This window comes from Theropithecus gelada, chromosome 6 (assembly GCF_003255815.1).
Source record: "Theropithecus gelada isolate Dixy chromosome 6, Tgel_1.0, whole genome shotgun sequence".
NCBI lineage: Eukaryota > Metazoa > Chordata > Mammalia > Primates > Cercopithecidae > Theropithecus > Theropithecus gelada.
The window spans coordinates 70,515,201-70,803,558 of record NC_037673.1 but is presented as its reverse complement, the minus strand read 5'-3'; the positions used below and the strand labels follow the sequence as shown (position 1 = coordinate 70,803,558).

Sequence of the window (288,358 nt, the reverse complement as noted above, 5' to 3'; positions counted from 1 at the left end):
CAAAGTGCTGGGATTACAGGCTTGAGCCACCGCGCCCGGCCGGGTAGCTGTTTCTCTGAACAATTGCTCATTGTTCTTCCCCAATGGGGGACCTCTTCAATGTGGGGCCCCTTCCTTGCTGCTTACTCATCTATCAGCACTCCATATTCTCCCCCTGACAGACCAACAATAACAAATCTTTAGTATTGGGGCAGAGGTCTCATCTTCCAACTATGTCCCACTGGCCTGGGGCATAGAGTTAATCCTACCTATGGTTGTTGGTCTGTCAGGAGACCCTGTGGATCATTGTCCCAGATTGTGGGACTTACAATATTGGATCTTACCAGAGGAAGGGACTCATCGGAGAAGGGGAGCATGTCATGGCAAAACTGGTGTCCAGTTGAATCCAGAGGAAATTCGTAAAGGAAGCAGGCATCATTGGGGAGAGACTGATATCCTCCTGTTCACAGCATCATTTCAAGGTAAAACTATTGAGTTCTGGAAGATAATTTTTTTTTTTTTTTTTTTGAGACAGAGTTTCGTTTTTGGCACCCAGGCTGGAGTGCAATGGCATGATCTTGGCTCACTGCAACCTCCACCTCCCAGGTTCAAGTGATTCTCCTGCCTCAGCCTCCTGAGTAGCTGGGATTACAGGCAACCATCACTCCACCCAGCTAATTTTTGTATTTTTAGTAGAGATGGGGTTTTGCCATGTTGGCCAGGCTAGTCTCAAACTCCTGACCTCAGGTGATCCACCCACATCAGCCTCCCAAAGTGCTGGGATTACAGGCGTAAGCCACTGCACCTGGACCAAAAAAAAATTTTTTTTAAGCCAGTTGCTAAAAAGGCAAAGAAAACCCTTTTTCAGTGTGCCTGTTTTGCCATTGGAAGCTCATTTAGATAACTTGGAAGTTAAACTCAACAAAAAGTGTTTGAATTTCATTAGACACAGGAAGAGTGTGTTCAGGATTATGAGTAGAGCAGGGGAATACATGACTCTTAGAAACAGCATGAGAATTTTTTTTATTACATTGAGGATTTAGACATATCAAGAAAAGCCAAGGGTACAGAATTAAGTTATGCCTGAGGTAAGCATTGCTTAAATTTTTGACCTTCAAGATGAAATATTTTAGCATTAGGCCATAATAACAGTTAGAACTGGAGGAAAAAGTTGCAGAACCTGACAAAAGGTGAAAGAGAGAGTTATTATCATAGGCCTTCTTCAGGGGAGAAAAAGCTGAAAGCAGCAGAACACAGAAAAAGTTGAACTTCTGAGATATGATTCTGAGAAGTTTTTTTTAAAAGAAACATTTAGAAAATTGAAAGTAAAACTTCTTGCAATTTTATTAAGAGCAGATTAATACCTTAAGAAAATCTTGTTTTAACATAGGAGACCAATGTTAGAAAAGATTATATCTTAATTACATACAACATTCCTTTTATAAATTTCCTTCCATGAATTTTCTTATGACCTACACAGACCATCTATGACATTCTCGGACTTTCTGACTTGTCCTAAACATCTCTCTTTCTTTCCTTTTTTAATTTTTTTTGCAGTTGCAAGATTTAATAGAGTGAAAACAGAGCTCCCATACAAAGGGAGGGGACCCAAAGCGGGTACCCATTGCCGGCTCGAATGCCTGGGTTTATATCCCGGTCATTGTCCCTCCCCCTGTGCTTTCAGGCGATAGATGATTGGCTATTTCTTTACCTCCTGTTTTAACCTAATTAGCATTTTAGTGAGCTCTCTGTACTACCTGATTGGTCAGGTGTGAGCTAAGTTGCAAGTCCCATGTTTAAAGGTGGATGCGGTCACCTTCCCAGCTAGGCTTAGGGATTCTTAGTCTGCCTAGGAAATCCAGATAGTCCTGTCTCTCAGTTCCCCTTCTCAATAGGAAAATCCAAGTGCTGTTGGGGAGTTTGGCTGATGACTGCTCTAACTGCTTCCTGCTGAATTGGGGCATAGTAGGGGTTGTGCAGTTGAGATATCCTCAGGAGGGGTGCCTTTGATGTCATCAACATTGGAGCATGGGCTAGCAGGCTGGTCCAGGGGTCCGTGGTAGAGCTTCATCGTGGCCTGCATATGGGGCTCCATTTGAAGAATGATTTGTAGTTTTACAGCTTCGATTCTGGAAGAGACAAACTTAACAAGGAGGTTAAAGATACAGGGGTTGAAATGTATGGCCTGCAGTGCAGGGGCTTATTTCTTTGGCACACTTCACAGGCCTTGACTATCTGTTTGATAGTTTTGAAAAGGCCTGGTCCAGTAAATAATAATTTGGCCATCTAATGGGTGCTATCAATGCCTAAGTGAAAGGTTTGGTGAAGGGTTTTAAGTAATTTCCTTTGGTTAGCTGCAGGCAAAAGTATTTTTCCTTCTTCGGTGGCTAGCCATCCTGAGGGGAGGAAACTATGTCCTCATGAGGTTCCCCATTCTATTTCTCCTGCTGAGTACTGGGGCTTGGTTTCCTGGAGGGGGTTACCCCATACTAGGGGTCCTTCTGGAAGCATTTCTAATGGAAGGTCTTGCCTTGCGGCTCTTTTGGCTTCAATATCCGCTTGGCAGTTCCCTTCTATTTCCCTTTCCTTTCCTTTCTGATGACCCCGGCAGTGTAAGACTGCCACCTCTTCAGGTTTCTGTACAGACAATAATAATCTCCTAATGGCTTCCTGATGTTTGACAGGTATTCCCTCGGAAGTTAGGAATTCCCTTTCTCTCCATATTGCTGCTTGGGCATGGAGGACTTGGTAAGCATACTTAGAATCTGTATATATATTTACCATTTTTCCTTCTCCTAATTCTAGTGCCCAAGTGAGGGCTATTAGTTCTGCCAGCTGAACACTAGTTCCTGGAGTGAGGGGATTACTTTCAAGTATTCCATTATCACTGACCACTGCATACCCCGCTTTTCAAAGTCCTTTTTCTACAAAGGAACTTCCATCAGTATACAAGTTGAGGTCAAGATCAGTCTAGGGAACCTCTAGAAGGTCCCTTTGAGTGGCGTAGGTTTGAGCAATTACTTGTTGACAGTTATGTTCTAGTTTTTCTTCATTGTCTGGAAGAAATGTGACTGGATTAAGAGTTGTACAAGTGCTCAGTCACAGCACTGGTCCTTCAAGTAATAGAGCCTGATATTTAAGCAAACGATTGTCTGACAGCCACAAGTCTCCTTTAGCAGTGAGTATGCCGTTCACATTATGAGATGCCCACACAGTAAGTAAGATTTCTTCCCTGTATCGTTTTAACTGCTTCAGATACTAAGACTGCTACTGTTGCCACTACCTGTAAACAACGAGGCCAACCCTTTGCCACTACATCAATTTCTTTACTCAGGTATGCCACAGGTTACAAGCTGGTCCCTCGGATGTGTGTAAGGACTCCTAGAGCTATTCCTGTTTTTTCTGTGACATTTAAAGAAAGTCTTGCCTCGTTGGCAAGCTTAACACTGGGGCTTGGGTTAGGGCCTTCTTTAGGGCCTGGAAAGCCACTTTGGCTTCAGATGTCCATCTTACTAAATGAGTATTGACTTTCTGAGTTTTCTTAATTGTATATAATGGCCTGGCTGTTTCACCGTACCTGGGAATCCAGTTTCGGCAGAAGCCTGTTATGCCAAGGAAGCTTCTTAGTTGCTTTAGGGTTTGGGGATGAGGATAAGCCAGTATAGGCTGGATACGTTCCTCACTGAGGGCCCTGGTGCCTTTGGATAATTTTAGCCCTAAGTATTTAACCTGCTGTGAGCAGAGCTGAGCCTTTGGTTTGGAAACCTTGTAGCCACAGGTGGTGAGGAAATTTAAGAGCGTTTGGGTGGCTTGATGGCACAAGGTTTCTGAACAGGTGGCTAAAAGTAAATCATCCATGTACTGAAGGACAAGAGTGTCCCGGTATGAGAACTGGCTCAAGTCTTGGGTTAAAGCCTGGCCAAATGGATGGGGGCCATCCCTGAACCCTTGGGGTAAAACAGTCCAGGTGAGTTGAGACGGTGGGTTCGAAGGATCTTCAAAGGCAAACAATAATTGAGAGTCAGGATGTATAGGGATGCAGAAAAAGGCATCCTTAAGGTCCAGGACTGTAAACCACTCTGCTTGCTCTGGTATTTGGGAAAGCAGAGTGTAACGGTTAGGTACAGCTGGGTATAGGCGGACAACGGCCTCACTGATAATCCTGAGATCTTGCACTAACCTCCACTGTCCATTGGGTTTCTGTACTCCTAAAATTGGAGTATTGCAGGGGTATTGCATGGTTTTACCAGGCCTTCAGCTTTTAGGCCCTTAACAATCTTTTGGAGTCCTTGTTGGTCCTGGGGTCTAAGGCGGTACTGCCTTTGATAGGGAAAGGAGGCGAAATCCTTTAGGATAACTTGAACAGGATAGGGTAACTTGCTCATCCATATTGTGCTTCTGTTGCCCAGACTTCAGGATTGATTCGTTCCTCAAGGAGGGGACAACAAACGGGTGTTCCTTCTCCTATGTTCAGGTGTATAATAGCCCCTGCTTTTGCTAGAATGTCTCTCCCTAACAAGGGAGTCGGGCTTTCAGGCATAATTAGAAAAGCATGTAAAAAGAGTAAAGTTCCCCAGTCACTCCTTAGTGGCTGGGAGAAGTATCTAGTGACTGGCTGTCCTAGGACCCCTTGGATAGTGACAGATCTGGGGGACAGTTGTCTGGGACAGGAGAGTAAGACTGAGGAGGCTGCGCCAGTGTCCAGGAGACAGTTAACTTCCTGACCCTCAATGGTCAAGCACACCCAGGGCTCGGTGAAGGTGATGGCATGGGCTGGCGCTTGCCCCAGGCACCCTCAGTCCTGCTGCTGGATCATCTGGTTACTGGTTTCTGACTCAGAGGACCTTCGTCCCCTGGGGCAGTGGGCCTTCCAATGATTCCCTTGACATAAGGGACATAGACGAGGGGGTGGCTTATTTCTATTTAGGCAATCATTTTGAAAGTGTCCTTGTAGACTGCACTGGAAACAAGCCCTATTATGCATTCGATTTGCCCAGGCTTTCCCTGTTCCAGAGCCTCCAAAGTCCGCTTGCCTGAGGGCCATGACTAAAGCAGTGGCCTTTTTCTTATCTCGTTTGTCCCCATTCCGCCTGCTCCTCCTGATCTCTATTATTAAATACTGAGGTTGCCAAGTTCAATAGGATTCTTAAGTTTTGCTCCAGGCCTAAGGCGTACTTTTGAAGGTTTTTCTAATGTCTGCAGCTGACTGAGTGATAAACTTATCCTTTAAGATTAGTTGACCTTCAATAGAGTGAGGTGACAGAGAGGTATGCTTCCTCAATGCCTCCCTTAGTCTCCCCAGAAGGCAGTAGGATTTTCTTCCTTTCCCTGTGTTATAGTGGACATCATTGAATAATTTATAGCTGCTTCCTAGCACGCAAGTTAACAAATATCTGTGGCACCAATCTCCATGTCCTGATTCTGTGTCCCAGTGAGGGTCTACACTGGGAACTGCCTGCTGGCCTGTGGGGAATTGTTCTCTTTACTCTGTTGTCATCCTATCACTGACCTGACTGAGATACCACAGATCTCCAGACTCTCGGGATGCAGTTATGGTGGCACTTCTGTCATCTCAGGTTAGTGTCTGGTTTAGCAGTAACATTATATCTCTTCATGTCAGATCAAAGGATTGTCCTAACCTTTGTAAAACATCAATATAGCCATCAGGGTTATCTGAGAATTTACCTAGGTCTATTTTAATTTGCTTCAAGTCTGAGGGGGAAAAAGGTACATACACTCTGGCTGGGCCGAATTCTCCAGAATACATCTTAGGGGCATTTTTGCCTTGGGGGGAAGATTTCCCATCTGAAAAAAGAACATAGGGATGCCAGCACCTCTAGTCATTTTCTAACGAACATTAGTATTAGAGAGTCCTCTATGGTCCTAATACTTATTCCTTTCCGGGGTGCATAACCATCCATGGACCTCTGCTTATTGGATTAGTTACATTCACTGATGTAGCAGTCCTGCACCTGTTTTCCCACCTTTCTTACCCACAAAGAAAGGGGTCTAGGCTGCTGGATTCTAGTGGTCCTTTACTAGCGTGCTCGACATTGCCTTTGCACTCAGGGGTGAGTTCTAGAGCTGGGCTGGGTTTCTGAGTATTTCACAGTAACCCAGTTGCCCCATCAAGATGCGTTCCTACAAACAACGGTTCTTATGCAAATTCATTTCAGAGAGGGTGTGGGTAACCTTTTGAGTCAGGATTGAGATAGGGTTTTTTGATTCTGTAAGTACTTTAAGGCTTGGCTGAGTGCAAACAGCTCGAACTTTGAGCAGACCAATTATTAGGCAATTTTCTTAACTCTGCTTCTACAAGAGTTTCCCTCAATTATTGAATACCCATTGTGTTTTTTTCTCAATCACCTGGGAGGAAGGTCTATTGTCCTGTCCTGAAGGGAGTTCCTCCTAGGTCTGGTTGGACCTTTGTATGGTAATTAAGATTTAAATTCCCTGTTAGGAAGTCTGCTGGGTTAAGGGAATTTTCAGTGGTTAATGTTAAATTATCTTTGTCAAACAGAACAGCCCCATACTTTAAGATTTTTAAGTTAGTAAGCTACCTTTTTGCTTTTTTGACTTAGGATAGTTCTGATGTGCTCACAATGAGGTTTCCTCTAAAGGCTAATTTTCTAGTTTCTTCTGTTAGCAAAGTAGTTGCCACTACAGATTGAATGCATTTGGGCCACCCACGGGTTCCTGAGTTAAGGATTTTTGATAGGAAGGCTACTGGTTGTCAGTGGCCTCAGTGCTTTCGGATTACGCCCTTATTTACACTGACAACAAAGTGGTATTGGAGTGTTATAAGGTCACGGAGAAAACCTTCAGTTATCAATTACAGGTTTTGAATTTACTCCGGCTTTTAAAGAAATAGGGTACACTGTTTTTTCTTTACTACTTCTATCTTTCTCTTTCTCTCTTTCTTCTTTCTGTCTTTGTAGATGGATTTTTGGAAACACAGTGGAAGGATGTTCACTCGTTGCCCCCATTTGCCACTATAGGAATATGTGCCTCCCTTTTATTTATTCAATTTGCTTTCATCCTGATCTATTACGTTGTTGTAGACCCAGTTCCAGTTGTTACAGTACTGGGTTATCAGTTCTAAGGCCCTGACAAGGGTGGTGGGGAACGGGTCCCACATAACTGCCCATGTCAAAAGCTGTATGCCTAAATTGGGTGGGACACCAGGGACAAGACTCCCTGGGTTCATAGCCTAGGGGCCTAAGGTTGCAGCCTAGAGCTTCCTTAGATCCCTTTGGAGATACAACCTGTTCTAATACTTGGGAGAGGAAGTGAAAGTCTGAAGCATTAGTATCTAGGAGGCAGGAATCAGAGGAAGTAGATTCAGAGGTAAGGAGAATTTTGGGGCCACACTTTCAAGAAATTAGTGGTCAGGACCCAGGAGGTATGGGTCAGAAGGAAAGGCAGGGGCACACTCATGGGCGATTGTTGAGTAGAGACTTCTGGCTGTGCCATAATCTCAACTGGCTAATGCCAGGAATTCAGGGTGACAGTTTTCTGCCTCTAGTCGACCCTCAGCTTCCCCAGGAAAACTGAAAGTGAAGCTGGTTCCAGGCAGACCACGCTCCCAATCCAGAAGGGTTGGGATTGTTAGAAAGCCCTTTCCCAGACAGCCTCACACCTGAGTCTTAAGTCCGGTGGCCACACTAATAGTTTCTAACCGGCTGACAGGTGCCCAGTATTGTCCTCCAATTCTAAGGAAGGATAGGACAGGATAGCAAGTGAAAGTGGTTCAATATTACTCACCACTTTGGAGGTCCCTTCGTGGTTGCCAAAACGTTACCGGTGGCAGCAGGCGGCGGGGTGGGGGGTCCTTTTTCTTAGAGCTCCCAAGATGGTGGCAGCTGCTCTCAAAATGGCAGCAAGCCTCTTGTTCTCTGACCTGGGATTCTTGGCCTCACGGATTCCAAGGAATGGAATCTTGGGCCATGCGGTGAGTGTTATAGCTCTCTTAGAAGCCATGGGTCACAGAAGAGAACCGTGGAACCCATTGACTAGTGTTCAGCCTGATTAGGAAGAACCGGGGCACTTAGCCATGCAGGAACAATGGCAAGCCTTTAGCCCAATCAGGGGCGGCAATGGGCACCTTGCTGGATCAGGAGTGCAGCAGACACCCTGCCAGATCTGGAGGGGTGGAAGTCAGCGGCGGGTCTGTGACGGCAGCAAACAGTGGTGGTGGATGGCAAGCGAAAGCTCAGCTCAAGCCATAACAAACACCGACCAGAAGAGTGCGCGGTTGCAAGATTTAATAGAGAGAAAACAGAACTCCCATAAAATGGGAGGGAACCCAAAGGGGATTGCCCACCTCTTTCTTTAAAAAAAAGTTATTTTATTTTTCGACAAGAATTTGCCATACAATATATTTTCTCATATAAAATTTCTTTACTTTATAACCTTCCTTACCGAAAATACCTCTTTGCCTTTATAACCTTACTTATGTCTTTTTTATTTCCTGGTTCCTTTTACCTTGTTTTATATATAACCTTTAAATAACCTTTGAATTAGACAAAAATTATTTTCCTTTTGTTAGGAAGTTAAGATTTGTACTGCATGTTGCTGAGCAAGTTCTGTGAAGGGGGAGCAAATGAGGAGGTTTTCTACATACTGTAGAAGTTATCTTCCCACAAGAGGTTATTCAGTTATGTTTTTATTAGGGTTTGTCTGAATAAGTGTGGGCTATTTTAAACCCTTGAAGTAGGGCTGTTTACGTTGAAATTATTGGTTAAAAATTTAGGCAGTTTTCCCAGGAGAAACAGGGCTATTAGAGGGAGAGATGAATTCAGAGGTTGGGTAAATATTAAGCAGGCACCTATCTTGGAAAGCATATTTTTGCCCTAAAAGGGTGTGAGGTATTTAGTTATCAGAAACTGGTGGGAGAATGGCCATTGGTCCCTTAAGTAATATAAAGGGATGTGAATTTTTTCTTTTTGGAGGGAGGGGATGCCATTTGCCTTCATTACGCAACAGGATTTTGAGGACAGTTGCTCAGGGAAGATTAGTGCAGAGTAGGCAGTGTTTGAACTCAAAAGGGAAATTTATAATTTCATTTGTCCTCTCCAGAGTGCCTTTGGCTTTGTCCTGTTGATGAGAGTGTCTGATTTGAAAGCCAGCTGGAGCAGAGAGCCCCTTTAGCTCAAGACCATCAGGGATTGGGATACTGTCCCAGAGTCCCTTTAGCCCTCAGGGCAGTCCTGTCTCCAGTGGCCAAGCTTGTGGCAGAGTGAGGGGAAACTGTGTGGGGCTTTTCCCCATTTATTTCATTAAGGCAGTTTACTTTTCAATGGCCTGGCCTTCTGCATCAGTAGCAGTTACCTGAAGGAGTGTCCTTAGAGCAAGCTGGAGGGGGCTGAGGGCTTGTAAAGCAGCCAACGCTAGAGCCTGCCTCTTGTCCTTGTGTTTTTCTTTCCCCTTAGCCCTGTCCTCTTTATTCTGCTTAGTTATAAAAGGCTGAGGAGGCTAATTTGAGGATTTTCTGCATATGGGTCATGCTGTATTTTACAAGAAAATTACATGTTTCCTTTTGAGAGCCTGAGAATTTATCCCAGTGCTTTAAAATGCAACCCAGAGGTGAATCTGAAGGAATAGACAGGGTTGTCTCATGGTAGGACTGGAAAATGATGAGCTGCTGGGGACTAATGTCCACTGGGGACACAAACCACATTTTCTCTTGGGGCATAGTGCTAAGGAAAAGGGTTCCACTCATGTTCACTGAGGCACTTGAGTGCACTTTCTAAAGGGGCGTCCCATGTTTCTCACTAGAAAAAACCTCTTGATTCCAGGGCCATATGCTGAATGGCCAATCCATGTAAGCAGTTACACAGTGATCAGCCCAGGTATGAGGAAAAGGGGTAAAGGAATAATTTAGCCTGGTGCCAGCCTAGGAGAGCAGGAGGGTAAGGGAAGACTCACTGTTGTGAGGTCACTTGAAATCACCTGTTTTGGGAACATGTGGAGAAAGAGATCTGACTGTCTTTACAGGAGAATTTAGAGTGAGAAAGAGAAGGTCCGAGTTCCCCAAAATTTGTATGCCAGTTGCAACATACAGAGGGACTGGGGGCTTTTTTACCAGAAAGGGTAGGAGAGGGCCTTCCTCCCTTCCAAGCAAAGAAGTCAAACCTGCTCACCCTCTGGCCTTCATGGGTCCATATTGAGATCATGGATGCAACTATGAGCATCCATCAAATTGAACATTGCTCACTACCTGGCTGATGGGTTCAATCATACCACAAACCTCAGCATCACACTGTACACCATGTATCAAACCTGCACATGTATCCCCTGAATTGAAAATAAAAGATGAAATTTAATAAATAAATAAGAAATAAAACAAAAAACAGAAGACAAAATTATAAAAATAAAAGAACAACCTGGGATTTCAGTTATGGAGTGACATAGCAGAGAAAAATGTCTTAAAAGAAAACACATATTTAGCTTGTATTTATCAATACATATATTGAGATCCTAAAAAATTCAAGGAACTTCCGCTATAAAAATAAGATCTAGTCCTTACTCTCAAGGTGCTTACAGAGAGTAATACATGTATTTATACTTGTTTTTTGTTTTGTTTTCTTTTGTTTTTTTGAGACAGTCTTTCTCTTTTGCCCAGGATGGAGTGCAGTGGCGCAGTCTTGGCTCACTGCAACCTCTGCCTCCCAGGTTCAAGCGATTCTCCTGCCTCAGCCTCCTGAGTAGCTGAGATTACAGGCACGTGACACTATGCCTGGCTAATTTTTTGTATTTTTAGTAGAGACGGGGTTTCACCATGTTGGCTAGGCTAGTCTCGAACTCTTTGCCTCAAGTGACCTGCCCACTGCAGCCTCTCAAAGTGCTGGATTACAGGCATGAGCCACTGTGCCGGGCCTATATTTGAAATACCTATTTGAAAATGTGTTTCAAATATGTGTGTTCTCATGTATTGAGATCATTACTATGGCTATCAGGAAGGATTTTTTTAGTTTCATATTTTGCTTGAGAAATACTAAGATAAAGCCTAAAATATTTACTTTGTATATGTCATAAATATAACATCAATTGCGGAATGCACCACAATGTCAGCATTGTCCTCTGACTTGGCATGAACTTAAACTTGTAATGTGACTTTTGAAATAATGGAGGTCAATTTGTAAATATTCCTACAAATCATTAAGGAAAAGACTAATGACTCAGCAAAAATGGGCAAAAGATATAAATAAAGAGTTCACAAGAAAGAAAATGCAAATGGTTCTTAATGTCTTAAAACAATCTCAATATCACTCAGAGTACAAATATAAATTAAAACTACTATAAGATACAATTTTCATATATCAGGCTGGCAAAGACAATTTTTTTCCCAGTCTATTCAAAGTAACACCATTTTCTTTATTAGTTCCAGTGGGCAAGCAAGAGCAGGGAGTCCACATAGCGTTGGCCAACGAAGCTGATGAAAGGAAGGCACATTTTAAAAAATTCATAGATTCAAATCCATGAAAAAAAATTCTCAGTGCATTAGGCCATAGAATTTATTTTAAAAAAACTTACCCTCACTTATTATTTACATGCATGGAATACTGTTATGTGCTTTACATATATTGTCTCATTTAATCGTCATTAAAAATCTATAATTGTGCATTTTTCAAAGAAGGAATTTGAGATTCTGAAAGTTTATTAGATAGTTTAAATAATTTTTTTAATATTATAATAAAGTGTTGTCTGATTCCAAAAACCCTGCTCTTAACTATTACTCTATACCACACCCGGAAAATGAATATTGATACTATTATTCTAACACAGGTCAATAAAAAAAACTTTCAGAGAGACTTTGTTCAGCTGCTAAAGTTTTTCTATTAGACATTTCTGAAGCATGATATACTTACTATTTTAATTTTCTTTTTTGTCTGTAATAATAGGTACAACCTTACCTAGCTAAAAAGTATACTTAAATAGACTCTGGTGGAACTTAAACATAAAATTTTAATGTGTTTTGTCTATATCTGACTCTTTTCTCCTTCTAGCCACCTTATCTCATAGATATTGAGTTTTCTTTTTCAAAGCATTGAAAATGATAGGGCTTTTGGATACTATGAAGAGTGAAATCTGTTTCTTGTAGGCAACACATTGTTAGGTCTTGGTTTCTGTTTTTTTGTTTTTAATCCATTCAGCCATTTTGTCTTTTGATTGGAGAATTTAGTCCATATATATTCAACATTATTATAGACAAGTAAGAATTTACTCCTGCCATTTTGTTATTTGTTTTCTAGTTGTTTTGTGGCCTTCTCTGCCTTCTTTCCTTCCTGTCTTCCTTTATGTGAAGATGATTTTCTCTGGCAGTGTTTTACTTTCTTGCTTTTTTTTTCTGTGTCTGTTGTAGGCTTTTTGAGGTTATGAGGCTTGAAAATGACATCTTATAACCCATTATTTTAAACTGATGATGACTTAACATTGATTTCAAAAACAAACATACTAAGAAACAGCAAAGAGAAAACTAATAACTCTACACTTTAATTTCATCCCACTGCTTTTTGGCTGTTTCTATTTACATAATAGTTTTCTATCTTTGTCCTGTAAAGTTGTTGTAGTTATCACTTTTGATAGTTTTTCCTTTTAGCCTTTCCATTCAAGATATGAGTTTACACTTTACAATGACAGTGCTATAATATTCTCTGTGTGAGTTTTATAACTTTGGATGGTTTTATAACTTTGTTTTAAACTTTGGATGGTTTCTTATTCCTAGTTGACATCCTTTTCTTTCGGGTTGAAGAACTCCCTTTAGCATTTCTTGCAGGTCTAGCATGGATAAAAACCCTCAGCTTTTGTCTTGGAAAGTCTTTATTTCTCTGTGAACCCTGAAAATCGGAGACAGGCCCCAGTTAATTTAGAAAGTTTATTTTGGCAAGGTTGAGGACATGCACCCATGACACAGTCTGAGGAGGTCCCAATGACATGCGCCCAAGGTGGTCAGAGCATACTTTGGTTTTATACATTTTAGGGACACATGAGACATCAATCAACATATGTAAGATGAACATTGGTTCATTCTGGAAAGGTGAGACAACTTGAAGTGGGAGGGGGCTTCCAGATCATATGTAGTTAAGATACAAATGGTTGCATTCTTTTGAGTTTCTGATTCGCCTCTTCAAAGGAGGCAATCAGATATGCATTTATCTCAGTGAGCAGAGGGATGACTTTGAATAGAATGGGAGGCAGGTTTTCCCTAAGCAGTTCCCCAGCTTGACTTTTCAGTTTAGCTTAGAGATTTTGGGGCCCAATATATTTTCCTTTCTCATTTCTCCCCCTTTTCTTTTTCTTTCTTTCTTTTTTTTATTATTATACTTTAAGTTCTAGGGTACATATGCACAATGTGGAGGTTTGTTACATATGTATACATGTGCCATGTTGGTGGGCTGCACCCATTAACTCATCATTTACATTAGGTATATCTCCTAATGCTATCTCTCCCCCCACCCCCCGCAATAAGACCCGGTGTGTGATGTTCCCCTTCCTGTGTCCAAGTGATCTCATTGTTAAATTCCCACCTATGAGTGAGAACATGCAGTATTTAGTTTTCTGTTCTTGCGATAGTTTGCTGAGAATGATGGTTTCCAGCTGCATCCATGTACCTACAAAGGACACGAACTCTTCCTTTTTTATGGCTGCATAGTATTCCATGGTGTATATATGCCACATTTTCTTAATCCAGTCTGTCACTGATGGACATCTGGGTTGATTCCAAGTCTTTGTTATTGTGAATAGTGCCACAATAAACATACGTCTGCATGTGTCTTTATAGTAGCATGACTTGTAATAATTTGGGTATATCCCCAGTAATGGGATGGCTGGGTCAAATGGTATTTCTAGTTCTAGATCCTTGAGGAATCGCCACACTGTTTTCCACAATGGTTGAACTAGTTTACAGTCCCACCAGCAGTGTAAAAGTGTTCCTATTTCTCCACATCCTCTCCAGCACCTGTCGTTTCCTGATTTTTTAATGATTGCCATTCTAACTGGTGTGAGATGGTATCTCATTGTGATTTTGATTTGCATTTCTCTGATAGCGAGTGATGATGAGCATTTTTTCATGTGTCTGTTGGCTGTATGAATGTCTTCTTTTGAGAAGTGTCTGTTCATATCCTTTGCCCACTTTTTGATGGGGTTGTTTGTTTTTTTCTTGTAAATTTGATTGAGTTCTTTGTAGGTTCTGGATATTAGCCTTCTGTCAGATGAGTAGATTGCAAAAATTTTCTCCCATTCTGTAGGGTGCCTGTTCACTCTGATGGTAGTTTCTTTTGCTGTGCAGAAGCTCTTTAGTTTAATGAGATCCCATTTGTCAATTTTGGGTTTTGTTGCCGTTGCTTTTGCTGTTTTAGACATGAAGTCCTTGCCCATGCCTAGGTCCTGAATGGTATTACCTAGGTTTTCTTCTAGGGTTTTTATGGTTTTAGGTCTAACATTTAAGTCTCGAATCCATCTTGAATTAATTTTCGTATAAGGAGTAAGGAAAGGATCCAGTTTCAGCTTTCTACTTATGGCTAGCCAATTTTCCTAGCACCATTTATTAAATAGGGAATCCTTTCCCCATTTCTTGTTTTTGTCAGGTTTGTCAAAGATCAGATGGCTGTAGATGTGTGGCATTATTTCTGAGGGCTCTGTTCTGTTCCATTGGTTGATATCTCTGTTTTGGTACCAGTACCATGCTGTTTTGGTTACTGTAGCCTTGTCGTATAGTTTGAAGTCAGGTAGTGTGATGCCTCCAGCTTTGTTCTTTTTGCTTAGGATTGTCTTGGCAATGTGGGGTCTTTTTTGGTTCCATATGAACTTTAAAGCAGTTTTTTACAATTCTGTGAAGAAAGTTATTTGTAGCTTAATGGGGATGGCACTGAATCTATAAATTACCTTGGGCATATAGCCATTTTCACAATATTGATTCCTCCTATCCATGAGCATGGTATGTTCTTCCATTTGTGTCCTCTTTTATTTCACTGAGCAGTTGTTTGTAGTTCTCCTTGAAGAGGTCTTTTACATCCCTTGTAAGTTGGATTCCTAGGTATTTTATTCTCTTTGAAGCTATTGTGAATGGGATTTCATTCATGATTTGGCTCTCTGTCTGTTACTGCTGTATAAGAATGCTTGTGATTTTTGCATATTGATTTTGTATCCTGAGACTTTGCTGAAGTTGCTTATCAACTTAAGGAGATTTTGGGCTGAGATGATGAGGTTTTCTAAATATACAATCATGTCATCTGCAAACAGGGACAATTTGACTTCTTCTTTTCCTAATCGAATACCCTTTATTTCTTTCTTTTGCCTGATTGCCCTGGCCAGAACTTCCAACACTATGTTGAATAGGAGTGGTGAGAGAGGGCATCCCTATCTTGTGCCAGTTTTCAAAGGGAATGCTTCCAGTTCTTGCCCATTCAGTATGATGTTGGCTGTGGGTTTGTCATAAATAGCTCTTATTATATTGAGTACGTTCCATCAATACCGAATTTATTGATAGTTTTTGGCATGAAGGGCTGTTGAATTTTGTCAAAGGCCTTTTCTGCATCTATTGAGATAATCATGTGGTTTTTGTCTTTGGTTCTGTTTATACGCTGGATTACGTTTACTGATTTGCATATGTTGAACCAGCCTTGCATCCCAGGGATGAAGCCAACTTGATCATGATGGATAAGCTTTTTGATGTGCTGCTGGATTTGGTTTACCAGTATTTTACTGAGGATTTTGCATCGATATTCATCAGGGATATTGGCCTAAAATTCTCTTTCTTTGTTGTGTCTCTGCCAGACTTTGGTATCAGGATGATGTTGGCCTTGTAAAATGAATTAGGGAGGATTCCCTCTTTTTCTGTTGATTGGAATAGTTTCAGAAGTAATGGTATCAACTCCTCCTTGTACCTCTGGTAGAATTTGGCTGTGAATCCGTCTGGTCCTGGACTTTTTTTAGTTGGTAGGCTATTAATTATTGCCTCAATTTCAGAGCCTACTATTGGTCTATTCAGGGATTCAACTTCTTCCTGGTTTAGTCTTGGGAGACTGTAAGTGTCCAGGAAATTATCCATTTCTTCTAGGTTTTCTAGTTTATTTGCGTAAAGGTGTTTATAGTATTCTCTGATGGTAGTTTGTATTTCTGTGGGGTAGATGGTGATATCCCCTTTATCATTTTGTATTGTGTCTATTTGATTCTTCTCTCTTTTCTTCTTTATTAAATAGTCTTGCTAGCGGTCTATCAATTTTGTTGATCGTTTCAAAAAACCAGCTCCTGGATTCATTGATTTTTTGGAGGGTTTTTTGTGTCTCTATCTCCTTTAGTTCTGCTCTGATCTTAGTTATTTCTTGCCTTCTGCTAGCTTTTGAATGTGGTTGCTCTTGCTTCTCTAGTTCTTTTGATTGTAATGTTAGGGTGTCAATTTTAGATCTTTCCTGCTTTCTCTTGTGGGCATTTAGTGCTATAAATTTCCCTCTACATACTGCTTTAAATGTGTCCCAGAGATTCTGGTATGTTGTGTCTTTGTTCTCATTGGTTTCAAAGAACATCTTTATTTCTGCCTTCAATTCGTTATGTACCCAGTAGTCATTCAGGAGCAGGTTGTTCAGTTTCCATGTAGTTGAGTGGTTTTGATTGAGTTTCTTAGTCCTGAGTTCTAGTTTGATTACACTGTGGTCTGAAAAACAGTTTGTTATAATTTCTGTTCTTTTACACTTGCTGAGGAGTGCTTTACTTCCAACTATGTGGTCACTTTTGGAATAAGTGCAATGTGGTGCTGAGAAGAATGTATATTTTGTTGATTTGGGGTGGAGAGGTCTGTAGATGTCTATTAGGTCCACTTGGTGCAGAGTTGAATTCCATTCCTGGATATCCTTGTTAACTTTTTGTCTCATTGATCTGTCTAATGTTGACAATGGGGTGTTATGCTCTCCCACTATTTTTGTATGGGAGTCTAAGTCTCTTCATAAGTTTCTAAGGACTTGCTTTATGAATCTGGGTGCTCCTGTATTGGGTGCATATATATTTAGGATAGTTAGCTTTTCCTGATGAATTGATCCCTTACCATTATATAATGGCCTTCTTTGTCTCTTTTGATCTTGGATGGTTTAAAGTCTGTTTTATCAGCGACTAGGATTGCAACCCCTGCTTTTTTTGTTTTCCATTTGCTTGGTAGATCTTTCCCCATCCCTTTGTTTTGAGCCTATGTGTGTCTCTGCATCTGAGATGGGTCTCCTGAATACAGCAAACTGATGGGAGTTGCTCTTTATCCAATTTGACTCTTTATCCAATTTGCCAGTCTATGTCTTTTAATTGGATCATTTACATTTAAGGTTAATATTGTTAGTGTGAACTTGATCCTGTCATTATGATATTAGCTGGTTATTTTGCTCACTAGTTGATGCAGTTTCTTCCTGGCATCGACAGACTTTACATTTTGACATGTTTTCGCAATGGCTAGTACCTGTTTTTCCTTTCCATGTTTAGTGCTTCCTTCAGGATCTCTTGTAGGGCAGGCCTGGTAGTGACAAAAATCTCTCAGCATTTGCTTGTCTGTGAAGGATTTTATTTCTCCTTCACTTATGAAACTTAGTTTGGCTGGATATGAAATTCTGGGTTGAAAATTCATGTCTTTAAGAATGTTGAATATTCGCCCCCACTCTCTTCTGACTTGTAGAGTTTCTGCTGAAAGATCTGCTGTTAGTCTGATGGGCTTCCCTTTGTGTGTAACCCTACCTTTCTCTCTGGCTGCCCTTAACATTTTTTCCTTCCTTTCAACTTTGATGAATCTGACAATTATGTGTCTTGGAGTTGCTCTTCTTGAGGAGTATCTTTGTGGCATTCTCTCTATTTCCTGAATGTGAATGTTGGCCTGCCTTACTAGGTTGAGGAAGTTCTCCTGGATGATATCCTGCAGAGTGTTTTCCAACTTGGTTCCATTTTCCCCATCACTTTCAGGCACCCCAATCATACGTAGATTTGGTCTTTTCACATAATCTCATATTTCTTGGAGGCTGTGTTCATTTCTTTTTCTCTACACTTCTCTTCTTGCTTCATTTCATTCATTTGATCCTCAATTGCTGATACTCTTTCTTCCAGTTGACCAAGTCGGTTACTAAAGCTTGTGCATTTGTCACGTAGTTCTCATGTTATGGTTTTCATCTCTATCAGTTCTTTTAAGGTCTTCTCTGCATTGATTATTCTAGTTATCCATTCATCCACTCTTTTTTCAAGGTTTTTAGTTTCTTTGCGCTGGTTCCGTAGTTCCTCCTTTAGCTCTGAGAAGTTTGATCAACTGAAGCCTTCTTCTCTCAACTCATCAAAGTCATCCTCCATCCAGCTTTGTTCCATTGCTGGCGATGAGCTGTGTTCCTTTGGAGGGGGAGATGTGCTCTTATTTACTGAATTTCCAGCTTTTCTGCCCTGCTTTTTCCCCATCTTTGTGGTTTTTATCTGCCTTTGGTCTTTGATGATGGTGACAAACTGATGGGTTTTGGTGTGGGTGTCCTTTCTGTTTGTTAGTTTTCCTTCTAACAGTCAGGACCCTCAGCTGTAGGTCTGTTGGAGTTTGCTGAGGTCCACTCCAGACCCTGTTTGCCTGGGTATCAGCAGCGGAGGCTGCAGAAGATAGAATATTGCTGAACAGCGAGTATTGCTGTCTGATTCTTGCTCTGGAAGCTTCATCTCAGGTGTGTACCCCACCATGTGAGGTGTGGGGTGTCGGTCTGCACCTAGTGGGGGATGTCTCCCAGTTAGGCTAGTCAGGGGTCAGGGACCCACTTGAGCAGGCAGTCTGTCCGTTCTCAGATCTCCACCTCCATGTTGGGAGATCCACTGCTCTCTTCAAAGCTGTCAGACAGGGGCATTTACCTCTGCCGAGGTTTCTGCTGCTTTTTGTTTAGTTATGCCAGAGGCAGGCCAGCCTCCTTGAGTTGTGGTAGGCTCCACCCAATCCGAGCTTTCGGGCGGCTTTGTTTACCTACTTAAGCGACAGCAATGGCGGATGCCCCTCCCCCAGCCTCGCTGCTGCCTTGCAGTTAGATCTCAGACTGCTGTGCTAGCAATGAGGGAGGCTCCGTGGGCGTGGGATCCCCTGGGCCAGGTGTGGGATATAATCTCCTGGTGTGCCATTTGCTAAGACCCTTGGTAAAGCACAGTATTAGGGTGGGAGTTACCCGATTTTCCAGGGGTTGTGTGTCTCAATTTCCTTTGGCTAGGAAAAGGAATTCCCTTCCCCCTTGCATTTCCCAGGTGAGGTGATGCCTTGCCCTGCTTCAGCTCTTGCTGTTCAGGCTGCACCCATGGACCAGTGCCAACTGTCCAACATGCCCCAGTGAGATGAACCCGGTACCTCAGTTGAAAATGCAGAAATCACCCGTCTTCTGTGTCACTCATGTGGGGAGCTGGAGGCTGGAGCTCTTCCTATTCAGCCATTTTGGATGCCCCCCACCCCTGTTTCTTTTTTGAACTCTTTTGGAGAAAGCATTTGAGAAGAAATTGAGTCACTGCCCTCAAGTTTTCTCTGACCTCTCATAGCTAGGACAGCTTATTCCTAGACTAGTCAGTTCCAAGTTATTAGGAAAGCTCATTTTTAGAAGGTTGTGAAGTTGCATGTCCTATGAAGAGAAAATATGGTGAGGAAGGGAGAAAAACAACAACAAACAAAGAACAATCCTAGAAAATCTATTAGGCCACATTATTCTGAAGTCCATACACCATTAGGTAGGTATGAAAGTGGCTTATATATGTAAATTGGTTGCTGTTATTTTCTTCTGAGGTTTAAGTTGTCTAGCTTCAGTTTGTAGGGCTTTATGAAAGCATGGTTTAGTTTTCAGTGACTCCAAATTAGGAAAAATGAGGAAAAAAGGAAGAAAAAAATGGAAAACATTATTTTGAAGACTTGTAGCTAAGAAAAATTAGAATTTGGTCCAAACTGTAGAAAATAATAAAAATTGAAAAACATTAGGGAAGACTAGAATTTAACAATAGTAGTACTATAATTTTTGAAAGATAGTTTTTCGGGGTGCAGAGCAAGATGGCCGAATAGGAACAGCTCCAGTCTCCAGCTCCCAGTGCGAGCGACACAGAAGACAGGTGATTTCTGCATTTTCAAATGAGGTACCGGGTTCATCTCACTAGGCAGTGCCAGACAATCGGTGCTGGTCAGCTGCTGCAGCCCGACCAGCAAGAGCTGAATCAGGGTGAGCCACCGCCTCACCTGGGAAGCGCAACAGGGAAGGGAATTCCTTTTCCTAGCCAGGGAAACTGAGACACCTAGAAAATTAGGTAACTCCCACCCCAATACTGCGCTTTACCAAGGGTCTTAGCAAATGGCACACCAGAAGATTATATTCCACACCTGGCAGGCTGGGTCCCATGCCCACGGAGCCTCCCTCATTGCTAGCACAGCAGCCTGTGATCTAACTGCAAGGCAGTAGCGAGGCTGGGGGAGGGGCACCCACCATTACTGAGGCTTAAGTAGGTAAACAAAGCCGCTGGGAAGCTCGAACTGGGTGGAGCCCACAGCAGCTCAAGGAGGCCTGCCTGTCTCTGTATACTCCACCTCTGGGGACAGGGCACAGCTAAACAAACAAACAAAGAAAGCAGCAGAAACCTCTGCAGATGCAAACGACCCTGTTTGACAGCTTTGAAGAGAGCAGTGGATCTCCCAACATAGAGGTTAAGATCTGAGAACGGACAGACTGCCTGCTCAAGTGGGTCCCTGACCCCTGAGTAGCCTAACTGGGAGACATCCCCCACTAGGTGCAGACCGACACCCCACACCTCACACGGTGGGGTACACCCCTGAGATGAACCTTCCAAAGCAAGAATCAAACAGGTACACTTGCTGTTCAGCAATATTCTATCTTCTGCAGCCTCTGCTGCTGATACCCAGGCAAACAGGGTCTGGAGTGGACCTCAAGCAATCTCCAACAGACCTACAGCTGAAGGTCCTGACTGTTAGAAGGAAAACTAACAAACAGGAAAGACACCCACACCAAAACCCCATCAGTACATCACCATCATCAAAGACCAAAGGCAGATAAAACCACAAAGATGGGGAAAAAGCAGGGCAGAAAAGCTGGAAATTCAAAAAATAAGAGCACATCTCCCCCTGCAAAGGAACGCAGCTCATCGCCAGCAATGGATCAAAGCTGGACGGAGAATGACTTTGACGAGTTGAGAGAAGAAGGCTTCAGTTCATCAAACTTCTCAGAGCTGAAGGAGGAATTACGTACCCAGTGCAAAGAAACTAAAAATCTTGAAAAAAGAATGGAAGAATGGATAACTAGAATAATCAATGGAGAGAAGGCCATAAACGAACTGACAAAGATAAAAACCACGACATGAGAATTACGTGACAAATGCACAAGCTTCAGTAACCGACTCGATTAATTGGAAGAAAGAGTATCAGTGATTGAGGATCAGATGAATGAAATGAAGCAACAAGAGAAGTCTAAAGAAAAAATAAGAAAAAGAAATGAACAAAGCCTTCAAGAAGTATGAGATTATGTGAAAAGACCAAATCTACGTATGATTGGGGTGCCTGAAAGTGACGGGGAAAATGGAATCAAGTTGGAAAACACTCTGCAGGATATCATCCAGGAGAACTTCCTCAACCTAGTAAGGCAGGCCAACATTCAAATTCAGGAAATACAGAGAACACCACAAAGATACTCCTCGAGAAGAGCAACTCCAAGACACATAATTGTCAGATTCACCAAAGTTGAAAGGAAGGAAAAACTGTTAAGGGCAGCCAGAGAGAAAGGTAGGGCTACCCACAAAGGGAAGCCCATCAGACTAACAGCAGATCTTTCAGCAGAAACCCTACAAGCCAGAAGAGAGTCGGGCCAATAATCAACATTCTTAAAGACATGAATTTTCAACCCAGAATTTCATATCCAGCCAAACTAAGTTTCATAAGTGAAGGAGAAAGAAAATCCTTTACAGATGAGCATATGCTTAGAGATTTTTTCACCACCAGGCCTGCCTTACAAGCGACCCTGAAGGAAGCACTAAACATGGAAAGGAACAACCGGTACCAGCCATTGCAAAAACATGTCAAAATGTAAAGACCATCGATGCTAGGAAGAAATTGCATCAACTAACGAGCAAATGGACCAATAACAAGTTTTGAAATTGAGGAAGTAATTAATATCCTACCAACCAAAAAGGCCCAGGGCCAGATGGATTCACAGCCGAATTCTACCAGAGGTACAAAGAGGAGCTAGTCCCATTCCTTCTGAAACTATTCCAAACAATGGAAAAAGAGGGGACTCCTCCACAACTCATTTTATGAGGCCAGAATCATTCTGATACAAAAACCTGGCAGAGACACAGCAAAAAAAGAAAATTTCAGGCCAATATCCCTGAGGAACATCATTGCCAATATCCTCAATAAAATATGGGCAAATTGAATCCAGCAGCACTTGAAAAAGTTTATTTACCATGACCAAGTTGGCTTTATCCCTGGGATGCAAGGCTGGTTTAACATATGCAAATCAATAAACATAATCCATCACATAGACAGAACCAATGACAAAAACCATATGATTATTTCAATAGATGCAGAAAAGGCCTTTGATAAAATTCAACTCCCCTTTATGATAAAAACTCTCAATAAACTAGGTATTGGTGGAACGTATATCAAAATAATAAGAGCTATTTATGACAAACCCACTGCCAATATCATACTGAATCGGCAAAAGTGGGAAGCATTTCCTTTGAAAACCAGCACAAGACAAAGATGCCCTCTCTCACCACTCATATGCAACATAATATTGGAAGTTCTGGCCAGGGCAATCAGGCAAGAGAAAGAAATAAAGGGTTTTCAAACAGGAAGAGAGGAAGTCAAATTGTCTCTGCTTGCAGATTACATAATTTATATTTATGTATATTTAGAAAACTCCATCATCTCAGCTCAAAAACTCATTAAGTTGATAAGCAAGTTTGGCAAAGTCTCAGGATACAAAATCGATGTGCAAAAATTACAAGCATTCCTACACACCAATAATAGACAGAGAGCCAATTCATGAGTGAATTTCCATTCACAATTGCTACAAAGAGAATAAAATACCTTGGAATACAACTTACAATGGATGTAAAAGACCTCTTAAAGGAGAACTACAAATCATTGCTCAAGGAAATAAGAGGGGACATAAACAAATGGAAAAACATTCCATGCTCATGGATAGGAAGAATCAATATCATGAAAGTGGCAATACTGCCCAAAGTAATTTATAGATTCAGTGCTATCCCCATCAAGCTACCATTGATTTTCTTCACATAATTACAAAAAATGGCTGGGTGTGGTGGCTCATGTCTGTAATCCGAGCACCTTGGGAGGCCAAGGCGGGCAGATCGTGAGGTCAGGAGTTTGAGACCAGTCTGGCCAACATAGTGAAACCACGTCTCTACTAAAAATACAGAAAAATTAGCTGGGTGTGATGGAGTGCACCTGTAATCCCAGCTACTTGGGAGGCTGAGGCAGGAGAATCTCACAAACCCAGAAGGTGGAGGTTGCACTGAGCCAAGATTGTACCATTGCACTCCAGCCCAGGTGACAGTGTGAGACTGTCTGGGGAAAAAAAAAAAAAGAATTAGAAAAAACTACTTTAAATTTCATATGGAACCAAAAAAGAGAACACATAGCCAAGACAATCCTAAGCAAAAAGAACAAAGCTGGAGGCATCACGCTGCCTGACTTCAAGCTATACTACAAGGCTATAGTAACCAAAACAGCATGGCACTGGTACCAAAACAGATATATAGACCAATGGAACAGAACAGAGGCCTCAGAAATAGTGCCACACATGTACAACCATCTGATCTTTGACAAACCTGACAAATACAAGCAATGGGGAAAGGAGTCCCTATTTAATAAATAGTGTTGGGAAAACTGGCTAGCCATATGCAGAAAACTGAAACTGGACACCTTCCTTACACCTTAGACAAAAATTAACTCAAGATGGATTAAATACAAGACCTAAAACCATAAAAACCCTAGAAGAAAACCTAGTCAATACCATTCAGGACATAGGTATGGGCAAAGACTTCATGACTACAACACCAAAAGCAATTGCAACAAAAGCCAAAATTGACAAATGGAATCGGATTAAACTAAAGAGCTTCCGCATAGCAAAAGCGGATCATGAGGTCAGGAATTGCAGGTCAGGTGGGCGGATCACCAGGTCAGGGTGGATCTCCAGGTCAGGAGGGTGGATCACCAGGTCAGGAGCTCAAGACCATCCTACCTAACAAGATGAAAACCTGTCTCTACTAAAAACACCAAAAATTAGTGGGTTGTGGCAGCATGTGCCTGTAGTCCCAGCCACTCGGGAGGCTGACGCAGGAGAATCGCTTGAAGGACGTGGAGGTTGTAGTGAGCTGAGATCACGCCATTGCACTACAGTGTAGGTAACAAAAGAGAGACCCTGTCTAAAAAAAAAAAGGAGAATCCAGTCAACTGAGAAGGAAAAACTTTTGCTACAAAAAAAAAAAAAAAAAAAAAAAATGATGAGGTCGTAGGAGAAGAACAAAAACAAAAGCATGAAGGCCTTTTAAATACAAACGCACACATATGCACGCGTGCGCGCGCACACACACACACACACACACACACACACACCCCTTGGATGTTCGCTTTCAATTAAGCTGACTTTTAACTACTGAGCTCTTTCAAAAAGATTTTTTTAAATCTCATTACCATATTTCAGCTAGAAAAAATTGCTGCTATTTCAGAAGTACAGCCACTGCTCTTCAGTTTGGCCTGGCTAGCAAAAAGGTGGCCTTGTTATCTAAATAAAGCCCCTTAGCAGTCAAAATAAAAATTTTTTTCCTCTCTTTTTATCCTTTTGCTGGCCATTTTTCTCCCCCTACCACACTACCCTTTTTTTGTGTGTTTGGAAATTTAGCCACCTCAGAGGCCTCTTTCCCCATAATTTAGAACTTCCTTTGGATTTGATCGAGTTGGATAGAGTTGATCAAACCCAATGGGAAAAAGATTGAAACAACAACAGAAACAGAAACAAACAACAGTAAGAAAAAATGTTAAGCAAAACAAGTGATTGCACAACTTACATGATTACTGAGTGTTCTAATGGTAAGGAGAAATTAAGACCAGTTGTCTGTTAATCTTAGCTTTATCCAAGACAACCCTCAATTCAGTTACTTACCTAAGGATGGATTTCAGGCTGAAGACTGCTCTCTACCATCCTAGAAGCAGGAAAAACAAACAAACAAACAAACAAGCAAACAAAAACCAAATTTTCATCTCCCCTTTGGAAGTGAGCTCATAATTCATAAAGGAGTTACCTGCCTTCCATCACCATGGAAGAAAAAAAAAAAAAAGAGTTGTACGGCAAAATAAACTTTAGATTTCAACCAAATTTTGGGAGATCAGGAATTCTCTGGAGCAGGTGCTCTCAGGCCTCAGCAAATTATCCTATTGGTTTGAGCCATAAAGTTAGCTCATGTTGGTACCAAGCACCAATAGGGGATTTGTCAACAGTCAGGGGCACCTCCACTCAGAATCCCTTCATGGTTACCAAAATGCAAACCCCGAAAATCTGAGACAAGTCTCAGTTAATTTAGTAAGTTCATTTTGCTGAGGTTGATGACGTGCCCATGACACAGCCTCAGGAGGTCCTGACAATATGTGCACAAGGAGGTCAGAGCATAGTTTGGTTGTATACATTTTAGGGATCCATGAGACATCAATCGACATATGTAAGATGAACATTGGTTCAGTCTGGAAAGGCAGGACAACTCAAAGCTGGAAGGGGGCTACCAGGTCATAGGTACATAAGAGACAAATGTTTGCATTCTTTTGAGTTTCTAATTAGCCTCTCCAAAGGAGGCAATCAGATACGCATTTATGCTTTTTTTTTTTTTTTTTTTTGAGACAGAGTCTCGCTTTGTCGCCCAGGCTGGAGTGCAGTGGCGTGATCTTCGCTTACTGCAAGCTCCGCCTCCCAGGTTCACACCCTTCGCCTGCCTCAGCCTCCCAAGTAGCTAGGACCACAGGCGCCTGCCACCACGCCCGGCTAATTTTTTGTATTTTTAGTAGAGATGGGGTTTCACTGTGTTAGCCAGGATGGTCTCGATCTTCTGACCTCGTGATCCACCCACCTCAGCCTCCCAAAGTGCTGGAATTACAGACGTGAGCCACCTCAACCGGCCCATATATGCATTTGTCTCGGTAAGCAGAGGGGTGACTTTGAATAGAATGGGAGTTAGATTTGCCCTAAGCGGTTCCCAGTTTGACTTTTCACTTTAGCTAAGTGATTTTGGGGGCACAAGATATTTTTCTTTCACATTTCCTTCATGTTTGAAGGATATTTTCACCAGACATACTTTTCTACGATAAAAGCTTTTTTTTCCTTCAACACTTTAAATATGTCATGCCACTCTCTCCTGGTCTGTAAGGTTTCAACTAAGAAGTTTGCAGCCACAAGTATTGGAGCTCCTTTGTATGTTATTTGTTTCTTTTTCCTTCCTGCTTTTAGGGATCCTTTCTTCACCCTTGGACTTTGATAATTTGATTATTACATGTCTTGAGTTAGTCTTATTTGGTTTAAATCTGCTTTGTGTTCTATGACCTTCTTAAACTTGAATACTGATATATTTTTGTAGGTTTGGGAAGCTCTCTGTTATTATCCCTTTGAATAAACTTTTTACCCTGATCTCTCTATCTCCTCTTTAAGGCCAGTAACTCGTAGATTTGCCCTTTGGAGGCTATTTTCCAGATCTTGTAGGTGTGCTTCATTTTTTTATAATTTTTTTTTTTGTCTTCTCTGACTGTGTATTTTCAAACAGTCTGTCTCTAAGCTTGCTGATTCTTTCTTCTGCTTGGTCAGTTTTGCTGTTGAGAGACTTCAGCATTTCAATTGACCTTTTCAGTTCCAGAATTTCTGCTTGAATTTTTAAATTATTTCAATCTCTTTGTTAAATTTATATGATGCGATTCTGAATTCCTTCTCTATGTTATCTTGAATTTCACTGAGCTTCCTCAAAACAACTATATTAAATTCTGCCTGAAAAGTCACATGTCTCTGTCTCTCCAGGATTGGTCACGGGTGCCTAATTTGGTTTGTTTGGTGAGACCGTGTTTTCCTGGATGGTCTTGATTCTGTGGATGTTTTTCAATATCTGGGCATTGAAGAGTTTGGTATTTATTGCAGTCTTTGCAGTCTGGGTTTGTTTGTACTTGTCTTTCTTGGGAAGGCTTTCCAAGTATTCAAAGGAAATTAAGTATTGTGATCTAATTGTCTGGTCACTGCAGCAATATCTGCATTAGGGAGCACCCCAAACCTAGTAACACTGTGGTTCTTGCAGACTCATAGAAGTACTGCCTTGCTGGTCTTAGGTAAGATTCAAGAGAATTCCCTGGATTCGTAGTCAGAGACTCTTATTCTTATCCTTTACTTTCCCCCAAACAAATGGAGTCCCTCGCTCCATGCTGAGTTGCCTGTCATCAGGTGGCAAATCCAGCCAGGCTTACGTCCTTCCCTTCAGGGTGGTGAGCACTCCCTTGGCCGGGGGTGGGTCCAGAAATGCTGTCCAGGGGCCAGGGCCTGGAGTCAGGATCCTTAGGAATCTACTTGGTGCTCTATCCATTCTACTGCAGCTGAGCTGGCACCGAAGCCACAGGAGAAAGTCCTTCCCACTCTTCCCTCTCCTTTCCTCAAGCAGATGAGTCTCTCTCCATGGCCACCACCATGCCAAGCTGTGGCAAGCACTGCCTGGCTGCCCAAAAGGCTCAAGGGCTCTTCAGTCAGCTTGTGGTAAATGCTACCAGGCCTGGTTCTCGCCCTTCAGGGCTATGGACTCCCCTCTGGCATAGGGTGGGTCTGGAAATACCATCCAGAAATCGAGAAGCCCAGGAGCCTGCTTGGTGCTCTACCTCACTGTGACTAAGCTGGTATCCAGGCAGCAAAACAAAGCCCCGTTTACTCTTCCCTCCCCTTTCCTCAAGCAGAAGGAGTTTCTCCTGGTGGCCACCACAGCTGGGAAGGTGATGGGTCACACCTGAAGTCGGCATGGCACGGTCTTACCCAAGGCCTGAGGCAAGTACTGCCTGGTTATCGCTGATGTTTATTCAAGGCCCCAGGGCTCTTTAATCAGCAGGCGATGAATCCTGCAGAACTGGGTCCTTCCCTTCAAGGCGGAGGGTTCCCTTCTGGCCCAGGGTATGAACAAGTTTTGATGACATTTTGCCTTGTGCCTGGCATGTGAAGACTTTAGCACTTTTATACATTGCTAATTGAAGTGAAAATTGGTATAGCCTGTGTGCAAAGTAATCTGGGGAGTACTTATTAAATAATAAAAAAAAATGCACACGTAGAGGTTTCTGCTTCAGGTCAAGAAGAAATATCTGGTACTCTAATTACCTTCACTTCTTAGCTGTAAATCTGGATCAAATACATAAAACAGTAATTTTCAAGGCACTGACCATCAGGCAGCAAAGAACGGTGATCCGGAAGACACATGGAACAAGAAAGGTAAATCCTTTGAGTGTCCCAGCTCACTGCATGAGAACAGAGTCGGTGCTTGACACAGGAAGGAGAAACCCAGACAGAGCCCAGTGGTCTTGAGTTGAAGAATGTGGGAATTTGGGGAGGCAAAAGTAGGTAGAATTTGCAGGCAGAGTACCAGAGAGAAGGAAGTAGAGAGAGAGAGAGAGCGCCTCGAGATCTGCAGTGGAGTTCCCAAGTTTAACTGAGTCCTGATCAGTGCAAACATGTGAGGAAGTCCTGAGTAGAGGAAAGAATCATACCTGTGACACATTTTAGAAATGTGTCCTCTGACGCATGTGCACCCAGGGGCACTCAGTATGGTTGTGCTCATTGCTTGAATGCTTTTGGCCAAGGAGCTGAAATCCAGTCTGTGCTCTTTTCTAGCTGCATATCCTGTCCCTGGGGCAGGGATGTAAAGAGCTTAGAGAAAGTAACCTTTCTAAAATTCACAGAGAGATGCTATCTACCACCAAACTCTGAGAATGCAACATTACTTCTGCTCAGATGGGGCACCTTTCTCTAATTTTCACAAAGACCGGTCACCCTATCAGATACTTCAGCCCACCGTGGATCTCAGACATATTGCAGTGGACAGTTTCACGGTTGCTCAGGCTCACATCAGCTGACAGTAGTCTTCCTTGAGCTTTCCCTAGGGTGAAATTCAGGGTGGAAGTCTGGGAGAACTAATGCATCTAGGAGCAACCTGGAAAAATGCTTCAGTCTTTTGTCCTTCATTGAACAATTCTGGGGTGTTCTATATAGTTCTTGGGGTGGTCCAGACAACTTCTAAAACCCACCTTCTTCTTGGCTTCTCCTTCCTTGCTGTCTCACTCTCCCTACTCCTTCACTCCTGTTTCCTGAAACCACCTCTCAATAAACTAACTGTACCCAAGTCCTCATCTCAGTGTCTGCAGGGCAGAAAGTGGAGTGAAGGATTACTCAACACAGCACTGATGGACTAGCAGTGGCCTTGCTTTCATGTGGGCAAAATGATATATCACAGTGTCATTCACAATAGCAAAAGTGGTCATCAATAGGTGACTAGTTAAATAGATGTGGTCCATCCATGCAGTGGAATACTGTGCAACTTTAAAAGGTGGGCAAGTCCTCTATGGGCTGGTATAAAAAAAGTTCCAAGATATATTATTTGAAAAAACCCAGAAAATTTATATAGTATATATTGTGTAAAATAGGGAGAAATATAATATATATTATCTTGTATATTCATAAAGAAACTTTGGAAAGATACATAAATCATTAGCTGTTACTATTTATTTTTGTGGGGAACTGGGCATACTGGGGCAGTGGTGACAGGAAGACAATTTCTTATATAGATATACATACACAAACATATAGAACATATATATAGCATGATACCATTCTAAAATTTATATAGATATAATATGTTTCCTTACCCTACATTTCTTTCCTACACTACCCTCCTTCCTCCTTTTCATAGACAAAGTTCATGAAAGGGCTTCATTTTCTTGTCTACTGTGGTATACTCTTTTTTTTCTTTTTTGAGTCAGGGTCTTGCTCTGTTGCCCAGGCTGGAGTGCAGTGGCACAATCTCGGCTCATTGCAACCTCCATCTCCCCAGTTCAAGCAATTCTTGTGCCTCAGCCTCTTGAGTAGCTGTGACTACAGGTGTCCACCACCACACCTGGCTAATTTTTGTATTTTTAATAGAGACAGGGTTTCACCATGTTGACCAGGCTGGTCTCAAATTCCTGATCTCAGGTGATCTGCCTGCCTTGGCCTCCCAAAGTGCTGGGATTACAGGTGTGAGCCACCACTGCACCTGGCCAACTTTTTTTTTTTTTTTTTTTTTTTTTGAGACAAGGTCTCACTCTGTTGCCTAGGCTGGAGTACAGTGCACAATCATAGCTCACTGTAACTTTTAACTCCTGGGCTCAAGAAATCCCACCATCTTAGCCTCCTGAGTAGCTGGGATTACAGGTGTATGCCACTACACCTGGCTATTTTGTAAAAACTATTTTTAGTAGAGATGGGCCGTGCCATGTTGCCCAGGCTGGTCTTGAACTCCCAGGTTCAAGTGATCCTCCCGCCCCTACCTCCCAAGTAGGTAGGACTATAGGCATGTGCTACCATGCCTGGCTAAGTTTCAGAACAGTATAATATAGTATGCTCCCATTTCTAAATTTAAAAATTGTATATATCTAATTTATATATACACAATTGTCAGCTTTTATCTGTGATTGAATTATGAGAGACTCTTTCTAAGTGATATTTTCTATAATAATTGAATGTTTTAAAATTAGAAATCTATATTACATTTATGGTTAGAAGAATAAAATATTTCTAGCCATTAGACCACCAGGAGCAAACTCACAAACAGCAGGATTGAGACCCAAGGCTGAGCTGCCACTAAGCTTTGAAGCCCATTTATTATCTCACAGTCTATAGGTCAGAAGTCTGCATTAGGCTCAACTGCATTCTCCCTTTGGGGTCTCATAAGTCTAAAATCAAAGAATTAACCATGGTTGTGCTCTTATCTATAGTGTATAGTACCATTTCAAGCTCATTCAAAGTGGAAGAATTCAATCCCTTGGGGTTGTAGGAATGGGGTTCCGGCTTTCCTTCTGGCTGTCAACTGAGGCCATTCTCAGCTTCTAACGCCTGCCTGCCATTCGCTGCCATGTGGCTCTTTATATAACATGGACTTTGCTTCTTTAAGACGAGCAAGGGTATTTGCTGCAGCTTAAGATCTCTCTGCTTTCTTCCAGCTCTGTTGGACCTTCTTTCAATTTGTCTGATCTACTCAGATTCATGCAAGGTGATCTCCATCTTGATGAACTCAAAGTCAACTGCTTAGGAATCTTAATTACATTGGACAAATTAATTTTGCCGTATTATGATAACATTGTCATGGAGTGGTATCCCATAATAGTCACAGATTCTTGCGCTTAAAGGTTCATACAAAACATGTATGCTAGAGGGAAGAAACATTGGGATCATCTCAGAATTCTGCCTTTCATAGTTTATCCTCTGTCTGCTCCTAGTACTTTACTTCCCTCTCAGATCAGGTCTCCGGTCACCAGATCTGAAGTTTTTCATGTTACATGGAACAAGGACTATGTTCATAGGCTATTTTATTCCTACCTACTGGGATCAACTAACCATCATCAAAGGTTCTTGTAGGTCAGAACATTTTAATACCACTTCCTCCCTGATGCACAGATAGCGAACACCTTGTGTTTGGCTATTAAGTGCTGCCACTTGACCTGTGCTGCTCTGGGATCCATTATCCTCATTGAATCAAGAAACCAATCTCAACAGTACCATCTTCTATCATTCTAACTGACCTACAAAGGATAACACTTCCTTTTCCATGATGCTTGTGCTCCCCTCGCTAATCTACTTCTCAGTGCCTTATTAAATTGTGCATCCTCTGGGTCCTCTCAGTGGATGAAGAGGGAAAAGGGAGGGATTAATTTTGCATGTGATAATTTACTTCAACAAATTTCTCCAATCCTTTGAATGCTTTCACTTACATTATCTCAGGGCAGTTCCAGCGTCTCAACCTCATTATACATAGGCCAGACTTGAGTTGAAATTTTAGTCAACAAATCCAGTGAACTGTTAAAGTAACTTTTAGTAGTATGAGTTAATTTATTAAATCCAGAATCAATGGTCAGTACACTAATATCAATATAGTTAGCCTTACCCAGTGTTACATTTTGTTCTTGTCAAATGCCCTTATAACCCATTCACATACATATTCACTGGGTTTCTTCCAATATAAAACAGCAAAATTTTGCAATGACTTTGGAAAGTAAGCTGTTTCCTCTTGTGTCAAGCTTTCAATTTGTCTTCCTGATACAATCTGAAACCTAACGCCAGAGTGGGTCTTGTGGTAACAAGTAGTGGGAACAGATCTTGAGGAGAATGGACATCCCTTGCCAGGCAACTGCTTCAGATAGAATTATTACAGGTTATTCAAACAAGGAAATGAACGTCTACTCAAAGGACAGCAAGCTGAGAGGCAATAGATTAATAATAGTTGTATAATTTCATACATCAGAATTGAAAATGCCAAGAATAAATAAAGTTATTTTTATTTTACTTAACTTTTTAAGGGATCTTGCTTTGTTCCCCAGACTAGAGTGCAGTGGTTTATTATAGCTCACTACAGCCTTGACCTTCTGGGCTCAAGTGATCCTCCCACCACAGCCTCCTGAGTAGCTAGGACTACAAGCATGCACAACCATGCTGGACTAATTTTTAAATTTTTTTGTAGAGATGGGATCTTGCTATGTTGTTCAGGTTGGTCTCGAACTCCTAGACTCAAGTGATCCTCTCGTGTGAGCCATGGTGCCCAGGCCAATAAGGTTTTAGTAGTGAGTCAGTAACTTACCAGAATGGCTCAAGGTTTCAAGAACCAGACAGGGTATTCCTATTTTTTTGTTGTTGTTGTCTGATTTGGTTTGTCCTAGGGTGCAAACTCTTCCCCTGAATGTAAAACATGCCTTCCACCGTTTTCCATGATGGAAGCAGGACAAAGTATCAGTGTTGCTTCCAAAAGACAAAATTTTTTGACATTTTATTGTTAACCTACAGCTCAGGAGAACCCACTATACTTCAGTTTTCTTCCTCTTATTTACCTTCTTTCTCAACAAAACCAAAAAGGATTATTGTTTGTTGGTTAAAAAGCTAATGTTATCTAAATACTAAAGGAAAGAAAACAGTGGCGCCATGAAAAGAGGGAAAATAAAATTTATTCAGAGCTAAGCCTGAAGAAAGTGGAAATTAAGTGTGTGGGAAGTTCTGAACTTTCTCAGGATGCAAGAAATTCCACAGAGGAGAGAGTTAACAGTCAATATATATTATGCATTGTGTCCTATAGTTTTCTTCAAGCATCTGGAGCAAATAATGGAATCTCTTATTAATTATGTTTGGCTACTTAAATGGCTTTTTAAAAGTGTGACTCTGGGTTTATACTAGATGAGATGGGCCCCCTAGATTTTTTTAGAGTTGCACAATTTTCTTTTGTTCACAGGTGCGTTAACTCTAAGCTGGGTTTTCACTTACTTAGACTGTTTGTATTCCTGCCTGTAATTTTCCAAGACAGATTATTGCACATTCACATGTTATAACTACAGACTGTCACTTCTCATAAGAATTACAGCTCTTTGGAAATTAACAAAATGGCTTTGCAAACAATATCTTAGCTGAGGCAGGCAGGGCAGCTGGTAGCTACTCCGATGATGCCACTACAATTATATTGTGACCTCTGCTTCAGGTTCTTTCCCAATGCTTCAGTCAAGGTGTCAGCTGGGTTTAGTCATTCCGAGGCTTGGCTGGGAGGAGCTACTTCCAAGCACACTTGTGGTTGTTGGCAAGATTTGAGTTATCTCCAACTGTTGGTTTGAGGCCTCAGTTCCCCAGAACTGTTGGCAGGAGGCTTCCCTCAATTCCTTATCATATGGGCATCTCCATAGAGCATTTCCCAATGTGACATCGATGTTATCAAAGTGAGCCAACCAAGAGAGCAAGAGATAGTGCTGTCATGAAAATGACATACCTTTGCTTTTGCCATATCTTATCCATTAGAAACAAGTCACACTCAAGGAGATTCAGCCCATACTCAAAGGGAGGACATTTATGAGTACCAGGAATTGGGGATTATTGAGGGTCATCTTTTTTTTTGAGACAGGGTCTTGCTCTGCTGCTCAGGCTGGAGTGTAGTGGCATGATCACAGCTCACTGCAGCCTGAAACCCCCAGGCTCAAGTGATCCTCCCACCTCAGCCTCCCAAATAGCTAGGGCTACAGGCACGTGCCACCATGCCCAGCTAATATGTATGTATAGACTGAGTCTCGCTCTGTCGCCCAGGCTGGAGTGCAGTGGCATGATCTCAGCTAACTGCAGGCTTCGCCTGCCGGGTTCACGCCGTTCTCCTGCCTCAACCTCCGGAGTAGCTGGGACTACAGGCGCCCGCCACCACACTCAGCTAAATTTTGTATTTTTAGTAGAGACGGGGGTTCACCGTGGTCTCGATCTCCTGACCTCGTGATCTGCCCGCCTTGGCCTCCCAAAGTGCTGGATTTACAGGTGTGAGCCACCACGCCTGGCCTCCCAGCTAATATTTTTCTTTTTTGTGGAGAGACGGTCTCACTATGTTGCCGGGACTGTTCTCAAACTCCTGGGCTCAAGCAATCCTCCTGCCTCGGCCTCCCAAAGAGCTGGGATTACAGGCATGAGTCACCCTGTCTGGCTGTTGAGGACCATCTTAAAAGTCTGCCTACCACAGTGGGTATGGAGAAAGAGCACAAAGAAGAGGCCACTAAGGAGTGGGGAGGAGCCCAGGGAATTCCAATTGTTAATGATGCTTTTTGTCATGTGTCAGTGGTAATTGATAGCAATTGTTACTGATTATAGATAATAACGAACTGATAGAGTAAGAAGAGGAAATCTAAATATCAGGTTGGATCTCACAAAAATAATATTGATCCCTAGAACTTATGTGAATTACTCTCATTGATGCCTAATTATGAAGATGCCTAAAAATGAGTGTAATTGTAATTTAGATGTGACAAATACTTCATTAGAGGTGTTATTTTATTGACACCATATCTGTGGATGTCGATAATGAGACCGTTTCTAGAATTGTAAGGCTCTGCTTATCTAATTTGGTGTATAATATAAAGCCACATTTCTTTTAACATTCAAAAAGTTCTCTCTCACTGTAGTTCTTCAATGTCCAATAGCCTATCCAAATAAATAAATAAATAATTGGATAATTATTATCTCACAGGGTATACTCAGTTAAAATTCTGATTTCCATTTCCTTATAAGGAGAAAAGCAGAAATTTGGATTAGTCTTTTATGGTTTCTGTTTTTATTTATGCTCCAGGAAACCTCTCCCATAATTAATTTATAAAAATATTTTTCTATATTTTCTTCTAACGTATTTACAGTATTATTTTAAAAGCTTTTGCATATGAATGTAACTTGTGTGCATATATATTAGATGAATAGATTTGTTGGGGAGGTGAGATAAGTACTTTTCTTTATTCCTGATATGTCCTTCCCTGTGTAGATGGCTTTGCGAGTATAACACTCCCAACTCTTTCTGTCCCTCCTTTGCTCTTTTCCAGAAAAGAAGGGATGACCTAGTAGATTGGCAGGATTGGGAAGCAAAAACTGGCCATGATCAGCTTAGCAACACCCTCTGCCTCTTGAAAGGAAGCTGTCCATTAGACACATAAATTCTGCCCTTCCCTTTTCCTTCACTCATATGTTTGTTGGAGGGTGGGGTAAATGTGGAGGGGTTGAGGGGAAAGGGCACTACAGTATTGCAGTACTGACTGGAAAGTCCTTTTAATTCTTGAGTTCTGTATGTGGAATTCTGTTTCTATGACTTGGGGCAAGCTGCTTAACTTCTCTGAACCTCTTTCCTCATCTGTAAAATCAGATGATTTACCTAGCCTGATTATTGTAAGGTTGAATATATGTAAAGCCACTGGCATATTCGTGTTTAATACATAGTGTTGTTTGTAGCAGTATCTTAGAATATTCCTGATAAATATCTTCAGAATTTTCTATAATCTGGCTGTTTGACAGCTTTCAACAAATGACACCTCTCCTCTGCTTCAACTTCTTCAAGACTTTCCATACAGTGGGAGCCCCAGAGTGTGAGTATAAGCTGTGTTTATCGTGCAGGTTCAAGCAAATCCTAGTGTGGTGGGGCACAGGACCTTAAGAAATTGAAGTTCTTGGAAAATAACTCATCTTCAACCTAAGGGATTAGGGCACCTGAGCTTGGTCTTAAAAGATTGAGCCTGTTGGATTGATCAGCAACTTCCATATCAGCAGGAAATGTGCTGACCTCACTTTTTCTAAGGATTTGCAGAAAACTGGTGAAGAAAAAAAAAGTGTGCTACTTTACCTTCAATACCACTCTCAAATCTATGAAATATAATGAGGGTGAAGTGACATTTGGGGGCTGTCAAAGGCAGAGGATATGCCAATCTGTGGTTGGGGGAGATCTATGCAGTCAACACCGGGAGCCTGAGAAGGCCTCAGAAATCTAGGGTAGAACCCACACAGTGACAGGCAACATCAAACAGTGGCCTAGGATCCTTCAGCCAACAGCAGAGACAGATAAAGAAAATAGTGAGGTTTGCAAGGATTGCTGGCCGCTCGCAGAAGTGTGAAGATGCCAGGAAGATCCTGCCCAGAGTCCCAGAGCCTGCGTTGTCCTCACAACCCTTGATCCTGGACTTCTGGCGCCTCCAGAACTGGGGGAGAGTAAATGCCTGTTGTTAAGCCACCGTCTGTCGCACTGTGTCAAAGAACACCAGTGACTTCCTTTATTATTTCAAAGGGATTTTAACTGATGGTGGGGGGGTATCGTTCACACAATTTGCCAGAAGGAGCTAAGTGGAAGACTCCTGCTTGGCCGTGCTCCTAGCTGGTATGACTTGGAGAAGATGAGTTTCACCATTAGCTGGCACCAGATAAAGATACAAATACACATAAGCACATCACTGCCACTTCCTTTATCATGCAATAAATCTGACCTGTGAACTTCACACAAACTGTACAAATCTATGGTACAATGGCAACTTGGACACCTGCCTTCACTTTGATCTGGATAAATGTTGAAAGTAAAAAATATACATTGGTTATTCTCTTAATCAGCTTTTCCATTTTTAGGCCAGAGTCTCCTAAATTGATGATAAAAATTAATAAAATGATGATTTTTCCATGATGATAAAATCATTATGGAATGCTTGCTAAAAATTCAAATTGTTGAGCATCTTTCCTGAGTGATTAGTTCTTGTTAGTTGACATATCAGAACTAATTATACATTTTTAAGTGCTTTACCAAAACACAAAAGTGGATGCCATAACTGGGGTTGGTCATGCAAGCTGCACTGATAGAAGGCACCAGGAACCCACTGAAAGGACTCAAGAAAAATACCATTTCTCCCTACCATTCACCCTTTCTCAAAGACTCAAAATTATCTTCACTTGTGTGATATCTTAACATGGAAAGAGGGGGAGAGGGAATGTCTCTCACCCCTCTTGGTCTCAGGACAAGATTGTTCACTATTTTCTACAACATTTCTCGGCTAATGTATTAAAAAGCTACTTGGCATTTCTGCATTGGTTCCTTAAATTCCCATTTCTTTCAAACTTGGGACACTTGATTATCACAGCACCTCTCCCTAAATAGAGGGATATATATTATGGTGTCTACGAGTAGATCTAAGCCAGAACAAATAGAAACTGAATCTGCATTGTTGTCAGGATCTATTGCTTAAACCAAAAAGTTCTCTGATGTATTTAATTTGACCTAGATCCATTTTAAAGAAGTGGTACCCAAAATTTAGTTGAGAAGACCAACAAATAACCCCTAATTCTTCCTATCTTCCCCCTGCCATCTCCTACAGAAACATCTTTGTCCTGTATCTAATGGTGTCTGCATCCCTGGTGAGTAGAGGTAGGGGCCTATTTGGGTCATGCTTAAGTTAACAGGACTTAAATGTTCTCCAACTTTAGTTGTGCCCAAGAATATGTGGGGAGAATTGTTTAATATGTAGATTCCTGCATCACACCCCCAGATGTTGATTTAGTAGGTCTAGGAAGAGGCCTGAGTTTTTTGAATTTGTAACAGAGCATCCCCAGTGATTTTTGTGCACAGGATCTCACTTAGAGAAATAGTGGCCTGAAAATATGTAGGTAGATGGCTTAGTTCATTTTCTGTCTTTATAACAGAATGCCTGAGACTGGGTAATTTATAAAGAAGAGAAGTTAATTTGGTTTGCAATTCTAGAGGCTGAGAAGTCCAAGGGCATGGCAGCAGTTTCTGGCAAGGGCTTTCATACTGCATCATAACATGGTAGAAACGCAGAAGAGCAGGCAAGCATATGGGAAAGAGGGGAGTCAAAGCAGGCAATGTGACCTGTTTTATGAAAACCCACTCTCAAGGCCTAACACAGTCCTGTGAGAACTTCATGAATCCCTTTATGATAGTGGAATCCTTAGACACCTCCCATGAGGCTACACCTTCCAACACTGCCACATTGAGGAATTAAGTTTCTAATGCATGAACACTTTCAGGACACACTCAGACCGTGGCAGGAGATAAGCAAAAGACAAGATGAGAGTTTTAGGAACATAATTCTGAAGGCAGAGTAAGAAAGATTGGAGTTAAGAAGACTTTGGGGCTGGCGTGGTAGCTCACGCCTGTAATCCCAGCACTTCATGAGTCTGAGGTGGGTGGATCATTTGCAGTCAGGAGTTCGCGACCAGCCTGGCCAACATGGTGAAACCCTACCTCTACTAAAAATATGAAAATTAGTCAGGCATAGTAGCAGGTGCCTGTAGTCCCAGCTACTCGGGAGGCTGAGGCAAGAGAATCACTTAAACCTGGGAAGCAGAGGGTGCAGGTGAGCTGAGATCATGCCACCATACTCCAGCCTGGGGGACAGAGCAAGACTCTGTCTCAAAAAAAAAAAAAAAAAAAAAAGAAGACTTTGGGGCCTGGCACCATGGCTCATGCCTTTAAGCTCAATGCTTTGGGAGGCTGAGGCAGGAGGATTGCTTGAGTCCAGGAGTTTGAGACGAGCCAAGGCAACAAAGAGACATCAAGGCAACAAAGTTAGATCCCATCTCTACAAAAAATGAAAAAGTCAGCCAGTGTGGTGGTGAGTGCCTATGGTCCCAACTACATGGGAGGCTGGGGCAGGAGGATCACTTGAGCCCAGGAGGTTGAGGCTGCAGTGAGCCATGTTCACACCATTGCACTCCAGCCTGGGCAACAGAGCAAGATCCTGTCTTAAAAAAACAAGAAGAAGATGATGACGACTTGGGAAAGCCATTGCAGTATGGTTTCAAACTTTTGCTCATGACCAACTGTAAGAAAGTAAACTTTATATTTTAGCAATACACACATATAAAAACTGAAACAATAAGCTTTCTCAAACAGCATTTTTACATTATTAGATGCATTCTGAATTTCTATTCTTTTCTATTTTCAGCAGTTGCTCCACCATATGGAACTTTGTCTTGAAAGGCAGTTTTGCTTGATGTCTTTACAAGTTCATGTGACCCAGACTACTTGAGCTTTTTAAAGACTTTACCAAAGACCTTTATATTTAACCTTTATTGAATTGGACAATACTCATCTTAGTTTAGCAGCTGTTCTGGAATTGGCCCACCATTCTGTCCAGTGAATATTCTTGACTATTTTAGAGTTTTCCTGTTCTCAGGGCTACTAGCCACTCCACTGTTTTCCTCATCTTCCTCCTACATACACCCTGAGACCAAACAGGTCTGTGGCTGTGCCTATCTTCACCAACTTGTGTTTTGAGGTTTGTAGAGAGACCTTGTCACCTGGCTGTGTTGCAAATGTTGCCAACGAGTTTTTGGTTTTAACATCTAGTTTATCTGTTTTATGTAGGCGTTTGTAGAGACTGAAAAATTGTGCTACTATCACTGCTATCACCTTGCTTTTCTCTATAATATTACCAAGATCTATGTATTTTTAGCCTATATATATGTATAAATTTTTTTGAGATGGAGTCTTGCTCTGTCGCCTGGGCTGGGGTGCAGCAGTGCAATCTTGGCTCACTACAACCTCTGCCTCCCGGGTTCAAGTGATTCTCCTGCCCCAGCCTCCCAAGTAGCTGGGATTACAGGTGTGCACCAATGTGCCTGTCTAATTTTTGTATTTTTAGTAGAGACAGTATTTCACAATGTTGGCCAGGCTGGTCTTGAACTCCTGACCTCAGGTGATCTACCTACCTTGGCCTCCCAAAGTGCTGGGATTATAGGCTTGAGCCACCGGTGGCTCCCGACCTAGGCAATATATTTTGAGAAGCTTTGTCTTATTTTTTTCTGAAGGTTATATAAATGGGTACGTTCTTCCATACCTTCCTTTTGGCTGAACTTTATGTTTTCAAGTCACTTATATTGATACAACTGCAGTTCATTTATTTTAGCTGTTGTATTATATTAACATATCACAATTTATTATTTATTCTTCTGTTAATAAACTTTTTTCCAGTTTTTGTTAACAAAAAAAGGCTCTGGTGAATATTCTGAACTTGTCTCTTAATGTGCCTGTGTAAAAGCTTCCAAGGGAATATATCTAGGTATATGTAAATATGGAATGATGTTACTTATAATTTCAGTTTACATTTTGCTCATTGAAAATAAAGTTGAACATCTTCTCTTGTATTTTACCCACTATTCATACTTTCTCTTGTGAGAAATGCCTGTTCATAATCTTTGCCCTTTTTTTTATTGGTTTGTTTGATTTCTTACTGATTTAGTAGAGTTCTTTATATAACCTAAATTAATTTCCTGGTTATATGTTCTGCAATATTTTCTGCCAGTTTATGCATTGCCCTTTTTACTCTCTCGTTGTCTTTTCAAAAAACACAATTCTTGCTGGCATGTTGCTTACTCCTGTAATCCCAGAAATTTGGGAGACGGAGGGCGGCAGATCACTTGAGGTCAGGAGTTTGAAACTAGCATGATCAACATGGCAAAACCCCGTCTCTACTAAAAAAACAAAAATTAGCTGGGTGTGGTGGCACATGCCTGTAATCCCAACTACTTGGGAGGCTGAGGCACGAGAATTGCTTAAACCCAGTGGACAGAGGCTGCAGTGAGCTCATGCCACTGCACTCCAGCCTGGGCGACAGAGAGAGACTCCATCTCAAACAACATCAACAACAACAAAGAACACAATTCTTAATTTCTATGGAGCAAAGCTTATCAATCATTTCTTCATGAATTTTGTTTTTTGTGTCTGGTTTATGAAATCCTTCTCTATCTTGAGATTATATAAAGATATTTTGTATTTTCTTCCAAATTTAAAAAAATTTGGCTTTTTCATTGATCCATCTGGAATTGAGTTTGTGTGCAGTTTGAGGTATGGATCCAGAATCAATTTTTCATACACAAATAACTAATGGTTCCAACATTGTGTCTTAAATATTTCCTCCTTTCCCTATTGATCTACATTGCCAAGCATTTTCATACATGTATAGATCTGTTTATGGGGTCCCCATTACCTTTCAGTGAGCTATCTATCCCTGATCCAGTATATCATGATATTTTAACAACAGAGCTTTAAAATGTATTTTAATATCTGAAACTCACATTTGCTGACTCCCCAACATACTGCCTCAAAAATTCCTCCACAATGTTCTATGTTCTCCTGTCATAAGCCAAATTGGAACAACATAGTCCTAGATTGCAAAACTGGGTTTACCTAACTTGTGTGGAGCTCAGCCCAGCACCATATGTTGATAGCCATAAACAGGTATTTGTTTCATAGGTGTTCATGGGAATGCTGATACTATTACCTAGGCTTCATGGATTTTTTTCTATGGGGAAAGCATTTTCATAAATGTTAATTGATCATGGAGAACTGTCTATGAAAACTGCAAGGATATGATTAATCATATCTAATTTGTAGATAGAGAAATTGAGACACAGAGAGATTAGATAAAGTGTCTATGATAATAGGGTTAAAAAGTAATGAGGCTAAAGAGCCCAGGGTGTCTGACTCTCAGGCCATCCCCTTCTTATAACTGGATAATGTTGACAGAGTCTCCACCTATGTTGTCAAGGTCAGAATGCAAACTAATTTTAGGAATGTGTTACCAGCTTTCTAGGAAAAGAGCTGCTTTTGTTAGGACTCAAGTATTGGTGGGAATAGGAGAGGTTGCAGTCATAGTTTATTTACTTCTATAGACAGAAGTTAGGAGCTTCTTTTCTCTCAGTCATCAGCTATCAGCCGTCATCTACCTAGGACCAGAACCTCCAGTGAAAGTGAGATGAGATAGGTAATGCAGCAAGTCAAAGGGAAAGATGGCAAAGTTCTTTGGGGGAGCAGGCTTGAAGGATGAAGAGAAACCTATTTTTGGTTAAGCAAGCGATGACTGGGCTGCAGTTATCTTAGGATAAGAACTCTGGATTCTATAAATCTATCTGTCCCAGTGATTTTGCTTTATTCTTTTCTTCTTGTGCTCCCTCCCTAACCCACCCCTCCTGCTCTCTCTCCTCTGTTACTCTCTGCTTCTATGCCTAGAGACTTCTGTTCCTGAAAGATGCCATTCTACGCAAGTTCTTCCTTTTGGCTTTTGGAGGTTTACACACTGTGCTGGTACTCTTGCTTCAGACCTTTCATGAGGTTCTACATGATGTAATGTAGTAACAACTAATGTAGTAACAACTCTTATCTATGTTTACAGCAGGCTAAATGAGGAAATGTCAGCTGGACTTATCTTAAGTGTTTACATACACACCCATGCATGTAGCAAATTACTTAATCACAGGAGAGATTTTGTTTGAAGACTTAAGGCTTTTTTTTTTTTTGCTAAGTCAAATTTGCCATCTATACGGTTGATCCTTATGTAGGAAAAAGTTTGTCTTGTCCTGTCTCTAAATACCCACTAGATGTTGCTAAAGGGCTAGGGGAAAAAAAGAATCTTAGTTTTCATCCAAGGCTTCTGAGTCACTGAATTTCAGAGTTCAAGGGAACCTTAGAGATGTTGGAAATATGAAGGATAAAAGCCTCAACATAAAAATGGGAAGTATATCTTCAAAAGATAGGAAGGAAGTAATACTGACTAAGGAATACTGAATGTTTAAAGGCAACGTTAGTGGCTGGGCACGGCAGCTCATGCCTGTAATCCCAGCACTTTGGGAGGCTGAGGCAGGTGGACCACCTGAGGTCAGGAGTTCGGGACTAGCCAGGCCAACATGGTGAAACCCTCTCTACTAAAAATACAAGAATTAGCCGGGCATGGTGGCATATGCCTGTAATCCCAGCTATTTGGGAGGCTGAGGTAGGGTGAATCGCTTGAACCCAGGAGGCGGAGGTTGCAGTGAGCTGAGATTATGCCACTGCACTCCAGCCTGGGTGACACAGTGAGATTCTGACTAAAGAAATTAAATAAATAAAGGCAATGTTGGCATAGCTGAAATTTGTGCATTAGCATTTTGACACCTATTTGTCAACTAGATAGCAATGTCAAATCTTTAGAGATTATCCCTCCCACAGCATGAAACTAGACTGAAGGTTCAGATCAAATTTCGAAAAACGTGCAAGCATTCTAGACATTATTAAAAAACACGATCTTTTGATCATGAAAGTATTGCATTAATATTAAAGCAATTAGGGAAATGTAGAACATTATTATTATTATTATTTTGAGACAGAGTTGTGCTCTGTCCCCGCAGGCTGGAGTGCAGTGGCTCGAGCTCAGCTCACTGCAACCTTTGCCTCCCAGGTTCAAGCGATTCTGCTGCTTCACCCTCCTGAGTAGTTGGGATTACAGGTGTGTGCCACCATGCCCAGCTAATTTTTTGTATTTTTAGTAGAGATGGGGTTTCACCCTGTTGGCCAGGCTGGTCTCAAACTCCTGACTTCAAGTGGTCTGGCCACTTCGGCCTCCCAAAGTGCTGGGATTACAAGTGTGAGCCACCATGCCCGGCCCATGGGAAATGTAGAAAATTACAATGTAGAACCCCACCACTCAGGATGACTTATATAATATACTATATAATTAATACTAATATACAATATGTTAATTTATATAGTATATATTCATTATATATAGTATATTAGTATTAATTATGTAGTATATATTATATACGGTTATATACTTTACAATTAACATACATAACAACATATTAATTATATATCTTCATTCTGTGGAAGCAATGAATAATAATAACAAAAAAAACCCATCTGTGATGCACAATACAACTCAAGATGGAGGGCATTACTAATGTTTTGGAGTCCTCTGAAACTTCTTCCCCATACCATTTATCTGTCTCTCCCAAGAAGTAATTGCTACTCTAAATTTTGTTTATAATTTATTCCTTTTATTTCAAGTTTTACCACAAATAAATGGGTCCTAAATAACATATTCTTTAGTTTTTTTTTGTTTTTAAACTTTGTAAGAATGGTTTCTAAAATTCATCCACGTTGATATCTTCACTCATTTTCTCAGTCATAAGATACCCTGTCATATAAAGTACTGCAATTTATGTGTCCATTCTCCTCTTGATGAATATTTAGATCTGTTCCTTCCATGTAAGGACAATTGGGTTGTTTCTACTTTTTAGCTATTTCAAAATGTTGTGCATGTGTCCTGGTGTCCTGTAGGGATTTTTCTAGGAGTGGAATTACTAGGTTGTAGGATGCATGTTCAATTTAGGAAATGTTGCCTAACTGCTCCCACAGTGCTCGCATCACTTTATATTCCTGCTAGTGGTGTGTAAGAGTTCCTGCTGTTCTGTGACCCGACCAGCACTTGGTGTTCTTGGACTTTTAAATTGTTGTCAATCTGCTAATTATGAAATTGCCTCTTATTATGGTGTTAATTTGCATTTCTATGATTTCATCTTTTATTTTCTTATTTTTGAGATGGAGTCTCACTCTGTTGCCCAGGCTGGAGTGCAGTGGCATAATCTCACCTCACTGCATCCTCCACCTCCCGAGTTCAAGCAATTCCTATGCCTCAGCCTCCCGAGTAGGTGGGATTACAGGCATGCTCCACGATGCCCGGCTAATTTTTGTATTTTTAGTAGAGATGGAGTTTTGCCATGTTGACCAGGCTGGTCCCAAACTCCCGACCTCAGATGATCCCTCTGCCTCAGCCTCCCAAAGTGCTGGGATTACAGGTGTGAGCCACTGCGCCCGGCTGATTTAACCTTTAAATATGATATTAGTCATATGTGTCTTTTCTTCTTTGAAATGCCTATTTAAGGCTTTTGCCCAATTTTTACTGGGTTGTTCATCTTTTTCTTATTGATGTTGATGTACAGATATTCTTTTTTTTTTTTTTTTAGGCAGGGTCTCACTCTCACTCTAGCTGGAGTGTAGTGGCACAGTCATGGTTCACTGCAGCCTCAACCTTTCTGGCTCATGCAATCCTCCCACCTTAGCCACCCAAATAGCTAGGACTACAGATATGCACCGCTATCCCCGGATAATTTTTTGTAATCTTTGTAGAGATGGGATCTTACTGTGTTGCCCAGGCTGGTCTGGAACTCCTGGGCTCAAGCAGTCCACCTGCCTTGGCCTCACAAAGTGCTGGGATTACAGGGATGAGCTATCCCGCCTGGCTATGTATTCTTTATATATTCCGGACTTTAATCTTTTCCTAGTTATATGTGTTTTAAGTATCTTCTAATTGGAAAAGAGAATGATGTCTTTCGATAAACAGAAGTTCTTAATTTTCATGTTGTACAATTTATCATTTTATTTTTTAAAAATAAATATTAATTAAAAAAAAAAAACGAATTGTCTGTCATGGCTTAGACCTGGCCCAGGAGGGCATAATATTACCACATGATTTGTGTGCAATTAATCAGTCTTGACTCTTGTGTGTGTATGATGGATTTTGTATCTTGCTTAAGAAGTCTCTCCTTGGCTGGGCACAGTGGCTCATACCTGTAATCCCAGCACTTTGGGAGGCCAAGGCAGGTGGATCATGAGGTCAGGAGATCGAGACCATCTTGGCTAACACGGGGAAACCCAGTCTCCACTAAAAAAAAAAAAATACAAAAAATTAGCCAGGTGTGGTGGCACATGCCTGTAATCCCAGCTAGTTGGGAGACTGAGGCAGGAGAATCACTTGCACCCAGGAGGCAGAGGTTGCAGTGAGCTGAGAGTGCGCCACTGCACTCCAGCCTCGGTGACGAGCAAGACTCTGTCTCAAAAACAACAACAACAACAACAACAACAAAAAAAGAAGTCTCTCCTTGTCTGAATTTGTAAAGATATTCTATTATGTTAAATGGAAAGTTTTGAATAAGACACCAAGAAACAATAGGTATCATAAGTCAGGCCCAGTGGCTCATGCCTATAATCCCAGCACTTTGGGAGGCCAAGCGGGGGGGTGGATCACCTGAGGTCAGGAGTTCAAGACCAGCCCGGCCAAGATGGTAAAACCCCGTCTCTACTAAAAATATAAAAATTAGCCAGGTGTGGTGGCAGGTGCCTATAATCCCAGCTACTCGGGAGGCTGAGGCAGAGAATTGCTTGAACCCAGGAGGTGGAGATTGCAGTGAGCCGAGGTTGTACCATTGCACTCCAGCTTGGGTGACAGAGCAAGACTCCATCTCAAAAAAAAAAAAAAAAAAAAAAAAGAAAAAAAGAAACAATAGGTATGTACTGTAATTAATTGTGAGATCAACCACACTACAGGAATTTCAACACAGGATGACCATCAACCATCATCTACACTGAGGATATTAAACGTTTGAGAAAGGAGAGATGTGCAGGAGATTTTTGTGATGATTTATTTAGAGAAATCTGCAGGTGGGCTGCAGGTAGGATGTGACTTGTCTGTCTCCCCCAGTCAAGTCTAGTGAAAGGGGTTTCGGTAGAATCTCTTGAAGGCTTGACATGTGTCTTCTGCATTTAGGGACACAGAAGACTGGTATCTGATTCACACCTGAGTAACCTAATGGATAAGAAACTATGGCTCTGATCATAAATGGCATGATGGTAGAGCAAAGAGAATGATCACTGTGTACTGCCAGAATTTATTCAGGCAACAAGTATTCCTTACAATCTACATAGGAGATGTGCTCAAGTGAGAACCAGCGTGGTTAAATCCTGTTCATAGGGCAGTTTAAAGGGTGAATAGATCTCAGCAGAGAAGATGGAGATGGACTTTATGTTCTGTATTCCAAGGATGAAATAAAGAATCTTTGAGGCTGGGCAAGGTGGCTCATGCCTGTAATCCCAGCACTTTGGGAGGCCGAGGTGGGTGGATTACCTGAGGTCAGGAGTTCGAGACCAGCCCGACCAACATAGCGAAACCCTGTCTCTATTTAAAAAATACAAAAAATTGGCTGGGCAAGGTTGCACATGCCTGTAATCCCAGCTACTTGGGAGGCTAAGTGAAGAGAATTGCTTGAATCCAGGAGGCAGAGGTTGCAGTGAGCCGAGATCATGTCACTGCACTCCAGCCTGGGCAACAAGAGCAAAACTCTGGCCGGGTGTGGTGGCTCATGCCTGTAATCCCAGCCCTTCGGGAGGCTGAGGCAGGTGGACCACCTGAGGTCGCGAGTTCGAGACCAGCCTGAACAACATGGAGAAACCCCGTCTCTACTAAAAATACAAAATTAGCTGGACATGGTGGTGCATGCCTGTAATCTCAGCTACTCGGGAGGCTGAGGCAGGAGAACCACATGAACCCGGGAGGCAGAGGTTGTGGTGAGCTGAGAGCGTGCCATTTCACTCCAGCCTGAGCAACAAGAGCTAACCTATGTCTCAAAGAAAAAAAAAAAAAGAATTTACATTCTCCCAGATCAAGTGAACTGAATATGAAGGATTACCTACCAATGGTGGGTCAGGTCTCTAAAGGCATTACAGAATTCCTTATGATAGAGTCAGCTTTAAATCAATGCCATACTCAGAAGGTGCGAAACTGCCTTAGAACAATACTACTCAGCTGTGTGCTGGTAAATGTTTAACAACCAGGGGGAGGTTGTTAAACAAAAAAATTGTTCAGTGACACGTGTTATAGCACAGTAAGGAAGACTTTGTTCAGGACCACTGCAATAAGGTCTCGTAGTGGGGGACAGAGCTTGGGCTCAACCCCAGAACACAGCATGCGCAAGTGGGCATTTATAGCCAAGGAGTAGGGTGGGGTCAGTGGATTGAAAATTACTAAGAGGTAAAACATCAAGGGTAAGATTCTGGCTAAGCCAACCTAACAATATTCTTGCTAAAGACAGGCCAGTGTGATCAGACTTCGCCTGGGGGTATAGTGGGGGTATTATTGCTGCAATAAACATATGTGTACATGTGTCTTTATAGTAGAATAATATAGACATCAAGGGTGATCAGATATTAAGACTGAAAAGTTCTCGCCAAACTGACATAGCAGGGCTCTTTGCTAAAACTGGATTTTACGATGTCTCTCTCAGATGGACCCAGGGGAAGGCTCCTGACTAAGGTTTGGCTAAGCAAAGAATCTTTGTCAGGATAGTCCTGATTTGTAAGTTATTTGTGGTGTAAATATTCTAAAATTCTTTCCTTACATTATTATTTGTTTCTTTCCTGGCTCTCGTCCTCCTCTGACCCCAGAGTAAAATGTAGCAAAATAATTAGGAAGTGATGAGTTTTTAGTATTTATTGCATTTATTTTAAATACAAGTTATTTAATTTAATTTTATATACATTAATGGCTGTATGTAATAACTGAATTGAAAATTCCTAAAAGTTTAATAATTAGTTCTTACAAGCTAGTAGGAGCTGGTTCCAGTACACCATTGACACTAATCTAGTAAGAACTTTTCTGCCTCTCTCTCTCCATCTTTCTGTCCTCCCCACACTCCAATACTAAAAGGGTCAGACTTCGTGATTAGCTAAAAGGGGAAGGAGAACCAGGAAAGAATAAATAATAATATGTAGAATAAGTTTTAGCAGTCTCAGTTCTCTGAGAGCCCTACTTGAAGGAGCGTGAGTTAGTCCTTCATTCAACAATATAGACATTATATTAGAGAACCATGTAAAAGGTGGACAGTTGGAGGAGGGCAGTAAGAAAGAAAGACAAGATAAAATGTATGTTGATGGCCAGGCCCGGTGGCCCATGCCTGTAATCCCAGCACTTTGGGAGGCCAAGGCAGTCGGATCACTGGAGGTCAGGAGTTCGAGACCAGCCTGGCCAACATGGTGAAACTCTGTCTATACTAAAACTACAAAAATTAGCTGGGAGTGGTGGTGCATGCCTGTAATCCCAGCTACTTGGGAGGCTGAGGCAGGAGAATCACTTGAACCCAGGAGGCAGAGGTTGCAGTGAGCCGAGATTGTGCCACTGCACTCCAGCCTGGACCACAGAATGAGACTTGGTTTAAAAAAAAAAAAAGAAAGAAAGAAAAAAAAAGAAGGTTGAAGAAGAAAGGAGACAAAACAAAATAATGCCTACTCTACTTGGGCTTATGTTAGTTGTGATTGCATTGCCTATGCATAACCCACCTTGGTTACTGCAGACAGCATTGGCTGACTACTGCTTCACTGCTTGTATAATAATTAACTAGGACTCAACTTTGAACTGCCATAAAGAAATCACATTCTTCTTCTCTTTGCTAGGATGCACTTCCAAATGAAGAGCCAGCTTTGGTTTTACGTCATTCAGTGCCTGTGCCATGGTGGTTAATCTTTATACCCAGTGTGGCCTTTCTTTCTTCTTTGTCTAGAAAACTACTCCTTCAATCTTCCCTCATCTTGTTTAATGCTTTCCTTGACTGAGCCATATCTCCACTTTCATAATCATTTTCTATCACGTGATGTTTTAAACTAAAGAACACACATTCACATTTTTTCCTAATGCAGACAATATGAGACTGACATCCACAATATAGTCTAATTATATTTCATCAATAATTAACTCTGACAGCTGTCATCTGTCAGGAAACATGTGTGATTGTTTTTAAAGTAAGTGGAGGCACTAAGTCAATTAAATGAGGAAAGGCTATTTTTTTTTTTTAATACTTTAAGTTCTGGGATACATGTGTGGAACATGCAGGTTTGTTCCATAGGTATACATGTGCCATGGTAGTTTGCTGCACCCATCAACCTGTCACCTACATTAGGTATTTCTCCTAATGCTATCCTTCCCTTAGCCCCCATGCCCCTACAGGCCCCGGTGTGTGATGTTCCCCTCCCTGTGTCATGTGTTCTCATTGTTCAACTCCCACTTATGAGTGAGAACATGCAGTGTTTGGTTTTCTGTTTCTGTGTTAGTTTGCTGAGAATGATGGTTTCCACCTTCATCCATGTCCCTGAAAAGGACATGAACTCAACTTTTTTTTATGGCTGCATAGTATTCCAAGGTGTATATGTGCCACATTTTCTTTATCCAGTCTATCATTGATGGGCATTTGGGTTGGTTCCAGGTCTTTGCTATTGTGAACAGTGCTGCAATAAACATATGTGTACATGTGTCTTTATAGTAGAATAATTAATAATCCTTTGGGTATATACCCAGTAATGGGATTGCTGGGTCAAATGGTAATTCTGGTTCTAGATCCTTGAGGAATCACCACACTGTCTTCCACAATGGTAGAACTAATTTACACTCCCACCAACAGTGTAAAAGCAGTCCTATTTCTCTACATCCTCTCCAGCATCTGTTGCTTCCTGACTTTTTAATGATTGCCATTCTAACTGCTGTGAGATGGTATCTCATTGTGGTTTTGATTTGCATTTCTCTAATGACCAGTGATGATGAACTTTTTTTCATGTGTTTGTTGGTTGCATAAATGCCTTCTTTTGAGAAGTGTCTGTGCTTATACTTTGCCCACTTTTTGATGGGGTTGTTTTTTTCTTGTAAATTTGTTTAAGTTCTTTGTAGATTCTGGATATTAGCCCTTTGTCAGATGAGTAGATTGCAAAATTTTTCTCCCATTCTGTAGGTTGCCTGTTCACTCTGATAATAGTTTCTTTTGCTGTGCAGAAGCTCTTTAGTTTAATCAGATTCCATTTGTCAATTTTGGCTTTTGTTGCAATTGCTTTTGGTGTTGCAGTCATGAAGTCTTTGCCCATACCTATGTCCTGAATGGTATTGCCTAGGTTTTCTTCTAGGGTTTTTATGATTTTTAGGTCTTACATTTAAGTCTTTAATCCATCTTGAGTTAATTTTTGTATAAGGTGTAAGGAAGGTATCCAGTTTCAGTTTTCTGCATATGGCTAGTCAGTTTTCCCAACACTATTTATTAAATAGGGACTCCTTTCCCCATTGCTTGTATTTGTCAGGTTTGTCAAAAATCAGATGGTTGTATATGTGTGGCATTATTTCTGAGGCCTCTGTTCTGTTCCATTGGTCTATATATCTGTTTTGGTACCAGTATCGTGCTGTTTTGGTTATTGTAGCTTTGCAGTATAGTTTGAAGTCAGGCAGCATGATGTCTCCAGCTTTGTTCTTTTTGCTTAGGATTGTCTTGGCTATACTAGGTCTTTTTTGGTAGCACATGAAATTTAAAGTAGTTTTTTCTAATCCTGTGAAGAAAGTCAATGGTAGCTTGATGGGAAAAGCATTGAATCTATAAATTACTCTGGGAAGTATGGCCATTTTCACGATATTGATTCTTTCTATCCATGAGCATGGAATGTTTTTCCATTTGTTTGTCTTCTCTTATTTCCTTGAGCAGTGGTTTGTAGTTCTACTTGAAGAGGTCCTTCATGTCCCTTGTAAGGTGTATTCCTACGTATTTTATTCTCCTCGTAGCAATTGTGAATGGGAGTTTACTCATGATTTGGCTCTCTATTATTGATGTATAGAAATGCTTGTGATTTTTTGCACATTGATTTTGTATCCTGAGACTTTGCTGAAGTTGCTTATCAGCTTAAGGAGGTTTTGGGCTAAGATGATGGGGTTTTCTAAATATACAATCTTGTCATCTGCTAACAGAGACAGTCTGGCTTCCTCCCTTCCTATCTGAATACTCTTTATTTCTTTCTCTTGCCTGATTGCCCCGGCCAGAACTTCCAATACTATGTTGAATAGGAGTGGTGAGAGAGGGCATCCTTGTCTCGTGCTGGTTTTCAAAGGGAATGCTTCCAGTTTTTGCCCATTCAGTATTATATTAGCTGTGGATTTGTCATAAATAGCTGTTATTATTTTGAAATATGTTCCATCAATACCTAGTTTATTGAGTGTTTTTGAGCATGAAGTGGTGTTGAATTTTATCGAAGGCATTTTCTGCATCTATTGAGATAATCATGTAATTTTTATCATTGTTTCTGTTTATGTGATGGATTATGTTTATTGATTTGTGTATGTTGAACCAGCCTTGCGTCCTAGGGATGAAGCCAACTTGATCGTGGTGGATAAGCTTTTTGATGTGCTGCTGGATTCGGTTTGACAGTAATTTATAGAGGATTTTCATATCGATCTTCATCAGGGATATTGACCTGAAATTTTCTCTTTTTGTTGTGTGTCTGCCAGGTTTTGGTATCAGGATGATGCTGGCCTTATACAATGAGTTAGGGAGAAGTCCCTCTTTTTCTATTGTTTGGAATAGTTTCAGAAGGAATGGTAGCAGCTCCTCTTTGTACCTCTGGTAGAATTCAGCTGTGAATCTGTCTGGTCCTGGGCTTTTTTTTGGTTGGTAGGCTATTAATTACTGTCTCAATTTTAGAACTTGTTATTGGTCTATTCAGGGATTCGACTTCTTCTTGTTTTAGAGTTGGGAAGGTGTATGTGTCCAGGAATTTATTCATTTCTTCTAGATTTTCTAGTTTATTTGTGTAGAGGTGTTTATATTATTCTCTGATGGTAGTTTGTATTTCTGTGGGATCAGTGGTGATATCCCCTTTACCATTTTATATTGTGTCTATTTGATTCTTCTCTCTTTGCTTCTTTATTAGTCTGGCTAGTGGTCTATTTTTTAATCTTTTCAAAAAACCAGCTGCTGGATTCATTGATTTTTTGGAGGGTTTTTCATGTCTCTATCTCCTTCAGTTCTGTTCTGATCTTAGTTATTTCTTGTCTTCTGCTAGCCTTAGAATTTGTTAGATCTTCCTTCTCTAGTTCTTTTAACTGTGATGTTAGGGTGTTGGTTTTAGACCTTTTCCGCTTTCTCCTGTGGGCATTTAGTGCTATAAATTTCCCTCTAAACACTGCTTTAGCTGTGTCCCAGAGACTCTGGTACATTGTGTCTTTGTTCTCATTGTTTTCAAAGAACTTATTTATTTCTGCCTTAATTTTGTTATTTACCTAGTAGTCATTCAAGAGCAGGTTGTTCAGATTCCATGTAGCTGTGTGGTTTTGAGTGGGTTTCTTAATCCTGAGTTATAATTTGATTGCACCGTGGTCTGAGAGACTCTTTGTTATGATTTCCATTCTTTTGCATGCTGAGAAGTATTTTACTTCCAATTATGTGGTCAGTTTTAGAATAAGTGTGATGTGGTGAGAATAATGTATATTCTGTTGATTTGAGGTGGAGAGTTCTGTAGATGTCTATTAGGTCTGCTTGATCCAGAGTTGAGTTCAAGTCCTGAATATCCTTGTTAATTTTCTGTCTCATTGATCTGTCTAATATTGAAAGTGGGGTGTTAAAGTCTCCCAATATTACTGTGTGGGAGTCTAAGTCTCTTTGTAGGTCGCTAAGAACTTGCTTTACGAATCTGGGTGCTCCTGTAATAGATGCATATATATTTAGGATAGTTAGCTCTTCTTTTTGCATTAATCCTTTACCATTATGTAATGCCCTTCTTTGTCTTTTTTGATCTTTGTTGGTTTAAAGTCTGTTTTATCAGAGACTAGGATTGCAACCCTTGGTTTTTTTTTTTCTTTCCATTTGCTTAGTAAATATTGTTGAATCCCTTTATTTTGAGCCTATGTGTGTCTTTGCACTGATACGGATTTTCTGAATACAGCACACCAATGGGTCCTTACCCTTTATCCAATTTGCTGGTTAGTGTCTTTTATTTGTGGCATATATCCCTTTTACATTTACGGTTAATATTGCTATATGTGAATTTGATCCTGTCATTATGATACTAGCTGGTTACTTTGCACATTAGTTAATGCAGTTTCTTCACCATGTCAATGGTCTTTACATTTTGGTATGTTTTTGCAGTGGCTGGTACCAGTTTTTCCTTTACATATTAGTGTTTCCTTCAGGAGCTCTTGTAAGGCAGGCCTGGTGGTGACAAAATTCCTCAGCATTTTTTGCTTGTCTGTAAAGAATTTTATTTCTCCTTCGCTTATGAAGGTTAGTTTGGCTGGATATGAAATTCTGGGTTGAAAATTCGTTTCTTTAAGAATGTCAAACATTGGCCTCCACTCTCTTCTGGCTTGTAGGATTTCTGCAGAGAGATCTGCTATTAGTTTGATGGGCTTCCCTTTGTGGGTAATCTGACCTTTCTCTCTGGCTGCCCATAACATTTTTCCCATCATTTCAACCTTGGTGAATCTGACGATTATGTACCTTTGGGTTGCTCTTCAGCAACCCAGCCTCAGTAATGGCAGATGCCCCTCCCCTCACCAAGCTGGAGCATTTCAGGTCAACTTCAGACTGTTGTGCTGGCAGCCAGAATTTCAAGCCAGTGGATCTTAGCTTGTTGGGTTCCACAGGGGTGGGATCCGTTGAGACAGACCACTTGGCTCCCTGGCTTCAGCTCCCTTTCCAGGGGAGTGAATGGTTCTGTCTTGCTGGCATTCAGGTGCTACTGGCGTATGAAAAAACACTCCTGCAGCTAGCTCAGTGTCTGCCCAAACGGCTGCCCAGTTTTGTGCTTGAAACCCAGTGCCCTGCTGGTGTAGGCACCTGAGGGTATCTCCTGTCTGTGGGTTGGAAAGACCATGGGAAAAAAGTAGTATCTAGGCTGAATAGCACCATCCCTCAAGGCACAGTCCTTCACGGCTTCTCTTGGCTAGGGGAGGGAGTTCCCTGACCCTTTGCCCTTCCCGGGAGAGATGACACCCCACCCTGCTTCTGCTCACCCTCCATGAGCTGCACCCACTCTCTAACCAGTCACAGTGAGATGAGCTGGGTACCTCACTTAGAAATGCAGAAATCACCCTCCTTCTGCGTTGATCTCGCTGGGAGCTGCAGACCGGAGCTGTTCCTATTTGGCCATCTTGCCAGTCGCCCAAGGCTAATCTTTTTAACCCAAGGTGTTGTAACAATATGGAAAAAAAATAAACTTTGTTCCTTACCTCATTACATACACAAAAAAACTGAGATAAACAGAACTCAATGTAAAGTTAGAACCATAGTGCTTCCAGGAGAAAACAAAAGAGAATAAGAGAATATCCTCATGACTTTGGCTTAAGCAAAGATTTCTAACCCAAGACACAAAAAACACTATACTGGGTTTGATAGTATCCCCCCAAAATTTATTTCCTTTGCAAAGCCTCTGAATGTGACTGTATTTGGCCAGATGCAGTGGCTCATGCATGTAGTCCCAGAACGTTGGGAGGTTGAGGTGGGTGGATCACCTGAGGTCAGGAGTTCGAGACCAGTCTGGCTAACATGGCAAAACCCCATCTCTACTAAAAATTCAAAAATTAGCTGGGTGTGGTGGCAGATGCCTGTAATCCCAGCTACTTGGGAGGCTGTGGCAGGACAATCACTTGAACTTGGGAGGAGGAGGTTGCAGTAACCTGAGATTGTGCCACTACACTCCAGTCGGGGTGACAGAACAAGACTCTGTTCTGACCACCAAAAAAAAAAAAAATGTGACTGTATTTGGAAATAAAGTCATTGCAATTGTAATTAGTTAAGGTGAGTTTATATTGGAGCAAGGTGGACCTTAATCCAATACGATTGGTGTCCTTATAAGAAGAGAAGAGACCCAGAGACAAAAACAGACAAGAACACCAGGTCATGATGAAGGCAGAGATTGGAGTGATGCATCTACAAGCAAAGGAATGCCACGAATTGTGGCGAAGGTCAGAAGCTAAGAGAAAGGCATGGAACAGATTGTTCTCTACAACCTTCAGAGAGAGCATGGCCCCATCCACATCCTGATTTTAGATTGCTGGCCTCCAGAAGGGTGAGATAACAAATCTCATTGTTGGCCAGGCACGGTGGCTCATGCCTGTAATCCCAGCACTTTGGGAGGCTGAGGCAGGTGGATAATGAGGTCAGGAGACCAAGACCATCCTGGCCAACACAGTGAAACCCTGTCTCTACTAAAAATACAAAAACTAGCTGGGTGTGGTGGCGTGTGCCTGTAATCCCAGCTACTCAGGAGGCTGAGGCAAGAGAATTGCTTGAACCTGGAAGGCAGAGGTTGCAGTAAGCTGAGATTGCACCACTGCACTCTAGCCTGGTGACAGAGTGAAACTCCGTCTTAAAAAACAAATACATAAATAAATAAAAAATAAATATCTGTTGTTTTAAGCCATCCAGTTTGTGGCAATTTGTTAATTACAGCCTTAGGAAACTAATACCTGCACTGAGCATAAAAGAAAAAAAACTGATAAATTGGAAAGTATCCTAATTAAAACCTTTTTACTCATCAAAAGACACTATTAAGAGGCCAGGTGTGGTGGCACAAACCTAATTCCAGCAGTTTGAGAGTCCTAGATGGGCAGATTGCTTAAGCCCAGGAGTTCCAAACCAGCCTGGTCAACATGACGAAACCCTATCTCTACAAAAAATAAAAAAATTAGCCAGGCATGGTGCTGTGTGCCTGTAGTCTCAGCCACTTGGAAGGGTGGAGGGGGCTGAGGTGGAAGAATCACTTGAGCCCAGGAAGTGGAGGCTGCAGTGAGTCATGTTCATGCCACTGCACTCCAGCAGCCTGGGTGACAAAGGGAGACCTCATCTGTTTTTTAAAAAAAAATAGACAAGCCAGAGACTAATAAAAAATATTCATGATACAGATATTTGATAAAGGCCTCATATCCAGAATATGTAAAGGAATGTTAGAAATTGATAATAAAAATACAAACAGCCCAATGGAAAGTGTGCAAGAAATCTGAATAGACACGTCACAAAAGGTGAATAGACATGGCCAACAAGCACACAAAAATTTGCTAGTATTATTAGGCATGAGGGAAATGCAAATTAATACTACAGTGAGATACTATTTCATATCCGTTGAAATGGCTGGCACATAAAAGACTGACAATACCAAATGATCGTGAAGATATGACACAAAGAGAACTTGCATATGTTGCTGTTGGGAGTGGTACTCTCTTTGGAGAACTGTAAGGCAGTTTTTTAATAAAGTTAAACATATACCTATCATATGACCAGGGATTTTGCTCATCATGTATTTATGTACCCAAAGAGAAATGAAAACATACACCCACAAAAAGATTTCAATAGGAATGTTGATAGCAATCTTATTCATTAAAGTGTCCAAACTGAAAATAACTCAGGTCCATTAACAAGAGAATGCACTGAACAAATTCGGTCTATTTGTGTAATATAACAATCCTCAGCAACAAAAAGGAATGACCTGGTGCAAACAAGGTAGGCGAATCTCGAAAACATAACTAAGTAAAAGAAATCAGTTTAAAAAGGTGCATACAGAGTGATTCCATTTATATGAAAAACTATTATTTGTAGGTGGATTTTGAGGACAGGGCAGGACTGATGGAAATATTCTTGATCTTGTTTTAAGTACTTAGGTGGTTGAGTGTGTGTGTGTCTGTGTGTGTGTGTGTGTACATGCACAAAGAGAGAGTCAAAAATCATTGAACTGCATTCTTTTACTATGTGAAGATTCTGATTAACCTCTTGTGGCTGGGATTTTTTGTGGGTATAGCTGGTATTTTTTTCTATAGTGGTAGACCTACTAATACATTAGTCTAAATCTGTTTATATGGCTCTTTCAGGTCTACACAAAGAAGATCCCATTATCATGTATTTATTTGGCAATCTTATCAGTCCAGAAGTTATTACAATTTCTCTTTTTATTATGTGTTATTCATGTAAATTATACTTTTAAGATTCAAGCTATTGCTTGTGTATTACCTTTTTTTCCCATCTACAACTCCCATTCTCTTCCTTTAGAGTTGAGTATGCTGTTAAATGAAATAAATATAGAAATATAGAATGGCTCAGAAAACACATTGAACTGAACACATAAGATTTGTGCATTTCACTGTATGTCCATTATGCCTCAATAAAAGGAAGAAATTAAAAAATTGTGTTGTTCTGCAGTATCAGGATCAGGTAGTGTCTTGGTATGTGTGGAGGGCTTTATTTATACCTTCTTATCTCTTTAACCTTCCTAAATAACCACAAATAAACACAGAATCGAAGATAAAGCCACAAATATGCTATGTAAGCAGTTATCTCTAGCTGTATAGACAGTCCTAATACACAGCTGTATTTCATTCTTTGTAATGACAGCAGAGTATTTCACTGCATAATCCCCTAATGATGAACACTTACTTTGTTTCCAACTTTTCAAAATTGCAGTTGGCGCAAGCATATTGGTAATATAGGAATAAATTGCTAAAAGTGGAAAGGCTATCTCTAGGGGTATATACATATAAAACTTTTTTTTTTTTTTTTTTTTTAAGAGAGTATCTCTCTGTTGCCCAGGCTGGAGTGCAGTGATACAATCTCGGCTCACTGCAACCTCTGCCTCCCAGGTTCACGCGATTATCCTGCCTCAGTCTCCCAAGTAGCTGGGACTACAGGCATGTGCCACCATGCCCTTCTAGGTTTTGTATTTTTAGTAAAGACAGGTTTTCACCATGTTGGCCAGGCTGCTCTTAAACTCCTGACCTCAAACGATCCACCTGCCTCGGCCTCCCAAACTCCTGGGATTACAGGCGTGAGCCACCGTGCCCGGCCCATGTGAAACACTTTGATAGATGTTGCCAAACTGCTCTCCAAAAAAGATTGTACTCATCTGTTCTCCCTCCAAGAGTATAGGAGAACACCTATTTTCCTCAATCATTGCCAGTGCTGAGCATATCAATCTTTTTTTAAAATCTTTGCCAGACATAGATAAAATAAACCAATAAATGTGTCATTGGTTGTTTTAATGTTTATTTCTTTAATTATGCCTTAGGTTAAGTATGTTTTAAAATCCAATGTTTTAATCAGTTACTATCACAGAAAAAGACCAGATGTGGGGAGGAACAGAAATGGAAAGACTTTGAAATACAGACTTCTTAGCATTTGGGCCATCAATGAGTATCACTTGTCTGGACAAGCAGACAAGGAGGAAGCTGTCAAACTTGTTAAACTAGTTGACAAAACCAATGTCATGTTCTCTAGGCTGTTGCATTTGAGTCTGTAATTCTTTTTGACTCTGTCATGGCCTTATTACTTTGCCAATTTTTGATGCCAACATTACATTGTGTTTCTAAGGAGAAAGTAATCTAAGAATCCTTAAAAAATCTTGATGATACATAATAGTCATTTATTGTCTGTGTTCCAATATTGTTTTTTTCACATCATAATAAATTATACAATGTTGTAAGGTATTTCTTCTGAGACAGAAGATCAGTGTATAACTATTGCCCCTTAACAATTGCCCCTTTCTGCTTCTGAAGAAACATTATTTATAGTCTAATAGACTAAACAATGAATAACTGTAATAGTAGAGACCACATAGAATAGCAACAACATCTTGCAGGAATCTGGAGCAATGGGTTGGGAGGGTTGTTATAATTTACCTCTAGGTGTGTCTAGTCCTCTGATTCTCCTTTGTGAAATGCCAAGTGTTTTTTCAATCATCCTCTGCTGATTTTATGGGCTTCATTATAATATACCTTTTAATCAATTGCCAGAATAACAGATGCCATTAGTGATTCTTCAGAGGTTTTTCATCTTGGAAATACTAATTATATACAGGCTATCATCTGAAATTTCACAGTACTGAAACCACCTTTGCAAAATTATAACTTAGGAAATTATGACAGTGAAAGAAATCCAACCTAATCAACTTCATCTTGCTTCTAACCTTTCAGCTGTCCTTATTCATTCCCGGGTATAGGCCAAACTAACTTTGGGAAGGAGTTCAGTCCATGGTTTGACTCTGAAACAAAATTGAAAATACCCCTTTCCTGAAAAGACCCCTTTCTTGCCTGGGACCAGTCTGTCTTTTCAGGACTAACAAGTTAGCTACAAGATTAGAAATTACAATTTGGGGGTCATGTAGCCTTTGGCTTCAAGAGTCTGAACCTCCCCAAATTGCTCCTGGGTATAACATCACTATTGTAAAACCTAAAATCAGTGCCTGAGATATTTTGCAGACCCTGAGCTTGATGGATCAGCTGACACCACCCAGACCGATTAAGCTGGCTCAACCAGTTCTGCCATCCACTCAGGAACACAAGACAGCAAGAAAACCTAACTTCCACCTGCTATGATTCCATCTCCAACCTGACCAATCAGCACTCCCCACTACCCAAGCCCTTACCGCCAAATTATCTTTCAAAACTCTGATCCCCGAATGCTCGGCAAGAGTGATTTGAGTAATAACAAAACTTTGGTCTCCTGCATAGCAGGCTCTGCGTGAATTACTCTCATTGCAATTCCCCTCTCTTCCCCTGTCTTGATAAATTGGCTCTGTCTAGGCAGCAGGCAAGGAGAACCCATTGGGTGGTTACAGTACTTTCTAACTTTCTGAAGTGTTTTATATCTATTTCATGCCATTTTAAATTAAAATTGAATGTATTAAATTCTGCACTAAGAAGGGACAGCCTATAGGAGTTGTGGTTGACATATCCCCACACATATGAATCAGCTATAATGATCGCTAAAAAACAAATTTAGGGCCAGGTGCAGTAGCTTACCCCTGTAGTCTTAGCACTTTGGGAGGCTGAGGCGGGTGAATCACCTGAGGTCAGGAGTTTGAGACCAGCCTGGCCAACATGGCAAAGCCCCGTCTCTACTAAAAAAATACAAAAATTAGCCAGGCGTGGTGGCACACGCCTGTAATCCCAGCTATGTGGGAGGCTGACGCAGGAGAATTGCTTGAACCTGGGGGACGGAGGTTGCAGTGAGCCAAGATCGCACCATTGTGCTCCAGCCTGGGCAACAAAAGTGGAACTCCATCTCATAAATAAATAAATATAAAAACAAATTTAGGTACTGAACCAACACTTAATCATGTCTAAACTTGTCTTTGTGTGCTCCAACATTTTGCAGTTTTTGAGAAAAGATTTGTTAGGCAGGAATCTAGACCCAACATGGCGGCGTTACCCGGCATAGCAGGCCTTTTGTTAAAGACTCCCTTCACCCTTGTACACACCTGCAGACTTACATTCGTCAGAGTTCTGGTTGGGCAACCACATTCCCCCATGACCCGCAGCTCACCTGCATTTCACAAGGTTGTAAACAGCCGTTTCAGTTAAACAGTTTCCAAAGACCCCTTCCTCATGACATTGCAGTTTCAAGACCCCCCAGGACTTGTTTTGCACAATGAACTTTCCCATCGCTCAAGCTATAAAAGGTCCTTACCCTCCTCCCTCAGTGCGACTTCCTCGGCCTGCACCTTTGGACCAAGGAACCTCGCCCACAAGCCCTAATAAAGGCTATTCTCACTGCCATTTGCCTTGTGTCTTCGTTCCCAGTTCGGCTCCGGCCTCAGTTTACCTTTACAATTTCACATATCCTGATTTTTCAGTTACATACTTATTCCCATCCATTAAAAAAGTTTACATGACAGTTTTAATTTGTGCCAAACATGTGAATTGCTTGGGTTAATGGATTAGTAACTTATTTTTGTTTAACAAAGAAGTCTAAGTCTTTGAGAAAATTATTCTTTTGGAAAGTGTTTTTTTTTTTTTTTTTTTTTTTTACAGGGCCTCACTCTGTCATCCAGGCTGGAGTGCAGTGGTGCAATCATAGCTCACTGCGACTCCTGGGCTCAAGGGATCCTCCTGCTTCAACCTCCCGAGTAGCTGGGTCAAATGTGCGCCACCAATTCTGGCTAATTTATTTTTATTTTTGTAGAGATGGGGGTCTATGTTGCCCAGGCTCCTCAGCTCAAGTGATCCTCCCATCTCTGCCTCCCAAAGTACTGGGATTACAAATATGAACCATTGTACCCTGTCGGGAAACTGTATTTTAAAATACTTATGGAATACTTGGTGAAATACTTCATATAGCTTTATTTTGGGAAGAAATATTACTAAGGTGAAAAGTGGCTGTTGGATTTAGTCTCTTAGAGATTCATGTTGTGTTATGATAAATCGAATCTTCCATGAAAGTCTCATCTCTTACAGTTCTAGGATCTAAAGTAACCTGGATAGGAAATACATAATATGAAGCTATAGGCAGGGAAGAATCTTAATTATAAAAGCAAAATATATTGTGTAATCACAAAATAATGAGCCTTCTTTTTCTTTTTAATCATCAAAAAAAAATTTTTAATTCACCTTTACAACAAGAATTCCCCAAGAGGACTTTTTTCTTGTAAGATTATAGCCTAAATGGAGTAGAGCAAGTAAAATTTAATTATATTTCTTAAAAATTATGGCTAGGTGTGGTGGCTCAGGCCTGTAATCCCAGCACTTTGGGAGGCCGATGTGGGTGAATCACCTGAGGTCAGGAGTTCGAGGTCAGCCTGACCAAAATGGAGAAACCCCGTCTCTACTAAAAATACAAAATTTGCCAGGTGAGGTGGCACATGCCTATAATCCCAGCTGTAATCTCGGGAGGCTGAAGCAGGTGAATCACTTGAACCCGGGAGGTGGGAGGTTGCAGCGAGCCAAGATCGCACTATAGCACTCCAGCCTGGGCAACAAGAGCGAAACTCTCTGTCTCAAAAAAAAAAAATTTTTTTTCCCCTCATCAACTATGGTTATTCTGAATATAAATTGTGTAGGAAAGGCAGGATAAAGTTTTTTTTCATTATTAATTTTAGAATAATAAATGGTGTCTAGCAACCTCCAAAAGTAGCCAATTATTATTTTTTAACAATAATGTTTACAGGCTTTTACATATTCGGCAATATTTTAATCTATTTGAAAATTTAAACTAATTCAAAAGAAAGCTGAGCTCTATTTCCTTTGAAACACAGTTTCAGTACCTGATTCCTGTCATTCCTGAAATACCTGGGAAACCTCTCCTTGGTTCAATTACATGATTCAACTCAACCTGCTTAAACCAGTTTGAATTGCAATGCAGCCTAGATTCCTAAAAACAGATCTTCTGTCCATTTTTCCACCTCTGTCCTGCACTGAAACTTTGGATTTTATAAAAACAAACAAAAAAAGGTTTATTTAAAATCACACTGGCATTTATGAGGCTCATCTCTGCCATTTATTTTTCATTCTTTGAATCATAGCAACTCTCTTGAATAAAAGGAGAATAGATGATGCAAAAATAACTGATTTTTTCCCGCCAAAGGAGAAAGCGTTTTTAAAAAGAATGTGAATTTCAGGCCCAGAAGGTTATCTATAGCAGATCCTCGAATAACATTTCTTTCAATGGTGTTTCAACACCGATGAGGAAAGAAAATTATTATACTTCCCAGCCAGGGCCACTGTGTATGTAGAGTTTTCATGTTCTCCCCATGTCAGCGTGGAGTTTCCTCCAGGTATTTCAGTTTCTTCCCACATCCCAAAGATGTGTATGTTAGGCTCATTGGCCTATCTAAATGGTCTCAGAATGAGTGAGTGTGTGTGTGTGAGTGAGTGCGCTCTTCAGTGGAATGGCCTCCTGTGCGGGGCTGGCTCCTGCCTTGAGCCCTGAGCTGCCAGGACAGGCTCCAGCCACCCTCAACCCTGAACTGGAATGATTAGGTAAATAATTATCTTATTTGTTTTTATTAGTCTTTCTTAAATACATATTTTTATTAATCTTTCTTAAATATATATGGCATTTCCTATATATATTTATTAAATATATATATTTAAGACATTTCTTAAATATATATATTTAATATATATATAGCTCACAGTTATTTCAATGTTTAATATTAAAGGTGTTTTGGTGTTTATTTGTAAGTTTGGCAATGTTTTTGTGACCAGAAATATGTTATAAGAACTTAACTCTCATATATATCAATTAGATCATGGTAAAATTGGTTTTCTTGTAAGTCATTTTGCTTAAAGTCGCAGTTTCCAAGAACCTACTGACAGACATTAAGTGAGGACTTATTGTACTTAGCTTGTTATCAGCTGTCTGGAGCAAGTGCTGTTACTGGTGGAGTCATCTTTCCCTCTGGGGCAAATGGAGCCACTCACCACCATTTACTGGGTATGCATCCCCCAATTCCTGTGAAGGCAGAGCTGGATAATTAAAAAGAATGGGTGAAGTGGGCATAGTGGCATGAAACTGTAGTTCCAGCTATTTGGGAGGGTGAGGTGGGAGGACAGCTTGAGCTCAGGAGTTGGAGACCAGCTTGAGCAACATAGAAGAATGAACTAATGAATTAATTAAACAGTGGGTGAGCAGGAAAGGTGAAAGGAATTTAGGTCTGATTTAGACATGGAGGGCATAAATGGACTACTGTAAAAAAAAAAAACAAAAAAACACCAGGTCTAATTCTTTGCATATTATTACTGTTCTGCCTAATTTACGGAGTTGAGGTGAGGAATTTTATTTAAGTAAGTTACTTATTCAAGTAAGTTTATTTATTTTTTATTTTTTGAGACATGGTATGACTCTATTGCTCAGGCTGGAGTGCGTTTGCTCAATCATAGCTCATCAGAACCTCAAACTCCTGGGCTCAAGCGATCCCCTGCCTCAACCTCCTGAGTAACAGGGACTACAGGCCCATGCTACCATGCCCTGCTAATTAAAACAAATTTTTTTGTAGAGATAGGGGTCTCACTATGTTGCCCAGGCTGGTCTTGAACTTGTAGTCTCAAGCAATCCTTCTGCCTCAGCCTCCAAAGCATTGAGGTTACAGGTATGAGCCACCACCCCCAGCCTCAAGTTAAGTTTAGAAGATAATCACCAATCAAGTATTTTAAATAGCAGTGGCTTAAATATAAATAGTAAAAACACAAAATATTAATAATGGCAAAGCTACTCCATAAAGTGAAAAGGGCAATGAATTGGGAAGTCAGAAATCTCTAGCTCCATCCATTTATGACAAAACTTAAGACTTCATATGTGCCAGATGCTGGAGACTCCAAGGTGAATACTAAACGCTTGCTATGGGAAAACAACTTGGTCTTTTCTTGAACCTTCTCACTTGGCAAGTGGAAGCTCACTTGGCTTTGTTTTGAATTAGTTTGAATTAAAAATGTTCAACTAGACTGAAACACATCAAATACATAAAATTCTAGTACTTCATTAAAACACAATTTACTACTTTTGGAGGTTGCTAGGCATTACTATTATTCTAAAAACTGATAAAAGGGGAAAAAATAAAGCATCTATCCTGCCTTTCCTGCATAATCTATCTGTATTTCAGGTAACCAAAGAGTTGTTGAGAGAAAAAAAAATACAAAATACATCACTGAGATTAGTTGAGAGCTAAAACTTCTGATAAACATTATCTGTTTGTCTACCTCAGGGGACACTTGAAAAGAGGCTGTCAAGGGATTAAAGGGAAAGGAAGCGCTTAGTGGGCTGCAAAAACACTCCTTAGGTCTAAGGTCGCATTCTGGCTCCAGAATGCCAGGGCTGCTGGGGCGGGCAGGAGCTGACAGCTCTTCCGTATCTGGGGCTCACAAGCATCAGGTGCATGGCAGGTCACCCTCCCGGCCAAGGGTGTTAAGCAGGCTCGCCTGAGTTCTGGGTGCGGCCCGCCTACCTTTTCAGTCTCTGCAGCAGCAACCCCAGACCCCTCTACGCCTAGCGACCGAGAATGGGAAACCGCGAAAAAGACACGCTGCGGCAGGCCACGCCCAGAGCAGGCCTGCGCGTACCACCGCCCACTTCCGGCCGCGGGAGCTGGGGGAGGGGCCGAGCGCTGCGCAGGGCTCCGACGTGTGGCGAGGGGCTGCCCCCTGTCGGCAGCGAGCGGCGGGACCCGCGGGCCGCTTCTCGGACGACGACCCTGCCGCGCTCGCGGCCCTCTGCACCCTCCTCAGCAGCCCTGCGACAAGGCCCGGCTCCTGCTGCGATTATATTATTTTTATTTTTAACTCACAATTTCCTCTGGTCCTCAAAGTGTTTTTTTTTGTTTGCGGGCAAGAGGGAGTTAGAGGAGGGTAAAAAAGACTTTGAATGTGAGGCAAAGATGGAGGAAGGCGTCCAGGACCCAGACTGGGACAGTGATGAAACCGTGATAGAGGGTTCAGTGACGGAGAGCGACCTGGAAGAAAAGGAGCTGCGCTGGAGAAGGTGACCATCATTAGGGCCCCAGTGCCCGAACCCTCGCGCCAGGGCGGCCCAGGGGCCCTCTGAGAGGGTCAGAGTTTTGAGTGGAGATCATGACCAGGACATGTGCTTGTGGGCAGGATCAGAGCCTTGTGGGGCAGGCGTGCCTGAGCTGAGAGCTCTTAAATAAGCAACCACAGTCTGTCCCCACCTACCCCCAACCAGCTAGGGACAAAATGAGTTTTGTACTAGGTGGCTTTGTAGCATTTTTCAAAAGGCTTTCCTTTTTGGGGGCTTTAAGTCTTTTTGCACGAGCAAAAAAGATCTGGGGTCTGAACTTAACTGCATTTTGCTTCAAGAGACTTGTAGCTCAGTTCTGGGAAAATGGGTAACGGTTTCTCTCAAGAAAAAGGATGCGTGATGGGGAAACTGGACCCTGCCAAACTGGAAGCAAATAGTTTCATACGAATCCAAAAAAGTCGGTATTTCAGGTTATCAAAACCTTTCTCTAGCATATTCTCTGTGCTAGACACAGGGAAAAGAGAGCAGGGATGAGGCCACTAGGTCTGTTTCATGTAAGGGCTGTGTCTGGGACTTAAGTTGGATCATACACAGAATTAGGCGATTCTCCTTTCCCTCTCTCTCCTCTCCAGGATTCTCCTGGCCCCTTTCCTCATCATACCCACTTGCCAGTTCCTATGATCAGAAAGACAGGTTTCTTTGAGTGCTAGCCTTTTCACTATAGAGCAGTTCCTTACAACGGGGACAGCCTTTAGCGCAAAGAGTTAAGAAAAGAGAGAAAAAAGGAGGATTCTCTCCAAGCTTTTAAGGCAATACAGATCCGTTTTCCCAGTTCCTCTGGTAGAAGGACATTTTCTCTTGAGTTTTAAGTTCCCCAGTTGCCATGGTTGGTGGCATGGTTGGTGCCTGCTCAGAGGCTAGGGCCAGCCTTGGGGCAGGGCTGGGAGATAAGAGAGAAAACAAAATAAAACCCTGGGCTTTCCCCTATACCTTCTGGCATGCAGGGGTCATTTTCCTTGGTCTTCTGGATAAAAATAGGTTTACCATCTGTGCCCACTGGATGGTTCAAAGCTGAAAGGCAAAAAAGAACTAAAAAAACCGAAAACAAACTGAAACTCATCAATAAATGGGTTGTTATTCAGATTTCAACTTCAGTCCCCAATCTACCTGCTATTGTTTACTTTTCAAGGTTCTCAAGTAGTTTTAAAAAAATATTCATTCGCCGGGCGCGGTGGCTCAAGCCTGTAATCCCAGCACTTTGGGAGGCCGAGACGGGCGGATCACGAGGTCAGGAGATCAAGACCATCCTGGCTAACACGGTGAAACCCCGTCTCTACTAAAAAATACAAAAAATTAGCCAGGCGAGGTGCCGGGCGACTGTAGTCCCAGCTACTCGGGAGGCTGAGGCGGGAGAATGGCGTAAACCCGGGAGGCGGAGCTTGCAGTGAGCTGAGATCAGGCCACAGCACTCCAGCCTGGGTGACAGAGCGAGACTCCGTCTCAAAAAAAAAAAAAAAAAAAAAAAAAAAAAAATTCATTCATAGTTTTTGGTTGTAATGAGAAATAGGCAGAGGTTGCAGTGAGCCAAAATGACTCCACTGCATACCAGCCTGGACGACAGAGTGAGACTGCATCTCAAAAAAAAAAAAACAAAATAAAAGTACCAGCAAGACTTTCTGTTGAACTAGACAACTGATTCCAAAGTTTGTATGGTAAAATAATTAAAAGCAATTAGGAAAAGTCTGAAAAATAAGAACAATAAGGAGGTAATGACCTACAGGATATTAAAATATTTTCTGATATAAAATATTTTAAATATGATACTGGCACATAAAGTGACAGATCAATAAACAGCATAAAAGCCCCCAAAATAAAATCACATACATATGGGAATTTAGTATATTAAAGAGGTGACATCTCAAACCAGTGAGGAAATGATGGGATTTTTCAAAAAATGATATTGGGACAATGAAGGATATATGTAGAAAATAGTTTAGTTGAATCCATACTTTACACTGTGCTCCAAAAAAATTCCATATGAATCAAAGATTTAAATGTTAAAAAAAAAAAAAGTATTACAAGAAGCCAAGGAGGGATTATTTTATAACTGTGGAGGAAGAAAGGCATAATTATAATACAAAACTCAAAAAATTTCAATTATCAAGATTACAAACACATATACTCTTTGACACAGTGCTTCTATTTTTAGAAAATAGTTTTACCTCTGTCCTCCAACATATATACACTTAGAAAATATCTCTGAAAGGGTTACAGAACAAACACCTTGGTTGCCTGTGGGAAAGAAAGTTTATATTTGAGGGGACAGGGAGATGTTTTACTACATACCCTATTATATTGTTTGTTTTGGAGACAGGATCTTACTCTGTTGTCCAGTCTGGAATGCAATAGTGCAATCATAGCTCACTGAAGCCTCTAACTCCTAGGCCGAAGTGATCTTCCTGCCTCAGCTCCCTGAGTAGTGAGGACTATGAGCATGAGTAATCATGCCCAGTCTATACTGGTTTTTGAATTTTGAACCATATAAATATACTGTCTATTCAAAAACACTATAGGAAACATGGGCAATAAAAAGAAGCATGAATGAGATAGAAATCTGATCTAATTCTACCTGTATTAAGACTTTGGTATATTTTCTTCCAGCTTTCTATATAGGCTTTTGTGTGTGCACCTATAATTCTTTTACAAAGTTTGAATCAATTTGTACAAGTTTACAGTTTTCACTTAACATTATTTTTAAACATTTGCAATGTCATTAAAATTCTTCCCTAAATTATTGATAGTTTTCTGTCATAAAGATATAATTTATTGAAGCATTATATGATTCTAAAACAAAACATTTCGTTTTTTAAATTTTTTGTTATTGCAAATAACTCTGAGATAATTTCCTTAAACATTAAATGTTGGGGTTTTTAAAAATAATTTCCTTAGGAAAGAATCAGGACTTTATTTTATATATATATTTTTGAGATGGAGTCTTGTTCTATCACCCAGGCTGGAGTGATCTCAGCTCACGGCAGCTTCCACCCACCCAGGTTCAAGCCATTCTCCTGCCTGGGCCTGCTGAGTAGCTGGGACTATAGGCACACACCACCATGCCCAGCTAATTTTTGTATTTTTAGTATAGATGGGGTTTCACCTTGGTGGCCAGGCTGGTCCCGAACTCCTGACTTCAAGTGATCTCCCCACTTCAGCCTCCCAAAGTGCTGGGATTACAGGCATGAGCCATTGCACCCGGCCCTTATTGGTACTTTATTGGTATAATGTTAATTTTTTATGTTTACATATTAGAATATTAACATATTTATATTAGTTTTTTCATTTTTAATTAAGATTGTAGTAGGGGCAGAAATTCTGCCTTTCCCCTCATAGGACCCTGGTTAAGCCTAAGAATTAAATATGAAATAGATTAAATACTTTAAATATTAAAACTTCTGTAAATTTAAAATAAGTTTTATGGGACACAGGAGTCCTCATAAGGAAATGAAGACCCAAAGAAATAGCAAAACCTGGTCGGGTATGGTAGCTCATGTGTGTTATCCCAACACTATGGGAGGCTGAGGTGGGCAGATCACTTGAGGTCAGGAGTTCGAGACCAGCCTGGCCAACAAGGTGAAAACCTGTCCCTATTAAAAATACAAAAATTAACTGGACATAGTGGCATGCACCTGTAGTCCCAGCTACTCAGGAGGCTGAGGCAGGAGAATAGCTTGAACCCGGGAGGTGGAGGTTGCAGTAAGCTGAGATCATATCACTGCACTCCAGCCTGGGCAACAGAGCAAGACTCCCATCTCAAAAAAAGAAAAAAAAAAAAAGAAATGGCAAAACGTTTATGCTTTTGTATTAGGTTAAACAGAGAGGCAGTTGTGGAAAAGTAACTAAATTATGTAGGGAGGCTAAAGGAAGATAAGAATTATTTTAACAAGATCTGTTTGTACAGAATTCTCTTGACTATTGAAAAATGTTTCTTTTCTCCTTCTACAGGGAGGGCATCTTTTACATAGGAGTTTTTATCTCCTGTTTTCAAGAAGAAAAAGGGAAGCATCTGCTGTTTTTCAAGTTGCCTTTAGCTCAGAGTAATCCGTATGTCACAGTGGCTTATTTTGGGGTGGCATATTCTGTCACCCTTCAAGGAGGAATTTACGTAAAGTTCACCTTTTAAAGCATACAATTCTGAGTTTTGACAAACATAATTGTGTAACTACTATCACAATCAAGATATAGAATAGTGTCATTATACCCTAAAATTCTTCCATACCCCTTTTGTGTTATTTTTAAATAATAAAAAAAAAACCTCACAAAATTTGGTTGGGTGCAGTGGCTCACACCTGTAATCCCAGCATTTTGGGAGGTTGAGACCTGAAGGTCAGGAGTTTGAGACCAGCCTGGCCAATATGGTGAAACCCTGTCTCTACTAAAAATATAAAAATTAGCTGGGCCTGGTGGCAGGCACTTGTAATCTCAGCTACTCAGGAGGCTGAGGCAGGAGAATCACTTGAACCTGGGTGGTGGAGGCTGTAGTGAGCTGAGATGGCACCACTTCATTCCAGCCTGGGTGACAGAGTGACTGTGTCTGAAAAGAAACAGACAAAGAAACAAACAAAAATCTCACAACATTTTAAGAGGTAAACTTACACTTTTAGGGACATTAATAGATAGTTTTACTTTTTGGAGGGACATTAATAGATGGTTTACTTCTTGGAAAAATGCACTATAACTGTGGTATAATTCATATTCTAATAATGAATTTTTAATCCTTAGTAATGGTCAATAGAAAAGAGCCAAGAAAATGCTTCTCTTCTTATAGCAGGAGCCTGTACTCACTCTCACAGAGGGTGTGTTATAACAGAAAAGTTAAGGACTGGAGTCATTTTCATTGCCAATTTTTCTGATGCTGAGAACTATTGGAAAGTTTTGGGTGTGTGTTTTTGTTTTTTGAGACAGTGTCTCACTTTGTCACTTAGGCTGGAGTGCAATGGCCTGATCATAGCTCACTGCAGCCTTGAACTGGTCTCAAGTCATCTTCTTGCTTCAACCTCCTGAGTAGCTGGGATTACAAGCATGAGTGACAGTATCTGGCTTAATTTTTCATTTTTCGTAAACAGCCATCTTGTTGAGTATGAAGTAGTATCTCGTGGTTTTGATTTGCATTTCCCCAACGATTAGTGATGATGAACATCTTTTCATGTACTTGTTGGCTATTTGTATTTCCTCTTTGCAGAAATGTCTATTCAAGTCTTTTGTCCATTTTCTGCCCATTTAAATAGAAAAGATAAATATTTTAGTTTGCCTAATAGCATACTCATGGCATATCATGCTTATTTTCATAGCTCTGTATCCCTTACTAGATTTGGAGCTTCCCGGGGGCAAGGACTGTGTGTCTTCTCTCTTTGTTGCTGTGATGTTCCCTTGAACATAGTAAGAAGTAAATCCAAAAATTAAAGGAACTCTGGGCCAGGTATGGTGGCTCATTCCTGTAATCCCAGCACTTTGGGAGGTCAAGGCAGGATCATTTAAGCTCAGGAGTTCAAGACCAGCCTGGGCAACATGATAAGACCCTGGCTCTACAAAAAAATATATTAAAAAAATAGCCAGGCATGGTGGTGCACACCTGTAGTCCCAGCTACTTGGGAGGCTGAGGCCGGAGGATCTCTTGAGCCCAGAGTTTGAAGTGAGCCAAGGTCATGCCACTGCACTACAGCTTGGGTGACAGAGAGAGACCGTGTCTCAAAATAAATACATAAAGGAATTCTGTCAGTGCATACTATGAAAACATATACTCAGATGTAATCCTGGAATATTAATCTCAAGTTCTCTGGTATAGAGAAATGTGAAGGAAAAAAAGCCACGAACACTGGTCCCTCAAATGATCTCGTTTTATCTCTTTTCAAAAAGTTATTAAGGTTTATTAGACTAGAGACAGTGATATTTGTCCCTTACCCCCAAATATTAAAAAATAATAACAGAATATTTGTAAAATTAACATGACTATATACATGAGTCTTTATTTTTCATCTTGGGTGTGTTTTCAATCAAATTGTACATTTCTGAAATAACACTTTGAAATAGAAACATTAATAGTGGTATAACTAAGAATTTTAGCAAGCTTTGGTATAATACAAATGATGGTTAAAATGTAGTCTTTGTTTAAAATACATTAACAACTTGTGTCTTCCCTTTTGGTATTTGAAAGGTTGCTGTTTGATCAAGACACAGCTCTTAAATCTGAGTTCAGTCTGCATCCTGATACAAGAGGAATGTGCGAAGGTGAGAATGATTCTTTTCATTAAGTAGTCCCTTTAGTTTCCCAGTAAGTCCTCATTTAATGTCATTGATAGGTTCTTGGAAACTGAGACTTTAAGCAAAATAAATTATAAGGAAACCAATTTTACCATAAGCTAATTGTTATAAATAACCGTTAAGCTTCTATAACATATTTCTGGTCACAAGAACATCACTGAACCTAAATAAATACCAACACACTTCTGATAGTAAACATTGAAATAAATGTGAGCTATATATACATTTAAGAAAGATTATTACAAACGAGTAACGTAATTGTTTACCCAGTTATTCCGCTTCAGGGTTGAGTGTCACCGAAGCCTATCCTGGCAGCTCAGGGCTCAAGGCAGGAGTCAACCCTGGACTGGAGGCCACTCCATTGAAGAATGCACGCACGCACACACACACACACACACACTCACACACACACACACAGACACACATACACACACTTGTATTGGGACCATTTAGACATGCCACTGAACCTAACAGGCACATCTTTGGGATGTGGGAAGAAACTGGAGTACCTGCAGGAAACCCATGCAAACATGGGGAGAACATACAAATTCCACAGACAGTGGCCCATGCTGGGAATTGATGTTTTTTTTTTTGAGACGGAGTCTTGCTCTGTTGCTCAGGCTGGAGTGCAGTGGCATGATCTCGGCTCACTGTAACCTTTGCCTCCTCGGTTCAAGTGATTCTTCTGCCTCAGCCTCACGAGTAACTGGGACTATGTGTGCGCACCACCAGACCCGGCTGAATTTTGTATTTTTAGTAGAGATGGGGTTTCACCATATTGGCCAGGCTGGTCTCGAACTCCTGACCTCGTGATCCGCCCACCTCGGCCTTTCCAAATGCTGGGTTTACAGGCGTGAGTTGATTTTTTTTAAATCAATGTTGAAATGAAGTTATTCAAGGACCTGCTGATTACCATTTCATTAACTCCTCTTTTCATCCTTAGTCTTGTTCCTTAATTTTAACAGACTTAGTTTATTAGGGCCTGTTAGACTAGGGACAGCATTGGGGATCATAACTTCCACAAGATGCTAAAGATTCCTAGAAAGGGCAACGGAAGTATTGAAGTGCCACCCATATAACCTTTTTTCTTTTCCAAATCTCTAGCCTAACCCTAGAACCTGTCTATTTGTAAAAGTAAATAATGCTTTTTAATAACCAGTCTTATTTTTCTAGATTAAAATTAGGGCACACACATCCTTAGTAAATATGTATTGTAAACGTGCCTTTCTTCTACCGATTCACCAAACTTCCTGAGGCCACTTCTAGATTGATTTAAACATTTCTAGAAAAATCTATCACCGATAGTCCTTGTTCAGAAAGACCAATTCTGTGGTAGTTGTTTAAATGATAGGTTGTTTCTCTTTATAGTTTCTTTCTGTGAGCCTTAAAAAAAATCTTTTTTTGGAGGATGTGTGGAAATAAGTGTGAAATAGAAAAACAAAATTCCTAAACATCCACAAAGGTCTTCTAACTTTTGTGTATTTATGGTTCACAGTCTTTTCACTGTACATCATCTCACCTGATACCTAGGTGGGAAGTTACAGTTTCATCTTGGAGTGCTTTTTCTCACATGTAATTGGAAGGGACAGTGTATAATATTGATCTCCAGGATGCCTTCTTATGATGTATAAAGTACCACTAGAAAGGAGTTAGAGGTCTGTTTCAATATTCCAACCAAGTTTAATTTTTTTTCTTTTCTTTTCCAAATGGATAAATCTTTACTATGTCGCTGGTTATTAAAAATATTAAAATATAAAAGTATATCATGTAGAAAATGAAAGGTCATGTTCCTTACTCTTCCCTATAATTCTACTCCCAATGAAGTTTATTTAAGCACAAGATCCATGTTTCAAAAGGAAAACTAGCAATCATTTTTTAGACTCATTTATTTCTACTAAATGACAGATTGCTCTACATTCAACATCTACATACAAAAAAAGTTATAAAATTGCCCTTGGTTTTGCAAAGATAAATGAAAAACACTAAAATTCTCCAGTCAAACAAGGCATGCAAGGATTTTTATGTTTTTTTTGGTGTGTGTGTGTGTTAAAATAGAGCAAAATAACTTACTGCATTATGAAGGTAAGAGCTGAGTGAGCATGCTACTAATGGAGAAAGTGGGTATTTTCACATAGCCATTGTTTTTTTCCCTCCTAACTTCATTTGATGTCAGTCAAAACCTTTCACTGACCATATAGTAAAACAAAAGAATGCAATATGTTTGTGTACATACACTAGTTACTTTATGTACAGTAAAGCAGCGGTCTCCAACCTTTTTGGCACCAGGGCCCAATTTCATGGAAGATAATTTTTCCAAGGATGGTGGTTGGGGGTATGGTTTTAGGATGAAACTGCTCCATCTCAGGTCATCAGGCATTAGAGTCTTATAAAGAGTGTACAACCTGGATCCCGCGCATGTGCAGTTAACAGTAGGGTTTGCACTCCTATGAGAATCTAATGCTACTACTGATGAGATAGGAGGTGGAGCTCAGGTAATAATGGTGGCTCGCCTGCTGCTTACCTTCTACCGTGTAGCCTGATTCATAACAGGCCACGGATGGGTACTGGTCCATGGTCCAGAGATAGGGGACCCCTGCAGTAAAGGAATAGAGAAGGGAAAATGAAACAATAGAGAAAACTATGCTATATTAGGATATGGTAGAATGAAATTGTTTTCTAACTGAGAATGTATTTCTGGTCTGTAAAAATAGAGTTATGGAGTAAAGTACCAGGTTTTCTTTCTTTTTTTAATTTTTAATTTTTAAGTTTGTGGGTACATAGTAGGTGTATATATTTATGGGGTATATGAGATATTTAGGCATGATAATCACATCAGGGTAAATGGGGTATCCATCACTTTAAGCATTTATCCTTTATACTTCAAACAATCCAATTATATTCTTTTATTATTTTACAATGTACAATTAATTAATTTTGACTCTACTCATTCTGTTGTGCTAGCAAACAGTAGGTCTTATTCATTCTTTCTATTTTTTTTTGTACCCATTAACCATCCCTACATCCTCCTCAGCCCCCAATATTTTTCCCAGCCTCTGGTAACCATCCTTCTACTTCTTATCTTCATGAGTTCAATTGTTGTGATTTTTGGTTCCCACAAATAAGTGAGAATATGTGAAGTTTGTGTTTTTGTTCCTGGCTTATTTCACTTGTGACCTGCAGTTCCATCCACGTTGCAAATGATAGAATCTCATTCTTTTTCATGGCTGAATAGTACTCTACTGTGTATATATATCACATTTCCTTTATCCATTTATCTGCTGATGGACACTTAGGTTGCTTGCAAATCTTGGTTCTTGTGAATAGTGCTAAAATAAACATGGGAGTTCAGATATCTCTTTAATATATCGATTTTCTTTCTTTTGGAAAGGAAAATCCCAGATACCTAGGAGTGGGATTGCTGGATTGTATGGTAGCTATATTTCTGTTTTTGTGAGGGATTGCCAAAGTGTTTTCCACAGTGATTGTACTAATTTACATTCCCACCAACAGTGTATGATGGTTCACTTTTCTCCACATCTTTACCAGCATTTGTTATTGCCTGTTGTTTGCATAAAGGCCATTTTTAACTGGAGTGAGATGATATTTCATTGTAGTTTTGATTTGTATTTCTCTGATGATCCATGATGTTGACTACCTTTTCATATATCTGTTTATCATTTGTATGTCTTCTTTTGAGACATGTTTGTTCAGATCTTTTGCCCATTTTAAAATCCAACTATTGTATTTTTTTCCTATAGAGTTGTTTGAACTCCTTAGGTATTCTGGTTACTTGTCACATGGATAGTTTGCAAATATTTTCTCCCATTCTGTGATATCAGGGTAATACTGTCCACCACTGGGATAGACCTAAAGTACTCCCGTAGCCACCACCACTGGTTCAGACCTGAACCCAGCAGGGTACTGAGTCTTGCCCAAGGCCTGCTGTAGCCATTACCTGGCTACCACCTATGTTCACTACAGCTCTACAATCAGCAGGTAGCAAAACCAGCCAGGCTTGTGTCCTTCCCTTCAGTGCAGTGAGCTCCCCTAATCCTCACGCAGGTCTAGAGATGCTGTCTGGGAGCCAGAGACTGGAATAAAAACCCTTAGAAATTTACCTGGTATTCTATTCTACTGTGGCTGAGCTGGCATTCAAACCAAGAGACACAGTCCTTCCCACTCTTCCTTCCCCTTTCCATGGGTGGAAGAGCCTCAACCCCATGGCCACCACTACCATAGGTCCAAGGCGGAATACTGCCAGGCTACTGCCAGTGTTCACTTAATGCCCTAGGGCTCTTCAGTCAGCTTGTGGTGAATGCTGTCAGGTCTGGAACCCACCCTTCAGGGCACTGGGCTCCCCTCTGGCCCAGGGCAGGTCCAGAAATGCTGTTCAAGGTCTTCTCAAATCAGTGATCTCAAAAGCCTCCTTGGTGCTCTATGCATTGTGGCTGAGTGCATACCTAAGGTGTAAGACAAAGTCCCCTTTACTGTTCCCTCTACCCTTCTCAAGCAGAAGGCCTCCTCCACCTTTCTCACCATAGCCACCATAGCTGTCAGTATGCTAGGTCTCACCTGAAACCACATGTCAGAGTCTTAGGTTTTCTTTTAAGTAGACACCTCCTATCTCCTCTTGGAACACATCAGTTTTATCTTCATCCACATTTGTGCTTGTGTCATTGGTTGCCTGTCAAATTGGAATCTAATCTGTCTCATTGACAAACCCTGTCATTCACAATAGGCCTTCATTAGTTTACTAAGTGGTGTATGACTCCTAATCCTAAACTGTACCACATGACCATCCTGCCTGCTGCCTTCAAATTAATATGGTCATTGTTCTTAGTATTGACTCCTTGGTCAACAAAAAGTCCTTAGGGATTTTGTTGACCATGGCGATCAACGGAGTCTCTCCACCTGCTGGTATACAAAAGAGGTACTAGGTCCATGTTGGAGTCTACCTCATCCTTTTACATTGCTACGTATTATTCCTGCCAAGACCAGCTTGGTCAGGGAGACCCTGACCCAGCAGCACTAGAGGAATTAAAGACACACACACAGAAATATAGAGGTGTGAAGTGGAAAATCAGGGGTCTCACAGCCTTCAGAGTTGAGAGCCCTGAACAGAGATATACCCACATATTTATTAACAGCAAGCCAGTCATTAGCATTGCTTCTATAGATGTTAGATTAACTAAAAGTATCTCTTATGGGAAATGAAGGGATGGGCTGAAATAAAGGGATGGGTTGGCCTAGTTATCTGCAGCAGGAGCATGTCCTTAAGGCACAGATTGCTCATGCTGTCGTTTGTGGTTTAAGAACGCCTTTAAGCAGTTCTCTGCCCTGGGTGGGCCACGTGTTCCTTGCCCTCATTCCGGTAAACCCACAACCTTCCAGCATGGGTGTTTTGGCCATCATGAACATGTCACAGTGCTGCGGAGATTTTGTTTATGGCCAGGTTTGGGGCCAGTTTATGGCCAGATTTTGGTGGGCCTATTCCCAACAATTCCATTGTATGAATGTACCTTATTTAATGAATTAATGATATTTAATGTTTTTCAATACTATTACAAAATATGAATATATTAATAGTTATACCTTTGCCTGCTTTTCTGATTATTTCCTTAGAATAACTATCTAAAACTTTGTGCTCAGCTCTTGACATATATTTCCCCCTAAAAAGATGTCTCCTTCTCCCTACAATCAATACAGGACATAATTCAGTCTGTGTCAAATAAAAAGTATCTGATTTAGTTTTGCATTTTCAAAGAATACCAGTGTTAGGCCTATTTTAATATTGATAATTCATAATTATTTTTGTGTGTGAATTGCCTGCATCTGTCTCCAAATTATTTTCATTTTATTATTGATTTATAAGAGCATTTTATATATTAAAGATAGCAAATCTTTGTCATATATATTGTGAATAGTTTTACCCAGTTTTCTGGTTATCTTTTAATATTATTCATGATATATTTTGCAGTGAAGAAATTTTAAGTTTTTGTGTAGTAAAAGCTGTTGGTCTTCTCTTTTAGGGTTTGTTCTTTCTCTATCAGACTTAGAAATACTTCAGTGACCTCAAAACCATAAAGAGGTATTTTTAATCTTTATTTCCATTGATTATATTTATAGCTTTTATTTTTTAACATTTGGAGTATTTTGGCATATGAGAAAGGTAGGGTTCAAACTTTATTTTTTTGAAATGGTTAACCAATTTTCCCAATATCATTTATTGAATAATCCATCTTGTTGCCATGGTTTAAAGTACCATTGTCATATATTAAATTTCCATATATATGTATGTATGTATGTCCATTTTCTACTTATTGTTTTGTTTCATTGACCTGTTTGACTATTTCTGTGACTGTTTCGTCATTACATTATTTTATTATCCTTAACTTTAGTATAATATATTTCTATATATGGTAGGGAAGATATGCTGTCATACAGAGTAATTGGCCACAGCATTCATCCTAAGTTTCTTTGGTACAAACAGCAAGCTCAATGCAGTATGACATTAATCACAGTGTTCTTCCGATTTACCTTCTTCCAACTTTTGTTAGTGGGTTTTTCTCTGAACTGGGTGGTTTTCTGGAATTCTAATGGAAGAAATGTATGTGTAGATAGATAGATAGATAGATAGATAGTTATTTCTGAGAGATCTCTTCCTTTTCCTGTGTTGTGTGATGAGCTGTGTCTTAGTCAACTTGGGCTGCTATAACAAAATCCTATAAACTGGATAGTTTGATCTACAGACATGTAGTTTTCACAGTTCTGGAGGATGAGAAATCCAAAATCAAGGTGCTGGCAGATTTGGTTCTTGGTGAGGACCCTCTTCCTGGATTGTGCGGATGGCTGCTACATTGCTGTGTGCTCACATGACCTCCTCTTTGTGCTCAGGGAGAGAGAGGTCTGGTTTTTCTCTCTTTTTATAAGGATATTAATTCCAGGAGGGATTATGAGGGCTTCACCCTCAATACCTCATCTAAACCCAACTACCTCCCAAAGATCTTACCTTCTATTATCATCACATTGGCGGGTAGGGCATCAGCATATGAATTTGGCTGGGGCAGGTGTGCACAGGCATTCGGTCTATAACAAGCTGTTTACTACTGTTTGGATTTCCTTGAATCCATTCTCATCTTGTGATCTATACGGGGGTATATTTCTATATTTCTTTCCTTTCCGTTGTTGCTTCAGATGTTCAAAAACCAAAAATCTAGTAATTTCTTTGGATATTTTTCTATGAACTTGGAAAGTTATCTATGTACTTTCTATGCATATTGATTGCCTTTATTCATCCTGAGACAAAGAAATATCAAGTATTATTTCGTTCAATGTAGTATATGTGTTTCCTCTTAATAATTAAAAAATATTAACAGATAAAAGTGGCAGTTAAGAAATTATGATATACTATAAACATATAAAACAAGCTCAACATCACTGATCATCAGAGAAATGCAAATTAAAACCGCAAGGAGATACCATCTCATGCCTGTCAGAATGGTAATTATTAAAAAGTCAGGAAACAATAGATGCTGGCAAGGCTGTGAAGAAATAGGAATGCTTTTACACTGTTGGTGGGAATGTATATTAGTTCAACCATTGTGGAAGATAGTACAGCGATTCCTCAAGGATCTAGAACCAGAAATACCATTTGACCCAGCAATTCCATTACTGGGTGTAAACCCAAAGGATTATGAATCATTCTACTATAAAGACACATGCACATGTATGTTTACTGCAGCACTATTTACAATAGCAAAGACCTGGAACCTACCCAAAGGCCCATCAATGATAGACTGGATAAAGAAAATGTGGAACATATACACCATGAAATACTATGCAGCCACAATCTCAGTCCTTTGCAGGGACATGGATGAAGCTGGGAACCATCATCCTCAGCAAACTAACACAGGAACAGAAAACCAAACACTGCATGTTCTCATTCATAAGTGGGAGTTGAACATTGAGAACACATGGACACAGAGAGGGGAACACACACACACACACCTGGGCCTGTTGGGGGTTGAGGGGTGAGGGGAGGGAACTTAGAGGATGCATCAATAGGTGCAGCAAACCACCGTGGCACACATATACCTATGTGTGGCACACATATACCTGCACGTTCTGCACATATATCCCCCCTTTTTTAAGAAGAAATAAGAAAAGAAATTATGATATTCTAGATGATTCTTAATGACATTTTGCATGCCTATAAAATTCTTGAGCCATTGCCAAGCAGAGCAATAAAACTGTTGCCAATGTTTTATGATTATGTTTCATTCTAGGCATGCCTTCTCCTGAGATTCAACTTGGATTTAAGCTCAAAGAGGATCTGCAAGAGCAAATGAGTAAAAATAGGATGATGGCTATTCTTAGCGAGGATACAATATTACAGGTGTGTAGTGTGTTGATTGAATACACACTCATTAAAAATTGGAAATGCTATCAGAGTGGCAAATTGCTAATTCTTATTCTTTTTGTCTATTATTTTGCTTCTTTCCTCTTTTCTTATTAATTTTTACCTCTTTCTTAACCAGTCATTCTATTTCTTTGCTGAAACTTTGATGAAAACAATTGTTTTAGGAGGGAGGATTTAAAATACAGTTGACCCTTGAACAATTTGGGAGTTAGGGATGCTGACCCTTTGTGCAGTCAGAAATCCACATACAACTTTTGACTCTCCCAAAACTAAACTACTAATAGCCTACTGTTGACTGGAAGCCTTACTGATAGTCAATACATATTTTGTCTTTTATATGTATTATATACTGTATTGTTACAACACAGTAAGATAGAGAAAAGAAAATGTTAAGATGATAAAGAAGAGAAAATATATTTACTATTCATTAAGTGCAAGGGGGTCATCATAAAGATCTTCATCCTATCATCTTCACATTGAGTAGACTGGGGAAGAAAAAGAGAGAAAGAGGAGGGGTTGGTTTTGCTTTCCCAGGGGTGGCAGGGGTTGAAAAAAATTCATGTGTAAGTGAACCCACACAGTTCAAGCCTGTGTTGTTCAAAAGTGAACTGTGTTTTCTTTTGTCTACTCTTACACCTCTTATGTTTTTCGCCCTTTAGTAGAGATGCAGATATGAGAGGAATAGAGGTTAAAGTAGGATGTAATAATTATGAGTTTCATCTCCATTTTATATTAGGGATTATTCTTAAACTTGTGAAGAAGATATAGCCTGTATGGTATAATTTGAGATATAGGCCACTGAAAAGACACTTCTGTTGTCTTGTGTGTGAGTGTATGTATGTGTATGCACACGCACACACACACATACTAATAATTTTTACTTTTTTTTGTCTTTTAAAATATGATTTTGACATGTCATTTCAAACTGCATGTAGATTTCTGACAATCAAATTTTTTTGGTGTACAGATTATTATCACCTGCGTACTAAGCATAGTACCTGACAGTTTTTTTTTTTCTGAACCTTTTCCTTCTCCCATCATTCTCCCTCAAGCAAGCTCCAGTATCTGTGTTTCCCCTCCTTCTGTCCATGTGTTCTCATGATTTAGCTCCTACTTATAAGTGAGAATATGCATTACTTGGTTTTCTGTTTCTGCATTAATTTGCTAAGGATAATGGCCTCCAGTTCCATCCATGTTGCTGCAAAGACATAATCTCATTCTTTTGTATGACTGCATAGTATTCTACCACGTGCCACCATGCCTGGGTAATTTTTGTATTTTTAGCAGAGACAGGGTTTTGCTATGTTGGCCAGGCTGGTCTCAAACTCCTGACCACAAGCGATCTGCCCACTTTGACCTCCCAAAGTGCTGTGATTACTAGCATAAGCCACTGCACCTGGCCTGTTATTCTTTAACTTTTAATAGCCATTTTGACTGGTGTGAGCTGGTATCTCATTGATTTGCATTTCCTGAATAATTAGTGACATTGAGCATTTTTTCGTATGCTTGTTGACCACGTATATGTCTTCTTTTGAAAAGTGTCTGTTCATGTATTTTGCCCACTTTTTTTTTTTTTTTTTTTTTTGAGATGGAGTTTTGCTCTTGTTGCACAGTCTGGCGTGCAATGGCACAATCTCAGCTCACCGCAATCTCTGCCTCCCAGGTTCAAAGAATTCTCCTGCCTCTGCCTTCTGAGTAGCTGGGATTACAGGCATGCGCCACCATGCTTGGCTAATTTTTTTGTATTTTTAGTAGAGATGGAGTTTCTACATGTTAATTAGGCTGATCTTGAACTTTTGATCTCAGGTGATTTGCCCGCCTCGGCCTCCCAAAGTGCTGGGATTACAGGCGTGAGCCACTGTGCCCGGCTATTGCCCACTTTTTAATGGAGGTGTTTTTTGTTTATACATTGTGTAAGTTTCTTGTAGATTCTGTATATTAGACCTCTGTCAGATGTATAGTTTGCAAACATTTTCTCCCATTCTGTAGGTTGCCTGTCAAACGTTTTGTACCATTCTGTAGGTTGCCTGTTTACTCTGTTGATAGTTTCTTTTGCTGTGCAGAAGCTGTTTGGTTTAATTAGGTCCCATTTGTTAATTTTTGTTTTTCTTGTGATTGCTTTTGGAATTTTCATAATCAAATCTTTGCCAGTTCCTATGTCCAAAATAGTATTTCCTAGGTTACCTTCCAGGGTTTTATAGTTTTAGGTTTTATATTTAGATCTTTAATCCATCTTGAGTTGATTTTTATATAAGGTATAAGAAAGGGGTTCAGTTTCAACCTTCTGTATATACTAGCCAGTTATCCCAGCACCATTTATTGAATGAGGAATTCTTTCCCCATTGCTCGTTTTTGTCAGCTTTGCCAAAGATCAGATTGTCATAGGTGTGTAGCTGTATTTCTGGGCTTTCTCTTCTGTTTCATTGGTTTATGTTTCTATTTTTGTACCAGTACCATGCTGATTTGGTTATGGTAGCTTTTTAGAGTTTGAAGACAGGCAATGTGATTCCTCCTGCTTTTTCTTTTTGCTTAGAATTGCCTTGGCTATTCGGGCTCTTTTCTGGTTCCGTATGAATTTTAGAATAGTTTTTTCTGGTTCTGTGAAGGATGTCATAGCACTGAATCTGTAAATTGCTTTGGGTGATACGGCCGTTTTAACAATATTAAGTCTTCCTATTCATGAGTATGGAATGTTCTTCTATTTGGGTCACATATGATTTCTTTGAGCAGTGTTTTGTAATTCTCATTGTAGAGATCTTTCACCTTCCTAGTTAGCTGAATTCCTAGTTTTTTGTTTGTTTTTGTTTTTGTTTTGTTGTTGTTTTACCAATTATGAATGCGACTGTGTTACTTTTGACTGTCAGTTTGGTGTTGCTCTTGGTGTATAGAAATGCTACTGATTTTTGTACATCAATTTTGTATTCTGAAACTTTGCTGAAGTTGCTTATCAGCTCAAGGAGCTTTTGGGCAGAGACTGTGGGGTTTTCTAGATATAGAATAATGTCATCTGCCAACAGGGTTTAGTTTGACTTCCTCTTTTTTTATTTGGATGCCTTTTATTTCTTTCTCTTACCTGACTGTTCTGGCCAGGACTTCCAATACTATGTTGAATAGGAGTGGTGAGAGAGGGCATCCTTATCTTGTTCTGGTTTTCAAGGGGAATGCTTCCAAGTTTTGCCCATTCAGTATGAAGTTTGATGGTGACTGCGGCTTTGTCATAGGTGGCTCTTATTATTTTGAAGTATGTTCCTTCAATGCCTAGGTTATTGAAGGTTTTTAACATGAAATGATTTGAATTTGATTGAAAGCCTTTTCTGCATCTGTTGGGATAATCATGTGGTTTTTGTCTTTATTTCTGTTTATGTGGTGAGTCACATTTATTGATTTGAATATGTTGAAGCATTCCAGAGATAAGGCCTACTTTATCGTGGTGAATTAGCTTTTTGTTGTGCTAATTCACTTTTGGTTTGTTAGTATTTTGTTGAGAATTTTGATGAGCATCTATGTTCATCAAGGATATTAACCTGAAGTTTTCTTTATTTGTTGTGGCTCTGCCAGGTTTTAGTATCAGGATTATGGTGGCCTCATAGAATGACTTGGGGATGAGTCTCTCCTCCTCAATTTTTTGTAATAACTTCAGTAGGAATGGCACCAACTCTTCTTTGTACATCTGTTGTAATTCAGCTGTGAATCTCTCTGGTCCTGGGCTTTTTTTAGTTGGTAGGCTGTTTATTACTGATTTAATGTCAGCACTCATTATTGGTCTATTTAAGTATTCAATTTCTTCCTGATTTAGTTTTGGGAGGATGTATGTGTCCAGGAATTTATCCATTTCTTCTAGAATTTTAGATTTATATGCATAGAGGTGTTGATAGTTGTCTCTGATGGCTATTTGCATTTCTGTGGGGTCAGTGGTAACATCTTCTTTGCCATTTCTAATTATGTTTATTTGGATATTCTCTCTTTTCTTCTTTATTAGTCTACCTAGAATTCTGTCTGTCCTATTAATTTTTTCCAAAGAACCAACTCCTGGATTTGTTGATCTTTTATATGGTTTTTGTGTCTCTGTCTCCTTCAGTTCAGCTCTGATTTTTGGATATTTCTTGTCTTCTGCTAGCTTTGAGGTTGCTTTGCTGTTGCTTCTCCAGTTCTTCTAGTTGTGATGTTTGGTTGTTAATTTGAGAAATAAGATCCTTTTGAGACAAGCAAATGCTCAGGGGATTCATTACCACCAGAACTTCCTTACAAGAGCTCCTAAAAGAAGCACTAAATATGAAAAGTAAAGATTGTTACCAGCCACAACACAAACACACTTAAGTACACAGACCAGTGACAGTATAAAGCAACCACACAAACAAATCTGCATGATAACCAGCTAACAACATGATGGCAGGATCAAATTCACACATATCAATACTAACCTTCAATATAAATGAACTAAATGTCCCCATTAAAAGGCACAGAGTGTCAAGCTGAATAAAGAGGTATGACCCAGAGATAAGCTGTCTTCAAGAGACCCATCTCACATGCAGTGATACCCATAGGCTCAAAATAAAAGGTTGGAGAAAAATCCACCAAGCAAATAGAAAACAGAAAAAAGCAGGTGATGCAGTCCTAATTTCAAACAAAACAGCCTTTTAGAAACAAAGATCAGAAAAGACAAAGAGGGGCATTCCCTTCCCTAGTCCATAGCAAGAAAAAGAAGGGCACTACATAATGGTAAAGGATTCCATTCAACAAGAAGACCCAACTGTCTTATATCTGTATGCACCCAACTCAGGTGCACCCATATTCATAGAGCAAGTTCTTAGAGACCTAAGAAGAGGCTTAGACTCCCACACAATAATACTGGGAGACTTCAACACCACACCAACAGTATAAGACAGATTATTGAGGCAGAAAATTAACAAAGAGATTCAGGACCTGAACTCAACACTTGACCAAATGGACCTAGTAGACATCTACAGAACTCTCCACTGGAAGACAACAGCATATACATTCTTTTCATTGCCACATGGCACATACTCTAAAATTGACCCTGCAATTGGACATGAAACAATTTTCAGGAAACTCAAAAAACTGAAATGATACCAACCACACTCTTGGACCACAGCGCAATAAAAATAGAAGTCAAGGCCAAGAAAATTGCTCAAAACCGTACAATTACACAGAAATTAAACAACTTTCTCCTGAAGGACTTTTGGGTAAATAATGAAATTAAGGCAGATATCAAGAAGTTCTTTGAAATTAATGCGAACGAAGACACAACTTACCAGAATCTTTGGAACACAGCTAAGGCAGTGTTAAGAGAGAGATTTATAGCACTGAACACCCACATCAAAAAGTTAGAAAGATCTCTCTCTCTCTCTCTCTATATATATATATATTTTTTTTTTAAAGTAAATGTCATGGGGAAAAGTAAGGAATTATTCTGTTAGCACCCTGGTATAAATAAGTTAGCTAACTAGAGATAAGGAAGGGAAGGGAAGATACATACATTGTAGTAGCAGAAACTGACAGCATTTCCCAAAAGTTAATATGAAGGTCTACTTAATATCATACCTAGGAAAGTGTATCAAATAAATGATCTCTGATAAAAACCAAAACATTTAACACCAAATATCTTTCCTTGAAATTGAGAGCTCTATATTTGGCTTCTAATAACTCACTTAAAAATTAGTTTTGTAACTTCTGAGATCAGAAAACATAACATTTATTTCCTCTGGCTTCAGTAAGTGTGAAATAGGTGGTAATAATTATTTTTCTTTCCGTTTATTTCAGACACATTTGCTATGTGATTATTGTCCCAGGAACTGTATTATACCTCAGAACATGGTTTAAAAAGTTTGATTATCAGACCCATTTGGGTAGCTTTTTAAATATGTGGATGCTCAGACCCATACTTGGGTGGAACCTGGGAATGTTCAGTTTTCAAAAACCTTCCAATTAATTTCTAATATTCAGTCAGCTTGGAACAATCGCCTTAAAGGACTTGAAGAGTTAATAAATGTATTCTTCAAAACTTTATCATCAGATAGTAAAGTAGCCATCTGCTGAGTATGGGCTTGTTGTAAAATTACGTTAAGAAGGATAAGTGAAGTATTGGATATTTGTTTATTTTTTAAAAACTTTCATTGGAAAAATAGATACCTCCTTTAACTTTCTTTTATATCCCCACTTTTGTCTACAGTAAAAGGTAATGTAATCCCAGTGTTTGAACATCTGTAGTAAATTTTAATTAATACTCTTTTATAAATTGATGAATGTTGCTTCTTTCATTGTTTTCTTTTATCCTATCAAAATAAACCTTTTGAAATTTAACTATATGAGAGAAACTGACTTTATCAGATAAAGAAATTAAGATACCTGAAAAGGCACTTTCTCAGAGTTTTTTTTTTTTTTTTTAATTTGTTGTTTTGCAACTGGAATTAGATTTCTAAGTAAATTCTAAATAATTATGAAACAGGTTTCTAAATAAATTCTCCCCAGATACCAATATTGACATTTCAACTTTAAAGAAGACATTTTAGAAATGATGAGCTATTTTAAATAAGAACAAACAATGAATAAATAGAGGATCTTTGATTTGATATATGTCATCTTGATTTTTTTAAATGTAGGCAGCAATCTGTAAAAATATTTTATTCTCCTCATTTTTGTTGGGTCTTATAAAATACCATTTCTAGTTCTTTACATGTATGCTATATGGCAAGCAGTTTTAAAACTTTACATGAATAGATTTTGGTTTGTTTGGAGAGTTTAGTGATATGCCTGGAGAGATAATGGAGACATGGGTGTGTCAAAATTAGGGGGGCATGATGGTTCATTTTATGTGTCAACTTGGCTGGGTCACCGAATGTTCAGATAGTTGGTCAAACATTATTCTGGATATTTCTGTGAGTGTTTTTGAATGAAATTAACATTAAAGTCAGTGGACCTGAGTAAAGCAGACTGCCCTCCATCATGTGGGTAGGCCTTATCAGTTGAAGACCTGAGTAGAACAAAAAGACCTGCCTCTCCCCGTAAGAGAGAATTCTATAGCAGACTGTCTTTAGATTTTATCAGCACCATTCGCTCTCCCAGATGATTTCCTGCTGGCCTTTAAATTTCATCTGTACTATTGGCTGTTCTGCTTCTCTGCCTGTTGACCTTTAGACTGGAACTATACCATTGGCTCTCTGTCTCTCGAGCCTGACAGGTCACACTGCATATTTGCACTTGCCAGTTTCCATAATTGTGGGGGCCAATTCCTTATAATAAATCTCTTTCTACATATGTACACATCCCGTTGGTTCTGTTTTTCTGGAGGATCCTGACTAATACAGTGGGCATCACTGGTCTCATAGTCAGTTTTTGGTCATCTAGAAGATACTTGTTGACAGGGAGTAATGATTAATTGAATTATACAATTATTACCAGTAGGCTGCTTCTTTTACCTCAGGACTATTTATCTGAGAGTTGTAAATACAACTTGAATCTCACTTTCCTTTTCCCTTTTGCAGCCTCCATCTTCTACGTTTATCCAGATTCAGAGAGAGAATCAGTTAAAATGAGCATTAAAGAGAACTTTGAAGGGGAAATAAATAACCACAGGCTTGTCTGATGAGTGTGTAATAGAAGAAGGATCAGGGATGGCAAGGCCAGAACTAATGGAGAGATTATGCACTGCATGGTCTTTTAAAGCCCCAGTGGGCAGGTAACATTCTCTCCTCCTAGCTGCCTCACTGAGTAATAAATTGCTGGGCTACTCAAATGCAATGTCATTTTTCTAAAGTTAGGTACCCCTGACTCTACTGAGCTGATCACTACTGCCAATGGTATACTTTTCCTGGCTCTTTAACTCATCCTAACTTGTTTCCTAAAATTGCTGTCTCTGTTCAGAAGTTGCAATGACTTAAGAATATTTCTGGCCGGGTGCGGTGGCTCAAGCCTGTAATCCCAGCACTTTGGGAGGCCGAGACGGGTAGATCACGAGGTCAGGAAATCGAGACCATCCTGGCTAACACGGTGAAACCCCGTCTCTACTAAAAAATACAAAAAACTAGCCGGGCGAGGTGGCAGGCGCCTGTAGTCCCAGCTACTCAGGAGGCTGAGGCAGGAGAATGGCGTGAACCCGGGAGGCGGAGCTTGCAGTGAGCTGAGATCCGGCCACTACAGTCCAGCCTGGGTGACAAAGCGAGACTCCGTCTCAAAAAAAAAAAAAAAAAGAATATTTCTGGGAAGAAGTAGGATGAAAATGGGGTTTTAGCACCTAACTTAACTGGAGTAAAGACAATTCTCATTCAGTGGTTAAATCGCTGTGTATTTAAGTTGTGTTTAGATCCTAGTGAGTGGATGTTAACATTTAAGAATACTGAAGCAGTACACAGATGGTACCATATGTCCAGAGGGAACCCTCTAAAAGGCAATTGTATGGATATTTGGAAATATTTTAAAATATTTATATAGATGACCAAGTTTGGGTACCTCACTCTGAAAGAAAGATATCTTAAGCAAATGTTATTAGCAATTCATCCAGGTACTTCAAACACTTACTGAATACCAGTAACTGCTATTCTGGTCTATCAAATGTGAAGGTAGTTTGTGTGAGACATTCAGTGTGTCATGGAGAGCCAGGATTGGTTGGGCTGATCCGGCAAGCCAGACTTCTTCCACTCCACTCCCAGTTATCCATAAATCAGTGAAAGATGATGTTCTCAGATAGCAGGAGATTGCTTTTTTGGTTGAGGGTATAGAAATACATTTGCTTCTTTTCTAGATCCTCTAAATTAACACAATTAACCTCTCTTACCTCTCACATCCTAGCTCCAAAACAACAACAACAACAACAACAACAACAACAACAACAAGAAAACTACAGTTTAATGGCCTTGTCAAAATGCAGTGGGGTAAAGACAGGGGAAAGTGCAGTCACATGTATTAAAAAGATAGATACCAATTTGGTGTTTCTTATGAAAAAATTGATTGACATGTATTCCTGCATATTGTTCATTAACAAATTAACAGCTCCAGCCCCCACTTTTATTCAGTGGCATTAGCTCTTGTTTGGTAGTTCTGTCTATAGAGGAGGAAAAAAATCAGCTGTCAGGAGCAACCTTCCTTCCTACTTGCTTTCTTACCTTTTGCATTTACCTTTTGCACTTTTGGAGGCCAAACATGGGCAGATAGCTTGAGCCCAGGAGTTCAGTGTAGAACCTTATGTAGGTAGAGTCAAACGAATAATTAGTCCTCAACAGGAAAAGTCACCGGTCCTTTAGTAAGATAAATGAAGTGAATATTACAAATATTTGAAAAATTACTTTGCAGAGACACAGAAATATCTTGTGTGTAAGTATACCCTGTTGAATTAATTCTTGGAAGCGTCTGGGTTTGTCTCTTGACATTTCTTCTTATCTCTGGCCTCTGAGCTCTGTAAAGCCTACTTAGGAAGTATATAGGTGTGAAACTAATGTAACTTTGGAGTGTTTAGGGATGCATTATCAATAAATAATACTGAGCATTAATTGGAGAAGGTTGAGGTTATCACATTGGTTTGTTTGTATTTTTTGACATAACTTGCATATTGTTAATTAACGAGTTAACATCTCCAGCCGCCACCTGTATGGAGTGACATTAGCTCTGTATTGGTATTAGTGTAATCATGAAAATGCTTGCAAGTTCAGCCTAATGGCTTTATTTTCAGAGAGCTTTATAATTGATCTTAGAAACAAACATAAAGGGCCCCTAAAGAGAAGTCTTTTACTAAAGATCTTTGATGCTAATATTAACAGTAAAGATTCCTTTTAAAGTGACAAAAGCCAGTATGTTGTGAACTCTTAAAATGGAAGCATATTGTCAGTGCATTTTATCTTTTTTGAAAGGGACACAACAACTTCAGATTTTCTGATATTAATTAAGAATTAGGCAGAATCAGTTTTGAGATGGGGTCTCTGTCATCCAGGCTGGGATGCAGTGGTGCAATCATAGCTCACTGCAGCCTCAATCTCCCTGGATTCAGGTGACCTTCCCACCTCAGCCTCCTAGACAGTTGAAACTATAGGCATGGGCCACCATGCCTGGCTAATTTTTTTGTTTTTTTTTTTTGGTAGAGACTGGGTTTTACCATGTTTCCTAGGCTGGTCTCCAACTCCTGGGCTCAAGCTGTCTGCCCAAATTGACCTCCCAAAGTGCTAGGATTACAAATGTGACCCACTGCACCCTGCCCAGTTAGTATTTTACACTGTAACACAAAAGTCATATAATTTCTGGTTCTTAGGGGAAATATTAAAACTCAGAACTGGACAAGAGTGGCTGTTCAGAATCATCACATATTAATGAAGAGGAAAAAACTAGGAATTAAAAAAAGAACACTTCTCTTTCTCTTCACTTAAGTTCTACTTTTTTTTTTCTTTTTTTTTTTTTTTTGTGGAAAGGAGTTATGATAAAGACAGAAGAGCCAAAACTATAAAACTCTTAGAAGAAAACATTGGAGAAGAGTATCATGACATTGGATTTGGCAACGATTTCTCAGTTATCACACCAAAAGCACAGTCAACAAAAGAAAAAATAGATAAGTTAGATTACATAAAAATTAAAAACTTTTGAGCATCAAAGTATACCATCAACAGAGTGTAAAAGCATCTTATGGAATGGGAGAAAATATTTGCAAATCATGAATGCTTTACAGAATATATAAAGAATTCTTACAACCCCACAAGAGAAAAAAAAAAAAAACTGAATTAGAAAATGAGTAAAGGGCTCAAGTAGACATTTCACCAAATAAGATATAAAAATGGTCAATGAACAGATGCTCAGTATCACTAATCATTAGGGAAATGCAAATCAAAATCACAATGAAATACCACTTTTCACTCATTGTGATGACTTTTTTTTTTTTTCCAAAAAACCCAAAAATAACAAGTGTTGGCAAGAATGTAGAGAAATTGGAACCCTTGTACATAGCAGATGGGAATGTATAATGATGCAACTGCTGTGGAAAACGGTATGGCTATTCCTTAAAAAAGTTAAACATAGAATCACCTTAATGATTTAGCAATTTCACTTCTGATTGTATATGCTGAAGAAGTGAAAGCAGGGACTTGAATAGATATATTCGTATACACATGTTCATGGCAGCATTATTCTCAGTAACCAAAAAAGGTGGAAGCACTGCAAGTGTCCATCAATAGATGTCCATCAATAAATAGGACACTGCAAGTGTCCATCAAATGTGGTGCATACATACAATAGAATATTATTCAGCTTTAAAATGGAAGGAAATGCAGATACATGCCACAACATAGATTAACCTTGAATATGTTCTACCAAGCGAAATAAGCTAGTCACAGAATGATTAAAATTTTATATCTTTTATATGATGTTTCTAGAGTAGTAAATCAATAAAGACAGAAAGCAGAATGGTGGCTGCCATGGGTTGTGGAGAGGGGAGTGGGGAGTTACTGTTATTATAATGAGCATGGAGTTTCAGTTTGGGAAAATGAAAAAGTTCTGGAGGTGCATGGTGGTCTTGGTTGTACAACAGTGTGAGTATACTTAATGCCAGAGAACTGTACACTTAAAAAGGTACAGATAGTAAATAGACAGTAAATTTTATGTGTATTTTACCACAATAAAAATAAACTAAGGAAGAATAACACAAAAATTACTTTAAATATTAATTTTTTTAGCTTGTTGCGTTGAATTAACATTTATCAGTTGGAAAAAACTGTTTTTTTTCCTGGCAGTCTCAAGATGAAACAGAACGAAATCAAGCTCTGTTACAGTAAGTACACTAGTTTTTGGCTTCATTACATTGTAGGTATTTTTGTCATTTTGCACGTCTAAGATGAATATTCATTTTTAAGAGTTTTAGAATTGTTGTATATTTTTGAATAATTGCCCATTTTGTAGCAAAAATGTATGTTATTTTACACACGTTCTAGATAAGTTTTATTTCATAAGAAGCATTAAATCAGATTAACTTAGTTCTCTATTATTTTAAAAGCGAATTTAAAGCATAGCAAATTTATGAAGGGGCTGCAAATAAAAACATAGCATGAAGGAAGAATTTGTAAAACTTACTGAAATTAGACTTCATACAATTATTATACCTTAAGAAACTCGACCAGGCGTAGTGGCTCACACCTGTAATCCTAGCATTCTGGGAGGCCGAGGCAGGCAGATCACCTGAGGTCGGGAGTTCGAGACCAGCCTGACTAATATGGTGAAGCTCCATCTCTAATAAAAAATACCAAATTAGCCGGGCGTGTTGGTGGGCGTCTGTAATCCCAGCTATTCGGGAGACTGAGGCATGAGAATTGCTTGAGCTTGGGAAGTGGAAGTTGCAGTGAACTGAGATAGTGCCACTGCACTCCAGCCTGGGCAACAGAGTGAGATGAGACTCTCAAAAAAAAAAAAAAAAAAAAAAAGAGAAAGAAAAAGAAACTATCCTTTCAGTTCTTTTAAAACAATGATTCTCAAAGTATGGTCTGTGAACACTTCGGGAGTCCATGAGATTCTTTTAGAGGGTCTGTGAGGTCAAAACTATTTTCATAATAATACTAACACATTAGTTGCCTATTTCATGGTATCTACATTTGCACAATAGTGCTATAGTAATGGTGGATAAAATGCTGGAGTCTTAGTAGGAATCAAGGCAATGGCACCAAAGAATACTAGTAGTCATTGTGTTTTTTCACTGATATGTGCTCTCAGTTACAAAAATAAAAAGAAGGCAGTTTCACTTAATAGAATTTGTGTTTGATGAAGCAGGAAAATTATTAATTTTAGTAAGTCTCCACCTTTGAGTATATATATATTTAATATTCTGTGTGATGAAATGGAAAGTATGCTTAAAGCATTTCTGTGCATACTGATATGTGATATCTATCTTTTTTTTGAACCAGAGTCTCACTCTGTCACCCAGGCTGGAGTGCAGTGGTGCGTTCTCGGGTTACTGCAACCTCCGTCTCCCAGATTCAAGCAATTTTTGTCCCTCAGCCTCCCAAGTAGCTGGGACTACAGGTGTGCGCCACCTTGTCTGGCTAATTTTTGTATTTTTAGTAGAGACAGGGTTTTGCCATGTTGGCCATGCTGGTCTTGAGCTCCTGGCCTCGAGTGATCCACCCGCCTGGGCCTCCCACAGTGATGGGATTACAGGTGTGAGCCACTGTGTGCAGCCGTCATGTTTATCTTGAGTAAAACACCTGTGCACTTGTTTGAGCTGTAAGCATTGGAAGAAAACTCGTTTCACCTTCTTTTTTTTAACTTGAGGGGTGATTTTTTTGATATTTTATAATGAAATGTGTCAACATTAAGAAAACGTACATAACTCAGTGCATAAGTATTTTCTAAAAGACCAATGCATGATGTTACAAAATCATGTATAGGTAAAAGACCCATTCAAAAGTGCAGGATAGACTGTGGGTTTTAATGTAATAGAATGCAAAAAGTTCATTAATTTTGCTTCAGTTTCCTACATTTCCCTTTTAGGAAAGTATCGTTGATTAAATAATTTTGCTGTAATATTGAAAAAGAATATTTTAGGGGTAGAGGGGGAAAGCGTCCTGTATCCCCAATGAAGGTTTGCTGAAAATGAACAGACAAAAGACAGATTTATAGAATAAAAAGGCATATAAAGTTTATTTAATGTACATGGGGGAAAATCACAGGAGTGTGGTTACCCAATAACCCAGTGAGGTCCAGATGTTTATACACCATTATTCACAGGGGAAGAGGAGATGGAGGTTATAGCAGTAAATGATTTTCAGGGGAAATGAATATGCCCAAAAAACAATGGCCTGGGACAAGTTCCTCTAAGTTTTGGGGGAATTGATGGGAAGATGAGAGACAGAACTTCATTCTGAACAAAGGTTGTCTTATGCAGATAAAGTATTGAGTAATCTCTTGGTGCTGCTGTCAGAAGAATAGATAAAGAATTTGTCTGGACATGGTGTCCTGTCCTGGCCTTAGAGACTTTTAGTGTTTTCTCTGATGGTTAATCTTTCCTGGTTGTTTAATGAGATTCCTAGGGAGGGGATTTTAAGACCATTTTATTTTATTTTTTCAAGAAAGTTTTTCAGTCAGATAAGGAAATTCTGGAGAGAGTTCCTTCAGGTGCTTCAAGAAAGAAAAGATCAGAGAAATGGGGTGGGGGGTGAGAGGGAAGGTCAGATGGAGACCTTGGTTCTGAAGCTTATTTCTGAGGCCTTTCAATTTTCTTTAATTCAGAGTACTCAGCATGACATGATGTCATATTTTGGCGTATTATTTTCTGTACCCAGGCAATATTCACAATTATCCAAAAAGGCTACTAAAATACTCCTCCCTTTTCCAACTCCATATCTGTGTGAAGCCACATGTTTGTTGTATACTTCAAATAAAATTATATATGGCAACAGATTGAATGCAGTAGCAGATATAGGATGATAGTCATCTTTCATTTAAGCCACACATTAAAGAGATTTTTTAAAATGTCAAACATTGCAACTTTTCTCACTAATTTTTTTCATTTTGGAAAAGATAATTTTTCATAAAAATATATTAATATGTTCCTGGATTATTGCTATCATTTAAAAATTTATATATATTTAATTTGGTTCTTCATTTTAGTTTCTAATATGTAAATATAAGTAAGTATAAGACATCAATAATTTTTAAGAGTATAAAGGAGTCTGAAGATCAAAAAGTTTGAAAACTGCTATTGTTGTAAAATAACTCTTTTGCCCCAGCTACCAACATTTAGAGAAGTAGAAAAAAGAAAAGATGAAGGAAGACTAATATAGCATCCATATTCTCCCCACCTAGAGAACCATTTGTTAACATTTTGATGCATTTTATGTTAGGCTTTATTTATATTTTTGCTTTTGTTCATACTTTCTATAAAATTGGGATCATCTTGCAGATAGTTTTGTATCCTGTTTTTAAATTTTAAGTGATTGTTTGTCAAAGTTATTTTCTTGTTGCATAATGTTTTTAAAAATGTGAATTTTGATGACCTTATAATACCTTATTGTATTACTGACTTTACTATAATTCATTTAATTATTCCTCTACTACTGGACCTTTACATTGTTTGTAGTCTTACCTAACATAAATAACTATTTGTAGTAATTTAGATGATGCTTTGCTCAATTTTCAGATTGTGTCTTAAATACTCTTGCAACTAAGGGAAAACAATTCTGTTGTTAACTCAAACTATAGTTTTATTTTGTTTTCAATCAGCTTGTTCTTAAAGAATCACACCTTAGGAAAAAAAATCAGCATTCTTTTCTATTTGCTTCACAAATTATCATTCTACATGAATAGTCTCATTTTTATTTGAAGGCAGCTTATATTGATCACTTCTGTTTTTGGACAGGAGAGAATGGTTAATTTATTATTCTTGCATAGGATTCCAGTAGCTGTGCCTGCTGCATTAAAAACTGCTCTTAAAACAGCTGAAACAAGAGGCTTTTTTTTTTTTTTTAAAGGAAGATGTCTTGATTACATTTATGCAGTAAATTAGGCTGAGAAAAAATATAGTTAGCTGATTGCCTTTCTTTAATCAGCTTTTAATTATCACAGGGCAGATGATCAAAATTGCAGATTAGGCATGACCCTTATTTTGCTTTTTAACTTCTTCCCTTTGGTATTCCCTACCTTTTCTTTGCCTGCTGTGAAATACAAGAATGGTAAGTAATGCCTGGAGAAATTTATCATTAATGACTCTTGCTTACATCTAAAACTGTAATGACAAACTATCAGTGTATTTGATGATGTAGCTAGACAAACTACATATTTCAGGACCATTTTCTCCCTGACCTTCCTACTGCTATTTGGCAGACAGTCACATCCAAAGTCACTTTTAGACCTAAATGTAGTTTAGCTTGTATACACTCCTTAGGTCATTTATTATTTTTCAGCTCTCTCCTTCATTTTTGCAGTTACTTGAAATGAAAATGTTAAAAAATTGGTAATAATTGTAAAAATAATTGGAATGATATAGCAAAAAAAGTATCCTATTTGGAAAGCCTTTTAAGTGAAAATGAAAAATTAAATTGTATTTGAATGAGAAACACTATTTTTTCTTTCACTTTAAAATTTATTTTTATTAATTAATTGATTTTTTAGGACTAGAAAAAATTGTTCAATGTTCATTGGGTCGTTTCACCAGTCTGGACTTTCATTGAACCACCAAAATAGTGAAGGTACGTTTTCATGGTAGAGTCATATAAAGGAAATTAGTATTTGCCTAAAAATAGAAGACTTAGTTAGATATACATTTATTTACAACTAGTCTGGTCAATTATATATATCTATATATCTATCTAGATATATAGATGTATAGATTTTTTTTTTGGTAGAGATGGGGTCTTGCTATGTTGCTCAGATTAGCTTTGACCTCCTGGGCTCAGGCAAATTATCCTGCCTCAGCCTCCCAAATAGTTGGGGCTACAGGCATGCTCTACTGAGCCTGGCTTACCATACATTTATAAATATGAAATGAGTGTTGCTATTGACTTAGATCATGGTTAATAGAGTTACCTATGGGAGTAGCAGCTCAGGTGCCATTAGTATCTGCTACTCAAAATGTGATTTGGGGGCTGAAATTTGAAAACAAAGTTTATTTCCTATGTTCATAATATTTTTAATAAGAATTTCATGTTTTTCTTGACTGGTAGTCACACAGGCCAGTTTTGCCTTGGTTTGAGCTATATTAGAGGATAGCTGTCTATCTTTTTGCAGTGTCTACCAATGCTTCCTCCAGAGTGAATGTCAGGTATATTGTGTCACAGTGTAGTAAATATTTATAGTGTTCAATGAAACCTAGTATTATAAGAAAAGGATACAAGGACTTGATAACATTTTGGAAAGATAACTTTAAAAAGCTCTGTCTTCTCTTGCTCTGTTGCTACGCAACAAAGCAGTACCACTTTTGCCCACCACCAGCTCTTATGTGTACTTTTAGTGTCTAGAGTTTGGTCTTTAATATGGTTTATTCTTTTAACAAATATTTATTAAGCCTGCTATATACCAGGCATATGGGTGCCAAGGGTGTGAATGCTAAATAAACCAGGGATTCTTAAAGGGTAGCTGATCCATTTTGGAGCATGACAATATCAGGATGAGCCTGAATGTATCATTATTACTGAAAAGCAAGGATGCTTTCAAGGATGTCTGAGGCCAGTGCTGGAGTAATAAATGGTTAGCTCAATGGTGCTGTGGCCAAACTGTGATAAACTGGCCAAACTGATACATTAAGTAGGGATAAAAACCCAGTAATTTAGAGTTCATAGAAATAAGTTTGTGAAAAGACTATGAGTTCATAGTGATACTCAAAAAATGTTAAGAGTGTACAAAAGATTGTCTCAATACAAAAAGAAAAGCAACTATAGCAGGATGTTTAAGAATGGGCTGGATGTGGTGGCTCACACCTGTAATCCAACACTTTGGGAGGCTGAGCCAGGATAATTGCTTGAGCCTAAGAGTTCGAGACCAGCCTCGGAATCACAGCAAGACCCCTGTCGCTACACACACATGCACACAATTATCTAGGTATGGTGGTGCATGTTGCACTGAAGTGGGAGGATAGCTTGAGCCCAGGAGGTTGAGACTGCATGAGCCATGTTTACAGCCCAGGTGACAGAGTGAGACCCTATCTCAAAAAAGAAAGTTTTAATGACTAAGAAATGGGGGCCTGTTAATATCTGTGCATTTTGATTTTTTAATTAAATACATATCTATTTATAAATCATAGGATTTTTTGTTTATCACTGTTTAAGTAGGGAAAGAGTCAGGCAGTCCTGGAAAAAGTAAGAATTGTACCAAGGAAAGAAAGGCCCACCACACAGTACCAGCAGTGACACATAAAACGTATAAAGTGGGGTCTGTGTCCCCAGATGACAAATTAACCTGGTATCCAATTAAGGAGACTTTTCTGCAGAGACTAGATCCTTATCTCTTAGTAAATAAAAGCCTTAGATGGCCCTGCCTATCATTATAAGATACTAAATGGCAGGAATAAGTTTCTAATAATACTACATAACTTATCAGTACATAATAAGTGACAAGACAAAAGCTTTTGTAACACCAACCAAGTAAAACTTAAAACATTCTGGGACAAAACATTAGATTACAAAAAGTAAACTTTGTGAAGTTTAAGGTATTTATTTTCAAGTAAAGCCAGATAATTGGCTGGTCAGGTGGAATAATCTTGAGAGAAATAATCTCATGCCCCAACAAAATATCAGGTAGTCTGTAACCCTGGAAAGGTGTCAGAGTATTACTTTAATCTTAAAAAGGTATAAGAATAACTATAGAAATAAAGAAGAATGAATTACACCAATGATACTGTTATTTTAGAATTAGTTTAAGAGCAGTAGTCTTTTATATCTTTGAAATGGTAAAAAGTTATGTCAAATTTTTAGTTTAAATTGTTTAAGGAAATTTAAGTTTGTTATCAATGTTTAAATGTTAAATAGTAATTTTCAAGTTTTCCTGTCTTAGATATGGAAGTTTAATAAATTAATCATTAAACAAATGTAAGTATAAGTGGTAATTAATGTTCCTCTTTAAATATAAAAAAACTTTGTGATTTTTAAAAAGTTTAATAAGTATCAAATGGCCTAATATAATTCAGAGTATGCCAAACATAACCTCCAAATTTAGTAAAAACTATTTAGCACTTTTTACAAGATGTAGTTATAGATTAAACAAAAAGAATTGTGTTTATAAAGCTGTAATTACATCATCTTAGAGGGTGAAGTCTTTTTTTTTTTTTTTTTTTTGTAATAATGTATTGAACAATTTCAGACAGAAGTGTCATGGATAATGTCATGCCCTGGGCATTCCTTTCTCCTTTGGGTATTTTCTTTTTTCTTTTTCTTTTTTTTTTTTTTTTGAGATAGAGCCTCTTTCTGTCTCCCAGACTGGAGTGCAGTGGCACGATCTCTGCTCACTGCAACCTCCATCTCTGGGGATCAAGTGATTCTCCTGCCTCAGCCTCCTGAGTAGCTGGGATTACAGGCATGCACCACCATGCCTGGCTAATTTTTGTATTTTTATTAGAGACAGGGTTTCACCATGTTGGCCAGGCTAGTCTTAAACTTGTGACCTCATGTGATCCACCCGCCTCGGCCTCCCAAAGTGCTGGGATTACAGGTGTAAGCTGCCACGCCTGGCCTCTCCTTTGGGTTTTGACTTTAGCAGGTGTCATCAATATTTACACAAAAATTTATTTTTATTTTTATCATACCCAATTCTAGTATTTATTTTAAAACAGGGTTCCACTATGTCCTATATTCCCATGACTCCAACCTCCTGCCCATTTGGCCTCCTGAGTGCCAGCCATTGATGCCTTGTGATGCCATTGGCATCTGTGCACTGTTGTCACCACTCTCCTCGAACTTCTGAGTCACAAGTCTCATAGGCTGTTCCTTTAAAAGTGCCACATGGCCAGGTGAGGTAGTGCATGCCTATAGTCCCAGCTACTAGGGAGACTGAATTGGAAGGATCCCTTGGGCCCAGGAATTTGAAGTGTCAGTGGGCTATGATTGTGCCACTGCATTACAGCCTGGGTGACAAAGCAATACCCCCACCTCTAAAAAATAAAAAATAAAAAAATAGTGCCACATGCACCAGGATTATTGCTTTGTGTGTTTCTTGCTGCCCTAAAGCAGCTGTGACTAGAGATCCATAGAACTGGTAGTTCTCTTCCATTCTGGCACTTCATTGCAGCTCTTTCTTGCCTTTACTCCTTTCAGAGTATTCAGAACAAGAAGCTCATTTTATTATAATTCCAGACTATAGGTTAAATCACGTACAAGTAAATTATTAAATTATTAGCTTTTATAGCTGACTGTGTTCTAATACAGACCTCTGTCCCAATTCAAAGGGTAAATTCTAACCAAATTGTAGAAAGATAAAGATAAGCCAACTATCTTAAGCAAATATAATAGCTTTGGCCTTAAAACACCTGTGTATAAGTTAAATTTTGTGTATAAGTTAAACCATGCTTCTCTGGCCATTTTCTTTGAATTTGACGCTTTAGAATTATTTCTCATGTATATCATTACATTTTGCCTCTCTAAAGTGAAAGTAGAAAATTTGAAAATTCTTTTAAGACCATCGATGCTAGGAAGAAACTGCATCAACTAATGAGCAAAATAACCAGCTAATATCATAATGACAGGATCAAGTTCACACATAACAATATTAACCTTAAATGTAAATGGGCTAAATGGTCCAATTAAAAGACACAGAATGGCAAATTGGATAAATAGTCAAGACCCATCAGTTTGCTGTATTCAGGAGACCCCTCTCACATGCAGAGACACACATAGGCTCAAAATAAAGGGATGGAGGAAGATCTACCAAGCAAATGGAAAACAAAAAAAGGCAAGGGTTGCAATCCTAGTCTCTGATAAAACAGACTTTAAACCAACAAAGATCAAAAGAGACAATGAAGGCCATTACATAATGGTAAAGTGATCAATTACACAAGAAGAGCTAACTATCCTAAATATATATGCACCCAATATAGGAGCACCCAGATTCATAAAGCAAGTCCTTAGAGACTTACAAAGAGACTTAGACTCCCATACAATAATAATGGGAGACATTAACACCCACTGTCAACATTAGACAGATCAACGAGACAGAAAGTTAACAAGAATATCCAGGAATTGAACTCAACTCTGCACCAAGTGGACCTAATAGACATCTACAGAACTCTCCACCCCAAATCAACAGAATATACATTCTTCTCAGCACCACATTGCACTTATTCCAAAATTGACCAGGTAGTTGGAAGTAAAACACTCCTCATCAAATGTAAAAGAACAGAAATTATAACAAACTGTCTCTCAGACCACAATGCAATCAAACTAGAACTCAGGACTAAGAAACTCAATCAAAACCTCTCTGCTACATGGAAACTGAACAACCTGCTCCTGAATGACTACTGGGTACTTAACGAATTGAAGGCAGAAATAAAGATGTTCTTTGAAACCAAGCAAAATAAAGATGTTCTTTGAAACCAAGCAAAACAAAGATACAACATACCAGAATCCCTGGAACACATTTAAAGCAGTATGTAGAGGGAAATGTATAGCACTAAATGCCCACAAGAGAAAGCAGGAAAGATCTAAAATTGACCCCCTAACATCACAATTAAAAGAACTAGAGAAGCAAGAGCAACCACATTCAAAGGCTAGCAGAAGGCAAGAAATAACTAAGATCAGAGCAGAACTGAAGGAGATAGAGACACAAAAAAACCCTTCAAAAAATCAATGAATCCAGGAGCTGGTTTTTTGAAACGATCAACAAAATTGATAGACCGCTAGCAAGACTAATAAAGAAGAAAAGAGAGAAGAATCAAATAGACACAATAAAAAATGATAAAGGGGATATCACCACCAATCCCACAGAAATACGAACTACCATCAGAGAATACTATAAACACCTCTACACAAATAAACTAGAAACCCTAGAAGAAATGGATAAATTCCTGGACACATACACTCTCCCAAGACTAAACCAGGAAGAAGTTGAATCCCTGAATAGACCAACAGCAGGCTCTGAAATTGAGGCAATAATTAATAGCCTACCAACCAAAAAAAGTCCAGGACCAGATGGATTCACAGCCAACTTCTACCAAAGGTACGAGGAGGAGCTGGTACCATTCCTTCTGAAACTATTCCAATCAATAGAAAAAGAGGGAATCCTCCCTAACTCATTTTTTGAGGCCAACATCGTCCTGATACCAAAGCCTGGCAGAGACACAACAAAAAAAAGAGAATTTTAGACCAATATCCCTGATGAACATCGATGCAAAAATCCTCAATAAAATACTAGCAAACCGAATCCAGCAGCAGATCACAAAGCTTATCCACCATGATCAAGTGGGCTTCATCCCTGGGATACAAGGCTGGTTCAACATATGCAAATCAATAAACGTAATCCATCATATAAACAGAACCATCATATAAACAAACCACATGATTATCTCAATAGATGCAGAAAAGGCCTTTGACAAAATTCAACAGCCCTTCTTGCTAAACACTCTCAATAAATTCGGTATTGAATGAATGTATCTCAAAATAATAAGAGCTATTTATGACAAATCTGCAGCCAATATCATACTGAATGGGCAAAAACTGGAAGCATTCCCTTTGAAAACTGGCACAAGACAGGGAAGCCCTCTCTCACCGCTCCTATTCAACATAGTGTTGGAAGTTCTGGCCAGGGCAGTCAGGCAAGAGAAAGAAATCAAGGGTATTCAGTTAGGAAAAGAAGAAGTCAAATTGTCCCTGTTTGCAGATGACATGATTGTATATTTAGAAAATCCCATTGTCTCAGCCCAAAATCTCCTTAAGCTGATAAGCAACTTCAGCAAAGTCTCAGGATACAAAATCAATGTGCAAAAATCACAAGCATTCTTATACACCAATAACAGACAAACAGAGCGACAAATCTATGAATGAACTCCCATTCACAATTGCTTCAAAGAGAATAAAATACCTAGGAATCCAACTTACAAGGGATGAGAAGAACCTCTTCAAGGAGAACTACAAACCACTGCTCAGTGAAATAAAAGAGGACACAAACAAATGGAAGAACATACCATGCTCTTGGATAGGAAGAATCAATATCATGAAAGTGGCCACACTGCCCAAGGTAATTTATAGATTCAGTGCCATCCCCATTAAGCTACCAATGACTTTCTTCATAGAATTGTAAAAAACTGCTTTAAAGTTCATACGGAGCCAAAAAAGAGCCCACATTGCCAAGACAATCCTAAGCCAAAAGAACAAAGCTGGAGGCATCAAGCTACCTGACTTCAAACTATACGACAAGGCTACAGTAACCAAAACAGCATGGTACTGGTACGAAAACAGAGATATAGACCAATGGAACAGAACAGAGCCCTCAGAAATAATACCACACATCTACAGCCATCTGATCTTTGACAAACCCGACAAAAACAAGAAGTGGGGAAAAGATTCCCTATTTAATAAATGGTGCTGGGAAAATTGGCTAGCCGTAAGTAGAAAGCTGAAACGGGATCCTTTCCTTACTCCTTATACAAAAATTAATTCAAGATGGATTAGAGACTTAAATGTTAGACCTAAAACCATAAAAACCCTAGAAGAAAACCTAGGTAATACCATTCAGGACATAGGCATGGGGAAGGACTTCATGTCTAAAACACCAAAAGCAATGGCAGCAAAAGCCAAAATTGACAAATGGGATCTAGTTAAAGTAAACAGCTTCTGCACAGCAAAAGGAGCTACCATCAGAGTGAACAGGCAACCTACATAATGGGAGAAAATTTTTGCAATCTACTCATCTGACAAAGGGCTAATATCCAGAACCTACAAAGAACTCAATCAAATTTACAAGAAAAAAACAAACAACCCCATCAAAAAGTGGGCAAAGGATATGAACAGACACTTCTCAAAGAAGACATTTATACAGCCTACAGACACATAAAAAAATGCTCATCATCACTGGCCATCAGAGAAATGCACATCAAAACCACAATGAGATACCATCTCACACCAGTTAGAATGGCAATCATTAAAAAGTCAGGAAACAACAGGTGCTGGAGAGGATGTGGAGAAATAGGAACACTTTTACACTGTTGGTGGGTCTGTAAACTAGTTCAACCATTGTGGAAAACAGTGTGGCAATTCCTCAAGGATCTAGAACTAGAAATACCATTTGACCCAGCCATCCCATTACTGGGTATATACCCAAAGGATTATAAATCATGCTGCTATAAAGACACATGCACATGTATGTTTATTGTGGCATTATTCACAATAGCAAAGACTTGGAATCAACCCAGATGTCCATCAGTGACAGACTGGATTAAGAAAATGTGGCACATATACACCATGGAATACTATGCAGCCATGAAAAAGGATGAGTTCATGTCCTTTGTAGGGACATGGATGCAGCTGGAAACCATCATTCTCAGCAAACTATCACAAGAACAGAAAACCAAACACCACATGTTCTCACTCATAGGTGGGAATTGAACAATGAGATCACTTGGACACAGGAAGGGGAACATCACACACCAGGGCCTATTGTGGAGAGGGGGGAGGGTGAGGCATAGCATTAGGAGATATATCTGATGTAAATGATGAGTTAATGGGTGCAGCCCACCAACATGGCACATGTATACATATGTAACAAACCTACATATTGTGCACATGTACCCTAGACTAATAATAAAAGAAAGAAAATTCTTTTTATGGTTTATTAAAGGATAGATAAAAATTCAAGAATTATGTATTTGTAAAAACTCTTAAGTAAAATTTGTAGTTAGAAAAGATAATTCCTTCTAAATGTGTTTATTTTTCATATAGTAATCAAATTACTGTAAAATATTTTATTAATTAAGTTTATAAAATAGTAACTGTTGGCATAAAAGAAAGATCATTTTGTCAACGAAAAGAGTCAAACTCTGTAAAATATTTGAAGAGATTTATTCTGAGCCAAATATGAGTGACCATGGCCTGTGACACAGCCGTCAGGAGACTCTGAGAACATGCGCCCAAGGTGGTCAGGGCACAGCCTAGTTTTATACATTTTAGGGAGATGTGAGACATCAATCAATATGTGTAAGATTAAGTACATTGGTTTGGTTTGGAAAGGTGGGACAAACCAGAAGCAAGGTGGGGGCAGGGGCTTCCAGTTTATAGGTGGATTCAAAGGTGTTCTGATTGGCAATTGGTTGAAAGAGTTATTATCTAAAGACCTGGAATCAGTAGAATTGAATCTCTGTGTTATGATGATAAGGGGTTGTGGAGACCAAAGTTTTATCATGCAGATGAAGCTTACAGGTAGCAGGGTTCAGACAGAGCAGATTATAAGTGTTTTTTAACAGACTTAAGGTCGGTGTTGATGTTAACGCTGGTTGGCTTTTCCTGAATTCCAAAAGGGAGGAGGGTGTAATGAGGCACGTGTGACCCTTTCTTCCCTTCAAGGCCTGAACCAGCTTTGGAATGCCCATGGCCAAGAGGGGTCCATTCAGATGATTGGGAGCCTTCGGTTTTTTTTTTTTTTTTTTTTGCTTTATAGTTTTGAAGATGAAGTTGTTAAAGACAACATGAGAGAAAATGTCTATGAGAGTTGTTTCTTTATGATTCAGAGAAGGAAGAAAAGTGAATTCTCTTTTTCTGTTTTTGAATTCTAATCCCCCAAGGATCTGAAATTTTATTTAAAAAAACCTCTCCTTGCAAAGATAGTTGAAGATGTATCTATTATTTTAAAATGTTTCTTTCATTGGTATTAAAATTTTAAGCAAGTAGAGATACAAAATATTAAGTAGGATATACACAATGAAATATGTCATCACTTGTTGACAGGAATAATTCTAAACCAAGCATAAGAAATTACTTATTCTTATGACATTTTGCTTATCATGCTATAGCTTTTTATCATCAAATTGCAAAGGTGAAGTGAGGGAAAAAAATGGGTTTATTACTATTATCTTTTAGGATATGAAACTCAGCAAGAATATTTATGCTTATTTTTCCCCCTGAAAAACCCCTCTTGCTTATGAGGATGCATTTTGAGGTTCAGTAGATAATTACTTGCTTTTACTTTAGCTATGTAGACATTACCTAATCAAAATAAACCAAAATTGAATTCCTACTCAAGTGTGTCAGAATATTTGGGTCTTTTTTTCTTTTCTTTTCTTTTCTTTTTTTTTTTTTTTTTGAGGCGAAGTCTTGCTCTATTGCCCAGGCTGGAGTGCAGTGGCACAGTCTTGGTTCACTGCAACCTCTGCCTCCCAGGTTCAAGCAATTCTCATGCCTCAGCCTCCTCAGTAGCTGGGATTACAGGTGCGTGCCACCATGCTGGCTAATTTTTGTATTTTTAGTAGAGACGGTATTTCACCTTGTTGGCCAGGCTGGTCTCAAACTCCTGACCTCGCACCTGGCCAGAATACTTGGGTCTTAATGATGAAAGTAGAATGGACTGGGTGTGGTGGTTCACACCTGTAATCCCAGCACTTTGGGAGGCCAAGGCAAGTGGATCACTTGAGGTCAGGTCGGGGGGAGGGAGGGAGGGAGAGAGGGAGGAAGGAAGGAAAGAAAGAAAAATGTAAAAGGAACAACATAGAACTATATTTTTTCCAGATCCTCCTTTAACCTAACTTGGGTGTGAATTGCTGTTTGCCAGCTTGGCTCAGAGGGGACAGGGGTGAGAGTGGATAGTGAATTTGCAGTCGCAGAGGCAATGCAACAATCTTCCATAGTGTCTAGGATGACCTCCTGTCCTTTTGACTCCTATAAGGGGCATTTTTTTTCATGCCTAACTCCAGACAGCATGAGTTCATTTAAGCTTTAAGTACCTGTAGTGGAAGAGATAATGACATCGAGAAAGTAGATAGTCTTTTCTTTATGTAGTTACAAATGCTGTACTTAGAATAATTCAGCCAAAATAGGGTTCTTGGTTTTTAGCTAAAATAATTCCAAATAGTTACAATTTTTTTTGGAGCTATATAAAATATTTTTTAAGAAATGGAAGAATTTTATAACTTCATTTCCAAAATAATACTTTCATACCAATAAATTTATGTAATATTAATAAAATATAAGATGTGTCACTTGACTGAGAGTTTAAGTTATATGATTATGAAATGCCAACTGAGAAGGTATGTTTTTAGTGCTTTCGTAAAACTGGAGTGAAAACTCATTGTTCTTTTCTAGGGCCTGAGGCTGATGAAACTCCTGAAGTTTTGCCACACATAGAAAAGGTTGGTCTGTATAACAGAAATTAACTATGTAGATTGTGGATTTAGATTTTTTTAAAAATGTGTCAATTAAAGTATCAAGCTCATTTAGACCCTCACCTAGGCAGGAATATGACTAAACCATTTCAGTAAATAGAAATCTATTTTTGTCTAATCACCTCTTTCATATTTATTCTTCCTTATTGCTGATAAAAGTGTTTTCTTGATCTGTGTTTCTTATCCAGTACTGTAAGTCTCTTACTTTTTATCTAGAGTAGAAATACATAACTTATTATCAAACTAGTTTCTGAGATAATGTAACAAAGTTCCTTCCTGCTTTGGATTTGCTTTGTACTTGGTGCTATGGAGAATCAGAGGACTGTAGGATTGGCTGTGCTCACAAATGAACTCATACTTTCCTTAGGGATACTGGGCAATCAAGGACCTCCCCAAGCCAGCCCAGTATACCCATACCTACTTTTTTTTTTTTTTTTTTTTTGGAGATAAAGTCTCACTTTGTTGCCCAGGCTGGAGTACAGTTGTGCGATCGATCATAACTCACTGCCACCTTGGACTCTTGGGCTCGAGAGATCCTCTCACCTCAGCCTCCCAACTAGCGGGGACTACAGGCCCATACTGCCACACCCAGCTAATTTTTTTCTTTTAATTTTTTTTGTAGAGACTGGGTCTTGGCATCTCACCCAGGGTTGTCCCTGTAGCTTACTTTATCTCAGCCATACCTTACACATTCCTGCCTTCATGGTTTTGCTTGACTCAGGAGCCAGAAGATGGGAAATAACATAAAATTTGGAAACCAGATAGGTCTAGGTTCCAAGGATAACTGTTTATATCTGTAAGATAGGGACAGCGATAGCTGTTTTACAGGTATTGTGAGGACCGAGCAATGATGGTTCATGGTGTCTGGCACCTAGTTGGTGCTCAGTAAATGTGTGTTCCTCCATTCTTTCACTCCTTCACAAATCTTTAATTTCTGGCATAAGTACCTGTTCTTCTGTGGATCTATTTCAGATAGTTCTGGCAATCTTGACCAAAGTAACTGCTCCCTCTCTAGCATTCATTATTTACTGACTATATCATTATTTCCAAATCACTTGTACTCTATGATATTAATAGATCTTCTGAGGAAAAGGATTTTTTGGACAAAAATGTTTGGAGAACACTGTGTCCTAAAGTTCCCCCAATGCACATGGTTTGGGAAGTCCTGTCGTCCTCTACTGCCTCCATTTTTTTCTTCCCCAGAAAACTCATTTTTGCAAGACATTAGGCTTTGTATGTTATCAAGCAAATGGGTCTGCTGCCTGATGTGCATAGAAGCGAATGCTGTGGCACTGGCTTTTGAAGGGAAAAAAAAAAAAAAAGGCTTTATTGTGAGACAGGCCAGCAAGGAGACAGGAGAGGCAGTTCAAATTTGTGTCGTCTATTTGGGGTCTGGAACAGGTTTTAAGGGGCAGAACGTAAGGGAAAGGACTTAGGAATGTTGGTTTGACAGAGTCTGATTAGAAGGCTTCAAATGTGACCATTTACAGTAAGGTATATTTAGGTGGATTTTAGCACCAAATCTTCCTGTCCAGCAGACCTCTTGCTTCAGAAAGAGTACCAGTGGTCAGGTTCCAGTCATTTCTCAGTCTTCTTTGTTCAAGGTTGTGGCTGCGCTACATGACTTGCACTTTTGGCCCTGTTATACCTGCAAGATGACTTGACATTCTGTTACCAACAAAGTAGGGCCAGTTTGGGCTGGTTCTGTGGTTATAAATGGAACTGCTTGATATACACTAGTTTATGCCATTCATTTGATTTCATAAGTGTTCTATGACATTATATGTATTCTATTTAATGTCTTAGGTATTTATGTCTTGAATCTTTTTTTTTTTTATGTCTTGAATCTTAAGTTGGAAATAAATTGCTTTAGGACAGAGCCCAATGTATATACTTTATTATACCTGGTGCCTTGAATTTAGTAGACGTAAGGACTTCAAATAGTGGGGAGGCCTTGAACTGAGACTTAGAGAGTGAGTAGGATCTGGTTCTTGAATTTCTTGCATATTCCTTTTATCTTTCTGAGAAAATTATAGTTAGCATTGCTAACAAATAAATATGTTTGTTATTTAAGTGTTGTATGCTATTAATATATGCTGAGTACATAAAGATGGCAGGTAGAAAAGGACAGGAGGAAGAATAAAGTGGTTTTGCTTTTCTCAGTCATACCAGATTAGAATATTAGAAGGCTTACAAATTACCGCACATCCTGTCAAAGGTATGGTGGATTTGATTTTTGGAAAAAAACTAAAGTTGTTGAAACCCATTCTGTTATTTAAGGCCAATAAAAATTATTTAGTGTTTGAAAAATTTTCAGTGCCTTTAAAGCACCTTATTTTCTTGAATGGCTTATAAACTCATTCTGAAAGCAATTTCAAAAGAGGGATTCTAACAGTATTTTGAGTATTAGAAACTTTGTGAGGCTGGGCACAGTGACTTATGCCTGTAATCCCTGTACTTTCGGGGGCCAAAGCGGGCAGATCGCCTGAGGTCAGGAGATTGAGACCAGCTGGACCAACATGGTGAAACGCCATCTCTCCTAAAAGTACAAAAAATTAGCAGGGCATGGTGGCAGGCCCCTGTAATCCCAACTACTCAAGAGGCTGAGGCAGGAGAATCACTTGAACCCTGGAGGCGGAGGTTGCAGTGAGCCGAGATGGCCCCACTATACTCCAGCCTAGGTGACAGAGTGAGACTCCATCTCAAAAAAAAAAAGAAAAAAGAAAAAAAGAAACATTGTGAGAACAGGTATAACCTATTAAGGTGATGTCTTAGAGAAATAATAGTCATTTAGAAATGTTAAGTTTTTGTGGGGTTTTTTGCTTAAAATAACCACAACTCAGAGCCGTTCATTTACAGCTAGGGCTTGTAATATTTATACAGAACTGTACCCTCATTTCTTTACCTTTTCCCTCTGACCTTTTGTCCTTTGGCCTCTTTACTCTACATTTACTTATTCCTGCAAAGGTGGGGCAATAAAAAGAAGGTGAAATTTTGTTCCTAGTTAATAATTTTCATAAACCAAATAGGAAATTTTGGCAAGAAAGAATTTTATAACCATTAATTGCTATGAAGCTTTGAGATCATCTGTTAATTTAACTATCCATGCCATCTCTGCTTCTTCTGTTAGCACAGATAATTTAAACTTAAATGAATAATTTGCCATCTGTAATTATGGTCCAGCCAATTATGCTCTTGGTCTATTATTAAGCGTTTAACCATGTATTCAGTAATTAGTGATTTGGTATAGGAAAGCAATAAAGAGTATTCTTTTTATTTGTGGAAGAGAAGGAAAGTTGATGATAAATTTTGAGGGTAGCTTACAAACAAGATAAACTATAAAACTATAAAGTTTCATTTTAAATACTTTATTGTATATGCTGTAATGATGTAATTTCTATTTGTAATACCCAGGAACTAAGTGACGGCAGAGATTCTCCTGAAGTTAGCCTTCTCTCAGGCACTGCTATTACAGTATCTGATATGGTTGCTGTAAAGGAGACATCATTAATAGAGCCAGAGAAGATCTTAGCAGCACCAAATACATTTTTTGAGCCTAGAAAGGAAGTCATATTGACCGTGACTCCTGAAGAAACTAAGGATGAAGAAAGCTCTCTTGAAACCTTTGTGTCTGCCTTAGAAAGGTTACTTACATCACCAGAAAGCACCCAGGAGGAAAGACTGTTTGAATTAGTAAGTGATTTTGATCGTAAAGAATTGATGGACCCATTGAGTGACTCTCTTAGTTCCATATCAATACCTTTGAATGCCTGGTCGGCATGTCATAGAGATTCACTAGAAAATGCAAAGGATGATGCATTGCCAGCTGAGTTATTGGAAGCCCTGAACACATTGTCGGAAGCCAAGATGGAAACCATCTGTCACAGAAAAGAGGGAGGCAGCAGTCTCATTGCTAGAAATGAATGTTTAGAAGTGAAGTTCAATACGTCTCAGACCAATGAAGATTGTACACAAATAGCAGAGGTGAATTTTGAATTTCTTTGTTCTACTCCACCATTTGAACATGGTTCCAAGTTAGCTGAGCTATAGGACAGGCGTCTTTCAGTGGAGCAAGTAGCTGAAAATATGAGTCTATGATTTTGCCTTTTAAACTTCAACAAGTTTTCATTGTGTTAAAATCAAATTTATCCAAATATCAACACCCATAAGATACTTTGTGACTTGGAAGCATAGAGTGATCTTTTTAGAAGTTCCTAGGGTAGAGTTTTCTGGGAGTTAGGAAGTTAGAATAGACAGATTTCTTCCCAACAGGCCTGAGAAGACATATCATTACATTGCTTACATGTAGGAAGGAAAGATTTCTTTACTAAAATTTTCTGTTAGCTCAGAAAATCACTATGTCTACCTGGGTGCAGAGTACTGATGGGATACCCCACATTAATTTACATTTTGACACAGAATATATGCAGGGATGCCGGGGAGGGGAAAAAATATGCCTAGCTTAAGCAGAATTTTGCCTTCTATGTCTGAGAATACTGCCAGGTGGCATAGCTCTTGGGGTTTAGAATTCTTGTAGTATTATGCCTGGAAGCCCTGTAGTGGCCTATCACTCACAAAGTCCCTTTGTCATATTGACAGTTTCTTTGTTTTTAAAAATAATATTTATTGTTTTTTTCTTGATTATAATAATAATGCATCCTCATTATAAAACAAATTTTAAACCTGACAGAATTACACAATAATATAGTAACAAATATCCTCCACAATTTCACTCTTCAGAGATAATCACTGTTAACAGTTGGGTGTATCTCTCTCCAGTTATTTCCATCATATTCTATATTAGTTCATTTTATACTAATGGGATTATATTATATATAATGCCTTCCAACTTATTTTTTAAATTTAATAATATATTTTGTTTATCTTTCAATGTCAGCAAATGTAGCACTGCTTAAATCTTTTGATTTGTTGAATAGTATTCCACTATGTAAATATATTGTAATTTATTTAATCAATTCACTAATGATATCATTTGGATTGTTTTCTTTCTTTTCTTTTTATCTTCCGATTACCAAAATGTTTCTGTGAACATCCTTGTGAAGATTTATATAACAAAATGCTGAGCTCAGGTTGCAGCATACGTACCTGGAATAATACTGCATGAAGTTCTGGTTAACAAATCTCAAAACTGACATAGGATTTTTTAAAAACCAGAAAAAGAGAAACTAATTATGGAGATAGGGCATGAAGATTAAATATGGAAAGAGGGAATATGAGTAAAGTGTAGGAAATTATGATTGATATTAATACAGTGAATATGAATTTAGCAAGTCTTCAAAAGGAAAGAAAAAAGAAACCCTCTTAAGTAGAAAGGAGGCTTATTTAGAACAGATCAAATAATATACTCGTTTACTCAGCTGTAATAAAAATATGGAGCTTGTTACCTTTAGAAGCTTTGCAAGATGGATATGTAAGTAGGCTGAAGAAAGGTTTAGATGATACATATAAAGAATACATATGCTCATGGAAGTTAAATCTATAATGAATTATTAAGGGAAAGTTAGAGAACAATTCCTGATATACTGTTAACCTTTTAAAATCAATGTAATGGAGGTTATATACTATTTTGTTCCACAAAATATCACTTACTGCTGCTGTCAGATAACAAAACCCTAGGCTGAATAGTCCATTGATCTAGCCTAGTGTGACATTTCTAATGTTTTTGTAGATCTCTCATCATTCTACATTCCCAATTTCTTGCAAGATTAAAGCTCCCAGAGTGACCATAGATTTGCCCTTGAATTTTCAAAATAAATATTGATCAAAATCATTTTTTACTTATGCTCTTAAGCTTTTAAATCTGCATTGTCCTTTATTACATTAATTATTATAAAATCTTTCATTATGTCCACATATGTCTATGAATTCTTATACTTGCATCCTGTAATAGGCATTTTAATTTAATCAAAGGTCAAGACAAAATTTAGCTTCTTACAGTTTTAAGTTTTTTTGCAGTGTTGTAATTGTTTGTGGATGTATTTACTTATTTGCAGACTCTGCAAGACCCAGATCCATCTGGGTTGCAAACTTTGACTCATCAAAATATCACTTCTTGTGAACCACTAAGTAATAAGAGAAATTCACATTCAGTGACAAATAGCTCTGACCAGGAAACTGCGTGTGTGTTGAGAAGATCATCCAGACTAGAAAAACTGAAAGTAAGCAGAGATGCAAAGTACTCAGATCACATATATAAGATGCCAGAAAAGATTTTACCAAAAATCCTTGGCTGTGAGGACCTAACAAATAATAACTCTTCAGCTCAGAATTTCAGGTATGCAGTGAAATTATGTGTTTATCTCCAGGAATGCTGTAGACATTATAGATAATTATGTGCTTGGGGTCAGGGTCAGTATACAGTTAACACAGGGTAAAGAGCTTTATTTTTTATATTATTGCTTTTTTTATTTTGCAGCTTTTGGTCAGTGCCATACCACACAGTAAGGCTTTTTCCTTGCAAAGAGCCTGCATCTTTTTCTCTAGAGGGTGAATAGAGTGGATAGTGACATGCCAACTTGGGGAGTGAAGAGCAGGAGATTCAGAATACTCGCACTTGTAAATGACTAATCCTAAAGAAGAAAAACCCACAGGTAGTGCAAAGAGGGGGCTAGAAGCCATGATGACTGGCATGCCTGCTGCAGAATTACCTGCAGGAGCCATCTCCATTTTAAAAACTGCCACGCCACTTGAGAACAGCTCAGTAAAATACCCTGGAGTTTTAATATTATAGTCAAAATTTGGTATAATTCTCTGTGAATGTTTGTAAAAACCATTATAGCCATTTTAAAAATACATTGTTTTTCAAGAATGCAGGATCCGGCTTTAATGATTGATAGTAAAGAGAAGAATATGCATTCACGCAGGTTCAAGAATGGAAAACAAATCAGGAAAAATGAACAATTTCCAGGAAAAAAAGGTGATGCATAGTTTGAGTATTTTTCTATTTCTTTTACAGAAACAGAATTTTGGTAGAAAGGATTCAGAGATTATCTTTCTCAACTTTCTAATGTTATTGATAAGGAAACTGAATTTCAGATAGTTAAGGGTTTTTCCCAGCATCATACAGCTCATTAGTAGCATAATTGAGAATTGATCCTGAACTTCTGACTCATAGGTTAGTACTTTTTTCTATAATTCTGCTTTGGAAAAACAGTAGTTACAGACCTCTTTTTAAATTTACATGTGTAACCAACCTAGCATAAGGCTATGAAAAAGCGTATTAGGAGGAATAAAGGAAAGGACAAGACACAACTGTTATTTTCTTAGATCTTATTTCTGTGTTCCTATACCATCCAAAAGATTGAACTAAAAAACTCTCAGAAGCAATAAGAGAATCTAGAAAATACTATTTAAAAAATAATAGATAGTGGAACAACTGGCAAAACTGAAATATGGGTTGTAGATGAAAAAATAATATTGTATCAGAGGTAAGTTTTCTGAATTTGATAATAATACTGCAGTGATATAAGTGTACATCTTTGTCCTTAGAAATACACATTAAAGTATTACTGAGTAAAAGGGCATGATGTATAAAAGTTACTTTTTATATATACATGTGTCTGGATGCATATGTATCTGTAAAAAAGAATGGTTTAAAGTCAATGGTAAAATGTCAACAAGGGGTGAGTCTTTTGTTCTATTTTTACAACTTTTCTGTAAGTCTGAAATTATTTCAAAAGAAAAAGTTTTAAAAATGTGATAAGCTGGAGTCAACAATTAATGCCTTTCACATATATGTATCCATGAACTTGTTAGAAAATGTAAAAGATTATCTCATTTATAATTGTTACAAAAAGAAAATACTTTTATAACTAATAAGAAATGTGTCATATTTATAAGAAGAGTTTAAAAATTCTACTGAGGGATGTAAAAAATACTTGAATAAATGGAAAGAAGAACCTTGTTCTTGACTAGAAAGATTCAGCATTGTAAGAAGGTTCTCCCTAAATTATTCTAGAAATGCATGAGATCTCATCAAAAACAGATTTTTATTTATTTGCTAAATTTTTTGTTTTATTTTGTATTGCTTTTACAGGGATAGAGAGTAGCTATGAGAGAGTTTCAAAGTAATACTAAATATCACCTAGAAAAGTAAATATGAAAGACTAGCCAAGAAAATTCTGAAAAATAAGAACAAAAAGTTAAGAGTGGCAGGACCTTGTTCTCCATAATATGTGAGCATATTAGAAAGCTACAGAAATTAAAGTCATTTGACACTGTAGCAGGAATAGACAGATAACTCAGTGAAACAGAATAGAGAGTTTAGATGTAGAAGCCAGCTACAGTGAGACATGGGACAGATATGTAATATAGATGGCATCTCAAATTGTGGTGAAAAGAAAGACTAAGCAATAAGTAGTAGAAAACACAAACAAAATTGGGTTTCCATAACATTCCTTACACTAACTTTAATTTCAGATTGATCAAAGATTTAAATGAAAAATTAAAGTTGTAGAAGAAAATGTAAGTGAATCTTGCTGTAACCTTGGTGTGGAAAAAGTCTTTTTAAACCCTCTTGGTTTCTGAGGTTAAAATCATAAAATTAACTGCATACCTTTAAAATAATGGTAAAAATTCTTTTAAAGAATGATAAAATTAACTACATACATTTAAAAAAATTGTATAGAAATATACCCTAAAGAAGAATCAAATATTAAATAGCTAAGAAATATTAGCATCATTTGACAAGGGTTTAATGGCATTAGTATGCAAAAAGCTCTTATGAAACAGTAAGGATAAAGAACAGGGGGTGTATGTCATGGCCTTAATGGTGGTGATGGTTTCATGGGTATATACTTATCCCCAAGTATATTGAATTGTATACATTAAATAAATATCCCTTTTTACATGTCGGATAATAATAATAATAATTAATTTAAAAATTTTAAACTGGAGGAAAAAAGTAAAAAGAACATGAATAGATAAGGAACATGAACAAGCAGTTTACAGAAAGAGAAATACACACACACACACACACACACACAAACACACACACATACACATAAGCACCTCAATCCATTCCTATTGGTCTAGGAATTCAAGTTTGAGTTTTGGGAGGACACCATTCATTCTATAACACCTTCATTGGTGAATTCTCCAAAATATATAAGGGGGAAATAATACCAGTTCTCCACACAATTCTTCCAAAAAATTAAAGATGAAGAAACTCTTCTCAACTCATTTTAATGAGGTCATCATTAAACTGACACCAAAATCAGAGACATTATAAGAACAGAAAATTAGACTAAATATCCTTCATGAATATAGATGCAAAAATTCTAAATAGGCCAGGTGTGGTGGCTGATGCCTAGAGTCGCAGTATACTGGGAGGCTGAAGCGGGTGGATCACTTGAGCCCAGAAGTTTGAGATCAGCTTAGGCAACATGGCGAAACCCTGTCTCTACGAAAAATGCAAAAAATTAGCTGGGCGTGGTGGTGCGTACCTGTAGTCCCAGCTACTCAGGAGGCTGAGGTGGGAGAATTACCTGAGCCTGGGAAATTGAGGCTGCAATGAGCCATGATTGCACCACTCCACTCCACCCTGGGCAATACCCTGGAGAAGAATATGGAGAGCAAGACCCTGTCTCAGAAAAAAAAATTCTAAACAAAACTTGAGCATATCAAATCCAACATTATATAATGCATCATGACCAAGTGGTATTTATCCTAGGAATGCAAGATTGGTTTTACACTTGAAGACCAATCGCTGTAATTCATTATATTAACAAGCTAAAAAAGAGAAACCATATGATCATCTCAATAAATGCACAGAAAGCATTTGACAACATCTAACACATCTGTTCCTAGTGGAAATTCTCAGCAAACTAGGAATAGAGGGGAAACTTCAACCTGACAATGGACGTCTACAGAAATCATACAGTTTTATACTTGATTGTGAAAGACTAAATGCTTTCCTCCTAAGATCAGAAAATTACATAATTATAATATAACAAGTACAGCTGGCACAGACAGATTTGGAAATAAAGACTGCTTTGATTATGGTAAGCATACAATTTGTCTAGTGGGAAAAGAATGCTTTGTAGTCTGGTATACAAGAAGGTAGACTCAAAGTTCAGCAGTTTAGTTTGTTATGCAGTGGGACTGAATCAAGGGAGTCAAAAGGCAAGGTAGTTTTATGTAGTCTATTAAGAAGGCTGCTGCAGTACTCAGTTACCTTTGTGAGGTTTTAGGATGGAGCAGGTTAGCTAGATAAAAATTGGAAAAGCTATCATCAAGCTATTCTGAAATTCAGAAAATCCAAATGAGTATTGCCCTCCAAATTGACAGGATTTGGAACATGTAAATGAGGAGCTTCAGTATTTTAGGAGGCACAGTGGAGAACTGATACTTGATATACATTATCTGGAAAAGTATTTTAATCATGCATTTCTGCTGACTTAGTAAATAAAAACTATTGCAAAGATCAGGCTATGATTCTCTGCTTAATTTCATTAATTTATTTTTAGCAAAGAAAGAGAATTTTGCATTCCTTTTTCCAGTCTCACTGGGATTAGTTTTTGTATCTTATATGCCGCTGAGATTTTCTCCTCATGGTTTTGTAAGACATCTGGTAATATACCGTTTTATTAAATTTGATAATATATTATTCTAGGTTTAAATAATCATTTTCACCAGAACTTTTAAGAAGATTATCTGTTAGTCTTTTCATATATGCACCTTTCATGGGTTTTCAATCAACATACACTGTTTATCACGGTTTATAGTTTACTTCAAATATTTTAAAACTAGTGACATTTGTCTCTTTTTCCTTTTTGTATGTAGATAATATTATAGTTGGGTTAATGGATGAATATTCTCATAATATAATATACTTTACTTCTAGACTGTTGACTGAGTTAATCCTGTTACCTATGTTCGTAAAGTTTGTAGTCTGAAATCGGTGGTTTGTAATTCATATTCCTTCTGATATTCAAATAATGATTTTTTTCCTTTTGTTCATTCCCTCATTTCAGAAAAAATGAAGGTGAACAAAATATCTCTTGGTAGCATTAACCGGAGAAACATTTTTGGAGAGAACTTAGTATATAAGGCTGCTCTGAACGATGATGCTGATCTTGTTCATCATTGTATAAAAAAAGGTGGAAATGTTAATCAGCCAAGTTATGCTGGTAAGTTAGGATTACCACCCACAGTTATCTTAAGAGTGGTTTGTAGTTTCAGCTGAATCACTCTTAGGAAAGTATAGCAAAGTGAGCCTAAGGTAAGTTCCAAACAGAAGACTTTCAGGTCATTTTCCTATTTAAGTAGCTCCTCACCATTATCTTTCAGGGAAGAGGGCAGGATGAGAAGACTGGGTGGCAGGAGAAGAGCATTATGTTTCTCCTTCAAAGATTATGCCAGGTGGGTTATGTGCAGTGGCATCCAGAAGGTACCTGGGGCTGGCTTTGCAAGGTCATTGTTACTATGAGACTCAGCCTTGAATGAAGGAGAAACACTGGAAGAAACTGATGGTGCACTGAGCTATAGGGGAAAATTCATGATGAAATGGTAGATGTACAGCAGGAGCAGTGGCCAGGGAAATGGAAAGAATACGGTATGAAGTACAGAGCTTGGGACAGGGAGCTCAGAAAGAGCAGTATTTCTGCAAGGCTGGGTCACTGGGACAGTCTTCCCTGTGGGTAGAATGTGACATGTTGTGCTAGAGAAGAGTGATTGCTTAAAGGTACTTACACTGAACAATACTTGGACAGCCTGGATGGTGCTTTTGGGTGTCCATACTTTTCCATACTTGCTCAGTTTAGAAACAGTGCAAAGAGTCTTACGGTGCACAGAGATGGCACAGTAAAATCCATGGACAAGCAGCTGATTTCAAGTGCACCCCCAGTACTTTACCTTAGCAAGGCCTGGGTTTACACTATAATCAGGATTTTAACAGGATATTATTTTAAATGTCATACCCAGGTCATAGCCCTATAACCCTCAACGTTGGATCCTTATTTGCCAGCCACAGCACTTACTCTCTTGATTTCAAGAGATATGTGGTTCTTTCTGTTGGTATTCTTTGTCTGCCCATTGAGTTCAAGAGTAGCCCTACATACAGCCAGTTTTGACTTTATGGATTTCCCAAGCATCTCTTAACATGTTTCTTTTTATTAACCTTTTCTTTTTCTGTGCCATTGTTAACATTCTCAGTGACTGTTCCCTTCTTGTCTTCAGCCAGTTAATATATACCTTTTCCTCATTGTCCCAGGTACTTCTGTGACCTTCATGAATTCTTTATCCCTATCATATTTTCCTGCATTTTGAACTTACTTGTTCTCTACTTTTCCTTCTTACTTTGCGTCTTAGCTCTATCTTTATTTCTGGCTACCACATCCCACAGAATTACAGAGGACAGTGTTTCCATTTTCAACAGAATCACCTGCAAAGTTTGTTTAAAGTGCAACCATCATTTCACCTCCCAAAACACACACACACACACACACACACACACTCTCTCTCTCTCTCTCTCTCTCTCTCTCTGTCTCTCTCTCTCTCTCTCTCACACACACACACACACACACACACACACACACACACACACACACACTCTCTCAGTAAAGGTCAAGGACTGGCAAGAGCTGTATGACCTCTAACATGTTAGTTCGATGTAGTGAGCTTTTACATACTGTTTACATACCTTCTATGTATCAGATGCTGTGAAAACAAAAAGATTAATAATCTCCAGTAGGAAGATTTAAGTGTACTTATTTTGTGGTACAATTAAAAAAGAGGCCCACTGCCCTGTGAGAAATGAACAAAATGTAATAATGGACCAATGGTCTTTTATATGTAACATTTTGAATTTTATGAGTCCTCACTTACATTTTATGAAATTTTGTCTGTGATTAAAAAACAAATTGCAGGGAGCTCAGAAAGAGTAATAATTCTTTTTCCAAAGGCAAAGGTGACAGTCATGAAGTAGGCTAAAAAAAACTCTGAATACTCAAAATAGATCACATTTTAAGTTTTTGCCAAAAACCTCTGAGATCAATGCCTTGAGCTTTATTTTATGCAGAACTCTTTCTGATTCCTATACCTGTAACACATTAGAAATGAAAAAGAAAGGTTGGCCCAGACCAGGGTATTAATAATAGCCTGAAGTTTAAGTCAATAACAAAGCAAGAAATAGATAACATAAAATATGAGAGACAAAACTGTTTAGGACTATGTAATGTAGAAAGGAGTGTGCGTTATTCTTCTGTGAGTGTTAACAATGGCTACATTACAGCATATAACACATTTTATTGTGATTGTAAATCTTTTTTAAAAATGTATTATATTATGTTCTCTTTAAAGGAAATTTATAACTATATTCATGTTTTAAAGATATTTCCTCCATGATAGTTAATTTCTTTTTTTAAATAAGTTTTTTTGGGGATCTCCCAACCTGCAGATTTGGGAGGTAGTAAAAGATCTGTTGTAGAATGTGTTCCATCTTTATTTTGGAGGGGTGGTTTTACAATGCAGAAGGCATAATCCTTAAGGGAAGGAAAAGTCTCTGTTACACTTGATTTCTTTCTGTAATCTGTAGCGACTTCTGTGGTCTTCAGTGGCTTTCTCTGCAGAATAAAGCTCCTTCTGGCTTTATTGACACTGGGAATTTCTTTCAACCCTGAAACTGATAATTCTTCCTTACTGAGTCATCCTTGTTTAAGTCTCACTTCAGGTAGCATTCATTGTTTTTTCTGGAATTGGACACTATTTACTTTTTACTTTTAATGGATACATAATTATTATATAACATAACTATGTATTATATATGGTATATATTATAAATATACATAATTATACATATTTATGGGGAACGATGTGACTTTTAAATACATGTATACATTGTGTGATGATCAAATCAGAGTAATTAGCATATCCAACACCTTAAACATGTATCATTTCTTTATGGTAGGAACATTGAAAAATCTCCTTTTCTAACTATTTAGAGACATTCAATACCTCTTTGCTGACTCTAGTCACCCAACTGTGCAATAGGATACCATCACTTATTCTTCATTTCTTTGTGTGTGTGTGTGTGTGTGTGTGTGTAACGGAATCTCACTTTGTTGCCTGGCTGGAGTGCAGTGGCGTGATCTTGGCTCACTGCAACCTCTGCATCCAGGATTCAAGCGATTCTTCTTCCTCAGGCACCTGAGTAGCTGGGATTTCAGGTGCCTGCCACCATGCCCAGCTAATTTTTGTATTTTTAGTAGAACCGGGGTTTCACCATGTTGGCCAGGATGGTCTTGATCTCCTGACCTTGTGATCCACCCGCCTCAGCCTCCCGAAGTCCTGGGATTACAGGCGTGAGCCACTGCACCTGCCTCTTCCTCATTTCTAATTGCAACTTTGTACCCATTGACCGTCTCTTCCTAATTTTTCCCCTCCCGCTACTCTCCTCACTCTGTAGTAACCACTATTCTATTCACTGTTTCTTAGGATCAACTTTTTTTAAAAAAATATTTATTTATTTATTTTTTATTATACTTTAAGTTCTAGGATACATGTGTACAACGTGCAGGTTTGTTACATATCTATACATGTGCCATGGGACTGTAAACTAGTTCAACCATTGTGGAAGACAGGGTGGCGATTCCTCAAGGATCTAGAGCTAGGATCAGCTTTTTGATTCTGCATATGAGTAAGAACATGCAGTATGTGTCTTCCTGTGTCTAGGTTATTTCACTTAACATGATGTCCCCCAGTTTCTTCCATGTTGTTGCAAATGAAAGAATTTTGTTCTTTTTTGTGGCTGAATAGTATTCCATTGTATACATATACCACATTTGCTTTATCCATTCTTCTGTTGATGGACACTTAGGTTGAGTCCATATCTTGGCTATTGTGAATAGTGCTACAGTGAGCATGGGAATTTAGATATCTCTTTGACATATTGATTTCATTTCCTTTGGATATATACCAAGTAGTAGGATTGCTGGTTATGGTAGTTCTATTTTTAATTTTTGAGGAATCTCCATATTGTTTTCCATAATGGCTGTACTAATTTATGTTCCCACCAAAAGTGTAAAGGTTCTCTTTTCTCCACATCCTTATCAACACTTATCTTTTGTCTTTTTAATAATTGCCATTCTGACTGGAATGAGGGAGTATCTCATTGTGGTTTTGATTTGCTTTTCCCTGGTAGTCAATTATGTTGAGCACTTTTTTCATATACCTGTTGATCTTTTGCTCATTTTAAAATATAATTATTATTATTATTTTTTGGCTATTGAGTTGTTTGAGTTTCTTATATATTCTGCATATTAACCCCTTGTCAGATGCATGGTTTGCAAATATTTTCTCTCATTCTGTAGGTTTTCTCTTTACTCTGTTGATTGTTTTCTTTGCTGTGCAGAAAGTTTTTAGTTTGATGTAATGTCATTTGTCTATTTTTTTTTTATTTTGTTGCCTGTGCTTTTAAGGTCTTATTCAAAAAATTATTGCCCAGTGTCATGAAGCATTTTTCCTGTGTTTTCTTATAGCAGTTTCATAGTTTCAGTATTTACATTTAAGTTTTTAGTCCACTTTGAGTTGAATTTTGTGTATGTTGAAAATAAGGATCTAGTTTTATTCTTCTGCATGTGGATATCCAATTTTTCCAGCCCTATTTATTGAAGAGACTGTCTTTTCCCCAGTGTGTATTTTTGGCACCTTTGTTGAAAAGCAGTTGGCTGTAGATGCGTGGATTTATGTCTGGGCTTTGTATTATGTTATATTGGTCTGTGTGTCTATTTTTATGTCAATATGATGCTCTTTTCATTAATAGAGCTTTGTAGTGTATTTTGAAGTAGGGTAATGTGATGCCTCTACCTTTGTTTTTTAAAAATTTTTTGCTTAAGGTTGCTTTGGCTGTTCGGGGGTCTTTTGTGGTTCTATATGAATTTTAGGTATTTTTTATTCCTGTGACGAATGTCATTGATATTTTGATAGAAATTGCATTGAATCTATAGATCATATTGAATCTGTAGATTATTGTGACAGAATTAATTATTCCAATCCATGAACATGAGATACACTTACCTTTATATGTGTCCTCTTCAATCTGTTTCATCAATGTTTTATAGTTTTCAGTGTAGAGATCTTTCACCTCCTTGGTTAAATTTATTCCTAGGTATTTTATTTTTTGGTAGCTATTGTAAATAGGATTGTTTTCTTGCATTAGTTTTTTGGATAGTCCACTATTTAGCATATAGAAACACTGCTTTCTGTGTGTTGATTTTGTATCCTGCAAGTTGATTGACTTTACTAGTTCTTGCAGTTTTTTAGTGAAGTTTTTAGGACTTTCTATATATAAGACCGCATCATCTACAAGTAGGGACAATTTGACTTCCTTCTTTCCCATTTGGACACCTTTATTTTTTTCTTTTGCCTAATTTCTCTCACTAGGATTTCCAGAACAATACTAACTAGAAGTGGTGACTGGCCATTCTTGTCTTTTTCCAGATCTTAAAGGAAAAACTTTCAACTTTTCCCTCTTTCATATGAAGTTAGCTATGGGTAAAAATAAAACCCATATATGGGATTTATTGTATTGATATACATACCTTCTGTACCTAATTTGTTGAGAATTTTTATCATGAAGGGATGTTGAATTCTATCAGATGCTTTTTCTGCATCTTTTGAAATGATCGTATGGCTTTTGTCTTTCTTTCTGTTCATGTGATATATCACATTTATTGGTTTGTGCATATTAAATCACTCTTGTATCCCTGGGATGAATCCCAATTGATCATAGTGAATAATCTTTTTAATGTACTGTTGAATTCAGTTTGCTGGTATTTTGTTGAAGATTTTGCCCCTGTGTTCATCAGGGATATTGGGGATTCATTTTTAAGCGCCTCCATCCCCTGCCCCATCATTGACTTTGGATCCCTCATGCTTGTATCTTGTTTTCTTTGGGAATTTTCTTCAGTAACTTTAAAATAGGATACTGGGTTTTCCTTGGAAGCCATATGTTTACTTTTATATTTACCTTATCTTTCAGTCATTCTGGGCTCAAGGAGAAATGTGATATTTGCTTGTGGTTATTTTCTCATTTCTATAGTAAACATTTTAGTCTTTTTTTTTTTTTTTTTGAGATGGAATCTCACTCTTGCCACCCAGGCTGGAGTGCAATGGTGCTATCTCGACTCACTGCAACCTTCCCCTCCCAGGTTCAAGAGATTCTCCTGCCTCAGCCTCCCGAGTAGCTGAGATTACAGGCGCTTGCCACCACGCCTGGCTAATTTTTTTATTTTTAGTAGTGATGGGGTTTCACCATGTTAACCAGGCTGGTCTTGAATTCCTGACTTCAGGTGATCTGTCTTTCTCAGCCTCTCAAAGGGCTGGGATTACAGGCGTGAGCCACCTTGCCTGACCCATTTTCGTCTTCTTTAGGAAACTAATTTTTATTGTAGTTTGAGCAAAATCTAGACAAGGAAAGGAAGTTTTATAGGAGGAAAATCATCATCTGCATTCCAAAGTTAATGACTTTTGAGTTTCTGGTACTTAATTTTTCGTCCCATCTAACTGGGACCTGTGATATATAATCAGGTTAACCAATGTACATGTTGGTAAGCAAATTTTCACTAGTTCACAGGTTCCAGAACCTAAACAGCAGTGAATTCATACCTTCTATAAGAAACAGTATTTGGAGGAAACAGTTTTTGTATATACATTTTAAAAATAGGTAGTTTTAAAATATTCAAAAAGTTCACGTGACCTGTTTATCCATATAACTAATATCTCGATTCTACATGTTTATTTTATCAGATACCTATCCATCTTGAAATCTCTCTGTCCATCCATCAATCCATCTTTATTTTGATGCATTTCAAAGAAATTATAGACATCAGTGTGTTTTACCACTAAACACCTCAGCATGAATATTATTAGAGTTCAGGGGTGTGTGTGTGTGTGTGTGTGTGTGTGTGTGTATGTGTGTGTGTGTGTTTTCTCAGGTAACATTTTCATATAGTGAACTACAAATCTTAATTGTGCCATCTGATTAATTTTGACAGATACACTATCCCAGAAAGTTTCCTCATGCCTCTCTTCAGTCATTCCTTACTCTCAAGATGCCACTACTATTCTGGTATTTTTCACTCTGTGTTAGTTTTTCTTCTTTCAGTATTTCAGCATATTTCACCGCTAAACATGATTTTAACTATAGGTTTTTGTAGATGCTCTTTATCAGATTGGGGAGTTTGAGGAGTCTATTCTTTTTTTATATATATACTTTAAGTTCTAGGGTACATGTGCACAATGTGCAGGTTTTTATATAGGTATACATGTGTCATGTTGCTTTGCTGCATCCATCAACTCATCATTTACATTAGGTATTTTTCCTAATGCTATCCTTCCTCTAGCCTCCCAGCCCCCCACCCCCCAACAGGCACTGGTGTGTGATGTTCCACCCTGTGTCCAAGTGTTCTCATTGTTCAGTTCCCACCTATGGGTGAGAACATGCAGTGTTCGGTTTTCTGTCCTTGTGATAGTTTGCTGAAAATGATGGTTTCCAGCTTCATCCATGTCCCTGCAAAGGACATGAACTCATCCTTTTTTATGGCTGCATAGTATTCCATGGTGTGTATGTGCCACATTTTCTTAATCCAGTCTATCATTGATGGGCATTTGGGTTGGTTCCAAGTCTTTGCTATTGTGAATAGTGCCATAATAAACATACATGTGCATGTGTCTTTATAGCAGCATGATTTATAATCCTTTGGGTATATCCCCAGTAATGGGATGGCTGAGTCAAATGGTATTTCTAGTTCTAGATCCTTGAGGAATTGCCACACTGTCTTGCAAAATGGTTGAACTAATTTACACTCCCACCAACAGTGTAAAAGCGTTCCTATTTCTCCACATCCTCTCCAGCATCTGTTGTTTCCTGACTTTTTAATGATTGCCATTCTAACTGGCATGAGATGGTATCTTATTGTGGTTTTGATTTGCATTTCTCTGATGGCGAGTGATGATGAGCATTTTTTCATGTGTCTGTTGGCTGCATAAATGTCTTCTTTTGAGAAGTGTCTGTTCATATCCTTTGCCCACTTTTTGATGTGGTTGTTTGTTTTTTTCTTGTAAATTTCTTTGAGTTCTTTATAGAGTCTGGATATTAGCCCTTTGTTAGATGGGTAGAGTGCAAACATTTTCTCCCATTCTGTAGGTTGCCTGTTCACTCTGATGGTAGGTTTTTGTTTTGTTTTGTTTTGTTTTGTTTTTTGCTGTGCAGAAGCTCTTTAGTTTAGTTAGATCCCATTTGTCTATTTTGGCTTTTGTGGTCATTGCTTTTGGTGTTGTAGTCATGAAGTCTTTGCCCATGCCTATGGCCTGAATGGTATTGCCTAGGTTTTCTTCTAGGGTTTTTATGGTTTTAGGTCTAACATTTCAGTCTCTAATCCATCTTGAATTAATTTTTGCATAAGGTGTAAGGAAGGGATCCAGTTTCAGCTTTCTACAAATGGCTAGCCAGTTTTCCCAGCACCATTTATTAAATAGGGAATCCTTTCCCCATTTCTTGTTTTTGTCACATTTGTCAAAGATCAGATGGTTGTGGATGTGTGGTGTTATTTCTGAGGCCTCTGTTCTATTCCATTGGTCTGTATATCTGTTTTGATATCAGTACCATGCTGTTTTGGCTACTGTAGCCTTGTAGTATAGTTTGAAGTCAGGTAGCGTGATGCCTCCAGCTTTGTTCTTTTTGCTTAGGATTGTCTTGGCAATGTGGGCTCTTTTTCGGTTCCATATGAACTTTAAAGTAGTTTTTTTCCAATTCTGTGAAGAGTCATTGGTACCTTAATGGGGATGGCATTGAATCTATAAATTACCTTGGGCAGTATGGCCATTTTCATGATATTGATTCTTTGTATCCATGAGCATGGAATGTTCTTCCATTTGTTTGTGTCCTCTTTTATTTCGTTGAGCAGTGGTTTGTAGTTCTCCTTGAAGAGGTCCTTCACATCCCTTGTAAGTTGGATTCCTAAGTTTTTATTCTCTTTGTAGCAATTGTGAATGGGAGTTCAACATGATTTGGCTCTCTGTTTGTCTATTATTGGTGTATAGGAATGCTTGTCATTTTTGCACATTGATTTTGTATCCTGAGACTTTGCTGAAGTTGCTTATCTGCTTAAGGAGATTTTGGCCTGAGATGATGGAGTTTTCTAAATATACAATTATGTCGTCTGCAACAGGGACAATTTGACTTCCTCTTTTCCTAATTGAATCCCCTTTATTTCTTTCTCTTGCCTGATTGCCCTGGCCAGAATTTCCAACACTGTGTTGAATAGGAGTGGTGAGAGAGGGTATCCTTGTCTTGTGCCAGTTTTCAAAGGGAATGTTTCCAGTTTTTGCGCATTCAGTATGATATTGGCTGTGGGTTTGTCATAAATAGCTCTTATTACTTTGAGATACGTTCCATCAATACCTCGTTTATTGAGAGTTTTTAGCATGAAGGGCTGTTGAATTTTGTCGGAGAGCTTTTCTGCATCTATTGAGATAATCATGTGGTTTTTGTCTTTGGTTCTGTTTATGTGACGGATTACATTTATTGATTTGCATATGTTGAACCAGCCTTGCATCCCAGGGATGAAGCCTACTTGATCATGGTGGATAAGCTTTTTGATGTGCTGCTGGATTTGGTTTGCCAGTATTTTATTGAAGATTTTTGCATCAATGTTCATCAGGGATATTAGTCTAAAATTCTCTCTCTCTCTTTTTTTTTTTTTTTTTTGAGATGGAGTCTCGCTCTGTTGCCCAGGCTGGAGTGCAGTGGCCGGATCTCAGCTCACTGCAAGCTCCGCCTCCTGGGTTTATGCCATTCTCCTGCCTCAGCCTCCCGAGTAGCTGGGACAACAGGCACCCGCCACCTCGCCCGGCTAGTTTTTTTGTATTTTTTAGTAGAGACGGGGTTTCACCATGTTAGCCAGGATGGTCTCGATCTCCTGACCTCGTGATCTGCCCGTCTCAAAATTCTCTTTTTTTGTTGCTTCTCTACCAGGCTTTGGTATCAGGATGATGCTGGCCTGATAAAATGAGTTAGGGAGGATTCCCTCTTTTTCTATTGATTGGAATAGTTTCAAAAGGAATGGTACTAGCTCCTCTTTGTACCTCTGGGAGAATTTGGCTGTGAATCCATCTCGTCCTTGACTATTTTTGGTTGGTAGGCTATTAATTATTGCCTCACTTTCAGAGCCTGTTATTGTTCTATTCAGAGATTCAACTTCTTCCTGGTTTAGTCTTGGGAGGGCGTATGTGTCCAGGAATTTATCCATTTCTTCTAGATTTTCTAGTTTGTTTGCGTAGAAGTGTTTATAGTATTCTCTGATGGTAGTTTGTATTTCTGTGGGATTGGTGGTGATATCCCCTTTCATTTTTTATTGCATCTATTTGATTCTTCTCTCTTTTCCTCTTTATTAGTCTTGCTAGCAGTCTATCAATTTTGTTGATCTTTTCAAAAAACCAGCTCCTGGATTCATTGATTTTTTGAAGAGTTTTTTTTTGTATCTCTATCACGGAACCTATTCTTAATGTGCAGAGTTTTCTTTTAAATCAGGTAGATGCTAGCTTTTCTCATGTACTTTTGCTACATCTATTGATATGGCCATATAAACTTTCTCCCTTATTTCACTACTGTGGTGAATTAGGTTGATTGATTTTCAAATGTTAAACCAACCTTACATTCTTAGAATAAATGGTATCTGGTCATGATGTATCATTCTTTTTATATATGGCTGGATTTGATTTGGTATAGTAAGGGTTTTTGCATCTACATTCATGAATAACATTGGCCTATAATTTTTTGGAGGTGGATAATTCTTTTGTCTGTGGTTTTTTTGGGGGGGAGCTAATGCTTTTGTCTGGATCCTTTTTATCAAGATTTACTAATATTTTGTTAAGGATTTAAAAAAATCTATATAGGTATATAATAAGTAGTTTATAATATTTTTACAATGCCTTTGGTTTTGGTATCAGGGTTATGCCGGCCTCATTAATTAAGAAATCTTCTCACCTCTTCTGTTTTCTGAATGAGTTTGTTTAACATTGAGGTTTTTTTAAAATTTATTCTTTCTTAAATGTTTGACAGAATTAGGAGTGAAACCATCTGGGCCTATTGTTTTATTTGTGGGAGAGTTTTGATAATAAATTCGTTAATAGGTATAGGCTATTCAGATTTTCTATTCCATGTTATATCTGTTTTGGTAGGTTGTGGCTTTTTTTTTTTTAGCTGTATTAATCAATTGTATTGATTTTTTTCAAGGATTGATTTATGGCTTTTTTAGTTTTCTTTGTTATTTGTTTTATACTTTATTGATTTCTGCTCTTTTTCTGCCTTCTACTTATTTTGGCTTTTTTTTGTTCTTTTAGCTTTTTAATAAGGTGGAAAATAAAGTCACTGATTTTGTGCCTTCTTCCCTAATATAAGCATTTAAAGCTTTAATTTACCTCTAAGAACTACTTTAGTAGTTGTGTCTCACAGATTTTGGTACGTTTTATTTTCATTGTAGTTCAGTTTGAAATATTTTTAATTTCTCATATGCTTTCTTCTTTGATCCAGTGATTATATTAGAAGTTGTTTAATTTTTAAATGTCTGGATTCTCCAGATACTCTTCTGTTATTGATTTCTAATTTGACTAAAAAGAACATAAAAGATATATTTTATATGATTTTAACCTTTTTCCATTTATTGAGAATTGATTATTGCATAATGTGTTATCTCCTATGTTGAATATCCCAGGTGTACTTGAATGTTTATTCTTTAGTTGGATGTAATGTTTTACAAATTTCAGCTAGGTAAAGGTGTTGATAATGTTGTTTAGCTCTTCTATGTCTTTATTGATTTTATGTCTTGTTGATCTACTTTTTTTTAGAGACATGTTAAAATCCTCATAATTGGGATTGTGGAATTGTCTGTTTCTTCCTTTGATTCTGGCAGTTTTTGCTCCTTATATTTTGAAGCTCTGTTATTAGATACATAAACAGTTATGATTGTCATGTCTTGTGATAAATTAACTCTTTCATTATCGTGAAATGTCTGTCATTATTGCTTGGTAATATACTTTATCTTGAACTCTACTATATACAATATTTTTTTTTTTTTTTTTTTTTTTTTAGTAGAGACGGGGTTTCACCGTGTTTGCCAGGATGGTCTCGATCTCCTGACCTCGTGATCCGCCAGTCTCACCCTCCCAAAGTGCTGGGATTACAGGCTTGAGCCACCGCGCCCGGCCATATAATATTAATATAGACATCTAGCCTTCTTATATTTACTGCTTATTTACTGTATCTTTTTCTATCCTTTTACTATATCTTTTTCTATCCTTTTATTTTCAACCTATCTGTGTCTTTATATTTAAAGCATGTTTCTTAAGATGGGAGCAGTACAAACTGGAGACTACTTATGGGAGGAGGAAGGGAGTGGGGCAAGGGTTGAAAAACTGCCTATTGGGTACTTTGCACACTACCTGGGTGATGGGATCGTTTATACACCAAACCTCAGTGACACACAATTTACCCATTAAAAAAATCTGCACACGTACAATCTTAACCTAAAAGAAAAGTCGAAACAAAAATAAACTATGTTTCTTGTAAACAGCAGATAGTTTTGCTTTTTTATTCATTCTGACAGTCTTACCTTTAATTGAAAATTAGTGTGATTAGTCAATTTACATTTTACATAAATGGTTGGATTTAGGTCTGCCATTTTACTAATTGTTTTCTGTGTGCTTAATCTGTTTTTTGTTTCTTTCTTTGTCTTTGCAGTGTTTTCTCAAGGTTACTCTAGGGATTAAGTATACACCTCTAATGTTTCATAGTCATCTTAGAGTTAATATTATAATACTTCATATGAAATATGAGGATGTTGAATACATATAGTCCATTTATTCCCCATATCCATTATGCTATAGCTATCATATGTATCATATCTACAGACATTATAAATGTTATAACTTTTGCTTTAAACAAGCCATATTCATTTTAAGGAAATTTATAGGGAAAAAACCTTATTAACTATATATTTACAATTTTGGGGTCTCTTCATTTCTTCCTCAAAACTTAGTAATTAATACTATAGGAGAAACTCCTCCCCTAATATTGTATGGCAGTGGTTCTCAACTGGAGTGCTTTTGCTCCCACCCCCTCAGGGGACTTTTGGCAGTTTCTGGAAACATGTTTAACTGTTACAACTAGGATAGGAGTTTCTACCGTCATCTGGTGGGTTGAGGCCAGGGATACTGGTAAACATTCTGTGAAACTCATAACAACTAAAAACATAAGCTGAGATTGGGAATCCCTGTTTTATGATGAATGTTCTGAGAAGAGCTAGCGAAATTCTCTTTTGACATGCAACTTTCAAGTTTTCTTACATCTGTCATATGATTTACTGGAATTTAATAAATATCTAGGCTGGGTGTGGTGGCTCATGCCTGTAATCCCAGCACTTTGGGAGGCTGAGGCGGGCGGATCACGAGGTCAGGAGATCGAGACCATCCTGGCTAACACAGTGAAACCGCATCTCTACTAAAAATACAAAAAATTAGCCAGGCGTGGTGGCAGGCACCTATATTCCCAGCTACTCAGGAGGCTGAGGCAGTAAAATGGTGTGAACCCGGGAGGCGGAGCTTGCAGTGAGCTGAGATAGCACCACTGTACTCCAGCCTGGGTGACAGAGCAAGACTCCGTCTCAAAAAAAAAAAAAAAAAAATCTATAACTTATACCATTGTCTTTGGCCAATAAAGAAAAAGAATATTTGCCCGTATGACTAGTTTTCTTGGAGCAGTTTGTGGTTGTTAAACTACTATAAAAAGTTTTTTGTAAAGAAGAAGAAAAAAAATGAATATATCATTTTGAATCGAGTGATATGTAGTCCAGCCAGTTGGATACTTTAATGGAAGTACCTTGAACTAGAAATAAAGCTTTTCTCCCCTCATCTCTGCAGAAAAGCAGCCTGCAACCAGTATTCTCTTTGAGTTGATAATGACTCCTGCACAGCCTATTTATTTGGAGAGGTCAGGATTACTTTCAAATATTTTGTTTCTTTTCACATTTTTGCACAACAGAGTTGAGGGGTAGGAGTTTGATTTGTCCTTCAGGTTTATTGAACCTACCAAATAATACAGTGTGCTTTCAGATGATACTATCTTGACTCATATAATCAAAATATTTTTAAAGAAACAACTTAGAATCAGAGTTGTTTTTTAAGGGCAAGCACAAAACATTATTAAGATGCCAAATATAAACAAATGCCATATCTTTTTGTATGATAGGTTGGACAGCACTTCATGAAGCTAGTGTAGGAGGATTTTATCGGACAGCAAGTGAACTATTAAAAGGTGGAGCAGATGTAAATATCAAAGGAATGTACCAGATTACTCCCCTACATGATGCAGTGATGAATGGACATTATAAGGTACTATGATGCTTTTATTTGCAGAACAAATAATATATTTTGCAAATATTAAATATCTCTGGAACCACACAATAGAAAAACATACAGAAATTTTAGTTTAATTTCATTCTGCTAATGAATACTTAGAATTTATAATGAAATTTTACTATGTGATGGGTTTGTTGTGTGTAATATGATAGGTGTCATTTTACATGTTACTTTTAATAACCATACAAAGCTTTTTGGTTACACAGTATTTTTTTCAACTTGTTCTCCTTTAAAACTCCTTCAGTATGGTGCTTTATAGAGTTTAGAAGAATGTTTCCTTCTTATAGATTGTTAAATAGTTATGTCCAGTCCTGACAGGAGATTTACAGCTTTATGGAGTCTAGTGTCCCTTTCATAATGGGCCTAATACAGGAGAATGTTTCTGATCAGTTCAGCTTAATGATCAGCCAGGATATATCAGCAGAACTGTATTGCAGGTTAAAATATCAGACTACTATAATTGCATACCAGTTGGTTAATAGTAACTGCAATAAATGGTAACATTAAGATTATGAATTCTAGTATACAAGGTTTATCTCAGAAACCATATTAGCTTACTACATATTTTTTCTGGTCCCGGAACAACATTGCAGGGCTGAGGCACTTGCTGAAGGTATCCTATTATTTATTTCATGTATTAGAAGTTGCCCTCTGTGTTTAAAAACTTCTAGGATGGGAAAGGGTATTAACCACCTGGGATCAAGATTTGTTCTGCCTATTTCCAGAAGAAATGCCTAACATAGGCAGAGGTGGAGAAGGCTGCTGGGATCCATGGGAATAAATAGGGCATATTCCTTCATAGTATGAAACAGTACTTCAGAAGGGTTTAGGCAGTTTTTGTGTTGTTTGTTTTTCATTGTTTGTTTGTTTATTTGTTTGATAATGTGTATCTTTGTGATGGGTGGTCATTTTTGCATATAGTTTAGAGGACTAGGAGGAGAGAATTCTTCCCAGGATCCAGTTTAATGGCCAGAAGAATGCAGGCTTGGACGTGTGACAGTGTGAATCCTTTCTCTGTCAGAAAGCAGAGAAACCTCATGCCAAAGCACTTCTTCTGTCTAACCCCGTAGCCCATTTGCGCCCTTACTTTCCAGGGCTGACCTATACTGATCAAGAGTCTTTTCTTCCTTTGAGTAAAGTGAGCCCTGAGGATTTTAATTTTTCTTCTTTTCTTTCCTATTTGTTCCTTTGCCCCACCTCGAACTTGGCTCCAATCCATTTCTGCCTCACAGTCTAGCATTGGCTGTCTCCTATTTGGCCTTTGCATATGTGAAATAATTAGTTCCTTCAATGATGTTAAAGGAACCAAAGACACAGGCCTCTATTCCCAGAATCCAGTTTCCCCACTTACTGCATTCCCTCTTGCCATCCTCCAATCTCCCTGTGGTTCATATGCTTCTGGCACCATGTCATATCCTGACTAGTGGTGAGAGAAAATGAGAATGACAAGACAGGAGTGGAAATCTAGAGAGCAGTCATGAAAATTAAAAGCTGAAATCAGTAGTTGGGGTGACGTGAGGCAAGGATGATCAGAGAAATGGCCTAGGCCCTGGGAATTGGATTGCTCAAATGCCTTTGGTGTCACAGGAGTAAAGATGTCAAACAGGGAAGCCTTGGGAACCCAATGCTTGTCTTACTATCTGGGGAGTGTGAGCTTCTTTAAGCATTCTGGAGAGTTAAAGGAACTAGAATATATTATCTTACAGGTCTTAGTCGTTATATTGGAGAGATACTAAAAGATAATATCCTGCTTTCTAAAAGTGAAAAAGCCATTTAAAAAATCCACATCTTATGATTCTGTTAATTTGAAATACCCATAATAGTCAAATCTATAGAGACAGATTAGAGATGGGAGGTCTAGAGGGTGGGGAATGGTGAGTGACAACTAATGGTTAAAGGGTTTCTTTTAGGGGGAATGACAATGTTCCAAAATTAGATCATGGTAATGGTTGTACAACCATCTTAATATACTAAAAAACAATGAATTATATTCTTTAAATAGGTAGACTGTGTGGCATGTGAATTACATCTTAATAAAAGTGTTAATAAATACATTTTTAAAAGAGTAGAAAAGTTGGAATTTGAGAATTACAAATGATCAGCTCAGCGTTATTCCTTAGAAAATGTGCAACAAGTTATTAAATATATGGTTAGAAGATATAGGCAAGAATGTAGTACTCTTTGGAAATCATAGGCATCACTAAGAACAAGTCATGCCATCCTAACCTTTATTTCTCTTTTATTAAGTTTACTTTGTTAGTAGGTGAAGGCAATGGCATTGAAATAAGCTATCAAAACTTTAACAAAGATTTTATTTGGAGTATCCAGTAATCTGTGAGTGTATGGGATGTTGAATTGAAGGGGTTTGTTGGCATTGATTTGGGGATTCACATATATTGAAAAAATAGACCTCAGACATGGTGATTATTCATTTTATGTGGGTTTACAGTTAACTATTTTTTGTTTTGTTTTTGTTTTTAGACAAGAGTCTCCCTCTGTCAACCAGGCTGGAGTATAGTGGTGTGATCTCCGTTCACTGTCACCTCTGCCTCCTGGCCTCAAGCGCTTCTCGTGTCTCAGCCTCTTGAGTAGCTGGGATTACAGGCGTATATCACCATGCTCAGCTAAGTTTTTGTATTTTTAGTAGAGATGGGGTTTCACCAGTTTGACCAAGCTGGTCTCGAGCTCCTGGCCTCAAGTGATTCACCCACCTCTGCCTCCCAAAGTGCTGGGATTACAGGCATGAGCCACTGTGCCTGGCCTTTCTCTTGTGAAAATTGATTATACATTCTATTATGCGGTAGAACTCTGGCCTGTTTGGCTAGAACATGAACTGATTTTGTTATTGGAGTATTTTAAAGAAATCCCAGACATCATACTATTTTACCCATAAAAAACAATTTTTCATACTTGCAATATCATTTCACCTAATAAAAGTTAAGTTTCTTTATACCATTTAACATCCAGTCTATATCCAAATTTCTGAGGTTATCTAAAAAATGTGTTTTTATAGAAAGTTTTAATTTGAATTAGAACACATCAAGCTTCATGTATCATATGTATTTGTTATGTATCTTAAATGTGTTTTAATCTACAGCAGTCCTTTCTATATTTTAGGGGTTTTATGTCTCCTGTTTGTTGAAAAATGTGGCTTATTTGTCCTGTAGAGTTTCCCAAATTCTGGTTTTGGCTCATTTTTTCTTTGTGGTATTGTTTAGCTTATTTCTTCACGTATTTTCTGTAAATCGTTATGTTTTAATGGAAAAATCTACTCAGAGACCATAGCCTGGGTGCAACCACTGCTATTAGGTATTTTCAGTGAACTATATCCTTTTAGAAAGGAAAAAAAATCATGAGTTTATACTGATATTTTCATTTCAGACTTCATAGCATAGATTTATGCTTAACTTTGGTTCTCTGCCTACTCATATGTCTTTTTTTAAGCTAAACATTTGTTTCTTAATACAGTAATTGAATTATTTATTTATCATCTAATATACTTACAATATTACTATTAACAATGCCAGTATTACTATTAACAGTGAAACTACTAATGATGTTTATTTTGGTAGTTCTTTTTCTTAAAGTATATTCCATTAGAGATGAAGAGTCAGAATACTGTCTTTTGAAGTACAAATTGAATATTCTTTGTTTGAAATGCTTGGGACTAGCAGTGTTTAGGATTTTGATTTTTTTTTTTTTTTTTTTGGATTTTGGAATATTTGAACTTTAAATCTTTATGATCAAATGGTCCATACCATGGAAGTGGTTACAAAAAATTACAACTCTGAAAGCATAAGACATTGAATCACAACAAAGGGCACAATCTAATTGGAAAAGCTATAAAATGTCTTAGAGAGAAAAATGCCATATCACAGGGACAATATGAGTCAAATCCCTTAAAAATTATTAAGACACGACAACTTAAAAATTCTACCTTTCAAACTCCTTTACATTGGGAATTTAAGACTAGCTAGGGAAACTGAAAGCAATGGTAGATACAATTAAATCTCTAATTCATATACAAGCCATATACAAGCAAAACATAAAGAATTTATGCCTGGGTATTCACATTTTGTTCAGCAAAGAAAATACAGAATGCATTGGTTTCTTTCAGGAAAATAGTTTTATAAGGAGATTGCTTTAAGAGCTGTGGTGTTTATCTCTGGAGGTTTTGTGTCAAATTCAGAATCAAGGAGCATGAAAAAAAAGGTATGGAGGAAGGGAAAAGGCAGAAGCTAGAGCCTCAATCTTCTGGAAATCCAGCTGGTGATCCCAAGGGAGTGAATACATTACTTTGGCAGTAACTAATACTTTGGCAGTCCGTTCACCAACTGTCTGCACTTACCAATTTCCTCTGTAGCCCAATACTTGGAATTCTGAAGCCTGCTTATGTAATCTCTACCTTTAAAAAGCTCTCCCCTCACCAAAGAGTAATAAATGACTTTCATTGAGTATCCACCTACTTTAAACCTACATTTAGGTTCTGTGTTAGTTACCTGTTGCTACCTAACAAATTACCATAAAACTTAAAATAATAATAAACATTTATCATGTTGCAGTTTCTGTGAGTCAGGAATTTCAGAGTGGCAGAGGTGAGTGGTTCTGTCTAAGGGTCTCTCATGAGGTTGTAGTCAAGATGTTGACTGGGAACACAATCAACTAAAAATTTGGGGCTGCAAGATCTCTTTCTAAGGTGGCTCACTGACATAGCTATAGGCAGGAGCCATGTTCATTGCCACATGGATGCCTCCATAGAGCTGCTTGAGTGTCCTCACAATATGACAACTGGCATCTGCCAGGGTTAATGAATCAAGATCGAGAACAAGGAGGAAGCCACAATACTTTTTAACCTAGCCTTAGAAGTCACATAGTGTCATTTCTGCCATATACTATTTGTTAAAAGCAAGCCACTAAAACTCCAGCCTGCACTTTTGAGGAGGGAAATCAGGCTCTACTTTTGGAGGTAGGAATGTTAAATTTGTAGACATATTTTAAAGCCACCAAGGGTTATTCACTGGAACAAGAAGAGAAATTTCAGTAAGTGGCTGGCATCACAGTCATCACTTATTTAGCTTAAACAGTAGGCCTCCTAAGGACATACACTTCTACTTAAAGCTTGCCCATGGATTTTCACCTTTGATCATACTATTGAATCAAGTACTTTCCTCCCTCTAGAATCAGCTGACTTTCTTACATAAGAAGTTAGTAGGATAGAGAACAAAATTCTTTCAAGTACAGGTTGAGCATCCCTAACCCAAAAATCAGAAATCCAAAACTTTTTGAGTGTTGACATGATGCCATGAGTGAAAAATTTCACACCTAATTTCATGTGATGATTGCAGTCAACACACTGGCACACAACATACAATTTATTCAGTCACCCTAAGAGAAAAAGACCCTCTTAGCTCCCTTCAGCTGCAATTCAGCTTTTCTGGACATGCCCAAATTCCCTCATGCAAACTCATCCACAAAGGGTAATAAAATAGCTCATGTTCAGACCAGATACACCAACACCTGACGGTGCCCCACATGGGGCCAAGACCTATGTGCATTACTCACTATGGGTTTTTTGCTTATTTTCTGCTCTGTGGTATAAATATGTTATTGAAAGTGTCAAAAAGGCCTGCATCATACCCGTAGGGTAGTGCAAATATTCCAAAATCCAAAATTCTAAACTAGTCCCAAGCATTTTAAATAAAGAATATTTAACTTGTACTTCAAAAGACAGTATTCTGACTCTTCATCCCTAATGGAATATACTGTAAGAAAAAGAACTACCAAAATAAACATTGTTAGTAGTTTCATTGTTAATAGTAATACTGGCATTGTTAACAGTAATATTGTAAGTATATTAGATGATAAAGAAATAGGTAATTCGGTTACTGTATTAAGAAATGTTTAGCTTTGCCGGGCGCGGTGGCTCAAGCCTGTAATCCCAGCACTTTGGGAGGCCGAGACGGGCGGATCACGAGGTCAGGAGATCGAGACCATCCTGGCTAACACGGTGAAACCCCGTCTCTACTAAAAAAATACAAAAAAATAGCCGGGCGCGGTGGCGGGCGCCTGTAGTCCCAACTACTCGGGAGGCTGAGGCAGGAGAATGGCGTGAACCCGGGAGGCGGAGCTTACAGTGAGCTGAGATCCGGCCATTGCACTCCAGCCTGGGCGACAGAGCGAGACTCCGTCTCAAAAAAAAAAAAAAAAAAAAAGAAATGTTTAGCTTTAAAAAAAGACATGCAAGTAGGTAGAGAACCAAAGGTATGCGTAAATCTATACAATGAAATCTGAAATGAAAATATCAGTATGAATTCAATACTTTTTTTCTTTCTAAAAGGATATATTTCACTGAAAATACCTGAAAGCAATAACATTCAATAGCAATGAGCATACCTAGCACCTGGGCTGTGATATCTAAGTAGATTTTTCATTAAAACATAACACGAGAACAGTATGGGAGAAACTGCCCCCACGATTCAATTATCTCCCACCAGGTCCCTCCCACAACACATGGGAATTACGGGAGTGCAATCCAAGAGGAAATTTGGGTGGGGACACAGAGCCAAACCATATAATTCCATCTCTGACCCCTCCCAAATCTCATGTCCTCACATTTCAAGACCAATGATGCCTTCCCAGTAGTCCCCCAAAGTCTTAACCCATTTCAGCATTAACTCAGAAGTCCACAGTCCAAAGTCTCATCTGAAACAAGGCAAGTCTTTTCCACCTATGAGCCTGTAAAATCAAAAGCAAGTTAATTACCTTGTAGATACAATGGGGGTACAGGCATTGGGTAAATACAACCATTCCAAATGAGAGAAATTGGCCAAAATGAAGGGGCTACAGGCCCCATGCAAGTCCGAAATCCATTGGGGGAGTCAAATCTTAAAGCTCCAAAATGATCTCCTTTGGCTCCATGTCTCATATCCAAGTCACCGTGATGCAAGAGGTGGGTTCCCATGGTCTTGGGCAGCTCCACCCTTGTGGCTTTGCAGAGAACAGCCTCTGTCTTGGCTGCCTTCATGGGCTGGTGCTGAGTATCTCTGGCTTTTCTAGGCACATGGTGCAAACTGTCAGTGGATCTACCATTCTGGGATCTGGAGGACAGTGGCCCTCTTCTCACAGCTCCACTAGGCAGTGCCCCAGTAGGGACTCTCTGTGGGGGCTCCAAGCCTGCATTTCCCTTCCACACTGCCCTAGCAGAGGTTCTCCATGAGGGCCCTGCCCTTGCAGCAAACTTTTGCCTGAGCATCCAGGCATTTCCATACATCTTCTGAAATCTAGGCAGAGGTTCCCAAACCCCAATTCTTGACTTCTGTGTACTTGCAGGCTCAACACCATGTGGAAGCTACCAAGGTTAGGGGCTTGAACCCTTTGAAGCCACAGCCTGAGCTCTACATAGGTCCCTTTCAGCCATGGCTGAAGCAGCTGGGACATAGGGCACCAAGTCCCTAGGCTGCATACAGATTGGGAACCCTGGCCCCGGCCCATGAAACCATTTTTCCTCCTAGACCTCTGGGCCTGTGATGGGAGGGGCTGCTGTGAAGACCTCTGACATGCCCTGGGGACATCTTTCCTATTGTCTTGGGGATTACCATTCAGCTGTTCATTACTTATGCAAATTTCTGCAGCTGACTTGAATTTCTCCTCAGAAAACGGGATTTTCTTTTCTATTGCATTGTCAGGCTGCAAATTTTCCAAACTTTTATGCTCTGCTTCCCTTATAAAACTGAATGCCTTTAACAGCACCCAAGTCACCTCTTGAAGGCTTTGCTGCTTAGAAATTTCTTCCACCAGACACCCTAAATCATCTCTCAGGTTCAAAGTTCCACAAATCTCTAGGGCAGGGGCAAAATGCTACCAGTGTCTTTGCTAAAACATAACAAGAGTCAATCTTGCTCCAGTTCCCAACAAGGTCCTCATCTCCATCTGAGACCACTTCAGCCTGGATTTCATTGTCCATATCATTATTAGCGTTTTGGTCAAAGCCATTCAACAAGTCTCTAGGGAGTTCCAAACTTTCCCACATTTTCCTGTTTTCTTCTGAGCCCTCCAAACTGTTCTAACCCTGCCTGTTAGCCAGTTCCAAAGTTGCTTCTACATTTTCAGGTATCTTTTCAGCAGTGCCCCACTCTACTGGTACCAATTTACTGTTTTAGTTTGTTTTTACGTGCTGATAAAGACATACCTGAGACTCGGCAATTTACAGAAGAAAGAGGTTTAATGGACCTATAGTTCCATGTGGCTAGGGAGGTTTCACAATCATCACGTAAGGGGAAAGGCACTTCTTACATGGCAGCAGCAAGAGAGAGAATGAAAGCCAAGAGAAATGGGTTTCCCCTTATTAAACCATCAGATCTCATGAGACTTATTCATTATCATGAGAACCATATGGGAGAAACCACCCCATGATTCAATTATCTCCCACTGGGTCCCTCCCACAACATGTGGGAATTATGGGAATACAATTCAAGATGAGATTTGGGTGGGGACACAGAGCCAAACCAGACCAGCACTCCAGGTCTCTTTTGCCATTTGCATGGTATGTCTTTTTCCATCCTTTTACTTTCATCTTATTTGTTATCTTTGAATCTAATGTATGTCTCAGATAGTATATTTTTAAAAAGAATCACATCTTACCATCTCTGCCTTTTGATTAGGTTGTTTAATCCATTCATATTTAATGTTGTTATTGATATGGTTGGATTTATACCTGCCATTTTTCTTTTTGTTTTCAGTCTGTCTCATTTTTTTGTGTTTTTCCCACCTATACTGCTTTGTTTTACATTAAGTGAATATTTTCTGGTGTAACAATTTAATTCCTTTAATTTTTTTTAGTGTATTTTTGAGTTATGCTCTTAGTGGTTGCTCTAGGGCTTACAATATACATCTTAAGTTATCAGAACTGACTTCATTATTTTGCTAACCTTTTTCCAGTGAGATATAGAAACATTGTTTCTGTATAGCAAAATTATTTTTCCCTATTTTTGTTCTTTGACTGTTATATGTATTATGTTTGTATATTTTATAAATACAATATATTGTTACAAATATTACTTTATATTATCTTATATCTCTTAAAGAAGCTGAGAAAAGAGCAAGTATTTACTTGTAGAGTTTATTTTATTAAGCTTCCTATTTTACATTTCTGGTTCTGTGCATGTTTTCCTGTAGATTCAAGTTACCAACTGGTATCATTGTTTTACTCCAATTCAGCTTTATTCTGATTTGCCTCTTTTGTGGTATTATTGTCAAGTATATTACATTTATAAATGTTATAGGCCTTATAATACAATATCATATTGTTTTATGCCATTGCTTTTTAAATCAGTTAAGGGAATAAAGGAAAATAAATATATAATCATATTATCTCCCATAATTATCTGTATAATTACCATTATTCATACACTTTTTCATGTGGATTTGAGTTATTGTCACTTGCTTTCAGCCCAGTTACCCTTAGTATTTCCTTTAAAGCAGGTCTTCTACCAATACATTCTCTCAGCTTTTGTTTATCTGTGAATGTCTTTATTTTGCCTTCATTTTTGAAAGATAGTTTTGCTAGATATAAGATTCATGCTTGGCAGTTTTTTTTTTCCTTTCAGCATTTTGACTGTCTCATCCCATTGTCTCTGGACCTTATTGTTTCTAATAAGTGAGATGTTAATTTTATTGGGGTTCTTATCTAAATGATAAGTTATTTTTCCTTTGCTGCTTTCATGATTTTATCTTTGACTTTTAACATTTTGACTTTGATTATGTCTAGATATAGATCCCTTTGTGTTTATCTTTTTTAGAATGTGTTGTGCTTCTTAGATGTGTGTATTAATGCTTTGCATCAAATTTGGGAAGTTTTCAGCTATTATTTCTTTGAATATTTTTTTTTCTGCTCCTTTTTCTCTCTCCTGTCTTTCGGGAATTCCTGTAATGTGTATGTTGTTGTGCTTTATCATGCCCCATATTTCTCTGATGTTCTATTCATTTTTATTCATTCTTTTAAAAATCTATTCTTCTGATTGTGTAATCTTTATTAATCTGTCTCTCCAAATTCACTGATTCTGTTTTTCTGTCAGCTTAAACTTTCTGTTGAGGCCTCTGGTGAAGTTATTATACTTTTGAATCCCAGAATTTCCGTTTGATTTTTTAAAAACTTTCTGCTTATTAACATTCTCTATTTTATAAATCATTATCACCATGTTTTTTCTTAATTCTTTAAACATGGCTTTCATCAGCTCTTTGAACATATTTGTAATAGCTGTTTTAGAGTGTTTTTCTGCAAATATAGGTCCTCTCAAAGCAGTTCCTATGACTGCTTTTTATCCTGTGTATGGGTCATACTTTAGTGTTTCTTTTCATGTCTCTTCTTCTCTCCTTCTCGCTCTCTCTGTCTCTTTTGAGACAGAATCTCACTCTGTTGCCCAGGCTGGAGTGCAGTGAAGTGATGTGATCATAGCTCACTGCAGCCTCGAATTTTTGGGCACAGGTGATCCTCCTGCCTTAGCTTCCTGAGTGGTTGTGACAATAGGCATGCACCACCACACCCAGCTTTTTAAAAAATTATTTTTACTTTTATTTTTTGTAGAGCTAGAATCTTGCTTGTGTTACCTAGGCTGGTTTAGAACTGCTGGCCTCAAGTCATCTTCCTGCCTTGGCCTCCCAAAGCGCTGGGACAGGCATAAGCCACTACATCCAGCCAAAATTAGACATTTAAGATAATCTATTATAGCAACTCTGGATGCTGAGTCCCCCTGACCCACATACCCAACTTGGGTTGCTTCTTTGTTTGATAGATTGTGAAGTCTATTTCTCTCACCATGTGCAACCTTGTGACCCTGTTTGCAAAATTGTTTTTTTCTTGTTTTTATCTTTATCCTGGTTTCCAACAGAATACCCTTGTTTCAAGACCATTTAGTGGTCAATTATTGATTGGTTAGAGGTTGTGTTTAATCTTCCTGTATCAGAAAGGTTTTTACATTTTACTGTTGGATCTGGTGTGGCTTACAGACTATGTTCATTCTTCAGGGAGTTTTGAGTTTGGCCTACATTTAGCCAGGGACCAGTAACTCAGAAGTTTCCTCTCCAGCATCTCCTTAAAGGACATTGCCTTGGATATACACAGCATTCTTCTGGACCACTAAGATGGACTATAGTTTTAGCTAGGCTCTCTTTGACTATCTATTTCCTAATCTCCTAAGCTTCTGACTAGTCTACCTCTATTATATCACAGCCATCTGTTACTCTTCACTCATTGCTAACTTTCTGTTCTTGGTGTTATCTTTTCCTTTCTTTTAAAGAGTAGCATACGTTTTCAGGTGAGTAGTTTCATTATCCTATTTACTGTCTCTAAAATCTTGGCAGTTCTTCATTTCATTCTGTCTCTTTCAGTCTAAGATGCAGTGTTTCTGAGACAGAGCATTTTCAAAAAACCTTGTGAGTTTACCATGTGTGTCACAGGGATTCATGCCATTAGACAACAGGATCTTTCACAGATCTTTCCACAGGCCCACCTATATTTCTGGCTTCTGCTGAGATGGTTGAATGGGTCCGTGAGTCATATTCCTACTCTTTTCAGCATCAACAAAGGTTTTCCAGCTATGCTCTTGGTCTTCTCTACAAAGCACACTTTTCTTACAGGAATCTCCAAGTTTTACCATCTTTTCCAATCTTGATGGACAGAATTTCCCAAATCATCCTTTTTGCCTAACAGTTCTTTCTTCAATTTATCTTTTTCTTCTCACATTTTACTATAATGCCTAAGAAGAAACCAGGTTGCACTCTCAGTGCTTCACTTGGAAATCACCTCAGCTAAACCTCTAAGTTTAGCACTTATAAGTTCTGCTTTTACACAACTTGCAGGACACATCTAGGCTTTCTGGTATTATATAGCAAGGAATGTCTTTCCTCCAGCTTCTAAAAACATGTTCTATATTTCCTTCTGAGCCCTTGCCAATAATGTCTTTAATGTTCATTTTTTCACCAACATTCTGTTTATGATGATATATGCATTATCTAAGATGACACAGGTTCTCTCTAATGTGCTCCTCCTGAGCCCTCACTGGTAGGATCTTTAACATACACATTTCTACCTGTCTGTTCAAGACAATCCAGGCTTTCCAGTTCCAAAGCCACTTCTACATTTTTAGGTATTTGTTACAATAGCACCCCACTTTCTGGTACCCAAATCTGTATAGGTTTCCTATGACTGCTATAACCCAGCACAAACTGGGTGGCTTAAAGCAACAGAAATTTATTCTCTCACGGCTGTAGAGACTAGAAGTCCAAAATCAGAATCACTGGGCTAAAATCAAGATATCAGTGGGGCTTGACTCTCTCCAGAGGCCGTAGAGGATAATCTGTTACTTGCCTCTTTCAGCTTCTAGTGGCCACCGGCCTTCCTTGATTTTGGCTGCATCACTTCAACCTCTTCCTTGACTTCACATCACCTTTTCCTCTGTGTGTACATGTGAAATCCTGTTCAGCCTCTTTCTTAAGGATACCTGTGATGGTATTTAAAGCTCAGTGAGATAATTGAAGATAAGCCCCTAATCTCAAAATCCTTAACTTAATCATATTTGCAAAGATCTTTTTTCCAAATAAAGTTGACATTTACAAGTTCTAGAGATGAAGACATGGGTATCTTTTGGTTAGGGTGGATGAGGGGGCATTTCCAGCCTACCACAATAAGTGCGGGAGGGACCTTGACTTTCCATTTAATACTTTTCTGTAATTTTTAACTTTTTTTGCAATGTACGAATATTGCATTTATGATTTTAAGCATGAATTAACATGTGAAAATTAAACATGAATTAACACTAAAAGAACATGCACACATACATACACACACACCTCAGAGTACGAAGTGATTAAAAAGTAGTTTCAAAAGAGATGTTGTATACCTGAGACCATCTAGTTATTATCTCAAAAGAGAGATATATGTCTTCTTTAAAAGCCTGACACAGTGGCCAGATGCAGTGGCTCATACCTATAATCTCAACACTTTGGGAGGCCAAGGCGAGTGGATCACTTGAGGTTAGAAGTTCAAGACCAGCCTGGCCAACAAGGTGAAACCCTGTTTCTACTAAAAATACAAAAATTAGCCAGGCATGGTGGTGCACACCTTTTCCCAGCTACCTGGGAGGCTAAGGCACAAGAATCGATTGAACGTGGGAGACAGTTTGCAGTGAGCCAAGATCATGCCACTGAACTCCAGTCTGGGCAACAGAGGGAGACTGTCTCAAAAAAAAACAAACAAACAAAAAAAACTGACATAATATAGATTTGTGCTAATCATTTTATTGTAGGAAGATGAGGAAAGTGTAGCTGTTGTGTTTGTGAATGGCACAAACTAGATAATACCAAAGGTAAGAGAGAAAGATTCAAACTATTTTAGTAGACTAGGATGCTTTATTATAAAAGGAAATATATATATACCTTTAATTTTTAGGTACATATACTATATAGAAATTTATATACTTCCTCTCATTCCATACATTAACATGGACATTTAGGCTTCTTTTAGTATAATGTTACTTTAAAGCCTACTCACCATATCCTTCCTGCCCTACATTCATTCTTTTACTAAACAATACTTTTTAGTATTTACTTCACGTAAGACACTAAGATAGTCTCTGGGAATATGAAGACATATATCTGTAGTAAAAGCTTTGAAGCAACTTAAACATCCATTAATAGGGTACTGGTGAAATAAATTATAGTACGTTCATATAGTATACTATTACTTAGCTGCTGAAAAGAATGAGGAAGTGTAGTCTACACTGATATGGAACAGTTTCCAAGGACTTGTTGGGAGGGTGGGGGAAAGAAGGCAAAATACAGAGTGTATATAATATATGACCATTTGTGTAAGAAAAATATGTATACACATATTATGTATACATACATATATATATACCTATTAGACTAGACTATTGCTGGAAAAATTCAGAATAAACTAACCAGGGCTGACTCAGGAAAAAATAATAGTACAAGGGTAGAGGAGGGAAACTTATTTTGCATTGTATTTTTGTCTGAGCCTTCTGTATTTTGAACCATATTCATTAATTTCCTGATGAAAAATAGTAAATTATTTTTAGAAAGAAAAACATAGTCCCACCCTCAAGAAAGTTAGAGTACACTAGGAGAGACTGATATGAAAGAAATAAGCATAATATAGAGTATATTGGGCAGTAATATGTGTGTGAAAGGAAGGAGAAGTCGTTTTTCTCTGGGCAGCAGCAGGTGGTGAGACATTGGGAGAGCTCAGGGAGAGCTGCATAGAGGAGGCTGTTTGAGAAGTAGTAACAGTAGTAACAGATTAATCACTTTTTCCCCAACAGTCTGAGGAGCAGCAGCAGCAGCACAGGTATAGATGGAAGATGTAATTATCTCCTGGAACCTGTTAAAATTGTATTTACTATTATAGAGCCCAGTACTAATTATTTGTGTATTTGCTAACTTCATTTCACTAGTGGCTGAGCCACCAACATTTCTACCTCAGCCTTTCTTGCCTCCTGTCTTTCGCCTGCCTGCTTTCCCACCTTCCATCCCCCTTACCTCCTTCTCCCTTTCTTCTCTTCCCACCTTCTTTTTTTTTCTTTCTCCCTTTCATTCTTCCTTTAGTTTTTTTTTATTGAGAAGAAACTCATGTATCAACGAATTAAAATCAGTAGCAACTACCTTAATTCTTTTTTTATTGGACAAGGCTTTATAGATAAATCTAAACTGTGTTTTCGAAAGATATATTTGATGTTACTTAGAGTTGTCTGCTAGCACACATTTACAGTAATATACCCTCAATCTGGGTTCCCTTATATAAGCAACCTTTTTCTAGGTGGCAGAGTTACTTCTTTTGAATGGAGCTGATCCATTATTTAGAAATGATGATGGAAAATGTGCTTTGGATGAGACCAAGGATTTATGTATGAAGCGTCTCCTTGAGAGATATATCCCTAAACATCAAAAATGCCTGACATCAGGTAAGATTAAACTGCCCTGTTATAACTATTTGTCACATCAGTAAAGTTACAGAAATTTAGTTTAGAGCAATCTAACAACCAGTCATGAGACTAGTTTTTCTTTAGGGTTAATGGATCTATTTATTATTTTATGGCCACTTATTTTATAAATAATATACTTGATCAAGAAATGCAGTTGTCTGAATGCTATTGACTAAGAACTAAGTCCTGGATCAAAATATTCTACTTTTATAGTAAAGAGAAAACTTCATTGATAATTGAAGGCTATCAGGAGTAATTAATTAGTGGTTCATTAGAGCAAAAGACTTCCTTCCGAGTAGCCAAATTGCATGAGAAATGAGACAGACAGTAACTTGTTGAAGCCAGGTCTGTAAAAGCACATTGAGATAAATTATTAAAACAATCATATTAACATTTTAAGCTATATGGAAAATTGCAAATAAACTATTAAGTTGGAGGCAAAAGTGTATTTTTAAATTATTGCTTTGATAATCTGCTTAACTGCTTGATTTCTCTATTTTAAATAATTACAACATACATTGTTTTGCTCTTCTGGGAATGCTTGCTACAGCATTCTAGTCCTTTCTCCAAATCCAGAATCCCCTGTTGGCCAGTGCCCACTTTTAATCTATTCCTACCCAGTGAATTTTATTTCATGTAAAGGAATTCCAAACATTTCTCCATGGTACTAAGCTCCCACTCTTCCTTTGTGAGAGAATTTACTAAGATGGGTTGATGTGTTGCATTATCATGCTTCACCAGATGGTTTGAATATTTCTTAAGTTTGAACTTTCAAATTCCAGGATTAATTATCAGCCTACTTTTCAATATGAATGCAAAATTAGGTTCATGAAGAATATTTGTATGTAAATAGAGGATATTATTTCACTTAAATAAAGAAAATATTCATTTTTAAATTCCAGATGGAGAGCTTTCAAGTATGGGAATGATGAATAAAGAACTTTCTTCATATAAAATATATTTGCTGCTTTTCTAGCTTAAAGTAAAATATATCTACTTTGATGTAGGACAAGGTTCAGTCCTAACTTTATAGCCTCAAAGGCTATAAAGCTTATAGGGTGAATTAACATTTCTAATTTTCTTATCTGTAAACTTGGGTTTATAATATCTATGCCTCTGTTTACCTATGGGATTGTTAATGTGACTACTGAAGTTAATATATGCAAATATCTCAACACAGTACCCAGTACCTTATGGGAACTCAGAGTGGCAGAGGGAAAATATCACCAAATTTCACCACCTCAGAATTTATACCTGGGTATTAAGTTGGTTGTATTAGGGAATGTAAAGTCTTAAAACTGAGAGAAAATAAAGCCCTGTTCTTCCTTCCAGATTCTCTTAGGAACCATGTCCCTTGCAGGGTGGTTTCTGGAAAATATGATTTTTCTACTCTTTTATTTAAGATCAAAAGTTTGGAGAAGGTATAGTGTCCTTTTGCTCTTAGAAAATGATAACAATAATAATGGAGCACTTTCTCTATACCTAGTATTCATGTAAACACTTTACATGGATTATATAATTTAATCTTCACCATTCTATAAGGTTGAAACTATTATTGGCTTTCATTTATGGGCATTTTATGGAGGCAGAGACATTAAGAAATTTGCTCAAGGTCAGCCAGCTGGTAAGCAGATGAGAATCAAGACTGAAACTCTGGAGTGAGTCCCCAGTGACGGTGCTCCAAAGGAATAGCACCTTTTTGCTTGGTAAAAGGACATTATGTTTGACTTTTTTCACCTGTACAACATGAATGAATCAATGTCAGACTTCATTATGCAGCTCATAATTTGATTGCTATCATGAAAATTGTCCCCAAGAAATAAATTGCTCTGTTTTCAAATTACATCCTCATTAAAATATTTTACATTTCTAGCTTATATTTAGAGAAATTTGTGTTATGTATCACATCTAAGATGTTCATTAATTTATTCCTTCCTCTGTCAAATATTCTTTGAATATTTCCTGTGTGTAAGTCATTGTTTCTAGGTTTTTATCTTTTGTAGCCAAATGCATATATAGGTAACTTTAATGCTACTTTCAGTATATAAAGAAGGCTATGAAAGAGACACTAAAATAATTCCTTTTATTATCAACTTAGCCTTTTTAAAAATAATCTTTTTCACCCTGTACATTCATAAGATGATTGGCCTTTTCCATCTGTGTATGTTTTACTTTGAAGAGAATGCAGCATTCAGTTAGGACCTTATTAAGCAGACATATTAGGAGATGATAATCTAATTAGTTATAAAATAATTTTTCACTTTATAAAAGTAGCTTGCACACAGTTACATAATCTATTGAATGAAGAGGTCGTATCTGGATATATCTGTGGGGAAAATAAATACTGAGTTTAGTGCCAATCTTTAGTATTAGTTATTTTGTTAGATCTGTTTTGCTTTCCCTATATAAATGTTTTAGCTCTCTTAAGACAGTATTTGATTTCTAATATGAGAATTATAGGAATGTTGTATGTGCCAATTTTAATATAAAATGTTTGCATAATTTCACTTATTCCACTTGGTTTTCTCATGGCAAAGGACTGGTGGGTTTTAGAAGTCTAAAGTCTAACCACTATAAGCTGTTTTCATTGATTTTCTCTTTTTGTTCACAGCTCAAAGGAGTAGCATTGACCCACTAGACATAGAGGATGTATACCAACACAAGGTATATCTTTGTTTAGTAATAAACATTTTTATAGGGATATAACTTCTGGTTGTTTTATAGATTATCAAAGGGAAGAGAAAGACTGCTGAAGCTTTGGTAATAGTGACTTCACATTTGCTTTTAAGACACTAGAATAACTGCATGAGAATCAGAGGGTTCTGGGCTGTTAGTTTGTAGCATATCTGGGCACACTAATATATTGGTAATCATTTCCTTCCTCCTCCTCTTTATGGAGCCTAAGGTTTATCAACCATGTCTAATTTCCTGTGGCCTAAGCATAGTACAGGAAGGAGTCAAAGGTATTAGCCCATCCCTTCAAACTTTACATGGTGCGCAGTTACTCTTCATCTGGTACTTGAATTGTGGTGAATGAGAGGAAGCTGTGTTCCTGTTTTAATCTTAGCAGCCCATAATAATTTTTTCATACAGACCAGTTGAAGAGCATATCTGTCTTCCTGTTTTTAAGTCAGTTTTTCTGCTTCTATCCCATAGTTCTCCCAGATACCAGAAGAAGAAACCCCTAATTCTAGCTCTGCCTATATAACAATTGGGAGAGGAAAGTGTTTCTAAAGCATCTGTGTAAAGCTTCATTGTAAAGTTTAGAGTCTGACTACTGGAATCTGCTTTCTTTGATTTTCTCTTTTTGTTTACAGCTCAAAGGAATAGCGCCAACCCACTAGACACAGAAGATGTACACCAGCACAGAGTTTCCTTGTAAAGGAAACTTTGATCTGATTACTTTAAAAGCCTATACAAATTAAGTAGATTAAACTTTTTTATTATGTTTAATAAGATTAGTAGTGCTAAAATACTGGCAAGAAGGAATTAAAATCTACAGTAGAAAATAAAGATTAGTATACATGCAGAGTCTAACTCTATTACATTTGCCTTTCTTCTATTAGTCTGTGTTTCCCAAATATCAGGTTGGCTATATCCCAGCAGGATCTGTGGTTAGATTGAATTAGAAATAATAGTTTGAATCAAATAATAGTTGATTTATCAATAATCCAGATTGAGTTGATATAGTACTACAGCTGAAATTTAAAGCTAACTATATATTTTTTTCTATAGAAACCAAAATTCAGTTCTAAAAGTCACATTTGGCATGTTTATAATGAAAATTCCAACAGACAGAAGCTGGAACATGTAAAAGTTAATAAAGGAAGCAAAGAGAGTTTATTTATAAATAAAGAAGATGTATATGAACATTACCAAAAAGATCCCCAAAACACAAAATTTGGTAAATCCAAGCATAAACAATCAACTCTTAACCAGATATACTCTACAGGACTCAGAAAGGGCAATCTCCATAATGTCAAAGATCCCAACACAAATGTGCCAAAAGGTATAGGAAGAAGAAAAACACAACGTAAAAGGACTCAAGTAGATGATGTAGACTGTAATCCAAGAAAGACACTAGCTGTCTCTCCTTCCAGGAGAATAAACAGATTGGTTACCTATCAGCAGTGTATTCTAGAAACCCTTAATGATCTTCCAGAAGAATCATGTGAACCTTCCAGCTTAACTCTGTCAAGCCTGAAAAATGGATTAGATAATAGTACTGAGGCTTGTTCGGTTTCCAAAGAGACACACATCCAGAACCTGGATTTATCAGATAGTCAAGAAGTTCAATGCTTGGAATTAGAATCCATTGACCAAACTGAAGCTGTTTCTTTCCCAGGACTTTCATTACATAAAGAAATCACATTACCACTAGTTACTACAGATAAGCAGCCTCACACTCTCCAGGAACAACACCATGTACTTTACAAATCTTATGAAAACAGTAACTTGGTCCAAAAAGATGAGAGATTTAACAAATGGGAAAATTCTTTCCTATCCTTTGTAAAGGGAAATTCTGATAATGATGATGTTGATTGCTGTACCTCTGAGAAGGCTATAACATCTAAAAAGGTGATGTGTTCTACAGGCTGCAAAAAACACTGTAATTTTAAGGAGAATTTAACAAATAGAAGAGAAAAGGATTTTCAACAGTTTTTAGTTTCTGAAGATCATTTTTCACAGGAAAATGAGTTACAAGCAGTCAGCCTAACCACACTTCCAGAACAGGAAGCTGTTAATTTTTCTCATTCAGATAATGCAGTTATTTCTGAACATGTTGCAAATTATGAACAATGCATATTTGGACCTTCTTTTGATCACTCACATGGCAATCCTGAGCAAAATTCCCTGGCTTGTATGAGAACACTTTCGACACATGAGGTTTCACAGTTGACTAACCATGTGGAGCTATTCAAAAAGCCACAGGATTATATTCCCAGAGAACCAACTTTTTTAATGAAACAAGCAGATACACATATTGTGGAAGAGGTGGCAAAGAATTGTGACACTGAAAGGAATTACACTGACAGAGACAAAAAAATAATTTATTCAAATGAGGCTTTATCCATAGTTGTTCATTCTCAAGTAATAGAAACAACTAAAGTTGAAAAAAGGAGACAAAACCATCTGGAAAGTGAGACTATACATGATATAGATTCTCATTCCACTGACAATATGAATAAAGAATTGGCCAACATCTCACAACTTAGTCAAAGAGAAAAGAAGGAAATTTCTCACAAACCAGGTATTAGTAATATTGCTTAATCTGTACACATTTCCTATAGATTTACTTATTTTTATAGAAATTTCCAACTGAATTGTATTCAACCGATGGCCAAACTGAGAAGAATGAGGATATGTGGGCCATATTTTGAGATGCCACTAAGCCTAGTAGTTAAGTAATAGTGATTAATTTGAAAGTCAAAACAATGTTATCAAAGATGGTTGCTAAGCTGATATTGACTGATGGTAATGAACAGTATTTTTTAAATATAATTATTATTATACTTTAAGTTCTGGGATACATGTGTAGAACCTGCAGATTTGTTACATAGGTATATATGTGCCATGGTGGTTTGCTATACCCATCAACCCATCGTCTAACATTAGGTATTTCTCCTAATGCTATCCCTCCAGAAGCCCCCCACTCTGCAACAGGCCCCAGTGTGTGATGTCCCCCTCCCCATGTGTTCTCATTGTTCAATTCCCACTTATAAGTGAGAACATGTGGTGTTTGGTTTTCTGTTCCTGTGTTAGTTTGCTGAGAATGATGGTTTCCAGCTTCATCCATGTCCCTGAAAAGGACATGAACTCATCCTTTTTTATGGCTGCATGGTATTCCATGGTGTATATGTGCCACATTTTTTTAACCAGTCTATCATTGATGAGCATTTGGGTTGGTTTCAGGTCTTTGCTATTGTGAACAGTGCCACAATAAACATACATGTACATGTGTCTTTATAGTAGAATGATTTATAATCCTTTGGGTATATACCCAGTAATGGGATTGCTGGGTCAAATGGTATTTCTGGTTCTAGATCCTTGAGGAATCACTGTATTGTCTTCCACAATGGTTGAACTAATTTACACTCCCACCAACAGTGTAAAAGCATTCCTATTTCTCCACATCCTCTCTAGCATCTGTCGTTTCCTGACTTTTTAATAATCGCCATTCTAACTGGCATGAGATGGTATCTCATTGTGGCTTTGATTTGCATTTCCCTAATGACTGGTGATGATGAGCTTTTTATCATATGTTTTTTGGCCGCATAAATGTCTTCTTTTGAGAAGTATCTGTTCATATCCTTTGCCCACTTTTTGATGGGGTTTTTTTCTTGTGAATTTGTTTAAGTTCCTTGTAAATTCTGGATATTAGCCCTTTGTCAGATGGATAGATCGCAAAAATTTTCTTCTATTCAGTAGATTGCCTGTTCACTCTGATGATACTTTCTTTTGCTGTGCAGAAGCTCTTTAGTTTAATTAGATCCCATTTCTCTATTTTGGATTTTGTTGCCATTGCTTTTGGTGTTTTAGTCATGAAGTGTTTGCCCATGTCTATGTCCTGAATGGTATTGCCTAGGTTTTCTTCTAGGGATTTTATGGTTTTGGGTATTACGTTTATAAGTCTTTAATCCATCTTGAGTTAATTTTTGTGTAAGGTGTAAGGAAGGGGTCAAGTTTCAGTTTTCTGCATATGGCTAGCCTGTTTTCCCATCACCATTTATTAAATAGGGAATCCTTTTCCCATTGATTGAATAAACAGTATTTCTATCACTCTTTCTGTTGCTTTTTAATATAGTACTTATTTAGCATCAGGAAACCTAACAATATTTTGATAGCAGGAAATTGTTAGTTCTATTCGTTTCAACTATCTACTGTATTCCCATCAGAGCTGCAACCAGCAAACTTTTTGTCTGTTACATAAAAACATTTTTAAAAGCTTCCGTTTCCTTAAACAGTCCAGCATGGAACAGAAACTTTAAAAAGTTAGAAATTCCGGCTGGGTGCGGTGGCTCAAGCCTGTAATCCCAGCACTTTGGGAGGCCGAGACGGGCGGATCACGAGGTCAGGAGATCGAGACCATCCTGGCTAACCCGGTGAAACCCCGTCTCTACTAAAAAATACAAAAAACTAGCCGGGCGAGGTGGCGGGCGCCTGGGTCCCAGCTACTCCGGAGGCTGAGGCAGGAGAATGGCCTAAACCCAGGAGGCAGAGCTTGCAGTGAGCTGAGATCTGGCCACTGCACTCCAGCCTGGGCGACAGAGCGAGACTCCGTCTCAAAAAAAAAAAAAAAAAGTTAGAAATTCTATTTTCTGGTTGTACAACCAGGTAGGAGAACAACAACACTGATATTGCAAAATGTTTGTTTCAGATGAGGAATTAACTGATAACATCAGTGGAGACGGAATAACTATAAGAAATTTTGAGGAGATAAAAGAAAAAACGAAGTCAGAAATGCACATGCCTGCTAATAGCCAAGAACACAAAACAGTTCAGAATTTCGGAGAAAAACAAAGTTTCTTAAAAACGACCTGCAACCTTTGTATTCCTATAATTGTAGAGGTTAAAGTTTACAAAATCAAGCACAGCAATTCAGTCTACTTCAAGGAATTTCTAAACTTTCAGATATATTGTTTCTTTTTGTAGTTATTCACTGACATATGACTATTTCAGCGATATTTGTTGTTAAGGCACCACTTGAGAATCCGATAATCTTTAAATATATTCATGTCATACTTCTGTCTATGACTTCTAATTTGTCATATTAGAGGAGATAAGGTAAACTGCAGACAGCAAGAATATTCAGTGGGGACAGCAGGCGTGAAATGTGTCAGATTCTTTAGATACTTCCATTCAGCCCTTTTAACATAAGGGAAATTAAAGAAACATAGCCATTATTTTGTTTTATGTCAGATGAATGAACTGTGTATGTTTCACAGTATGGACAAGCTAAGCATCCTTTGATAGTTCTTGGAGATAGTTCTGTCATAAACAATAGGCTGGACCACTTCAGGTTAAACATTATTCACTGTTGATTTACATACTGTCAAGAGGTAGGAAGGACATTGAATTAGGCATTCTCTATGAATGTTCTTTCATTTTCCCCCTCTCATGTAAACTGAAATCCTTCTTATACATACTTCCTATAGTAGGTTGAATGCTAGCCCCCCAAAACATGCCCTATCCTAATCCCTGTAGTTTTCGACTATTACCTTATATAGTAAAAGCATGACTGTTACCTTCTTCAAGTTAAGAACCCTAAGATAAGGAGATCATCCTGGATTATCCAGGCGGGCCCTAAATCTAATTACTGTGTCCTTATGAGAGAAAGAAAGGGAGATTTGAAACATACAGAAGGGATGATGAGATGAAGGCAAAGGAGCAATGTAGCCACAGCCAAGGAAGCCAAGGAATGCTGACAGCCATCAGAAGTTAGAAGAGGCACAGCAAGATTCTTTCCTAGAGCTTCCACAGGGAGTACAGCCCCATTGACACTTTGATTTTGGATTTCTGGTTTCCAAATTATGAGAGAACACATTCTGTTGTTTTAAGTCACCCAGTTTGTGGTAATTTGTTACAGCTACCACGGGAAACTTCACACCTCTCTAGCAGCACTTAATCATATTTAAATGTAATTTTTAAGATGTCTATTATTCCACCAGACTGTAAGCCACTTGAGCAGAGAATTGAACTGTTCCAGAGATAAGAATTTTAGATAGTGGCATCTGGGATTCCCTAAAACAATGGCAGGCTTACCTCCTGCTGATCACCCGACAGTGAATTCAGCTATGTCCGAGTTCTGCCACATTCCCCTCACACTCCACAGAGTTCCAGTTAGGATTTTAGTTTTCCTCACTAAAATATGAATGAACAGATAGTCAAAGATCGACAAGTATTTGCAGAAAACACCAATGTGAAAGATATCAAAGTAAACTGAGCAGACCAAAGGAACCCAAAAGAAACAAAAACTATACAAGAATCAAGAAACATCTACATTTTTTTTCCCAAAAAGCTATAGACAAGAGGGAACAATAAGAGAACAATATAGAGCTTTTAGTTGTTTAAAACAGAAATTTAAATAAATAGATAATATATAGATATCTGTAGCAGGGTTACAAGGCAAAGCTTTACAAGTCTACTAAGGACAAAAAAATAAAAAGCTGAAAATAGGAGAGAAAAGATAAGAAAATTAAAGATCACTCTAGGAAATCCAGGGAGAACAGTGGGTGAACAGTAGAAGAAATCATTAAAGAAAGAATACAAGAAATGAGATAGGCATTTCCATATTGAAAGTACCACTTAGTGTCTGTACAGTGAACAAGGCACCTCACTGAAATTTCAGAACAGGAATAAAGAGAAGATCCTGAAAGCTTCCGAGAAGAAAACACTGGTCACATAAAAATGGAGAGAAATCTAAGTATTTAATAGCATTATGCTTATTAATAGTAATATCAGATTCCAAACTACAGTGGAGTTTTTGAAGAGGTTTAGCATTCCTTTTGAATTTCTGTCAGATTTTGTTATTTTAAATTTTTAGTCAATGCTGTACAAACTTATGATGTTAGTAACATTGAGAAGTTTTTGAATTTTTCCTCCAAAATGTGTATTACATGGCTACCTTCTTTGCTGCAAACACACCAGAAACAAGAATTTATACCATCCACAGTAAGAATTATTTGGGAATTGTTGTTGTTGTTGTTGTTGTTGTTGTTGTTGTTGTTTGAGACAGGGTTTGTCTGTCATGCAGGCTAGAGAGCAGTGGCACAATCACAGTTCACTGCAAACTTGACCTCCCAGGCTCACATGCTTCTCCCACCCCAGCATCCCTCAGTAGCTGGGACTAAACCCAGCTAATTTTTAAAATTTTTTTAAGAAATGGGATCTCCCTATGTTGCCCAGACTAGTCTCAAACTCCTCCTGCCTCAGCCTCCCAAAGTGCAAGGATTACAAGTGTGAGGCACTGTGCCCAGCTGGGAGAGATTTTTCTATTCATACTTGCAGTCTGCAGTCCCACAGTCTTAGCTATAATTTTCAAATATATTCTCTCATATATATATATATATATGTTTTTAATTCTTCCAATAAAGAATTTTGGATTGCTAATCTCTAAAGAGCAATATGTTTTTGTCTGGGTGCCAGTGGAAAAGATAAATGAGACTGTCATTCTTCCCTGTGATTCATATAACCCAAGAATCCATTTGTTAGAGAACAGTTCTCTAATCTTTTTATCTCTTGCCCTGAAACCATATACATTTAGGAAGTAGAGCAAGAAGATTATCCCAAAGTTTAATGCAGTGGTTCTCAAACCTTAGTTTGCATCAGAATTACCTGAAAAGCTTGTTAAAACACAGATTGCTGGGCCCTACCCTCAAAGAATCTGATTCAGTAGGTGTGTTAGTTGGCCCTATTACACACTTACTATCTCATACTTTCTGTAGGTCAGGAATCGGGTATGGCTTAGTTGGGACCTCTAACAGGATTGTTCATAGGCAGCGAAGTGTTGGCCAGGACTGGGGTCTCGTCTGAAGGCTCTGCTAGGGAAGGATACACTTTCAAGCTCATGTGATTGTTGGCAGAATTCAATTTCTTGAGGATGGTTGGCTGAGGGCCTCAGTTCTCACTGGTGATTGGCTGGTGGCCATCCTCAGTTTCTTGCTGGGTGGGCTTCTCCAACATGGCTACTTGCATCATCAAAGCATACAAGCTGAAGGCAATACAGCAAGTCTGCTAGCAGGACAGAAAATGTTACAATCTCTTTTAACCTAATCAGTTAAATGAAATACCCTCAGTGTTGAAATATTCTATTGGTTAGAAGCAAGCTATTCAAGAGAAGAAGAGTACACAAAGTCATAAATACCAGATGGTGAGGATCATTAGGAGCCATTTTAGTCTGTCCTCCAAAGTAAGTTTGGAGTAGACTGGGGAATTTGCATTTCTAACAAGTTTCCTCCATGGTGCTGATACCACTGATTTAACAAATATTTTCTGTTTCATCACCGTATCCATTTATTTTGCTTTACATCTCAATCTGAAGCTTCTCTAATGCAGTTTCTTTGTTTCTTTTTCTTTTTTTTTTTGAGACGGAGTCTATCTCTGTCTCCCAGGCTGGAGTGCAGTGGCTCAATCTTGGTTCAGGGCAACTTCCACATCCCAGGTTCTAGTGATTCTCCTCCCTCAGTCTCCACAGTAGCTGTGATTACAGGCATCCACCACCATGCCAGGCTAATTTTTGTATTTTTAGTAGAATGCTCGGATTACAAACATGAGCCACTGTGCCTGGCCCTGATGCAGTTTCTATAGAAAACAAACCTTCAGGTTCCTGGCTTTGGGTTGGATATCTGGGATAAGAGGAGTGGTTGCTAGTCAGTTGAGGGTTGGGGAAGGAAACTTGGAGTCCCAACCTTTCTATGTAAAAGATCTTATATAAAAGATATTAACCAACTGCCCAGCCCCTGCCCCCACTGTTCCATACACCTGCCTTCTGTAGTGCCTCATGTGCCCAAGTGTGGAGTGCTTGAGTTCAGACTGAGTTCAGGCTTGAGGTCAGGCTCTCTCTCTACAATTCCCTTGTGTTGGAGCATTCCCCACTCTGCCAAGTCAGTTCACTCTTCTCCATCAGTGACTTTCTAATCCCCCCAAATTGGTTGAAGTCTTTGTCCTTTATTGTTTCCTCTTTTTTTTTTTTTTTTTTGATATGGTACTTTACATTTTATTTTACTGTCATTTTAGCATGGTTTTGGCAGGAAATAGGGGGAAAACATGATCAGTTCATTACTCTTAGTTCCAGCTTAAGTCTGTATAACTTGTATTGCAAGGAAGAGATTTAAAAAACAAAATCTTTGGTTAATGATCTTGTACAGCACATTTTGTGAAAGAAAAATAGAAAACTATAGTCCATAGTTTGGTACTTGGCACCTATGTGATCAGGAATACACCCATTGAGATACAGAATGGCTGTAGAAAGAGGATTTTTTATAATATCTCAGTTTATCTTAAAAATAATCATTGTTAAAGGACTACTGAGAATGAGATGAGTGTAGATAGAACTGAAGCAAGTTAATTTGTTTTGATCAAGTGATAGAGTGATTAACCAACTGCTAGAATGAATACAAAGTAATGTGCTTAGATGTTCTATTATGTCTTCACAAATTATATATTAAAACAGTAACAGCAATGATAACATTAATTGGTATAAGTTTCTGTGTAGTGTGATATTTTGAGGAAGTTGTTACGTATTTTCTAAGATCCTTTATAACAATCAGCACTTGGCAGAAAATAAACCTCTTGTTTGGCAAATTTACAGGAATGAAAACAGGTGGGATCAACAAGAGGAATGCCAGAGGGGAAAGCCGGCTTCATTTAGCTGCCAGAAAAGGAAATCTCTCCCTAGTGAAAGCCCTGATAGAATCTGGAGCAGATGTGAATCTAAACGATAATGCAGGTTTGGATCCTTTTAATTTAATTACCTTAATAATTGGAACTCACTGAAATACACATTTCAACACCTCCTGCTCCCTCCAGTTTGTTCCTGGCTGATATGTAAGTGATAACTTTGAACAATATTTTTTAGATTATATTAGTGTTTAGTTGAATACTAAGATTTATCATTGTTAATAGACCCTTTTCCTTTGAAACAGTTTTTAACATCCATTTGGGAGCATCAGAGAGGGTAAACAGAATGGGGAATAAAGGAAGTTAGGCCTTTTCCTTGGAAGCCTCAAGTTTATCCTGCAACTTTGGTCAGAATGCAGAGTTTTCTCATTCTCCTATCCGTTCTTCTCTTTTCTCCTCCTTTTGTACTGTTCCTTTTTTCTCTCTTTATTTTTATTCTAAAACTCTGAAAAATTTACCCAACGTTTTGCTTAAGCACAAAAGAATCTTAGCTGAAGAATTCCACAGGGAAAAACTCAAAGGTTGATTAAACCAGGTGTCATTTTAAAGAGAAATGTGACAATGCAAAGATACACATGGGAAAGTCAGACGTTTTAATATCTGAATTGAAACAAATCAAAATGAGTAGTATTTACTCTCATTATGTTTTGCATTCTGTGAGTCTTTTGCTTTGGCACTTATATCAACAAATGTTTGTGATGAGATCAATTTGTTTTCAAAAATGAAACATAAATTTTGAGCCCATACTTTTTAGTATTATTTCTTGTTCAATACTTATTATATGTATATGAATCAATATGGATATTCCATTAATGCAACAAAACCTTAGTAATACAGATATTACATGAGTATTGATTTGCATGAAGCAGGATTTATTTTTCTTTTTCTTTTTTTAGGTTGGACACCACTTCATGAGGCATCTAATGAAGGATCTATTGATGTAATTGTAGAGTTATTAAAAGCTGGTGCTAAGGTTAATTGTGCAAATATAGATGGAACTCTGCCCTTACATGATGCTGTTGCAAACAACCATTTAAAGGTACAGTGCACATCACATTAAGATCTTACTACTATTTCTTATGAAAATGAATGAAGAAAATGAAGATGTTTTAAACTGAGAACTAAAATGATTCTGTAAAACAAGTGATTTTTTAAAAATCTGCTTCACATTACAAATGAAGATGCAATAATACATATGGATTAGAAAATCTATGTATCTTAATGAATCATTTTTCCATTATTTCTTCATCACAAAATTCATGCAAGTCAGAAGAGAGTAAAAGTAAACACAGGCCATAAATCTAATACATTGTATTTTTAATTGTCTAAGACAATTTGCTGTTGTGCACAGAAGAGTCTAATTATAGTGATGATATGTGTGACAGCTAGATTTTTTAACTCAAAATTTCTCAGTGGGTTAGGAGTAAAAACATGAATTGTTTGTTTTCAGGGTGTTTGTTGTGTCTTTTTCTCCTTTGTTTTTCTTTGTCAAGCAGCCATTGTAAAAATATCGCAAGAAAAGATTATGAGGGTCATTATTTCAATGACACTGAATTTCAAATCTCGACCTCAAGATTCTTCAGATGTTTACACTCATCTTTTTGTTTGACAAATCATAGGAGAAAACTCTTATTATTATTGATAGGCAATATAGACTTCAATAATTTTTTTGTTAGTATTTATTTTACAATAAAATTTTTAATTAAAATCTACTTTTTTATTATTAAAATAAAAAAGTTCTAGGGTACATGTGCACATGTGCACAATGTGCAGGTTTGTTACATAAGTATATATGTGCCATGTTGGTGTGCTGCACCCATCAACTTGTCATTTACATTAGGTATATCTCCTAATGGTATTCCTCCCCTCTACCCCCACCCCACGACAGGCCCTGGTGTGTTATGTTCCCCACCCTGTGTCCAAGTGTTCTCATTGTTCAGTTCCCACCTATGAGTGAGAGCATGTGGTGTTTGGTTTTCTGTCCTTGTGACAGTTTGCTCAGAATGATGGTGTCCAACTTCATCCATGTCCCAACAAAGGACATGAACTCATCCTTTTTTATGGCTGCATAGTATTCCGTGGTGTATATGTGCCACATTTTCTTAATCCAGTCTATCATTGATGGACATTCGGGTTGATTCCAAGTCTTTACTATTATGAATAGTGCCACAATACACATACATGTGCATGTGTCTTTATAGCCGCATGATTTATAATCCTTTGGGTATATACCTAGTAATGGGATGACTAGGTCAGATGGTATTTCTAGTTCTAGATCCTTGAGGAATCGCAGTCTTCCACGATGGTTGAACTAGTTTACAGTCCCACCAGCAGTAAAAAAGTGTTCCTATTTCTCCACATCCTCTCCAGCACCTGTTGTTTCCTGACTTTTCAATGATCGCCATTCTAACTGGTGTGAGATGGTATCTCATTGTGGTTTTGATTTGCATTTCTCTGATGGCCAGTGATGATGAGCATTTTTTCATGTGTCTGTTGGCTGCATAAATGTCTTCTTTTGAGAAGTGTCTGTTCATAGCCTTTGCCCACTTTTTGATGGGGGTGTTTGATTTTTTCTTGTAAATTTCTTTGAGTTCTTTATAGAGTCTGGATATTAGCCCTTTGTCAGATGGGTAGATTGTAAAAATTTTCTCCTATTCTGTAGACTACCTGTTCACTCTGATGGTAGCTTCTTTTGTTGTGCAGAAGCTCTTTAGTTTAATTAGATCCCATTTGTCAATTTTGACTTTCGTTGCCATTGCTTTTGGTGATTTAGTCATGAAGTCCTTGCCCATGCCTATGTATAGTATTGCCTAGGTTTTCTTCTAGGGTTTTTATGGTTTTAGGTCTAACATTTAAGTCTTTAATCCATCTTGAATTAATTTTTGTATAAGGTGTAAGGAAGGGATCCAGTTTCAGCTTTCTACATATGGCTAGCCAGTTTTCCCAATACCATTTATTAAATAGGGAATCCTTTCACCATTTCTTGTTTTTGTCAGGTTTGTCAAAGATCAGATGGGGGTGGATGTGTGCTATTATTTCTGAGGGCTCTGTTCTGTTCCATTGGTCTATATATCTGCTTTGGTAGCAGTACCATGCTGTTTTGGTTACTGTAGCCTTGTTATATAGTTTGAAGTCAGGTAGCGTGATACCTCCAACTTTGTTCTTTTGGCTTAGGATTTTCTTGGCAAAGTTGGATCTTTTTTGGTTCCATGTGAACTTTAAAGTAGTTTTTTTTTCCAATTCTGTGAAGAAAGTCATTGGTAGCTTGATGGGGATGGCACTGAATCTGTAAATTACCTTCGGCAGTATAGCCATTTTCACGATCTTGATTCTTCCTATCCACAAACATGGAATGTTCTTCCATTTGTTTGTGTCCTCTTTTATTTCGTTGAGCAATGGTTTGTAGTTCTCCTGAAGAGGTCCTTCACATTCCTTGTAAGTTGGATTCCTAGGTATTTTATTCTCTTTGAAGCCATTGTGAATGGGAGTTCACTCATGATTTCGCTCTCTGTCTGTTATTGGTGTATAGGAATGCTTGTGATTTTTGCACATTGATTTTGTATCCTGAGACTTTGCTGAAGTTGCTTATCAGCTTAAGGAGACTTTGGGCTGAGAAGATGAGGTTTTCTAAATATACAATCATGTCATCTGCAAACAGGGACAATTGGACTTCCTCTTTTCCTAATTGAATACCCTTTATTTCTTTCTCCTACCTGAGTGCCCTGACCAGAACTTCTGACACTATGTTGAATAGGAGTGGTGAGAAAGGACATCCCTGTCTTGTGCCAGTTTTCAAAGAGAATGCTTCCAATTTTTGCCCATTCGGTATGATATTGGCTGTGGATTTGTCACATATAGCTCTTAGTATTTTGAGATACGTCCCATCAGTACCTAGTTTATTGAGAGTTTTTAGCATGAAATGCTGTTGAATTTTGTCACAGGCCTTTTCTGCATCTATTGAGATAATCATGTGGTTTTTGTCTTTGGTTCTGTTTATATGATGGTTTATGTTTATTGATTTGCGTAAGTTGATCCAGCCTTGCATCCCAGGGATGAAGCCAACTTGATCATGATGGATAAGCTTTTTGATGTGCTGCTGGATTCGGTTTGCCAGTATTTTACTGAGGATTTTGCATTGATGTTCATCAGGGATATTGGTCTAAAATTCTCTTTTTTTGTTGTGTCTCTGCCAGGCTTTGGTATCAGGATGATGCTGGCCTCATAAAATGAGTTAGGGAGGATTCCCTCTTTTTCCATTGATTACAATAGTTTCAGAAGGAATGGTACCAGGTCCTCTTTGTACCTCTGGTAGAAATAGCCTGTGAATCTGTCTGGTCCTGGACTTTTTTTGGTTGGTGAGCTATTAATTATTGCCTTCAGAGCCTGTTATTGGTCTATTCAGGGATTCAACTTCCTCCTTGTTTAGTCTTCAGAGGGTGTATGTGACCAGGAATTTATCCATTTCTTCTAGATTTTCTAGTTTATTTGCATAGAGGTGTTTATAGTATTCTCTGATGGTAGTTTGTATCTGTGGGATTGTTGGTAATATTCCCTTTATCATTTTTTTATTGCATCTATTTGATTCTTTTCTCTTTTATTCTTTATTAGTGTTGCTAGCAGTCTATGAATTTTGTTGATGTTTTCCAAAAACCAGCTCCTAGATTCATTGATTTTTTGAAGAGTTTTTTGTGTCTCCTTCTCCTTCAGTTCTCCTCTGATCTTAGATATGTCTTGCCTTTTGCTAGCTTTTGAATGTGTTTGCTCTTGCTTCTCTGGTTCTTTTAATTGTGATGTTAGGGTGTCAATTTTAGATCTTTCCTTATGGGCATTTAGTGCTATAAATTTCCCTCTACACACTGCTTTAAATGTGTCCCAGAGATTCTGGTATGTTGTGTCTTTGTTCTCACTGGTTTCAAAGAATACCTTTATGTCTGCCTTCAATTCGTTATGTACCCAGTAGTCATTCAGGAGCAGGTTGTTCAGTTTCCGTGTAGTTGAGCAGTTCTGAGTGAGTTTCTTAATCCTGAGTTCCAGTTTGATTGCACTGTGGTCTGAGAGACAGTTTGTTATAATTTCTGTTCTTTTACATTTGGTGAGGAGTGCTTTACTTCGAACTATGTGGTCAATTTTGAAGTAAGTGTGATGTGGTGCTGAGAAGAATGTATATTCTGTTGATTTGGGGTGGAGAGTTCTGTAGATGTCTGTTAGGTCCACTTGGTGCAGAGCTGAGTTCAATTCCTGGATATCCTTGTTAACTTTCTGTCTCGTTGATCTTTCTAATGTTGACAGTGGGGTGTTAAATTCTCCCATTATTATTATGCAGGAGTCTAAGTCTCTTTGTAGGTCTCTAAGGACTTGCTTTATGAATCTGGGTGCTCCTGTATTGGGTGCATATATATTTAGGATAGTTAGCTCTTCTTGTTGAATTGATCACTTTACCATTATGTAATGGCCTTCTTTGTCTCTTTTGATCTTTGATGGCTTAAAGTCTGTTTTATCAGAGACTAGGATTGCAACCCCTGCTTTTTTTTTTTTTTGTTTTCCATTTGTATGGTAGATCTTCCTCCATCCCTTTGTTTTGAGCCTATGTGGTCTCCTGAATATAGCACACTGTTGGGTCTTGACTCTTTTTCCAATTTGCCAGTCTGTGTCTTTTAACTGGAGCATTTAGCCCATTTTCATTTAAGGTCAATATTGTTATGTGTGAATTTGATCCTGTCATTATGATGTTAACTGATTATTTTGCTGGTTAATTGGTGCAGTTTCTTCCTAGCATCAATGGTCTTTACAATTTGACATGCTTTTGCAGTGGCTGGTACCAGTTGTTCCTTTCCATGTTTAGTGATTCCTTCAGGAGCTCTTGTAAGGCAGTCCTGGTGGTGACAAAATCTCTCAGCATTTGCTTGTCAAGGATTTTATTTCTCCTTCATTTATGAATCTTAGTTTGGCTGGATATGAAATTCTGTGTTGAAGATTCTTTTCTTTAAGAATGTTGAATATTGGCCCCCACTCTCTTCTGGCTTGTAGCATTTCTGCTGAGAGATCCGCTGTTAGTCTGATGGGCTTCCCTTTGTGAGTAACCCGACCTTTCTCTCTGGCTGCCCTTAACATTTTTTCCTTCATTTCAACTTTGGTGAATCTGACAATTATGTGTCTTGGAGTTGCTCTTCTCAAGGAGTATATTTATGGCATTCTCTGTATTTCCTGAATTTGAATGTTGGCCTGCCTTGCTAGGTTGGGGAAGTTCTCCTGGATAATATCCTGCAGAGTGTTTTCCAACTTGGTTTCATTCTCCCTGTCACTTTCAGGTACACCGATCAGATGTAGATTTGGTCTTTTCACATAGTCCCATATTTCTTGGAGGCTTTGTTTGTTTCTTTTTACTCTTTTTTCTCTAAACTTCTCTTCTCACTTCATTTCATTCATTTGATCTTCAATCACTGATACCCTTTTTTCCACTTGATCGAATTGACTACTGAAGCTTGTGCATATGTCATGTACTTCTCATGCCATGGTTTTCAGCTCCATCAGGTCATTTAAGGTCTTCTCTATGCTGTTTATTCTAGTTAGCCATTTGTCTAACCTTTATCAAGGTTTTTAGCTTCTTTGCTATGGGTTCGAACATCCTGTAGTTCGGAGAATTTTGTTATTACCAATCATCTGAAGCCGTCTTCTCTCTACTCGTCAAAGTCATTCTCTGTCCAGCTTTGTTCCATTGCTGGCGATGAGCTCGGTTTCTTTGGAGGAGAAGAGGCGCTCTGATTTTTAGAATTTTCAGCTTTTCTACTCTGATTTCTCCCCTCTTTGTGGTTTTATCTGCCTTTGGTCTTTGTTGATGGTGACGTACAGATGGGGTTTTGATGTGGCTGTCCTTTCTGTTTGTTAGTTTTCCTTCTAACAGTCAGGACCCTCAGCTGCAGGTCTGTTCGAGTTTGCTGGAGGTTCACTCCATACCCTGTTTGCCTGGGTATCACCAGCAGAGGCTGCAGAACAGCAAATATTGCAGAACAGCAAATGTTGCTGCCTGATCCTTCCTCTGGAAACTTCATCTCAGCGGGTCACCTGTCCATATGAGATGTCAGTCAGCCTCTATTGGGAGGTGCCTCCAAGTTAGGCTACTTGGGGGCAGGGACCCACTTGAGGAGGCAGTCTGTCCATTCTCAGATCTCAAAGTCCATGCTGGGAGAACCACTACTCTCTTCAAGCTGTCAGATAGGGACATTTAAGTCTGCAGAAGTTTCTGCTACCATTTGTTCAGCTATGCCTTGCCCCCAGAGGTGGAGTCTACAGAGGCAGGCAGCCCTCCTTTAGCTGCGGTGGGCTCCACCCAGTTCGAGCTTCCCAGCTGCTTTGTTTACCTTCTCAAGTCTCAGAAATGGCGGGCACCCCTCCCCCAGCCTCGCTGCTGCCTTGCAGTTCGATCTCAGACTGCTGTACTAGCAGTGAGTGAGGCTCCATGGGCATGGGACCCTTCGAGCCAGGTGCTCATGTAATCATATGTGATTATATAATCATATAATCTTCTGGTATACCGTTTGCTAAGACCATTGAAAAAGCGCAGTATTAGGGTGGGAGTATCCCGAGTTTCCAGGTACTGTCTGTCATGGCTTCCCTTGGCTGAGAAAGGGAATCCCCAACCCCTTGTGCTTCCTGGGTGAGGCAATGCCCAGCCCTGATTTGGCTTATGCTCCGTGGGCTTCACCCACTGTCCAACAAGCCCCAGTAAGATGAACCCGGTGCCTCAGTTGGAAATGCTCCGTGGGCTTCACCCACTGTCCAACAAGCCCCAGTAAGATGAACCCGGTGCCTCAGTTGGAAATGCAGAAATCACCCGTCTTCTGCATCGCTCACACAGCTATAGACTGGAGCTGTTCCTATTTGGCCATCTTGGAACCTCCTCAGTAATAATTATTGGTTTGAAAAAATACTTAAGGAAACCATCAAGAACAATATAAAAAATTCCTTGGATCCCTCATTGATATCTATTTATCCGTCTCCATATATTTTACAAGCCTGGCAACTTTTTAATTTAATTTTGTGAAAGGATATTCTTGCTGTTTTCATCCTACACCTAGCCATGTGGAGGATGTTATTACTGAATTTATGATTTGCTAAGAGATGTGAATCAATGATTAAGAATATACCAGAGTGAGTGGGCTAATGTCTAATGTGATTTCTTTTGGCTAAAAGAAACTGTATTAGTTTGTTCTTGCATTGCTATAGAAAACTACCTGAAGCTGGGTACTTTATGAAGAAAAAAGTTTAGATTGACTCACAGTTCTGCAAGCTATATGGGAAGCATGGCTGAGGAGACCTCAGGAAACTTAAAATCATGGCGGAAGGTGAAGGGTAGTAGGCCCTTATTCACATGGCAGAGCAGGAGACAGAGAGGGAAGGGAATGATGCTACACACTTTTATACAACCAGATCTTGTGAGAACTCTATCAAGAGACTGCTCTAGGGGGATGGGGCTAAACCATTAGAAACCACCCTCATGATCCAGTCACCTCCCACCAGTCCCCACCTCCAACTCTGGGGATTACAATTCAACATGAAATTTGAGTGGGGAATCAAAGCCAAACCATGTTAGAAGCCCTTTGGCCTTTACAGTATTTAAATTTAAAAAGAACAGACAAATTATCAAGATCATATGGTCACAAAATGGAAGAAAGCAAACAGAATTATTAAAGTGATGAACCTGCTGGTTTTCTGTAGAGGGAAAAGGCCACTTAAACCACTTGGCCAGGTGCGGTGGCTCATGCCTGTAATCCCAGCACTTTGGGAGGCTGAGGTGGGCGGATCACGAGGTCAGGAGATTGGGATCATCCTGGCTAACACGGTGAACCCCCATCTCTACTAAAAATACAAAAAAAAAAAATTAGCCGGGTGTGGTGGCATGTGCCTGTAGTCTCAGCTACTTGGGAGACTGAGGCAGGAGAATGGCTGAACCTGGGAGGTGGAGCTTGCAGTGAGCCAAGATTGCGCCACTGCACTCCAGCCTGGGCGACAGAGCCAGACTCCATCTCAGAAAAATAAATAAATAAATGAATGAATAAGTAAATAAATAAATAAAGTGAAACCACTTAACGATCAAAATTTCATAGTGGGAAAATCAGGTTTTTCGACGTTAGCCTGAAGAATGCCACATAAAAGAAAAAGGAAATTAATTTTCTTATTTGTGTTTGTGTTGGAGGTCACCAGCTTCACCCCTACCTTTCGACACTTGTTAGAAGGACTTACAGAACTTAGTATGTTGTACTCAAGGCTGAGATTTATTACAGCAGTGTAATAAGGATACATATCCAGATCATAAGAGAAAAAGACACAGGTAGAACCTGTGAGGTATCAGTTTGAAGGTTTTCTTATGCTCTCTTCCTCATGAAGAGCCACACATGTGAGACTTGTTAGGACTTGCAGAACTTAGTGTGTTGTACTCATGGCTGAGGTTTATTACAGCAGTGTAGTAAGGATACACATCCAGATCATAACAGAAAAAGACACAGGTAGAACCTGGAGGTATCAATGTGAAGGTTTTCTTATGCTCTCTTCCTCATGAAGAGCTTAATCTTCCCCCAGCAGTGAAAATGTAGCAATATATATGTTATGGTTCCACCCAGGGAAGCTCATTAGAGATTCAGTGCTCAAGATTTTATTGTAGGTACCCTTTGCCTATCGCATACCAAAATCCCAAACTCCCAGAAGCATAAACCACATTGCTTGTGTAGACAGTTTAAGCACAATGAGCCACCCTTATCAGGCAGTGTTTTATATCAGTGTAGTATACTGTTTACAATCCAAGTTCACAGGTGCCAGCTAATGGCCACCCTTGCAAGCAGTCTGTCAGGATGACAGTTTCAGGCCTTCTATGTTAACTCTTTTCTAAACAGTGTTATATTTAGGTTCTAATTGAAATGTATACTAATTTCTAGAATAGCAATATGCTGAATAAAGTTTGTTTTATTGGCCTAATTTTTCTGGCAAAGTTGTATGACAGCACATAGGACATCCTTTATCTCACAGTTGAATTTTGCATCATGATGTCAAGGAAGATTGTGAGTGGAAAAAATGTGAACTCAAACTATGTTTTTTCCTAGTCTCTCAATAACGACAGTCAACACAGAAGACTTCTGTGACCACATGTGTGAGAGTTTTTCCCTACACCCCAAGCAAGCAATCAGTTCTGTAGCAGATGCCAGCTAGGTGTAACAAAAAGAAAAATGAGACTATTAGAAACAAAAATCAACCAGGTAGATTTAAACCCAGCCTTACAGATAATCATTTTAAATATAAATGACCTAAATGCTCCAATTAAAAAGCAGAGATACACTGGATAAAGAAGCAATACTCAATTAAATGTGGCATACAATAAACTCACTTTAAACATAAAGGCACATAGCCAGGCATGGTGATTCACATCTGTAATCCCAATATTTCGAAAGGCTGAGGTGGGAGGATCATTTGAGCCCAGTAGTTCAAGACCAGCCTGGGCAACATAGTGAGACCCTATCTCTAAAAAGAAAAACAAACAAACAAACCTCTCTCCTCTCTCCTCTTCTCTCTCTTTCTCTCTCTCTCTCTCTCTCTCTCTCTGTCTTTGTCTCTCTCTGTGTGTGTGTGTGTATGTGCATATGCACAGATAAGTTATAAGTAAATTAAGTTTATGGAGAAACATGTGCTATGCAAACAATAATCAAAAGAAAGAGTGGCTTTGGTAACTGATATGCTTAAGGCTTTGTGTCCCCACCCAAATCTCATCTTGAATTATAATACCCTATAATCCCCATAATCCCCATATGTCAAGGAAGAGACCAGCTGGAGGTAATAGGATCATGGGGGCAGTTTCCTCCATGCTGTTCTCATGATAGTGAGTGGGTTCTCATTAGATCCGATGGTTTTATAAGTGTTTGGTAGTTCCTCCTATGCTCATTCTCCTTCCGCTGCTTTGTGAAGAAGGTGCCTTGCTTCTCCTTTGCTTTCCGCCATAATTGTAAGTTTCCTGAGGCCTCCCTGGCCATGCTGAACTGTGAGTGAATTAAACCTCTTTCCTTTATAAATAACCAGTTTTGAGCAGTTCTTTATAGCAGTGTGAAAACAGATTAATACAGCAACATAAGACAAAGTAAAATTTAAAGCAAGTAATATTTCCAGGGATAAAGAGACATATTTCATAATTATAAAGCAGATGGTTCACCAGAAAGACATAACAATTCTAAAAGTGTGTGAACAAGAAAACAAATTTCAAATACATGAATAAATAGAATGGAAATGAAAATAAACAAATTCACAATTATAGTTGGAGACTGCAATTCTTTTAATAAATGATTTGTGAAGTGTACACCCAGGATATAGAAGGCTTGAACAATATTATCAGCCGTGTTACCTACTTGACATTTGTTGAAGATGCCAACAACAATGGCAGAAAATCTATTCTTTTCAAGAGCTTACAGAACATTCACCAATATAGACCACATGTTGGACCATAAAACAAGTTTTAATAAATTTAAGATACATGAAATCATACAAAGTATGTTCTTTCACCAAAATGAAATGCAATGACTAATTAGTAACCAAAAGATTTCTAGGAAATCCCAACATATTTAGAAATTAAACTGTATACATCTGAATAACTCATGGATCACAGAAGAAATCACAAGAGAAATTAGTAAGTATTTTGAACTGAATTAATATATCAAAATTTATGGGATTTAATGAAACTAGTATTTATATGGAAATGTAAAACTTCAGTGCTTATGTTAGAAAAAAATATAAATTCAGGGCCGGGCGCGGTGGCTCAAGCCTGTAATCCCAGCACTTTGGGAGGCCGAGATGGGCGGATCACGAGGTCAGGAGATCGAGACCATCCTGGCTAACACGGTGAAACCCCGTCTCTACTAAGAAATACAAAAAATAGCCGGGCGAGGTGGCAGCGCCTGTAGTCCCAGCTACTCGGGAGGCTGAGGCCGGAGAATGGCGTGAACCCGGGAGGCGGAGCTTGCAGTGAGCTGAGATCCGGCCACTGCACTCCAGCCTGGGCTACAGAGCGAGACTCCGTCTCAAAAAAAAAAAAAAAAGAAAAAGAAAAAAATATAAATTCAGTGACTTCAGGTTTGACCTTACAAAGCTTGAAAAACAAAAGAGGAGTAAAATAAGTAGAGACAACATAAATCAATGAAATATAAAACAGACAATAGAGAAAATTAACAAATGCAAAAGTTATTCTTTGAAAAGACGAATAAAATTTATAAACCTTTTGCCAGATTTTAAACAAGACCTAAAGAAGACATAGATTACCAATATCAAGAATTAGGGGACATCACTATAGATCACACAGAAAATAAAAAGTTAAAAAGGGATTATTATTACAACCTTATGCCAATAAATTTAACAACTTAAATAAAATGGGCAAATTCCTTGAAAGCACCTACCAAAGCTTACCCACAAAGAAAAAAATAGCCCTTATAACCCTATATATGAGAAAGATAATGAGTTGGTGGTTTAAAAACCTTTTCAAAAAGGATATTGCAGGTGCAGGTAGTTTCATTGATAAATTTTACCAATAACTGAGGAAGAAACAAATGAGCTGTACACAAACTCTTCCAGAAAAGTAAAAAGGATGCACTTCCCAAGTGATTTTATGAGGCTAGCATTATTTTTATACCAAAACCAGCCAAAGGCATTACAAAAACCCAAAACTACAGACCAATATCCTTTAAGGACACAGATGCAAAAATCCTTAAAATATTAACATGTTGAATCCAGTAATATATACATACAAATATTACATGACCAAATGGAGTTAGTCCCAGAATATGATTAGTTTATTATTCCAAAATCAATGTGGTTTGCCAAATTAACAGATTAAAAATGAAAAACTACTTCATTTCAATACATGCAGAGAAGGCACTTCAAAAAAGTTAGTATTCATTCATGATTAAAAGAAAAAAAGCTCAGTAAACCAAGAATAGACGTATGCTTCCTCAATCTGATAGACAGCACCGTCAAAAAACCTACAGATGACATCAGACTTAATGGTAGAAGATGGAATTTTTTCCCCTAATATCAAGAATATAACAAAGATGTCGCCCTCACTTCTTTTATTATTATTATTTTACTTTTGGGATACCTGCAGAACATGCAGGTTTGTTACATAGGTATACACGTGTCATGGTGGTTTTCTGCACCCATCAACCCATCATCTACATTAGGTATTTCTCCTAATGCTATCCCTCCCCTAGTCCCTCACCGCCTGACAGCCCCCAGTGTGTGATGTTCCCTTCCCTGTGTCCATGTGTTTTCATTGTTCAGCTCCCACTTATGAGTGAGAACATGTAGTGCTCTCACAACTTCTAATCAATATTATGCTGAAGTTTCTAGCCAGTGCAGTAATGGAAGAAAAATAAATAAAAGACACACATGTATTTGGAAAGTGAAAAGTAAAGCTGTCTTTGTTTCATGTAATATGACAATGAAAAACTGCTTCTATTTCATATGACATGATAAAATAATTTACTAGAATTAATAAATGAATCTAACAAGGACTCAACTGTATTTCTCCTTACCAGCAATGAACAATTGGAAGTTGAAAATTTTAAAATACCATTTATCATTATATCAAAAATATTAAATAATTGGGGATAAATGTTACTAAATATGTCCAAGACCTTTACACCTTTACACTGAATACTTCAAAACATTGTTGAGAGTAATTAAAGACGACCTAAATAAATGAAGTGATATATTGTGTGGCTTAGAAGACTCAGTATTTTTCACGTGTCATTTCTACCCAAGTTGATATAGATTCAGTACAAATACAGTAGTCTTAACAGGAATTTTTGTAGAAATTGTTAGGCTAATTCTAAAATTGATAGAGAAATCAAAATAGCTTAAAATAGCTGAGACAAATTTGAAAAAGAATAATATTGGAGGATTTATATTACCTATAGTGTGAAGATATGTATTCCATAGCTATAGTAATCAAGACAGTATGTTACTAGCATAAGTTAGATTAGGATTTCTCAACCTTGACATAAATGACATTTGGGGCTGGATATTTCTTTCTTAAAGAGTGCTGTCCTGTACTTATAGGATGTCTCACAGCTTCTCTGACCTCTACTCACTAGATGCCAGAAGCACCCATATTCTCTAGTTGTGACAACCAAAAAATGTCTCTAGACATTCCTGAATTTATCCTAGGGGACAAAAATCATCCGCAGTTCAGGAGCACTGAGTTTTACTTGTAGAACAATTGAACAAAATAAAAGAATTGAGAAATAGACCCTCATATATGTCCTCAGTTGATTTTTTTTTTTTTTTTTTTGAGACGGAGTCTCACTTTGCTGCCCAGGTTGGAGTGCAGTGGCGCAATCTCTGCTTCCTGCAAGCTCCGCCTCCTGGGTTCAGGTGATTCTCCTGCCTCAGGCTCCTGAGTAGCTGGGACCACAGGCACACACCACCACACCCAGCTAATTTTTTTGTATTTTTGGTAGAGATGGGGTTTCACCATATTGGCCAGGCTGGTCTTGAACTCCTGACCTCAGTTAATCTGCCTACCTCGACCTCCCAATCAGTTGATTTTTAACAATGGTGCAAAGGCAATTCAATACAGAAAGTATACTCTTTCAACAAATGGAATTGAAATCCTTGGATTTCCATTTTTTAAAATGAACCCTTAATTTTCATCATATATAAAATCAAAACTTTGTATATATAAAATTAAAATGGATCGTAGCCCCCAAGCCCAATTCTCCATCTGCCACACCCCTCAGGGCCTGAGCACACCATACCGGGGTGGGGGAATCACCATGCCCCATCCACCCTTGTTGGCACCAGAGCACTCCTCCTGGGGGCCTAAGGACAGGCTGATCCAACATACCACTATCACTGTAGCTAGCATTCACTCAGAGATAGCACCTGTGGGTCTGGGGACTGGCCCACCCCTCCTATCATAGCCACCAACAGCAGCATAGATGGCTTGGGAGCCAGAGGATTGTCCTGCCACTGCTGCTGCCATCACCCATGCCATGCTCACTGCCCAGGGGCCTGAAGATTCTCCCACCTGCAAAACCCACCACTGTTACTGCCAGCACCCAAGCAAGCTGCTTAGAGGCCCAAGAATTGGTCCACCTGGATTCACTAACACTGATGCCAGCATATACCTTCCTGGGGCCCAAGGACAGGCATGCTCAGTCCACTGTTGTCACCCATGGGACTAGAGGACTGGCCCACCTGGTGTCCCTGTCTTCAGAAAAACTTCTCCACAGCTCCCACTAACAGTTGCTCCCTAAACCACTGAGGAAATTACAGACACCACTGACACTATTTACAAGTAAAGAAATCCTATAGAAACCACACTACATCACATATCTAGAATCAAAGCCAAAATGCCTTGCCCGGGCAACACAATAGGAACACATTTTTAGGAAAAAGTCCTCTTCTATGAAAGCAAATTCAAAAAATTGAAGAAGTAGCTGTTAGAACAGGTGCACAGGTGTTAATGTAAGGACACAAGAAATGTGAAAAAGCAAGGAAGTATGGCACCTCCAAAGGGACACAATAATTCTCCAGCAACAAATTCCAGTGAAAAAGAAATTCATAAAGTCCCAGCAAAAGAGTTCAAAATAATAAGAAGCTCAGTGAGATTCAAGAGAATTTTTTTAAAAATACAAAGAAATAAGAAAAACTCAGGATATGAATGAAAAATTTAACAGATAGATATTGTTTAAAAAAAAAAAAAGAACCAAATAGAAATTCTGGAACTGAAGGATTCATATAATGAAACACAAAATGCATTCAAAAGTTTCAACAATAGACTATATCAAGCAGAAGAAAGAATTTCAGAACTTGAAGATAGGTATTTTGAAATGACTTTGTTAGATAAAAATAAAAAAATAAGAATTTTAAATAGTGAACAAAGGCTACATGATATATGGGGCACCATGAAGTGACCAAACATTTGAATTTTCAGCATTCTAGAAGGAGAAAAGAAAATGAAAGGGACAGAAAATCTATTTAATGAAATAATAGCTGAAAAGTTCCCCAGTCTGGCAAGAGATTTAGACATCCAGACACAGGAAGCAAAGCAATCCCCAGATAGAGACAATTCAAAAGGGTCTTCTCTACAGCAATTATAGTTAAACTGTCAAAAGTCAGAGAGAGAAAATTCTAAAAGTAGCAAGAAAAATACATATAGTCACTTAAGAGAACCTTCATCAGACTAACAGTGGATTTCTCAGCAGAAACCTTACAGGCCAGGAGAGAACAAGATGATATATTCCAAGTGATAAAAGAAAAAAAAATACTGTCAACCAAGGACACTATGTTCAGCCAAGTTGTCCTTCATGAATGAGGAAGAAATAAAGTCTCCCAGACAAGCAAAAGCTTGGGAAACTCATCACAACTAGACTGGCCCTACACTTGGAAGCAAAGGATAATATCTACTATCATCAAAACATATGAAAGTATAAACAAAACCCACTGGTAGAGCAAACACAAATAAGGAAGAAAATGGACTTTAATGTTACCACTACAGAAAACCGCCAAACCTCAATGATAAATGAAAGAAAAGGAAGGAAGAAAGGAAGGAAGGAAGGAAGAGAAAGAAATCGAAAAAAGATATATGAAACCATAAATCAATTAATAAAATAAGAATAAGCCCTCACATATAAATAATAACCTTGTATGTAAAAGGATTAAATTTTCCACTTACAAAATATAGACTGGTTGAATGGATTTCTTTAAAAAAGGAAAAATTTACCCAATGATACACTGCTTACAAGAAACTCATTTCACCTATAAAGACACATAGACAGAAAGTAAAGGAAGGCAAAAAATATTCAATGCAAATGAAAATGAAAAGCAGGCAGGAGTAGCTATACTTATATCAGATAAAACAGACATTAAGTCTAAAACAGCAAAAATACACAAAGAAGGTCATTATGTAATGATAAAGGGATCAATTCAGCAAGAGGATGTAATAATTCTAAACACATATGTGCCCAACACTGGGGCATGCCGATATATAAAGCAAAAATTATTAGATCTAAAAGATATAATTCAATACGATAATAGTTGGGGACTTCAAGACTCTAATCTCAGCATAGGATAGATTATCTAGACAGAAAACTAATAGAGAAGCATTGGATTTAAGCTGAATTTTAGACCAAATGAACATTTACGGAACATTTCATCTAATAGCTAGAGAATACACATTGTTCTTGTGAACACATGGGACATGCTCCAGGATAGACCATATGTTGGGACACAGAAAAAATCACAACAAATTTTTAAAAAGTGAAATCATATCAAATATTTTCTCAAACCACAATGGAATAAAACTAGAAATCAATAACAAGAGGAACTTGGAGATGGTACACATACATAGAAATTAAACAGCATGCTCCTGAATGACTATTAGGTCAAAGAAGAAACTAAGAAGGAAATAAAAAATTTCTTGAAAGAAAGGAAAATTGAAATACAACATACCAAAACTTAAGAATAGCTAAAGCAGTGCTAAAAAGGAAGTTTATAACACATTCTATCCATGTAACCAGATATCACATAGTTCCCATAAAGATGTACAAATATTGCATATCCATTATAAATAATGGATCACAGACCTAAATGTAAGAGTTACAATTTCCTAGAAGAAAACATAAGAGAAAACAGTGATTTTGAGGTAGGCAAGGATTTCTTAAGTAGGACATAAAGGACATGAATTCTAAGTGATAAATATTGATAAATTAGACTTCATAAAAATTAAAAACTTGTTCTTCAAAAACACTGTTAAGAAAATAAAAAGGCAGTGACTTCTGGTTCCAAAATGGTGACATGGAAGCAAGCTGACTTTATTCCTTAGCACAGAAAGCCAAAAACAAATATACAGTGCCAAGATTTTCACCAGTAATACCCCGTAACTCAAATATGAAGATGAAACAGTTCCCAGGGCCACAGAGATATGAAAAAACTCCAAGCAGGCAGAAGGCAGTAAGATAATTGGACTTGTATGTCTGCCATACCCCTCTCTTCAATTTGCCGAGTAGTAAGCACACAGAAAACTTCCCCCCAGATCACAGCTTCTATGCTGAATAAAGTGAAACTGAGTTGGACAACCAGTTTCTCCACCATTTTGGGTTTTCTGGCAGGAGACCTGTCCCTCCTTCAACCCACAGGAAGCATTGGGAGTGCATGAAGGGAAAAATATTCTTGAGAACAGCCAGAGGCAAAGTTAGGGTGGGGCAGAGGTGGGACTACCATTGCCAACCCTGGAAACTCCACTCTATAACTTGGCCAAAGGAGATGCCAAATCAGAGTGACCGTTCAGCAGCACCACCTTCTGCCTTCTGTAGAAGATTTATTCCACAGTTTTCTTGGGTACAACCCCTTAGCCAGCCTTTCTACACTACTGGATGTCTCCTTTGGGACCTTACCCATTTGAGACAGGTGACACTCTGTGTTCTTCAACTAAGTCAAACCTGGACATAAAGTGCTGGTGCTGAAAAGAAAGCAGAGAACTAGATGGAATAAATGAAAGAAAATTAACAGGTAAATTACGAAGAATCTCTAATCAAACATATGCAATAAATAGCAAAGTAAATCAGATAGAGAAAACTAGAATAAATAATCCTTCAAAGCAAAGATAGACATACATCTACAAGAAGCAGCAGCAAACAGGCAAACATGATCTCTTCAAACAGACAAAGCAAGGAACCAGTGACTGACCCTAATGAGACAACAATATGTGAACTCTCTGACCAAGAATTCAAGATAGCAGTTTAAAAGAAACTCAGTGATCTCCGAGATAACACAGAAAAGAAATTCATGAATTTAATATAGAAATATGACAGAGATTGAAACAATTTTTTACACCAAACAGAAATCTTGGAACTGAGAAATACATTTGCTGACCTGAAAATTTTGTTAGAGACTCTTGGCAGCAGAATGGATCAAGCAAAGGAAAGAAGCAGTGAGCTCAAAGACTGGCTACTTGAAAATACACAGAGAAAAAAGAATGAAAAGGAATGAAGATCATCTATAAAATATAGAAAATTACCTTACAGAATGGGGGAAAATATTTGCAAGCTATTCACCTGACTGCAAATAAAATAATCAACAAATGGGAGCGACAATTGACAGAATGGGAGAGTATATTTGCAAGCTATCTGAGGAGAGATTAATACCAGAATATATAAGCTCAACCAACTCAGCCAAAAAAAAAAAAAGAAAAGCAAATTGTCTGATTTTAAAATGGGTAAAAGATCTGAGTAGATGTTTTTCAAAAGAAGACATACAAATGGCTAACAGGTATATGAAAAGATGCTCAGCATTACTGATTATCAGAGGAATACAAATCGAAACCACAAAGGATGTCATCTTACCCCAATTAAAGTGGATTTTGTCAAAAAGGGAATAACAGATGCTGGTGATGATGTGGAGAAAGGTGAATTCTCATACACTGTCAGTGGGAATGTAAATTAATATAGCCACTATGGAAAACTAGAGGTTCCTTGAAAAACTAAAAATAGAACTACCATATGATCCAGCAATTCCACTACTGGGTATATATCCAAAAGAAAGAAAACCAATACATTGAAGCAATATCTATACTCCCATGTTTATTGGAGCACTCTTCACAATAGCCAAAATATGGAATCAACCTAAGTGCCCACCAGTGGATAAATGGTTAAGGAAAATATGGTATATTTAATATTAGCCAATATATGGAATAGCCAAAATATGGAATCAACCTAAGTGCCCACCAGTGGATAAATGGTTAAGGAAAATATGGTATATATACACAACAGAATACTATTTAGCTATAAAAATGAAGGAAATTCTGTCATTTGCAGAAACATGGATGGAATTGGAGGTTATTGTGTTAAGGGAAATAGGCCAAGCACAGAAAAACAAATACTGCAGGTTCTCACTTCTGTTTGGGAGCTAAACAAGTGGAACTCATGAAGATAGATTGGTGGTTACCAGAGTCTGGAAAGTATGGGTTGGGGTGGGGATGAAGAGAGGTTGATTAACGGGTATGGACATACAGTTTGATAGAAGAAATAAGACCTAGTGTTTGAAAGATCAGTAGGGTGACTATAGTTTACAATAACCTGTTGTATATTTCAAAATAGCTACAAGAAATTAAAATGTTTCTAGCATAAAGAAAAGACAATTTTTAAGGTGATACATAGCCCAATTACACTGATTTGACCTTTACAAATTATATAAATGTATTAACTATCACATGTACCCTAAAAATATGTACATCTATTATGTATCAATAAAAAATAAAATTAATAAAGAAAAACTCTCACATTTACCCTGAAAATACGTACATCTCTTATGTATCAATAAAAAATAAAATTAATAAAGAAAAGAAAAAGATGAACTCTGATTGAGAGAACATATATCTCCCAAAACATACATCTGCTAAAGGACTTGTATCCAGAATGTATACAGAACTGTTAGAACTCAAACAACCCAATAAAAAGTGGGCAAAAGATTAGGACATTTCACCCAAGAAGATACATGAATGGCAAATAAGCACTTAAAAAAGATTCTCAGCAGGCTGATTATGGTGGCTCACTCCTGTAATCCCAGCACTTTGGGAGGCCAAGGTGAGTGGATCGCCTGAGGTCAGGAGTTCAAGACCAGCCTGCCCAACATGGTGAAACCCCATCTCTACCCAAAATACACAAATTAGCCAGGCATGGTAGGGCACACCTGTAATCCCATCTACTCGGGAGGATGAGGCAGGAGAATCACTTGAACCCAGAAGGTGGAGGTTGCAGTGAGCCGAGATGGCACCACTGTACTCCAGCCTGGGTGACAGAGCGGATTCTGTCTTAAAAAAAAAAAAAAGAGATGCTCAGCATCATTAGTCATACCCTCTGGAATGGCTAAAATTTAAAAGACTGAAAATACCAAGTATTGGAGAGATTGCTAGTAGAAATGCAAAATGGAACATTTGGAAAAACAATTTGACAATTTTTGTTACATGAAATATATTACATATTTACAAAGTATTGGACCACCCCTTGGTGTTTATTTATCTAAGATAAATGAAAGCTTTTTGTCCACACAAAGACTTGTACTAGAATGTGGATAGCAGCTTTATTCATAATAGCCTCTAACTGGAAGGGACCCTAAATGTCTATCAACTGATAAATGAATAATTAAGTTGTTAAAAGGAACAAACTTTTTTTTTTGAGATGGAGTCTTGTTCTGTCACCCATATTGGGGTGCAGTGTCACGTTCTCTGGTCACTGCAACCTCTGCCTCCCAGGTTCAGACAATTCTCCTGCTTCAGCCTCCCAAGTAGCTGGGATTACAGGCCTATGCCACCAGGCCCAGCTAATTTTTGTATTTTTAGTAGAGACGAGGTTTCAGCATGTTGGCCAGGCTGGTCTCGAACGCCTGACCTCAGGTGATCCACCCGCCTTGGCCTCCCAAAGTGCTGGGATTACAGGTGAGAAACAAACTGTTGATGTACACAACAATATGGGTGAATCTCAAAATCATCATGCTAAGTCAAAGAGACCAGACACAAAAACTACATTCTGAGCTCATTCATGTGAAATTCTACAAAAAGCAAAATGTAAAGCAATAGAGGCAGATCATTGGTTCCCAGAGACCAAAGAGTCTTGGTAAGTGATTGACTGCAGAGGGGCAGAAAGGATTTTTTGTGATGGTAGAATGTCTCTAAGTCATTATTGTAGTAGTGATCACTTCAGTAAGGCTTTTTTTTTTTTTTTTTTTTTTTTTTTTTTTTTAACAAATTAAAGGCCTATTTCTTGGTCACATAATCTTTGCCAAGCTCTTTGGCCCTCAGGCCCACTCCATCATGTTATCTGGAGCTCCCTCCCAACTTTAGCTTTAGCTTTTCCTGTTTAGTGCCTTTTTACCCTGTTGCTGTTTAGACTTTTCCTGTGGATGACTGTTACTGAAAAACACTATTCAGGATCCCATTCTCTCTGAGCTGAGTTCTCTGTGTTCTCCATACTAATACATTAAGTGCATCTTTTTTAGTATATTAAAGTCAAGGCCTAGAGAAGGTCTCATCTTAACACACTGGAAAAATAGTCATTTTTAATATAGCATATGTTTTTAAGAGTCTAGAAGTTTACTTTTCTGAAATTCACTTTCAGTCTCCTCCATATCATGTTTGAAATAAATTTCTGCAGATTAAGGCCTACATCTCCAGTTTGCTAAATTAATCTCAGGATGGTCTCAGGAATCTGTGTTTTGAAAGAATCCAACAAGTGATCTTACTGATCAATCAGGCTTAGAAACTACTGGATTGAGGTAGTTTCTGACTCCATCTTTTAAAAACAGATGAATAAAATCTTAATAAAAATCTTAATAAATAGATAAAGTATTTTATCTTTTCATACCTTTACTCAGACTCACTAAGGTGTACAAATGCAGATTTTATCAGACGTCTTTGCAGAATACTTTTTCACATGCCATTATCTGCTGTCTCTCACTACTACAGTTGATCTTTTCACTCTCTAAAGGAAAGCAGGGTATTATCTAGCTAGTTTTATTAGGAGACTACTATGTGCCAGACATTCTACAAGGGCTCACTATTTAATTCTCATAGATGATAAAAATGAAGTTAGAGACGATGATAAGTAACTTGGCCAAGGATGTAGCTAATAAGTACCAGGGGTGAGGTTTGTGCTTGGCTTTAAAACAAGGGTATTTTTCTTTTTAAATATATTTGTATAAATTTAAAGAGTACAAGTGCAGTTTTGTTAAATGGATATATTGAGTAGGGATATATTCTGGGCTTTTAGTGTAACCATCACTCAAACAGTATACCTTGCACTCATTAATTAATTTCTCATCCCTGAACCCCCTCCCACTCCCTACCCTTCTGAGTCTCCAGTGACTATAATTCCACACTCTGTCCATGTGTACACATTATTTGGCTCTTACTTATAAGTGAGAACATCCAGTATTTGACTTGTCCCTGAGTTGTTTTCACTTAACAACATGGATGGCCTCCAGTTCCATCCATGTTGCTGCAAAAGACATGATCCCATTCTTTCTTATGGCTGAATAGTATTCCATTGTGTGTGTGTGTGTGTGTGTGTATTTACCACATTTTATTTATCCAGTCGTCCACTGATGGACACTAAGGTTGATTCCATATCTTTGCTATTGTGAATAGTGTTACAGTAAATATTTGAGTACAAGTATCTTTTTAATATGATGATTACTTTTCCTGTGGGTATATACTCAGTAGTGAGATTGCTGGATTGAATGGCAGTTCTATTTTTAGTTCTTTGGGAAATCTCCATACTGTTTTCCGTAGAGGTTGTACTAATTTGCATTCCCACCAACAGTGTATAAGCATTTCCTTTTCTCCACATACTCATCAACATCTGTTATTTTTTGTCTTTTTAATAATAGGCATTCTATTGGCATAAGATGGTATCTTAATGTGGCTTTAACATTTCTCTGATGATTAATGATGTTGAGCATTTTTTCATATGCTTGTTGGTCATTCGTGGGTCTTCTTTTAAGAAATGTCTATTTGTGTCTTTTGCCAGTTTTTTAATAGGGCTATTTGTTGTTTTGTTATTGTTGTTGAGTTGTTTGAGTTCCTTGTAAATTCTGGAAATTAGTTCTTGTAGGATTCATAGTTTGCAAATATTTTCCCCCAATCTGCAGGTTGTCTGTTCACTTTTTAAATTATTTCCTTTTCCATGCAGGTGCTTTTTAGTTTAATATAGTTCCATATGTCTGTTTTTGATTTCGTTGCTTATGGTTTCAAGGTCTTATGAATTCTTTGCCTAGACAAATGTCAAGAAGAGTTTTCCCTAAGTTTTCTTGTAGAATTTTTATAGTTTCAGATCACAAATTTAAGTCTTTTATTTGTCTGTATTTGATTTTTTAATATGATTTGAGACTTTCTTCCACATATGACAATCCAATTTTCCCAACACCATTTATTGAAAAAGATATCTTTTTCCTAGTGTATGTTCTTGTCACCATTGTCAAAGATCAGTTAGCTATAGATATGTGGCTTTATTTCCGGGTTCTCTGTTCTTTTACATTGATCTATGTGTCTGTTTTTATGCCAGTACCATGCTGTTTTGATTATTATAACCTTGCAGTATAATTTGAGGTCAGGTAATATGCTCTCTCTAGCTTTGTTCTATTTGCTTAGGATTGTTTCTGCTATTTAGGCTGTTTTTCGGTTCCATATGAATTTTAGGATGGTTTTTTTCTCATTCTGTGAAAAGTGATGTTGGCATTTTGGTAGGAATTGCATTGAATCTGTAGATTGTTTTGGCAGTATTCTCATTTTAATTATATTAATTCTTCTGATTCATGAACATGAAATGTTTTTCCATTAGCTTGTGTCACCTGAAATTTCATTCGTCAGTGTTGTAGTTTTCCTTCTTTCACCTCCTTGGTTAACTATATTCCTAGGTATTTTATTTTATTTTTTGTAGCTATTGTAAATGGGATTGCCTTCTTGATATGGTTTTCAGCTTGATTATTATTGGTGTATAGAAATGACACTCATTTTTGAATATTGATTTTGTATTCTGAAACCTTAGTGAATTCAATTATCAAACCTAAGAATTTTTTGGAGGAGTCTTTAGGTTTTTCTAGGTTTAAGAGCATATTGTCAGTGAACAGAAATACATTATTTCTGACTTCTTCTTTTCCAACTTGGATGCCTTTTCTTTCTTCCTTTTGCCTGATTGCTCTGGCTAGGACTTCCAGTACTAAGTTGAATAGGAGTGGTGAAAGTGGGCATTCTTGCCTTATTCTAGTTCTTAGGGGAATTGTTTTCAACTTTTCCCAACTCAGTATGATATTGGCCATAGGTTTGTTGCATATGGCCTTTATTATTTTGAGGTATGTTTTTTCTACTTTGCCTAGTTTGTTGAGAGCTTTTATCATGAGGGGATGTTCAATTTTATCAAATGCTTTTTCCACATCTATTGAAATGATTATGTAATTTTTGTCTTTAACTGTGTTTATGTAATGAAACACATTTATTGGTTTGTATATGTTGAGCCATCCTTGCATCCCTGGAATACAACCCACTTGGTCATGGTGTGTTATCTTTTTGATGTGCTGGTGAATTCAGTTTGCTAGTATTTTGTTGAGGATTTTTGCATCTATCTTCATCAGGGATATTGGTCTGCAGTTTTTTTTGGTTGTTTGTGTTCTCGTCAGACTTTGGTGTCAGAGTGATACTGGCTTCGTGTAATGAGCTAGGGAGGATTCTCTCCTGCTCAGTTTTTTTGGAACAGTTTCAGTAAAATTGGTACCAGTTATTCTTTGTATGTTTGATAGAATTTGACTGTGAGTTCATCTTGACCTAGGCTCTTTTTTTTTGTTGGGAGGATTTTTGTTATTGGTCTGTTGAGGATATCTAGTTCTTCACGGTTCAGTCTTATGAGGTTTTATGTTTCCAGGAATTTATCCATTTTCTCTAGGTTTTTTAGTTTGTGAGTGTATGGTAGAGTCTGATGATCTTTTGTATCTCTGTGGTGTCAGTTACAATGTCTTCTTCGTTTCTTGTTATGTTTATTTAGATATTCTTTCTTCTTGGTTAGTCCAGATAGCAATTTATCAACTTGTTTATCTTTTCAAAGAACTGACTTTTCAATTCAGTGATCCTTTGTTTTTGTTTTGTTTTGTTTGGTTTGTCTCCATATCATTTAGTTATACTCTGATCTTTGTTATATTTTTTCTTCTGCTAGCTTTGGGTTGTTTTTTTCTTGTTTTTCTAGTTTCTTGAGGTATGACGTTAGGGTGTTAATTTGTAATCTTTCTATTCTTTTGATGTAGGCATTTGATGCTATAAAACTCCCTCTTAGCACTGCTTTGGCTGTATCCCAGAGGTTTTGGTAATTCTGTCTCCATTTTCCTTTGTTTCAAAAAAATTTTTTGAATTCTTTCTTAATTTTGTCATTGACCCAAAGATTATCTAGGAGTGTGTTGTTTAATTTCATGTATTTGTACAGCTTTGAGAATTCCTCTTGATATTGATTCCTAGTTTTATTCCATTGTGTTCTGAGAAAATACTTGATGTGATTTCAATTTTTTTCAAATTTATTGAGGCTAGTTTTGTGGCCTAACATATGGTCTATTTGGGAGAATGTTTCACGTGCTGATGAGAAGAATGTATATTCTGTGATGCTGGATAGAATGTTCTGTAAGTGTCTATTAGGTCCATTTGGTCTAAAGTTCAATTTAACTCCTGTGTTTCTTTCTTGATTTTCTGTCTCAGTGATCTGTCTAGTGCTGTGACTGGGGTGTTCAAGTGCCCCAGTATTATTGTATTGCTATCTGTATCTTTCTTTAGGTTTGGTTTAGTAACATTTGTTTTATGAATCTGGGTGCTCCAGTTTGAGTACCTATGTATTTAATATTATTATATCCTTTTGTTAAATTGATATCACCCTTTATCATTAGATAATGATCTTTGTCTCTTTTTATACTGTTTTTGATTTGAAGTTGGTTTAATTTGTTATAAGTATAGCTACTCCTGCTTACTTTGGTTTTCATTTGCATAGAATATCATGTTCCACCCCTTTATCTTTGTTTGTTTGTTTGTTTGTTTTTGACAGAGTCTTACTCTGTCACCAGGCTGGAGTGTAATGACACAATCTTGGCTCACTGCAACCTCTGCTTCCCGGATTCAAGTGATTCTCCTGCCTCAGCCTCCTGAGTAGCTGGGATTACAGGTGTGCGCCACCACACTTGGCTAATTTTTGTACTTTTAGTAGAGAGGGGGTTTCACTATGTTCATCAGGCTGGTCTCAAACTCCTGACCTCATGATCCACCTGTCTCGGCCTCCCAAAGTGCTGGGATTACAGGCATCAGCCACTGTGCCCTTTGTCTTTCATCTATGTGTCTTTACCAGTAAAGTGAGTTTCTTGTAGACAGCATATAGTTGGTTCATTTTAAAAATCTGTTCTGCCTATCGTTATCTTTTAAGTGGAGCATTTAATTCACTTACATTCAAGGTTAATATTGATACATGAGGTTTTCTTCCTGTCATGTTGTTATCACTAGTTGTTTTATGAATTCTTCGTGTCTTCATTTTTTTTCTTCTGTGTCTTTGTGATTTGGTTCAGTTTTTTCTTTATGCTATGCTACCTCTAGGCTAGTAGAAAAACTAAGAGATTATCCTTAATAATTTCTACTGGCCCATTTGCTCCTAAATTTATCTGCCTCTTTATCCTTGGACATAAGCAGAAAGATTAAAAAAATACTTTTTCCACTGGCATATAGTATGTCTCCATTTTAACAAAATCCTGACCATCTTTTCCTAACTAGAAGGTTTTTCAGGGGTGAGTTACTTGCTTGCCTTTTGCAAGTGGGATCATTGTTTTTCACTAATTGACTTATACTATAATTCATTTTTTTGAGTCAAGGTCTTGCTCTGTCACCCAGGCTAGGGTATCACTGCTCACTGAAGCCTCGACCTCCCAGGGTCAAGTGATCCTCCAGCCCCAACCTCTCAAGTAGCTGAGACTAGAAGTGTGTGCCACCACACCCAGCTAATTTTTAAATTTTTTACAGAGAAAAGGCCTCACTATGTTACATAGGCTGGTCTCGAACTCCTGGGCTCAAGCAATTTCCTGCCTCAGCCTCCCAAAGTGCTGGGATTATAGGCATAAACCACTGTCCCTGGCTGACTTATACCTTAATCCAGTTAATAACCATTCTTTACTTTGGTCAATTATAAATTTATTTTTAATACACAATTTAAGAGTTACTCAGAGCAACCTTATTTATATTAGAAATTTTTTTCTCCCGAAAATATCACATCCTCTTTGACCTTAGTTTCCTTTTATCTAAAATGATGGGGTTTCTAAGTTTCCCTCTATCTTTAATATTCTGTGAAGTTTGTCATTTAGTATACAAGTGGTCAACAAACATGAAAAAAAAAAGTTCAGTACCACTAATCATCAGAGAAGTGCAAACCAAAGCCAGAGTGAGATATCATCTCACACCAGTCAGAATGGTTATTATTTAAAAGTCAGAAAAGAACAGATGCTGTTAAGGTTGTGAAGAAAAGAAAACACTTATACACTGTTGGTAGGAATGTAAATTAGTTCAACTACTGTGGAAACAGTTTGGAGATTTCTCAGAGAACTTGGAACTACCATTCAACCTAGCAATTCCATTACTGGGTATGTACCCAAAGGAAAACAAATTGTTCTACCAAAAGACACATACACTTGTGTGTTAATTGCAGCACTATTCACAATAGCAAAGACATTAAATCACCCAAGGTGACCATCATTGGTGAACTGGATAAATAAGATGTGGTACACATATACCATGGAATACTATGCAGCCATAAACAAAAACAAAATCATGTCCTTTGCAGCAACATGGATGCAGCTGGAGGCCATTATTCTGAGTGAATTAATGCAGGAACAGAAAAATCAAATACCACATTTTCTCACTTATAAGTGGGAGGTAAATATTGGGTACACATGATCATAAAGATGAGAACAGTAGATACTGAGACTACTAGAGAGCGGAGAGAGGGAGGAGGGCAAGAGCTGAAAAACTCTCTGTTGAGTACTGTGCTTACTACCTGGGTGATGGGATGATTCATACCCCAAACCTCAGCATCATGCAATATACCCATGTAGTAAATCTGCACATATATCATTTGAATCTAAAATAAAAGTTGAAATTATTTCCTTAAAGTTTGTTATTTAGGACACATATTTCTGTATGGAGAATATTGAAATGGGTATTAGGTTTCTAGGCTAGTTCATAAAACCTCCTGAACAAGTAGTGTACATAAAATATTGTCCAAATAGAATGTTATTCAAGTATGTCTAATCACAAATTATAATGTTGTTTGTAATATAGCCGCGAAGCAACTCTTACCCCACTTTTATACCCTATCCTCCAGCAGCTTGGAGAAGGACAAGAAGCTGTGTTAGAGAGATAGATTAAATCCTTCCGGGTGTCAGAAATTCCATAGTAAGATGCAAGTGGCTTAATCTGCACAACATCTAGATCTGTGCTGCCCAATATGGTAGCTACTAGCTACTTTTGCTATTTAAATTTAAATTAATTAAATAAAAAATTGATTTCTTCAGTCACATTAGCCACATTTCAAATGCTCAAAAGCCACATGTGATTAGTAGTTACCTTATTGGACAGAGCAGATATAGAACATTTTATTATTACAGAAAATTCTACTGGGCAGTTACTGATCTAGAACTGAACCTCCCTATGCCTACTTCTTACTGCAATGAATGCAGCATATTGTACTTTCATGTCTTTGTGTTTGGTTCTCTTGTGAGGACTAATCAGTCCAAATTGGATTAGTCTGCAATTGCCACATCAATTTTAATTAAAAAATTTCTTGACCTGAGTTTGAAAACTTTCTTTTGATAGCTTTTAATGCTTGGCAGTGGTGTTCGTGATGAAAACAGAAATTATTCATCTTTGGTGTCTATAGAGATAACTTTGAAAAAATACTTTGTAGGCAGCTGAGATTCTACTACAAAATGGAGCAAACCCTAATCAAAAAGATCAAAAACAGAAGAGTGCTTTGGATGAAGCAGATGATGAAAAAATGAAAGAATTACTAAAATCTTATGGTGCTGTTGAGACTGATAATAGAGATGAGAGAGATGCTATAGTCAATGGTATGTATATCAATATTGCTGCTATTTTATACAGAGATATATCTCTGTTTAGGAAAATCTTCTGATTTGTTGTGTAAATTGTTTCATAACTAGGATAGATGTGTCCTATGTTTATTAAACTCTTCAAAAGCCATTATTTATTTTTAGAAATTAGCATTTAAAAATATGGTGTAATTTATAGATCATATGATCCTATTGGATTGGAGTTACATGTTGAAATGAAACCTATAGCATTCATCAAGCAAACATTAATCTCCCTAACATTAGATTTGAGATAGAGATATAATTGAAGCCAGGCAGATCAGCTTAGTTGTAGTAGGGCTGGAAAAGGGGTGACATTATACTGAAGTTTTTGCAACTAAGATTCCATTACTTCAAAATTTGTAATGATTCATATATCAGTTGGATTCATGCCAACTTTTAAAGAATCTAGTATTCTAGCATATTAGTTTGTTAAAGGAAATATACTTGTATATGTGTAATATATTTTGCAATGAAAAGAATATTTCAAGGGAATGTATGTACAATCAGGCAAAATTTTATGAACCATTTTAGCAATACTTTATATTTTATTAAGTATTGAGGAGAGGGAATTGTTCTTCCTTTTCCCTCATGCTCAAACCTTGACTCATAGAAGAAGATACTCAGGAATATATCTATATTCTCACCATGAGGAAGAATGCTGGGGAGAGCAATTGTGTAACACACTTCTCCCCTAGCCTACCAACATCCTTACCAACTGTTGATTTTCACGGAAGAATTACTAATATAATTGGTCAGAGCTAAGGATATTCATTGTGTTATATTTCACCAGTGGGCTAGATCATGGATAGGTCAAGGTCAAGAGTGAAACAAATTTCCTCTTTTCATTGCCTGCTACGATATAGTAAGTCCATAGGGTCAGGGCCTTTCTCAGAGGCCCAGCCATTTCACACTCCCTCTTCACAGCTATACCTGAAAGTTCCCATGATTTAGATTAGCTCAGTTTATCAGGGAAGTCTTGCATTTGGAGTTCTTGATAGATCTATTGTAAAGTGATAGATCTATTCCCACATATCTACTGTTTTTTGTTTCCTTGATCAGGTACCCCAGAAGGATGAAGAATATAGAGTACACTCATAATATAGAGAAAGGGAATCCAGAATGGGAGTAGGGTCCAAGAGAATTTACAGAGGCATTAATCAAGTCATGTGGACGTTGGAATCAGATAAGATCTGGTTTCAGTTCTGTGTGACATTGGGCAACTTCTTGAACCCCGCTAAGCCTCACTTTCCTCTTCTGCAAAATGGATATAATAAACTACCTACTTCACAGGTTCATATGAAGATTAAATGAGATGATTTATGGATAGTTTTTGGCACCCAGCATGTGACAAGTGCTCCGTAAATGTTAGCCATAAGTAGCCAATTGATGATGATGAGTACTGATTAAGATATAATAGTTGTAGACTTGACTTAGCCGTCTCATCTGCATCACATTAAAACTGAAAAATAAAACTATATTTTTGCATATTCTTATTATATTTTCTAATTTTACTTTTTAAAGAAAAAATTCCTGCTGTCCAATCTAAAAGACATAAACAGTGTTTTTGTGATGACGGCAAAACTATTGATTCACCTTTCCTTTCACACCAAGAAAGATCAAGTGAAAGCCTTTCTGTGGTGAGTGAAGTTAAAATTACTTCGTTCTTCATCTTAGAAAATGCCATTCTTTGAGCCAGCCAGTTAGTTATTGGCTAACAGCAATACTCTCCATTTTAATAACACAAAGATTGAAATTTTTTTATTATAAAAGATAAAATAATGAACAGAATGGGCCTGGAAGTTATGCTGTGTGGTTAACTCTTAATTATTTGCTTTGAATACAGAACTGTGGAGTAGCTGCTATCCTTTATACCTAGTTTGAGTTCTTTGGCTACTTCTTGTCCATAGACACTGCCACTGTCATAAATGTGTCTTTACTCACTTCCATAAGTGTCTAGGAGATGCAGGATATAGAAAAGATTCTGGAATCCAGACAGAGAAGAGGATTAAGCAGCCTGGTTTAGCTAACCTTGATCCCATATGGTTTATAGTAATACAATTTGCTGCAAAACCCACCATGTAAAGGTAGCTTTTGAAAAAAAGAACATAGCAGTTGCTTAATAAGATATATATATTGATTGAAATTCTTAGTTCGACCAAAACACAAAGCTTAACTAGACACAAAATCTCAACCAAGGTAGCATCCTCAGTGAAACCTTATTTTGGATAAGTCTTGGCCCATAGTGTCCAAGACTGAATACATTTACGATACAAGCAAAGCAGAAAGGAAAGTTGGCACCAAAAGATGTTTCTTTGTCCTAATCTGTGGATAGAGCTTAGCCTGGGCACAAATTCTCATCTTCTGTTTGCTTTTATAACCATAAATCGTTCACTGTATAAAGCGGTAAACCTTAGTGGTGTTTTTATTTTTGCTTGTTTTTTATATTTGTATTTTATAATTTCACTTGGATACATTTAATAAATGACAGCAGTAAGATTGCTTTATCAAATAATTAGATTATTTTATTACGTACTTTTTGAATATCTTTTGTGGGCACCAAAGTAAAATTTCAGGGCAACATATTTCAGAAGGCTTTGAGGATCTACATGTTTTAGAAATGAATGTGTATGGAGAGTATATTAAAGGACAGGTAATATGAGTCAATCAATCAATCATCATTAATGGAGCAATAGCTATGAACCCACAATGTTGAAACCATATACAAATGTAAAAGGCATGCTTCTGCCCACAAGATCTCATTGTCCTGATGAGGAAATATAATGTATAAGACATTATTATGTTAGTGTTAAATTATGTAGCACTGAATTTCTTAATTCTGAGAAAAAGGAAATCAGCATGGATTGGATAAGTCAGAAGTTTCCTGTATGAATGGGTTTTATATGATTATAATATTCACTATTTAAGGAGTTCTTACTTTGTGCTGACATTGTCCTTAGAATTTTAATGTGTTATACAATTCAGTCACAGAGAGGATAAATAACTTGCTGGAGTCACCTAGATAGGAAGAGGTGAAGCCAGGATTTACACCTGAAAGTCTGGTTCCAGAGCCCGCTCCACAATTCTCTCTCTCATAGGGAAAGAGAAGAATCAGGGCAGAGTGAATTGAAAGCATTCAAGGCAGGAAGATTGGTACTGACAAGGGCATGTAGAAGTAGTATTAAGTCCCCTTTGTGAATTTTTGAGAGCATAGTGTTTTGTACTTCTAAGATTAGGTGTAAGATTTTAATAGTGTGCAGTGAAAGTCATAAGGCCTTAAAGTGAACTTGTTGTATATATGTACTTTCAGTGTTATGTGATTTATTTTTCTCCTACACCTATAGTTTCAACAGAAGTCAGTGATAAATTGATTTCTTATGATTGCTACTTTTACATTCTATTTTCCAGGGTATCTACTACATAATTCAAAATATATTTGTTTGCTTTTGTTCAAATCTGCAACATTTATACAGTTAAAAAGTATGAGTACATTTTGAACATAGAGAGGAATGAGCATTTTTAGGAAAACTTTCTTTAGTATTTTATTTATTCTATGTTTGTCAATGGCATGTCAGAGAGCATATCTACCCCTTTGTAATGAAGTTTCAAATATTTTTATCTGACAGCATCAGACCCTCAGTGCCATTCTACAAGATATAGAAGAAAAACAAGAAAATTTATTAGAGTTTGAAATAAGAAACCCTGAAGATGCAGGTAAATATAGACTCATACTCAAGTATGATATTTTCAGATACCCAAGGTCATCTTCTTCTTAAGCTATATATTTATTTCAGAGCTCACAATGGCTGAAAAAGTGGTCTTCTATTTTTATGTGAGAGGATTTAAAGTGCTAGGAATTATTAATATCATTAAAAGTAACTTACTTAAAAAGTAAGTCCAAAGTAGACTTTTAATGATAGCTAAAAGGCTGATTTTATCACGATGCAAACCAGTAGTTTGTGTTGTTAAAGATACTTCTAGATGCAAAGTGCTGCATGAGTAATTTGAGAGACATGCAGAACTATGATCAGAGATAAGCTATACCAGTGATATGTTTAGATAATCCTATGACAGAAAATGTAAGATTGTGACAAGAGATGAGATTATGTTACCCTGTGGGTTGTCAGCTTCACCCAGCTATGGTAACCCTTAAAAGTAGATCAGAAATAGTGCAGTGGAAGGTGGTGCAGCAGTGACACAAGGAAAGCAAATCCTCCTACTTTCAGAAGAGCACATATAACAGGTGGGTATCTGACTGCAAAGATATCTTCCTGTTTTCAAAACACTAAAGATTCAAAATAGCAAATTAGACTCTGATCCCTGACCTAATAATCTTAATTTCTCAAACTTCAGTGAATATATGCAAGCCATTGATGACTCACATATATATTTTTTGAGTTATGATTTATAAGGTGGAAAGTAGTTCCTGATAAATTCAGATCTGTGAATGTAAAAGTTAGTTAAAAGTAGTAACTAAAAGTAAGGTAATTTAAAGTACCTCATCAACCTTTTGTATAGCAGGATATAACTGTTCATCTCTTGTCCTAACTCATGTTTGTATAGTCTTTAAAAAAATCATCTCCTTTAAAATTTTACACATTCTACTTTTCATCCTGGCCTAACATGGTACGTGTTATGTTTGGAGGAAACTAATAGAAAATAATTCATACCCCCAAACAAAAATATACAGTTAGTATATTTATTTCATTTACTATTTGTAATATCTTTTGCATCCAAGATGATTATTCCAAGTTTATAATTTTTTTCATTATGGAAGGCATACAGATATACTTCAAGAAAAAGAGAAAAATGCTAAAATTAGCTATTGTCCTACCACAATATTTTGTTGTTTTATTTCCAGACCCCCGCCCCACATTTTTTTTTTGTCTGAGAACATAATAATGCAATTAGACCTCAGTAAAACTCTTAAAAACATAGTTTTGATCATGATAGATATGGTAATTTTGCGTTTTTTTCACAGTCTTCATTCCTAGTATTCAATAAATGTTCCACAGTTTCCTAAATTTTTCCCTTTTTGTTGAACATTTGGATGATTTCCAATTTTTTGCTGTTCTTCTACAATATGTAGCTTTTTCTGGACGTATTATCTTCTTCAGAAAGATTAACAGAATTGTAACTATTGGGTCAAATTATATAAGCATTTAAAATCTATTGATTTATATTGATAAATTCTATTTTATAGATAGTACTAATTTTCATGTTGGAAGTGAAAATACTGACGCTACTAGCAGTGTACACATTAGTGTCTTTGTGTACACAGCTAGTAGCATCACTATTTTCGTTTTAAATAACCTTACTAGTTTAATAAGAAAAATATGCCTGATATTTTCATTTGCCATGTTGCTTATTAGTGGTACTTTTTTTTTTTTTTTTTGAGATGGAGTTTCATTCTGTCACCAGGCTGGAGTGCAGTGGTGCGATCTCAGCTCACTGCAACTTCTGCCTCCCAGGTTCAAGCGATTCTTCTGCCTCAGCCTCCCTAGGAGCTGGGACTACAGGCGCATGTACCATGCCCAGCTAATTTTTGTATTTTTAGTAAAGACAGTATTTCACCATGTTGGCCAGGATGGTCTTGATCTCTTGACCTCGTGATCTGCCCACCTCAGTCTTCCACAGTGCTGGGATTACAGACGTGAACCACTGCACCCGGCCCAATGGTACTTTTTCACTAGTTTTATTCCCTATTTTGAGAAGTGTTTCTATTATTTGTTTATTCATCAAGTGGAGCCTATTTATGTGTTACAATTACTTACCCCTTTTCCACCATAACTGCTGCAAATACTTTTTCAGTGACTTGTCTTTTTCTTTGCAATGTGTGTTAGTTTTTGTTTAAATATATACAATTACAAATTCTGTATAGTAAAAATTCATCGGCCTTTTTCTATTTATTTGAATGCCTCTAAAATTAGGAGCTTCTCCCCAACACCCCCAGGTTTTGTAGTTTAATTTTATTATATTATAGCTAATACATTGAATAATCTTGATGCTTTTATTTTTGTCTTACTGCCCTTAAGGAAGGAGAGGTAAGGCAGTGGGACCCTGGAGCTCTTGGATGGTAACTAATTACTGACTGTGGTTGGCTCTACCACTCCCTGACAGGTGTTTAAAACTCAGTCTCTGGAGAGCAGTTTTCTAAGACTCTTCTGAAATTTCTCTATGGCCCATCAGGTTGGAACTCCTATGATGTGGGCAATACACATTGCCCTTTCCCTATGTCCTCTCAGTCTTCTCTCAGCTTCTTTTTTTTTTCTTTCTAATGAACCATCCTACACAGACTCTCACTGTCAGGTGGAAGCCCTCATAGGCAGGGTCACAGGGCAGGCTTCACAACAAGTCCTCAGGATCTTTGCACCTCAGGCCCACTCTTAGAAGGGAAGATAATTAATTCTCAGCTCAGCAGCAACTTTCTTTTGGCCCTGCTGGGGTAGCTTCTCATTTTTCAAGGTCTCTAGATATTCAAGAAGGAAGCCAGATACCAATTCATTGTCACCTCAACTTAGAGTTCAGTTAGGTTCTCTAAATAATCCTTTGAGGAACTTACCCTAGCAGGCTTGAGGTAAAGGAGAGAATCCCCTTTACCCCTTACTGCTGCTGCTGAATATGCAGATTCCCACTCAGGTAAGCAACTGCTCTCTAAAGAAATCTTTTTTCAAATTCACCCTCCTCCACATCTGACACTTGTTACAGCTTTGATCTGGCTGAGGGATCTGAGTAATGAGTCCCATTCTGTACATCTTTGAAAATTTTTCTGAAAGAGACCTTGCATTCACTTTTCTATCAGTTATCAACTGAACTGCTTCAACTGAACTGAGGCAGAAAATTGCTGTTGTTAATATTTTATAAATTTTCCCTAAGCATTCTAATGCGTAATTCATCTGAAATTTTTTTCTGTATTTAAGGATAGAATAGGTTTACCCCGTATTATAACCCATTTATTCATCGCTATTTGTTGAATAATTTCTCTCATCCTCGTTGTTTTGTAATACCTGATCAAGTAATAAAATATTACACATATTAGGACAATTATAGGTTCTCTTTAATATACCATTGATTAATATCATCTTTGATAAAGAAGTGTGTGATACCAAACTATATGTAAAATATATTTCTGCTGTTTCTTATAGAAACATACTGAATATTTTAAGTTCCTGTAGTATGTTATTTTTACCTATGGTTTAAAATTCAGTTGGAAAAGCTGGGATGACAGGGCACATAGATAATTTAAAATGTCTTTTAATAAACAGTGTCAAATCTGCTGAACAAAGTTATATCTAAATTCTTATTGATTGTACACATTTTCCTCCTTTGTTAGAATATGCATCATATTGTGAAACTAATCCTTAACTACAGTATTAGGGTGATAGAAACTACTCTGAGGACACTGACTCAATACTTATCAAATCATTTGTCTGATTTGCTGAGGGAATTTCTGAAACGAATTCTACCTCTGAACCTCATGTCATTTTCTACCACAGATTTTCTCAAGTTACTTTATGCAGAAAAATGTGCATTGGTCCAAAAAATTAGGAAAAATTTTAAGAAACAAAGCCAAAAGTGAAAGAAACAACAAGTAGCTTAAAAGAATTAAAATATATGCATTTAACCCTTTCAGTTTCCTACTTGTGCATCTGGATTTGTACATAACCCACATTTGTGGGTAATCATGTGGATCTGTGTTGGGAGGAAGGTCATTATGCCTTTACTTGGAAAGCAAAGGAAGAAAGTTGGAAAAATTTAAGTAATTATTGTAATGGTGGTTTGTAAGATCTACAGGTGACCTTAGGTATCATATAGTACCATGTAAATGTTATTATAAGTGCAAAGAACAAGAACTGACAGCATGATTCTATTTTTTAAGTGCATATAATGTATAATTATACATAGTGTAAGTATTTAAAATAATAAATATATAACACAAATTTTACAAACACACACACCCCTAAAGTATTAACAGTAATCTCCTTTGTTGAATACATTAGAGGAAAAGCAGTGGGGTGAGTAGGGATACTCTTACTTTTCATCTTTGTAAATATTTATATGGTTTGAAAAAATTTTACAATGTTAATGTATTCCTTTTGTATTTTAAAAAATAAAATAATTTTAACAGACAAAATATCTTCTTTTACTACCTTCATTTCACAGGTAAGAAAGTTAACCGTGTAAGTTACATGACTTATCCAGGCTCACAAAACTTAGTCAGTGGGGCAACAGGATTAGAACTCAGGCTGGCCTACTCTTTTACAGTATTCTTATCTATACACTTCAGGGCATTTCCGTAGATTGACATTGTTAAGTAAGCCTTAATTGAGATATCTGGGTCATTAATACTGGGGAAGAGCATAGGGAATAATGGCTTTTTAAAATTAACAATAGGGCTAATTCTCATATGACCAAATTTGACATTCACTATCCTTCAGTTAGCTAACTTTTTATTGTCATGTTTCTAGAACAATACATTGAGAAGATGTTAAATATAAAAGAGATTATGGATAATGTGCTTGCCAAGCAGAAAGCAGAAAGGGATGATCTGGCTAAAAAATACAGGTGAGTAGAAAAAGGAAAAAAAAAAGAGTGCTTCTGAGTTTCTAGAATTTTTCCTTTTTAGCTGCAGTAGTTGTCTAGATTTCTTAAGAATACAAAAACACATTGCTTAGGGCCAAAAAATGACTTTATAAGGTTGTCTCATCTTTTACCACCGTGGAAAATTATACTTCCCAGAAAGGTATTTTTCTACATTATTACTTGAAATAGTCAAAAAAGAACATTTCAATATCTTAAAAAGTTGTCTACAGTAGAGAATTTTATGAAAGTTTTTCTGGTTGTGAATCCCACAGATAAATTTATTTCTTTAGCACACTCAAATTTTCTACACTAAAAAAATGTTTCTTTTTGCTGTCACAAATGTCCTTCTAAGCAGTTGATCAATCAGTTGATTAATTTTGTGTTTTATTGTATTTCTAAAATCCCAAGGTCCTTAAAGAGTTTTGTCCTGATTATATTGGTTATATACCTCTTCTCATATTTTTTGTGAAAAAAAGTTACATTTTTTTTTCTTGTTTCGGCATTATTTTTTATTAGTTTTTAATAGACTTAACTACTTATGCTCCCTATTCTTTATTCACAATTTTCTAAACGTGTCCTTATATATTCTTCTCTTATAATCATTTAATGTCTATTATGTATTCAATTTTTTTCTGAACTTATTTTTAAAAATCAGTTTTCTATTTTTATTTTTAATCCCCATTTTGCCTTCTTCTCCAGTGAAGAGCTAACATAAGTTCCTTTCTATTTCGTCCTTGTTTTCCTGTCAATATAAAGCAGTGAGCTTCTATAATCTACATATGGGTAATTTTAGGGGACTTCAGAGAGGCTTGCTTGAATTTCCTTTAGTGTCCTGTGGTTAACAATGTACTACACCTGGAATTTTCAAAAGTTTCTGATCAATTGGAGTTTCACTATGTAAATTCTTATTAATATTGCTATAAGACTTCACATCTTGGTGTGGGTAATCTAAAGTTTTGTCTCTGAACTCCTTGTTTCACATAGTTTTAAGTCTGATGTTATGCATTTCTTTTGCATTTTATGCTACCAGTTGTTTGCTAATCTGAGTCCTTCTTCTTGCTGATTTTTTCACTTATGTATACTACTTCTTTTAACATCCAGTCTGCTGGGAGTTTAGTATCAGCTCTAAACTTTGATAGGAGAGGCAAGATACTATAGATATATATCTATACTATTGCTTTTCCTTAAAACAGCAGCTCTTAAACTGTGGTCCAGGGAACCCTGGTGGGGTACCTGAGACCGTTTCACAGGATCTGTGAAGTCAAAACTATTTTTTAATAATAATACTAAGATGTTATTGCTCTCTTGCTCTCATTCTCTCATGAATGTACAGTGGAATTTTTCAGAGGCCACATGATACATGATAAAGCCTGATAGAATGTGTTGTGTATTCTTTTGTTTAAAAAGTTTTCTCAGTTTTAATTTCTAAAACAGTAAATACTGATAGATATTCATACACACAATAGCTGTTTGGGTTCCTCAATAATTTTTAAAAGTACAAATAGTTCCTGAGACCAAAAAGTTTGAGAACCGCTGAAAACAAAGTATCCGATAATCTGAAGGTCAGGGTGGGATTGGTGGGCATAATCAAAAGACAAAAGTATGAACATGTGAAAAGCCATTTCCTCTTCCTTAGTCCTCAGGGTCTTGAGAAATTCAGTTTGGGGAAGACACACAGAATGATGCTTTCCTGGGTAGTCCCTCTGGACTTGGAAGTGTCTTCATACAGGTTCAAAATACAATTATGGTAATTACTTGGGGAACAAACATTTCTCAGGTCTAGCTGAAGTATGATTATTCACAAAACAATCTTGTTCTTCCATAGCTAAGAGAACCTGAATAGAACTTTCAAATTGTACTTACTAATAAACAGGTAAGCAAGCCCCAAATTTGAAGAATGATGACTTTCCTTAGCCACCAATTGCTACCTTCCAACCTATAGATGCTACCTTCCAATCTATAGATGTTTAGATAGATTATCCAAGTTTTGTTTATCTTTTAGAGTTGACTCGCAATTGATAATAATGATATGAATATAAAATCTTGATAACCTTACTGTCAACTCCTTAAGAAAAGGGCACACTTACCTTAAATAAAGGAATCAGTTTCCTCTCAAAGGAAATATTTTGTGTCAACAGGCTGCAGGTGGTCAGATTAAAAAAATCAAAGGCAGTAAATTGCACAGGTATAGTTCTGTGTATTTTAAAGTTATTAAAATTGAGACAAAGTATCTTTGACCTCTAAATGACTGCTTTAAAAAGCTTTCTGAGGTTACTGCATTTTTTTCTCTTTCTGTTTCTTCCTATAGGATATCCATAGAGTCATTTAAGCATGGAGCCCTGAGAGAACAATTGGCCAACTTGGTGGCAAGACAGAAGAGTCTTTTAGCTGTGGCAAAAAAACAGAAAAGAATAAGCCTGAAAATTCAAAACTATAAGAATGTTACATCATTGCCTTGTCTTAGTTTAAGGAAGCTCCCACCCAGGTCAGAAAACTGCAGTGAAAAGGACAACCAAGAACTCACTAGTCTGGAAAATTTAGAGCATCCCCAATCAGGTTTACTTTCTCCTGTTTGTGGAAGCATGCAGGAAACACAATTGTCTCTGGAAACTTGGAACAACAGCCAAAATACCAACATTTGTCTAAATTCAGAGGCAGTGAGAAGGGGAGAATTTTCTGGAAATGATGTGAATTCTAAACAAAATGTCAGTGATTGTACCTTGGATGGTTTTCCAAAATCCCAACATTCAGATGGCACAGAGAATAATAAATTACCATCCCAACCTGTTGCTTTTATTGGTCAAACAGAATATTCACAGAAAGAGAAAGAGAATGATCTTACAGAAGCTACAGACAAAGACCATGAATTCTGTATTCCTTCCCCAGTAATCGGCAAATTAAATATTTCAGAAACTGCAAGTGTCCTTGCCGAAAATTCTGCCCATCCATCAAATATTATTTGTGATCAGGACCTTTCCAATTATCATCCCAAAAGAGGAAACAGGAAAACAACTTCCCAGCAATCACCTACAGGGGCATCAGAATCCCTGGCACATCAAGGGGTTGCTGTCTTAGGCAGTGATACAGTGCATCCGATGAAACCATATCGTAAAAAATCAGTTTCTGCTGTTCCACGTGCAGATGACAGTCAGATCTCCTCTTCCTCTGGATCTGGGCAACAAGATATTATAAAAAAGCCTTTAAACTACAGTACAGCTCCTAAAAAGAAATGTATTCAGATAAAAGATTTGATATTACTAGGAAGAATTAACCCAGGAAATAACATTCTGGAATTCAAAACACAGGTATTCTATATTTTATTCTCTAAAATCATGCAAATTTTATAAATAAGTTAGTAAATGTTGCTGTCACATAATATAGACATTTAGCTCTGATTTGGGAAATGGGGTTTTGCTGGGCTTCCTGAATGGAGGGACACAACCATTGTATTCTTAGCAAGTGAATTCATATTTCTGAAATTGCCCTGATACATTTATTTTTATTTTTTAAATTTTAATTTTTAAGTTCCAGGATACATGTGCAGGATGTGCAGGTTTGTTACATAGATAAACAAGTGGCATGGTGGTTTACTGCACCTGTCAACCCATAACCTAGGTATTAAACCCAGCATGCATTGGCTATTTTTCCTAATGCTCTCCCTCCCTCAACCCCATTCCCCAACAGGCCCCAGTGTGTGCTGTTCCCCTTCCTGTGTCCACGTGTTCTCATTGTTCAGCTCCCACTTATAAGTCAGAACATGCAGCATTTGATTTTCTATTCCTGCATTAGTTTGCTGAGGATAATGGCTTCCAGCTGCGTTCATGTCTCTGCAGAGGACGTGATCTCATTCCTTTTTATGGCTGCATAGTATTCCATGGAGTATATGTACCACATTTTGTTTATCTGGTCTATCATTGATGGGCATTTGGTTGATTCCATGTCTTTGCTATTGTGAACAGTGCTGCAGTGACCATACATGTGCATATATCTTTGTAACAGAATAATTTATATTCCTTTGGGTATATGCCCAGTAATAGGATTGCTGGTGCAAATGGTATTTCTGGTTCTAGATCTTTGAGGAGTCACCACACTGTCTTTCACAATGGTTGAACTAATTTACATTCCCACCAACAGTGTAAAACCATTCCTATTTATCTGCAACCTCGCCAGCATCGGTTGTTTCTTGACTTTTTAATAATCACTGTTCTGACTGGTGTGAGAAGGTATCTCATAGTGGTTTTGATTTGCATTTCTCTAATGATCAGTGATGTTGAGCTTTTATTCATATGTTTTTTGGCCATATGAATGTCTTCTTTAAACCTGACAAAAACAAGCAATGGAGAAATGATTCCCTATTTAATAAATGCTGAGAGAACTGGCTAGCCATATGCAGAAAATTGAAACTGGACCCCTTCCTTACACCTTATACAAAAATTAACTCAAGATGGATTAAAGGATCAGAGGTTCCAAGATGGCCAAATAGGAACAGCTCTAGTCTACAGCTCCTAGCGTGAGCAACTCAGAAGACGGGTGATTTCTGCATTTCGAACTGAGGTACTGGGTTCATCTCACTGGGGCTTGTCGGAGAGTGGGTGCAGCCCATGGAGCATGAGTCAAAGCAGGGCGGGGCATCGCCTCACCAGGGAAGTACAAGGGGTCGGGGAATTCCCTTTCCTAGCCAAGGGAAGCTATGACAGATGGTACCTGGAAAATCGGGACACTCCCACCCTAATACTGCACTCTTCCCATGGTCTTAGCAAACGACACACTAGGAAATTATATCCTATGCCTGGCTCGGAGGGTCCCACGCCCACGGAGCCTCACTCACTGCTAGCATAGCAGTCTGAGATCGAACTGTAAGGTGACAGCAAGGCTGGGGGAGGGGCGTCCGCCATTGCTGAGGCTTGAGTAGGTAAAAAAAGCAGCCAGGAAGCTCAAACTGGGTGGAGCCCACCACATCCCAAGGAGGCCTGCCTGCCTCCGTAGACTCCACCTCTGGGGGCAGGACATAGCTGAACAAAAGGCAGCAGAAACTTCTGCAGACTTAAACGTCCGTCTGACAGCTTTGAAGAGATTAGTGGTTCTCCCCGCATGGAGTTTGAGATCTGAGAACAGACAGACGGCCTCTTCAAGTGGGTCCCTGAACACCGAGTAGCCTAACTGGGAGGTACCTCCCAGTAGGGGCCGACTGACACCTCATACGGCCGGGTGTCCCTCTAAGACGAAGCTTCCAGAGGAAGAATCAGGCAGCAACATTTTCCGTTCTGCAATATTTGCTGTTCTGCAGCCTCTGCCAGTGATACCCAGGCAAACAGGGTCTGGAGTGGACCTCCAGCAAACTCCAACAGACCTGCAGCTGAGGGTCCTGACTGTTAGAAGGAAAACTAACAAACAGAAAGGACATCCACACCAAAACTCCATCTGTACGTCACCATCATCAAAAACCAAAGGTAGATAAAATGACAAAGATGGGGAGAAACCAGAGCAGAAAAGCTGAAAATTCTAAATATCAGAGTGCCCCTTCTCCTACAAAGGAACGCAGCTCCTCGCCAGAAACAGAACAAAGCTGGATGGAGAATGACTTTGAGGGATGGAGAGAAGGCTTCAAATGATCGGTAATAACAAACTCCGAGCTAAAGGAGGATGTTTAAACCCATCGCAAAGAAGCTAAAAACCTTGAAAGAAAATTAGACGAATGGCTAACTAGAATAAACAGCATAAAGAAGACCTTAAATGACCTGATGGAGCTGAAAACCATGGCATGAGAACTACATGACGCATGCACAAACTTCAGTAGCCAATTCGATCAAGTGGAAGAAAGGGTATCAGTGATTGAAGATCAAATGAATGAAATGAAACAGGAGGAGAAGTTTAGAGAATAAAGAGTAAAAAGAAAGAAACAAAGCCTCCAAGAAATATGGGACTATGTGAAAAGACCAAATCTACGTCTGATCAGTGTACCTGAAAGTGGCAGGGAGAATGGAACCAAATTGGAAAACACTCTTCAGGATATTATCCAGGAGAACTTCCCCAACCTAGCAAGGCAGGCCAACATTCAAATTCAGGAAATACAGAGAACGCCATAAAGATACTCCTCAAGAAGAGCAACTCCAAGTCACATAATTGTCAGATTCACCAAAGTTGAAATGAAGGAAATAATGTTAAGGGCAGCCAGAGAGAAAGGTCAAGTTACTCACAAAGGGAAGCCCATCAAACTAACAGCAGATCTCTTGGCAGAAACTCTACAAGCCAGAAGAGAGTGGGGGTCAATATTCAACATTCTTAAAGAATTTTCAGCCCAGAATTTCATATCCAGCCAAACTAAGTTTCACAAGTGAAGGAGAAATAAAATCTTTAAAAGACAAGCAAATGCTGAGAGATTTTGTCACCACCAGGACTGCCTTACAAGAGCTCCTGAAGGAATCACTAAACATGGAAAGGAACAACTGGTACCAGCCCCTGCAAAAACATGTCAAATTGTAAAGACCATCGATGCTAAGAAGAAACCGCATCAACTAACGAGCAAAATAACCAGCTAACATCATAATGACAGGATCAAATTCACACATAACAATATTGACCTTAAATGAAAATGGGCTAAATGCTCCAGTTAAAAGACACAGACTGGCAAATTGGAAAAAGAGTCAAGACCCAACAGTGTGCTGTATTCAGGAGACCCATCTCATGGGCAGAGACACACATAGGCTCAAAATAAAGGGATGGAGGAAGATCTACCAAGCAAATGGAAAACAGAAAAAAGCAGGGGTTGCAATCCTAGTCTCTGATAAAACAGACTTTAAACCGACAAAGACCAAAAGAGACAAAGAAGGCCATTACATAATGGTAAAGGATCAATTCAACAAGAAGAGCTAACTATCCTAAATATATATGCACCCAATACAGGAACACCCAGATTCATACAGCAAGTCCTCAGAGACCTACAAAGAGACTTAGACTCCCACACAATAATAATGGGAGACTTTAACACCCCACTGTCAACATTAGACAGATCAACAAGACAGAGGGTTAACAAGGATATCCAAGAATTGAACTCAGCTCTGCACCAAGCGGACCTAATAGACATCTACAGAACTGTCCACCCCAAATCAACAGAATATACATTCTTCTCAGCACCACATCGCACTTATTCCAAAATTGACCACATAGTTGGAAGAAAAGCACTCCTCACCAAATGTAAAAGAACAGATATTATAGCAAACTGTCTCTCAGACTACAGTGCAATCAAAGTAGAACTCAGGATTAAGAAACTCACTAAAAACTGCTCAACTACATGGAAACTGAACAACCTGCTCCTGAATGACTACTGGCAGAAATAAAGATGTTCTTTGAAACCAATGAGAACAAAGACACAACATATCAGAATCTCTGGGACACATTTAAAGCAGTATGTAGAGGGAAATTTATAGCACTAAATGCCCACAAGAGAAAGCAGGAAAGATCTAAAATTGACACCCTAACATCACAATTAAAAGAACTAGAGAAGCAAGAGCAACCACATTCAAAAGCTAGCAGAAGGCAAGAAATAACTAAGATCAGAGCAGAACTGAAGGAGTTAGAGACACAAAAAAAACTTCAAAAAATCAATGAATCCAGGAGTTGGTTTTTTGAAAAGATCAACAAAATTGATAGACCTCTAGCAAGACTAATGAAGAAAAGAGAGAAGAATCAAATAGATGCAATAAAAAATGATAAACGGGATATCACCACTGACCCCAGAGAAATACAAACTACCATCAGAGAATACTATAAACACCTCTACGCAAATAAACTAGAAAACCTAGAAGAAATGGATAATTTCCTGGACACTTACAGTCTCCCAAGACTAAACCAGGAAGAAGCTGAATCCCTGAATAGACCAATAGCAGGCTCTGAAATTGAGGCAATAATTAATAGCCTGCCAACCAAAAAAAGTCCAGGACCAGATGGATTCACAGGCTAATTCTACCAGAGGTACAAGGAGGAGCTGGTACCATTCCTTCTGAAACTATTCCAATCAATAGAAAAAGAGGGAATCCTCCCTAACTCATTTTATGAGGCCAGCATCATCCTGATACTAAAGCCTGGTAGAGACACAACAAAAAAAGAGAAGTTTAGACCAATATCCCTGATGAACATCGATGCAAAAATCCTCAATAAAATACTGGCAAACCGAATCCAGCAGCAGATCAAAAAGCTTATCCACCATGATCAAGTTGGCTTCATCCCTGGGGTGCAAGTCTGGTTCAACATATGAAAATCAATAAATGTAATCCATCATAAAAATAGAACCAAAGACAAAAACCACATGATTATCTCAATAGATGCAGAAAAGGCCTTCGACAAAATTCAACAGCCCTTCTTGCTAAAAACTCTCAATAAACTAGGTACAGATAGGACATATCTGAAAATAATAAGAGCTATTTATGACAAACCCACAGCCAATATCATACTGAATGGGCAAAAACTGGAAGCATTCTCTTTGAAAACTGGCACAAGACAGGGATGTCCTCTCTCACCACTCCTATTCAACATAGTGTTGGAAGTTCTGGCCAGGGCAATCAGGCAGGAGAAAGAAATAAAGGGAATTCAATTAGGAAAAGAGGAAGTCCAATTGTCCCTGTTTTCAGATGACATGATTGTATATTTAGAAAACCCCATCATCTCACCCCAAAGCCTTCTTAAGCAACTTCAGCAAAGTCTCAGGATACAAAATCAATGTGCAAAAATCACAAGAATTCCCATACACCAATAACAGACAGAGAGCCAAATCATGAGTGAACTCCCATTCACAATTGCTTCAAAGAGAATAAAATACCTAGGAATCCAACTTACAAGGGATGTGAAGGACCTCTTTAAGAAGAACGACAAACCACTGCTCAACGAAATAAAAGAGGACACAAACAAATGGAAGAACATTCTATGCTCATGGATAGGAAGAATCAATATCATGAAAATGGCCATACTGCCCAAGGTAATTTACAGATTCAATGCCATCCCCATCAAGCTACCAATGACTTTCTTCACAGAATTGGAAAAAACTACTTTAAAGTTCATATGGAACCGAAAAAGAACCCGCATTACCAAAACAATCCTAAGCCAAAAGAACAAAGTTGGATGCATCACGCTACCTGACTTCAAAGGATACTACAAGGCTACTGTAACCAAAACAGCATGGTACTAGTACCAAAACAGAGATATAGACCAATGGAACAGAACAGAGCCCTCAGAAATAATACCACACATCTACACCGATTTGATCTTTGACAAACCTGACAAAAACAAGAAATGGGGAAATGATTCCCTATTTAATAAGTGGTGCTGGGAAAACTGGGTAGCCATATGTAGAAGGCTGAAACTGAATCCCCTCCTTACACCTTATATAAAAATTAATTCAAGATGGATTAAAGACTTAAATGTCAGACCTAAAACCATAAAAACCCTAGAAGAAAACCTAGGCGATACCATTCAGGACATAGGCATGGGCAAGGACTTCATGACTAAAACACCAAAAGCAACGGCAACAAAAACCAAAATTGACAAATGGGATCTAATTAAACTAAAGAGCTTCTGCACAACAAAAGAAACTACCATCAGAGTGAACAGGCAACCTACAGAATGGGAGAAAATTTTTACCATCTATCCATCTGACAAAGGGCTAATGTCCAGAATCTACAAAGAACTTAAATTTACAAGAAAAAATCAAACAACTGCATCAAAAAGTGGGCAAAGGATACAAACAGACACTCCTCAAAAGAAGACATTTATGCAGCCAGCAGACACATGGAAAAAATGCTCATCATCACTGGCCATCAGAGAAATGCAAATCAAAACCACAATGAGATACCATCTCACACCAGTTAGAATGACGATCATTAAAAAGTCAGGAAACAACAGGTGTTGGAGAGGATGTGGAGAAATAGGAACACTTTTACACTGTTGGTGGGACTGTAAACTAGTTCAACCATTGTGGAAGACAGTATGGCGATTCCTCAAGGATCTAGAACTGGAAATACCATTTGACCCAGCCATCCCATTACTGGATATATACCCAAAGGATTATAAATCATGCTGCTATATAGACACATGCACACATATGTTTACTGTGGCACTATTCACAATAGTAAAGACTTGGAACCAACCCAAATGTCCATCAATGATAGACTGGATTAAGAAAATGTGGCACATATATGCCATGGAATATGATGCAGCCATAAAAAGGATGAGTTCATGTCCTTTGTAGGGGCATGGATGAAGCTGGAAACCATCATTCTGAGCAAACTGTTGCAAGGACAGAAAACCAAACACCGCGTTTTCTCACTCATAGGTGGAAATTGAACAATGAGAACACTTGAACACAGGGTGGGGAACATCACACACTGGGCCTTCTTCATGCTCTGTTGCAAATGAAGTTAATTCCTTCGGGAGGAGATTAGGAGCTATCTATTTTAAGGCCTACTTCTCTTCTCAGGCAGAATCCCTGAGCCATGGCCCTGGAGCTGAGGGTGGGGACAAAGGTGATATTTCAAGTGATACCCTTGCTTTAGGAGCTGAGCATTTGGTAGAGGGGAGGCAGTAGCTTCATGTCTTTTCAGTTTGCCTCTCCCAATGTGAAACCACCACCTTACAAGCCAAAGCAAGGATGATCGGGATCCCAGCATTCTCAGTGGTGCCATGCCAAAGGTGGAGCCTCTGTCTCAACACTCACAGCTAGGCAGGAGAAGGGAGCCTCCACCCTTTGGCTATAGTTGCTGGCAACTTAGCGTTAGCAACAGTGGCTGGGAGCAGGATGAGCAATGCTGAAGTTATGCCCCTCCCAGGAAGACAGCCCTGTAACAGGGAGCCTTGTAGTCTTGACTACAGCAATCTAGAGTGGAGTTTCCACTTCACAGAGCTGAGAGTGGGGAGGGAAGATGCAGTCTTGGTTCAAATACCATAGACTCTCACCTTTTTAATCCAATTTTTGTAGATTTTGTTGACTAGATGGTTCATGATTTGCTGCATGCCCTTATGACCATATCTAGATACATTAAATTTGTATACAAAAATTAAAAAATCAGGTGTTAGGGTGTATCTGGTCCCTGTTACTTTGTCATGGCCAGAAGCAAAAGTTCACATATTTCAGCTATTTTTGACCCTAATTTTTTTTTATTTTTCACTTCAGGAGACTACCCACAAAGCCAGCATTTTATTGAATGGTAAACTTAAGGTAGAAAGTGGTCAGATTTATAAAAGCCCAGTCACCTGGCTCAAGGATCTTCTGGGAGGCAACAGTTATGTGACCTGGAATTATGCTTGGAGTAAGGTGGGTCATTCTTAAGTTTATCTTTAACTTCATATTCAAATGGAAAAGTACATATTTTTATGTTGAAAGTATTTTTAAGGAAATCTGAAAGATCTCCAAGCTAGTTTTGTTTTCATGTGTTCATTGTGTATATGTTACATGCATATCATGCTACATGCATGTCACAGAATAAACACGTCACTTTCTCCCACAAGTCCTATTTGCCAGAATTCACCATGGGCATGGTTGCATAGCTGACTGCACCTTCCCTTTCTTACTCCTTATCTAGTCTCAGAACTTTAATGCCTTTAATCTTCCCATTTGATCTCCCAAGGGATTTCAGGTCTTTGTAACTCTGTATGGAAAATTTGGAACCACTGGTATATTGGTAACTTAGTTAATATATGTTATTATTCTAATGAAGTAAAGCAAAATCTCCTAAATACAAAAGAAATGGGCAAGAGGCCTAAGACCCACAGAAATTATCATGTATTTTTATGTTTAACATATCCTTATTCATGAATTGCTAGCCCTTCAAAATGAATTACTTTCATTTAGACCTCCTAGACTTAGTAGGCTCCCTCTCAGTTCTGGCTTCTGAGTTATAAGCCCAGTAATGACTGATGTTCTTGAGGTCTAGTGTTCATCCACCTCCAGATGTCCATGGCACCACTTCAGGAACAGTCTTAAAATGATTCTTCAGGAAAGTCTGAGTCTTCAGACATCTGCCATAAGTGTTTCAAAGACTAGAAGATACACTCAACCTCTACTAACCATTACAGTAAACCTCAATTTACCAGTAATAGGAAGCACAGCTTTCTCTCCTCTTTTTTGTTTAACCCAGGTCTACCCACTCTCCCTCCCAGTCCCTTTTGTGCCCTCAAAGTCTATATTCTGTGTCCCAGACTCTGTGCCCAACTCTGCATTCTGGTCTCCTAGACCTTGTTGGCAAGTGCATCTAGCACTGTTTCAGTTCCTTCACTTACATCAGCACATTCTGGATTCTATCTGCTATATGGTCTGTCTGACTTTTTATTTTCCCAAAGTTTGTTTTTATTTCCCACTCCTGGAGTCACCAGGCCATCTGCTTTCAGTTCATCTTAGCCCGTTTGCCCAATCCTTTCCATGGATTCTTAATTCGTATCTAAATGTTAGTAATTAACATCTTGCCCATGAGAATTCCGTTTTGTTACAAGGTTTCTTAAACTTATGATAGATTATACTGTTTTTCTGAAACTGAATCTTTGCTCACAGGACAGACAGCATACTGAATGCTGTAGCTTAGGTTCTTTTGAGCTCAACATGCCTGTGCTGCAGTGTACCTGGTGATGATTCCATTTGCCCACTCTGTTTCTCTCTTAGAACTACTGTTATTTCCTGCCTTTGAATAGCTGGCTGTGACATCATTTGGCCCTTACTCTGTACTAATGCCTCATTTATATCTCATTGCCTCTAGTATTTTCTCATAGCCATGTCAATTAGAGTCATACTGTTTAGCACCTATGTGATAGTGAAGCCACATGCGAATGTGGTCACTAAAAGTAGGGCAATTCTCAGATATAACATATTCCTACAGATATCTAAACAGGCTTATTTTCTTTAGATTATCAAAAAAATGAAAATAGAGTTTTAAAAATTACTATGGGCACTGATGTACTTCTAGTAAATACCCCAAGCTGAGAAACATTACCCTAGTGATTTTCTTTACAGTATTTAAAAGGCTCTTTTAAAGTCTTTTAAAATTTACCACATAAACCTCTGCCTCTTCTTGTCTTGGAGTAACTCCTGAATTCAGTCACTTCTTGATGAAAGGAGCTTTTTGCTACATGGGTAAATGTGAACATTTCTACTGACTAGTTCTGAGAGTGGTGGTGGGGTATGGGGCCAGGAGTGGGTGATGGTCAGGCAAGGAATGCCAGAAAACAAGATATTGCCCTGTATCTGACAGAGCGACAGAGCCAGTAGGTGCAGAGATGACTCAAACTTCCAACCCAAGCAGTTGCTGAACAGCTTTGCCAAGGAAATCCTGATGCTTACTCAGAGAGGGCATCACTGACTTCTTTTCTGCAGCCTCCCAGCTGTTGGACAACATTCTGGTGTGGCAGAGTAATTTGTGGGTGGGAGGCAGCAGACCAAGCTAGTTCCTGGTTCCACTCTTTATAAATTATATTATCTGGGCAATGGTTTTCAATCACATTGGAATCACTTGAGGGCCTTTAGAAACCACTAGTGCCTAGCAGACTCCAAGCCCATAGCTTCTGATCTAATATCTATGTAGGGACCAAGTGGCAATATTTGAAAAAGCATTCCAGGCAATTCTAATGTGCAACCTCAGTAAGAATGATTAATCTAGGTCAAGCCATTTCACCTTTCTGAACTTCAGCTTTCTTATGCATGAAATAAGTAGTGCTAGGTGATATCTAAAGACCCTTCCAACATAGCGATTGTGGAGCTTGAATAGCACTGTTTGATTTATAAAGCAGTTTTATACAACTTTATGAGGCAGGAAGATCAACGATTATTTCTGTTCATGGATGTGAAAACAAAGATTTGGGAGGTTAAATGATCTGATTTGGTCTTGAGGCCAGGCAGAACCAGAACTAGAACCTGATTTTCTGATTCCCTATACATTCTTTTCTGTATTTATAATGGCACAAGAGAGGCACACATTCCTTTCATTAGAAACAGGTTGCTCTGAACTCAAAAGAGCACACAGTACAATCTAGCCACCTTTATGAATGTATGCAAAGCCTTAGTCATGTGCAGCAACTGTTGCCTACTTCCACAGGAAAAATGCCTTTCTGTGATACAGTTGCAGGATGAAAATCATAAGAATCGTATGAATGGAAATGATGGTTTATTTTTGTAAATACTCAACAGTGAATTACTGCAGATGAAAAGTAGGCTGCTATTTTAGGCAGTGCTTCAAGGAACATTAGACAGATCTCTTCTGCAAACATACTTCCCATCCGGATGCCTCCCTGAATTTCCATGCTTATTTCCACCCTTTCCACTCCTTTGGATTTAGTGATCACTTTTTTCTGTGGTTCCCCTCACCTCCCACCTCCCCCCCACACACATACTTTTTAAGAAAAATTCCTCTCACCATCATGATTAAGAATATCAAGATGTGAAAAGGTTGGGGTGGGAGTATAGAAACTGATGGAAATTGTTCATCTCAACAGACAGCCTCATTCTGTCAATTACTCATACTCTCAGTGTGTCCCAAACCTCCTATGAACCTAGCTTCTACTCAGCTACATTTTAGAACACAAAGAAAAAGAAGGAGGTGATTAGCTATGTGGACCTCTTTTAAAATACAAATATCCAGGAGTTTTGAATCCTGAAAATATAAATAATGTGAAGGGCCTTCTCTTGCCTCTAGCTACATAGAGTTTTGGGAGTGTGAAAAAAGAGTCTGGAATGGGGAGGTTGGTACCATGAAGGTGAGCTTTACCTGCATCATTTCCATAGAAACAGCTCTTCCAAGGCAGTTTTTGCACTTTGAAACTACTTTCTGTCTTATATTCTGAATTCCTAAAGAAATATTTTATTTGAGAAATATTTTTATTTTATTTTCTTAGCCACAATGTATTTTGTGTTACAATGAATTTAAAAGAAAACCTACAGTTTTTTTTATTGTTTTATTTGCTCTTTTTCCACCCTGAGGTGAAAAGCAATTATTCTTTCCTCCTTCTACTCCTCTTGGAGCAGTGAAACTTTGTAAGATTGACTTCTTAAAACTTGCAATGGAATAAAAGTAGTATTTGATCATCCATGAACAGATTTCTTTTCTTTCTTTTTTTTTCTTTTTTTTTTTTTTCTTTTTGAGCCAGAGTCTCGCTCTGTTGCCCAGGCTGGGGTGCAGTGGCCCGATCTCGGATCACTATAGCCGCTGCCTCCCAGGTTCAAGTGATTCTCCTGCCTCAGCCTTACAAGTAGCTGGGACTACCACCACGCCCAGCTAATTTTTGTATTTTTAGTAGAGATGGGGTTTCACCACGTTGACCAGGCTGGTCTCAAATTCCTGACCTCAGGCGATCCCCTAACCTCGGCCTCCCAAAGTGCTGGGGTTACAGGTGTGAGTCGCCATGCCTGGCCATCCATGAACAGATTTCTATTAGTCAACACCAACAAATGGTTCTTCTGAAGACATATGAAAATGGGCTGATATTTTCAAATAAAATGGAGTCCCAGAAGGGAAGTATATGCAAAGGCAGGTTATGTTTCATTCTTTTTTGATGCATATTACTACATAAGATGTAGAGAAATATTTATTATGGCAATTAATAATGACAATACTGCACTTTATTTATCCCAGAGACCTTACCAAAATAAAGTCGATTAATAATTTCACTTGGCTCATTAACTACATTTCCAGAATACTGGCTGGCTGAGTCATCTATTTTCCTCAAACATGCACACACGCACACACACACACACAGACATTCTACACTCCCTACTTTTCCCTAGTATGATATTGGAGAATCATCATAATTTCCTCTCTTTGTTGTTATTACACTTTAGGTTCTAGGGTACATGTGCACAACGTGCAGGTTTGTTACATATGTATACATGTGCCATGATGGTGTGCGGCACCCATTAACTCGTCATTTACACTAGGTATATCTCCTAATGCTATCCCTCCTTCACTCTCCTCCCCACCCCACGACAGGCCCCAGCGTGTGATGTTGCCCTTCCTGTGTCCAAGTGTTCTTATTGTTCAATTCCCACCTATGAGTGAGAACATGCGGTATTTGGTTTTCTGTCCTTGTGATGTTTGCTCAGAATGATGGTTTCCAGCTTCATCCATGTCCCTACAAAGGACATAAACTCATCCTTTTTATGGCTGCATAGTATTCCATGGTGTGTATGTGCCGTATTTTCTTAATCCAGTCTCAGCATAGACTAATTTCTAAGGAATAATGGAGTGTTGTAAGAGCTTCAGGGAAAGCATCAGTGGCCCAGCACAACAACCTACAGATATCCTCACCGAACATGCCTTACACTAAGCTCCATCTCTCTTACATGTTCTCATCTGGCATCCTGTCAGCTGCCCTTCATCAAAATAGGTTTGGACAGTGAAGTTGCTGAGATCACTGGAGGCTATGTTGTTCAAGAGCCTAAGAACTTAGCCTCCAGCTCTTCCTACCATGCCTCTGTCAGAGTAGGCATATGAGCTAGATTTGAATCCAGAGAAGTGTAGTTCAGGATTCAGAGTTTGAGTCATACACAGATGTAATGACTGCCTTTATGCTTTAGCCAACTGGAGGTTTTTCACAACACTAATATGAAATGCACATTTTCTAGAAGTGATCTAGTGTCTGTTCATTTTGAGATCTATTCATTAACCTGTTCAATAAATCACTCCTAATGGAAAATAGATTTTTAACTCGGTGCATATTCTTAAAACTGTATTCTTTATCTGAATTACCTGCAGTGGAATGTGTAAGTCATCTTATATTGCCCAGTACTAACTAATAATATTTTTAAAGTGTGAGATATAGGTGCGAACATACTGAGCCTGCACTTTGATGGATTCATGAGATGTGTTGGACATTGTCAGGGTGTAACACATACAAAATCTATTATTTCCAATAACTGGTTGTTTGGAGAACTGACAAATGGCATTCAGGGGCCTCTCCTCCACTTTCTATGGCAAGTGAAAAGGGATTGACACATTGAGTAGGCTGGTCTGTTCCATTTTCATTGCCAGGCTTTGTTTGGTCATAGGATTGAGCCCAAAGGGTATCTGTACCTTTAAGATCCCCTAGACCTTTCTCACTGTTCAATTTAACATTTATTGAGTACTCGGAATGTACTACACAGTATGCCAGATGCTTTTCTTGCATTATCACTTTTAATCCTCACAACAATTTAATAAGCTGGAGACACTTTTTTTACAAACACAAATTGAGGCTTAGGGAATTTGAGAATCTTTCTTAAGAGTTGGGACTTCACAGCCAGGCACGGTGGCTCACACCTGTAATCCCAGCACTTTGGGAGGCTGAGGCAGGTGGATCATTTGAGGTCAGGAGTTCGAGACCACCCTGGCCAACATGGCAAAACCCTGTATCTACTAAAAATACAAAAATTAGCCAGGCATGGTGGCACACACCTGTAATTCTAGCTCCTAGGGAGGCTAAGGCATGGGAGGCTGAGGCATGGGAGACTGAGGCATAAGAATTGCTTGAACTCAGGAGGTGGAGGTTGCAGTGAGCCGAGATCACGCCAGTGTACTCCAGCCTGGGTGACAGAGTGAGACTCTCTCAAAAAAAAAAAAAAAAAAAAATTAAAAGAAAAGAAAAAGAGTCGGGACTTCAGAGTCTTTTATCCAGTATCGTCAGGCACTCTGTGAACTGCTGAGAGTATTCAAATGAATATGATACAGACCCTGTCCTCAAGGAGCTTATGGTTTAATAGAAACAGATGTATTAAAACATAATTTCATTTATATGAGGTAAGTACCATGACAGAAATATGAGTAAAGAAGTTTTGGGAACCTAGAGGAGGATCATTACTTGAATCTAGAAGTTATAGGGAGGCATCCTGGAGGAAGGGATGTTCAAGTTGAATCTTGATGCTTTGCCCACAGTCAACCAACATCTGGAGGTATATTAATAGATTATCCTAAAGCTAAGAGTAAAGAACCCAAAGACCCTTGGGCCCAGAACATTTCTGGCAGAATTTACCGTTTCTGCCTCAGCCCTGCCTATTTGTGTGTAGATATTTCTAAGCTCTGACCTTTTGCACTGATAACGATATATCTGAGTTCACAAACCACCAAAAAAAAGTGGATATCTAGACCTGAAATGTTATTAATTTAATCAGTTAAATATCTAATTTCTTGAAAAATACCATTACTTTTATGGCTTAATTTTATTAATGTAACATTAAAATTTTAAAGTTATAAAGTAGCAGGTGCTGGATTAATAGTTGTTGAATAAGTGAATAGGTGAGTGAATTAATATCACACAACAAGGGTCAATGCATTTTTTCTGTAAAAGGCCACATAGTAAATATTTTGGGCTTCATGGACATGTGGTCTGTGTCAATTATGTTATAGCATGAAAGCAGCCATAGATGTTAAGTAAATGAATGAGCATCACTGTATTCCAATAAAACATTATTTATAGAAAAGAAGATTGCAGGTTGGATTTGACCATGGACTAAAGCTTGCTAATCCACAACATACAACAGCCAAAACCTTATAAAAATTACAATGTTCAGGACATAAGTGTATTGCCTTCTTACAGAATGTATGATTTGTAAATTTTGTGCTTAATTATGTGCAGGTTACATATCTTGGGAAGGAGCTTTTAAAGTATGTTTCTGAAGATGCACCCATACTTCCAGAACCAAACTCAGGACCTCAGCAATATCAACCTTGTCTTCCAGGTATGTACAGACTGACACTCATTTCTTCGTTGTGGGATAAAAACACCAAAACCTACTGGAAAAGCACTCATTTTATTTTGTCTTTTTTCTCATTGATGTGAAACTAACAATTATTATAGTTGACTATTTCAAGGTGAACAGTTCAGTGGCATTTAGTAAATTCACAATGTCATGCAACCACCCACCTCTGTATAATTCTAAAACACTTTTATCACCCCAAAAAGAAACACTGTACCCACTCAGCAGTTGTTTCCCATTCTCTACTCCTCCCGATTTCTGGAAATGACCAATCTGCTTTCTGTCTGTATGAATTTGCTTATTCTGAATATGTCATATAAATGAAATCAATATATGTGACCTTTTTTGTCTGACTTCTTTCACTTAATATAATGTTTTTGAGGATCATCTACATCATAGCATGTATCCATACTTCATTCCTTTTTGCGACTGAATAATATCCCATTATATGGATATACCATAATTTGTCCACTCATCCTTTGATGGGCATTTGGGTGCTTCCCCCACCCCCAGGCTTTTTTTTTTCTTTTTTTGAGACGGAGCTTTGCTCTTGTTGCCCAAGCTGGATTGCAATGGCATGATCTCGGCTCACTGCAACCTCTGCCTCCTGGGTTCAAGTGATTCTCCTGCTTCAGCCTCCCAAGTAGCTGGGATTATAGGCGCGTGCTACCACGCCCGGCTAATTTTTTGTGCTTTTAGTAGAAACGGGGTTTCACCATATTAGCCAGGCTGGTCTCGAACTCATGACCTTAGGTGATCTGCCCACCTCAGCCTCCCAAACTGCTGGGATTACAGGTGTGAGCCACCATGCCTGGCCTGCTTTCCCCTTTTTAGCTATTAGAGATAGTGCTGCTATGAATAGACATATGTATATTTGTTTGGGCACCTGGTTTCAGTTCTTTTAGGTGTGTGCTTAGGAGTGTAATTATTATTCAAGTTGAGCATCCTTAATTCAAAAATCCAAAATCTGAAATCTCAGAGTCTGAAATTTTTTCAGTGCTGACATGCTACTACAAGTGGAAAATTCCACACCTGACCTCATATGACAAGTCACAGTCAAAACTTTGTTCCATGTACAAAATTATTAAAAATATTGGATCAAATTACCTTCAGGATTTGTGTATAGGTGTATATGAAACATAAATGAATTTCATGTTTAGACCTGGGCCAATCCCCACGATATCTCATGTATATGCAAATATTCCAAAATTTGAAAAAATCTAAAATCCAAAATACTTCTGGTACCAAACATTTTGGACTAGGGATACTCATCATTTATTATATAGTAATTCTATATAGGAAGCACAGCGAAACTGTCTTCTGTAGCAGCTGAATCATTTTACATTCCCAACAGCAATGTACAAGGGTTCCAGTTTTTCTGCATCTCTGCAACACTTGTTGTTTTCTGTTTGTTTTATAGCACTCCATTTTTAACCTTAGTTAATTCCAGGAGAATTTAAGAAGATGACTCCATCCCTCACAATTCCTTTCTCTGAATCTATGCTGTACTTACTTTGGATAGATTTTTAAGTGTCATATAAAAGGAAAAAATGAGTATTGTTTTTCTTTCAGAAGACATGATTTGGTTTTATTTATTTTCTAAAAATAGGCATTAAAATAAATCTTTGCTTATTAGAGTAAACTAATACCCTTTATCAGATGGAACAGCCTTTAGCCTGAGAAAACTAAAACCAATGAGCAGCAGATTTTGAAATGATCTGGAAAAAGGCAGCACACATTTCTGAAAAATAGCCATAACTACAGTTATATTACCCTCCTTTGCTACAGCATCCCCTCTTTTTTTCCCTAGTGTCCCCGTCTTTGACGGGGGATTTGGGGACAATACAGAAGAGAGGAGGTACAAAACAAAAAATGATGACACTGTGATAACCAGGGCCAAGAAACAAACAGGATTTCTATCACCAAGTCCCTACCCAGGGCCTCCCTGGGACTGTTCCTTTCCTATAACAAGCCCCAATAATTCAAACTACTAACTTTTGCACCCTAATTTCCTAACTTTTGCACCCTAATTTCTCAGGATCCTCCTCTGTCACAAAAACTGGCTCCATTAATAGGGTGCATTCTCCACAGTTTTCTGAAGATAGCCTCAAAAGTGTTTTTCATCATTTTTGGGAAACAGACATTAATAACTGGTAACATTCATAACTAGTAACATTAAAACAGGTAACATTAATAACTTTGGGGAAGTTAAAGGGCTTAAGAAATTGAAGGGAGTTCTTGTAGTAGTTCATGGCCTTTGGTTCCTAACCTGACTACCTATCTAATCTACCTAATCAAATCATGGGGTAAGGCCCAGTAACCTGAATTTTTAAAGGTGACTCTTACACAGCCAGCCTGACTATAGACTCTGGATGACTAATAGTATTTGATCTCTTGTGCAGATAATAATTTGACAGTCCTTGATATTCACCCCTTTGCTTTGATTCCTGAGGGTGGAATTGGAATTGCTAAAGTACTCTATCCTCTCTCTCTCTCCGCCCCCGTCGCTCCATCTCTTTCTCTCTCTCTCTCTCTCTCTGCCCCCTCCCTGCCACCCACCCTAAACACACACTAGAAGGAAAACCAAGCAAATGCTTTCTTCTGGTTTCGAACCTAAGAGTCGAAGCAGAGCAGTAGGTTTTTCCTTCTATCATGAAGGTCATCTGCTCCTCAGATTTTCTAGTTCTAGGCAGGCGTTTCCAACCCTAGATAGGCATCTTCTTCCTCAGAGGGCACACAATCTCCCTGTTAAGTGAGCATGAAATCAGAAATGGGTTCTGAACTGCTACTTCTGTTGCCTGTAATATAAATAATTTCCTGTTATTAATTTCTTTTCACAAATCCTGATTTTTCTTTCCATTAGATATTTCAGAAAATTGTTATGTTATTGTGCCATTGCACTCCAGCCTGGGTGACAAGAGCAAAACTCTGTCTTAAAAAAGAAAAGAAAAGAAAAGAAAAGAAAATGTTAATGTTAATTTAAGAACCATGGAGGTAGCAGTGTGCCAACCAGCTTCTTGCTACCTTGGTCTGGACCTAAGAATCTACAAGCAGGGCCCTGCTGGCATTCTGTAGGCTGCTGTTGGAGTTTTGTTTGAATCTCCTTAATTAGAATTCTTCTATAGCTGGTTTTGTGGTACCTGACAGAAACCCAAAGACCTGGCAAGTTAGAACAATGCAAAACTCTCTAACCCTACTACAAGAAAAGCACTCAGGAGAGAATCTTTCTCCCTCTTCTACATATCAAAATATCATCATGGAAATCATGGCTCTGACACTGTAAAGACCAGAAAGTCTAAAAAAATAATAATAATTTTGTGTGGCTTTCATCACCCTACCTCAGGTCACAAACATAATCTGTTCTCTTATGCTTTTTAATGACCATACTTTTTAGAATACTGTTTTTGGGGAATAAGGGGAACTAGGAAGAGCTATTTTCATTTTATTATTTTATTTTTAAATCATCTAGCCTAAAATGTCAAGAAAGAGCTATTTATATTTCCCTTCGGTAGGGTGACCATCATCCTGATTTGACCAGAGCAGTCCCCTAATTCAGCAAAATTATTACTAACGATTTGTTTCACTTTCAGAAGTTGCTTGTTTAGATGACCCAGTACAGGAACCAAGCAAATCAATGTTTGAGAAAACAAAATTTGGACAAGGTAAAAAAAAAAAAAAAGAAAATGTTCAATTCCATTCACTTTTTTAAGTGTTGAGATTCTACATATTGTGCAAATAGATCAAATAGATGATCAAATCTTATGCATATCACTCCATGTTATAAATAATTGCTGGTTACATCATCTTTATTTCATGATAGACTGAGAAGATCTTTGAGTTCACAGAATTTTAATGAAATCTTACTTCTTACATTCTTCAATGCCTGGCACACCATAGCTTTCCAATAAATGCTCATTGCCTGTTGTTCTGTACTTTGGATGGTAGTACAGAACAACATCTTTGGATGAATCTTCTCTATGTAAACAACATAGTGATGATTTCTTATTAAAAATAAGATGAAGCTCACCTTATTTGAAGAGTGTCTGGCCCTCCCTTTAAAGCAAGCACTTTTATTTAGGCCTGTGACTTTTTTTTTTAAGAGGTGGAGTCTTACTTTCTCACCCAAGCTGGAGTGCAGTGGCAGGATCATAGCTCACTGCAGCCTCAAACTCCTGGGCTCATGTGATCCTCCCATCTCAGCCTCCCATGAAGCCTGGATTATAGGCTTAAGCCACTGCACTTGGCTAGGCCTGTAACTTTTGTAGCAAGACTTACCTTTTGGAGAGAAATGCTAAGGTTGTATGCCCACAAGTCCACCTTGCTCTGATTTTCCCCAACTTTCCCCAAGTTCACATGTGGCTACATCATCTCAAGAGGATCAAATGAGATGAAAAGTCCCTAAAACAATCACTATGGAACAATAGGAATTATCATAAAGATGGCTGCATTTACCTATCAGGTCTTACACTCTGACGTCCTAATACCAATACCTTACAGTATGGATTTTTCTGTGTGTATTCATCTTTCCAGCCATGTATTCATCTGCCCTTGTGTATTAGAAGTTTGGTAATATAGTTAGTATAGTAAAAATGATACCAAAATTGGCATATTTTGTGGAGTTTGTATTTTTTCACATCATGATCCTCTGCGTGCTTAAATATTCATGATCTCTCTGTGCCTCCAAAGAGAAAGCCCCAAGGCAGACCTAGTGGTCTTTGCAGAAATATTTCATTTACTTCTTAGAGTTCAAAAGTTCTGTATGATGTAGGATTAGGTTTGGCTGCATGCAACAGAAAACCCCAAATAGCAGTGGTTTCAACACACAAAGATTTAGTCTTTCATTAAGAAGTCTGGATCGTAGCATTCCAGATGAGGCACAGCAGCACCACGGAGTCACCAAGTCTTTCTACTCTGTCTTTCTTTGTACTGGTTTACATCCTGAAGTAAACTCATGGTCCAAAATAGTTATGAATCTCTAGCCATCACATCTGCATTCTAGGCATTAGAAAGAAGGAAAGTAGAGAGGCAAAAAAAGGGCTTCCTAGCTGTCTGTCCCCTTAAGGAACCTTCCCTGAAGTCAAACACAACACTTTGATTTATATCTCTTTAGCCAGAGTTTAGTCATATGCCACACCTAACTGCAAAGAAGGCTGAAAAATACAGTTTTTCTGTGTGACACATTGCCTGTGATTCTGTTAATGGGAGAAAAACAAAAAGGCAAAAATGGAGGCAACTAACAGCCTCTGCTAAAAGTCCTTTTTAGGAAGCTATAAAATAATAGTTAATGTCAATTTAGACATAGTAAATTGTATTGGGTAATCTGGCACATTGCAGGAAACTTTACACTGGAAATTCACACAGTGGATTCACAACAGGATAATGTGGTTGGAGTCACACTGGCTATGAAGGAGTAAAGACTATAAGAGAGCACAAATGTAAAGTGATGGGGCTTTGTGTGTACCCTCTCAGCTAGAGGCCTCCCTGCTCTGCACCTTTGGCACCATGTCTAGGAACTGCCAGTGCCATGGTGTCAAAAGATTCCTGCCCTACCCCTAATCATCTCTGCTGTGCTTTATTAAGAGCAGTTTTTCGACTGTTCGGTGGTGGCTCATACCTGTAATCCCAGAACTTTGGGAGGCCGAGGTGGGCAGATCACCTGAGATTGGGAGTTCAAGACCAGCCTGGCCAACATGGTGAAACCCCGTCTCCACTAAAATTACAAAAAAATTGACCAGGCATGGTGGTGGGCGCCTGTAATCCCAGCTACTTGGGAGGCTGAGGCAAGAGCATTGCTTGAACCTGGGAGGCGGAGGTTGCAGTAAGTTGAGATCGCGCTATTTTACTCCAGGCTGGGTGACAAGACCGAGACTCCACCTCAAAAAAAAAAAAGAACAGTTTTTCTCAGATGTCAGTTAGACTGTGCTTGAATTAGGCATTACGATCTTGTTGATTTTGCTGGCAGTTTCATATAACATTGTGGAAAGGGATAATAAGAAGTATTGCAGCTACTTCCAGCAGTTATTTCAATGTATTGCTAAATAATGATGTATGTTTTAATATTAAATATTTAAATTATTAATTATTAAATATTAAATATTTAAATTATTAAATATTTAATATTATTAAATATTTAATATTATTAAAATATTTAATGTGTTGAAAAGTTATAAACATGAGTTACCTCAAAACTTCATTTTAGTCTTCATAGAATAAGAACTATAAGGAGTGGTTCTCTAAAGCAGTGGCTGAGTTAAATATTTAAGTATATAGATACTTCAGAGCTGTTACCAAAACATGAGCTTTTAACTGTATTTTACTTGGAACACTAGATTTAAGGAAACATTTACGCTCCACTGAAGGTGCCCAGTGAACTAGGGAATAGTTTTGGAACAGAATTTTGATACATACAGATATTAAATTCCTGACCTAATTAGCTCCATGCTCTGATTAACATTTGACCACATCAATGCAGACAAATTTTGTTTTATAGAGACAAGGTCTTGCTATATTGCCCAAGTTGGTCTTGAACTCCTGACCTCAGGTGATCCACCCATCTCCAAAGTACTGGGATTACAGGCATGAGCCACCATGCCCAGCCCCAGACAAAAATTTTAATAGACACTTTCCTAGTCCTAGAAGCTTTAATGGATGCTAAGTATATGAAAGATGCTTATGCTAAATACTAATCAGGAAGATGCCCATGAAAATAGTAGACAAATTTTTCTACCATCAGAGTGGCAAAACTTTTATAAAAAGACTGATAACATTCAGTATTGGCAAAGATGTGGAAGAAAAGAACAGGTATTGTCACATGTAGTCTCATGATACTGTTGGTGGTAGTATAAAAGGATGCACTTCAGAGGGCACTCTGGCAGAACCTCTTAAAATGTAAAATGTTTACAGACCCGTCAACTCAGTAATTCTGCTTCTGAGTATCAATTCTATAGAAGTATTGGCACATGCCTGAATAGTGAAAAGTGAGAAATGAATTATGAATTATAAACAAATTATGGTAGATGCATTAAGTTTTTCAAATCATAACTAAAGTGGGGGGACAGCATCTTATAGAGGAAAAGACAAGTGTTAAATAATAGTGTTTAAATGATTAAACTAGGCTAAATTTGATGAAAAGAATTTAAATTAATATGTAAAGATTTACTTCCATGGGTTTTTCCTAAGAAAAAAAATGTTCCCTAACTTCTATGAGATACCTTGTTTCAGGAAGTCTATAAAACAAAGCTCCTAATAAGGGAATTACTATGTTTACATATGGAACATGTGTAAAAAAGTTTAAATTCTTTGGATTATAAGTGATGATTTAAAACCCAAATCAGACTGGTTTAAACCCCTCAAAAAGGAATTTTATTGACTCATGTACATGAAAGACCAGGAACAGATCTTCAGGTTTCATTCAGGGTTCAAAGAGCATGTTTGACAAAGCACTAGTTTCTCTTGCTTTCCATTTCTCAGCTCCATTTCCTCATTTTGGCTCTATCCTAATAGCCTTTCTTCTCATCATCCCAGGGCTACGTTCTTCCAAGTTCAAGTCTAAGAAAAAAGACTCTGTATGTGACTCTTTGCCAAAATACCCAATAAAAATCTCATTGCACTTTGGGAGGCCAAGGCGGGTGGATCACCTGAGGTCAGGAGTTCAAGACCAGCCTGAGCAACATGGCGAAACCCTGTCTCTACTAAAAATACAAAAATTAGCTGGGTGTGGTGGTGGGCACCTGTAATTCCAACTACTTGGGAGGCTGAGGCAGGAGAATCGCTTGAACCTGGGAAGCGGAGGTTGCACTGAGCCAAGATCGTGCCATTGCACTCCAGCCTGGGCGACAGAGTGAGACTCCATCTCAAAAAAAAAAAAAAAAAAAAAAAATCTCATTGCATGTCACTTCCCTCTGAATGGGGTATGTTCTGACCCCTGAATCTATACCTGTTCACTCATTGGTGTAGATCTAAGCAAATCAGGAGGCTGAAAACAACTCTACCAGAAGCACGTGGGCCAAGTATGAAGAAAGGGTTGGCCATACAGAGGTCACGCTCATATTGTTGCTATCTGTGGAATAAGATTCAACTTACTGAATGATGTACAGCTCATATAGCCAATTTCAGAGAAAAAAATCTCTCAGACTGTCAGGGAGCTTGAAGAAACCAGTTTTAGGACCATTGGCCCATTAGACTGGCAGAGCCAAAAGGAACTCTCTTCATCATCACTCCTCTCACATCTCAGAGATGGAAGTCTGGAAAAGCCATATGACTTGCTTGAGATCACGCACCAAGTTTGTGGCAGAGGCAGGACTAGAAATCTTGCAGCCTAATACTCTTTTTAGTACTAAATAATAACAGCATCTAGTATTTATTATTTGCTGTTTGCCCGGCAGTATGCTAAGAATTTCACATGCAAAATCTCACTTAATACAACTGTTTTATTCTCCATTTATTGGAAATTGAGGCACAGAGGAGTTTGTACAACTGTCTTCAGAAACTTCCACCATCCTTTTTCTGCTGATGTTTTAGACTTCAAACAGGCCCCTCTTTCCCAAGATCAGCCAACACTGGTTCATAGCTTTGTCTTGAGTACAGAAAATAGGTTGAGGAAAAAGGTCCTGATCAGAAAACCTGCTATGTGTGCTCTCACCTAGACTTGATTGGATTCTGGGATTTGTAATAGCAAAATTTAAATCTTAAATTTCAGAGGGCAGTTTTTAATTTGTTGATACTTCTTTAAACAGGAACTTCCAGAGAGCCGATGCAAAGCATCCCACGTTATCTACAAATAAATGAAATACTATTAATCAGTGATCAAGAATTTCTCCCATGCCACGTAATGGATCAGCATTGGAAGTTTTATGTGGGATGTGAGGAACTAACACTCTAAAACCTTGGTTTCTTAATATTTTATTAGGTATTTGTTCCAATTGTCAACAAACATTTATATTTCATCTTGTATAATCTAGTGGGCCTATTTTAACATACACTTTATGAGTTGCTATTTAAGATGTATGCTTACTATTCTTAAGACATATGTAACTGTTCAACAATTATATAAGATTAATGCTTTTTTGCCATTGAAATAAAGGCATGTTTGAACTAGACCATATTAATTGGCTCTCTGGCTTTCTTTTTACTAACATAAACTTAAAACTAACTTTTCAATCAACACCTCTACCTTTGTATAAAAAACAATTGATGCCTAAGGAAATGAGGATACAAGTAAGAGTAATCCATGGATAATTGGTCCTATAAAGACCCAGCTTAAATGAATCCCTTAAGAACTTAAAGTCCTAATACCTTTCACATTTCCTTGGAAGTTTTTCTCAAAATCAAAATGTAAAATTATGAAGGAGGTTTAAGTTTCATAAAATTTAGTGTAGATAGTATTGTAGCTGTGGTTAAGTATTGGAACAAAGAATGAATCAAGTGTTGATTTGGAGTCTGATCATTTAGAATAGAACATACTTCACCTTTGACTTTTGCTACATTATCATGAAGACTTTTTTTAAAGAAAGAGATATATTTAAGAGATTTTTCAGTTTTCTCAAGGGTCACTCTTAATTCTTTGATAGCCAAGTTACTCTTTCCTTGTCCTTCATTACCCCAGGTTCCCAAATAAGCTTTTGGCTCTATGGCCTTATTTATCCCTTCTCTTTCTTTTGGGTATAGAAGTCAAAATTGCAATAAACATAACAGGCATACCTCAGAGATATTGCAGGTTTACTTCCAGACTACTGCAGTAAAGCGAATGTCAACTAAAGTGAGTCACATGATTTTTTTCCCAGTTTCTATAAAAGTTACGTTTACACTATACTGTAGTCTATTAAGTGTGTAAAGGCATATCTTAAAACAATCAATGTATGTACCTTAGTTTGAGAATACTTTATTGCTAAAAAATATGAGCATCTGAGCCTTCAGCAGGTTGTAATCTTTTTGATAGTAGAGGGTCTTGCCTTGATGTTGATGGCTACTGCCCAATCATGGTGGTGGTTGCTGAAGTTTGAGGTAGCTGTGGCAATTTCTTAAAATAAGACAACAATGAAATTTGCCACATCAATAGACTTTTTCTTTCATGAAAGATTTATCTGCAGCATGCATTGCTTTTCAATAGCATTTTACCCACAGTAAAACTTCTTTGAAAATTGGAGTCAATCCTTTTACACCCTGCTGCTGCTTTGTCAACTAAGTTTATAGAATACTTTAAATCCTTTGTTGTCATTTTAACAACGTTCACATCACCACACCAGGAGTAGATTTTGTCTCAAGAAACCACTTTCTTTGCTCATTCATAAGAAGCAACTCCTTATCCATTCAAATTTGATCATGAGATTTAAACAATTCAGTCACATCTTTAGGCTCCACTTCTAATTCTAGTTGTCTCGCTATTTCCACCACATTTGCAGTTGCTTCCTATACTAAAGTCTTAAACCCCTCAAAATCATCCATGAGGATTGGAATCATCTTCCTCCAAACTCCTGTTAAGGTTGATGTTTTGATCGCCCATGAATCACAGATGTTCTTAATGGCATCTAGAATGGTGAATTCTTTCCAGAAGGTTTTAAGTTTACTATGTCGAGATCCATCAGAGGAATCACTATCTATGGCAGCTATAGCCTTACAAAATATATTTCTTAATAAGACTTGAAAGTCAAAAGTACTCCAGTAACATTTTGAAAGAAATCTTTTATTCTGAGCTGTAGGTCTCAACAGTGGGCTTTAAATATTCAGTAAACAAACAAATGTGCTGTCATCCAAGCTTTATTGTTCCAATTCCAGAGCACAGGCAGAGTAGATTTCGCATAGGGTTCTAGGATTTTCAGAATGGTATGTGAGAATTGGTTTCAACCTAAAGTCACCAGTTGCATTAGTCCCTAACAAGAGTCAACCTGTCTTTTGAAGCTTTGAAGCCAGGCATTGACTTCTCCTCTTTAGCTCTAACAGTCCTACGTGGCATCTTCTTCCAATAGAAGGCTGATTAATCTATAATGAAAATCTGTTTAGCGTAGCCACCTTCATCAATAATCTAGCCGGTCTTGTGGATGATTTACTGCAACATCTACATCAGCATGTGCTGCTTCACCTTGCATTTGTGTTGTATAGACAGCTTCTTTCTTTAAACTTCGTGAACCACCCTCTACTAGCTTCAAACTTTTCTTCTGCAGCTTCCTCACCTCTCTCAGTCTTCATAGAATTAGAGTTAAGACCTTGCTCTGGATTAGGTTTTGGCTTAAAGGAATATTGTGACCAGTTTGATCTTCTATCCAGACAACTCAAACTTTCTCTATCTCAGCAATAAGGTTGCTTTGCTTTCTTATCATTTGTGTGTTCACTGAAGTAACACTTTTTATTTCCTTCAAGAACTCTTCCTTTGCATTCACAACTTACCTAACAGTTTGATGCAAGAGACCTAGCTTTAGGCATGTCCCGGCTTTCAATATGCCTTCTTCAGTAAGCTTAATCATTTCTAGCTTCTGATTTAAAGTGAGAGGTGTGCAACTTTCTTTCACTTGAATACTTAGGCCATTATAGGGTTACTAACTGGCCTAACTTCAATATTGTTGGAATGAAACAGTTATAATAATAACATCAAAGATCACTGCTCACAGATTACCATAACAGATATAAAAATAACAAAAAGGTTTGAAATATTTTGAGAATTACCCACATGTGACACAGACACGAAGTGAGCGTGTGCTGTTGGAAAAATTGGTGCTGATAGACTTGCTCAATGCAGGGTTGCCACAAACCTTCAATTTGTTAAAAAACAAATGTAATATCTACAAAGTGCAATAAAATGAGGTGTGATTGCACTCATGCAAGTCCAATGATTTTGGTGGGTGGTGATATGGTCTTGCTTTTTGAATATTTTCTTATTTTAAATGTATAGAATGTTAAGATACGTCTTTAGAATATATAAGAAACTGCTTAACAGTGACCTGTGGAGAAATAAATTATGGGGTTGGAGAACGAAGGAAAAAGACCTACTTTTGCCTACATGTACCATTTGGCAAATTTGAAATTGGTACTATGTGTGTGTTCTTTCTATGTGTGTGGGGTGGAGGTGGGGATATGTTCAGTAAAAGTTCTTGAATGCTATAGATACAACTTTTTTTTTTTTTTTTTTTTTTTGAGACGGAGTCTCGCTCTGTCACCCAGGCTGGAGTGCAGTGGCCGGATCTCAGCTCACTGCAAGCTCCGCCTCCCGGGTTCACGCCATTCTCCTGCCTCAGCCTCCCGAGTAGCTGGGACTACAGGCGCCTGCCACCTCGCTCGGCTAAGTTTTTTTTGTATTTTTTAGTAGAGACGGGGTTTCACTGTGTTAGCCAGGATGGTCTCGATCTCCTGACCTCGTGATCCGCCCGTCTCGGCCTCCCAAAGTGCTGGGATTACAGGCTTGAGCCACCGCGCCCGGCCAGATACAACTGTTTATAGTGCCTATCCCTAAGGAAGCTAGACTGACGAGGATGAAAGCATACTTTTATAGTTTACTTTCAACTTTAAAAAGAAATCAGGCACACATGTCTTTTGTAATTCAAACAATTTTAAGATAATAATTTTTAAAACAGGCGTTTTGTCTTGTGATTACAATCTACGAAAGTCATATATGCTAAGTTTTTAATACAAAAGATCTTGCAATTCTAAGTTTTTATTTTGGTGACTAAATTCTTAATTTCCCAAGCCCATTTACTCTATTTTATATACCAACTGGTGACTGAAATAACATCCATTGTGCAGGCATGCTGAGCATTGCCCAAACTAAACAACAAAACGGTCTACTCCAACCAGGGTTGGAGAGAACTACCGTACCCTAGACTATCTCTGTGAGAAAACTGGGCAATTTAGGATGTTAGCTACATGTTTTACCTGTTCTGGGTTCTAAATGAAGCCTTTAGGCTTCTGACCCTAAACCCTAGATGAAGAATATCTAATAATCCAATCTTCTACCTGCTACTTTTATCCTTTTTATAAAACTGATTTTTTGAACATCTCTGGAATACTCCATACCCAAAAAGGAAGCCTATTCCTTTTCAAACAGGTAGTCCTCAGTGTTAGAAAGCTGGAACCCCTATGTTCCAGGCCTCACAACCCTAAATGATAATACTTCTTTTTTTTACAAGCTGAATTATTATGGCACAGCTTCCACTGGCTTGATTATTGGAAAATTCTAAACATACACTGCTATGGCTTGGTGGTTCCCTCTGAAACTCATGTTGAAACTTAATCCCCAATGTAGCAGTGGTGGGAGATGGAGCCTTTAAGAAATGACTGGGTCGCTGAGGTGGGCCGATCACGAGGTCAGGAGATCGAGATCATCCTGGCTAACACAGTGAAACCCATCTCTACTAAAAATGCAAAAAATTAGCGAGGTGTGGTGGTGGGTGCCTGTAGTCCCAGCTACTTGGGAGGCTGAGGCAGGAGAATGGCGTAAACCCGGGAGGCGGAGCTTGCAGTGAGCAACCTGGGCAACAGAGCAAGACTCCCTCTTAAAAAAAAAAAAAAAAAAAAAAAAAATGACTGGGTCATGAGGGCCAGGCCTCATGAATAATAAATTGATTAATTTTTTTCATGAGTTAATGGATTAATGGGTTATTATGGGAGTGGGTTAATTATCACAAAAGTGGTTCTGTATAACAAGCCAGGTTGGCTCTCTCTGGTCATTTCCCCCGCCTTGTGATGATGCCCTGCACTGCCTCGGGCAGTGAGCCAGAGAGTCCCCACCAGCAAGAAGGCTCTCATCAGATGTGGCCCTGAGACCATGGATTTCCTAGCCTCCAGAACAATAAAAACCAAATTTATTTTCTTTATAAATAGCCCAGTCTCAGGTACTCAGTTATAGCAACAGAAAACAGACTAAAACATACATCTTGTCTTTTTCTTCTCAGTTTCTCTTTCATCAATCCCTTCAACTTCCTCTCCTGAGTTCAGTTCTTACCAGTGCCTGTCTGGACTATATGCAATAGCAATCCTAACCCATTTTTCATACTCCCACTCTTTCTCTTACTATACACCTGTGATACACTTCTGCCAAATTCTTCTTCTTAAAGATCTATGTTGTTTCCCTGCTGCTGCAAAAGTAAACCCTAGACCCAGTATTCAATATTACCTAACTATCTGGCCCTAACATAACCTTTCAACTTTACCTCCCAATACTTTCTAACCTTTGACCTTAAACTCCCTTTTCATCTCTGTTATAGGCTGAATTGTGTACCCCAAAAATTCGTATTTTGAAATCCTAACCCCTAGTACCTCAAATTGGGACTGTATTTTAAAGATAAGATTAAATTATAATAAGGTCATCGGGGTGGGCTCTAATCCAATCTAACTGATATCCATATAAGAAGAAAAAATTGGGACACACAAAGGAACACCAGGGATACACACACACAGGTAAAAGATCATGTGAGGACACAACAAAAAGGCAGTCATTTACAAACCAGGGAGAGAGGCCTCAGAATGAAATCAACCATGTGGACATTCTGACCTTGGATTTCACACCTCCAGAACTATGAGAAATAAACTTGTTTGAAGCTACCATTTTGTGGTATTTTGTTATGGCAACCCTAGCAAACTAATCCCTAACTCTCCCCTACATTTGTTTACACTGTTTCCCCTACTTAGAATGTTCCCTCCTCTCTCTGCCCATTTATGTTTTTCTTATTCTTTGAGGCCTCTCCTCAGATATGACCATCTATGTTGCTTTCTCAGACCATCCCAATCCAACCACTTAACATTTACTTCATGGCTATATCAGACTGTTCTCACATTGCAATAAATAAATAACCGAGACTTGGTAATTTATAAAGAAAAGAGGTTTAATTGGCTTACGTTTCCGCAGGCTGTACAGGAAGCATGATGCTGGCATCTGCTTGGCTTCTGGGGAGGCCTCAGGAAACTTATAATCATGGCAGAAGGCAAAGGGTAACCAGGCATGTCTTATGTGGTGGGAGCAGGAGGAAGTGGGGGGATGTGCCACACACTTTTAAACAACCAGACATGAGAACTCTATCACGAGAACAGCATTAGGGGGATGGTGCTAAACCATTAGAAACCACCCCCATGATCCCATCACCTCCTACCAGGCCCCACCTCCAACACTGGGGATTACAATTGAATATGAGATTTGGGTGGGGACACAGATCCAAACCATATCACTGACATTATTAGTTTTCTTTTTATGGTTTATCTACCTCATGTATCTGGAAAATCTATTGAGATCAGGTTCAGGGTTTTACACTTTATATTTCCTATAAAATATCTTGAACATAGTAGGTGTTTGAGAAATATCAACCAGTTAGTGTTTTCAGATACAATAACAGAAAACCCTACTCAAAATGGCTTAAGCAAGAAGGAAAATTTATCATTTCATTTAACAGATCCAGAGGCAGTAACTTCAGGGTTGATTAATTCTTCAATTCAACAATGTCATTATTGTTTTCACCGTTCTTCTTCGTCTCTTCACAGTGCCAACATGGCTGTGCTGTTACAGGTCGTTATACATGTAGAAACAGCATCATTAGGATAAGGAATTAGACATTTTTTCCAAGATATTTATTTTGGAAAGAAATCTTCCCTGAACACACCCTAACCCCAGGAAACTTGTATCTCATTGACCAGAATTGTACCACCTACCATTCCTCTCTAGCCAGGGAAGTGGTGTTACCTTAATTGGTTGAGAGAAGTACAAGGACATGTACGGGTAAGCAGTCTGCTGTACAAATTCCAGACTCTGCCAGTTAAAAAAATAAATGAGCAAACAGAAACAAAATGGGTGAGGGAGGATGGAGGAGATTGGGGTAAGAGCTAATATTTATTGAGCACTTATATATACCAGTCATTGTTATAAGCACCTTTTATGTATTAACTCATTTAATCCTCACTACAACTTAAAAGGTAGGAGATTATGATTATCCCCATTTTGCACATGAGGTAGCGGTGCAGGATGAAGTAATGTGAACACACAGCAGCTACCAGGTGGTGGAGCAGGGATTCAAACCTGGTCATCTGGCATCAGAGCTCATGCTTTTAGTCTCTTGCTCAACCAAAAGTATCTACCTCAAAATATATGTTAAATTATTAAAACATTACTCATTCTGAGTAATGGTAGCCCTATTGATTCCTTCCACTTATACATGCTGGGGAAGTCAACTTTTGCTCCCTTTGAATGAATGAAAGGCAGATAGGGCAGACAGAAATACTCATTGAGGGCCAAGCTTGGTGGACCACGCCTGTAATTTCAACCCTTTGGGAAGCTAAAGGAGAAGGATCACTTGAGCCCAGGAATTTGAGGTTACAGTGAACTATGATTGCACCACTGCCCTCTGGCATGGGTGACAAAGACCATGTCTCTAAAAAGATAAACATAAACTCACTGAGAAAATGAAATGCAGAAGTCTCACTGATAAGTTCTAATATAAACACATTAGTACCTGCTCTGAGTCTCTCTGTTTTTCAATCTAGGGCATTCCAGGTAAAAAACAAACAAACAAACAAACAACAAACAAAAACAAAAACCAAAAAACCCCAGCTTTATTCAAAGCTTATTCCGTTTGAGATATTTCTCAAATTCAGTGTGCACTGGGAACTATCTTGTTGCTTTTAAGTGAATGTATGTGCCCAGTGGGCCTGGATTTTAAGTCCCTTTGGATTTTCTGTGCTGTTGAAGGCCAAGAGCACAACAGCTCTGCATGTGTTTCTTTGGAGTCCCTCTCCTATTTTTTTCTCATCTCATTTTGTTGAAGGCTATTTTAAAGAAACCAGGGACATATCTTTCTTAACATGTGAAAGCCAAGAAATGTGATTCATTTCTCCTTAAACTTTATTTTAATGTTCTTATGTCCCTAATTTTTTTTTAACCATATAAATAAGAGGAACAGAATTTGAGGCCATGGCAAATCAACTTGCCTCAGACTTTAGCCCCTAGTTCAGGATTTGTGATTAACTTCGCAATTTCTGGGCATATTTTTAAGTTGCTATTTTTTTCATTTGGGCTACGATGCTTTTTAGGCTTTAAAGTAGGAATGGTAGATGCAAACATTTGAAGCTGTAATGTCAATACTGGTACTTCTAAAAGTTAAAAGCAGTTAACATTTATGTTTTTGGCTGTTCACAAGACATCTTAAAGTTCCATGACGTAGGGCAGTTCGGCTGAGATATGAGGTTGTATTTTATCCTTCAAAGCTGGAGGCAAGGAAGTGGTAAGGCGAGTTGCCTAGCTGGTGGGTGAGCCTCACCAGTCACCTCACATCTTTATCTCAGCATAGCTTTTTTGTTCTCTGTTCCTTATTGCCTACACAGTAACTGTTATGAAATGATTAAATAGAGCAAAGTCAAAACTGTTCCTTTGTGTAAAAATGGCCCCAAAAGAAACGCTGATGATGGAAATGAAAAGGTTTAAGAAAATGTGTCTTAGTCCCCACCCAAAATCCAGGATAAATAAAAAAAAAGACAGTAAAATTTAGAAGAGCCCAGCTCTGTGCCACAAATAACTTTATATGTAGTAATGCAAGCCCAAAGAGGCCCTAGCCCTCTGGAATTGTGGACCGTCTTTTCCTTTAGAAGCCCTGTGGGATAACTTGGGCCTCGCAGTCCACTAACACCCCACTTTTAGTACCTCTACCCCATTTCTCTACATTTTCCCAAGAAGTTACATTCTCCCACTATGATTACTTTTCTATGAAACTCTCCATCAGCCTGCCCGCCAGGTTGGTTCCTGGGCATTGCTGTCAGTCTCTAGTGCTGTCACCACCTTCTCCATCCTTCTGCCTTATGCTAACCTCACCCCACCTGGTTTCTTTTTCCCCACAGCACCACCCATGCCAGCTGATGTGGAACAAGCTTTGCTTAAGGCTTGCTGGCAAAGAGGAAAGAATTATAGCACAACACAGCACAGCAAACAGCTTAAAATGACTGGACGTGACCTCTACCACAGAGAATTTCTCCTTGTTGACATTCTCTTCAGACCTGTTTTTGGCTGAGGAAGCAGTATAGGACAGAGGATATGAGTATAGGTTCTAGGCTGACATCCCAGCTCTACCAATCCCTAGTCATAGAACCTTGTAATCCTCCCCAGTCTCATCATATGTCTGTAAATGGGGCTGCCAATGTGCCTCCCTCCTACAGTTTTTGTGGGGGATTAAATGAGGTAGTCTGTGCAAAGCAGGCATCACAGTGGCTGTTACACAGTGACTGCTCAATAAACGATAGCTGTTGTTATTATGAAGATTATACGGGCCAGACTCTCCTCTTTCTTTCTAAACCTCTGATTAGCAACACTGCTGCATCTCTCTCTCTCTTTCTCCTCTCTGCCACACACACATACACACACACACACACACACACACACACACACACCCCGAAAAAAACAAAAAACAAAAAAACACCTCCCTTATATCCAATACAGCAGAATCTTTGCGAATGAGTCTGGGCATCAGCAGTCCCAGGGAATAGGGTTTGAATGTGTTCCCCAAAGTTCATGTATTGGAAACTTAATCCTCAGTGCAACAGTGTTGAGAGGTGGAATGCTTCCGAGGTGATTACACCATGAGGGCTCTGCCTTGGGCTTTAATACCCTGCCCAAGTCTGCCCCCACCTAAAAGATTCTAATTTCACAGGTCTGGAGTAGGTATCAGTATTTTTAAAACCTCCTCCAGATAACTGCAATGAGCAGCCACTGACCTCTGCAACCTGCTGTTATCAGTTCACTTTTCTTTCCCACCCTCAATTACTGTAGTAATGCATGTTTCCCAGACAGTCCTATTAAAAGAAATACCTGGGATGTGTCTTAAAACTATAGATTCCTGAGCCCCACTCTAGGCTTACTGAATCAGAACCTGCAGCAAATTTTTTTCCAAATGCCTAGGTGAGTCTTATCAGGCAAATGTGAGGAGCATTAATCCAAGTTATGCTGGTCCATTTTCAGTTGGTTAATATGTATTTTATTCATGTATTTAACAACCATTTAATGAGCACCTACTATGTTCCCAACATTTCTTCAGGTGCTAGGAATACAGCAGAGAATAAGACAAAGCTCATGCCCTCAGAGATAGTATGTCTAGGAGCAGAGTAAACAAACAACAATTTAATTTCAGATAGTAATAAGTGTTATAAAGACCACAGAGCAGGAAAAAGGCCAACAGGTGATGTGGAGGTGGGACAGGCCATTGCTCTAAAAAGCGTAGCCAAGGAGGTCCTGTTTTCAAAAAGTCACATCTGAACAGAGAACTGAGTAATAACTGCTTACAAATTCCATTGCAAACACACTTATATAATTTTTATTCTATATGTCTCATGTGTCCTAAATTAGATGGGATTTTCTTTTGGTCAGGAACTGTCTTTTATATTTTTGTACTTTCCCATAGCAACCAGTGTAGCACTATGCACAACCAAGACTCAATGAATCACACTAGAATCAAAAGCATTTCAAGCTTAAATATACTTTTAAAGACAGCCAGCAGAAGATTCAGCAAGTTACCTGCTTGCTAAGAAAAGGAAAATCCAGGGAAACACATTAAATCATCAGATACTCAGTCCAACACTAGACTTCCTGCTTGCTTTCAGTTGCTAGTCATAGTTGCAGATTCTTATCAGAAGTTTTCAAAACATGCCAAGATCTGGTCGTCTGTGTATAACTTTACACAATGGTGAGATCAGATACTGAGTTTTAATTGTCAATTTCTGCTGGCATACCATCCTGTAATGTAATTTCTTGTTTTTTACTCAGCTTCCCCTCAACTTCTCGTGTTCTGAGTGCCCCCAAAGTGTCATTCAACCCCTATTTCTTTAGGATAATCAGCGAAGTTCTGCAGAAGCCCACTAGATACTATTAAGTCTCTGAAGGCCTAAAGGAGACTTCAATACACTTGCAAATCCTCAGAAGGTTTAGTGAAACCAGTTCAGATGTCTGGGGAAGATTTTTCACAATTCCAGTTTGAGATTCACGTAGCTTTTAGAAAAACTTTCCATTTCTTGCAGGATTCTCTTTTTCTTTAAACGCTTTCTTTGGACCAAAAACAAAGCAATCAATACTGGAAGGCTGGCCCATGAGCCGACATCATGGGGACATTCCTAACTGAGGAATATCCAGGCAAATGTGCTTCATACCAACTCTACAAATGATTTGCTGTTTGACCTGTGCAAGTTACTTCATTGTTTGAGCCTTGGGATACTTGGTTATAAAATATGATGTCCTTGTCTCTGATGACACCCAGGATTGTCATAAAGATCAAATGATATTACTGAAAGAAGAGAGCACTTTTTTTTTTTTTAGAAGGAGTCTCACTCTGTCACCCAGGCTGGAGTGCAGTGGCGTGATCTCAGCTCACTGCAACATCCGCCTCCCGGGTTCAAGCGATTCTCTTGCCTCAACCTCCCAAGTAGCTGGGATTACAGGTGCCCGCCCCCACACGGGCTAATTATTGTATTTTCACTAGAGACTGGGTTTTGCCATGTTGGCCAGCTTGGTCTCAAACTCCTGACCTCAAGTGATCCTCCCACCTTGGCCTTCCAAAGTACTGGGATTACAGGCATGAGCCACTGTGCCCAGTGAAGAGAGCACTTTAAAGCAGGCTAATTGCTATGGCATTACAGCATGCTATTAGTACAGTAAAAGTAATTCACCATGTTCTTATACTCAGTATGATAGGTATTTGCATCCCTTCAGTCTTTCATTTCTACATGAAACTCAAGAAGTAAAATTCTGCCAGGCACACTCTTCCCCTTGGAGCTGTGTTTCTGATAAGCTCTCCTTATTTCTCTTTGCTTTTTCAATTTTTCCCTCATAGATGTGTTTCAATCACCCTCACCTTTGAGTGCAGTCCTAGAACCGTATCCTCAGTGACTGTTCCCCTTTGGCTGAATTAATTCCTTGTGTATAGCTGCCACTTGGTCCCCAGATTGTCATTTGGCTCCAGTTAGTTGGCTCTTAGTGACTCCAGTCTTTATGTTCTCAGTGCAAGGACTACCTCTGTAACTAGAGTTTCTTGGAGGGCAGGGGCTGTGACTTACACCTCTTTGCATCCTTAGCTCAGGCAATATGTTTTTATTAACTGTCATTTTATTAAATGACTTTTGGAGACTGCACCGGGTTAAACAGCATTCTCTGAAAATTCATGTCTACCTGGAACCTGTGTAAGTGACCTTATTTGGAAATAGGGTTTTTGCCAAGTAATCAAGTTAAAATGAGGTCATACTAGATTAGGGTGGGCCCTAAGTGCAATGACTGGTGTCCTTAAAGAAGAGGGAAATGTGTTCGCACAGGAGACACAGGAAAAGGTCAGAGACCGGAGTGATGCAGCTGCAAGCCAAGGAATGCCAGGAATTACCAGCAACCACCAGAAGCTAGGAAGGGGCACAGTGGGATCCCAGCCTGCTAACACATTGATTTCAGGCTTCCAGCCTCCAGAGCTGTAAGGAAATACGTTTCTGTTGTTTTAAGTCGTGCAGTCTGTGGTATTTGTTAGGCAGTCCTAGGAGAATAATACAGGAATGCTGAGTGCAATGAGCATGCTTACAGTGTGGCAGAGACCATTCTGGGGCCACTACCATCTTTGGGCAACCCACTTTCAGAAGACCCGCAGGGCTGGTTACAAGGTTTTAAGGGATGAAAGAGAGTAACTTGGCCAGGCGTAGTGGCTCACACCTGTAATCCCAGCACTTTGGGAGGCCGAGGCAGGTGGATCACAAGGTCCAGAGTTCAAGACCAGCCTGGCCAATATGGTGAAACCCTGTTTCCACCAAAAATACAAAAATTAGCTGGATGTGCTAGTGTGCACCTGTAGTCCCAGCTACTCAGGAGGTTCAGGCAGGAAAATCGCTTGAACCCAGCAGGTGGATGTTGCAGTGAGCCGAGATTGCCTGGATATTTGTTAGGCAGTCCTAGAAGAACAATACAGGAATGCTGAGCGCAGTGAGCATGCTTACAGTGTGGCATGCTCACTCCAGCTTGGACTACAGAGCAACTCTGTCTCACCAAAAAAAAAAAAAAAAAAAAAAAAAAAGAGCATAACAAGGCTGTGAGTAGAAAGGAGAGGGAAACAGCTGGGTATGGTCTGAGCGTATAAAACAATCCAAAACAAAAATTGCAAACTTTATGATGAATAGGTTTTTAAGAAATAGTTTGCTTTAGGACAAAATAGTTGACTTGGAAGTTGGAAATAGAGGAGCAAGTGAGTGAATGGATATCCACTTTATGACATGATATACGCAAAATAGTAAAATTCACCTCTTTGGGAGGAAGTGCATGTATTTCCTAGCATGGCTTGTTTGAGATGTGTAAGCTGTGGTTAATGATGGCTGATGGTCCCTTTGAATTCCAGTCTTGGAGACCTCAGTGGTTGAGAGAATGGACACCAGACAGACCACCCACTTACCGGCAAGTTATTTCACCTCACCTGCCTCCCTCTCATCATCCGTAAAATCAGAATTAAAATAGCACCTCCCTCATAAAGTTGTGAGGATTGAAAGAGTTAATCTGCATAAATGGCTTAGAACAGTGCACAGGGTGGATAATAGAAGCCTTAGTTGTTTTTACCATCATGACTATCACCATCATCATGTGCAAATGAGGGAGACCCAGGAAGTGTAAATTATTATTCCAGAAAGAGGTGGTCCCACGGGGAGGAAGTGAAGGCAAAGTTGGCCATTTGCTTGAAAGTAAGTCTGTAAAACGAATATTAAAACACTTGCTCTCTGAGCACAGGGAGTTTTTAAAAAGGCGTGGGGGTTGGGGTAGACTCAGAGTCTCTCTACTGCTTTGGGCAGATTCCAGATTCTGAGAGTAAACTATATGGGGACCCATGTGACACTCCCTCTTTGAGATTCACTGGGTCCTAGGTCCTACCGACTCAGCTCCCCATCCAACAGCCATGCACATTGCAGGCCCTCAGTCAACACTGGTTGACCAAGGAGGAAGGAACAAACCGACTGGGATTGACTTGTCTGGTGCCACTCCCTGCCCTGAAAGGCAAGCCCTGGGAGCTCCCGGCCCCGAAAGGACGTGGAGCCTGGCGGGAGACTCCTGGAAGTGCGTAAATAGCAAGCAGAGCGTGGCGCGCCCGCTTTACAAGGTTAGCACATTCACAAGAACCCGCTCGGAAGGCCGAGTCCTTGATGGCCAATTGATTAAGTAGCTGTGTGCTTTCTTTCCAGCGCACTTATTTGGTGATCCCGATTGACGTCCGCACAGCCGCCACCCTCACCCTCGCTTAAGGATAAAAAGCAAACCGATTTGGCATGTAGGCACCGTTTGAAAAACAACTTTGCACTCTAGTTATTGGGCAAAAAGCTCCACCTTCCCACGCTGCTGATAATATTTCTCGCGGCTGCGTGAGACACTCTTCGTCTTACCCATGAGAGCGAGCTGCCTTCTGTCTGGTTGGGCGACTCCCGCAGGGCCCGAGCCTCCGCAGAGCCCGGAGTTCAGGGGGAAAAAAAGAGCCGCAGATGTGAGTTTGCTTTGTCACTGCCTTCTGAGCGACTTTGGGCAAGTTACTTATCTCTCCTGACCTCAGATTTCTTGTCTAATGTGGGAGGGAACCGAAGGTGGATGACGCTCCGGGCAGCGGCGGAGAGCCGAGATCACCGCGAGCGCCTGGGAACTTTGTCCGAAGCGCGGCGCGGGGACCGGGAGCGCAGGGCAGGGAGCTCCCTCTGCGGGAGCGCGGCGGCGGTGCTCCTCCTTTCGCCGCACGTCACGGGGGCCGCTCAGCGCTCTCCCACCCTGGGCCGGGAGAGAACGGCTCCCCAGCAGGGCGACGGAGGGGCAGTGCGAGAGCAAGCCGCCGCGGAGAGCCTGGGAGCCCAGAGCGCAGCCCGCGGCCCCCGCCGGGGCGGCCTCCGCAGCCTCGCGGACCCGCGTTCGGGGCTGCGCCGCTCCTTCTCGTAAGTCGACTTGGCCACGCTGGCGAGCGAGGGTCGCCCGGGGCTGGAGATGTTAGCCCGGTCTCAGCCTCGTCTCCGCCCGGGGGTGGCCGGGACGCCCAGATCCTCTGCTCCTCACGACTTTCGTTTTCCCGCCGGGGAAAACTTCGGCGCCGCGTCCCTCTCCAGGCGGCAGGCGGGGGCGCCCTCGCGGAGCCGCGCGGGGACCTGGGCTGAACCCCGGCCTCTCCCTGCGCCTGCGGTAACCCCGGGGCCGACCAGAGCGCGCGGCGGGCGGACACAGCGTCGCGGGCCAGGTGGGCTACTCGGCGCGCACGCGCGCCTAGCAGAAGCCGCAACTTCGCGGCTCCCGCAGCAGCCGCCGTCCGCGGCCGGACGCGGGGAAGTTCCCCGAGGCCAGCGCTGGGAAAGGGCGGCGGGTGGCAGGCGCGGAGTGTGTCCTGGATAACGGACGCGGGCCGCGGCGCCGGCTTCCTGGGCTCGCGGGCGGAGCGGAGCCGCCAGGCTGGAGTCGCAGGCGCGCCAGCGCCGGGCTTTCCCGGGACTCTCCCCAAGTGCCAAGAACGCGGCTCGTGGGCGCTCCCTTGCCGGGAGCGAGGGCATCCCGCCGTCCTGGCCCCTCGGGGCCCAGCGCTGCGCAGCCTGGCCCGCGCTGCTGCGGGGCGCAGGGGGCCCGGGGGAACTGCTGAGCCCGGCTTCCCGACGCTCGCTTTTCAGAGCCTCCTGCAGCTTCTCCGCAGCCCTGGACCAGCGGGGACGAGCGATGCTGCCCGAGCCCCCGCCCCTGGGCTTCGGGACAGGGACGCGGGGCGCGTGAAAGGACTGCTCCCGCGGCTTCTGCGCCAGGGCAACCGGGGCTGGAGGGGGCCTCCGAGTCGTTCTTTGGGGGCGGAAGCTGCGGGCCGCGCCTCCCAGGCCGCGCCCTTCCCAGAGACGAGCTTCTGCGCTTTTTAAGGTCAAGTTTTTGTGCCGCAGAGCGGGCCGGGATCGTCCCCCTGAGAGGTGGCGGTGCCTACCACAGAGGGTCGGGAGCCTCTGGGATCCGAGCCGAGAAACTGGACGCTCGAGTCCATTAGCAGTCTGCACGTAGGAAACAGTGCTAGGCAAACGGGGCGAGTGGGTGTTCTGTAATTTTAAGGACTCAGCTTTCCCTGACGGGTAAGTTTTCCGAGTCACGTAGCCTGAGAAACAGCATATTGTTCCCTTGCTGGGCAGGCAGAGAGGCGATATTGGCCTTGGGGCACTTTTTAAATTCCTTTTTTTCTTCTTTTTTTCTTTCTTTTTTTTTTTTTTTTTTAAGTCTTTAATAATGGAAGAACAGCAAACCAGAAGATTAACAGAGTTGGGGATAATATAATGCATTTAATTGTCTCATGTGAGTAGACATAAGTCGCCCTTTTTGATCTTGCATTCATAAAACATGCCCCTATTAAATCATCAATAAGCCTAAAACATTCTAGAAACTAATAGTTCATTCTGACAGCTTTTGTTGATAGTGTCTTAAGGAAGTAAAATCTTTAAAAGTGAATCATTATAGAGAGCATATCCTATGTTGCACTTTCTAAGGATCCAATTTTGTGAGAGAAATGACCAATTAAAGATGTTGTTGATTTATCTCTTTCTGGTATCAGGAGAGAAACAATAGCCAAGGAATTGTGTGGCCGCTGAATTTTCTCTGGGGGGGTACTGAAAGGAGTTTCCTGCTGTGGGGTGGTGGTGGGATGAGAAGGTTTATACTCTTTTCTTTGGGGGAAAAAGTTTATACTGATTTGCTAAATGTCACATCTCCTGCACAGAGGTAGGTAGGGGTGAATGGCATAGTCGGGCAATCAGTCAGAGTTGGCACTTTATGGCACCTGGCCTAGTGCCTTCAAGATAAGCAGGCCTTAAATACAGGTGCTTCCCAAACTGACTTTGACCTATGGTGGTTTTCCAGGAAGGGAGGGGGAGAGAGAGCAGGTAGAGGGCCCTGTACCTGACGGTGCTGTTTCTGCCTCACCCTTGACCCACGGTGCTGGGAGCATGACCTGGTGACCTGAGGCTTATCACAGCACCACATAGGAGAGGTAAAACGGAGTCAGCTTCAGGGGATTTCCTTCTTAGGCTACAAGGTGGGAAAAAGCAGTGAGACAGTAAAAATCAGCAAAGCAAGGCTGACAAGTGAGTTCTTCAGTCCACCTGTGTTGAGCACTGGCTGTGAGCCAGGCACATTGGCTGCTGTGAGGCGCGGATGTGCTGCATGCAGCTCACTGCATCTGTGCTGAGGCAGGAGGCCTTGCTGGGGAGATTGAAGGTGGGCTGAGGATGAGTAGGAGCTGTGTAAACTAAGCAGCCGTGGGGGACGGGAGAGGTGAGAAAGGGGAATATTCCCACCCAAGGGAATGGTGTGTGCTGAGACCAGAGGAGAGGAGAGCCTGAGAGTTGGAAGAAAAGACAGGTTCAGTATGACCTGAGGGGAGGATGGAGAATGGCACCGGGGAGGCCAGCAGGTACCAGGGCCAGGTGGTGCCAAGGGGCATTGTGGCGAGTGGATCCTCAGGACAGTTTCACACCTGATAGTATGCAGATGAGATATGGATTAAAAACAAAACAAAACTCCAGCTGCGGCGTGGAGAATGGACGTGAGGAGCCCGTAAGTAGACAGGGCTGGCTCAGAGGGTGCAGGAAGCCTGGCAGTTGAGGCTGAGGTCGTGCCAGTAGGGATGACACAGTGGGCAGATTCAAGGCTGGCTGTGGAGTGACTTGGGGCTGAGTTTTGTGTAGGGTGTGAGAATGCAGCGTGACTCCCTCTAAGCTGGGGTGCTGCTATTTACAGAAACAGGGAACATGGGAGGAGGAAAGACAAGTTTGGTTTTATTGAGTCTGGGCAGCTTTTGAGGCTCCCGAGTGGAATGGCTTCCCAAGTGGCCACATAGCACACTCGCTGGCTGACTCTCCAAAGATGGTGGTCATCTGTACCAGGGCTGGGGTCTGAATCCTGGGGTGGATGGGGTCGGGGGCGAGGCGATGGTGGCTGAGGACCGGAAGCTGCTCCCAGAGTGAGAGGTGGGACAGAGGGCTAGGTACTTTAAGATGAGGGAGCCTTAGACATGGGAATGTGATGCAGTGAGTTAGAAAGAGAAGCTGAACACACAGGATGTCTGGATCCCCTCCCCCTTGGATTGTGATGGTATTTTGATATCAAGCTTATATAATACAAGCTATCAACATCTTATAGAAACTGTTTTACCGTATGACTGTGAGTGATTTACTTCACAGATCATACAAATGTAATGTTTAGGAGAAACATGGATGATAATCACGCTACAGAGGTGCAGCATGGCTAAGAGCAAGGCCTCTACAGTGAGACTGCTGAGCTCCTGGATCTGACTCTGTCACTCGCTAGCTTAGGACCAGGCCCAACCTTCCTGACCTTCCTGTCTGTGTTTCCTGGTCTCTGAAATGACACCACACCTAAGGGGTACGTGCTCTACAGCACCTCCTTGTGGGCTGTTGTAAGGATTGCCTGTGTGCATTATGCAAGCACAATGTGTACATCATGTGTGCCTTATGCCTAGCACATAGTAAGTGCTCAGTAAACCTTAGTCCTGGCGGTTTTATTATCATGATGCCATTTCAATCATTTCTGGTTGTAGAATCTGAAACCTAGAGAATGTTGAGAACCTGTCCAAGGCCATACAGCCAAACTGTGGCTACGTTAAGGCCAGGGTCCCATTTGCCTGACTCACAGGCAAGGCATCTTCCACTTAATGTGTCAACAAGTGTCAGGTGTTTGATGCTGTATAAAATTAACTGTAATAAAAGGATCCAGTCACTGCTTGCCAGAGTGTAGTGAAGCAAAGCAAATAACATCAACATTGAGGCTTATAGACTTTTCTCAAGCAATTTAGAGATGTATGTTTTGTATTAATTTGCATTACTTTGCATGTCATTTACATGCATTCCCATATGCTTGTAATTTTCTAGTGAGATCTAAAGACTGAAGCTTCAAGTATATAAGAGAAAAGAAAATTAATCAGGAATTGAATGCAGCCGTTTCCATCCTAATAGATCTCTGGGATGGTGGGCTCAGTGTGGGCATTTAGAGACAGGATTGGATCAGTATTTACTATTGTAGATGTGGGGAGCCAGATATCATTTGATAAAGGTAGCTCACAACTTAGTATGTTATGAAGCTTGATCTGCTGAACATAACAGAAAAATACAGGCAAAGTGGAAGACCAGAGGAAAAATGTCTACTATATAAAGATTACAGAAAATGAAGCAGAAACAGAAGTCTGCTTTACGAAGCTGAACTAATAAGAAACACTAAGGGGCATAAAGGAAAGATTGAACTTCTGCTAAGCGATATGAAATGTTAGAAAGAACATAATCTTAACCACAAATGTGTGAGGCTTCAAAACCAGTAAATTTTTCCCAATGTGGATTTACTGAGAAACAGGCCATCGGGTCTTAGTGGAATCTTAGAACTACAGAGTATTAAAAAAAAAACTACAATTTTGTTACTTAGAGCAGCGGTTCTCAAAGTGTGGCCTCAGGACCATCTACGTCAGCATCCCCTGGGAACCTGTGAGGCTCAGCAATTTGTGCTTTAATAAGTTCTTTAAATATTTAGAGCCAGCTTTCACTCCTCTATTGAGTCGTTACTTCTTCAGCCTTAGCCTTTCCACGTCCCTCTTGTGGTCGCTAGCTTCTCACTGGGCTGCTTAACTTCCATCAGTTATGATTCCAGCAGACGGGTGTAGCCAGACACAAACTCATTTCTCAGGGTGTCTGCTCAGGACAGAGCAGAGTGGGGTGGTCCCTTCCTCTGTCCCAAGGTCTAAACTGTGGAAATGCTTTCCTCTTTGGGTGGTACTATTCATAGAAACAGGGATTCGCAGTCTGCATTCAGCTGTCTCATTCTGCAGCTTTGTGGTTTGCATGCTGTCCAGGACCACGGTGGTTTTGGTTTTGTTTTTGTTTTGCTGCATTTTGTTTTCTTTTGACAGTCTCGAACCAAACTGTGACTCATGCCAAACGTACGGTCAGCCAAAACGCTAAACTATCCTCTAGAGATGCTCCTGTCCAACCACGTTTCTCCGCAAACCACAATTCTCCATGAACCACGTTTCTCCATTAACAAATACAGTTAATTTTTTGCACATGTTAGTTTTGTACTTTTCTCTGTTAAAATTCATCTTACTAGATCCAAGTAATCTGCTTGGTTCCTGTTTCTGTTATTTTCCATATAAGCTGAGTCTCACCTTTGTGTCCTTTGCCAATTTGGCTACTGATATCCTGGTTGAGGAGTTAATAATAACGTGAGCATCTTTGTTAGAGGCCTTCCTCACAGTTAATGAGGCTCAAAAACGTAGCATCTTTTGCAATCCTTCTGGGTTAACGTCAGAGGAATAGTTGTCATCAGTCCCATCATTGTTTGCATTTAAATGACTGTTGTTCTAAAGTCCTCCCGCACATGGTTTCTCTTTATAGGGCCCATGTTCTAGAACTGCATCCTCGGTCTCTGTCCCAGTACAGACATCTATAGCACCTCCTCAGTAACTGACGGTGATGCTCCTTTCCCTATGCTGTCTATACCATCAGCCTGGGGTTTTCATTGGAGGTGACACAAAGGTAAGTTTCAGTTTATTTATAGTCAGATTAAGATGAATTCAGAAGCTTCAAAATAATAGGAAGCAAAAATTGTGCCTTGTAATTTCTCTCTGCTTTACCTACCTCCCCCAAGCTCTAAAACCTAAGAGTTTTGTGCTAAAGTCTAGATTTAACCAAGAGATTCAGGTTATTTAATTTAAAAAAAAACCTAAAATGTTGCTCATACATGATTCTTAAAGGAGTACAATTAGGTAATATAATTGCAGAAAATCATTTTTAAAGGCAAAAGGCAGAACAACTCTGTGGCAGGAGTGCTTTTAGCCATGGTTTCTAGAGCATGAAAAATTACCTAGAGTCCTAAACTGTTATATCATGATCCTTATCCAATCCTAGTCAAGCCTCCCCCAAACCCCACCCACAGTAAAATTCCAGCCTTACACCAAACCGCAACATCTCAATAAAATCCAACCGCTCTCCTCCTCCAAGATGCTCCAAAATGCTTCCAAACCTCTTTTGATGCCATGTGCTGCCCTGCCGTAGTAAGCAAATCAACAATAGATAAATAAAATTGAAAAAGCACCTGGTGATAATAAAGCTCTCTATAGTCTCAAGTAAATCTCTATTGTAGGAAAGCAAAAATTTGCCTCTACACTCTTACAGTTTTTCAGCTGGGCCTGAGAATTAACTTGGCATAAGAAATATCAACAGGAGAAAAGCACACACATTTATTTAATATAAGTTTTATGGGACAGGGGAACCCTCATAAGGAAATGAAGCCCCAGAGATGCAGTGAGAATCGAACACTTATATAGTGGATTGGAGAAAGAGTAGGAAATTATGAAAATGTAGCAAGGCAAAAAGAGGCCTGGACTAGGGTAGTTAACTGGGAGAAGCGGATAGGAGGATAAGGGTTGTATAACAAAGTTTGTACAAATTTTTCTCGGCCACAACTTTCTGTCCTTGACAAGACTGTTAAGGAGACTGACTGTCAGCATTCTCATTTCACATAAGGATTTCATCTCCTGCTTTTAAGAAACAGCACGAAGGGCAGAATGGTCTTGTACCTGTTATTTTTCAAGTACCCTTAATTCAAAAGTCAGTATCACAGCGGGATATTTTGGAGTGGCATATTCTTAACTCCTTCCCCAGGAATCTTCTGTGCTTCCAGCTCTTCTGTTCTTTTCATTTCCCTCCCCTGTGCAACCCCATCTTCTCTTGTTGGTCTTCTGGGCTTTCTTCTAATCTAGTTAAGGGGAAAACTGGCAAGGATGACCCTTTGGCAAGAATTGCTTCTTGGCTGTGCCCGGGCTTGTCCAGTCAGCCTGTCTGCTCTTGGGTAGGTTAGACCTGTTTCCAAGAGTCCGCAAGCCCTGACATTTCTCATGGTCATCTGCAAGATCTGGACAGTCCACTCGAGAGCAGCTCGTTCAGACGGCAGCAGAGGGTGGACAGTTCAGCCCAGGACCAGAAGGAACAACACCTCGCAGAGTTCCTGTGCTTTCCAAGGCTCCTTTTTTCCTTCCTTCTCCTGCTGTCTGTGTCACTGCAGCATATTTGCAATATTTGTGCTGTGTCCTTTCTCTGCAGCCCCACATTCTACCTCAGTGGAACAAGGAGGAGCTCATTCTGCCCAGCCATCACCTTCTACCAGGTTCCTTCTTCCTTTAGCCTTTCCAGCAACCCTCTTGCCCTCCTCTGAGGCTGGCAAGTTCAGACAGACATATACGGCAGATGTGTCAGAAGAAAGAAATGGAATGATACACAAGGTAGACACCAATTAGGTTGCAAAGTTACAATGTGAAAAAAACATTAATAGAATGATTGTAGAGCTGAAAGATGGGATGCAGAACTGGAGAAGAGATCCTCAGAAAGGAAGAACATCATTTCAACTGATGTTGACCATTGAATCGAACATCTATCGTTGAATTGAACATCAATTCAACATCATGGCAAGAAAATCCCTGAATTAAAAAAAAAAAAAAAATTCCAAATGCTAGCTAGTGACTTGTCTTTTCCGGAAAATTTCTATAGAAAAGAAATTCAAATGTGAATGTGACAAAATAACTGGGATTTCTTGGATTGTGTTATCAGTTACCTAGGACCTCACTGTTTATTTCTCTCTGCATTTCTGCAGGCAGTAGAGTTTCTAGTTGCATCTCTCCAGAATCTAACACAGTGCCTCCCTGACACATGGCAAGCGCACAGTAAATGTTTGTGGGATGGATGGGCAACCAGGATAGAAATTGGATATCTAAGAACATAAGGTTTATATAGGGGATATTCTCAAAAGAGTGAGGGCAGGAACTCAAACAGGTATTTGTACACCCATGTTCATAGCAGCATTATTCGCAATAGCTGAAAGGATGGAAGTGAAGCAAGTATCCACTGACAGATGAATGGATGACTAAAATGTAATGTATACATACAATGGAATATTATTTAGTCTTAAAAAGGAAAGAAATTTTGACACACATTACAACATGGATGAACCTCGAAGACATGTTAAGCAAAATAGGCCAGTCAAATATTGGACAAATATTGTATGATGCCTATGATACAGATGCCTAGAGTAATCAAATTTGTAGAGACAGAAAGTAGAATGGTGGTTGGCAGGGCGCAGAAGCAGGAGACTGTGGGGTTAGTGTTTAATCTGTATAGAGTTTCAGTTCGGGAAGATGAACATGTTCTGTGGACGGATCGTGGTGATGGTTGCACAACAATATGAATGTACTTAATGCCGCTGAACTGTACACTTAAAATTGACTAAAGTGGTGTATGTTATGTATATTTCACCACCATAATAGAAAAAAAGAATATGTTCATCAACTAATTCATAAATAAGAAACAAGAAAAGTTATTTTTACAACAAAGAAGTGAACCAGATAATACTTGGAAAGTATAGGTTATAGCAAGAAGACAGCAATGACACTAGACCTAAAAAATATTCAAAACTGTGCTACTAAAAATGTGTTGCCTGAATCCTAATATGAGGCAGAGATTTAAAGCACTTTCATTCTGTCCTCTCCCCATTATCCCTGTGATTCTCTTTTTTTAAAAATCCATTTTTATTTTGAAAATATGTCAAACCTGAAGAAAAATTGTAAAAATAGTACAAGTGGGCCCTTGTCTGATTCTTCCTTGACCATGAGAATCGTGGAAGCCTTTGATGTTTCTGCACCAGTCTACCCAGCGGAAATCCATGGCTGTTGCCTTTGGAGATGGTGTCTGAGTGCGGGAGTACACGTAGCATGCTGAAGCTGAAGCCCAGTCCTTGTTTACAGAATGGCCACTGGTCAATGACACTGGGCTGCTTCAAATGCTTTTGATCCCTTACCATCATCCAGCCCTGTGCCAGGCTGTTTTTCCTGCCAAAATGTGCCCAGTGCATTAGCTCATTTAGTCATCATGGTAACCATGTGAGTCAGTGCCCTTGTTCCTCTTTCACAGATGAGGAGGCGGAAGGCTACTAGGTTAATGACATCTTATTAGCAGCAGACTCAGGACTTCAGTTCAGAACCATTAGCTTTAAATTCTAAACCTGTATGATGTACACAGAAGTAAAGCAGGAAGGTAACATGGAGGGGGTCCAGTGTGGGGCAGAAAGAAGAGGAATGGGGTCAGGCAGCAACTGGAGGGAAAAGGGGCACATTCAGGGGTGGCTCAGAACTATTCAACGTGGTACTTGTTGAGTTGATATCTACATGATACTGATGGCTATTTGTTGAAAAGCAGGTTCCAAAGTCCCGTGGTTCATAACACGTTCTCAAGAAGACAGCCCACCTGCAAGGTGACCTTCAGGGATTATGTGACCTGTCCCCTGCCTATGACTAGAAACCATACACAGAGGAGGTTTGCCATAAGCTAAAGAGTGCTTAACTGAGGCATGGCGAGCAGACTGCACAGTTCTTGCCAACATCAGAGTTAATTTGGTAAATCTTGGCATCTGCTTTCCTTCAGATGTTTACCTAAAGCCTCCATCTGCCTCTAAATATAGATGGATGAGAAGTTCAGTATCATTTAAGACACATTATTTTGCACTTGGCTATATATAGGAAGGTACTGTTGTGTAAGTAGCCACGTTAATCTGATTTAAATTTAATTTGGCTCCTGGACGTGCGTATGTATATGTTAGTTAAGCATTTCCTTTTCCTACGGTCATCTTTCAAAGTGCACGTTACTTAAACATATAAGGGCTTACTTTTCTCATATAACAAGAATTCAAAGTGGGTGTTTGCTGGCGTTGGTTCAGTAGCTTGAGGATATGGGGGCTGAGGTATCCTGATATCTCTGATATTCTCTTGGTCTGTTCCTCATGGTCTCAAGGTGGGTGCTGCAACTCTAGCCATCATGTTGGAGTTCCAGGCAGAAAAGTGGAAGAAGAAGAAAAGAAAGAACAAAATGGCATACCTCCTACCCGAATCAGGCCCCTTTAGGAAAACTTTCCCAAAATCCCACATTATATTTTATTCCTATACAATAGAAGTTAGAGAAAAGTCTTTTCAAGAGATGTGTTTCTACCACCAACAATATAGGGTTCTCTTAGTAAAGAAGAGAGGATGGATGTTGGAAGGCAACTGACTCTCTACCAGAGCCATATATAAAAACCCTTACCTATGGATCTGTTTCTGGATTTTATCCCACAGATCTCTCTTTATGCTGGCACCAGACCATACTGTTTTAACATCATAATCTGTTGGAAAATCTGAAGAGTCTGGTTTTTACTTTTGCCTTGTATACAGTTGACATATAAGTTGGCTTAGACTCTTAGTAAACTAAACAATCTTTTTACTTTTTATTAACCTGAAATAAAACCTACATATTGAAAAAGACCTGTTAACTTAATTAAAACAATCGCTAGAAGGGATCCTTGTAGGAGATGGCGGTTGGAGAGCTTTCTGGAATCATTTCTACATTTGGCTTTTGGTAGGTTGAAATCTCTGCTTTTGAAATTCCTATTGTGGCAGAATTTTCCCAAGCACTGCAGATTTTTATTTCTTCCATCCTTTTCACTTAATTTTTGAATTCCTGAGTCTTAATTTTATTGTGTGTAATATGCACACAAGATCTGAGAGCAATATGTACATTTTAAGCCAAGAAACACACAGATCTTAGCTAAATGATGAAGTCATGCCAAGAGCTGCCAGTCCTGAGTTTTTCAGTGGAAGTGCAGAAGCGTGTTGAAGTCTCCAGCTGGGCTTCCCACCATATTGGAAGAACCCAGAAAACAAACAAGCAACCTCTTCTCATGACTTAAAACTCAGGCTTTTAAGGGTGATGATTTTAAACTCAGGGTGTCTAATCCATTCATGAAGAGTGTGGTCTGGCCTCAGGCCATTTCTAACATCAATACCCTTGATTTGGCCAGGTGTGGTGGCTCATGCCTGTAATCCCAGCACTTTGGGAGGCTGAGCTGGGTGGATCACGAGGTCAGGAGTTCGAGACCACCCTAGCTAACACGGTGAAACCCTGTCTCTACTAAAAACACAAAAAAATTAGCCTTCAGTACTGGGGGTAAAGTAGTGAGTGAGGCCTTCACAGACCTTAGCCGGGCGAGGTGGCGGGCGCCTGTAGTCCCAGCTACTTGGGAGGCTGAGGCAGGAGAATGGTGTGAACCCAGGAGGCGGAGCTTGCAGTGAGCCAAGATCATGCCATTGCACTCCGGCCTAGACTACAGAGCAAGACTCTGTCTCAAAAAAAAATAACAAACCCTTGATTCACGTCTGTTTATCCCTGTGCTGCCTCTGTGATGGACATTGGAGATTCTGCTTTAAATGCACGTGTAGAAATCAGTTACCCATACCTCTTCAGCTAGTCATGGAATCTTTGAGGAATTAGTTTTGGCCAGTTAAAAAATATGGAGTTAGCCATATAATACCAAAATAAATGCTTCCAAAAATTTCTGAGGGGGAAAAAAGCATACCATGTAGATATTAGATGGAGAAAGTTATTTTCTTTTTAGTACAATAAATATACATTTTCAAAAATAGACATGTTTTTCAATTCAGTTTTTCTACTTTATAGAAAAAGAAGTCAAAATATTCTCAACCCATATTTTTAACTTAGAACCTGGAACATAAAATGTAGTTTGGCTTTATGTTGTGTCAAGCTAAGTAAGAAGGGCAGAGAAGATGGGGATCCCAAGAAGGAATGAAACCTCTTTGTTTGATAAAGCTTGAGAGGCAAAGATCTAATGCATTCATTCATTCACCCCTTTTTCATAATCCTTTACATCTAAAAAGAAGCAAACATTTCATGTGAGCTTTTTCATCAAACTGAAATTTGAAGGCATAACTATTTTTGAAATTCACCATCTTCTGATATTTTTTAGAATTTTCTTTAGAGAAAAACTGTTAATGTTTTACTCCCTGTTGAGGATCACAATCTATTACAAAACAAAAACTTTTCATTCAGTTTCATTGTATGTGGCCCTTTACACTTCCTGCTAAAGACTTTTTAGCCATGTAGCTTTGCCCAGCTAGATACACACACAATCAGCTTTTGATATTTGCCCTGTGGACCAGATGAAATAAAGCCCAGAATCAAGTCTACTGTTTCCCAATTGGTGTGACCGTGGCTGAATTCTGTGCTTTTGTTGTTGTTGTTGTTGTTACATCGCTACAGCCCAGATTTCCAATGACCTTGAGAGGTCTATGCCTGAGTATATACATCTTGATGTGGGTTGCTCATTTCCCATGTAATCTTACAGGTCCCTTATTTCTGCCCAAATGTGAGAGGATCCAGTAAAGTTTCTAGCTAGAAGAATTATAATCTATAGAGGTGGTTGATAGAATTATTTTCATGCTCAGTGTTTTCCTTTAAGTCTCTATTCTCCAAATCTTGCAGGTAAAGTAGTCCTTTATTTAAAGAAGATGATGACGTTCATAATTGCAGGCCTAGAGAGAAAGCTGTCAGTCGTCATACATTCCGCAGGGACATCAAACAGAGCTCCTTTAGATGAGGGCATCCCAATGCACTGAGCTGAGCCAGTCTCATTGATGTTTGATTTGAGTGACAGAACACTGGCAAAGGCCCTGTATGAGTGTGTGTGGGTGTATTCACATTACTGCAGAATTCTCAGTACTGCTTTGTGGGTTACATGGTCCTTAGGGATGACTTTGCCAAACAGGGATGCAAGAACAAGTCATTGTAGTTTTGCAATATCTGGAGAATTGCCCGTAAAAGATAATGAACTTATGGGAAAAGTTTATAGCTTTTGCAACACATAAACTTACAGACCGTGTTTAGCCAGTTGTAATTCTGCATGAAACTAGTTGTATGTGCTCTTGGCTGTCTTTTAAATAAATTTTTTGGTTATTAATCTTTTGAAAAATATCGAGCATACTGGGGAGAAAAACAACTATAAAGATTAATTACATTGCTTCCTATCTCTCAAAATCCAAGACAGGTGTATGTCTACATAATTCTGAAACTTTAGGAACAATTTATACTCCAGGTATTAACAAAAAAGAATGCTGTCAAGTAGTGAAAACCCAATAATAATTAGAATGTCAGAATGAAGAGAATAATGAACATACTGTTTTAGAAAAGTAAAACCAACTTATAACATGTTGACTCTTTCTCAGTTTTCCTAAGAAACCATTCCTCTTGTGGAGGTCCTCATACCTGACATTTGCATACCAAAGTTGGCTTTTTCCCCATGGCTTTCACATGCATTACATCATAAGACTTTCACAATTGCACTGTGGGATAGAAAAAACATTATCCCATTTAACACATGGGAAAGAAAGACTTGCCAAGATTAAGTGATATGCTAGTGTCACTTGAAGAATTTTTGGTGGCAGAGCCTAGACTAGAGCTTCGGTCTTCTGACTCTGCCCCATTGAGCAACTACCCTGTGCCAGGTATGGATGTCTTCAGTGCTGGGGGTAAAGTAGTGAGTGAGGCCTTCACAGACCTTATGTTTCTGTCTCAAGACAGGTAATAAACAAGTGAAGTAACTATTCCTTGTAGCAAGTGCTCAGAAGAAAACAAGGAGTGTGATAGGAGAGAGATTTAAGAAGGGTTAATCTGGGAGGCGGAGGTTGCAGTAAGCCGAGTTCGCACCACTGCACTCCAGCCTGGGCGGCAGTGCAAGACTCTCTCAAAAACAAAAGAGTTATCAGAGAGGACCTGAGGAAAATCTATTTCTTTTCCTGGAGCACCTGGTCATGCCAGGATCCAGGATAAGTAGTCTAGACATGAGAACAGGAGGTGCAAAGGTCCTGAGGCAAGGAAGAGACTAGGATGTTCTAGGAACTTTTAGAAGGCTGGTGTTGCTTAGAGTTTTATGAGAAAGACAGAGTAAAATAAGATGAACTTGTAGAGTAAGGCAGCCATGGGAACTGCCTGAGCCTTTATGGCCATGAAAAGCTTTTCTTGTTTTATTCTACGTGACGTGAAATCCCAGTGAAGGGTTTTAGATGTAGGGAGTGGGATTAGGGAGGGCCAGTGATCTGATTTGTATGTTTAAAAAATCATTTTGGCTACAGTACGGAGAATGGATTAGAGGAAAGCAAGGGAAGCCAGGTAAGGTTATTTTGTATCTAGGCAAGAGTTGATGCTAGCTTGGATTAGAGTAGTTCCCATGGAGTGGAAAGAGGTGGGTGGATTTGAAATACATTTTGGATGTAGAACCAACAGGTGCTACTACTGCCAGGAGACTGGAAAGGCAGTCTCGAATTGTGTTTAGTGGTGTAGGCTCTGAAATTGGACCATAGTTGAAAATTGGACCATAGTTGAAAATCCTTGCTCCTCCAATATACTAGCTATATGAACTAAGGTAAGTTATTTATCTTCTGACTTGATTTCTCAATCTGAAAGATGAGGATAATGATAATCGTACCTATCTCATAGATTTACTGAATGGAATATAGGATAATTGAATGGAGTATAAGAACAGTGAATAAGAGGCCGGGTGTGGTGGCTCATGCCTGTAATCCCAGCACTTTGGGAGGCCGAGACAGGTGGATCACCTGAGGTCAAGAGGTCTAGACCAACCTGGTCAACATGGTGAAACCCCATCTCTACTAAAAATGCAAAAAAATTAGCCAGGCATGGTGGCGGGTGCCTGTGATCCCAGCCACTAGGGAGGCTGAGGCAGGAGAGGAGAATCGCTTGAACCCGGGAGACAGAGGTTGCAGTGAGCCGAGATTGTGCCATTGCACTCCAGTGTGGGTCACAGAGTGAGACCTTGTCTGGAAAAAAAAAAAAGAACAGTGAATAAGATCATGCAAATAGTGCTATCCCTTAGCATGGATCACTAGGAAGGGACAGGTATGTGTCACTGACGCTGGCAACATGAAGGCTTTTGTTGACTTCAGCCAGAGCAGGCTCCATGGAGTGGGGAGTGGAGCCAGGCTGGACCGAATGCCACTGTGAGGGACCTGAATGGGGCGGTTGGGCATCCCTCCTCTGTCCATATTGCTATGGTCTGTGTTCCCCAAAATTCATGTGTTGAAATTTAATCACCAGTGTGAGAGTATTAAGAAGTGGGGCCTATAGATGGTGATTACATCATGAGGGTAGAGCCCTAAGGCATAGGACTGGTGCCCTTATAAAGGGTGTTTTGGGGGACCTCATTCACCCCTCCCCGCCCTTTCCCCTTCTGCCCTGTGCCATGTGAGAACACAGCAGCAAGGCACCATCTTGGAAGCAGAGGGCAGCCCTCACCAGACACCAAATCTGTGCCTTGATCTTGGACTTCTCAGCTTCTAGAACTGCGAGAAATAAATGCCTATTGTTTCTAAACGATTCAGTCTAAGATACTTCGTTATAGCAGCAGGAATGAACCAAGACACATATGTAAAGGGGGAAAGGTGTTCCCAGCACCCCAGGAATGAGATGGGGTTAAATGATGGCTAGGCACATTTAGAGGAGAAGAAATATGGGCTCAATCACCTTTAAAGTTATTTTCAGTTTTAATAGTGCACTTCTGGGCTTCTTCAGGAACTGTGGCTTTATTAATTAAGCATTGGTGGAGAAGACCTAGATACATGAATTATATTATTTGAATGGTTTTTTTCCTGTAGAAAAGTATGTTTACCTCTGTTAGGATTTGTTTACTCTGTAATAATTGACAGACCCAGTTTAGGTTAGGACTTGTTCATAGTATATTGTGAAATGAAAGAAATAGATAAGACAGTGCCTATCTAGTGATACTGTTATAAAGCAAAGCCAAAAAAAAAAAAAAAAAGTGTTTCTTAAAACCAGTCTGGAAGGACATACTGTCTACAAAATGTTATTGCCAGGTGATGGGCCCCTGGTGAGCTTTATTTTTGTTTTTGGACTTTTCTGATTTTTTTTTTTTTTTGTTTGTTTTTTTTTTTTGTAATTTGTTTTGTTTTTTTTTTTTTTTTTTTTTTTTTTTGTTTTTGTTTTTTTGTTTTTTTGTTTTTTTTTTTTTTTTTTTTTTTGAGACTGAATCTTGCCTTGCCCAGGCTGGAGTGCACTGACATGATCTCTTCTCACTGCAACCTCCATCTCCTGAGTTCAAGCAATTCTCCTGCCTCAGCCTCCCAAATAGCTGGGATTACAGGCATGCGCCACCACACCTGGCTAATTTTCTGTATTTTTAGTAGAGACGGATTTTCACCATGTTGACCAGGCTGGTCTCGATCTCTTAATCTCAGGTGATCTGCACTCAGGCCGATCTGCCTCAGCCTCCCAAAGTGTTGGGATTACAGGTGTGAGCCACTGTGCCCGGCCTGAAAGTGTTTACTTTATAAAAGGAAATGGAAAATCTTTTTCTTTTCCTTTTAGAGGCCATATCTTATTATTATTTGAGAAATGCTTGTCCTCAATTTGTATTGGATTTCTGACTGAGTCACACCTCTCCTTGTGTTTTACATAGTTGCTATGTTTACCTGCTCACAATCTGATTATTACTTGCTTTTGCAATCTTTCCTCTAGAACAATAAGAATATAAGGTCATCTAGGCAAGAAACTTGTCTTTCTGCTCCTCTGCATGACTCCTGGAGTGCTGTGGGAGTGTCGAGGAACCGCATCTGACTGAATCATCCTCCCACCTAATGGTCTCACTCCAGAACATCCCCTGGGCTTGGCAATGAGCGAGTCACCAAGGGAGAATCAGTGACTTCATTGAAATCAAGGAGCTGTAGTAGCAGGATGTTAGCTTATTCAACTAGATCAGGATGCTTTTTAATGAGTTTGTCTTTATATTGATCTTCTTAACTGATGATTCTTCTTAGTAAGGCTTTAGATAGAAGCAAAACCCCTGATATTTCTACATCAATAAGCTCTTCATATCCTATTTCTCAAACTGATATGTAATAATACAAAGTTTAAGAACTTTAAGGTGGCCTGAAGAGGGAATATTCTCCGCATGAAGAGAAATTTCACCCGGAAAGTTTTCTAAAACAATTAGCAATTCTCTGTGCTTAAATTGTGTCACAGATAACTGTAAGAACAAATGAATCGATAAAGTCATCGGTGACAGGATACGGGACAGGAGTAACTGATGGCAGAATCCCTCAGGATGAGCTTGCTTTCTCTTCCTTGAATTGATTCTATGGGCTGGAAGACTGACTAATCTCTTCATTAGCTCATTGATCGGTCTCAGCCTCTGACTACAGAAACGGAATGTGATTCCTCACCCAGCATTCCTCCAGGCTCATTCTCCATGGAAATCACCTCTTAAACAGTGTGGAAGATCTCCTCGACCATGTTTGGAGTCCCTTCCTGTTCCTGTTCTAGGACATTTAGAGAAGACATGGTAATGAGAAAATTTAGTCAAGTGCTAAAACTGTTGCGGGAAATACGGAGAATTTTTTCTTTATATTCCAAGAGACAGTATTGCATAAAGGGTTAAAAGTGCAAGTCTGGAGCAAGACTCTCTGGGTTCAGGTTCCATTTAAAACACTTTCTAGAACTGTAACCTTGGGCATTTATTTAGTTGCCTTACAGTGCCTCAGTTTCCTTTCTTATAAAAGAGGGATAACAGTAGTACCTACCTCATCGATCTCTTGAGGGGACTGAATTACATCTAGAGTACTTAGAACAGTGCTGCTAGTGACAACTCTTTATTGAATGATTCTACATTAATAATAACTACAGTATGGCCCTTGAACGACACAGGTTTGAACTTCAGGGGGTCCACTTATACACAGGTTTTTTTTTTTTTTTCAAGTAAATACAAATTGAAAATGTAGTATTTGCAGGATGCAAATCTCACATGTATGGAGGGCCAACTTCTCCCATACTAGGTTCCTCAGGGCTGACTGTGGGACTTGAGTGTGCATAGATTTTAGGGCCCACAGGGGCCCTGGAATGAATCCTCTGTATATACTGAGGGATGAATATCCATAAAATTAATAAAGCGCATTACATGGAGGCCTTCAGGCACTAATTCTAAAATACTGAATTTGTTGAGACTTTGTGGAGAAATAGGAGGTAGATTGAAAAACAGGACAGTAAGCCACAGGTCTGGGCCGGATCTTTAAAGAAGCCGTGAAGTCCCTAATCTCAGATTTTCCAGTACCTGCAGATATCAACAGTGAAGTTGCAAAACAGCAAAGATGGCGGCCTGCCCATCCCTCTGGGAGCTGCATCCCAGGGAGGTCTGAAACCTCTGTCAGCCAGAAAGCACCAGCGTGGGGGTAGCTGGAGACCCCAGTTGGGAGGTCATGCCCGGTGAGGAGGAACAGGATCATGGAGCTGCTTTAAAAAGCAGTCTGGCCACGTTTTCCTAGAGCAGTCCAGCCCCACTTTTAACAAGAAAACTGGCCTTCAGAGAGCTTAAATAGTTTGATCAAAGTCTTACAGCTACTAAGTGTTCGTCCAGGGACTCAAGCCCTAGGTCTGTGGCATCCTGAACCCAGATCCTTTCTTCCTCTCTCCCCAGTGCCCCACAACCTGTTCCTGAAAAAAGCGCAGGCATTCTTAGTCCCTAAACTCAACCTTACTCAGTTCTTTTCTCCTCAGTCTCCTTCCTCCCATTCTTGATGTGCCATTCCCCTTTCTTCCCTGGGAAAGGCAGCATCTGTACTTCTTTGACAGTCCTGGGTTTTTTAATTGCTAAGGTAAGAAGAGTTAGTTGAAGAGCCGCTAATGGTTGTAGCCATTTAGCCCTGAATACAGTCGTGCCCACCTAGCTGGGATGTCCCTGAATGCGGTCATGTCCACTTAGCTGGGGTGTCCCTGAATGTGATCGTGTCCACTTAGCTGGGGTGTCCCTGAATGCGGTCATGTCCACTTAGCTGGGGTGCACCTCTGTGTTCTTGCTGCTTCCTTGAAGGCTCCAACAATGCCTGGATGGGTTGGGAGAAGAACATGGTTTGAGGGAAATGCTTCATTCAACATCCCTATTGGGACTTTAGTGAGGAGTAGGTTTTTACTGAATTATTATAGACCATATTTCACCTGAGTTATAGCCATCAAACCTTGCTACAGTTTTTTCAGTTCTGTCATCACTAGGAACTTGCGCCTATGTGGCAATAAACTCTGCAACAGGTCAGACCTCCTTGACTACCCGGGAAGGTAGAAGGGGAAATACTGCTTCTCCCGTGGGTGGGGCGTTATTTGTAATGTAATTGTAAGACCACTTCCTGGCAGCAAAACATTTGCCTACTTCCTGCCCATAAACCTTTAAGAGGGAAAGTGCTGGGTGTGGTGTTTGCAGAAGGTGACATTGCTAGCCTGGTCTCCCAGGAACCATGTGGCCAATGTAACAGCCAGCCTTAGCCCAGCTGACTCTGGTCAGACCTGGTTCCTCCACCCCCTGCAACTTGTGTCCCCTGGGGCTGTGCTGCTCTGGGGGTGTACCCCCTGCAGAGCCCAGTGGGAGGGGCCCAAGGGTGTTATGCAGATGTTTTTTTCAGAGGAAGCCAAAGCCAGCTGAACCAAGGTTGGGGACCCGTAGTCCTCTCCAACCTCCTGCCAGCATTCCCCTCACTATTAGTGCCCACCGCAGCTGGGAAGAGGCCAACATCCCCTTTTAAGACTTGACAAAAACTCCATACCAAGTGGCTTTGCACCTACGCACCTCTTTGGGGAAAGGAATGCTTTTCAGTTAAAGGTGTTTCTGTGCAACCATAAAAAAGAATGAGTTCATGTCCTTTGCAGGGACATGGATGAAGCTGGAAACCATCAGTCTCAGCAAACTAACACAGGAACAGAAAACCAAGCACCGCATGTTCTCACTCATAAGTGGGAGTTGAACAGTGAGAACACATGGACACAGGAAGGGGAACAACACACACCAGGACCTATCGGGGGGTGAGGGGCAAGGGGAGGGAGAACACTAGGACAAATACCTAATGCATGCGGGGCTTAAAACCTGGATGATGGGTTGATAGGTGCAGCAAACCACCATGGCACATGTATACCTATGTAACAAACCTGCATGTTCAGCATATGTATCCCAGAACTTAAAGTAAAAATAAATAAATAAATAAATAAATAAATAAATAAATAAATAAATAAATGGATTTCTGGCCATGGTAAGCAGGTGAAGGGGTTTTATTTTGATTTGGGACAGGGTAATATTGAAGAGGGCTGCTCCTTTCAAAGGATATCAAAGGCTGACTCCAACACAAATTCTCCCCCTTAAAGATGCCTTGGGCAAAGGTGTGTCAGAAAGTGAGGTGCGGGGGCTGTCCCATTTGCCTACCCTTCTTTCTTTGAAATTCACTGTCATTCCTGGTTCTCAGATGTGGGCCCCAGAGCCAGTTTCCAAAGGACTTCTCACTGGGTGCCTCCCACCTCTTCATTCCCTGGATGTCCTGTGACCTGTCTCTGGGCAGGCAACCATGGCCTCCTGCTCAACTCAGACTCTCCCAACCAGGATAGAGTCAGATCGTGTGTGCCCCAGGCCTTCTCAGGAAGGGCAGGGATGCCTGGATGCAGAAGAGGCCCTGGAAATGAGTGACAAGGCAGGTCTTTTTATATAAGTGTGAAGATGATAGTTAAATGACATGACAACTCTGCAAGACTTGGTAAATCTCTTTAGAATGTGAGGTCTTTTCTTTTTACTACTGTGGTGTCAGGGGGAAGTGCTAACGTTAATTAGAGACTCCATGGACTAAAAGTGAGAAAAGAAATAGCCAAAATTTACTTTGAGTTAGACCCCTTCCAGTTCTAGCCATTTCTGTAAGCTACATGCTATTTATGCCTAATAACCATGAATTAAGACAATGACACACACACACACACACACACACACACACCCCTATTTGGGACTGATTAGTCTTCTACTATACCACAACACCCAATTCTACACATGTGCCCAGGCTTCTGGAGTTGCAGTGAGTTGCCTTGTGCGTCGGGCAGGGGAGTGGGGACAGTTTTCCACAGCTTTAGAACAACTAGCAAGCACCCTGGCCTTGAGCCTGAGTGATGGGACTCTGTTTGGTGTGCTTTGGAGGAGCAAAAAGCTGAGACCAGTCAAGAGACCCGGGGCCATGAGCCTGACCAGGAGTCTCTTAACCTGGGTGCTGATGCAGCAAAGATGCTGTCTGGACGTGGCAGTGGGGATGGAGAAGAAATGATGAATTTGAGGCACATTTATGCGGTGATGTGTTAACATGGGTATGAGTGAAATGGACGAGTTAGGTAACTCTAGTTTCAAACATGGCCCATGAGTGGATGGTCTGATCATATATTGAGACAGAAGACGCAGGTGAGGTGAGGATGTCGAGTTCAGTTTTGGACTCATGGAGGCTGAGTGCCTGCGGGATATCAGGCGGTGATGTCCATCCAGCAACTGGAGGTTCACCTATGAGGCTTGGGCAAGATGTGAGGGCTGGAGGGAAAGGTGCTGGAATATGGAAAGGCATCAGTGTGGAAGGTGGAATGTACAGATAGGGGGCAAGTATGCAGGAGAAGAGAAGTGAGCTGAGGATAGAAGCCTGAGGCAGTCCACAGAGGAGAGACAAGATGTGGCTGGAGAGGTGGGATTCTGCAGTACAGTTCATGGTGGTGAAGGTGTGGTTCTTTAAACAGAGGGATTTAAGTGGAGGTGAATGAGGAAGGTGGGATCTCATTCCCAGGGCAGAGTTTTGTCAATTGGTCTGTATAGATGAAATCTACAAAATTAAATTGGGTTCCAAGTTCTTGGCAATTCTCTTGAATGAAATTGGATACAATGATTATATCTTCCATTTAAGGTTTATTGAGATATGTTAGGAAATTGCACATGGGCACTCAGACCCCACCAGTTCTCAGTATCTGAACCTCCTGGAGCAGCCCTAGGAGCTCTGCCAGCCTTTCTGTCCTGGACCCTTGGGCTAGTACTTCCTGGGCTGCCCTTCTTGCTGCTCCCTATAAGTACATCTGTACCCTCCTCCCAGTCAGCCTGTTTTCATCTGAAAAAGTAATATAATCATTTTTAAAGGCAAATGATACTACAAGATATTCAGTGATAAGTAAATCCTTCTCCTACCTAGGCCCCAGTCCTCAGTCCTTTCCCATTCTACCCTGCAAAGCAACTCCTGTTACCAGCATCATGTATATACAATATCCTTTTGGAGACACTACAGCTGTGGGCTGAATCCAGCCAGCTGCCTGTTTTTGTAAATAAAGTATTATTGGAACTCAGCCACACCCACTCATTGAAATATAATCTGTGGCTGCTTTCCCACCACAACGGGCAGAGTTGAGTAGTTGTGACTGAGACAGTATGGCCCACAGAGCCAAAAATATTTACTACCTGGTCCTTTAAGAAAAAGTTTAGGCTGAGGGTGGTGGCTCATGCCTGTAATCCCAGCACTTTGGGAGGCTGAAGTAGGAGGATCACTTGAGACCAGGAGTTCAAGACCAGCCTGGGCAGCATAGTGAGACTCCATCCCTACTAAAGAAAAAATTAGCTGGGCATGGTGGCACACACCTGTGGTGCCAGCTACTCAGGAGGCTGAGACAGGAGGATCGCTTGAGCCCAGGAGTTCAAGGCTGCATTGAGCCATGCTTGTGCTGCTGCACTCTGGCCTGGGGGACAGAGCAAGACCTTGTCCCAAAAACAAAAAAGAAAAAAAGTTTGCTAGTGTGTGTTCTTTGTATGTATAGACATGTAAGCATACTATACATGCTTCTGCATTTTGCTTATTTTTATTTCACAGTATTACTTAGAGATTGTTCCCCATTGGCTTGTACATGCAGATTGGTCTCAGACCTTTTCACATAATATAGCATGGATGTAATTTAATCAATGCACTGTTCAAGGATGTTTGAGATATTTTCTGTCTTGCCTGAATACAAAACATTGTAGGGAACCTCCTTGTGCTTGACTGCACACACAGGGGATCTTCAGGGTGGGTACATTTAAAACTAACAGGTATTGCCAAATTGCTCCCCCTCCAAGGTAGTTTTTACACCCCACCTACTACTCTCAGTGAAAAATCAGGCCCTTTTTATTTTAAGGGCTAAATGGCTAATCCCTGTGTGGAAATGGGTGTTACCAAAATAAAAAATAAGGAAAATATGCAAGTTTACCCAATTTTGTTATCTATACATTTTACAGTCTCTAATACTTAGTATAGCTCCTTTGGGTGTCTGCCCACCACCCTTCTTTCTGAAGGTGGGGTTCCCTGGGCTTTCCTTGTTTGACTTCAGACCTGGATCTAATCGGGATCTAGAGGTAGAATCAAGACAAATGTTCCCTTTGGCCTCAGGTGAGTCCTTTGCCTCTCTGAGGCCCTCTTGATGACATCCAGTTCTCTAGACCTCTGCCCAAACCAGAGCAATCCCTCCTCAAATATGCTAAGCAGAAATGCAGACAATATAAGACACACTATATTTATATTTTAGGAGTTTACATTACCTTCCCTTCTATTTGGAAATCAACATCTCTCAAAATTAGGTATAGTTAACACAGAATACCCCCAAAATACCACCATTCTTCATAATTCCATCGGCTTATTTCTGGATTCTTTCAAGGGTAAAAACCTTGTTTCATTCATCTTTGGGGCCAGCATTCTGCCTAGTATGTGGTAGATTTTGGATAAACTGACGTGATTTTCTCTTAATATTCCAACTGGATTATTTCTTTCTCCTCTTACAGAATGAAGATATTCAAATGTTATTTTAAACATACCCTACAGCAGAAAGTTTTCATCCTGTTTTTAACCCTATGGCTGCTCTCCTTGTTAAAGCTTCTAAACATGAGACGGCTCTTTCCGCAAAAAGACATTTACTTGGTTGAGTACTCCCTAAGCACCTCGCCTTTTGTAAGAAACAGATACACTCATGTTAAGGATGAAGTCAGGTATGAAGTTAACTGTTCGGGTATCTATGAACAGGAGCCTTTGGAAATTGGCAAGACTCTGGAAATAAGAAGAAGGGACATCATTGACTTGGAGGATGATGATGTTGTGGCAATGACTAGTGATTGTGACATTTATCAGACTCTAAGAGGTTATGCTCAAAAGCTTGTTTCAAAGGAAGAGAAAAGCTTCCCAATAGCCTATTCTTTGGTTGTCCACAAAGATGCGATTATGGTTGAAAGGCTTATCCATGCTATATACAACCAGCACAATATTTACTGCATCCATTATGATCGTAAGGCACCTGATTCCTTCAAAGTTGCCATGAACAATTTAGCTAAGTGCTTCTCCAATATTTTCATTGCTTCCAAATTAGAGGCTGTGGAATATGCCCACATTTCCAGACTCCAAGCTGATTTAAATTGCTTGTCGGACCTTCTGAAGTCTTCAGTCCAGTGGAAATATGTTATCAACCTGTGTGGGCAAGATTTTCCCCTGAAGTCAAATTTTGAATTAGTGTCAGAGTTGAAAAAACTCAATGGAGCAAATATGCTGGAGACAGTGAAACCCCCGAACAGTAAATTGGAAAGATTCACTTACCATCATGAACTCAGACGGGTACCTTATGAGTATGTGAAGCTACCAGTAAGGACAAACGTCTCCAAGGAAGCACCGCCCCATAACATTCAGATATTTGTTGGCAGTGCTTATTTTGTTTTAAGTCAAGCATTTGTTAAATATATTTTCAACAACTCCGTCATTCAAGACTTTTTTGCCTGGTCTAAAGACACATACTCTCCTGATGAGCACTTTTGGGCTACCTTGATTCGGGTTCCAGGAATACCTGGGGAGATTTCCAGATCAGCCCAGGATGTGTCTGATCTGCAGAGTAAGACCCGCCTTGTCAAGTGGAATTACTACGAAGGCTTTTTCTATCCCGGTTGTACTGGATCTCACCTTCGAAGCGTGTGTATTTATGGAGCTGCAGAATTAAGGTGGCTTATCAAAGATGGACATTGGTTTGCTAATAAATTTGATTCTAAAGTGGACCCTGTCTTGATTAAATGCTTGGCAGAAAAGCTTGAAGAACAACAGAGAGACTGGATCACTTTGTCCTCAGAAAAGTTATTTATGGATAGAAATCTCACAACCACATCATGATAGTAAAATCAGGATGGAAATAAGAGGGTATGTGATAAATTGAGTCAGTATGGAATTGAACACTATACTATGCCCAATACTGTTTAAACTCAGTCCTCCCATACTTTTTTTTTTTTTTTTTTTTGAGACGGAGTCTCGCTCTGTCGCCCAGGCTGGAGTGCAGTGGCCGGATCTCAGCTCACTGCAAGCTCTGCCTCCCGGGTTTACGCCATTCTCCTGCCTCAGCCTCCTGAGTAGCTGGGACTACAGGCGCCTGCCACCTCGCCCGGCTAATTTTTTGTATTTTTTAGTAGAGACGGGGTTTCACCGTGTTAGCCAGGATGGTCTCGATCTCCTGACCTCGTGATCCGCCCGTCTCGGCCTCCCAAAGTGCTGGGATTACAGGCTTGAGCCACCGCGCCCGGCCCTCCTCCCATACTTTAAAAGGTGTCCAGAATTCCATGCACAAGGGAAAGTGAGCTAGCCATTGATGATATTAGCCTGCAGTTGGCTAGGTTTTTTTAATGTTTGTTTTTGCTTGTAATCTCACTGAGCTAAGTCAGAGATCTTAAACATTCAGTTAGTCCTCAAACATTATTGAGCACCTAACTGTATGACAAGCACTTTTTTAGAGACTGTGGCTTATCCTCATCATGGCAATCTCGGTATCTTTAAGTTCTCCACATAACAGTCAGGATTCTACTGAAGTGGTAATCATCCGATCATATAAACCACCCATTTCAGAGTAGTGTTTAAGTACTGTGACCAACACTCCACTTGTCTCTTAACTTACCTTCCAAGATATTTCTTAACCATTAGAGCAGAGGAGGAAAGACTCACTACCTCAGAAAAATCTCAAAGAATAGTCCAATTTCCTGCTTGCCAAAGCATAATCTGCCTTTTGGTGCATTACTTGGTTAATTCAGGGTTGAGGAGACTGTTGGGGGGCATTTATAGTGTATGAAAGTTAAGGAAGGGGGTGAGGATATGGGTTGGGACAGGTAGTACCTAAAGAGGAGCAAAGGGATTTATACAATATTTTTATCATGTTACAAAACAGTATCATGAATGGCCTTTTTAGTTCAACTGTTTCTTTAAAATGCATTTACTGATTAAAACTAAGAACTGACCAATAGCTCCAAGTGTCACACACCAGAACATTAAGCCTAAGTCTTCAATTTGTAAGTTATCATTCTAGATGAGTTTCTTTACAATGGAATACTTTCTATGGAATCATTATAATTCTGTTTTATGGAACTATCAAGCTAAGAGTCACTAAACTTTCTTGAAAAGGTTGTGTGAAATATGACAGCTTTCTAAATTAATTGTTACAGTCATTTAAAATTTTTTCTTCTCTGGCAACTGTCCAACTGGAATCCAGATTTAAAGTGATGAAAGCTCTAAGTTTCTCGCAGTCTTTTTCTCAGCTTAGTTCCAGAGGAAAACAAAAAAAAACTAATTTTCCTAAGGACACAGCAAGAATATTCATTAAGGATATTTTCTAAACCCCACACTTGAGAAAACCACCAAATGAGTAATATATATATACACACACACACACACACACACACACATATACATGTGTGTAATGGAATTGTTCTAAAAGTAAAATGTGGTAGGAATGGTGTTCTGAGAATAGGCGAGAACATTTTCACTAGTCTCTTGGGAAATTGTAGAACTCATGTAAAAATTTCTTGGTCATCATATGTCTCAATGGCAGCCTCAGTAAATAAAGATGTAGCCTCAGATATTAATTTAAAGATGTAGTAAATCAAGGCCAAAGTAGGACAATTTGGAAGATTTAAGTATTACATATTTTGAAATGTCTGTGTTCTAAATGTGAAATGCACTTTGCTCATTTTAAAGTTCATAATACTAACTGCCAACTGACACCACTTCTTGTTGCCTTTCTTCTCTTGAACTCATTTTTCTCCCTTTTTATTTACCGCCTTCAAATTACTTCATTCTTCAGAAATAACTATTTCCAAGCCCCATTCTTCAGAGTAAGTAAACATTGTATAGAGCTAAGTTCTGCAAAAGATCCATACCAGTTCACTCGTGTGTGACCATGAACAGGTAAGTCACTTTGGTCTCTATGAACCTCAGTTTTCCAGATATTTGAAATGAGCACTTAGATGCCTATCCTTGCTTCTTCCACACAAGTTTTGGGGTTTTTTTTGTGTGTGTGTGAGAATCGATTGAAATAGTATATGAAGTGGTATGAAAATAGGTACAAACTATTGACATTTCAATGTCAGAGCGTGATACCTGTAGGAGTATAAGGCAAACAAAGGTCCAACCCCATTGAAAGACTTAAACATTTACCTTTTCTGAAAAACTATTGAAATATAAAAAGAGGCCCCAGTCACAGGGGCAACTTCTGTAACCAAATCTAGATCTGAGGAAACTCCTGTAACCCCATTTAGGGTTTCTTTCTAAGCCAATAGGGTTACAGGTTGGTACAGTGACTTACATTGAGAATTGGGCTACAGATACTTTTCCCACCATCTAGGATGAAATACATGAGATCCTGTTGAAATCTTGGTTTTTATGGCTTTGGTCATCAGAATAAACGTAAATGCTGGAAAACAAATAACCTCCTGATCCAGTGTCTTGCCTGCTGGTGAGAACTTATTCTATCCCCTGTTTATTGGGAAATTTCCGAAGTTGTTCATCACTTAAATACCATATTCAAAGGGAACATGGAAGGATGAAGTGGAGAAAGTGCCTTTGAGACATTCACACATTTCTCTGGACTCAGTCTGTTAACATTTCAGGGAGCTTGTCAGATCGCACCTTTTTGCCTTGGAAATCCTACAGATTTCCTGTACGCCTTCATATCTGATTCTTCCCTAAAACCTTTGGGTATGATTTCCTCCCTGGTCTTGAGAATGTCCTGCAGTCTGTGTTTTATAATTATTCTTCGTATTTATTGAATCTAGACTTTAAGTTATTCAGAGATCAGACCAGAACCTTAGAGTTTCTAAATTGTATGTGGATATTAAACAATATTAATAATGAAAGAGCTACCAAAACAGTCTATATTGTGTGAACAATCTCTTGTGATATTAGATGTATTTAAAGACCAGTGTTGCTGCTATTTTTAATATTTTGGTTAATTTAAGTGAAATGTACATACTTAAATTTGAAGATTTATCTTGCCTTTCAGAATGTGAAGATATACTTGCATATATTTTGACATATTTCATGGAAAATAAAAATGATAATCCACTTTGTGAATGTAAGTGAATGTATTCTTATGTATGTTATTATAAATGATTTTTGTTTGCATTGATGATGAAATGAGAGTTTTTATACATTTATATTGACTGGTCTCTAAATCTCCTACTATGTTTTCTTATCATTTTTGAAATACAGTTCCCATTATGAGAGTTTTAAATAGATTGGTGTTTCATTTTGTATTATGCTACTATTAGATGTTGATTCTCTGGTATTGTAAAATAAAATATGCTCCAAAGACCCAAACCCTTGGACTTTATGAGCTTTCCTTTCTCTGGTTTTGCTGATTCCCCACATTCTTTCAGTTTATGGCACTTGCCCAGTATTTAAAGAGCAGAGTTAATTTCACTTCAGTGTAAAAGACATTCAGCCTGCGTATTATACACAATATAGGCACATGAACTTTAGCCGTTTAATTTGGTAAAGTCTCAAAGAGTCTTCCAGGATTTCCCTGTCTTCGTCCTCCTTCAGGCTGGTTTCTCCTCTAAGATTAATTAGGTAAAACTCTTGTTTGCTTGATTACTTTATGGAAGTAGTTTTCAGTAGGGTAGGTTGAGCTTTTTATCTCAGGTCCCTCACTTCCTGGAAAATCAATATTCTTCCCTTTCTACTTTTTTTTTTTTTTTTTTTTTTTTGAGAGGGAGTCTCGCTGTGTCACCCAGGCTGGAGTGCAGTGCAACCTCTGCCTCCCGGGTTCAAGTGATTCTCCTGCCTCAGCCTCCCAAGTAACTGGGATTACAGGTGCCCACCACCATGCCCAACTAATTTTTTGTATTTTTAGTAGAGATGGTCTTTCACTATGTTGGCCAGGCTGGTCTCTAACTCCTGACCTCATGATCTGCCCGCCTGGGCCTTCCAAAGTGCTAGGATTACAGGCATAAGCCAACGCGCCCAGCCGAGATCCTTCCTTTTCTTTGAAGGACTCCTGCCTTGGTTGTGAGCGCACAGACACCCCCAATGTCCCCAGGCCTTGCTGGTGGAGGATTCCTGATGAACTTCTGCTCTGTTCTCTCAGCTCTACTGAGCTGAGTATTTGTTATCATCAACCCCCACCCCCTGAGAAGCTCCCTGGCCATTTTTCTTTCACCATTTCTAAATCTGTAACAGTCACCAGCCTACCTACTACGCAGATATGCCCGGGGCTTGCGTATTTCACTCACAAATCTCAATCCATCTCAAGGAGTAAGGGCATGTGGGTAATCTTCAACCTAAAAAAATAAACACTGTACTCAACCTAAGGCTAATTCTAGCTCTCACCAAGCTGGACAACTGTGCAAATCCACAGTAATTTCAGGAACGGGGACTATTTTTTGGTGCCAGTGGTGGTGAGGCAGGTCTATACACAGCATCATATTAAAGACTGATTTGATTCCTACATAGTTTCATATTTTTTTGTTCCCATTGGCACCTACAAATCTACATCTAAACTGGGACAATTGGCTTCTAGTTTCATGAAACTGATTATGAGGAAACTGTGGCAAGAGAGAATGAATAGATCATTGTAAATTTGCTCTCAGTACTGGAAAAAAAAAATCTGATGATGTAAAACAAACAGCTTCAGAGACAGATGATCAGGCTGTCAACCCACATGGACACACCAAAGCCACAGGAAGACTCTTCACCTGGCCTTACATACAGCCTTCCCACAGAGCAGCAAAGCACACCGTCCTGGAGTACCCTCCGTTGAATCATGCATAAGACAAACAGCCAGAAAATAATCTCAGGGAAAATCATGGCCAGGAACCTGGGTAAATTTATTTTTTGTTCTTGTTTCTTGTTTTGTTCTTTGTTGTTTCTCATAGAACAATAAAGGAAATTAAACAGAAACCACGTGTATTCGTAATTCTAACATCCTAACAAAACCACTATAGTTCTCTGAATGCTCTTATCTAGATACATGTGTTTTGACTTTTGTCCCCACTGTCAATATTTTTACAATCACTCTGCCATGTTGCTACATGGTCTTTATGGCTATGTAATTGTCATACCACAATTCACTCAGCCTCTACTTTATTGTAGGACCTTTGAATTGTAAACTACTTAATTAATTTATTTATTTATTTTTGCTGTCATAAATAACAGTGCTATGAACAGTTTTGTACATACAGCTGTGCTTTCCTTGAATTACTTCCTTATGATGCATTTCCATGACAGAAATTATAATACTGAAGAGAACGGATTTTTAAATTGATTGCTTTTCATGTATGTTTGTTATAAATCAACTTCTCAGAAACCGTGTCGGATGCTTGGTTGATGTATACAACTACAGCCTCTACTTATGTGAAATAAATTGTATTCATTTATTCTGATAAATGGCTATTCAGATTCTCAAAGTAAGCAAAGACTTTTGCTTAAAACAAGTATGTAGTTTGTCCTCTAGCAGATAAAAGATGATGTTTTAATGCATGGGTAGTAAAGAGCTATTTCAGACTAATGTTCTTAAAGGCTTAACTTTGATGACTGACTCCATTCCAGGAAGGATCTAGAAGTTGCTAGTTTCTTCTAGTATCCATTCTTTCTGGCATCCCTGGTTTTATTCTGAGCAACAACATAACCAGCTGTTAATTCCCAACTTCTCTTTCAACTATGGGGTGGTGGGCAAATGAGTTTTAAGCCTAAGTCACTGGGTGGGACAGACAGCTGAGAGTGCACCTGGAAGGTAATTTACCTAGCTTGCCTTCTCTCCACCTCTCTTGCTTTTTCCTGTGCCTAGAATGTTTGTTACAGCTGAAATTTCAGCAACCATTTTAAAACCATGAGGATGGGAGTTATATGGCAGGGACAGAGTGAAAATGTGACATCTGAATCATCCAAGACTACCTACCTGCAGTCTTATTTATGGAAGAAAAAACTTGGTATGTGCTTTAAGCCACTGTCATCTCAAGTCTCTATTACTGACAGCTGGACATGATCCCTGATTTACGTAATGTTTGTCTAGGACACTGGTTTTCAAACTCCAGTCTGCATCAGAATCATCTGGAGACCTTCTAAAACACAGATTGCTCCCCACCGTTCCCTCTTTCTCATTAAAGGGGAGGGAGATTTGCATCTCTAACAAGTTCCTAAGTGAGATTGATGCTGTTCTAAACTATGCTTTGAGAACCACTGTTAGGATATCTTTCCTGAACAATATTTCAATATTGCAAGCATTAGGCTGATTTAGTATTTACAATTTTGCAATAAGTATACATACCTCTTGATCCTAAGACACGATAGTTAGAAGTTCAGAAATATTTTATATGCTGTTTTATATGCTTTCTCTACATTGTTGAAGAGGTAGCTATCTATATTTTTAAAATAATGACCAAAGTTGATGCATTTCTATAACTATAGGTCCTCCTAAAATTGTTTTCAACCACATTGCTGCCATACTTGGAACTATTTTATAAAATACAATGAAAAAGAAATGAATTTTGGAGGGTGTGAGTAACCTGAAATCATGGGGGTGAAATCTCGAGTTCAGACCTACGTGTAATTCTATAAAACAAAGATGTATGCTGGTGAGATGGCCTCTATCCAGCTAAGAAAAATTTTCCATGGGAAAAAAATTATGAACTCTAAGGAGAATACAAAGTGGTGCAGGTGTAGCTCAGCTAGAGATAAAGTTTACATGGTCAGGATCATGTAAATGTTAAATATTGACCTAATCAATGCTACTGATATAATTTACAGGGAACATGAGGGGATAGAAAGGACGAATATGTTGGGTAGGGAGCGTGGGTGGGTATGAAAGACATCAAAATCATCTCAGTGATGGGACTAGGTAGACAATACCTGTAACTGAAAAACCAAATAGAGGAATAGAAAGATGTCACTCCAATTTGTGGAAGCAAAACCAAAAGAACCACTTCAGAGAGTTACAACTAGTCACCTCTGAGGAAAGGAAAGGAGGAATGCTGATTCTGTTTTGCAACAAGCCTTGCAACCACGCCTTTAAACTTTGAAATAAAAACTGGGGAAACAAATAATTAACTGGTAAGGAAAAAGACCTGATCCGTGATCAGACTTCTTGTAATCTAATAGCTAGTGCAAAGAACCAGAAACCTGATAAGAGTGGCTACTGTTTCTGTCCACTCAACCCTTCTTCCATGCCAGAATCTTCAGAGCACAAACAGCCCCCTTCCTGCCCTGAGGTGGTCAGGTGACCCAAGCTGGGCCAATTACAGCCTCTCACAGCCACGGCCACGTTAATTGGTGTAAGGAGTGGGCACCTGATCTAAAGGAGGGGGCTAATCAGGGCTCTTGGGACTTTTTAAATTCCTGCCAGAGAATAAGAATCTCTTGTTCCTTTTTGTTTTTTAAATGACAGAACATAAGGATGTGGGCTTGCTAGCCCAGCACAGCTGTCTCTGTGTCCATACCCCACCACTTGGACAAGTTTGTATCAGCGAATTAATGTTCCAAAAGGAACAGGGAAGAGATAGAGAATGACAGAGGGGGTCCTCGAGATGTTCAAGGCAGTCAATCAATCATTGCTGACACCAGCTCCACCTGCCCTTAGGTTCATTTACACAGCCCCATTCAATCTCTCCTTTTTGTGTATTTACACAAGATTGAATTAAAGTTCATTTGTGGTCCTAAAAACTACCTCGTAGTCATAATTCACAGTTGAATACCAAAAGAAGCTTATGGAAAGTTTCAAGCAAACACAAGCAGAGAGAGAGAAGAGCATGATGAATCCCAACATCCTCATCACTCAGACCCACTATTGTCAATATTTTGACAATCCTATTTCATCTATCCACCCCTCCACCCCATTTTCCCCCAGAAATATTTTAAAAGAATTCTAGATATCACATTATTTCACTTGTTAATAATAGATTGAACCATATGAAACTGCTGTTTTTGTAGGTCAAAAGTGGTCAAATATTGCCAATATTCTGTGTTCTGACCTAATATTTCAATAGTGTCAGGTCCAAGGCCACGACTACACCAAATGTCCTGCTTGGGGTTGGGTTCCAGCCCCAGCTGAGGTCCGAAGCAAGTGGGTGGATGGGCGAATAGCTGAAAGAACTCTCAGGGGGCTGTAAGCAGGTGAAATGTAATTTTATTCAGCAGCTCTCTCAGCAGCAGCTCTCTTACGCTGTCTGCCTTTACCTCAGCTGTCCGCTCTGGCTCTGCGGCTCCTGTCACTCCCGTGCTTGCAGCTGCGCTCCCTGGCCTGCAAGGCCAGCCACAGGGTCAGCAGCTTAACTGTTTCCCTCTGGGCACAAGCCGGTTCCTGGCTCCCCCTCCGCCTGCCTTCAAGGCACCTGGCTGTCCCTTACAGGGGCCAGCAGTGTTACTCTCTCTCTCGGCAGCAGCACGTGAGCTGTGCTGTGCCATGTCAAACTGAGCCCCACACACAGCATCAGCAGGGCAGTTATACCTTCTCCAGACAATAGGGACTCAGAGCCAAGTATGAGCTTACACAAACGGGTTAGATAACAAGTGGAGTATGCACCTGTGCCCTAAACTTGCTGAGTCACTCTGGCCCGGATCTCCGCCTCAGCCTATTCCTTGACCAAAGCACATCCATGTACCTTATGAGTCTCTTAACTGCCAACAACTCTTTTTTCCTAACATAACCACTAAGCCATTATCACACCTAACAAAATTAACAATAATTCCTTAATGTCTAACAGTGAAACCATTTTCAAAATATTCCAACTGTATCAAATGTGTCTTTGAATTCACTATTGTTTAAATCAGGATCCAAACAAGGTCTACACATTAATTTGGTGAAAATAACTTTGTAAGTGATCTTACTCTCATTTAGCACTGTCACTTAAAAAGAACCTAGGCAGGTAATATGGAATGGTGGACAATCTTCAATCTACAAAATTTAGACTACAAAATATACAAGAAGCTCCTTGTATATATTACTAAATACACATTTTATTGCATTAATATGTTTATATATATAAAATCTTACAGATTCCAGGCATTGTGCTTTTTGCTTTACAGGTTTTCTGCATTTGCCCTTATGAAGTAACTGCCAATATCATGCCAGGAGATGAGAAAGGGTCCCCCGGACGCCAACACATATGGCCGAGGTCACCAGCTAATAACTGTCAGAACTGAGATTGGAATTTTAAGTTGTGAGGCTCCCAAGTCCAAGCTCTTCATTGCTGTGCGCAACCTGTGCTTTTTGCTCTGGTCCTGGTGAGCATTAATATGCCAGACAAATGCATATTAATATTTTATTCCACAAATGTTTCAGTCAGCTCAAGGTGCTGTAACAAATATACCACAGGCTAGATGACTTAAATGTTTATTTCTCGCACTTGTGGAAGCTGGGAGGTCTAAGATCAAGGTGCTGACAGATCTGGTGTCTGGTTAGGGCTCTGTTGCTGGTTTACAGATGGCTGTCTTCTCATTATATCCTCATTATGTCTGAGAGCAGAGATTGAGAGCAGGGTTCTGTATCTCTTTTTATAAGGGCACTAATCCCATTTGTGGGAGCTCTACCCTTATGACCTAATACCTCTCAAAGGCCCTGTCTCCTCTTACCAGCACATTGGGGGTTAGGATTTCAACACATGAATTTGGGGGAGGGAAGACAAAAACATTCAGTCTATAGCAACAAAGTACTCAGATCTTGTAGGAAAGGGGCTTATAAAAGTAAGCCAGGATTGAGGAACTGCATCCCCATGACTCGGGGGAGTCAGTATGTAAGACCACCCTCTGCACTTCCTCTCTCTCATCATTCTCCCTCTGCATCCCCAGCCCTCACTGTGGTGCCCCTCTTCCCCTGACCTGGCTTGGCCTCTGGTCTTCTTCCCCTCACTTCCTTACTCCTAATGTTCATCCCCTTTTGCCTCTTGCTTTATCTGCTTTTCCACTCAAGTTTTTTAAACTGAACCCTAACCTGCAAACTAACCCCAACGCTGGGTGGTGGTTCATTTATAGCATTTTTTGCTCTCGTCAATTCAGACTAATGAACCCTGTACTGGTATTTCAGAGTAAAGAGTTCAATCCCCTTCCCCTGTCGGAAGATCTAATTCTCTCCACTTAAAACATGTTACTGGTGGCTCACTCCTCTAATCCCAGCACTTTGGGAGGGATCATGAGGTCAGGAGTTCGAGACCAGCCTGACCAACATGGTGAAACCCTATCTCTACTAAAAATACAACAATTAGCTGGGCGTGCTAACATAAACCTGTAATCCCAGCTGCTCAGGAGGCTGAGGCAGGAGATTCGCTTGAACCTGGGAGGCGGAGTTTGCAGTGAGCCGAGATCATGCCACTGCACTACAGCCTGGGCAACAGAGTGAGACTCCGTCTCAGAAAAAACAAACAAACAAACAAACAAACAAAAAACAAAAAAAACATGTTACCCCCGGTGACTCACAGCAGGCACAACATCTATGCTGAGTTGTGAGTTTCTCTGCTTACATCATGTGGTCATCACCTGGCTCGCCTAACAGTTCCCAGGGAGATGTCTGCTTCAAGAGAACAACCATAGTTGGAGAGATAGGAGGATCATCTTGACAGCACTTCACAAACTTTAACGGGCATAGAAATCTTATTTGCGGGTCTTTTAAAATGAAAGTTTTGATTTGGTATTTCTGGGATAGGGCCTGAGGGATCATGAGGTCAGGAGTTTGAGACCAGCCAAGGTGGCGGGTCATGAGGTCAGGGGTTCAACATCAGCCTGACCAACATAATGAAACCCCGTCTCTACTAAAAATACAACAATTAGCTGCGCATGGTGACACGAGCCTATAATCCCAGCTACTCAGGAGGCTGAGGCAGGAGAATCACTTGAACCTGGGAGGCGGAGGTTGCAGTGAGCCGAGATCATGAAACTGTACTCCAGCCTGAACAACATAGTGAGACTCTTGTCTCAAAAAAAAAAAAAAAAAAAAAAAAAGTTACCGCCGGTGACTCACAGCAGGACAACATCTATGCTGAGTTGTGAGTCTCTCTGCTTACATCATGTGGTCACCACATAGTAGTTCCCAGGGAGATGTCTACTTCAAGAGAACAGCCATAATTGGAGAGATAAGAGGATCATTTTGACAGCACTTCACAAACTTTAACGGGCATAGAAATCTTATTTGTGGGTCTTTTAAAATGAAAGTTCTGATTTGGTATTTCTGGGATAGGGCCTGAGGTGCTGTGTTTCTAACAAGCTCCCTGGTGGTGTCAGTGCTGCTGGTCCATAGACCCACCCCTCTTTAAAACACAAGAATCTAGATCACTGGTTCTCAGCACCTGCTACACATTAAAACCCCCTAGGATGCTTTTTATTAGGGTAAGTGTTGGTGCAGGGATATGTAGGAGCTCCCAGAGGATTCTAATGAATAATCAGTGAAAACCACCACATTGGAGGCTGTAGTGGCAGCAGGAATTGGGTGGCCAGTGGAGGAATCCCTGGTGGGCTGAAGGTGCGGCATGGTCACGGGAAAGTGGAGGTCCTGGCTCCAGAGGGTCTTTGTTCCTCTGCATGCCCTGCCTCCCTTCGCTGTCCCTCACCTTTGCTCTCCCTTTTCTCTATTGTCTCTGCCGATCCACCCCCTTCCCAAAGCATCTTCTCAACAAGAAAAAAAGCTGAACCAACTGAAGACCAATATTTTTCTTGGATCTATCAGAAAATTGAAGTCACAGGACAAACCACACTCTGAAAATTGGAGACACAGGCAAATAAAGAGGATCCCAACTTACCAAGAGTGGAAGCCCACATCAGGAGCACACAGGTAGGAGCACTGAAACTGAAATTGACAAATTTCTGAATGCTCACTCTGGGCAGTGTTGAGTTAAAAATTCCAGATGCCCCAGTTCTAGGGGATGCACCCCAGCTTTTGTTTTATCTCCAGGGGCCCCACCAAATTCTCAGGGTGAAGATTGGAGAAAAATTTATTCATACTTCCAATAGAGGGAGGGGGAAAAAGCTGTGGCTTCCAGGAAATAAATCTTTCTGAAAAAGATGTTGGGATTCAAAAACAACCGTAAATCTGAGCAAGCATGCCATTCAGCACACGATCAGCGATGATGAGTTATTAGATGCTAGGCGCCATGCTAGGTGCTGGGGATTGAGGATGAATAAGACCGCTCCCTCTCCTCCAGGAACTCTAGTCTAGTGGGAAATGCATATGTGCAAACAACTATGTCAGGGATTGTTATAGCTCCTCATGTCCCGTCTCTTCTTCTTGCATAATAATAGAACCCTCCTTTTAAGCTGAGCGTGTGTGTCTCAGGATAAAGATTACATATCCCAGCCTCTCTTGCAAGGCAGATGTCATCATGTGAGAAGTATTGGCCAATGGGATGTAGTAGAAGTTGTTTTGTGCAGCTTTCTGAGACATGTTCTTAAAATAAGGGATGTCCCAGTGCTAACCCCTGGTAACTGTGGATATGCCTTAGTTGGGGAAATGGTCATGCAGATATAATTAAATCAAGGATTTCAAGAAGAGATCATCCTGGATACAAAGGGTGGCAGCTCTCCTGCCTTTTCTTTCTACTGGCTAGAAAGCAAATATCTTGGATAATGAGGTGGAAACCTCAACCAAAAGCCTGGGTTTCTGATTATTATAAAGTCACCATACCAGCCTGTATATATGTAACTCTAAAGAGACGTAGCTTGATGCACTTGGTATACTTGAGCCATTTGCATGCATCCTTTCATTCCACAAGTATCTCGTGAGGGCCTTGTATGCTAGGCACTGGGCATACAGCAGCAAAACACAGCCACAGAACCTGCCCTTAAAGCCAGCTTTTTTATTTTTTGTAATTTAACAAAATACAAAAATTTTATTTTGATATTTCAAATTTCACATTGAAATTTTATTTATTTTTAAATTTCCAACTTTTATTTTAAGTTCAGGGGTACATGATATGCAGGATGTGCAGGTTTGTTACATGAGTAAATGTATGCCATGGTGGTTTGCTGCACAGATCATCCCATCCCAATATCCAGGTATTAAGCCCAGCATCCATTAGCTTTTCTTCCTGATCCCTCTCCCTCTTCCCACCCCTCCACCCTCCCACCCTCCAATAGGCCCCAGTGTGTGTTGTTCCCTCCCCACCCCCCTGTGTTCTCATCATTTAGCTCCCATTTATGAGTGAGAACATGCGGTATTTGGTTTTCTGTTCCTGCATTAGTTTGCTAAGGGTAATGGCCTCCAGCTCCATCCATGTCCCTGCAAAGGACATAATCTCATTCCTTTTTATGACTGCATAGTAGTCCATGATATATGTACCACATTTTCTCTATCCAGTCTATCACTGATGGGCATTTAGGTTGATTCCATATCTTTGCTATTGTGAATAGCGCTGCAATGAACATACACATGTATGTGTATTTATAATAGAATGACTTATATTTCTTTGGATATATACCCAGCAATGGGAATACTGGGTTGAATGGTATTTCTGCCTCTGTGATATTTGAGGAATCACCACACTGGCTTCACAATGATTGAACTAATTTACACTCCCACCAACAGTGTAAAAGCGTTCCTTTTACTCCACAACCTTACCAGCAGCTGTTGTTTTTTAACTTTTTAATAATCACCATTCTGACTGGTGTTAGATGGTATCTCATTGTGGTTTTGATTTGCATTTCTCTAGTGATCAGTGATGTTGAGCTCTTTTTCATATGTTTGTTGGCTGCATGTTTGTCTTCTTTTAAGAAGTGTCTGTTTATGTCCTTTGTCCACTTTTTAATGGGGTTGTTTTTTTCTTGTAAATTTGTTTAAGTTCCTTACAGCTGTTGGATATTAGACCTTTGTCAAATGAACAGATTGCAAAAATTTTCTCCCATTCTGTAGGCTGTGTGTTTACACTGTTGATAGTTTCTTTTGCTGTGCAGTGGCTCTTTAGTTTAATAAGATCCCATCTGTCAATTTTTGCTTTTGTTGCAATGGCTTTTGAGGCTCTGTCATGAAATTTTTAACTGTGCCTATGTCCTGAATAGTATTGCCTAGGTTTCCTTCTAGGGTTTTTATGGTTTAGGGTTTTACATTTAAGTCTTTAATTCATCTTGAGTTGATTTTTTTATATGGTGTAACGAAGGGGTCCAGTTTCAATTTTCTGCATATGGCCAGCCAATTCTCCCAGCACTCTTTATTAAATAGGGAATCCTTTCCCCGTTGCTTGTTTTTGTCAGGTTTGTCAAAGATCAGATGGTTGTAGGTGTGCAGTCTTATTTCTGGGTTCTCTATTGTGTTCCATTGGTCTATGTGTCTGTTTTTGTACCAGTACCATGCTGTCTTGGTTACGGTAGCCTTGTAGCATAGTTTGAAGCCAGGTAGAATGATGCCTCCAGCTTTGTTCTTTTTGCTTAGGATTGCCTTGGCTATTTGGACTCCTTTTTGGTTCCATTTGAATTTTAAAATAGTTTTTCCTTATTCTGTGAAGAATGGCAATGGTAGTTTAATGGGAATAGCATTGAATCTATGAACTTCTTTGGTCAGTATGGCCATTTTAACGATATTGATTCTTCCTGTCCATGACATGAAATGTTTTTCCATCTGTTTGTGTCATGTCTGATTTCTTTGAGCAGTGGTTTGTAGTTCTCCTCAAAGAGGTCCTTCACTTCCCTTGTTAGCTATATTCCTAGATATTTTATTCTTTTTGTGACAGTTGTGAATGGGAGTTCATTTGTGATTTGGCTCTTGGTTTGCCTGTTAGTGTATAGGAATGCTAGCGATTTTTGCACATTGATTATCTAAACTGAGACTTTGCTGACGTTGCTTATCAGCTTAAGAAGCCTTTGGGCTGAGATAATGGGGTTTTCTAGATATAGGATCATGTCGTCTGCAAACAGAGATAGTTTGACTTCCTCTCTTCCTATTTGAATACCTTTTATTTATTTCTGTTTGCCTGAGTGCCCTGGCCAGAATGTCCAATATTATGTTGAATAGGAGTGATGAGAGAGGGCAACCTTATCTTGTGCTGGTTTTCAAGGGGAATGCTTCTAGCTTTTGCCCATTCAGTATGATATTGGCTGTGGGTTTGTCATATATGGCGCCTATTATTCTGAGGCATGTTCCTTCAATACATAGTTTATTGAAATAAAAAAAAAAGAAAAACTTTGTTTAAACGAAGTCTTGCTCTTGTCGCCCAGGCTGGAGTGCAATGGTATGATCTCGGCTCACTGCAACCTCTGCCTCCCGGGTTCAAGCAATTCTCCTGCCTCAGCCTCCCAAGTAGGTGGGATTACAGGTGCCTGCCACCACACCTGGCTAATTTTTGTATTTTTAGTAGAGACAGGGTTTCACCATGTTGGCCAGGCTGGTCTCAAACTCCTGACCTCAGGTAATCCACCCTTCTCAGCCTCCCAAAGTTCTGGGATTGCAGGCATGAGCCACCACACCCAGCCATTGAAAGTTTTTAACATGAGGGGATGTTGAATTTTATCAAAGGCCTTGTCTGCATCTATTGAGATCATCATGTGGTTTTTATCTTTAGTTCTGTTTATGTGATGAATCACATTTATTGATTTGCATATGTTGAACCAGCCTTGCATCCTGGGGATGAAGCCTACTTGATCATGGTGGATAAGATTTTTGATGTACTGCTGGATTTGGTTTGCCAGTATTTTGTTGAGGATTTTGCATAGACGTTTATCAAGAATATTGGTCTAAAGTTTTTTGTTGTTGTATCTCTGCCAGGTTTTGGTAGCAGGATAACGCTAAAGCCAGCTTTTTTCTGTTCCTCTTATGAGCCAAGATATTTTCTAACTCAGAGCCTTTGTCTATGCTGTTCTCTCTGTCTAGGGCAGCACTGTTCAGTAGAACTACGTGTTCTGTGTCTGTGCTGTCCAATATGGCAGCACAGACATGTAACTACTGAGTACTTGAAATGTGGCTAGTGTGACTGAGGCATTGATTTTTTATTTTAATTAATTTAGATTAATTAATGTGGCTCTACTCTACTGCTTTCCCCAAATGGCTAACTCCTTGAGGTGGCTATGGACCGTGAACATAAATTCTTTGACATGCCTCCAGTTGAGAGATGAGGTCTCTATCCCTTCTCCTTGAATCTGGGTGGGCTTGTGACTGAATGGTGGTAGTGACATTATGTGACTTCCAAGGCTAGGTAAGACAAAGCCTTGTAGCTTCTGCCTTGGGCTCTTGAAGGTCATACTCTTGGGGCTCTTGCCCCCAGGAAGCTGCATCTCAGAACCCAGCCACCCCACTGCGTGCAGCTGAAGCCACACAGGAGATCACAAGTAGTTGCTGCATCCCAGCCTCGGCCTACCATAGAAACTACCACCAACCTAGTGGCTTAAAATATTCTCTTGCAGTTCTGGAGGCCAGAAGTGTGCAATCAAAGTGTTGGGAGGGGACAGCAGGTTCCATGCCCTCCTAGCTTCTGGTGGTAGCTGGCAATCTTTAATCTGCCTTATGCAGAGAATCGGAATATGCCACCTAAAACATGCCACTTAGGCATAAGGATAATTTTGAGCTGAAGGCAATTGAGACACAACATATGCAAAAGGATCTCTCTATTCTCCCTGTTTCTGCGTAAAACAGGGTACAAATTTCCCTTTCTGAAGGTGTTACCACCCACTGCCCCCCTGCCACCCCTCCCGGCCCCGCACCACTGCCATATCAGGAGAACAACCGTTATCCCTGGGGACAGAACATCAGACGGAGTTCTGTCTGCGCAAACTAACTTTACCTTCCGTAAGTTTCCTCCATATATTTACCTTCCCACAAATTACTGACCCTAGAAGCCCAACTCCCTTTTCCTGTCTTGTCACTTCTTCATAAACCCATTGCTGTTTGCTTAGATGGTAATGGTATATAAGCCTGAAATTCTAACCACCCCTTTTGAGTTATTTATCACTGAGTTCTCCTTCATGCATGCATGTAGTACATATAAGTAAACTCTGTGTTTTTTTTCTCATGTTAACTTGTCTTCTCCAAGTTTGATTTGCAGGCCCCAGCTACTGAACCTAAGAGAGTAGAAGAGGTGTTTCCTCCCCCACACTTGGCTTATAGACATATCACTTCAATCTCCACCTCCACCTCTGTCTCCACATTGCCTTCTCTTCCACGTTTCTCCTCTACTCAAATATCCTTCTCTTTTCTCTTAAGGACAACAGTTATTGGATTTAGGGCCCACCATCAATACAAGATGATCTTGAGAATCTTAATTTGATTACATCTGCAAAGACCCTTTTTCCAAGTAAGTATTTCACATTGACAGGTACCAGAGATTAGGAGTTGAATGGCAGGGCATAGTGGCTTACGCCTATAATCCCAGCACTTTGGGAGGCCGAGGCAGGCAGATCACCTGAGGTCGGGAGTTCGAGACCAGCTTGACCAACATGGAGAAACCCCATCTCTACTAAAAATACAAAATTAGCCGGGTGTGGTGGTGCATGCCTGTAATCCTAGCTACTGGGGAGGCTGAGACAGGAGAATTGCTCGAACCTGGGAAGCAGAGGTTGCAGTGAGCCGAGATCGCGCCGTTGCACTCCAGCCTGGGCAACAAGAGCAAAACTCCATCTAAAAAAAAAAAAAAAAGGAGTTGAACGTATTATTTTGGAGTCACTATTTAGCCTAACTATACCGCCTAAAATATGAGTGAGGAAGCCTGGAGATGATCCCAGCCCCAGCTGTTTGCATTACCCCTAGACATTCAAGTCTTCCTGGCTAAGACTCTAAACATTATAGAGCAGAGATATGCTATTTCCACCATGCCTCACTGAAATTCTGACCTAAAGAATGTTTTAGCATAATAAAATGGTACTGTTTTATGCCACTAAGTTTGGGATAGTTTATTATGCAACAATAGGTAACTGGAAATTCCTATTCATCTTTTAAGCTCAGTTCAAAAAACATGTCTTCAAAGACATCTCCTTAGCTATCTCCTCTATGGTCTAAATTATATTTCCCTCTCTTTGCTTTACTTTTATGACACTTATCACAATTTGTAATTATATATGCACTTAGGTGTTTTGTTTTGTTTTTTAAAACGTCAGTCACCCTCACTAGACTTCCATTTCATGAGGGCAAGGACAAAGTTTGTTTTAGTCAGCACTATATCCTATGTGTGCCAGGTACACAGCAAATGCCCAATAAATATTTGCTGAATGACTGAAATTCTGGTCTTTCTGTGACTAAATCTACAACTGACATTTCCTTGTCATCTGAACTGAGACAGCTCCTGGAAAACACTGTTTATTTTGCCATTTTAGCTTCCAGACTAAATAAGCTAGAATGCAACAAGTGGGAAGCAACATTTTCATTTTCTATGATTCAAACATTAGTTCTTGCTGTCCCAGTTCCCTGGATTAAGTAATTGCTGTAGTTTTCAATTGTAGTGAAAAGAAGTGAATACAAAGACAGCTAGGCTATGAGATAGCCTCTTCAATTTTTAAGAAAGCATCTGTAAGTATACAAAAAGAACCTCAAATTGTCCTTGTGCATGAGTAAGCAACAATCTCATGAAACATTCTTCCATGAAATGAAAGATTAATGACAAAACAAAGTTAATAGGCTCCTCCTGACATCTTGATCAACAGACATCTTTTTCTAGAAAGTTCACTGGTGCAAGTCCCACTACTATTTTTGTTGGAACAATAACATATATAGGATATAAATTAAAAGGCAAAGCATGTTAAAGGAGGCCAAAATTAGATAAAACTTATAATTACTTGTACAAATTACCACAGGGATAGAGCGTAACAGAAGTCAGGAAGTAGGTAGGAATTTTAACAGAAACTGAGCACCAGCAGTTGGCACTCCCCTGCATGGCTGTCACTCTCCTCACTGTGGTTGGTGGCCTGGTCAGTGGTGAGCGAAGTATTCCTGCCCTTCCAGGCATATCCAGCTTGTACACAGTAGGAATTCTGACAAGATCTGGAATGCCCTACACGATCACATTCTTACTGTGCTTTCTTAAATTCCATATTTGTCTACCAGTGTCAGACTAATGGCCAAAGTTGTTTCCATTTTCCCTGTGATCCAGATCCCATACTCTGAACCACCTTCTTATCTAACTTGTACAAACCACACCAGAATTTCCCCTGCTTTAAATCACCCAGAGCCAGGTACCAGACAACTAAAGACAACCCCGACAGCCCAAAGCTCAGTGACATTATTTAAACTAGCCATTCCTAAGCAATCTCCCCTGCCCTGCCTTGTCTTACTTGCAAAAATGCCAATAAAGGCTCTAAACCATGCTTTCCCCTTGCTCCTGCCTCCTGACCACACCTATTGTTTCCCCATGTGGCCCAGTGTGGCCTGGCTTGCCCCCTCCTCTCGGAAACTATAAGTAATAAATTCTTCTTTCAATGGCATTAGCCTCTCCAGGTTGTCACTCAGTCACCATAAATTAAAATGCTGCGGGTACAATTGAGACAGATCAGCCCTTAGGGGCTTTGTGGTCGCTGATTCCTCTGCCCAGGCCTCTCTTCACCCTGTATCCACATTGCACCCACATGGCTTCTTCTCTCACTACATTGAAGTCTCTGCACAAGTATCACCATATCTGAGAAGCCTTCCCCGATCACCCTGCTAAGTAACTAGAAACCCCTCCTACCTCTAATGGTCTCTACCTGCTTTGTCCTGCTGTATTTTTCTTCATAGCTTGTATCACTACTTGACTCATTTTATATTTATTTGTTTTGTATCATTCCTCATTCCCCACCTCACATAACATAAGCTTCATTAAAGCAAAACATGCTGTTTCATTAACAGCAGGGTTCCTACCACTTAGAACAATGCCTGGCACGTAGCAGGTATAAAATATATACATATATATTTTGAGACAGAGTCTTGCTCTGTCGCCAGGCTGGAGTGCAGTGGCGTGATCTCGGCTCACTGCAACCTCCGCCTCCCGGGTTCACGCCATTCTCCTGCCTCAGCCTCCCAAGTAGCTGGGACTATAGGCTCACACCACCAAGGCCAGCTAATTTTTGTGTTTTTAGTAGAGATGAGGTTTCATCATGTTGGCCAGGATGGTCTCCATCTCTTGACCTCGTGATCCACCCACCTCAGCCTCTCAAAGTGCTGGGATTACAGGCGTGAGCCACCGCACCCGGCCAAAATATATATTTTTCAGTGAATAAACTTCGTTTGTTCAGAGCACCCGGCCCATCAATGAACACATGAGTGGTCTCAATCCCCTTCAGATTTGTGACTCTCACTGGGGCTGGGTATCTATAAGAAGCCAGTCCTCTGGATCAATATGACATGAATTTGTAAAAGGGAGTAAGCAGTTTAAAAACATATCCTGGGAAATCCCAGGATAAAATCCCAAGGAAGCTGTTTATGGAATCAATACTGGGGACTCCTGGGGGTTAGAAAAAGGAGCAATTACGATTCCTGAACAATCTGACCATATGGTTTTTCTCTAAAAATCTGCTTTGTCTTGGATTTGGGGCTCTGTGACACTAGGGGGTAAGGAAAATATTTCACTTTATCATATTGAAACAGCGTCTTGCCCTCTAATGGGGTTGAAGCAGGGTCTGGGAAGCATTTTGGTAACTGTTGGTACAGACATCCTCAGGGTAGACAGGATGCATTCCCTACAGATGGAGCCTACATTATTTATCTCTGCTAGGCAGCTCCCCAATTGTACCTCCCAGCCCAACACAAGTGCATAGTTGACACGGGCAGCCTTTCTCTCCCAGTGATAACAAACGCTGTAACCACTTTTCAAAGGAAAGCTGGGTACACCAGATGCTTGTAATAATGTATCTCAAAAGGTCTGTAAAACATTTAGGGTAAAGACAAATAAGACATTAACAATGATGACTGAAAATTCAGAGGCTTAAGAAGGAGACCATTCGGGAAGAAAGAAAGGAAATGAAGGAGGGAAGAAGGATGAAGGAGGGAAGAATGCTACTCTCTAACAAGACACAAGAACTTATATTCATCATTTGTATGCCCATTGCCTCTATGAAAAAAATCTCCCAGGGTGTGATGGCTCATGCCTGTTGTGGGGAAAAGAAAGATCAGACTGTTACTGTGTCTGTATAGAAAGAAGTAGACATAAGAGACTCCATTTTGTTCCGTATTTGAGATGCTGTTAATCTGTGACCCTACCCCCAACCGTGTCCTTGCAAGAGACATGTGCTGTGGTGACTCAAGGTTTAATGGATTTTGGGCTGTGCAGGGTGTGCTTTGGTAAACAAGTGCCTGAAGGCAGCTTGCTGGTTCAAAGTCATCACCATTCTCTTAATCTCAAGTACCCAGGGACACGTACACTGCCAAAGGTCACAGGGACCTCTGCCTAGGAAAGCTAGGTATTGTCCAAGGTTTCACCCCATGTGATAGTCTGAAATATGGCCTCATGGGAAGGGAAAGACCTAATCGTCTCCAGCCTGACACCTGTTAAGGGTCTGTGCTGAGAAGGACTAGTATTAGAGGAAAGAAGGCCTCTTGGCAATTGAGATAGAGAAAAGCATCTGTCGCCTGCTTGTCCCTGGGCAATGGAACATCTCGGTATAACATCTGTGTGTTCTGTTTACTGAGAAAGGAGAAAACCGCCTTAGGGCGAAAGGTGAGATGTGCTAGCGGCAATGCTGCTCTTTATGCACTAAAAAGGTTTATGGAGATGTTTACATATGCATATCAAGGCACAGCACTTTTCCTTAAACTTATGTCACAGAGATCTTTATTTATATGTCTTACTGCTGACCTTCTCCCTACGATGATCCTATTATCCTGCCACTTCCCTTTTTCTAAGATGGTAAAGATAATCATCAATAAATACTGAGGGAACTCAGAGACCGGTGCCGGTGCAGGTGTGGGTCCTCTGTATGCTGAGTGCTGGTCCCCTGGGCCCACTTTTTCTTTCTCTGTACTTTGTCTCTGTGTCTCATTTCTTTTCTTAAGTCTCTCGTTCCACCTAATGAGAAATGCCCACAGGTGTGGAGGGGCAGGCCACCCCTTCACCTGTAATCC

At 39.2% G+C, this 288,358-nt stretch overlaps 2 protein-coding genes across 2 annotated transcripts; both read left to right on the top strand.

Moving 5' to 3' along the window:
* Positions 1–65,870: 65,870 nt before the first annotated feature.
* ANKRD31 (ankyrin repeat domain 31) lies at positions 65,871–226,551 on the top strand. The gene is made up of 25 exons (XM_025388455.1): positions 65,871–66,161; positions 72,370–72,443; positions 80,762–80,871; positions 92,619–92,656; positions 96,985–97,061; positions 107,583–107,629; positions 111,077–111,646; positions 113,677–113,957; positions 114,490–114,599; positions 118,657–118,812; positions 132,927–133,069; positions 147,927–148,071; positions 150,704–150,756; positions 151,828–153,343; positions 160,403–160,540; positions 161,388–161,530; positions 189,984–190,146; positions 191,692–191,807; positions 193,794–193,881; positions 198,636–198,732; positions 201,059–202,055; positions 209,912–210,052; positions 217,327–217,429; positions 221,038–221,109; positions 226,183–226,551. The coding sequence occupies exons 1-25, from the start codon at positions 66,058–66,060 to the stop codon at positions 226,326–226,328; spliced, it is 5,628 nt and encodes a 1,875-aa protein (XP_025244240.1). The 5' UTR covers positions 65,871–66,057; the 3' UTR covers positions 226,329–226,551.
* Positions 226,552–264,927: 38,376 nt separating this feature from the next.
* GCNT4 (glucosaminyl (N-acetyl) transferase 4, core 2) lies at positions 264,928–266,289 on the top strand. The gene has a single exon (XM_025386836.1). The coding sequence runs from the start codon at positions 264,928–264,930 to the stop codon at positions 266,287–266,289; it is 1,362 nt and encodes a 453-aa protein (XP_025242621.1).
* The last annotated feature ends 22,069 nt before the right edge of the window (positions 266,290–288,358 follow it).

Bases quoted from the DNA above. Each gene is read 5' to 3' on its own strand.
- ANKRD31 (XM_025388455.1), top strand. From the start codon at position 66,058: ATGGAGGAAGGCGTCCAGGACCCAGACTGGGACAGTGATGAAACCGTG. The intron at 202,056-209,911 runs GTATTCTATATT...TTTTCACTTCAG, and splicing joins TTCTGGAATTCAAAACACAG to GAGACTACCCACAAAGCCAG. The intron at 221,110-226,182 runs GTAAAAAAAAAA...TTCTTTAAACAG, and splicing joins GAAAACAAAATTTGGACAAG to GAACTTCCAGAGAGCCGATG.
- GCNT4 (XM_025386836.1), top strand. From the start codon at position 264,928: ATGAAGATATTCAAATGTTATTTTAAACATACCCTACAGCAGAAAGTT.